The sequence below is a fragment of the Antedon bifida genome, chromosome 9 (genome assembly GCF_963402885.1).
Source record: "Antedon bifida chromosome 9, ecAntBifi1.1, whole genome shotgun sequence".
NCBI lineage: Eukaryota > Metazoa > Echinodermata > Crinoidea > Comatulida > Antedonidae > Antedon > Antedon bifida.
The window spans coordinates 502,885-764,858 of NC_136234.1; the positions used below are offsets into that span (position 1 = coordinate 502,885).

General features: G+C 32.8%; 16 protein-coding genes across 25 annotated transcripts; 8 read left to right on the forward strand and 8 right to left on the reverse strand.

Moving 5' to 3' along the window:
- Positions 1 to 7,479: 7,479 nt before the first annotated feature.
- On the forward strand, positions 7,480 to 32,069 carry LOC144851899 (uncharacterized). The gene is made up of 14 exons (XM_078709554.1): positions 7,480 to 7,606; positions 8,008 to 8,141; positions 10,652 to 10,708; positions 10,970 to 11,121; positions 11,462 to 11,530; positions 12,461 to 12,559; positions 16,310 to 16,424; positions 17,043 to 17,164; positions 26,440 to 26,505; positions 27,816 to 27,972; positions 28,572 to 28,661; positions 29,229 to 29,312; positions 29,737 to 31,349; positions 31,570 to 32,069. The coding sequence occupies exons 1-14, from the start codon at positions 7,563 to 7,565 to the stop codon at positions 31,591 to 31,593; spliced, it is 2,826 nt and encodes a 941-aa protein (XP_078565680.1). The 5' UTR covers positions 7,480 to 7,562; the 3' UTR covers positions 31,594 to 32,069.
- A 72-nt stretch (positions 32,070 to 32,141) lies between these two features.
- Positions 32,142 to 45,518, reverse strand: LOC144851898 (WD repeat and HMG-box DNA-binding protein 1-like). 3 transcript variants are annotated; one of them, XM_078709550.1, is made up of 24 exons: positions 45,404 to 45,518; positions 43,705 to 43,896; positions 42,772 to 42,923; positions 42,010 to 42,118; positions 41,197 to 41,247; positions 40,717 to 40,763; positions 40,299 to 40,347; positions 39,472 to 39,671; positions 39,003 to 39,138; positions 38,493 to 38,685; positions 38,087 to 38,241; positions 37,761 to 37,948; positions 37,128 to 37,209; positions 36,714 to 36,879; positions 36,310 to 36,427; positions 36,055 to 36,160; positions 35,541 to 35,717; positions 35,205 to 35,336; positions 34,530 to 34,762; positions 33,940 to 34,064; positions 33,703 to 33,840; positions 33,289 to 33,412; positions 33,064 to 33,199; positions 32,142 to 32,939 (listed from the first exon to the last, which is right to left on the reverse strand). In XM_078709550.1, exons 1-24 carry the CDS (start codon positions 45,410 to 45,412, stop codon positions 32,724 to 32,726), a joined length of 3,234 nt encoding a protein of 1,077 aa, XP_078565676.1. In that variant the 5' UTR covers positions 45,413 to 45,518; the 3' UTR covers positions 32,142 to 32,723. The 3 variants fall into 3 exon arrangements, with proteins under 3 accessions (XP_078565676.1, XP_078565677.1, XP_078565678.1); XM_078709551.1 differs by lacking the exon at positions 45,404 to 45,518 and adding an exon at positions 45,021 to 45,142; XM_078709552.1 differs by lacking the exon at positions 45,404 to 45,518 and adding an exon at positions 45,076 to 45,091.
- LOC144851903 (uncharacterized) lies at positions 45,238 to 135,250 on the forward strand. 3 transcript variants are annotated; one of them, XR_013614242.1, is made up of 3 exons: positions 45,238 to 47,149; positions 49,502 to 49,556; positions 135,238 to 135,250. XR_013614242.1 is itself a non-coding variant. In XM_078709560.1 (2 exons), the coding sequence occupies exon 1, from the start codon at positions 45,528 to 45,530 to the stop codon at positions 47,142 to 47,144; it is 1,617 nt and encodes a 538-aa protein (XP_078565686.1). In that variant the 5' UTR covers positions 45,238 to 45,527; the 3' UTR covers positions 47,145 to 47,155; positions 49,502 to 52,941. The 3 variants fall into 3 exon arrangements, 2 of the variants coding, with proteins under 2 accessions (XP_078565686.1, XP_078565685.1); XM_078709560.1 differs by lacking the exon at positions 135,238 to 135,250 and having other exon boundaries at positions 45,238 to 47,155; positions 49,502 to 52,941; XM_078709559.1 differs by lacking the exon at positions 135,238 to 135,250 and having other exon boundaries at positions 49,502 to 52,941.
- On the reverse strand, positions 56,462 to 63,439 carry LOC144851514 (putative methylmalonate-semialdehyde/malonate-semialdehyde dehydrogenase [acylating], mitochondrial). Its single transcript, XM_078709021.1, has 14 exons — positions 63,317 to 63,439; positions 62,883 to 62,921; positions 62,698 to 62,772; positions 62,039 to 62,200; positions 61,798 to 61,876; positions 61,230 to 61,353; positions 61,038 to 61,068; positions 60,600 to 60,747; positions 60,113 to 60,294; positions 59,592 to 59,721; positions 59,222 to 59,403; positions 58,391 to 58,570; positions 57,913 to 58,011; positions 56,462 to 57,640 (listed from the first exon to the last, which is right to left on the reverse strand). The coding sequence occupies exons 1-14, from the start codon at positions 63,350 to 63,352 to the stop codon at positions 57,539 to 57,541; spliced, it is 1,569 nt and encodes a 522-aa protein (XP_078565147.1). The 5' UTR covers positions 63,353 to 63,439; the 3' UTR covers positions 56,462 to 57,538.
- LOC144851902 (uncharacterized) lies at positions 63,534 to 77,824 on the forward strand. The gene is made up of 7 exons (XM_078709558.1): positions 63,534 to 63,622; positions 64,926 to 65,063; positions 69,315 to 69,484; positions 72,254 to 72,320; positions 72,905 to 73,012; positions 74,892 to 74,978; positions 75,336 to 77,824. The coding sequence occupies exons 2-7, from the start codon at positions 65,034 to 65,036 to the stop codon at positions 76,557 to 76,559; spliced, it is 1,686 nt and encodes a 561-aa protein (XP_078565684.1). The 5' UTR covers positions 63,534 to 63,622; positions 64,926 to 65,033; the 3' UTR covers positions 76,560 to 77,824.
- Positions 81,527 to 87,079, forward strand: LOC144852768 (serine/threonine-protein phosphatase 5-like). Its single transcript, XM_078710740.1, has 12 exons — positions 81,527 to 81,722; positions 82,186 to 82,355; positions 82,719 to 82,790; positions 82,956 to 83,103; positions 83,478 to 83,599; positions 83,954 to 84,118; positions 84,662 to 84,767; positions 84,971 to 85,113; positions 85,226 to 85,313; positions 85,590 to 85,809; positions 86,070 to 86,148; positions 86,435 to 87,079. Exons 1-12 carry the CDS (start codon positions 81,620 to 81,622, stop codon positions 86,489 to 86,491), a joined length of 1,473 nt encoding a protein of 490 aa, XP_078566866.1. The 5' UTR covers positions 81,527 to 81,619; the 3' UTR covers positions 86,492 to 87,079.
- On the forward strand, positions 88,250 to 112,983 carry LOC144851988 (leucine-rich repeat-containing protein 57-like). The gene is made up of 5 exons (XM_078709665.1): positions 88,250 to 88,378; positions 92,311 to 92,446; positions 100,515 to 100,783; positions 108,636 to 108,821; positions 110,262 to 112,983. The coding sequence occupies exons 1-5, from the start codon at positions 88,298 to 88,300 to the stop codon at positions 110,301 to 110,303; spliced, it is 714 nt and encodes a 237-aa protein (XP_078565791.1). The 5' UTR covers positions 88,250 to 88,297; the 3' UTR covers positions 110,304 to 112,983.
- On the reverse strand, positions 123,207 to 127,894 carry LOC144851686 (cytochrome P450 2U1-like). Its single transcript, XM_078709267.1, has 3 exons — positions 127,310 to 127,894; positions 124,575 to 125,540; positions 123,207 to 124,133 (listed from the first exon to the last, which is right to left on the reverse strand). The coding sequence occupies exons 1-3, from the start codon at positions 127,668 to 127,670 to the stop codon at positions 123,955 to 123,957; spliced, it is 1,506 nt and encodes a 501-aa protein (XP_078565393.1). The 5' UTR covers positions 127,671 to 127,894; the 3' UTR covers positions 123,207 to 123,954.
- LOC144851896 (E3 ubiquitin-protein ligase UBR2-like) lies at positions 129,816 to 152,567 on the forward strand. 2 transcript variants are annotated; one of them, XM_078709548.1, is made up of 46 exons: positions 129,816 to 129,998; positions 130,792 to 131,060; positions 131,575 to 131,653; positions 132,064 to 132,171; positions 132,472 to 132,602; positions 132,852 to 132,990; positions 133,357 to 133,543; positions 134,192 to 134,296; positions 134,622 to 134,710; positions 135,004 to 135,102; positions 136,060 to 136,144; positions 136,461 to 136,533; positions 136,854 to 136,953; positions 137,561 to 137,689; positions 137,969 to 138,059; positions 138,143 to 138,229; positions 138,387 to 138,448; positions 138,649 to 138,759; positions 138,980 to 139,045; positions 139,763 to 139,873; positions 140,099 to 140,168; positions 140,419 to 140,543; positions 140,912 to 140,964; positions 141,319 to 141,421; positions 141,618 to 141,672; positions 141,943 to 142,097; positions 142,301 to 142,391; positions 142,635 to 142,723; positions 142,836 to 143,086; positions 143,498 to 143,650; positions 143,848 to 143,894; positions 144,244 to 144,337; positions 144,810 to 144,971; positions 145,485 to 145,627; positions 145,948 to 146,044; positions 146,138 to 146,195; positions 146,292 to 146,379; positions 146,685 to 146,837; positions 147,188 to 147,406; positions 147,949 to 148,045; positions 148,177 to 148,307; positions 148,757 to 148,928; positions 149,494 to 149,571; positions 150,141 to 150,317; positions 150,879 to 150,980; positions 151,351 to 152,567. In XM_078709548.1, exons 1-46 carry the CDS (start codon positions 129,975 to 129,977, stop codon positions 151,490 to 151,492), a joined length of 5,250 nt encoding a protein of 1,749 aa, XP_078565674.1. In that variant the 5' UTR covers positions 129,816 to 129,974; the 3' UTR covers positions 151,493 to 152,567. The 2 variants fall into 2 exon arrangements, with proteins under 2 accessions (XP_078565674.1, XP_078565675.1); XM_078709549.1 differs by lacking the exon at positions 140,912 to 140,964 and adding an exon at positions 141,046 to 141,098.
- Positions 152,568 to 152,625: 58 nt separating this feature from the next.
- On the reverse strand, positions 152,626 to 158,939 carry LOC144852306 (uncharacterized). Its single transcript, XM_078710081.1, has 8 exons — positions 158,666 to 158,939; positions 156,950 to 157,186; positions 156,405 to 156,653; positions 155,909 to 155,929; positions 155,141 to 155,467; positions 154,865 to 154,944; positions 153,723 to 154,746; positions 152,626 to 153,381 (listed from the first exon to the last, which is right to left on the reverse strand). The coding sequence occupies exons 1-8, from the start codon at positions 158,937 to 158,939 to the stop codon at positions 153,035 to 153,037; spliced, it is 2,559 nt and encodes an 852-aa protein (XP_078566207.1). The 3' UTR covers positions 152,626 to 153,034.
- LOC144851900 (uncharacterized) lies at positions 156,277 to 224,665 on the forward strand. Of its 2 annotated transcripts, none has more exons than XM_078709556.1 (17): positions 156,277 to 156,455; positions 180,383 to 181,004; positions 181,158 to 181,300; positions 181,413 to 181,683; positions 181,788 to 181,925; positions 182,148 to 182,210; positions 182,337 to 182,411; positions 182,527 to 182,623; positions 183,428 to 183,590; positions 184,099 to 184,212; positions 187,411 to 187,539; positions 189,717 to 189,877; positions 195,346 to 195,486; positions 204,579 to 204,660; positions 212,553 to 212,719; positions 218,832 to 218,919; positions 223,251 to 224,665. In XM_078709556.1, exons 2-17 carry the CDS (start codon positions 180,410 to 180,412, stop codon positions 223,404 to 223,406), a joined length of 2,583 nt encoding a protein of 860 aa, XP_078565682.1. In that variant the 5' UTR covers positions 156,277 to 156,455; positions 180,383 to 180,409; the 3' UTR covers positions 223,407 to 224,665. The 2 variants fall into 2 exon arrangements, with proteins under 2 accessions (XP_078565682.1, XP_078565681.1); XM_078709555.1 differs by lacking the exon at positions 156,277 to 156,455 and adding an exon at positions 179,800 to 179,939.
- Positions 160,109 to 162,333, reverse strand: LOC144853027 (uncharacterized). Its single transcript, XM_078711087.1, has 4 exons — positions 161,969 to 162,333; positions 161,519 to 161,734; positions 161,079 to 161,285; positions 160,109 to 160,745 (listed from the first exon to the last, which is right to left on the reverse strand). The coding sequence occupies exons 1-4, from the start codon at positions 162,257 to 162,259 to the stop codon at positions 160,557 to 160,559; spliced, it is 903 nt and encodes a 300-aa protein (XP_078567213.1). The 5' UTR covers positions 162,260 to 162,333; the 3' UTR covers positions 160,109 to 160,556.
- LOC144853028 (large ribosomal subunit protein bL33m-like) lies at positions 162,340 to 164,095 on the forward strand. The gene is made up of 4 exons (XM_078711088.1): positions 162,340 to 162,493; positions 162,872 to 162,890; positions 163,092 to 163,198; positions 163,431 to 164,095. Exons 1-4 carry the CDS (start codon positions 162,472 to 162,474, stop codon positions 163,478 to 163,480), a joined length of 198 nt encoding a protein of 65 aa, XP_078567214.1. The 5' UTR covers positions 162,340 to 162,471; the 3' UTR covers positions 163,481 to 164,095.
- LOC144853026 (uncharacterized) lies at positions 163,937 to 173,371 on the reverse strand. Of its 3 annotated transcripts, XM_078711085.1 has the most exons (12): positions 172,550 to 172,685; positions 172,202 to 172,251; positions 170,320 to 170,388; positions 169,717 to 169,794; positions 169,456 to 169,605; positions 168,987 to 169,252; positions 168,582 to 168,703; positions 167,403 to 167,873; positions 166,918 to 167,047; positions 166,643 to 166,708; positions 166,000 to 166,378; positions 163,937 to 165,727 (listed from the first exon to the last, which is right to left on the reverse strand). In XM_078711085.1, the coding sequence occupies exons 2-12, from the start codon at positions 172,241 to 172,243 to the stop codon at positions 165,617 to 165,619; spliced, it is 1,884 nt and encodes a 627-aa protein (XP_078567211.1). In that variant the 5' UTR covers positions 172,244 to 172,251; positions 172,550 to 172,685; the 3' UTR covers positions 163,937 to 165,616. The 3 variants fall into 3 exon arrangements, with proteins under 3 accessions (XP_078567211.1, XP_078567210.1, XP_078567212.1); XM_078711084.1 differs by lacking the exons at positions 170,320 to 170,388; positions 172,202 to 172,251 and adding an exon at positions 173,299 to 173,371 and having other exon boundaries at positions 172,550 to 172,747; XM_078711086.1 differs by lacking the exon at positions 170,320 to 170,388.
- An 18,035-nt stretch (positions 224,666 to 242,700) lies between the features above and the next one.
- LOC144851598 (bone morphogenetic protein 2-like) lies at positions 242,701 to 253,426 on the reverse strand. 2 transcript variants are annotated; one of them, XM_078709135.1, is made up of 3 exons: positions 253,188 to 253,426; positions 246,413 to 246,772; positions 242,701 to 246,183 (listed from the first exon to the last, which is right to left on the reverse strand). In XM_078709135.1, exons 2-3 carry the CDS (start codon positions 246,762 to 246,764, stop codon positions 245,324 to 245,326), a joined length of 1,212 nt encoding a protein of 403 aa, XP_078565261.1. In that variant the 5' UTR covers positions 246,765 to 246,772; positions 253,188 to 253,426; the 3' UTR covers positions 242,701 to 245,323. The 2 variants fall into 2 exon arrangements, with proteins under 2 accessions (XP_078565261.1, XP_078565260.1); XM_078709134.1 differs by lacking the exon at positions 253,188 to 253,426 and having other exon boundaries at positions 246,413 to 246,972.
- A 4,263-nt stretch (positions 253,427 to 257,689) lies between these two features.
- Positions 257,690 to 260,105, reverse strand: LOC144851905 (univin-like). The gene is made up of 2 exons (XM_078709561.1): positions 259,572 to 260,105; positions 257,690 to 258,749 (listed from the first exon to the last, which is right to left on the reverse strand). Exons 1-2 carry the CDS (start codon positions 259,870 to 259,872, stop codon positions 257,932 to 257,934), a joined length of 1,119 nt encoding a protein of 372 aa, XP_078565687.1. The 5' UTR covers positions 259,873 to 260,105; the 3' UTR covers positions 257,690 to 257,931.
- Positions 260,106 to 261,974: the final 1,869 nt, after the last annotated feature.

The following is a 261,974-nucleotide window of genomic DNA, read 5'->3' on the forward strand; positions in this document are numbered from 1 at the left end:
TTAGCTATACCTTCTCTTATCACCATTTGTCAAGTATTGTTTGTTGACAATAAAGAGATTATTATTATAAGTTGGAATATTTAAACCTTTATAAAAAATAATTATATATATTATAGAATACCATAGAGCTATAAATTCTCCATAATTATACTATAGTATTTATAGTATATGATTTTAATATTTCAATAAAATTCAACCTTAATTGAAGATTACCACAAACCACTAAACATTTGATTCTATAAATAACAAAATATTGATTTATTGAAAACTTGGTTAAATTATGATTTACTATTTCTCAAACTTGTATCTATTGACAAATTAAGGTATCATTTTGATGAATAACCTATTTTTATTTAAAATAATTGTTAAAATCCCATTTATTCGAAGGATTATGAAAGAAATTCAAATCATATTTCTTGCAGTATTACTATATATTAGTGTAAAGTAGGTGTCCTACATATGGTTTATATTTGAATACTTGGAATTGAAAAAGGATGTTTATAAAGTTTAATGAACAAATCTATGTAGACTTTGTTTACCTGATTCCATGCTTTCAGATAACTAGGTTATCCGCAATTACAAACAAATCCTGATATTTTATGATCTAGGCCTACTGTGTCAATTACACAATGTGATAGCAAATTCCCTACTGAAAAGTTAAGTCTATTTTGAATACAATTTAGCAAATGTAGTAATTTCTCACTTGCTAACTTTTGAAGTTGGAATCAAGTAATGCTAACAAATGACTGGCATAAGGTTTATCACAAATAGCTTGATTTCGCAAGGAACGTCATTCCACAATGATGCATGATGGGAAGGGTGTGGGAGCAAAAGTTCATGACGCGTAAGTACAAACAAAAAATCGTGTACGTACACATCGTCACATCATTTGCTCCCAAACCCTTCCCACCATGCATCGCGCAAACTATTTGTGATAAACCTTATAGCCAACCAATCAGAAATTTATTTATTTATTTGAATTATCACAGGCACATATGAAAATATTTTCACCATTCACCTTATTTTTATATAAACAGTCACTATTTTGTATAAAAATAAATAAAATCTATTTGTGTAAAAAAAGACCACCACACAGAACGTGCAGCCTATATACAGCCTACAAAAACAAGTAAGAAATGCAATGGCAATCTTTTTATAAAAAACAAGTCAAGAAAAAATGGGTTATTACAAGTTCGACAACTGTTCACGTCGCACGCCAAACGCATGTCATTGTTGTCAGCCGGACGCGGGGCATCCCCCAATCCAAAATCAGACGATAAACTGCTAAATAAAGTAGGCCTATGCCTACCTCAGTAGGGTAGGCCTACGCACGCCTGGCCGGATACGTTTCGCCCAGAAGCAGCTCCGCTCTGGCTGCTCACTATAAACATACAGAGTAATGCGAGAGAAATACATTTCAAACTTACTTGTATATTATAGTTTAATCAACAATACAGAAATCACTTCTATGACATCAAACAGTAGTTACCACATGTTTGCAATTTTAAAATATCCACGACATTCTTAATAAACAATCCTATGTTTTCTTCTCAGCTCTTCCTATTATAAAAATCCCCAGGCCAACATTAATCTTTTGACAAGAGAGGGCGCTTTATAAAAAAGTATTAATTTTCTGGATTCTGATTTTGGACATTAAATTTGAGTCATTCCGCAAACGGCGCATTACTCCAAATTCGACCAAAACAGGGACCAACAGAAAAAATTTAAGAATTAATTTTATACGGCTTTTATTTTTAATATCTGACTTTTTATTTCACAATGTCGATTTTAATATTTTCTTGTGAAAAATCAAAAACAAAACCACGTATTTGACCTTAAACTTTTAATTAATTTTATCCGATTATCTTTGATTGTACATTTATATTGAGCTAGTTTGATCCAGTCTGCAAACACTGCACATATATAATGCAATATAAACATTTTATCAGAAGAAGATGATAAGCAAAGTGCAACATCGGAGGCCAGAATACATCCATGTCTCGAGATAAATAAATGAATTTCTGGACCCTGGATCATCCTAACTGTCCTAACTGGTGCGAAAGACGAAAAACTAGGAAGCAAAATGAATGCGCCTACAATAATTGCAGACCAACAATAACATCTGTATTACAAATACATTTTATTTTAATAGCAGTAGATAGCAAAAATACACATTCGTGCATCATTCGCTGCAGATTTAAATTGTAAACGACTAAACGGAAATCGACGTCTGATTCTCTAAGTTTCAATTGTTGATGATTAGTTAAATATATGTTAATCACTTCTGTCCTATGTGCAGTTATAAAGCATACATCAGTAAACGATGTGATAAGCTGATCTTAATGTGCAAGAAAAACGACTCTAATACACCCACATAATTTAATTAACGTCACAAACTTGAATCGTTGTGTTATTATTATTACATGTTTGCATATATTGAGCGCTAATATGCAATGCCTATTATTTGCATATTTAATAGTTTATTAGGCATTCATTTTGATTTCACTGGTAATTGGCTCACTATTGCACGTAAGTAAATTTGCATACGCATTTACTGATTAAAGTTGACATTCATTTTTGGCTAATTTATATAATTTTGATATTCGATACGCGCGCACTCATAAAAAAATGTTTGAGTCATTATGTTTTTAATGCAATCGATGGATTATGATGCTATAATCAGTACTGTATTTGAATACTCTACTGGAAACTCAATGGTCATCCGTTAGTTGACCTTTGTATGCTGTCCATGTTTAAATATATCTAGACATCTATACTCTTGTTATTGATTTTACATTTCCTGCCATTTCAAGAAAATTCACTACAGGTTAAAATGTTGACTTGAAATGAAAACGCTCGATCACGTTTCTACGCTTCATAATTCAAGATGAATTATAAAACGAAAGAAGCAACTTGATTGAAAGAAGACATCGAAAGAGAAGTTGTAAATAGTTCGTTATGTTTTTTGGTCGACATTTTTATCAATTCTCTTCAAAATGATCTTGTTCCCATGCCGACTGAAGACGGCTTTTAAAAGGAATGACCCTTCCGATGTCGCTATGGAATGAGAGATGAGAGGGAGTGTACGTGTGCGTACGTGACATTAATTTCATTCTCTTCCATGTTGTTTCCAAGAATAAGCACCAAATATAGAAATGACATCATTCAATCTAATCTCTAACAGAAGCAGAGAATTATAACATAAGCACCAACTCACTGATAAGCACTCACAATTAAAATGTTTACACAGTGTAGAAACGTTGCCATGGAGAGGATGGTGATGTTAGTGACCATAAAAACGACATAATATAATAAGAATAGGCGACAGAAACAGGTCCGTGGCTCCTCACAGCTAGCATGCAGCAGAGTTGTTTGAACGCCGTTCCTTGTCCTAGCTCGGCGTCATTTATGTGCGTATGTGGAGTTGCTTTGGTGATAGCTATGACTGCAAAAGCGTCATATCATGTTGTAGATTACACAAGGTTACGCACTTGCTGTATTGATAATGTTATCCAGGGACGAGATGAGCTGAAATGTGACGCAATAAAATGTTCATAACTCACTTTCCCAAGCAACGTATTCTGTTACTAAGGACTTGTCATGAGTTACAGAATATTGTATTTACTATTAAAAGTGTTCAAAATAGGATAAAGATGCTTTTTAAGATATTACAGTAGATATAAAATCACACTTTGTAAAGGCTACTACTCTAGATTTAAACAAATACTTTTAATTTCGCCGCTAAAATGTAGGCATATTTTTAATGTTATATTTTTTACTGTCATAATGTTCACGCGTGCAAAACCTGATGCACGCTAGAAATATGGTATGTTACGTGTTTTTGTTGCGTACGCCCCTGTCAACCCCTGTTTTGTGTAATATTAGAAATTTAGAACTGAATTTCACATTTTGATTATAGAACAAATAAATACTGTTAAGACAATAATGAATAATGTCGGCGGCGAAAGCGTGTAGAGTTGTGCTGGTAGATGTTGTTGTTCAGACCTACATATCATTCTCTTCCTATTCACTTGAATCCAAAAACTTTCATAACTTACCGGGCCGGGAGAATGTGGCGAACGGACCTGTGATTTCACCACCCTGGGGATCGGAATGGTAGAATTCTGTGCGTTTGTCGAGCTCAAATAAAACCAAAAATACATTCATTTTTTTAAAAATAAGAAATGTTTTATTGCAGCAATCTGTGACTGACACAAAAGCAGCCTATCAATAAATAAACGTAGGATGTACGCGCGCACAACGCAAGTAATTTGACCAGATGGGATGGATAATTCCAACAGTTGCTTGTCATTGGTCAAATCACTTGCGTTGTGCGTACGTGCTTAAATTGCATGAGGACCAAGCTTAAAAGAAACACACCCTATCAAACTGTATGTGACAACCAAATGTGATGTGCCCGGATGGATATGATGATGTCATATCACTACCATTTGGACACAGCACACTTTTTTGTCAAACTAGTTTGATAGTGTAGAAGACAGATGAAGTGTGTCGGATGAAAAAAAACCAATGTTATTTAAACGAGAACAAATCTGTGATATTGTATTATTAATTTGCATCTTAATTTATAAATTATTTAAGTATGAGAGAGGAAAATCTGTTGCATTAACTTAATGAAAAGAAGAATAAATGTTCACAATTATTTCTTATAAATAAATAATTTATAATAAAAACACGGACCAAATTAATCCTCTAGAACGCAACGTAAGTACGTACCTAAGTACGCGGCGCGCTAATAATTTAACCATTCACACTCGAAAGTTCAGGTTATCCGTCGCTGTGATTTGTCAAATTAATTCAGTTGCGCGTACGTGAAAATTACGCCAATTCGACCATGGTACGTGCACATTGATCTTGCGCGTTGTAACTTTACTTCAGTTAGACCTGTTGCATACTATATTCCATTTTCAGAACCTCACATATTTCTGCACATACAGTATTTCGTTTTGATAGTCATAAAACTGAACAGTAATAAATTACGAATAAATACAGTTACCGGGCGTTACCATTTTCATTTCCGGAATACGTCATGCCTATTCGTACGCGCAAACGATCATGGTTTGAATAATGTTGATAAAAAAATGTGAACATTTTTTATGTTTATATTAGATGGTTTAAAAATGCGTAATGTTTCGACACGTAGTCACTCTTGGCCTTAAATATAACACACCTAGTAGTATTGACGATTGACGTCATAATCGAATTACGCACGTGTGTTTACGAGAAAGGAAACGCGAAGGGAGTAAGTAGTTGCTTATAATGTGCAACATTATTACAACATAAATGTTCTGGTCATTTGAAAGAACTTGAAACCATTTAAATGACGTCAATATTTATTAATTAGCCGTGCGTAGCTGACGCATACATCTACCACTTACATAATCTAATCTTAAGTGCGGGAGCTTGTTAAACTTATAATTTTAGCCATTAAGTGAAATAAACAATGATCCTCGATGGGAAAGCATTGAAATTAGCTTCAAACTACAGAACACTGTTTATTAGATGACCTTTTTAATCGGAATATTTTTTATGACGTCATGGTCAGCGTTTTAGATTTTAGCCAGGTTAAATTTAACATCGGTATATTTTTATTTAAAAATACTTTAATTTATATCAACTTATTATTTGAAAACGCTTCCTATAATATTTAAAGATTCCGAAAATCAACTGGCCATATAGATCATTAGCGAATTGATTAAATCGACCGTCTAATTTGATAAATCTGTGTACACGTTTGATACGATGAGAACAATAGCATAGACCACACATACGGAGAACAAAGACAAGACAGTAACGATTAGGCCTATAAATAATACGTTGCATTTGGGACTAAAAATACACGTATTAGAGCAAGACCTATTATTGATAATAACAAAAATGAGTTAATGGTAACCCTGGATCCGGGGTAAGAAGTGCGCAGACGACACGCGATTAGTCTACGTAATAAATTGAGCTAAAAATAGCATACATACATTAATAACATTACTATGCATTGATTAAACGCCATTAAACCAGTTTATTTTTATAAACGTGGTAGATGATTTTTATGATATTGTACCAAGATGTTAAAATATTATATCGGCGCACACATATCAACGCCTTTTCCACATACTAAGCTGTGTATGCAGGCAGTCCACACGTCACACACTTGTACGATTATGCACATTTTGACATAAAAACATGACGCAAATTATATACTGTGCAAATATGATTAAGAAATCTCCATTTTCTATTTAAATTTCATCTCTTAAATAATATTAAGCATGAATTGCACTCACCCCAGGTAGAAAATCTATGCAGCGGTAGCTAGAAGTTGCATATCAGCAGCAGTAGCATATATCACAGGCTGCAATAGCCTTCTCTTTTGTTTAGAGGTATATTTGCAATGTACAGGGTATAGTAACGAACATTCTCGTGTCACGCGTAATAGTCTTAATATGGTAAATCAACTTCCATATTTGGAAAGTCATTATTCAACCAATAGCAACCAATAACGTCACATCACCTCGATATTATGAATGCAAAGAAATAATTAGCAACGCACAATTATATCGGTTAAAAAATAAGTAATTTGTTTTCGTATAAAATAAATTATTATCGATGTGTTAAGGATAAAAAGGATAGGCATACGTAAATCTGACTTACAATTATTATTGATGACGCGTGCGGAGGCCACAAGTTGCGCTGCTTAAACGCTGTATCCGCGCAATTGGCGTTGTAACAGTCTGATCGCATTGATTTTTTTTTAAATATAAAAGATATAATATATTGAAAAAAATTCCATTGTGCGCTTACGTCCTTGAGTTGCGTATTTATGTTTCAACCTGCATGCTGTGATGTCCAAACTAACCATTTTTACGTTTGTATGTAGGCCTAGACTAGATAGAAAGTAACAACAGTATTTATATATTACCAGGGGTGGATTTAGGCAGGGGATAAACAGGCTTTATCCCCATAAAATTTAACAGTCATATCTTTTTTTTCAATAAAAATAATGACTACTTTTATTTTTCTGCAACCTGATCGTTTTTATCATTTATGTAATATTTTGCCGACCCCCACCCCCTTCCTCCCCCTCCTATAAACTATAATAACGCTGGATCCGCCCCTGATTACACGGATAATCACATCATTTTATTGGAAAATATAAGTCACTGAGTGGGCCCCTTATTCGACAGGTTTCAATCGAGTTTATAGCGAGAAAGTATAAGATCTTTGGTCGGAAGTATTAAGGAAAGACTATTATTTTGACCAAGCTAATTAGCATACGTGACCATCTCCATTAAAACTATTTTGTTTGAAATCACATAGCACATATTTAATTTATATATTTTTATAATTCAAAAAACAAAATTTTCTGCGTCAGTATATTTAATATTTTGTAAGACTGTTCTAAATATTGAAATTATTTATAAAATTTAATTTGTATTTCTAAATAAATAATATGATTCTGTGAAAATGGCGGATAACTTTGATTCGACAAAATAAACAAAGACTAAAAATGGTGTTTATTCCTTGTTACTAGAAGTCTAATTCGAAAAATGTCAACTATATATGTTAAATCATCTTTTTGTACATTTGTCAAGTAAGTAAAAACTTGTAACAAGTAGAGATGTGGAATGAAATAGAGTTCATGATGCTAGGCCTGGAAAGGCTCCATAACAAATTCGGACACAGTTGTTCAGTGGGATCGAGGCGGTGATTCATTGAGGCAATAATACATGTACAGTAGGCCTTGGCTAGGCCTGGCTTGCGTTGAGTAAGGTTTAAAATAGTGGATATCATTGTAATAACTAATAATATATCAAAGAAAAAAAATTCTTTCTCAAGTTATTAGGCCTATATATAGTTGATATAGTTCACTACAGTGACAATAATAATATTTCACTCCAGGGTATTTATGTATTAACTTGGAACAGCCATAACTGACCAAATCAGATGTCATTCTATGACAAGACCAACAGAATTGTATCTATCTCTTTTCAGAAACACAAATTTGGTTAGAATTCCACCACCTAGTTGCCATATGGTATGCAGATTAACAGGTGGCCTAGCAACGCTGTACAAACAAGCAAAACCATTGCATCAACAATCAAATAATACGAGTAAAGTTGAATTTGGTAATTACATACAAGACCAGAGTTGGCAAATGTTTAGGATAAGGTGTTACACCACAGTGAATAATACTTAATTCAATTGTTGGATCATTTTAATAATAAACATAATTGGTCAGATGTTTTGCCCTACTCTGACGTAATTTGTACTTCATACTAAGTACATTTGAGAATACTTAAAAAAAAATGTGCAAGTAATTCTCTGATGGGACTCGAACCCATGACGACCTCCAGATCACTAGCCTGGCGTTCATACCTCTAGACCACCAAGCTTGCGCTGATGGCTAGCCCAAGTAAGCAGCGGCTACTGTGTTATATTTGTATTGAACCACTATTACCTCAGAGTAGGGCAAAAAAAAAATATATCAAAATATGCCTGAACGCAAAGCTACTCCACAGTAGTTCAATGCAATTACAATAAACATAATAATATAAAAGAATTGAAACATTTTGAAAAGAAAGTTACTGATATCTAGTAAGACATTTTTTTGCAAAATTTATTTTAAAATTAGGTTGATTTTATGAGGTACAGCTATACAAACTATTTTGTTCCATTTAGACTTCATGTATGTGCTAGTCAAAGGTTAGTTATTGCCAATAGCTGTATTGACAGTTATTTTTAACAATGATGCAAAGTATATACTCTGACAAGTAGTAGTAAATTGCTAAATAAAGTAAGTAAAATCCCCCATCGCTCTTTACTGTTTCACCTCATACCTGCAGGTGTTAAAATATCGTAATGGATAGCCTAGCATCCTCTTGATAGGATGTAAAGCCGGTTGTTTCATCTATGACAATGTTACACCCAATCGCTCTTTACTTTGTTTGTCTAAAGGCATTAAAATGCACCAATAAAGAATAATTTGGCACATCCTCTTGATAGGATGTTAAGTCGGTTGATGTATTTATGACAACTTAATACTCAACCAACCTGAATTCTATGAAATGAACATACATTTGTGGAGTAACTAGGTGACTAATGCCTTTCAATTTCAATATAACCACCAAATATAGAAATATCAATGTTATTTTTAAAACTTAAAAGTAAAAGATGCAAATAGCTTTGAGGCAATTAATACAACAAGCCTTTATTCTGTAACTTAAAAAAAAGGTTGCATGAAAGACACACAAATATCTTTCTTAAAAACCAACATTACTTCTGTTTAATCATACTTGATACCCAATCTTTTATTAAACAGATTTTAAATAGGGGTGTGACAGGGCTTAAAACCTGTCCTATCTTTTTGACTTAGCCTCCACTTGAATCTGCCTATGTGCTTCTGTTTCTTATAAATTAAAAAAGTTAATAGACTAGAGAGTATTACAGTAATTGACAAAACTTATACTTTTTTAATTCTCAAAATTGATGTAAAGTTTCAACAAAACTTGCAGTTATTCATCTAAATTAGTAGTAATAATAGCATGTTGAGATCTATGAGTGCTCACACAAGTATTATAGACAATGAATGGTTAACATTGGACAGGAAAAGACGTACCTGAAATTTGTCTTTAATTAGTATAACTTGGATGGGAAATAGTTCAAGGTAATGTTGTAATTGAAACATATTTGATAGCAGTATTCATGTTATAGCTTGACAGTCACAAATAATGTTGTACAACATTTATAACAATCTCTGAAGTCAGTATCATTTATCTTTTAAAAAATACATTTTAAGAATTAATTTGTTTTTGAGTAAATTCAGTAGCTGCATCATTATATTTTAATATGACATTAATTACTAATAACATTGTCTTTTATATTTAAAAATATATGTAGGTATTAATTGTTTTTAAAAAATAAATTGAATAGTTTATTCATTAAATTGTATAAAAATGTAATATTATTGTTATTGTTATTATTGTTATTATTAATTAATAAATTGAAGAGTTAATGGAAGACCATGAAGCAAATTAAAAAGTTGAAAAATTAAATAAAATCAATGTAAAGATTTTAATTGCTGAAAAGATTGCATTGTAGGAAAGATAAGCTGCTGAAACTATGTAGAATAAGTTTTAACATAACGTGGATGTGATGATGACAAATGGACAATTTTTGCAAAATAATTAAATTAAACCATTAATTTAATTTTGTGTGAATTCATACATTTTGCATTTTTATTGATTAGAAAGAAGCACATACATCAAGAATTAAAATAATTATTTGTAAAATTGCACATTCTATAACACCTTAAGAAATTATTAGACTAATTGGAAATTAATAGAGAAGCATTTTGCATTTCAGTAGAGCACATTGTTTAATGTTCTGGCAATAAATATTAATTTAAAAATTTCAATGTTGATCTTCTTGAGATTATGTTTTTTCAAGGTCAGTATTGACTTTAGAGAAATTAAAATTCAAAGTCATAACTTATCAACTAAACACTGCAGATCACGTTTTAAATCCATTGCAAAATGTATTTTTATATTGTTCAGAACTTTTACAAACAAAAGAATATTAGTTTGTTTTTGATAATTTATCTTTACTGTTTACGATTTATAAATTTTTTTTTTAATAGAAAATGTTTCTTGTACTGATGAAAATGGAATTTTTAATGCCGATTTATTCAAGGAAGGTAATTCATAGTTTTAAATAGTTTCTTTCATTTATTATTCTAGTTTTACTATTCTAAGCTCTGTCTACACTATCAAACTTTATGTGACAAAAAAATGGGATGTGCCCATTTATGGACACAATGATGTCATATCTTTTTTTGTGAAACTAGTTTGACTTTATACAAACCTAGGCATTTTACAATTTGGGATGGGATGGGTGGATGAATGGGATGGTTGATGATGAAAACAAATGTGTATTAAATGTATTAATATATTTTCAGTGCCACTTTTGGCTAAAAGGTACAAATATGTGAAAGTGCTAGGCCGTGGAATATCATCCATCCTCATACAGGCTGTAGACACTCACAGAAGGGATGACTATCAAGTTGCTATCAAGATCCTTCACACCGAATATCAACTGCTTGGTTATCAGGTAGAAACCTGTATGGGTACAACACTAAAATTTGTAGAATATATGGATTTTATTGTGCTAGGCAGAGAAACCCACCTTCAAAATCTTCCACCCAGCATAAAGCTTATTTTGAACCACTCAGCCTATTTTGAACATAGCATCTACTCAAACTGTATTAACTAAATTCAAAGTCATCACAATTGATAAAATGAATATGTATAGCTTTTAAATCCGATTTTCCACTAGACGAATTTGTTTGCGTGAATCGAATGCGTCCGCTTATATGCATGCGTTTTTCTCAATAGAAAACAAAAACTCTACTCAACCATAATCATTTGAATTGTTAACTATTTTATTACAGGAAGCTGACACTGTACTAAGATTGAACAGAATAGATCCCAGTAATTTCTCAAGGGTAGTTAAACTTCTGGTAAGTGAGAAAATAGATCAGAAATCATTCTGATATTTAAAATGAACTATTTAATTCGGTAATGATGAGTGTCCTGGCACTAGACTTAAACTCAGAACCCCTAAATCAAGCTAAGTACGATCAAAGTGCCATAAAGTTTAAAACAATTCCCTTGTAGTTTAAACATGACATTTTGTGTAGGCATTATAAGTCTAGTCAATTAATATGTGCCCCTAGAAATTTCAAATAAACTAATGGATACTAACAACAATAAGAAGAAAAGGTTGAGTATCCCTGAGGCTCTTTGTTCTAATTGTTAGAATTATAATGTAAAACACCTCAAGGCTCAGGTAATAATTATCCAACTTATTTATTACTGACATACATATGATTGTTTTTTCTATTTTGGTATTCTAAATTACAGAAAGTATTTAATATATTTACTATTTTCTAGGAATAAAAGATCAAAGAAAAATCTACAATAGTATCCAACTCACAGTTATATTAATGGAGTATTTGCAGAATATGTATTATTGTAAAAATAATCTCTCCTGGTTATTGTACATTATTAGTATTACTGTTATCTAGTTATTATTACTGTCTTTATAAATTATATTTATTTTAATTTAATTTTTATTGTTACATGTTTTTGTTGTCATGATGTATTTCTGTGAGGGTCCCTAATGATCAGCTTCGGCTGGATAGACCACCCTCGTAAAATATTGTTGAAATAAATTTTAAAAATAAAACTCCAGTTATCCCTGCTAACAGGAAAACCTAACAATGTATCTCCTTTAATAGGAGTGTCTCCAGAATAGCGCTTTGCGTGGTAGAAATTTCACGGAAAAGTGTCCCCCGATGGGTCTCTTAAGCAAAGGATTTTACCCATTATCATTATAAATATTGTGGTATTATTTTTTTATTTTATTAAAAATGAAAATTATCTTTCAGAATACCTTCCAGTTTGGTGATCATTTTTGTATGGTATATGAACTTCTACATCCAAACCCACTATATGAAGTTATTAGTAAAAACTTACATCAAGATAAGGTAAATTATATCAGCATTTATTATACTACAGAACTACTCATAGTTTACTGCAGTAATAATTATTATACTGCAATTTTATTTTCAATTTATATTTTGTCAAAAACTGCAGATATTAATGAATCAACCTGAGAATGTATTCAAAATAATTTGTTATATTGAAATAGAGAAATTGTTTTTAAAATAGTTTTTTAGTGTTATTTACAGGTGTTTTGATCAAATCTGTTGAATGTAAACACATCATGAGTTTCCGCTGTTGATATTATTGATAACATCTCATCTTTCATTATAATGCATTCTTACAATTACATTCAAAATAAAATTGAATTGAACAAAGAATGTATTTTAAATGTAAATCTAAATACAGTCTACTCTCCAAAACACTCTGTTTTCAGTATTAAGTTCATTCCTCCTGGTTGCTTCCTTCCCTTCATTCGTCTACCACACATTTCTTCCTTCCCATCATATTTCTTCCTTCCCATCATTCCTCTACCACACATTTCTTCCTTCCCTTCATTACTGTGCTCCTTGTTTCTTCGTCCCTTCATTCATCTACCACAAATTTCTTCGTCCCTTCATTCATCTACCACAAATTTCTTCCTTCCCTTCATTACAGTACTCCTTGTTTTTTTCTCTATTAATTCTTCTACCATTAATTTCTTCTTGCCCTACATTTCTCCATCCCTCATCCTCTTATTTCCTCCTTCCCCTCTTTCCTCCTAACTTTAATTCTTACACAACCTCTTCCACTTAGATTTAATGGAAATATGACTTGAATGAAAAGCATAGCACATACACTTCTACATTGTTTATACAATGATACAATCATTTGAGCTTATCATTAATATCCATTTAAAGCATTTATAATGATAGATTTACAGTCACAATGCATTGTACATCAACATTGATGGATAGACAGTGTGGAATAAAAGCGCAGAGACTGAAGACAATGACTAACTAGTTATACGATGATTGATCCATTGTTACTATAATAAATTGAAAGTAGCTATTAACTAAAGCCGTCCTTTTATGTAGGGGAGGGCACAGATGAGAGATGGGATCTAACTACAGAATACAGTCTTAGTGTGTAGACTATTTCCATCAAATTCATTTTATTCATTTCAACAATATTTAAAACAGCACAAATACTTGAGTATGGTAAAAAAGGTCACTGGACCAGTGTTGCCATAAGGCATGCCGAATATAATACACAAATATATTTCGCAAATGTAATATTAATATTAAATTATGTTGATATTAATGCTGCGTGACACTCGCACTGAATAGTGAGAAGGTTAGTGTAAGGCCACCTTTCACATTACATCATGAGACGGATGAATATAAAAAATAATTTATTTACATATTTCTTGCTAAAGTAAAACTATCAAATCGTTATTCTCTCAAACAATATTTGATGACAACTGTATTGTATAAGAGAAATTAAAGGTTACTTGCATTAGCAAAATATAACAAGCTGCAAAAATAAAAGCCTTTTAACTAATTGGATTTGTGAATGGCCAGTTGCTTTGTTAAATATGAACAAATTTATTGATAGAATACCAAGGATGTTTTCACAATAGACTATGAATAGTAAGTAGGTGACAAATCTGATGCAGCTCACGGCAGTTTCAGTGATATGTACAGATTCTCTGTCCTCTATTTACAAATATGGCGTTAGGATCTCTCAATTTGCAACAATAACCTATGCATTGAGTTGTATTCGGTCGTCATCTGAGCCTATTAATGCATAATTGTGTCGTCTGGACCTAGAAACCACCTATGGAATAGAATGATGTTCCTAACTTTCCCTGCATGCCTACAATGACCTAACTTATTCCTAGGTAAAATTGAAATCTCCCTTTTATGTCTCCAGTGAGTGTGTAAAATAAGTAAAAGTGATGCCAGTTCAAATAGATGTCAGATGAGACCATGCTAACTACAATCTGAGCATTAACATGAGTATTATACTAAAACAACCTGACCTAAATATAAATTTATTTCTAATCTATATTTATGTCTAGACATCCCAATAGATTTTCCATACGGCATTATCTGTTTGTACATAGCAATAAACACTGTTTTATGCATGTGTTCACAGTATGTAGGTGCTATTTATTACAAACTGTTTGGTAGCATCATACCTCCCTGGTTTCCTAGTACATCAGCTGTCAGAGAACTTGCATATTCATTTTACTTTAAAATATTAGTAAATTACTTTCCAACAAGAATGATCAATATTCGGATTATTTGAATGTAATACCCCTTTTACACCGGCAGCAAAAATACGGATCCTGAATTATGTAATCCGAGTCGTACCTGGGACGCAAAAATGTAGGCTGGTGTAAAGATGTTAAAAATTACCCGGGTCGCTGAACCACCAGGGTAAGTGATCCTGAATGTATTCAGCGTCGAGTCAACCCGGGACGAACCCGTGTATTTGAGGTTGGAACTAATAGTATTTAAGATAAGACTTTGAATTTATTTAAGATTTTGTTTATTCGCTTATTTAAAAAAATAAAAATGTATGTTTATTTGTTATTCATTTTTATTTCAAGAAATATTCTATGAGTATACTCAATTTTTGTTTGTATTGCCATATAAAAAAAGAGCCTGAGGGCGGTATTTAGATTAATCTAAAATATTTACACAGGTTGGTATTTTACAGTGTAAACACACGCAATCTGTGTCATTCCCGGGTTAATGAATCAGGTGTGAAATGGAAATTTATCCAGACACGACACAGGTTTGTTCTAAGCTTGGCGGTGTAAAACGGTATTATTTTGAAGTCATCATTTCCTTAATAATGCATACCTGTACTGTGCGATTTCAACATCTCAATAATACCTTGTTAAAGTTTATACTGTATTAGAAAAATATCTATAATTTATTGAGCGACACTGTCCCTTTAAACTTTCAGGGATTAGTTCTCTAAATCATGTAGAATTATGTTATTTGTTACTGGAAGACATTTCCTGTTTGCATGGATACCTAAAATACATCTCAAATTTCATTGAATTAAAACCTGAACTATCCCATTCATTATAATGATAGATTTAAAGGAACAGTTTACATTGAGTTTAAACTGAATTGAGGAACAGAAACTTAAAATGATATATTAGCTTTACAGTTTGTAACGGTTACATATATCTACATATGATTACTTACCTTTAGTTCATTTAGTTTAAAACAGAAGAAACAATCATAAGTTTACACGTCAGTACTGTACTATTTACATCTGGCATTAAGCTGCCTCTTTAAATCTAGGATAAAATGAACACACCTGATATAGGACTTGAAAAGTGCACTCATCTATCATTTAACTAATAGTGAAAAAGTGTTTCACTATCAAACAAACTAATAAAACATCATTTAATAGATTATTAAACTACCATGCAATTAATTTAAGGTGATTACTTGGGGTGTATTCTTAAGTTCATTCTTTGGCATACTTAAGAATAAAAATTCTTACAAATTCAAATATTACCCATTGCCTGCTATGAAATTAGACTGAAGACCACACTGATTACTAGGTTCACGGGCAACACACTTAACATGCTCACTTAATCCAATAATAATTTTACATGAGGATTTTATAAAATTAAAAACAGTTAGCAATCAATACCAAGCCTCATCATTATAGGACTTATTTGTTTAAAAAGCTTGGCTTTATTTAGTGAATCGTTTACTATTGAGTGTATAGAAATGTACAAACATTTCATTTTGCTTGCAATGTTCAATATTTTTTTTTTAAAGAAATTAAAGTTGATTCGTAAGATTGCAGTTCAACTTTTACAAGTCCTTGGTTTTTTATCTCAAGCGAACGTGATCCACGCAGACTTAAAGCCTGAAAATATTCTGTGTTGTTCAGGTAAGTAAATTGAAAATTATTCATTGATTGAAGCATTAACAAATTCAATTATCTTTGTAGTAAGATTGAGTGGTCCCTCTGGAATATATCCAGATAATAAGGATAAACTTAATCAAAGATACCTGGTACACAGGTCAGAGTATTAACCTATGTACTTATGTATTCCAAAGTTAGTTGATGTGCTCAACATTATCAATTACTTTTCTGTCTTCAATGTTTATTTTGTTTGTGCAGGTATTTTTGAAATGAAGTTTTTTTTTCGCGTAAATATTATTACTTTAGTATTTATCAATGAATGTTAATTATGACTAAAAGATCATTTACACAATATTTCTTTCTAGTTCTATTGATTAAGAACTGGTCTGAAAGAACTCAATCAAATATCTTTAATTTTGACCTTTAATTTTGACCTTTAATTTTGACCTGTAATTCTAATTAAAACTTGCCTTGATCAAAAGAGATCCATTGACATATTTTAAAACAAACCCCAAAAGATCTGACCTATATTTATAATACAATAATAATTATCTTTACTCATTTATTAATGAGTATCGATAGTGTTGACAATTAAACAAGACATAGTGATAAATAGTGCATGATTTAATGATTTATTCACAGACGACATCTCCGAGGGAGTCAAAGTGGTCGACTTTGGCAATGCCATTCGTTGCATCTTTAATGAACTTTCGCTTTACTACGATGACTTCCAACTGCAAACAATACTGTACAGGGCACCTGAGGTTAGACATAATTATTCAATCAAGCATGACATAATCAGTCAAGCGTGACATAATCGGTCAAGCATAATATTTTTTAGACTGATTTTTTTAAATAGCTATTCAAATATTTATATTAGTCATATAATAAGCATAAGTCAATTATATTGAGAAGTAAGCATTAAGTACATAGACAAATCTTTGTACAACAACATGTTCTAACAAATATTCTATTTACGGTGTTTTTACTGTAATTGGTACTATAATACGTGTTTTTTTAATACAACTGGGCTTATTTAAAGGTGGTACTTAAATATTACTTATACTGTAAAAGGATCTTAATAGATTGTGATTATTTTAAGTTGGTTCTTATTATAGTATAGAGTAGATTTGCCATTAGGTGGTTTTCATTGTAGATATTGCACTGTGAAAGACACCTGCTCTCCTACTACTAATTGCAGAGTCACATGAGGTCTGGATATCTCCAACAAAAAGCCGTATTAATCTTTGTATTTAGAAGCATCTATGTTTGAATGTACTCAAGTCTAGACTTGACCTTCTGTTTGTCTGCTGCCTATATATGCAAAAAACAATATCGATCCAATCTTTTGAAGTAAAAACATTTTGCTCAATCATTCATCTCATATCAAACTATTCTAGTCAAGCATTCATTCATCTCTCTAGCCCAAAATTATTCCAAAATATCTTTACATTATCAATGACCATGCAAACATACATAAATTCTTTATTCATCTATTAGTGACATCAAGCAGTCCATTAATTTGACTAAGTCTGCATCCAACCAAAGCATATCTTAGCACTTTCACTCCTTTCCAATAATTGTTCAAAATGTAGTTTACATGATGCCATAATAGCTACATTAAAATTAGGCGGTGCAAAAAATGCTGTAATTAGCGTCTTATGATCGCTTGATTGAATTAATAGCTCATTTTACCTTCAGCAAAAAAGCACAATTGATCGCTTGTTTCATACCAATTGCTATCTACTGAATGTTCTGTAAAACATAATTATTATTTTTAATGTCGCGTTTTATACTAAGATTTCAGGGCGTTGGTGATTAGCATCATATGATTAATTCTTAGATTATAGCTGAACTTTCTCATTAGCAACTATTTATTACAACATTTGTCATGTAAAAGTCTAAATTATCCTCGTTAAAAAACTCATGTTAGTTTTGACAAAAGCAAAAAACTCATTGCCGTTTTGCAGCAAATATATTTAAGCATTCATGAAACACATTTTGAATTACTCTATATTGAGGAATTATTGGTTTAATAATACAAAGATTTACATTATTCAGTTCCATACTGGCTCTAGTGGTATGAGCACAATTCTCATTTAAACATGATCCAAAAGGATTAAAAGCTGACTTAATTTTCATAAACTTACAATGTAGATATTCTTTGAAATGCATACTAATCGGGTACTTCATTTACACACAATTGATCATTATTTTTATGGAACTCTTTTCTTGCATAATGATGCATAAAAAGATTAGTAATTAAAACAAGTGTTATTTAATATAATCTAAAATCTGAAACGTGTAAAATTTTGACTTTTGAAATGAAATTTAAAATTATATAATGAAATTTATCGAGAATATTATCAATAATCTAAAATTCATATTGAATAGCATAATTCAATATTTGTATGATACTTTTAATCTCCTTGTGTAATGTTGCGTATGTATTAAGGATATTGTTAATCATGCAATCTGTATGCCATCGTGTAAAAATAAGTACTTTGTATGAAGGTAAATCAAATAGAAATATAGAGGCTTGTTTGAATAATGATGCATAAACAAAGTATATCACAATTAATGCAGTAACTTGAATTTTGTAGTGCATTGCAAGATTGCCTTACTTAAACTTTAACTAAAAATAATTGTTTTTATGTAATGATGCATAAGAAATATTTACAAAAACAAATTATTGATTTTAAATGTAAAATTGAAGATCTTCAATTAAACATACTAGTGTAATGAAGGAACAATTTGGATCCCCTAGATAATAGAAGCTGCACAGTGTTATATATACATAATATACATTTTTAAAATAAACACTTCACTAATTTTATTGATGATCTGATGTGATAAACATACAGGGACATTTTCAAGTTCTACATCCTAAATTTCAGCAAAATGAATATATTGGTCATTTGGTGACATCACAAAAGCTTATTAAAATGTTAAGTTATTTTTATCTTCAACATAAGCCATATACAAATAACATTCTCTGCATTTTGTCAAGTATTTCACTCAATTTCTTAGAACTTTATTATTTACTTTTTTTATACACAAACATATTGTTTTATGCAAACATTGCAAATGTTGCTAAGTAAAATCATGTGATCTTACTCTATTGATATGAATCTGAATAATGGTCCATGAATGACCAATGCTTTCATACATAATTTTAAAACTGCGAGTCTCATGAGGTATATTTGTATCGGTTATATTGCAAATCCATATCATGAATTCTCATAATTATTAGTATATTACTGTGGCATATCACGCATTATTAGGCCTGAATAGCCTGCATAAAACTAGTAAATTTGAACTCTTATTCATATATTGAAACATTTTATAGAAATTTAGAGCGTTGAAAGTAGCATTTTATATCATTGTCACGCACACAATCTATTTTCACAATCAAGCATGATTCATATGAATAGTTTGAAACATATTTTCTTCCAATCGTATGAAACGAAGCCAAGAATGTTTTTCTTACTAACATCCTTACAAAGATAAAAAGTAGATTGAAAAATATCTGATCAAATTCATAAGTTATTTGTATGCATCGCAAGCCTGTAGTCCTTTTTGTTGAATTTGATACAGCAGTGATGGAATAAATGACCTAACTAGCTGAACTCATGATGAAGTTTACCCCTTTTGTTAAACCTCCCCCTCCCCTAACTAGCTGAACTCATGATGAAGTTTACCCCTTTTTGTTAAACCTCTCCCTCCCCTAACTAGCTGAACTCATGATGAAGTTTACCCCTTTTGTTAAACCTCCCCCTCCCCTAACTAGCTGAACTCATGATGAAGTTTACCCCTTTTTGTTAAACCTCTCCCTCCCCTAACTAGCTGAACTCATGATGAAGTTTACCCCTTTTGTTAAACCTTTCCCCCCCCCCCTCCCTGGTTACAGGATTGTGTGTAAGGAACTTGGCACTCTTGTAAAGAAAGCTGTTAATAGGTTTAACTGAAGACCCGTGGATTGACTCAAGTCACGCCAGAATTCAAGCCAAAGACCAAACAAATTTACAACTATTATTTAATCAATCTTGAATAACACGATTAAGAAAATTACATTAGCAAATCGTAATTATTTTATTAGTTTATGAAAATTTTAGAGAAAATAAATGTTGAATAGATAAATGCATAATATTATTCTGTCAATGAGAAATTCTAATAATTATAATCGACAAATACAATTCCATTTCCTACTTAAGTGTTCTGCTTTAAAATGTCATTTATTTCATTTTTAATATTTTTTTCCTCGAATGATTTAGCATACGTAGTGATTACTGTCTGTAATTTCAGAATTTCGTTCTATTACACTTATGACCTCATGCTTTCAGGTGTTTGCTCATTATCCAAGGGGCTGACCTGGTTGTACAGGGCAGCATTTTTCAACTTTGAACTCCCAGGGCTTTGAAAATAGATGTTGTAGTATTTTGAGTTGTAATTCCCAAGGGGCAAGCTTCTTAACTTTCATTTCCCAGGGTACTTCATTTATATGCAGTCTTATGTAACTAGCAAAGGTGCTCAATACCTGGAAATTGTAATCATTATGGGCGGGGCAAAATCTGCGATGCTGTAACATATTTTATTTAAAAAAAATGATGGTAGCATATAGCTGCTGAGAATAATAATATAAGAGAAATATATTATTCTAATATTCAAATTATTTTTAAATATTGGTTTCATTTTCAGAAAGACAATTTTTACACTCAATGCAAAACAAAATGCTTCCAATAAAAAGAAATTGTACAATAAAAAAGAAAACCAAATTGAAATAGCGCTGAATTAGAAGCTAGTTGTCAAGGTATGAGAAACAAACAATTTGAATAAGATAAACTTGTAAATAAAATCCCATTGCATTAGAGACTTATATTATAAGAAGATGTGCTTAAGTTCCTTGCTAGCCTTCTCCCACATGTTTCCTAATTTGTATACTTTGCATACAAAATAAAGCCTTAAGGGCACTCAAATTATTTTATATATATTATTAATATTATTATCATTAATACAGGTCTGTTTTCTTTGATCTCTTAAGCCACTTGCCAGAATACAATCACATCAATGTTATAAACTCTGACCACTTAGTCAGTTAATAATAGCAATAATTATCATAGTACAGAAATGCGTCTCTTTGTTCTTGTTTTATTCCCTTAAGGATTCTCAAGTGATTGCCCCTGGGCATTTTTCTCTGAAATCCGAGACACGCAAGGCTGCAAGTATCGTTGAAATGTGCGTGATACAGTACAATTGATTAAATTCCAAATGCGTAATTCATATTGAAAATAAGATCATCTCTCTAAAATAACAAAGCAAAGGTTTAAGGTGATACGTTTAGTTAATGGTGTTGTCATTTTAGCGTGGAATTTGTGTGTGATGAATGTACATGTGGGATCAAAGGTTAGACGTGTACTATAGACCAATACAAAAGTACAATGCATTTAAAGTTATAGTTCTGGATTAATGGTAATGAATACAGATGCGTACTATGATGCGTATGAAATTTGTTTCTTGGTGTGAATGCAGGCTTATTCACATATCCACTACTTAATGTTCACACTGAGACCTGATTCCAGTCAGGTGACTTGATACAAATATCATGAAAAATGTATATAAATAGAACTATACATACAAACGAATACAGTGTTTTTGATTTTTCAATTCAATTCAATTCAAAGAACATTTATTAATGAAAACATAACGCACCCATAGTCTTAATCGGGGCTCAGTGTGAAGAACATACTATAGCTTACTTGATAAGACCTTGATTCCCTGCCCTTATTGCATTGCTTCTCCCAAAAGGAATGATGGTGACTATGTGTCTTATGTTTATCATGATATCTCATCATTAATCATCCATTTCATTCAATTTACATTGTTGTGTTTGTACATACATGGATCATTAATCTATAACTAAATTCATTTTCTGTGATTGTAATAGTTAATGCTGTAATGAGAAAACATGCATTGATTTCTAATAACTTTACTCATTTTGTTACTTTTTACGAATCAAAGTAATTCTACTGCAGTTACTACATTTTTTTACTGCAGTAATTGTATGATTTGTATTTGTTTCAGAAGTTTAAGAGGAGTCATTTGAATAAACAATGGGTATATTGACCCCAACCCCCTACCCCTGCAAAAACCTGCTAAATAATTGGTTAATAGAGTAAAAAGAATGCACTGCAATAAACAAGTAGAATAATCTTAGTCTACCCTATGATAATTTTCATGCAACTTGATCCAGGAAAATTGGTTAGATAATCTTTTTTATATATATTTTTTTCATTTATACTTTATATTATTGTTGTTTGTTCTGCTTAGAAGCCAACATTTGTACAATAATTCTTTCATACTTTGTTTGAGATAGTGCTAAACTTACAACTTAGCCAACAAGATTAATGTTCTTTCAGTTGCATTCACACCTGAGAAGCGTCTAATGATTCTAGAAGATTATATCATTCACATCATTTTGTTTTAGTACACGCTTGAGATCTAAGCATGTACACTTGCAACACACCAGCCCAGATCATCTTACAAAAAGCGCAACGATCAAATTCCCACAATCATGAATCTTATCCGCAACCCTGACGTATGTTGAGAATTTATTGTACAATTGAGAATGTTTTAAATACGTTTTTGCACCTGAGTGATACTAAGTTAATATCACTCAGGTGCTAAGCATTGTAATTCTTATGTTTGGTCCTGCATCGTGCATACTATTGTCAGGTTTTGTTAATAAACAAGAAGGGTGGTGATATAATCTTATTCCATCATTTAGCTTAAAGGTTACCAGAGCGTCCCTTTGGATGATATAACAGCATCGCATCTCCTCATAAATTATGGCGAGACCTTCAAGTTGTATAATGCGAGATTAAATATCATGGCCAATTATGACTAAATGCCATAACCATTATTATACAAAATTGTTATCATAAATTTTTATCTTTTTATCCCTTTTGTAAAAAATTTGTATGTTTATTTATGTATGTATATTTAAAAATAAGTATGCATTGCACAACAAACAATTCACAAAATGAGAGATCTAAAGTTTACACACAGTCAGTATTCAACCATGGATTAAATGCAGCTGGCTTTTAACATAATAATTCAATCAATAAATCAACTAATCATCAAAAACTGAAAGTATCAAAGCGTGATAAAAGTTTGAACAATAAGTGTGAGAATTAAGTCATTAATTAATTGGGATTAATTAAGATGAATTGCGGGGTTAATCACTTTATAAGTTTAATCAAAATTGAACAATGGATGTGAATACAAAACATTAATGTTTATACAAGCTATCGATACATTTTTATTCTGAATTTCACACGATATGACCTGTAAAATGCTGTACAAAATCTCAGCTTTGCAATATGTTATAAGTATGTACAAGTTAAAGTTCTCAATTTGACACATTTGTAACACTCCAAATGCCTAATGTTTTCAGAGCAAACTTCAGTTTCTAAATTTAGCATAAATCGTTTCTTTGAGTAGACAATATTTTTGTACCAACAACCTATTTTTGTCAAGGAGTGTTTAACTTTCAAATGAGATGTTTAGCTGTTGGGCTTTGTCTTTATACATTCCTAATGTAGCGCTGTTATTTATTAGTTACATATTGTACTGCTACAAATTTTAGTTCGTAAGAAACAAAATTTCCTTAGAGGCAACAACATGATTTATGTTTTGAACTTTAGCCTTTATGTATGCTATGTAAATCATTCATGTGCATTATATGAGGGGACAATTGTCCTTCAATACTACATCGGGAAAGAGAGCTTTTTAGGTCACTAATCAACAAGTTGACGCCAATTTGTGAATAAATTAATTATGACACTCTTGAATTTGAACACTACGTACTAATGACTTTCATATTAATACATTAATAATGATTGAATTGGAATGATGTGAGTACATGACAGGGCCTGTTTCTGCTGCAACTGTTCAAAATACGGTATAAAAATACGGTATAAAATACGGTATTTTTTATACCGTATTTTTTAGTACCCCGTTTCTGCTAACAATACTTCTTGGGTGGTCGTGTTAAATTTCATCCTTTTTACCCAAATTGCCATTCATTTATTTGGTCGATAATTAAAAGTCGCAATAAAGGAAGTTAAGCCTCACTTTCAACAGGCTAGCCCTAGTGATAGAGATGTTGTGAGAGCACAGAAAACATCGTAATGGGGACAAGTAATTCGTTCCCTCCCCGAGTTATTGTCTTTTGCAATGTTGTACTGCTTTCGCAGGCTCTTCAGCTTTGAGTTTATTTGCTTTGGAGACAAGTCTATTCCGTACTCCTGCTTAATAAATGTCTTTATAAATGTGGTTATCCCTTTTATTACCTTTTAGTTGGCCGGACATTTAGCTCCCCCTCCTTCCCCACACAGATTTATATAGTAAATAGTGTGACGTCTTCGCTCCACATTTTCGCCGAATATATCTATACACGTGTGTAAAACAGCTGACAGCGACAGAAAATAAAAACACGATGTTGACCTCATGTCGCAGGTAAAAAAAAATACGGTATTTTTTATTGGCAGCAGAAAAGGGTACAAAAAATACGGTATAAATTTGTAAATACCGTATTTTATCCACAAATTTTGTGGGGAAAATACGGTATACAAAATACGGTATTTTTTTTATGAGCGCAGTTTCTGCTGCCAAAAAAATACGGTATAAATACGGTATTCAAAAAATACCGTATAAAATACGGTATTTTCTTGGCAGCAGAAACAGGGCCATAGTCATTAAAAAAACTATCATTCACAATTGTTTTGATAATGTACCAAAAAAAACCAGTTACTTGAAGGCATTAAAGTATAATTAATATATTCAATGTTGCTAAACTTTCACTTCTCTACCCAGAGGTCGCGCCACTAACAAAGACAAATGGCGAACAAATAAAATAACTTGAGGGGAAAAAACTGGGAATCTTCTTCTCAACCTATTCTTATTCTGTGTATTTATAAATCCTTACATTCCTTATTCCTTAAAGGCAGAGTACGATTCATTTTAGTTTGGCATGCTTTGCCCTATGTACATAGGTAAATCCATCAAATGTACTGTATTCCATTAGAAACAAATGTCATTAACCCGTCCCTTAATATATGACATTCTAAATGGATTACATACAAAAGTAGCTACATTTTATTTATTGATTTTAAGGGTCTTGGCTTAAATGCTTTGCTTATTTGGGTCCCATTTTTCATAACTTTTTGAAGACATATTTGTACATATCCTTAAGCTCTGTTTACACTATCAAACTTTATGTGACAAAAAAAATGTGATGTGCCCATATATGGACACAATGATGTCATATTACTACCATGTTTGGGCACATCACACTTTTTTTGTCAAACTAGTTTTATAGTGTAGACAGAGCTTTAGTTTGATAGAATACATTGAAAGAACTTGGGATTGACTAGAATAATATCACTTTGTTATCCAGCTATTAATATTGTAATGTAATATTATTGATTTAATGTAATTACTACAGTAAATGCACTCTGTAAACACAAGTAAATATTATTTTCTGTCTAGAATAATAATTTCAGCTTACCACTTACCTGGAAGCTAACACTGCAACAGCATGGTTTACAATATTCTAGTAAAATACTATGCACAACTCCAACAATTCACCAAGGCTCAATATTGGTCAAAAGGATACTGTACCATCCCCCAAAAGTAGTGTGTAATTAAGTGTAGTCACTTAGCTTGACTTCCAATTAGATTTAAGGACTGTTCCAGCTATTCTACAGCAAACCCTTGAGACCAGCAGCCACTACAGCTTACACACATCCACAGTTCACTGATTTCTTTCTTCTACTGTGTATGCTGTGCCTATGCAAATGAGTTTACTTAATTTGCATATGCATTGCACCTGCTTCCTGTATAGAAAGTTTACATGCATTTGATATGCTAATTTAATTTACATATTAACGTAATAGTAATATTTATATATTAATGACTTAATGCAATTACCAATTCATACTTTTTACTTATTTAATGTTTTAATTTAATGTTTTTTAAGGTTGTATTTGGCCTTCCATTTGGACCAGAAATTGATATGTGGTCTGTTGGCTGTATCTTAGCAGAGGTAAAATCCTATTTTATATGATTAAATAATGTATGGTTTATTATTACATTATTTAAATAAGCATTGACACCAACATACAAAGAATAATAAATGATATGTCATTCTTATAGCGATCTAAGAGCTCACATTATTACCCCAGTGACACGTACAACATCCAATCCCAATACAAACAGAGGGCTACCCATATATATATATAACAGTTGTTATACATTTTTATTTCATTAATTACATTTTACTATAACTATTGGATAATTCAAACATTATTTAGTACAAATATGAATGCCTAATATGGCCTTGAAGACAACTTAACAGCTTATGAACCCACAATGACATTGCCATTTCCCTTTTAATATCTTCCACAATTTGATTAAAACATACTTCATTTAGTATTCAGATTGGGGTATTCACTGTATCATTAAAATAAAGTCGATACAAAATAAATATTTATACATTTTATCCTGACTACATCGATCGACCCAGATAAAATAAAAAGGTATAGTAGTTATTACAAAAAAAAAATCCTGACAAACTATATATTGACTGCACTGTAGCTCAGAGTAAACCTACCATAATATAAACAATTGTACACGCAATTTATTCATTTGTGAATTGTATTGGTCAGATGTTTCAAGTAATTTAAATGTTTTCAAAAGTAACTTTAAGGCATTAAGGGTCTTTCACACCTGTTCCGGCACGGTTCCGGTCCGGCGCCGGAAAATCCAATCGAACGTCAATGTTTCGTTTTCACGCGGCTACGCGCATATTGATTGGCGCATAGCCGCGTGGAGCGTCGTGAAAACGAAACATTGATGTTCGATTCGCCGGACCGGAACCGTGCCGGAACAGGTGTGAAAGACCCTTTACTGTAGTTTAAGTTTTATTGTTTTTACTGTTATTTTTATATTTTAGTTTAAATGTACTATTGTACCCAGGGCCCCAGGGGAGACCAGTCTTTTTGACTGATTGGGCCACCCTGGTTAAATATTGTTAATAACTAAATAAATAAATAAATGTTTTTCCTACTCTGACACATATTTGTGTACTTTGTACTAAGTAAATTGATTCAGACTTGATTGAGCCACAACCTGCAACCTTCAGATCACTAACCCATCAGAGTAGGGCAAACATCTGACCAATTACTCAACTCCCTTACCAAAGCTACTCCACAGAAGTTAAATACAATTATCAAATATTAATTGTACTGTATTGGTATTAGTGTTATTAATCATATACTGTTGTTATACTTATGCCCCCACCCTCCTATGTGAAATTCTATAACCTGTGTATACCAATATTTGTAATAATTTCAGTTGTATATTGGAGAACCGTTGTTTCCTGCCAAGAGTAGTGACTTTTTGCTGACCAGAATGATAGGGCTGCTTGGTCCACTCCCAGCTTCTCCGTTCAACAGGGGCAAATTCCATAATGATTTTATAGGTTACATTGGAGAAAAGCAACCACCACATGGTAAGGAACTCCTTATTTTGTAAAGCTCTGTCTACACTATCACTTCAGTTTTACAAAAAAGGTGTTATGTGCCCAAATATGGTAGTGATGACATCATCGTGTTCATATATAGGCACATCGCATTTTTTTGTCACATAAAGTTTCATAGTTTAGACAGAGCTTAATTGTAAAATAATATCATAAGGTATTATAAGTTAGAAACTTTATTCAATAAATTTAACAATTCTCATTTCATGAATTGATTGAATAGGCATTGAATCAAGCAAATCAAGTTTTGATATCCAGACAACAAGGGATCTAACAATGTTAAGGTCCCCCTTGTTGGTCAGGTTGGATTTTCAACCCCTAATATGTTTTTAGATAATTAAATCCATTGTTGATGTACATTAAATTCTTAGAAAACCCTCCAAGCTGCTGTATAGGATGACATCCCTCAAAATATTAAACAATTATACTAAGCAAGAACTAAATGTCAAAGTAGCTATATATTTAAGTACATTATGTGCAAGAATAGCATTAATATTAGTACTATTGCAATTTGGACAGTTAGTTTTCGTCATTTTCTTAATCATAATTTACTTGCGGTTTTTTTCTTCTAGTAACTGTGAACAAGATCAAACATCGTTTAAATGGTTCCCCAGATTTTACTTTTGTTACATTTCTCTATGGAATGCTGAAATATAACCCAGGTAATTTATAGAGGGACATGGCACATTGGTACAAAATCAGTTTTGTATGAGAACCTTCTAGGTACTGTATCTTGGTTTCTCCAAAATACAGCATAACATGTGTTTCACATTCATAGAGGGACATGGCACATTGGTACAAAATCAGTTTTGTATGAGCACCTTCTAGGTACTGTATCTTGGTTTCTCCAAAATACAGCATAACATGTGTTTCACACGTATTGGCTAGGATCATGTAGCAGAACTCGTAATATAACCTTACACAATACAGCATTACACATGTTTCACATGTATTGCCTAGACTATCATAGACCAGAACCAACCTGTAATCTAACTTTGCATGACACAGGCATCACATGTAATGCATATGAGACGCTGTATTACTGAATTATCCTATGACACTATATCCTACCTTATTTTGGTCCCTATCCACACTTTGCTTGAGACATTTATTTTTCTAAATGATGTTTAATCCTTAATTCACTAATGTTTTTAATGGTGTAGGCACTGTCTAATGTGTAACAGTCATGTTTAATTATCATATATTCATATATTTTTCTATTTCTACAGATGAGAGGATGACAGTGTCAGAAGCTTTTCAACATGCATTTATTGCACCAGAGGTCGCAGGTCGATTTCTTTTACATGGATTAAGTATGTCTACTTAATATTGAGTACTTAATGTAGAGTCCTTTCATAACCTATCAAATTGAATGTAATGTTTTAGTAAATACTGAATACTAGTGAACATTACATTTTGTGGCTTAGTGAGTGAAAGATTTGTCATGACAGGTTAAGATACTTAAATTCCTAGGGTCTAGCTTGTTGCAGCTGAACTCCATTTATTGAAGAAAAAAAAAGGCAGGGAATTATTGACTGCTTGATCAATACTTTTAACCAATTACAAATTAGTATTCCAGCAATCTGAAAATGATTCATCACAACAAAATATGACATCGTGACAGAAAACAAGAATTCTAAAAAAAAAATGACAAAAAAGATAAAATGATAGTATAATAAATTAAAGCTTGTTAAATCACTATTATCATTATTATCATTTGTCTCTTTCTTAATTTAGAAAATCCATATTCCACGCTGGATATAGATTCTAGTTTATACACAAAATCTCCTGATGTTTCAGCTGACATTGCTAAGGAGTGTTTAACAAAAGTAGAACTGCTTAGAAGGGGGACGTTTAGAAGAGCTGTAGCCGAGGTTTCTCCCTTCATATCTAAAAAGAAATCACCTAGAGTAAATGTACACCCTCAAACAGTCCACACTACCCAACAAGAGAGGGCAGTAAACAGAAATGATGTCGCTGTAAGCAGAGACATGGACTATGACACTACCCAACAAAAGAGGGAAATGGACAGAGGTGTTGTTGATGTCGCTGGAAGGAGAGTAGATAGACAGCATGATACTACCCAACAAGAGAGGGCAGCAACCAGGAATGATGTCGCTGGAAGGAGAGTAGATACACAGCATGATACTACCCAACAAGAGAGGGCAGCAACCAGGAATGATGTCGCTGGAAGGAGAGTAGATACACAGCATGATACTACCCAACAAGAGAGGGCAGCGAACAGGAATGATGTCGCTGGAAGGAAAGTAGACACACCACATGACACTGCCCAAAAAGAAAGGGCAATGGACACATGTGTTGTTCCAGAAAGGAGAGTGAATGCGTGCCCTCAGAAACCTCAAACAGCTCCACAAGCCAGTTGTGCTAAACATTCTCGGTCATTGCCCAGTTTGAATAAAAAAGGAAGAACAAGAAAGCCCTTTGAATATTTTGACAAATCAAGAAAAAATGGGTTAAAAAACTGCTTGGATGGATTTAAAGAATTGGAAAATTGTGACGATCTCAACAGCATTTATGGCAATGTAAATGACCCGTATGATATAGACAACATTTTTAATGATGTTATAACTCCTGTTAAATTACTCGGTGAAAAGCAAAGCCAACAAAAACAAAACATAAAGTTGAAAACCATGCAATGTAGAAAATCTTTAAAGATAAATGATGACAATAAGGAAGTTGCAATTCCAAGAAAATCACCCTATTCTGAAAAAAAGAGAATCGAACCAGAACTCGACTTAAAGAACATCGGAAATAAGAAAGAAATTGCAAAAAGTTCTTTAACAACTGTGAATAGAAAGCGAAAAACACTTGATAATAGCGAAATACAATTTTCTGATAATTTGACGACATTTACAACTGAAAACACGTTGAAAATTAAAAAACGACAAAAACTAAATGATGAGGAACAAACTATATGCTCACCTGAAGTACAAAGAAGCAGCTCTAGAAAAAATAAAGGTGAAAAGATCTTGAACAGTAAACTAAAACACAGAAATGATATGGATGATTCTAAAAAATCTCATCAAGAACTTGAAAAACATTCAACAAAAAAGCAAAGTAAAACTGTTAACAAAAATGATAAACACAAAAAAGAAATTAAGAGTAAAAACCAATCAACTTTGAACACAGAAAATTGCATTGATAAGGACAGCAGTACAAGTAAAACACTCAAAGTTAAGATTTCAAATGTATCAACAGTTAATTCCAACGTAAAGCAAGATTCAGTGGAACATTTCTTACAATGTAAAGATTCTGAAAAAGATTGGTTTCATGTGGACGGTGTGAAGAAAAGGAGGCGAAAAGAAGAAACATACTTTTATTCACAAGTGGTGAGTATACATCTATATATTTGTGTTTTATTTCAGTACATACTTGTACAGAACACATACAGACATAGCAACTACATCTGGACCAATTTTGGTCGTACCCATATTGGAATTGTCAGCCACATGACAGCATGGATGTACTTTATAAAAAGCAAGGCAAAGAACACTTAATATTAACTAGACCTAAATTAAAATTAACATTGCTATGTTTTTTTTTGTATAGGAAGATGACATTCTTTTACTGTAGTGGATTAAATAAAGCAGGTTCACTACCAGATTAGTAATCGCCCACAACTTGCAAAACCAACAGAGGGCGCCATAGTGTTGGGCCAGGCGTCGTTATGTTTGATGGATGTTGTTTGTGATTGTTCAATAGTTCAAATTCGATTAAACTATTATTAATACTATTGCGCATGTGTTGCTGATGATACTAATGTAACACTCACTATTTATTACTTATGATGTAAATATCAGGTTTATATTTTTTTATTAATTTTTAGTGTGATTTTGATTCTGTATCCATAAATGGATGTAAAACATTTAAATCAAATGAAATTGAGTGCATTTAGATAAAACACATAATAATGTAGTCTAGGCTCTAGACTGTGTTTCGATAAATATTTTGGTACATATGGCATTTCAAATGTGTAACACTTGAGCTTGAAACGACGACTAGTGGACTAGCATGAAAAAGACAATTAAATACAGACTTGGGCAAGTCTATAAATAATGTAATGTTAATACTTTTACTTTTTACAAATAATATATTTTCTCAATAAAATGTTAACAATAGAATTTAGTTTAACTTTCTTTATTTATCAAACAATATGCAACAATTCTCAAGTTAATGTATATGACTTTCAGTTTGGCGAGATGTTTTTTTTCATGAACGCATGTATGAAAATGTACTACAACATAAAATGTAATGTCTTATATATTCGATAACGATTGGAACATGATAAATAACATAAAATGCTGCCCAATCGCATTCACAAACTCATTAAGTCACATACAGTAATGACATTACTAATGTGCAAGACCTGTATTATAAAGGTTAATAGAAACATTAATGTTAGCCTTGGTACATCTTAGAGAGATCTTTAGAATGCTGCATGACAGTATTAGTCCTAAACATTAATGTTAGCCTTGGTACATCTTAGAGAGATCTTTAGAATGCTGCATGACAGTATTAGTCCTAAACATTAATGTTAGCCTTGGTACATCTTAGAGAGATCTTTAGAATGCTGCATGACAGTTATTAGTCCTAAATCAGAGGGCTGATCTTCAAATCTAGTGTGAGTGTGTATAATGAACCAAGCCATTAATACAAAGAATGAGAGTTTTAGGTCTAATGAAATAAATACACTTTATACATTTTTATGACTTGCTGAACATAAAATTCTTAAGTTTTGAATTTGTGGCTGATGATAAAGGTTTACCAGTTTGTGAACCAGTCTTGTCGTTGTTATCTTTCTCAAAATTTGAACGTTTAGCTCCATTCTCCATCGCATCTGTTAGTTTTCTCTTTCGGTTTTCTGCGGTTTTATTATTTTCATCACTGCTCTTAGAATTCTTGAGTTTTTCCGTCCATTCCTTCGAAATAACCAATATATACAGAATAAATTATTTAATAATATTTAAATATTACAAGCTCAGCCTAAAGTACATTAATAATAAAATAAACAAATGCCATTAAAAGGTTTGGTAATAAAAGTACCTTTCTCTCGTCAGAGGTAAGTCCTCTCCATGTTGTCATGGCAATCTTGGTAATGTCTGCATCTGTTAGTCCAGGATTCTTTTCTTTTAGTTGTTCATTGTTTTCTTCCATCCAAATACCAAATGCAGTTGTAGGTCTGTAAACAAGACACACACAAAATTAACCATGGTTGTGAATTGACAAAACAGTGAAGATAAAAGTACTTAAACAGTTAATTATACTAACTTTTTCTCAGATGTAGCTGTCTTCAGTGCCGGTTTTCCTGTCATTGATAATAATGTTGATTGGTTTTTCTTCTTTGCTGATTTAGGTGGGCTAATTAAATCTGTTTCTGTGTTCTTTCCTTTGCCTAAAAACCGAGAAAATTATTGAAAATTAAACGGTAAGATTTTAAGAAATACAGAAGTATGAATATTAATGCATTAATAGGTAAAATGATTTAGATGGAATCAAATTTTAATATTACTTATTAAATAAATTACAGGAAAATCAAATAACAATGAGATTAATTAACTATATTATTTAATTATGTTTGAATAAAAGTGGTGTTCCCGCCACAAAAGAAAAAATTATTTAGATGGTTGTAAATAACAAAACTAAAAACAATTATAACTACTTAAAATAAAAGGATAAACTCACCATTCTTTATTGTAGGTTTTTCTGTCAAATCATCAAAGACACTTGTACCCCGGACACCAGATGGCGTCTTCTTAGATATGGACTTGAAAGGGTTTCGCCTTTCTTGACTCGACGCCATCATTGATTTGGGAATAATATCTGGAAAAAAAACAAATAAAAATCACCAAAAACTATTATAGTCTCAACCTACACATTTAATTTAAGTTTGTGTTTACATGTCAGTGTGGCTTATTGTACCTTTCTTTGTTTTAAGTTTCAATGTTGGCATCATCTTTTGCTGTGATCCGTCCGATTCCTCATCCTCTTGGTCCATGGACGGGTCTTCTTGTGTCTGGCTACCCTGTTTCAGCCGGTCAGGTTTCCTATCATCAAAACATGCAGACAATACAATTTGATGCAGGAGTATTTATCAACAATTATAATTAAAATATTTTCAATTTTAAATATGAATTCACTTAATGATTCAGTAGTGTTGGAGTCAGTTAGTTCAGGCAATAGATTTGTAAGACCCATATGAACAACTTTTTATGTATTCTTTTATTCCATACATGAAATAAGATGAAATTGTTGATATTTTGGTACATTTTTAACTGTAAATTTAACATATATCTCTAAATGCCACGCCATAACTACCACTCTATTTGTTAAAACTTATATATTAATTGGTTGTACTATGGAATGTTTATATCAGAAATACAAGTATTAAAGCTCTGTCTACACTATCAAATTAGTTTGACAAAAAAAGTGTGATATGTCCTAATATGGTAGCGATATGATGTCATCGTGTCACATAAAGTTTGATAGTGTAGACAAGAACTTAAAATTACCTATAAGAATTTGTATATTGTGTTTCATCTTCTTCGTCACCCCATTCCTCCTCCTCTTCTTCCTCTTCCATCTTTTCTTCCATTCTCCTCTTTGCTAGCTCACTCAACTTCTGTGCAAGAGTGATCCTTCTCAATCGTGAGGCGTACTTGATTGCGAGACTTAATTCATGTTCCGATTCCATCTGCTCGCAAATTTCAACAGCACGATACTCTCTATCTGATTTACAGGCAAGCTGTTAAAAGGAACACCGAAAATAGATTTTAGACTTAACTTAATATTGAAACACACATCTAAATGTATCCATGATTGATTGATTACATATCATGTGCATGCATTATTTTGATCCATACTCTGGTGGTACATTACACATTAATTTTTAAACAATATTTTAGGCTGAATATATGCACATAATATACATTGCAAGTTCAGGTAATACATTGTACATTCAATAAAGAAATAAAAAAAAAATTTATATAAATATTTTTATTTGTATTCATCAAATAGATAGAATATTTTCATTTATTGCACTGGCCTATTAAACTCTGTCTTTCAACTCATGAAAATAGTCTATCCATTCCACTCATAAACATTAATTATTTTTTGTATAGTATTAATCATTTCAGCAAGAAGCTTATGAAACATTTGAAAGACATGAGTGGGTAATCAACACTTACTGCAAATAATTTCATAAGATATTGTTGCTTATCTCTGACGCTTTCTGATTGGTTCATTTCGTTTGTCTCGTAACCTTGCGATTCTATATATTTGTGATGTTCAGAAAATAGCTTTGTTTTCAACAGTTTTTCCTGGAGGAAAATAGATAAAAAATGACAAAATGGTTGTGTTTATTCCTCATCATTCGCTTACATTAATCATGTAACAGCCAAGTTTTAATTTTTTTACTTAATAACAATTAAGGTTTTTCTTCTACCGGTATATTTAAGTTGATAGAACCCACATACATACAAAATGTTCTTTTTTAGTAAATGAAATAAATAAATCAATAATACCTCTAGTAATCCCTTTTCGGTTTCAATCTCACAAACTGAAATTTGAAATGGCAGAATGATAGCAGATGGACGAGGTAACGTTGGGGGAAATGTTGACCCCTTGCAGTGAATGCTGCGCAGTTGACCTTGTTCCTCATTTACTCCCACAATCCAATAGTGATCTGAACGACTCTTGGCCTGTAAGAAAACATGAAAAAAACATTGCCAAAGGGAAAACTAGATGACATACTTCCCATATTATTTGAAAATGCCCGTAGAAAATATAATTTTGCCTCTACTGAACAATATAAAGAGGACTACAACATATAATTAAAGGTCTGTCTACACGATCAAAGTTTATGTGACAAAAAATGTGGACATGATGATGTAATATCACTACCATATTTGTGCATATCACTACCATATTTGGGCATATCACTACCATATTTGGGTACATCACACTTTTTTTGTCAAACTAGATTTGGTTTAGACAGAGCTTTATACAATATAGATGAATGTAGCTAAACTATTTTACCACTGCTTTTGTGTTTACAATTGGAACCCATGACATCATTTCTCTGCTTAACATTCTCACCATGCCCTCAGAGTCACCAGTTACAGGAGTGCCCTCTTCTGAAAAGCTAATACAAGATAAGAAACACATTGGTGTTTATACAATTCAGTTTTGGTGTTTACATTTTTTATTCAGGGTTTTTAATGCTAATTCCTTTTAGCATAATATTTAACTATGTTATCATCTGGCAGAAGACGCCACATTCCATGAACATACCCAAGCCATGTTAATGTTGACTTTGGTGTAATTGGTAACATTTCTCCTGCGATCACTTGTCGTTTCTTTCCCCTCAAATGTAACAATTTTACACCAAGGCACTGATCACCAGGAACACCTAAAATAACAAAAATTCAATAACGTTTTCCCTTAATTTCAAAATATCACAACACTATGTAGTGTTCTATAATGTTTGGGTAGCCTCCATTGCTTATAGTATTTTCTACTTTGCAATTCTATGTGTTTTTTCCCATTACTATATATAATGGCATACTGTACCACAAAACTTGCATTCAACACATTAAAAAACATTCATGTACCACTTACTTACTTAATTATGATTTATTAACAAAATAATTGTACAGCTGAGATTACTACACAATATAAAATGATAATTCCTTTACCTGTTCCCATGTGATATACCACAATCAATTGGTTTCCATGGCCGGAAATTGTTACAATCGGTCCGGGAATAGCAAACATTCCAAGCTGGACGCCACCAATGCTGAACATACGAATTAGCCGTTTATCAGTTCCGACTGCTAACCAGTTCCAACCTAAACAAACAGCCTACATAAGTACAAATAAGAGATAATAGTTTAGATAGATATGAAGGGAGGGAGGGCTTAGATACGAAAAGTTAAATGTTCCGAGAGCATTCCTCTACCATAATGGATCAGCCCGCAACCACAAACTCATGTGGAGAGCATTGGCAGCTGGTTTATCCAGGTAAGCTAGGCACAAAATAGACTCAAATTGATAATGACACTATTGACAGTGATTAGCAATGATAATGAATGCTCTATTTTACAACAAACCTTAATTTCTTCTCCCTTTGGCATAGATGTGTTCCATTCCTTTTGTGTATCCCACGATCCAAAGTGCAAACATGTTAACTGGCTATAAACAAAACGATTAAATTAAATATTACTCTACAGCTATCAACTCTATAGGTACTCTATGACTATTAACTTTACAGTTATTAACTGTACAGTTACTCTACAACTATTAACTCTAGTTAATAACTGTACAGTTACTCTACAGCTATTAACTCTAGTTAATAACTGTACAGTTACTCTACAGCTATTAACTCTAGTTAATAACTGTACAGTTACTCTACAGCTATTAACTCTAGTTAATAACTGTACAGTTACTCTACAGCTATTAACTCTAGTTATTAACTGTACAGTTACTCTACAGCTATTAACTCTAAAGGTAATCTATGACTATTAACTTTACAGTTATTAACTGTACAGTTACTCTACAGCTATTAACACTAGTTATTAACTGTACAGTGAGAACTGAAAATGAAAGCAGAGAATAATGTATTTAACAGACTCAAAAGGGCAAGATCTTCTATGAATAGAATGCTGCCATAAAAATCATCACAACTTGGGTATATTAATTATCAATTTTCATCTATAATTTCACTTAAGGGCATACATGCTCACCTTAGATTGTCCTCTTCGTCTTTCTCACTAGCAAGCACTACAGCTTGTGTAGAAAGGTCGGCCATTGTGTAGCTGAGTTGGTTGTCAATGTGCAAGGCATGATGCACTGAAGAATCATGGAATTCTACATCTACTGAACTTTCTTCCTCACTGTCGTATGAGCGTACAATACCCACATTGTTCCATTTCTGAAACATATGGAATTGCACACACAAGAATAAAAAAAAAAAAATGTGTAAGGGTAAAAATGTGTGTAACATTCAAATAAAAGTACAATAAATAAAATTAAAAAACATGGTCTACATTCAAAAGATTAAATGTCTTACCATAAACCGACAGGTCAAATGTACAGGTGTTGCGCCCGATATAAACGGCTTCTGTAAAGGTGTCACTTTAGGGCCTTCATAGATAATCTTTGGTTGGGCTGGTGGTTGTGTAACATTGGTACTATCTGCCTCAACTGTCTTACCCAAAATGGCATCTGTAATGTTCATAAGTGAAATTAATTTTTCAAATTTGAAAATTCCCCATGTGGAATGAATAAAGATTTTTTGCCTTTGCCTCAGAGCAGTAACATTTGTTAGCCCAGCTAAATTTGTAGTATAGACCACCCAGTAGGCTAGTGAATTTACATCCCTAGACAAATTTTGCAAGCTGTGCACCAGAATATGCTAGTTCAATAAAAATTACATTTGCCAAAATCTACAAACTAAAACCAAAACTTTTGTTTACCTAGAGACTCTTCATCAGCGATGCCATTAAAGTTTGACTTGCGTGGTTTTACCCCAATGTCGTCATCATCATCCTCATCAGCGTCGTCATTTGGAATATTATTTTGAGTTGTAGTTTTTAGGAGGGCAGCATCATCGTTGTCATCATCATCAAACAAATCTGCATACTGGTTAGGAACTGCCTTCACAGGTGCCTAGATATAAATAGAATGTGTAATAAATCTTGAAAGATAATAATTTATTACAGGAGTATACATTTGAAAGATGTTTACTGCCCTCTGGATAATGTTACTGTATATCATAGTACTTTGTATTTTAAGAAATGAAATAGAAATGTTATACCTATATATCTATTGTTGAGTGGAAGAATAAGGTGTTGATTTTAGGTTATTGTAGAGCTGTTTTAGTGTTTAATGTTCATGATAGCACTGCCATTGATCCGTGGAGGACCAGAATTTACTCAATTTTTTTTATTAATATTGAATATTAAAACAAAAACAAAACTATTTACCTGTTTTTGTTGTTTTTCTGGGATTACATTTTCTAGGAATCCCAGTTGTCCTGTTGTATCTGTGTAGGCAATCTGAGTTTTGTTCTTTGGATTCCACACCAGCCCACATATCCCTACACCTTTGTTGTTCTTAATACTGAATAATAAAATGTATATATTTGGGGAGGAGGAGACAATGTTCATTAAAGTAAAAAAGGATCATAGAACAAATTATTTTTCATAATAATTAATATATACTGAAATATTTATCTTATGAGACAAGTATATAATATATCACAATAACTTCTTATAAAAACACTATAGAAATTCAATTATCTGTCAACTATTAGTCAAAGCATATTCAGGTCTCTGGGCTATTTTATAGTAACGACTAAATGGACTTTCTTCATCAGTGCTTCTATGAATGGATGACTTGTTGAAGTGATAGTTGACAATGAAATAGGGCAATTCAAAGATTATAGAGTTATACCTTTCAATACATTGCCTGGAATGAACATCCCATATGAATATAGTACCATCTACACACGCTCCTGCGATATACTTCCCGCATTCAGAAAATATTGCTATGGAAACTGTTGATGTCACAGAATCATTTGTAAGAGAACATGACATATCCCATGATTCCCTTTCAATTAATTGAATTTCCTTTTCAACAGGAACACAGAGGAACTACAAATAAAAACATTATTGTTAATATTTGATTTCAATCAACTAACATTTCATGTTTTATGAATTTGTCACATCCGCTAGACATAATTATTCGCCCACACATATGTAAATCCTTTTTTTTTTATTACATATGCTAATAACATAGATATCAATAAAAACAAAACATTGCCTCAACTTCCAGAAGTAAAAATGTCTACTTTGGACATATTTTATTGCAATCATTTGATATTTAAGATAATAAATGTTTATTTGATATAAAATTTGTTTGGAAAAAGGCAGTACATAAAAAAAATACTGTACAAGGTTCAACTGTCTGGTATTCTGAATGTGTTTAATGGTAAAACAAAATTTTCCATTTTGTACATGAAGAAAAGTATTGGGAGAGAAAGTTCAGTATTGGCTCTATATAAATCTTTAGACACTCTTAAATTTCTCCCAAAAGCAGATCAAATTTCTTCCTTTTGTTCCCAAACCTAACCCTTTCTCTATGCTTCCCTCAACAAAGAAGATAGATGTGCATGAATATGTATGGATGTAGTAAACTATGTAGTTTTGGGTTGTCTGACAAAATGAAAGTACTGAAGAGATAACATGAGATAGGTGTTCCATAATCTTCAACAAACTCACCTTCCCTGCTGTCGGCTCCCACGATAAACGACAAAGTGTTTTGGAAATGCTGTAAACATTATGAATGTTATTAGTATAACACTACATTACAAATACATAAATGTTATATTTATTAATGTTAAACATTTTAAGACAAATACATATGTTATACCCACAAACTAATTTATTTTTGGAAATGCTGTCAACATTATGAATGTAATTAGTATATAACACTACATTAGGAGTACATAAATATATTTATTAATGTTAATTTTACACCCACAAACTAATTTGCATGTTTGTAAACAACTCCATATGGGTAAATATCAAGATGCATGATTTTAGTCCGTTTAAAGCCATGCTTCATATGTCAAGATTCAAGATTGAAAATATAGTTCTACAATGACTCAATGTTATCCTAGACTTAAATTAGTCTTACCTAAAGTCACTACACTTTGGCAAGATGCCCATGGACTTTTCCCAGCTCTAATGGAAGAAGAATGAAATATTTTATTAACAAAACAATAAATTACTTTATTCCACTTAAATTGTAAGATCAGAAAAATGCAATAATTGATTAATATCAAGTAGGTTTGTGATGGAAAGGATTGTAATTGACTACTGAATGACAGAATAAACTGAATAGATAAATAATAAGATTACTATAAGAATCAGATATAAAATTATTTCTGTTTATTAATTATTAATGTATTTTTATATTTTTACTTATTTTAGGAATTAATAATAATATTTCATTTAATATTGTTTCTTTTAGCCATTTCTTGGCAGTGGTGTTACTTTGTACCTAAAGACAATTTTACTATTTACTTTTGATAGGAATAGCTTGGTATCAATAATGATTAGTGACTCTGTATAAATAAAAGAATGTTTAAATTAATAAAAAAGAACAATGATTTACCTGATCTTCAATGCTCCATATTTTAACAGTACCATCACAACTTGAAGAAGCCTGTTAATAAAAACCTTGTTTTTGTCATTTTCTTTAAAATTTGTCCTCATTATGTGACAATTCTATTATTTCTCTCTACTGTAATTTATTTTTTTAAATTTTAATAATTTAATTGTATTTTGAGACTGGCCTATTAACAGTATTTTACGGCTTAAAGTTGTATTCAAAATAGGACTTATTGTGTATTCGCTGTCTTATCACATTTTATCAAAGTCATAAGTTCTAGTCATGGAGATGTACAATTTTATACCTCCATGTTCTACTCTTTTATTTTTTGAATGGGAAAATACCTATTAAGCTTATTGACATTCAAAATAAAAGTCATCTGTTAGTGTTAGTATTATTTTTCAATACTACTAATTATTGCTAAATTAATCTATATTCCATTTTTCCTACATTTACAAAAGGAAAACCACCTGTTTGTTATATTTTTAGATTATTCTTGCACAAACTGGTTGAACTAATTAATGTTTAAATCAATTTTATGATATATATAGAATTTTTTACCACAAAATCTAAAAATATACCTTAATGAAAATATCGCATTCAACACACTTTGAGTGTAATAATACTTTACTGAGGCGAGGTCATGCTATTAATAGTAAGGTGTTTTTTTATATAATCATTTTATTATAAGGACATTAGAAGAAAGTTTTATTATTGGAAATACTATAATCACTATAAACTATATAGAAAATAAAACTATATGAATAAATGGCATTAAACTTTATAGTTACATAAATATTGATGTGGAAGTCTTACAATGTATTCCTCTTTAGGGTCATAAGCTACACTCAATATTGGTGCAGAGTGTCCGTCAAACTTCAATTGAGTGTTGTCTTCAATAGTAACTAACTTCAATGAAAAATCACTACACAGAAGAATGAAATAAAAAAGAAATAATACCGTTTTAAATTATTTGTTCTGAAACCAAACCATCAATGATGGACTCAAAAACACAAACCATGTTGGTGTGTTGGTACTGTGGTAGACTAAACCAACATACTAGAAAATGGGTACCCAACCCAATCTTGGATAATAAAGTAGGCATGCAATGGATTTAGCAATAATAGATCACCATGTTTAAACTGAATAGATGATATCATATGTCATCACCATGTTTAAATTGAATAGATGATATCATATGTCCATTTAACATCCATAATAAATCACAGTACATTATTTTATACCTGCATTTATCATCTTTAACAGAGCAGTAACTTTATACTGCACGTACAGTAATACATTAGTGCTCTGGGCCTTAATTTTGAAAAAGATCATGTCATTTGATTTTAGATACACATAGAACGATCCTAAAATCACACAGGGGATGTATTTTCAACTGAACTATTTTTTGGCAATGTGTAGTACTCCATGCATCATTATTAAGGGTCACTCGTTCCATGCTGCTACACAATCTCTTCACTTCTTCCTGTCTTGCAACTGCTTTCATTCTTTACAATAATGAAGCATTGAGTGAAGCTGGTTTAAACATAGTTGCATACAACCATCTACTGTACTCACCTCGCACCAGACAGCAACTTTGTTCCATTGCCGTTGAATTGAATGTGGTGCACTGGAGCAGTGAAGCGTGCAACAATACCATTTGGTGCTCCTTCTGGAAATGTGTGTGCTTGCACTGTATTGCTATCTGATGCTGTCACAAAATTACCATTCTAAGAGCCAGAAAAAAAGGAGATATACAGATACATAACATAATTAGTGATTTTCATTGTTTCATTTATTAAAGATATGTTGTTCCCCTAAAAAATTTATTAAACATTTTTTGTTGAATATGCCATTTTAATGTCACATAATAGTTATTCACTTTGACAAAAAACTGGATAAAAAAACAATTTATCAGAAAAAAATGTAATTTAAAGTAAAAAATATGTAAGACAGTGGTTTTTGGTTAAAATTTCTGTTTCTTTTGTCTTTTTTTTACAGAAGTGAATAACTTTATTAAAACTGCAAAATAAAATTTTTAGTCTTATTTTAATAATCTTCATTATCTCCGCCAAGGAAATGTTTCATGTTTCTGGAGGACAATTCATCTTTAAAGTTTCTACACAAAAATTAAAATTTAAAAGAAAGATTAAGAAGCAGGAAACCATAAAACATTATTGATAGATGACTAATGTTTTTAGCGCAGCAAATAACACAAAATGTAAATTTTATATACTGGTAGTATTTTTTCACGCTGCTGCTCTAGCCCGCTACGTCACAAGAGATCATTCAGATATAAAGCAAGCAGCAGTTATAGTACTAGACACTGACAATGACATTTTTGCGAAAAAGGATTCTCGACAATAATTTATAGGTACCAGCTGCTGGACCGACGTTGTTGTTTATTAAATACATACATAGTAATTCGTGAACACATTCTATATTCTTTTCCTGGCATAGATATTTTGCACTTGTTATTTTAAAGGAGCCTTTGAGACCCAGTTAGCCTACCTTCATAGCAATGGCATAAGCATGTTCTCCAATGTTGATAGTTTCAGGGTCATCATCTTCAAATCCTTTCCAAATTCTTACATCGCCATCCGAGCCACACGTTAAGATACTTCCACTAACATGGTCATAGCAGATATCTGTGTGTCCTTCACTATGTCCATAACGAGGTGGTTTCTTCGTAATTACCATTTTCTATATGTATGATATAGTTTGATTTAGCTTTTTGCTTTTTTTTTGTATCTCCATTGAGATCCTGCTACTGATACCCACATCATTGTCATTTTTTTCAGTAATTTGCCTTTTATTTGGATTTGTAATATAGTAAATAAACAAGTATTTAAAATAAATATATTTCAACTATCATCAACTTTCTAAATAAAAATATGTTCATAAAATGTGTTTATTTGTGTTTTAGTAGTATTTTTCACCCAGTGACTATTTGTGTACAAGGTCACAAACGCGGGATGGGGATTTTGAAAAGTAAACAAAGCCTGTGAGGGTGCCAAATTTACACCTTATTTCATTCATAACGTTCGAAATACAACAATTTTGTTGATTTAAAGTTTAAAATGCTTATGATAAAACTCTTTCAAACTGAAGACTATACGCCTTTTTCACGAAACGGAAGACATCTTTGATCAATGACAAACAATGCCGTGCAGGGAAGCATAATAGAAATAACATAGCGTTTTCAGGGGATTTCAGGACATCACATGTTAATTAACAAAGTTGTAACTCCTGAACTGAGGATCGTATGATAAAAAAAAATTACTGTAAATGTTCTTAAAATATTGATTTAAAAAGATTGTTAAGAAAAGGTTTAATTAACATGGTGTCCTGAAAACGCTATGTTATTTCTGTTGGTTTACACTTCCCTGCACAACATTGTTTGTCATTGATCGAAGATGTCTTCCGTTTCGTGAAAAAGACGTATTCAAATGCTGAAAGATAAATTGAAAAATATAATATGCAAATTCCAAGCCCTAGCCTATCTAAGTATATAGGCCCTAGGCCTACGTACTGCTTTATTTATTCTATAATTAATTGTATATAGGCCTAGCTCTAGGCCAAGGCCTCTAGCTAGATAGGCCTACTTCTACTTTTTAATAGGTCTATCCTAACTAAACCTACCTAGGCATAGGCCAGGGCCTAGCTAGCCTACTACTAGTACTACTAGGCCTGCCCTAGCTAGTACTTTTTAGTTAGTAGGCTAGGCCTGGCCCTAGCTAGACCTACTAATTTATCCATATTATTATTAGGCCTATTACTCTAAAATGTATATTTTTTAGCCCTACTACTTGCTAGGCCTAGCCTACCTTCGTTTTTTCCTTTTTACAAATTATGGAGCATGAATAACGCAATTACACCAACATTTTAAAATGACGGTCTTGGTTTGTTGTATTATTGAAAATCTCGCGCGAAAATTAGTTTTTGGGTCAAAGTGCGATAACATTCCCACGTGACATGGAGACTTGAACCTTTTGTGACGTCATTACTTCCGATTGGTATTTTCCAACCTTCACGTCACACACACTTCTCGATTCACCACACATTGCACATTGAAGGGAAGGTCGGTTGAAAAGGAAATGCTCAAAAATATCGAGCGATTGACAGAGCGTTCATTTAGCGGGCTGAAAGTAGTAGAAAGAACGTGACTATTTACTATTTTTAATGAATACTGAGTAAGTTTATAACTTACAATAAACATTAAAGGTTTTGACTGTAGTGTGAAACTAGTTGGGCCACGAGTTGTTCGCCGAACTGTACCGTGGTTTTGTAAGTCATTTGCCTAGGCTGGACACACTTTGTTGGTGGTCGTAGTTATGGCTTCTTCGTCGAGTTCGTTTGCTAGCACAAAGCGGCGTTCACAGTCAACACCGGAGTTGCTTTTGATAGCTAATGATGAGAAGAAAGCACATCGTGATATAGTCACCAGATCTTTAGTTTTAAATCGGACAGATAACAATGAAGAAAATAATGATGATGAAAAGATCAAGACAAACGAAGAACCACCGATTCCCGTGGAAGCTGTAACTGTAATTACAACCGATTCATCTTCTTCTGGGACTAGTTTGACATGTGAAAATATTTCAATCCATTCAACGAACTCTCTTAGTAGGCCTAGTACTAGTAGTAGGCTTGAAAAAAATGAGAAGGAAAAGCATAGAGGAGCTGGGTCCCATATACAAAACGGTGCTTTTGCTCATCAAGAAGCGAATTTTATAACAGTTGAATATGATAGTTCTGACGATTCTGGTGAAGACACTACAAAGAATAATAAAAGAAGTCGTTTTGACCAGTGGAAAAGTAAAATTAGAACTTTATTTCGTGGTAAAGAGAAAGAAAATGACGATAGGGAAAACCGTGTTCAAGAAGCAAGTGATTCGGACGACGATAATATTACGTCTTCCGATTACGATAAATGTAGAGACCGAAGTAGATCTCAGTCACTTTACGGATGTCTTAGAAATTATGTACGTAAAGAAGACGAGAATCAAAGCCCACCGAAAAAGAAGACTAGCAGATCATTTTTTACAAAGAGAAGTCGATCAAGGTCTCGCAATAAAAAGCCAAAAAGTCAACCACCTGATAATAGAACAAGCAGCGATAAACAATGTAAGGAAACGGACAAAAGGCGTTCTGATTATCAAACAACTCCAGCGTCAAATGGAAGTCATGTGTTAACACCGATAGAACAAGCCGAGTTATTGGACACCGGGTTACCACTACCAGCTGGTAGTAATGAAACCGAAGGAACCGAGGCACCGTCGCAAGTTGATGCATCAAATTCAATCGTTACTCAGGACTTGTATGGACAGTTTGGTTCACACACACAGAATGGTTATATACCAAGAACAGTTCATACTCAAATTGACTACATTCATTGCTTAGTGCCGCAATTAAAATCCATTTTAGACAAACCATGTTATTGGGGTAAAATAGATCGGTACCAAGCCGATGCACTTCTAGAGAACAAACCGGAAGGGACTTACCTTTTACGTGATAGTGCTCAGGAGGAGTTTTTATTTTCAGTTAGTTTTCGTCGATATGGTCGTTCATTACACGCAAGATTAGAACAATGGTCGCATCGTTTTAGTTTTGACGCACACGATCCCGGTGTTTATTCTTCAGATACAGTCACTGGTTTATTGGAACACTACAAAGATCCAAACTGCTGCATGTTTTTTGAGCCAATGCTTACTACACCTTTACCTAGACCCAACCCTCATTCGCTGAAAGAACTTTGTCGTGGCGTAATCTGTAGCAACGTAACCTACGATGCTATACACTTGTTAAAATTACCGCAAAATTTTAAGGAATATTTACGAGAATATCATTATAAACAGAGAGTCAGAGTTCGAAGGTTTGAAATTGATTATTTACCGCATCAGACACGTGGAAGAAGACAGACTTTGACCAACACATGTATATCATATTAATTATTGTAATTGTAAGTAAAAAATATCATTTAAACACTTTTTAAAAATTGTTATGTACAGTCGTATCGTTAAGTTTATTCATGATTAATTCAATACAGTACTATTTATTTATTTTTTTTTATTTATTTATTTATTTTATTTTATTCAGTTGACAACCAACAGCGATGAAACCGCCACTAACATTTTTTTTAAAATAAAAATAGATTTTTTTTCAGTTTTCATTTTCAGATTGAGAAACCAGTGGTTTAGACATTGGGTGAATGATACACTGTACTTTGATAGTTTGTGAAGGCTTTTTACCATTTTAGGCACATTGTAAAACACTATAGCAGGTCCCATGTGAATTTTAATTAATTTTTTAGGGTTATAATATTACACGATGAAGGACACCCACTGGTTTTTAAATGAGACATCCCGCTGTAGATGAGATTAAGATAATAAATTAATTCATAACAAATTCACTATTTCTAATTGAAATTATTAAATTATGACATTTGTACTGTAAAACATAGACCACTGTACTGTAGGCCAGCCAGCAAATGCATCTTCTTATTATTGCATAAGCCTTGGGTTGTTGACTGTGTGTAAATAGACACTCCTCCGCCATTGTTTTGCCAACAAGTCACAACTTGTCTGTGACCCAACGTCACCTCACTGCTATTGGCTCAGCCTATTGTAGTAACCCTACTGTACATAGTCAAAGGTCCATGGTAAAAGACTGTAAGCTTTACAGTACATCACATTTCCAACATTATTAATGTTGGAAAAAAACTTTAATAAGTTTAAAAATATTCTGGAAAATAAATTAAATATTGTTTATTGGAGCTAGTGTATGTTAATCAGTATGCTAATCAATGTCATGAGTTTGCCAGATTAGTTCCCATAGTTTTTGTGGTTTTAATTGCTTACTTTGTCTTGGTCGGTCAGTCAAGTGTATCCGTTAATGATAGTGTAGTAAAAACTTAACCACATTTTAGACTATTTAATCTTTAGTTATCATTTAATTGTTTAGTGTAGCGGAAGTCTCGGACATTCTTATGAAGTGAATTCATTGGAAGAGTGCTCTCAAAATCGTTACAAGGATTCTTAATGTCAAGTTTTCTTTTATTAGTTTTTCTTCATACAATTGTGGTTTGTAATAATCCTTTGGTATTTCTACAAGAACTTATTTCGTATACTACAGTATAGAATTATTGTTGTAGAAAATTCAAGGGTAGGGTCTATTGTTCGAAATCACTGTAAAATCACAATCACTTCATTCCTAAAAATATCTTGCATGTCTTTGTACAGAATTTAGTTATGTTGGCGACACAATACCTTTTGTTCTATTTCAAATAAAAGTGGTTATTTAGCTTTTGGTTTTTACACAGGAAAGATTAGATTTACTTTTTACTCTTTTGTTTCCATTTCCACATAAGTGTACAGTATAGATCTTTTCCGGAAGTTTATAAAATACCATTGTTCAATCATTATGTTCATCTCTTAATAGGTTTTCCCCTGATATTTTTATTCCTCACCTTAAATAATGTTTGTTTAAACTATTGTGTTATACTGTACTTTAAAATGATTGCTTCCTTAGGTTTTCCCCTGAATATATTTTTAGATCTTGCCTCACATTGTAATTTAAACAGATGTTCCAATAAATAAAGGAACTGCTGTACATTCAGAAGTTTCTGAACTTTTCATTCATTCTTTTTATAAATTTCCACAAAGAGAAAACATACTGCATTGTACCATGGAACTATAATATATTATACAATATTATAGTTCCATGATTGTACATAACAAAAATATACGTATTCTGAGAGTTACAGCATCACACTACTGCACTACTGTAGTATGAAATTGTTCAATGATTTACACCATCTACAATATGGTAAAATTTTGACCCTTTAATGATGATATTTATTGTTCTAATTAAGACATTATTACTAGAATCAATTCGTTTTATGCACAGAGTTCATTTTGAGTTTTTTCACTTTTTTAAAAACCAGATTTCAAAAGTATTGTTTCCTGAGGATTTTTAGACCTTGCCTCATGACATTGCTAAATAGTAATAAGTATGTTCCTGTAAGAAAGGTTCCTGTAACAGAAAATGAAAGTTTCTAAAGTCAGTTCAGTATAATGTTTCAGGTTACAGAAACATTTCATTTAGTTTATGGGCTAGTGCTTTTTATATACCTGTAACACCTAAATAAATTCCTGTCATTTGATTCATTGGATGATTGTGTGTCACATGGCGTGCAATAGTACGCACTATTAACGATCGTTTAATGCTTTACAGTATACTGTACAGTATGTTTAATATTAACTACCACTTTTGTTTATTATGTACTTTGTATGTTTTTATTTTATAGGTCAATTGGAATGGTGGTTGTAATTTGAATATTTTTTAAAGAGATGACTACTACAGTACGTACAACATAAAAAGCCGTTCTCCTCATCTTGAAGATTCTCTCCGCCCAAGACTAGAGTATACTGAGTGCTAAAAAACAAACCACTGAGATCAAAACTGTTTTATCATTAAATATTGATTCAGAATTTTTTTGATATTTCAGGTTAATTTTAAGAATCTTAGCAAAATATTTAATTACTGCAGTACTGTCATATAAAACCTGATTTTAATTTAAGCCACATGGTATAATGTGATGATAGAATATCTATCATTTGTATGTAATGTTTTACTCCTACACTAAAATAACATCGGGTTTCATTTTCCACCATGATACCAATACTATACGATTCAACAGGCTCGGTATGTTTGCTTATATTTGCCAGTCTGTTTAAAGTTCAAAATTAAGTGTTTAAACAATGTTGGACCTCACAAGTTTGCCAACTTGGGCCTGTTCTGCTGCATACTGTATATTCTAGAAAACCGTTATTTGATTATACTATAGATTTTAAAATATGTATTGCATATCTGTTATAAGCAATAACTGGTAACATTTAACTGGTAACATTTAACTGGTTATTTTGAATTATTCACTCATCCAGTTGCTCACAGCTGAAACAGGCCCGCAGAAACCTTGTTGACAAAAATGCTAGGATCTACAGCATTATTTAATACTTTTTTTTAAAACTCATGTAAGTTTTTTCTATCTTGTTATTTTTCTTAAGGTACTGTAGTTATGTGTCACAAGCCTAAGTCGATTGCCAGTCATATATTGAACATGTCTGTTCAAAAAATTAAATTTCAAAGTTCAGTTCGTCTTTGTACTTTAATGAACCAAAAAAGCGGAAACAGTTTTTTCTCAATTAGTTAGGAGGCTAACAGTATAACATCGTCATGGTAAAGTAATACTGGAATTGGTGCCAAGTTTCATGAAACACATATTTGAATTTAATCTTTCACAAAATACTGTAAGCACATAGTGTCATGTTTCATTTCCGGAATCCACTAAGTTCAATAGACGCTGTTGTACAAGAAAAAGTATTATGTTTGTATATAGTTTTTTATTGTTAATAGTTATAAATTTTAATGTATTTGTTCATGTATTATATGTATTTTATAATTTTGTTTAAAGACACTATTCTGTAGATATGCTTGCTGATGTGTACCTTGTATATATTTTTTTAGTTATTGAGTTTTAACATGTAAAAACTTGTAATAAAATTAATCTACAGTATAAAAGGTAAAAAATCAAATAATATTTTGATAAAAATTGACAGATTAATCAAAAATAATTTTATATAAATTGTAAATATATTTGCATAACAATATATACGTCTGAATAATGATAACTGATTGAATTGGTTTTAGTGTTTACATATAAGGTTACGATTCAGCCCATGCGTATGCATGATCAGATGCATTCATTATGTTCAATAAACTTGGCGTTTGATCACGTTAAACTGAGTGGGCGGACATCCCAGCTGAGAACAGCCTAAACTGAGGACAATCAAATTCCATTTTTAGGCGTTAATAGCGACAGATTTCCTCAATTTTTCAAAGAGATATTGGTCTTTCTTTTTGGTTTCCCCTTTTTGGATTTCCCCTTTTTTGGATTTCCCCTTTTTTGGGTTTCCCGTAAACAGTATTATTACTTAATCCTTTTAAAGAAAATTCATTTGCTATTAAAGAACAAGCTCCTTTTCTGTTGTTCATTTTATGCCATGATTATAAAAAAAATCATTTGTATTTTCGGAAAGTTCCATATATATATAGTTAATATGATAATATACTATATAAACAAAGTGGTTTACTTTAATATCACAATATTTAATAATCATAAAGAACATAATATTTTATAATTCTTCTGTTGTTTTTGTTGTGAAATTCACTACCACAATAGCATCAGTCTTAAATACATATTTCCATTATTATATCATTATTTTATGTAATTACAAATCTTAGCATATGGTGCCAAACAGCATGTTTCAATATGATACGCCAAATATACCTGCATAATTACCATAACAATTAGTATCTACCAAGGTTAAGGCTTATTTAAATAAATTGCTTCCGCTCTTAAGTCAAGTATACTCGCTGCAAATTATTTTAAAATATAATATTTTAATCTGAGATATCATTGATTAATTCATTGACTACGACTAAGACTTAACCAGTAGTTTTGCCAAGTGACCGTGTCCAATCTTCTCCTGTTGGTTTTGCTATTTATATATATTTTGTATAAATACACAGTAAAAATTATTTATAACTATATTTATGACACTTTAACACTACAGTGTATAATAATATATTTAATCTGTAATGTATAATATTTTGTTGTTTTTGGCTTTTTAAAAGATAATATATAATAAGAATGTTATTTAGAATACAGTATGTGGATAAGAATGATAATAACATTCCTAGTTTCATTAATGTTCTCCACAAACATTGGACCAACTTGAATGTTGCTTGTTTGTTGGTGTGTTGCATACCTGTTTTAGTTATTGAATGAGTTTACAAATATCTTAAAACTGTCTCCTTTAGCATTCTGTTCAGTTGTGTTATTCCTGTTTTATTGCTACCACCATGATATACAGCAGTTACGTTCATGACTGACTATGCTCTTTTATTATTATTTTTTTATGCTTTGTTGTATTTTCTTATGCAATAATGTATTCATTCAAAATGAAACTGTATTTAACAATGGTTGATTGCTGTATTACAACGTGTATATTCAGTCAGTTTACAGAACAGTGCCCAACTTTCACATAGGAAAACCGGCACTTTTAATGTAAGGGAAGAAATTTAACTGTTCAAAATGGTAATATGTTCACATTGTTATTGCACAGTTTACATTATGTAGCTTTACATACAAATCCTTATGTTAATCATTGCTTCCAACTATACTGCAGTACCTTCAGTAATTTGTCATGCTTCCTTAAAGTGCTTAAGTCATTTTGAATTGTTATAAGACAAGACATTTATGTGATTATGTGGATTGCTGCTTATTTAACACATGATCAATTGAAATATTATCACCTGATCAATTGAAATATTATCACCTGATCAATTGAAATATTATCACCTGATCAATTGAAAAAAAATCAATTAAAATAGATTTTTTCATACCAATAAATTTGTCATACTGACATTTTTCTCTACAACATGTATTCAGAATTTTAAACAAAGCATTATTACCCATCGATATAAAACTTATAATGTTTATTATGCAAAACTATGTTTTAAATGATATTATTTTTATTCTAAAAATGACAAAATAATACAATTCAGTGTTTGTTTTCACTATAATACAAATTGTTGATCAAATGGCTGTATCCTAAATTGTTATATTGCATCTAAAATTAAAGAACTGTGTTGGACAACGTCAACATAGAATGGTCAAACTAATGTTATTAATGTTGTTTTTTATTCAAGTCTTTGTCAAGTCTTCATTCCCATGAGTTGTGTGATTTCCCACTATCACTCAAACTCACTCGCGTCTGTTGGCAATTAGTGAAATAACTAATACTGTTAAATCAATTCTTCATTTAATACAAGATGTATTTTTAGCATTACAGTACAACTCGGGACTCCCTTGGGACCGACAAAATGTCCCCTTAATAGAGCTGTTTCCTGAATAGCGGTAGCCTGTAGTGTTGAAACATTTATTTTCCCTCATCATTTCACGGGAAAGTGTCCCCTGCATAGGGGTGTCCCAAAGAAGGGGTTCTAATGTGTTTATTAATATTTAATCTTCCTACCTCAATTATACCATACAATATTAAATTGTAAAAAGCTTCATAATTTTCGATTCGATATTAAAACAATATTTTAATATCTCAAATTTGTCAGCTGTTGGAATATTCATGTAAACTGTCCAATCAGTGATAAATCAATGGTGCATATCGTCCAATTACAGGTCATGGTTATTCACCATCAACCAATAACTGAAGATCATTATGATTGCAGTTTCATTACTAACGCTAACGATGATATCTCCCTTGAGATTGTTTCTCGGTGTCATTTTTGCATACAGGGGCTATGATGACTCATACAGTTTTAATCGTGGAATATTAAAGCTTACTTAAAGTTTATTTTAAGCTAGGCTTATATTAATCGATATAGAAGCCAAAAAGGTTGGAGAGGGGGTTGGCATATAGTAATTTAGGCTAATTGATGGAGAAGAACTAAAAGGGATATGATGATGATGATATTAATTAAGAAATGAGACCATTAATTATCAATAATATATTAACAATTGGTCTAAATGTAATACTGAAATAAAGCATAAAACTGAAATCGTTTTTGAATTTGTTTTATTGTTCAAAAACTACAAATCTGCTGACTCCATTATGTGGCAGCTGCAATACTCTTTCTTCTCTTTGCTTATGCTTCATCGTTGTTAGAACATACAGTATTCCTGTCACAGGCCGGGTGTGTGTCAAGTGATCCTGTGTTACGTTTGATTTTAACAGCAGATAACTTACAGGATGGATAAACTATTTAATAATTTATCGTGCTTATAAAACTACTCATTTGAGGCTTAGGGAGTGGAGTTGAAAGAGTTGTGAGTTCCCCTGGCATTAGGTCAGGATTGAACCCCGGCACTAGGTCAGGATTGAACCCTGGCACTAGGTCAGGATTGAACCCTGGCACTAGGTCAGGATTGAACCCCGGCACTAGGTCAGGATTGAACCCTGGCACTAGGTCAGGATTGAACCCTGGCACTAGGTCAGGATTGAACCCTGGCACTAGGTCAGGATTGAACCCTGGCACTAGGTCAGGATTGAACCCTGGCACTAGGTCAGGATTGAACCCTGGCACTAGGTCAGGATTGAACCCTGGCACTAGGTCAGGATTGAACCCTGGCACTAGGTCAGGATTGAACCCTGGCACTAGGTCAGGATTGAACCCTGGCACTAGGTCAGGATTGAACCCTGGCACTAGGTCAGGATTGAACCCTGGCTCTAGGTCAGGATTGAACCCTGGCACTAGGTCAGGATTGAACCCTGGCACTAGGTCAGGATTGAACCCTGGCACTAGGTCAGGATTGAACCCTGGCTCTAGGTCAGGATTGAACCCTGGCACTAGGTCAGGATTGAACCCCAGACCTTGGGATAGTTCATATTTTCTTTGGTCTTCCAACGGTTCTCTTACTTGTTATTGTTCTTTAGAGCTAGTTTTTCTAATACAACATTTTAACTGAATTTTTTGTTTTCTAAAATTGATTGCTATTTTTAATGTATATTTCAATTACTCTTTGTCTTTATTTTATTATGTTTGTTATATTTTCAATTACTGTACCACTTTGGAAATCAGTGCACTAGTACTGAAAGTGCTTGCAGAATTAAAAAAAGAATAAATAATAATAATAATTTAGAGCTAGTTTTTCTAATACAACATTCAACAGTTCATACAGCCTATATATATATTCAAAGAGACTGTTTCTGTTTCTTAATAGTACTAATTACAATTTTTTTTTCCAAGCAATACAACCTACACCTACTTATAATGTACTTTAATCAGCATATTGCTAATAATACGCTTTTTGCCTTTAGGTTCATGACGTCATAGGAAGTAGTTAAATTTATAATGGTTGTTAACGTACATTAATTAATATTTATGAAATGATAATGATTTTTTTTGCATGTTAAAGCTATTAATTATTAGTGCTTTCGAAATAATATAGAAAAAAAATATTTCTCTGATGTACATTAATCAATATTGAATATACAGTAAAACACATGTTGTAATTTGTTATTTATTTGTTTATCTTATTTATTAAGGAGTACCGGATGTGGTTTCCTTCTATTAACCATTGACATTAATTCGTAGAATTCATACAGGAAGATGGATTAAAGGCATAAAAAAAAGATACCTATCATTAACCACCGTACCACTAATTATCCCACCCATTTCCTGTGTGTATTATTGTACACCTCTATCCTGGTCGCACCTTCATCCAAGTCACACCTCAATATCCTGGTTCACATCTATATTGTGGGTCACACCTTAATCCTGTCTCCCTGTACATTCACAACATCTTCTTATGCGTACATTCTTCATTGAAGTCCATGTAGTATTTTCTTTTAATGTTACAAATTAGTTTAAAATCCATTTCATTATATTTATTCTGTATTTTGATTTTTTTGCAAACAAATTAACCTCTCCATTAAATATTTCATCGTAATACATAATTTCTCTACACCCAAAGAAAAAGAAGTTTACAAAAAGTACATGCAATAATTACGTGCGGACAATCAACAAAGTTTACAACAGATGTTAAAACTACCTAATGTAAAATCACTTACACACTCTCAGGGGATATGTATTACATTTTCTCCCCTTTTTATCACTTGACATTGAAACATATGAATTATTCTATATTTCTGTTTATTTAATAAAACCAACAGCTTTTGTTTTCATTAACTTGCAATGTTAATACTGTGGTCACACCTACATCCTGTCCACTCTAGTTTTTTATCGACAAAAACCAGATGTGTTTACTTCTATAATATTCAGACACTCCTTGCGTCACGTATTAGGATTATGGTTTTTAACCTCAATTTATCAAACAAAGAATATTTATTGTTTCAAACATTCAGCATTTATGACAATGATCTAGGAAAGGTCCCTTTATTTTTAAAATGTATTGTCTCACTAAACATAGAAAATCAAACATTGAATAGGCCATTTTGCACAGACAATACAGTATATCTTAGAATGTGTTTAAAAACCGAGGGAAGAGTATCAAATAAAATCAATTTTCATTAAATTAGAAATTAAAGTTGAACATAAGGTATGTACAAAAAGGTCATCAAGAATAAATAGTGAAATTGAAGTGTGATTTCCCTGGAAAAACCAATAGGAACAGGAAGTACTCCTGTACAGTATTCTAAAATAAGACACCACAATTGACAATCAGAAGTTTCTTTGAAAGAATATTTATTTAGCATCCTATCCCAAGAAATAATACTTCATCAACGTTTAAAGAATACTGTCTATCTGTTATTCCTCTGTCCAAGGCCTAAAAAGGGTGGAATTTATTGATTTACAAGGAAAGCTTATCAGGAAAACTTTCATTAATATTTCTACTTGTACTTATCTCATTTCTAAGTACTGTAACTATTAGTAAACTATTATGTAATAATAATAAATATATGAAAAGTATCCACACAAAAATATATCAAATCTTCTAGATGGATTCAATTAAATCTACTTTAACATTTTATGTTAAAAACCAGTGATGATGCAATGTTAATTTATGAAATGTATTTACCATCTGAGTAAATTAAATGTTTATTTTAACATTGACGCAGACATTCGTTGGTGTGTGGGTGGACTTTGTACTAGAGTATGGAAGTGCAATGCCTTGTACCAAAATAGAATACAGATTTAGGAGTGTCAATACACCCACAGACAGCTTAAATCAAAGCCAGTAGAATATTCATAATTTACACTCAACAATTGCTTATTATTTCAATGGTAATATAGGCACATAATTATCATATGGTTATGGACTCATGTGGGCATATATTGGCATTATATTGACACCCAATATGGGTAAATTGTCTAAATATATTGTATTTGTTGTAAATGTAATAATATAATAAGATTTATTTGTAAGAAAACAATCTATTTAGTCTCATGATTCGATACAGTCTTAGTCAAAAAGAATATTTATCATTTCAATAAGATAAGATAATAAGATTTATAAAGAGCACATATCCACAAAGTGCTCAATAATAGGGAGCCTTTGATATGCAATGATCTATGCATTTTGAGTCGTTGGTCATAATAGAATACGCCAAAACAGTACAGAGGAGTAACAAAGCATATCACAATGTCCCAAAAAACTAGTTTCTAGATCCTTGAAAATTAAAATCTCCACATTCTTGTTCATTAACCGGATATAATGTACATTTTTTATAAACATATCTGGATTTGATTGTCCCAATTATATTTGACAAATCAAAAATGAATTGCTTGTTGTGTTTTAATTTGTTTACTTCATCACTGGCATAGCGACAGCTGCCCTCGAGTGGGTGACGTCTTCTTCTTTCCAAAGTTGTGTTACCGTCTTTATTTGGGTGTAAAAGTTGATACCCTGAAATCAAAAGAAAATCAAAGCCAGGTCACTCACTGCATCCAGCATTTGCATAATGTATTTGAAAATTGCCAAAAACAATGCATTTACCACAACTATTGTGTCTGAATTATAACCTAAATTCATCTTTACTTAATACATAAAAATAATGACAAAATATCATTATTTATATTAAATAGGCAACTAATGTGGGATTACACTCAGGGGGTGGCATTATACTCAAGCATTGGTCATATATTGTTTATATAATACACTATTTACAAACAACTTACCTGTTTGCCATAGAAATTAGTGTCTCCCATAAATGAGCCTCTTGACCCAGTAAATGAAAACATTGGTAAAGGTACTGGTATCGGAACATTCACGCCAACCTAATAATAAAATAAACATAAACATTAATGCACTGCTGCTTGTCTGGCTCATAAATATTTGTTGCATCATATAAAATGTATTTATAATTATGCATCTCAATAAGGAAAAAACCAAACTGGCCCCTTCATCACGGTACAATTTGTACTACCAGGGATCATTTCAAAATTATTTTACTGCAATTACTGCAGTAACTACATTTTTTTACTGCAATAAATTATTTCTAAAGAAGTCAGTCATTGGATTAAAGAGTGTGTATGGTAATTCCGTCACACTCCTCCATCCCAACCTCTAAAAAAAACTCTGCTAAATAATTGTATAAATAGGAGTAAAAAGAATGTAGTTACTGCAATAATAATTTTGACACAGTCCTCAACATACCTGACCAACGTCAATTTTTTCTGTGTATCTCCTTGCTGTTGCTCCGTTTGTTGTAAAGATAGCAGTTCCGTTGCCGTATCTATTGTTGTTGATCAGATCAACAGCTTCATCCAGAGTGTCTACTGTTAGAACACAGAGCACAGGTCCAAAGATTTCTTCTCTGTAACATTCCATGCCAGGCTAAAAGGACAATAGGTGCCTTGTGCTTAGTGAATTGTCAATTATATTTCAGTTAAAGTATGCATGACAGAGGAGTACTGTATAATAATAATAATGGTAGTCTTATATAGTGCCTAATACAATGTTTCTTTAGCGCTTTACACACAAAAATGATCTATAAAATATAATATATAGATAACCAAAAAAATAAGAAAAGCAGAGGAAACATTTACACCGCTCCGTTCTCCATTATGCCAGTAATTAAATTAACCAATACAAAAATCATATGACATATGATAATACTGTGCAACCAATGTTAAGGTGTGTGGGAGAACAGGACAGGATAGGTGTTGACCAAAGTGTATTATATTTCCTCCTTGATTGTTTCTTAAGCTTTGTCTACACTATCAAACTACGTTTGACCAATAAAATGCCCAGATATGGTAGTGATATGACATCATTATGTCCATATCATCACATTTTTTGTCACATAAAGTTTGAAAGTTTCCTTTTAATAGGGTACCCCAAAGGAGACTGTAGTATTCAACACAAATACAACTATAAGCCTGTACTATATTATGGTATATTATTACTTACCTTGAAATTATTTATAACATCGCACTCATAAACATGCGTTATGTGTATTCTATATTATGGTATATCATTACTTACCTTCACATCTGTTAATATAGTAGGCCCAACAAAGTTGCCTTTTTCGTATCCTGGAACTGACACATTACGTCCATCAAGCAAAAGATTAGCGCCCTCATCAACACCAGATTGAACCAGTGAACAAATTCGATCCTTGGCTTGAGGTGAAATTACAGGTCCCAAATCAGCACCGGGCTGATCGCCTGAATTCAAAAGAAAAAATATAGTTTGATCATCTCTAATCTAAGTTTGGCATACATTAGAAGCAGACATATTAGTATGAGAGTTCTGAATGTGCATTGGCCAAATAGAACTGCAAGTTTAATCAAACTCAAGACTTTTACAATCTAATTCTTATTTCCTAAAATATAAGTGCAGTGTTTTGACTTACCAGAATTAACCTTCAATTTCTTTGAGCGTTCCAACAAGTCTGGGATCCAGTCCTTGGCTTCACCAACAAACACAGCAGTAGACAGAGCCATACATCGCTGACCTGCAGCTCCAAAAGCTGCTCCTACAAGCTAAATTATAAATATGTAATTAATCTTATTGGTCATTTTAACTTGTCATCCATCTATACATAGAGAAAATATACTGTCTATTATTTCCTCCATGGTCGGTCTCATGCATTTCATTTATTTATCTATTAATTTGCTAATCATTTCATTAATTTATCCATTAATTTGTTAATCTATTAATTTGTTTATTTATTCATTCATTTATTTCATGAATATTGACTTTAAGGAGTTGTATTATAATGTATAGCACACAAGAAATCTAAATTACAGTAACTAGTTACACTAGAGGGCGGTATTCATTTTTCATATTAGTTCAGACAAATAACCAGACCCCTGCGGGGACCGAGGTTCTTATTTGTGAGAAGTTTGACATAACAATACAATAAGAGTGTACCTGATTCAAGGTGTTTTCTTTGTTGGCATCAGGCATGATAACACCATGGTTTTTAGCTCCCATGTTAGCCTGAACTCGCTTTCCATTTTTGGATCCTCTCTCATATATGTATTTACCAGCTTGGTCTGAGCCGACGAATGAAATTGCTCTGATAGCAGGATGATCACAGATGAAGTTAACGGCTGCATTAATAAAACAATAGTAATTACTGTACCAAAATACTGTATATTCAATTATTTTTTTATTTATTTCATATGTATCCAACAGCAATTGCCAATTAGAACGTCATCGTGCTTATAAATAAAAAAGTCTCATTCGAGAGTTGGAGTAGAAGGAATTTGGATTTACAACCCTGGCACTTGGTTAGGATCAAACCCTGTACCTTGGAATTGGAAGGCAAGCATGTTTAACCACCAAGTTACAGCTCCACTCAACTACTTAACCACTAATCTACAATTTCTACATTGCTAAAATGATGTAGATTTACCATCATGTTGTCCATGAATAACGTTGACAACTCCATCAGGAAATCCTGCTTCCTTAGCCATCTCCACCAGCATCATGGTGGCCCCTGGATCTCGTTCAGAAGGCTTAACAACACAGGTATTACCACACACGGCAGCCATTGGAAACATCTATAGGACAAAAATACATTCACTTATTTGAGAGTGATATGGGACATCAGATTGAGAGGAATTGGTTTGAGACCTATCCATGCCATATTGCTTGTACCTTAAGGCAAGATAATTTCTCTTTCAGATATGGGATCCCCTCATGCTAATCATGGTAGGTGTACATGAATTTGAATTACCTCAAATTCTGAGGACGAATTTAGTCTTACTTATTTAAAAAAATGTACATACTTTTGTTTAAATCCAGATGCCAAGAATTTAGAATTCTATAAATATAAAAAAGAACGACTTACCCATAATGGAATCATAGCTGGAAAGTTGAATCTGAAATAATAACAAACAATTAATTCATTGTTATACTACCTCACATAACAATCAAATCTGTATAATAATACTAGTATATAATACCATAATACTAGTAATATTAGTAATTTGCAGTAATAATAAATTAAATGTGTTAAACATAGTTGATGAGGTATACGTACGGAGTGATTCCTGCTACGACACCTAATGGAAGCCTCATGGTAAAGGTATCCATGTCTTTGGAGATCCCAGGTAGAGTTTCACCAAGCTGTAATGAGGTGATGCTACAAGTGTGTTCAACCACCTCTGTAACAACAAACACAAGGGCAGAGTTAACAGGTTGAATTTGTAAAGGATACTGAAATCTGGTTCCAACCCAATTATGCTTGGTCTAAGAAATTAGTGGCCTTAGTTGCTTAAGCTTGGTTCCCACTAGAGACACAACGCGAGGACGTAGACGCAATGCACGCAAGTTGACCAATGATAAGTGAGAGGTCGAATAATCCATCTGAAAACATCAACACTTTCAAAACACGACTAAAAACCTATTTTTACACAGAGGCATTTCCTGCTTAACTTTGTCAAGCGCCTTTGAACATTATTATGGATACTGGCGCTATATAAATCTGATTGATTGATTGATTGTGATTGGTCAAATCACTTACATTGCATTACATCCTTGTGTTGCGTCTCTAGTGTGAATCAAGCATTAGAGACCATTGCATAATAATATTAAATTTAAAAACATACGTAATCCTCTCATGACATCTCCCTCCGCATCTGCAAGAGTTTTGCCTTGCTCAAGGGTAATGTTCTTTGCAATTTCTCCCTGCCAAAAAAACTCAAAACTTTACAAAAATATATTGTCAACTAAATGAAAGGAATATGTTTTGGTAAAAAGCTAATCAAAATCATGATATTAACAGTCAATAATTAATTGATTAATCTGCAATTGATTAGTCTTACATTATATAAAAACAACAAGTCTTACCAAGTTATCCTTAATTAGCTGTTGTAACTTAAACATAATCTGTTGCCTTGACAAGATAGATTGATCACTCCAAGCTGGGAAGGCAGCTTCTGCTGACGCTACTGCTCGTTCCATTTCACCTTGTGTACATTTTGGTACTCTTGTCACTACCTCATTGGTTGCCTATGTAATATAAATAAAGAATTTATCATTTGATATATTAGGTGAAGATGAGTCCATGTAGAAAGTATGGGAATGAGCTGTTAAGTTGCATTATGTGGTAGAGTCCTTTTCACGCCACCTTATCCATCCTAATATTTTTTCAACCAGGTACTCATTTACAGCTGAGTAGACTGGGAGTCGCCCTTAGGTCTTCTGTATGATAGTTAAGCTATCACCCTCTATTTTATTATGTACTACTGTTATTACTTATTATTTTAGCTTTCTCTCTCATTTCTCTTTTTTCCTTTAAGTAACCATACTCTCCATTATAGTCCATCGTTTTAGTTGTAATTTCTCCAGCCACACAAACCATATAGCCACTGTATCTCTCAAAATCTCTTAAAACATTTCTCATTCCATTTTTTTTCAATCCTTTGTTCATTTTCTCCCAATCAATCAATTTCATATTTTCCTCAATCTACTCTTACACTGAATATCTTTCTTTTAAGCTCACTTACAGGGTTGTGTACATCGATCCATTCAGTAGCTTTTGATTCAACAAATTGATTGTCAATAAACATCTTGGTTGTGGGCTACAAAGAATACATAATTTGGATTAGTTTATATGGAGAACAGATAATAATTTCATTATCAAATTATCAGTTTTAACATTACAAAATATTTGATTTGACTGTATACTTACTGCTCCATGATGGCAATACCGTCTGAATGCTGAAATCACCTGAGAAGATTTTATTGAAATTTAATGTTAATCAAATCAAATTATTATGGCCCGGGTTGACGTTTCTTCTCTAAAGTAATACTAGCAAATCTGTCTAGCCTATATATTTACTTTAAGTTGATCTTTTTTATTATGATGTACCAACCAGTAAGCCATAACATTGTCACTAACTAAATCGATTCACTCAGTGTGCACACAATACTACTACTACTAGGCCTAATACCATTAGGCCTATTAGTTAAATTAATAGGCTTTCATAGATTCTATTGGCGGCCGCTTTCGCTCGCGGCCGCTTTGGTCATATAGCCTACCCTATAAAAAAAGTCTACACGGTTTAATATTTGCAAATATCATTACATTCAGTACTAGCATACCCTAAGCTTAGTTAAAAGTACCTGTGGTATTCTTTTATTAAGAATTGATGCAGACATAACGATTTAGTTTATTTTACACCAAAGTTCAGAGATATGCACACGTCGACGATGCAACACACTCTAGGCCTCTCCACATTGGATTTGGAAAACCAGATAAAACAAGAACCTCGAAGAAGAGAGTAAGAATAATATATAGGGCGCCACCAAGTTCCATCGATCATCAAAATTTACCTGTGTGCTTTTCTTCGACAACAGGTAGGAATTTTGTGGTAATTCAGTTTGCTCACACCCTGTTATATTCGTCCTTTCAACGCCTATTTTTACAAGGTAATATTGAATTTGCGTTTTGTATTATTTACTTGAATTGCTATTTTGTTGTATAGAATTGAAAGAGGGAACAACGCATGAAGCTAGCCTAGGTCTATAATAATCTAGCCCCTGGCCTGTCCTCATTGATTTATGAGATAGGGTGGCACTGGTAGTAGGAGTGTCGGTTTCTTTAGGCACTTTTTTTTGGGCCATACTATGAGTTGAGGAATGTTTAGCCTAGGGAAATGTATTCATGCTACTTGTTTTAACAGGGTGTGTTTGTTTGAGTTCCAACACTAGACTTTCAACCTCATTTTGTTTTAGTATGGCCGGCTATCTACAGACAGCACCACAGGTCCATGACTGGTATTTTCAATTATGAACAATTTTAAGTCCATGCTTATTCTCCGGCATAACACTGCATTCTGGATCCAGTGTTTTGAATTGGGGCGGGGTGGTATTTTTACAATAAAGAGCAATATATATTCATAAAACAAATTATTTATGTCTATTTATTTGTTGCCTTCCTACCATTCCATTTTCACAGTTTAACTTAAATTATTTGGTGACCTTAAAAAAATTAATTGTTTCTGTTTCATCAACTGTTACAAAATTATTCGTAAATTATTCAGATGAGAAATTGTTAAAGGTAGTAAGAATCTAATTTTGTGCCAACCTGTATTGTTTCAAGAATTCTACCATGAGTTAAATAAATTATCCTTTAATTTAATATACATTTTCTAAATTTTATGAAATAGGTTATACAATATTAATAATTAAAATCCCATTTAGCTCAAAATGTTCAATGGTTACTTAGTAGTAGTCCAACTCTACCAATGTTATACCCTTTGAAAAAAACGAAAAGTCCCAGAAACACATTTGGAATACCACAATTAATGGGAAAATATTGAATAAAATTGTCTTATATAATATGTTTTTAAAAACATTTACTAAAAAATAATTAAAATAGCATCCTTATTTTAATATTCATCTCCATTTTGTATACTGCCCTCAAGCTTACATATGAATCATACAGCAGTAATTAGCGGATATTCTTTGGTTACAAATTTGAACGCTTCGTCATTGATTACTAGCAGTAAGACTGCTTTCATATAAATAATCAATAAATTATTGTGGTACATAGAGACATTTTGCTTTATGGCTGATAGGTAAATATTAAGATATCGAGAATTGTACAGCTTACACTTCAACGACAAGTCTATCGTTCGGGTGACGAGAATATTTAACCCATGTGTATTCTAATAATATTATAATAATTTTACTTTAAAATAGACATTTTCTTAATCTATTGTCATTTCAGAATTTATTAATCAGCTATAAGTTCATCTCGTTTGCATGTTGTTAACCAATCCATTGCACCGTTGGGAATTAGATTGTCTTAATTAAGTTGAGTTCGTGCTAAAGGAAAATGGAGCGAGTACCACCAGAGAAATGTTTTGTGAGTATACCTTGCTAATTTTGATTGTTTACACATGATGGGTGTTGTACATTAGTTACCAGAAACAATCCATTTTAATGTTCCCAGTATTAACAATTAAGTTAATTTGAGGATATAAATATGTATAGCATTTGTAATAAGTGGAATCCATGACCAACCAAGAATCATCATTTTTATTTTATAATATCAATGACTTGATGTTTTCAATAAAGATAATAAACTATTTTGTACCTCAAAGTGTCCCCTCATAAAGACCTACTGTAGTTTTGAATACATCATCATCATTATTTCCATTAAACATTTAAATATACGGTACAAAATGCCTGATTTGAACCATGAAAAATGCAAATGAAAGGCAATGTACAGCACCACTGAACCATACTCAATCAGGCAGAGTGTTTCAATACGCGGTGAAATCCCCTGTGTTTAGATCGTGATTATAATTATGATATTGAGTACAGAATTTAGCTTGGTCTGTTAAACCGTGTATGCACTCAACCATGAAGACTCGCTATATTACCACAACCAGAGAATGTCTGTTAAAATCAAGTCTGAAATGGGAAAATACAAAGATGGCTACCATACTGTTAGCAACCATTTTGTTTTGATATAAAATGTTCTCAATTATGAATTGTCAAGTTATTTTCAACACGTCAACTAGCATGAAATTACAACTATCAAAGAAAATGAGTTATTACATTTGATTACGTGCTTTACATTCACAAGTTTGATCACTGAAATGATAGCTGCCATGTTTCGCTGCCTTTTTTTTTCATTCAAGGCAATAAAGTTTGATTTCAAATCATTTTGAATTTCACAGTCACTTTTATTTTATAGTTGATCTTTTTCTAAAATATCGAATCTGATAGTGATAGCATTTAATACATCATTAATATTTTATTATTTTCGGCAAACACAAATTTATACAAACATTAACAGACAACAAGAAATACTGTAGCTTGATTGCACATTTGAAATATTTTACTTGTGTGGTTATAATCTAATTTGGAAAAATAATAATAGATTTGCCAATTAATGTTGGGATTTACTGAAGTTTTTATATAATTTAACTATTTTAAATAGAGCTATTCGTATGCTATTACAGGAAAAAAGCCTTTTATTGGCAAAGTTGATGTAATAAATTGATATCCTTCGACAGAAATAGAAAAGACAAAAATTGTTTGGTTAGACCCTTGTATCTGTGGCGTTTCCCCTGGTTAGACTTTTGTATTAATTAACTATTGGGCTTTTCCCCTAGTAATAGATATTAAATAGTATATTACTAATCTTTCATTCAATTTCACTACTGTATGTATTTTTATTGTGTGGTCACAAAATCAACATAATATGTAAATCATGCATTGCAATTTGTGTACTTTCTGATTTTACAATACAATATGAGTTAAATAATAGAGTTAAATAATGATGTTTATCTCTTTGTCTATTGATAAATAAAGCAAAATACAAATTAGGTGGACAAAATATGATAGACAAGTGTGACCGACTTTTACCGAAATCATAAAAAAATAAAATGTTTAATACAAATTAAATTGTTCATTTATTTCAAAAATATGACGACGATGGTGAGACAATTGTTTTGTCATGATTCATACAGTCAGTATTTTTATTGTTTTTCTGTCGCCATTTTGCAATTGATTATACAGTCGTTCTTCTTGGTAATCTCACAATCTACTCTTGGTGAAATAAGTAACATTGTGAGTTAATGGCTAGGTACTTTGTCCAATAAATCATTCTCTATTAGTTCATAATGATTTCAACCAATAACATACTACAATCCTTCGTAACAGTAGAGATTTATTTTAGCATTATTTATTAAAATGTGATTTTATGTTCCTTAAGAAAAGGAAAATTGTTTTATATCTCAGACTTATTTACATAATGTATTTTATTCATCTGGATGTGGAAAGTAAAATATTTTAATAAAATATTCTACAGTGGTTATTATACAGTCTGGATGGAAATGTTTTATTTCAAATAATGTATAATAATATAGCTATTCATCTATCACAACTGTTATTATCACAAAAAAAATTTATTTGTTATCTTTTCGTCGTTTTTTGTGGGCTTCCTATCGCAAGCTTCTTGGGGTTTCCTGGAGGTCCCTTTCATCTTCTTTAACTTTTTTGTTCTGTGTTTTGTTTTTGATGAGATAATTAAGAATGTATTTAAATTTCTAAGCACCAAAACATTTCATATAACATTGTAAATTAACAGCACTTTTATTTACCATGTTGTTTTCACAAACACCCTAAAAACATCCCTTATGGCCATGAAATTTAATGTACTGTTTGTTACTGTACTTACTTTATTTATGTAGAAGAAACGTATTTGTTTTCTATTTTACATTGATTGAAAATATCTTAAATTTTGAATCTACTGTAGTAACTATAATATTACAGAAATTTAAATACACGTTCAAGCCTGCGGATTTGAGGTCAATTATATAGATTGTGGTCGCGGCGATTTACTGTTTCACAAGCATTGGATCTATAAATTCATGCTCTTTGTTGAACCGTTTGTCGTACTTGAGTGATTTCTATTGAAGAGGTGTGATCTGAATGAAATTAATTCAAAATATAAATTCCAAATTGTTAATAAAAACCTTTTATTTCCCTCCTATTTAAAGAAAGAAAAACACTTATTACCAGCTGATTGTTCATGTGTCCGTATTAGAGAATGATTGTTAACTAAGCTACCAAAAAACAACACCTATTTTATTCTATTAGAAAGTTACACAATTTCAGTCACAAAATTGGTATTTTCATTTTGTTAGAAGCCTAATAAAATGATGGTAAAAATGAATGAAAGTTTTTCAATAAATGCTGTTGTGATGACAGCAGACACTTCAAAATTCACACTCATTTCCCTTCCAATTTGTTACTATTTACTGTAAACAACATTCAAAAGTGGATTAACACTGTTCTAGAAAACAAAAATTTAATTAAAGAAACTGATTTTAATTCACAGTTACCATTGAGTTCTTGGTTTTCATTAAGCTTAAAAATGATCTTTTACATCCATGACATTTTAGTTTAAGATATTGGCATTGACAAGAGAGTGTGTCCCTAATACAGAACTTAACGGATAGACCTTGCAATATGTGATGAATGTACACTGACTAAAATATAATTTTTAATAACATTTTTTTCTTAAATTCATGGTTCTGTATCTGACAGACACTAGCCAACACTTTGGACAACCTTGAGTCAAAGTTTACAAAACAAAACACAGAATATATAGATTGAATAAACACTGAATATTTTTACAATGTTTTTGATTTTAATTCATGGTTCATTTCACTAGCCAGCAGGACAAGCTTGGGTCAAAGTTCAACAAAACACAATTGATATTAATATTTCTTAATTGAAAACTGACGTCATGTTCTTGTTTACCAGAATAAAAGTCAAGTTTGTTTTGTTAACAAACACTAAACAGAATTTTAGACTCCTGGTTCAATTTCTATTCAAGTTATATTCCAGTTTTATTTTTCTTGGCGTTCTATCCTTTCTTTTCCTGAAAATATTTCCATTATGAAGAATCAAAGTGTTTGAAAGCTTTCTTGTTAATTTTCTGTAATTTTGTTTATTTTATTTTACCGTGTTATTGCCAACAAGAGTTTTATTCAGAATGTTGTTTTCTTTAGTTATTTAGAAAAGGTTAAATTGTAGTTTATCTATAGACTTCATGCTGCTTTAAATTCAAAAGTATTGTGATGTAAATAATGGAATTTGACCTTAAAAACTAAAAAGCAAATGAAACACAAACCATACAGTTAATCCATTACTTCCAACCAGTTTTAAAAGGTTGGTAATTCACAGTATACTTTAATCACAAAGGACCTTATATTATCTATTGTCTTTTCATATGGACTTTATAACTGTGGATCAAACCAATTTAAGAGCTTAGTGTGTTTACTGTGTTGGTTAGAAACTTATTTTTACTTGTGTAGAATAGATGATTTCAGTGGAGTAATGGCTATGACTGCTCACTGGCTAAATCCAAGGCATCAGGACATAGAAAATGAGCAACCCCAATGCAACAACCAGCGTTGGAAGGCCACTTAGGAGTGCTCAACCAGGGCCCCCTGTATTACATCACTGGATGATTCACTACTGTATATTGTTCTTTAATTTATTTTATGTTAGTTATTAGCAAATGTATTAATGGGGTTATGGTCAAATCAAGCCTATTTTAAAATTAATTTATAATGGTATGTTTTTCTTTCGTTAGCACTGCGGCCTAAGTAAACGGCAGTTTGAGATGCTGAAGATTAAAGTGGAAGAAAGCAAACAACGAATAACACTGATGGAAAGCGAGTTCTTACAGAGTACACTGTACACAGAAAATGAATTGGATGACACGCAAAATGAGATGCATAAACTGCACAGTAAATATGAAAGGTAAGCCAGCAGCGGATCTCTAACACCACTTGACACATATTCTTAACGACTTGTATTATTTTAAGTTGTTACTTACCATACGTAAATTCTTTTACAACAAAATCAGAAAATATCTTGAATTACTGTTAAGTGTTTTATTAAATGTAAAGTATTTCAAGATTTTAAAAGCAGGAATATCTATGTGTGGCCCACCACCAATTTTGTGAGTGCTTTTGACACAAATCTGGAAAGAACTTTTATTATTTTTGTAAAAGGAAATGGTACAAAGATGTCTGCATATCAAGCAGAAGGAGATTCCGTGTTGAAATCTCTGTTGAGGCATTTTTTTCATTCTTGCAGATTTTTTTATCTTGAACATTTAAAAATTAATTAATTACCAATATGCTTTCTTTATTTCAATACTATATATACTATAAAGGTCAGTTTACACAGACGAGTGATAACGGTAAGCAGTAAAATGTAAGCGGAAAACAAAAATATTGAATGATTCCTTATGACCATTTACACAAAATGTGGAGCGGAAAACCTCTCACGATACATACAAATTTTATGTGGGACAAGCACACTGTTTTCCACCTACCGTTACCGCTCATCTGTGTAAATTGGCCGTAACAATAACATTTTTAAATTGGCAAATACAGGTAACCATAATAATTTATGTCAGCACTTACTTTTAAACATTTCAAATGCAGTTGTACTTGCAGTTCACAAGTTGAAAACCTTTTAAAGTGTTTCTGGATGTTTTATGAATCCCATGAAATTTATCATTTCTAATGTTCAAATGGCATTCCAATGCTTATTGGTTATTTGGATTCCTAAAGGCAAACAGAAATGTTAACGTTCAGTACACTCAACTTTCCAAAATCTTCTAAAATAAATATTTTAACTAGCCCACCTGTTTCCGGTAGAGTTGACCGATACTACAGTAAGGCCAAATAAAAAAATAATGTTAAAAATTGTTTCATATTCCATCCATCAATTTTTAAAGCTATTTTTAGTTATTTTTTCATGGTCATATTCACTAAAGATATTTAATTGAAAGAATCAATTAATTTTCCATAAAAATGTCATTATCGTTTTCCAACGCCTGTAAACGTCAAATTATTTTTTAGACTATTTTCCAAATACAAAACATTAAAAGTACTGTTCTTAAAAAAAAAAAATTATATTCCCGAACATGATTACATTTTACATTAAAAAGCTCATATTTATTTGAAGCGCCGTAGAACATGTTTATTTATTAAAAAGAAATGTAGTATAATATAAATAAACAAACCTTCTCTTGTTTGAAACAAATCAATTATCAATAATGACATTTAAAATGAAGATGACCCAATAAATATTCAAATATTGATTAAGACATACAGTACAGAAAGAATATACTGCTTCGCATCTACACGTAACCTTTCGTAGCCTACAAAGCCTGTACAAAATGTTGCAATCATTATCTCTTGTAATATTACTTTTACTATTTGAAATTGATTAATTGACATAAAATAGAATGCTTATGATTCAGGTTTGATACAGTATTGGGTTAGTCATAATTGCTTTCTTGGCATAATTAAAATAAACATTGAAAAAACTACAAAATATCATACAAATTATTTAAATTCATTATCATTTTTACAATTTTGTTATTTACAACTTCATTTATAGAGGGTAACCATTCCAGTCTGTAAAAATTATTGCCAGTTGATATCAGTTTATGGAATTTAAATAATAATAATTGAATTGTAGTATGCATCATACTTTGTTGTTGCTACATTATGTTAATTGATATTCTGTCTGAAGCAAGTGAGTTGAATAATGTCAAAGTAATTGGTAGTGATTGAATTGTTTACCGTCATTGTTTATTCTTAAGTGTCTCTTTTAGCGCTCTTAGAATGAATCATCTTTTAAAGGGAAAATTTAGATAACTTAAGGGTAGAATAACTCACTGTAAATATATTTGAGTCAGATAGGTTAGCAAAGGCTGTTTATGTTCAGACATAATTCCAGGGCCTAGCACCTGTCCAATGTATCATCTTAACAGAGGCACCTGCACAATTGCCCGTTACACAGGAAGGTGTCCCTTCAACAGGGTTGTCTTCTGAACAAGGGTGCCCCAAAGGAGAATTATAATCTGACTGGGGCAAAATTAAATAGATTTTTCAATAGCAGTGTCTACAAACATCATACACAGTGGCGTAACCAGAAACCGGTAGAGCGCTAAACATAATAGTCAGTAAAAAATAGGTATAAAAATTAGTTCATAAATTAATTTACTGTAGCTGTAAAAAGTGGGAACAAACACCTTGGATCCTCCACCACCACTCATGCATCAGCTATACAATTATAATTTCTCCTTTCTTTTCTACCTTGTATCTTCAGACAGCTCAACCCAGGTTGCTTAATTTCAGATCTACAGTGTCTGAGATTATTTGACTTGCTAATTTTTAGACTTAATGTAAGAACTCAATAATGTGATCATCAATAACTTCATACATATTAAGCCGTCAATAGATTATGCTCATTAGTAATATTCATAAAGAAAGATATTGTGCATGCTTTACTATAGGTACAACTGCCTCACAGTCTTAAGTACAAACTTAAAACAAAACTGCATACAGCAGGAATCAAAGGAAATGTTAATGTTTTGGGTGCTTTACTATGGGTGAATCGTCTATTTTAAGTACAAACTTTATATGTGTAGCAGATATACCGAACCATGATGTACTAAAGGCATATTTAAAATGATAATGACAGTAATATTTTACGATTTTTTTTTAGATTGGAACAGAGCCACAGGGAACTGCATGAAGTGAACTCTGACCTTGAAGAACGAATATTAGATATTGTAAGTTTATACTGTAATGTTAGATACACATGCATCATCATAATTGTGAGTGACAATAAAGAGATATTAACTATTAGTTACACAAACTACTTGGTGTTGGTAGTCTAGTTTGGATAAACAATCTTCCAAGCATCAAGTAAAGCCTGTTTTCCTGTCGACGTTATTCGATGCTATCGTTAACAATAATCGGCGATCTCCTACGTACTGTAAACATTGAAATGTTAACGATTTACAGGAAAAGGTACTCGCTATCGTTATCATTTCAACTTGATCAATTTCAAACGATCGTCGTTGAACTGTTAACGATCAATGACGATAGCGTCGAATAACGTCGACAGGAAAACAGGCTTAAGCAAAATGTCAACCGTGTGGAACATTTCTATATGAGGGCGTGGTTGCTGACTGGTCCGTTAATATTAAGGAGTGATTTAGGAATTTCTAACTTTTCATATCAAATCCCTAGCATGAGCTATTTTCTGTTTATCTGGGTAGGCTAGGCACGTAATAGACTTTATAATGTTATTACTTCTCCACGCCGCCGCCGCCATATTTCCCATCAAATTTTACTTCCTTTTTTCATGAAGTGTGCAGCCTATGAAAAGGAGAAACAAGCTTTGAATCGAGAGGTCGTGTCAATAAGTCAGAAACTACTCGATGCAAAGTTTGAGATCAACAAGTTGGAGGAAAAGAATGTAAGTTTTTTAAATGTTATTTTATTTTTATTTCTCCTGAGGTAATTTCTTTTTTTATTTCATTCATTTCAAAACCAACAGATATAAAAAAAGATGAGAGAAAACAAAACAATTTATACAAATTCATTCACATTAAAAAATGTTTAACAATCATAGTTCTAAAAAAAATAAACTAAAAATATATATGATCATCTTTATCATCATTTATTCAAAGTATTATTCATTCACAACATCAGGTTATCTTACACAAATGTTTGAAACACTGTACGTCAAAGTCTAACGATCATGTAGACATAATCCATAGTGTATAACACAGATTCAATATTCTTATTCAACATCAAGCCGGTATATTACACCAGGATTAAAGTCCATTATCTGTTGAAGGTTCTTAAATATGATATCAATTTTGCTTAGCAACAAAGACGTGCCTTCCACGTCAGAATTCAAAAAACTTAAAACATATGATTCTTGAAATGAAATGTGGCACTTTAAATGATCGTGTTCATCATAATTTATTTTCACGTCGTTATTATTGCCATATTACGTTTAACTTCCCTAGGTATATTTAAAGTAGGAGTACTACAGCGTGGATGTAATGTACCAAACTAACATTTCATTTGATTACATAAATATAACTTACTTCTGCTGATTCAGCAAGTTCTGATTGTTTATGCCTAAATAAATTTATGATTGTGTTTAAAATAATAATAGGTATAATAAAATAAGCTTGTGTAATCTAATAACATATTTTTATTTATTTATTTATTTTTTATTTCTACAATATTTACAGAGGGTGACGCTACCAGTTCTGTTTCAGAGGAGCTGATATCCAGCAGCACAATTTATCCAAATTAAAATAAAAAATAAAAAAAACTGTTTGTTCTTCCTATCTAATTAGTGCATTTGGTACCTCGCGTAAGCGGCCGCTGCCACATTTTTTTACTAACAATTAGATTTTTTGTATGGTAAATTACCTGCCGGTAAGCGGCCACCCAAACATTTCGTATTGACTTTTATTTATTGCATTTCTTCTGTTTTTTTACTACAGTACATCTGTACTACATGCTGTATGCAGCTTATGAAAATAGCTTTTTGGCTGGCTTTGATCATTATCTATTCACCTCATTTATTTATACTGTATATCTGTATTATGTTAAACATGTCTAGGTACAAAATTAAATCATCTTTTTCGAATTGAATTTACAATACATTAGAATAGTCTTTTTGACTGTTTTTTGCCATAACCTACAATGATACTGTTTTATGTTAAAATGTACCTTTTATAGCAAGCTGTAGTCGTATCGGCAGGTTACATTTTTGTATTGTTCAAGTGAACTATTTTTTATTATGCTTATCTACTACTTTGCTTGTCTAATGTCTTTCTGTATGTATATACTGTTTATATAAAGTCTCCTTCTAGACTGGCTTCATCTTCATTTATTCATGCTGTATTTCATTTATCTAGGGTACCTCTTTATCATATTAAATCAAAGTTCTGTCAAACCATCGTTTGAGCATTTTTTATGGAGTTTGTGCATATTATAAATCTTAATTATCATCATGATGTAGTACTTGCATTAAGTGCTTTGTGAACATTGTTTATTAGTCTTTATAATACTTTACAATGATTATTTCTGCAGTATTATAGTAACTTCAGTATAATATTCATTTACCTAGAATTCCTTTCACTACCTTATAATTTGTTATCATAATTGATAAGCTTAAACTTTACTATTACAGATAATATTATTGTTTAGTGATCCCCGAAGATTCAACTAAAACTACACATTTTGTCTTTATATCCATCAAGGTTACTATCATGATTTCATCGATTTTGGGCATAAATAACATTATAACTTTTTATTATTATTTTTTGCAGACAAGATTGAGGAAAGACTGTGAAATAGCCACACAGCTGCTGCAATGTACACCATCATCCAGCTATGCTCAACATAAAATATCAAATGTAAGTGAAAGGGTTTGATAACTACCTACTTGTTTTATAAAACATAGCCTAGACCCCATGTAAAATACAGTTTTTTGTATTAATGCCATGTAATATTTCATTCCCTTCCCTCACACCCCTCTCTTTCCTAAAGCTCTGTCTACACTATCAACCTTTATGTGACAACAAAATGTGATGAGCCCATATATGGACATGTTGATGTTATAGCACTACCATTTGTGCACATCACTCGTTTTTTGTCAAACTAGTTTGATAGTGTAGACAGAGCTTAACAGAAGAAAAGTTTGGTAGAATGTACTATAACTTGGTCAGGTTGCATTTCATTCACAAATTGGATAAACTTTTTTTCTTTTCCAGTTACCTCACGATGTCCAATATCATGTCCATAAGATAATGGGCGAGATGGCAAAATCAGGAGACAAATCTGCTTTAAATTCTTCATCTAACCAAAGTCCGACATCAACCTCAGGCAACCCAGGCTACATAACAGTCAGCAATGAAAATAACCAACCCCTTTTAAATAGTGACTCTGGCCTTTCTAACGGATTTTTAGCCGGACGCGTGTATGACTCTGTACCGGCGATCATCATAGCCAAAGCTATGCAGCGACGAGATGAGGAAGAGAAGAAAGAGATGGAAAAATTGTTTCCAAAAATGCGTAGATCAAAAATTGAGATGGCATCAGGAGAAATACATGATAAGGGAACCCAGACATATCAACCATATAGGAGTTCACTTCTTTGTCAGAAATGTGGAGAGTGTATCTCAAAAAACAAACCAGTTGAGCCTAATGAGGTCAACCTACTTGACCTTACAGAGGTCACACCTGAAAAAGCTCCACCAGTAAAAGAACGCACAAATGCAAGTTTGATCGCTGATTTATTAGTTGAGTTTGAAGAACAAGCAAAAGTTGATGTGAACTGTAATGGTACTAAACCTGTGGAAAGCAGCGTGGAATTACTAAGCATTTTAGACACACAGACAGTGACAGAACAAGAAGAGGACATCACACAACCCTTATCTGATGGAAAGTTATCAAAGACTGAGGTCGATATGTTTATGGATGCTGAAGAAGAAAAGACAGGTTTGTCAAGATCCAGTTCATCAACGAGTTTGCAAAGCTCAGCTTCAAGATCATCTGAAGCTACTTCTGTTCAAAGTTTGCCAACGGAACCTGTATCAAATCGACCACAGAAAGTGCCATCTAGCACAAGCTTACCCGGAAGTCCCTCAAGAAGAGTCATTCCGCATAAACCTCGTTCAGAAGCTTCAAAACAAAATGGAATCCAACCTAAGGAGAAGATTCAGGAGAGAATGAATGGCAGGTCGCAGACTAGTCACAGTACAAACAAAGTAAATAAGATAACAGATAGTACACAAGAAGAAATACCAATAAAGAATGATGAAAATGATATCGTAACAAAAACTAAACCGCAAAAACAGAAAATTGCGCCTTTGAGTCCGGTTAGAGGAACACCAGATGGGATAGCTTCTAACAATCAGAAGGCATTAGAAAGAGCTCCTGGTGATGTTGCAAAGTCTGTTACTCCCCAACAAGTATTCCAGCAAACTAGTGTATAAAGAATATTCACTTTGATTATTTTAATACCTTGATTCAAACAAAAATACAATCAACTCTCCCAATACCTCACTTCTTTGGGCTGTTTAATATTCTAGAAATTCTGGTATTCGGAATGTGTTTTAATAGTAAAAATGAATTTGGGACCTTTTGGGCCTCAAGAAAAGTATGGTTTTAGGAGAGTTCCCGCTTTTTAGATTTTCCAGTATTTGGAGAGTTGACTGTACAAGATAAAAAAACAACTGTTTAAAATTGGTACATTTGAGGTAATGTACACACAGATAAGAATGACATACTGTAGGGATACAAAAAGATACCAATTTTTTTTAAATTTGTAAACCTTGTATAAAGAATACTAAATTGAATCGAATGTGAACAGACCTTTATTTACACTATGTATTAACTGTGTTCACACACACACATTTAGCATGCTGGCATGTAAGCTATTGTAAATTATTCATACAATTTATATAATATTATATGCTTTTTGTATATGCTTTTGCCCAAATATTGACCATATAGCATTTATGCAATTTCATTTTGTAATCATGTGTGATTTTGTATGCATTTTACCTTATTTGTTTACCTTTATGTAATTCATATACCTTGATAATGGATATTAACTTAAAAAACCAATTATATGATAAGATACATTCCTTACAGCAATAATTTCAGATATGATGATTTCCTCTCATAGACTGTTTTAGCCTTGATACAAGGATGTTAGATTTAAAATTACAATAATAAAAAAAATGTTTAAATTATTCCCTAAAGGCTTTATGTGTGTGCCATGATAAATAAATATTAATGAATTATTGAAAATACTTATATATATAATACCGTTGAAATAGTAAAGTCCATAGATATAGATTCATTGTCATATTTGGTTAGGGTGTTTAGCTCATCTAGACAAACCAAATGGGATGCGATTGTATTCAGCAGTGATTCTGCGTTAGAATCTCCAATAAATGCAAATCATCATCTGAATATTCATGAGCTCAATATCTGGCGTCCATGGTGCGCTCTCTAGTCAAATATGACAAATTTACTATTTTCCTCGGGTATCTGCAATATAATTTTTAAACGACGTACATATTGTATTTCAAGTAAGATGACCTTTTAACATGTTACTGAGATTTTTCATATTATAAAAGGTTAATATTTGCTTCATACAAAAATAACTGAGCTTTGCTATATAATTATAAATTGTTATATAAACATTTTCATACAAACTTATCCTTTTCACATTGCCTAGCAAGTCTCTGAAGTTTCACACAGCGGGGCGTCAATACTCTTTGTATGGTGTGCCATGGTGTGTTTAAACAACAGGGTTTTGCTAGGTCGATGTGTATAGAAGCTCTATAACTTCTCTCTATTAAATATTAAAATGTTTTAATAATAGCAATCTTTGTGAAAAATCTTAGCAAGTTTGGTGTCCTTGAATTAAACAAATTAAATAATTAAATGAATTACAAATGAACATATCTGGGATAGTAATTCAATTTGTGTATGGCGCGCAGTGTTTGTGTATGGCACGCACTTTTTGTGTTACTTTGTTATATAAAACTATAATCAAATCAAAAATATATTGATGATAATCTCATTTTTGTATGGCACGCAATGTTTGTGTATGGCACGCAGTTTGTATGTTACTTAGTTATATAAACTGTAATCCAATGTATTAATAAGTCAATAGTAATTCCACTAGATTGTGTTAAGTCGCAATACATGTAAGTCATCTTAACTCATCTGCCAAATTAGATTAAGAACAACTCCTACTGATTGTATGATTTGCCCTTTTTTAGTGATGCCATAATTTACATAGTTTACTGCAGTAATGAGGTAGCTACTGCACGTTTACTTTGAATTCAGATTACTAATAATTGTAAACTTATTATTTTATATGTTTATATGTGATATGCACTTTGTGAAGTCCTTTGCAATTAAGAATATTGCAATTTTTGTAATTTTTGCATTTTAATTTAAACGCAATTTAAAATAATAATGCTCGTTTAAGAACTGATTGCAAAGTATATTAATACAGTATATTATAGTATATAGAAAAGCACTTGTATAGTAGTCCATCACATTCCTAAATTTTATTGCACTCTATAGCTTTATACAGATTTTAAATTATAAGTTTGAAAAATGTAAAAATTATTTAAAATGTGTAGTTCATAAATCATGCATGAATTATCAAAGTTTATGAATATTCATTAAGACATCATGCATATTGATTATATTACTGCTGACTGGTAATCTAAAACTGAATTTTACATTTATAACTGTTGAATAACTTTCTGTAAATATTGTTCATAATGTTCATAATGACAAACAACATTTTATGTTAATTCGTAGTTGATGTATTTAGTCATTAATGTCATTCTTCAACTTTACTATGTTTTACATGTAAATAGCAAGCAAAGGTGGTGTAGTAGCTGCTTAAATGGTTTCGAAAATATATTGATGTGTTTGTGGTAGTTTGTAGGGACATTCTGAAATATAGATTAGTATTAACTATAAACCTTGATAAAGCAATTCCTTCCATTATCCTATCATATGTACATAAAAACATCAAGCACTAAACAGAAGACATTCTTAACACACATTACAGTACAACAGATTCCATACTCCTTTCATTGTATAGCAAAACTCCAGCGTTTATACATACAGCGTCCATACACAGGTGTTTTCATATGGTGTGCACTAGCTTGGCAATGTGAAGGGTATAAGGATTCACAATACACTCATAACACTCACAGAAAACTTGTAAACACTCGCATTGATATTTTTTACAATTTCCTAATAGCCTAATGTACTTAGTGTTAATAAAAAGTCTCTGTCTATCTGTTGTGATTATTGTATATAATAACTGCACTTTTATATATAGTAATATAGTAAGTAGTCTGATTTAGGTTTTTCCTTTTAGAGCGCTCTGGTTGACTGGACCTCCTTTTCCACAAAGTGTTAACACATGTCCTTATAAAGAACATTCATTCCATGACAGAGGGGCTGTGTGAATCTAGGTTACAGCTAATCATCTTGAAATAAGTTGTTAAATACACAATTTTATAGATGTTTTATATTCGTGTAATGGTACAAATAATGGCATTTGGTGAATGATGAAAGGTTACATTTCAACTCGGCTCGCGCCTCGTTGGAATATAACCTTTCAGCCATTATTTGTACCATTACACTCATAAACATTCATTATTTGTATACTATTAAATTTAATTCATTAATAATGTATTGATATTGAGGTAGGGAGCTTATTCAAAGGTTTTAAACCTACCAGCTTTAATTAAATTATTATAATTATATTCATCATTTCTTATCCATTACAAACCATAGTGTCATATAGGTTGTATAGCGTATTGTTTATGACAGGAAAAATCACAATAATTTATACTACTCCTAATAATTTATCTTTAATCTTTGAATTTGTTATACTGTTACTGTAATAATGTTAAGCAATTTATTTTTCTCCTATGACATAAGAAGACACATGAATGTAATGTGTTTAGTTTAGAGTAAAGCATTGTCTACACTATCTTTATTTGCAAAAAAATGTGATGTGCCCATATATGGACATGATGATGTCATATCACTACCATATTTGAGCACATCACACTTTTTTTGTTTTTTCAAGTTACAGTACTTTTTATTCAAACTATATAAATAAAAATTATTTCTATTCCTTCATTACATAGCTTAGTCAGGGAGGTATAATACCTCCCTGACCTAGTCTACTCTTTTAGCAAACTTTTTGTTTGCAAACTATGAGTTCGCTCGAGTTAGCAAACTAAAGATTGCTAATGTAGACTTCTACAGTACGTCAAACTTTGGCACTCAAAGTGTGCCAAAAATTGTTTTGCAAACTTTGAAGTTTGCCAGTGCAGGCTAGACTATAATGGAGAGCTTTCGAAATAGCAACTCGGTTTAGGCGAGATTCGCAAGTCAGATACAGCCCTGCGTCGTCTGGAGGGAGGCAACGCGGAGGGAGGCAACACGGAGGGAGGCAACATAGAGGGAGACAACGCAGAGAGAGGCAACGGCAAATTGTGTTGCTTGTTCCACGGTCCGCGGAAGTTTTCTTGTATCTGCATGTTCACTATAAATTGCATGCTGTGTTGCGTATGCATCGCACACTGCCGCGTCACCTATTTCGAAAGCTCCCTATTAACTCCTTCTTAACAAACAGTACAATACCTAAACATGGATGGGTTATTTACATTTTATTGATGTTGTTATTTCAGTAAGTATTAATGGATTAGTTGTAGAACTAACTGTTTTTGCACTCATAGTTTTACATTATATATTTCTATTGCAATGGTTGAATATAATCCAATAGTAATACTGTATTATCATTATTTATATTTTAAGTATTTTAATATTTCCTAAGAAATCAAGTCAATATATTGTACAGTGTGTTTTAAAATAAATATTGATTACAGAGCTTAAAATGTGTTTAGATATTTCTGTTTTTATTAAAATTTCAAGTATATAAACTCCTATAAAAAATAGACACTTTGTCTCCAGCTGTCCATAGTCTGATTGATGGTAGGTTAGAAAGACACTCAAAAACTGGTAAAAATATTTGGCTGACGGAATAATAAAGTTTCATATTTTAAAAAAGAATGCAAAATTTAATTTTAATGTCACATAATAGTTATTCACTTTGACCGAAAACTGGATCGATTATTTACCTGAAAAAAATGTAATTTCAAGTAAAAAATATGTCAGACAATGGTTTTGGGTTAAAATTAAATGTTTCTTTTGTCTTTTTATAAATGAAATTATTTTTTTTTTAAATACAGAATAACTTTATTAAAACTGCAAAATGGCCTATTAAATTCTGATTTATTAATCTTCATTTTTCAAGAAGAGTATGATGATTATGTTAAATGATGTTGCGCCCTCTACCGAAAAACAACGAGGCATCGCGGCCACATTCCATGCTTTCGCGATATGAAAAAAGGTTAGCCCAACGCACTTCTCTGCAGTCCGCCGACAAAACTGAATTCAGACTGCTGATAGGCCTAGAAGGCTAGGCTTAACAATAATGGGAGATCAACAAAAGGCCAATAAAGATTCTTCCCAAGAAATAGATGAAGTACAAAAGAAAGCAGAAGAGCTAAAAAACACAGCCAATGAATATTTCAAAGGTTGAAAATATTTTATAATATTATTATATTGAGAATACTATATATCCTAGGCCTACCTAGCCTAGGCCTAGCCTACTCCCTAACTAGTAACTACGACTCGAGCTAGAGAAGCCTAGGGGTTCTACACTCTAGCTAGACTAAGCCTAGTCCTAATTAAGGCTTAGGTCGGTTAGGCACTCAGCAGGAGGGAGGGCTGGCCAAGCAACATTACAAGAATGCTTATATATTAGGCGACTAGTAGGCTAGGCCCTCTCTATCTAGGCAGAAGTTGTCTGATCAGATAAAAATTCAAATAAAATACAGTAAAGGACGAGGATAGGTTATACGTACAGCCGCTGGACGTATAACATGTATTTTGTTATACGTACCGCAGTTGGCCTCTGGGTATGTTCTGTATTGTTTTCCTGAATAAATAATAATAATCTTTAAAATATTAATAATCAACTGTGTTTATCAATTTCAGCTCAAAAGTTTGATTCTGCAATTGACCACTACAGCCAAGCAATAGAGCTGCACCCATGCTGCGCAGCTTACTATGGTAACAGGAGTATAGCTTACCTGAAGACAGAATGCTTTGGCGCGGCAGTTTGCGATGCAGACAAGGCGTTGGAGTTGGACAGGTCTTACATAAAGGTATTCCAATCCAGCGCTAATACTCCATTTACCTACTGCTATTATAGGACCAGAACGTAACCCTGAAGATAATTGTTGTAGGACAGAAAATGCTATAGTGCCTTCCAATGCACCTTAAGGTTTGGTGTAGTGATAGGCAGAATAGAGGTTGTATTATAAGTTGTAATATTGAGGTTTCAATTAATTTATTTATTCATGTCATTTACTTTAAATTTAAAGAGTTTGTAAAACTTTATTTAATTGAGTACTTTGTTTTTAAACATAGCTTTTGTCAATTTATATGTTAGTACATTAAACATCTGTTTTATTTTTAACATGTTTCTTTACTCAGTTATCAATGCTTTCAACTTTTTTATTTTTTAGGGATATTATCGAAGAGCGACTGCAAATATGGCATTAGGCAAATTTAAAGTAGCTCTCAAAGATTATGAAACGGTAATAGTTCTACTTATCCAAGTTATTCAGAAAGATTTACTTTTCCTTTCATGTGCTCATTAATGTTATAAACATACTGTGCATCTACATGTATTTTTCTTGTATACAAATCATCTTATCTGTAAATTATTTGTTAATAACTCCAGTCTAACTTCTTTTCTTTAGGTAATGAAGGTACGAGCAAATGACAAAGACGCAAAAGCCAAATATCAAGAGTGTAAAAAGATAGTACAAATGAAAGCATTTGAAAAAGCTATCTCAGTAGATTCTAACAAATGCTCCGTAGTAGACACATTAGATTTAGTTAATATGAGTAAGTTAAAATGTGTTGACCTACATTAATTTAATTATTGGACAATTGTAATTGGAAACTTTTGAGCTTTCACTTCAAAAGTTGACATAATTCAGTAAACTACAGAATCACTTCTGTTGGAATCACCTAGGGAATCTTTTCCCAAAAACATATGAGGTGCTATATATGTTTAACACTACAGCCAACCATATATAAATGGGACACTTGAGTCCTGAAAGTTGTTCCCCATATCAATATAATATAAAGACAGAATATTTTGTTAATTTTATGATTAGGTTAGGTTAATTTATCATGCTTGTCAAAAAATAATCAAAATAGCAACTACCTCAAAGTAACAGTAATTATGTGGTAGTTTATTTCTTTTAATTATATAGTAATAGAAGATGAGTATGAAGGTCCGACGATACAAGATGGCAAAGTGACATTAGAATTTATGAAGGCACTCATCGATCATCTAAAGTCAGAAAAGAAACTACACAGGAAGTATGCATATATGGTAAGACCACCTCCAATATGGTGTCCATTAGGAGTTGGAATGGTATTGGAAATTATAATATTTCTCTTCATTTTTATACCGATTACTAAATGTGGAATATGAGTGTCAAAAAACTTGAAATTCTTAGGGGGTCCAGTACCTGCTTTTTCTTAGGCTTGAAACTATACATAGCCATCAGTTCAAGCTTGGTGGTCGAGAAGTATTAGCAGTAGGCTAGATGTCTGAAGGTTTGAGTCACACCAAATAATTACTTATTCTCAATGCATCAGAATAGGAATAAAATAAACTTAGTCCCTGTTGCAAATCTACTTTGCAGTGTAGTCGAACCAATTATCCATCCTTTTTGGTTTTTAGATTCTAGTGCAAGTTTTTAGTGTTTTGAAAACACTACCATCATTATGTGAAATAACTGTACCTGAAAAGAGCAAGTTTACAGTGTGTGGGGACATACATGGACAATTCTACGACCTTGTCAATATTTTTGAAATCAACGGACTACCTTCTGAACAAAATCCATATGTATCCTTTTCTATTAAACTCCACTATCAAAGAATTGTTTATAGATGTATTGTCTCCCAAAAACATGAAAAATGATATTAATAGCCTTTGAATAAGCCATTTTGTAGTTTTAATCAAGTTTAAATTATTTGGTTGCAAATACCTGTCAATTGTAACTGCATTTTACAACCTTAAGTTTTGTGCAATAGTGTGTGTGTATTCTATATATATTAATCTTATTTATATTTCATATCTTTTGTTTATCGTACTAATATTTGCCAATCTTTAAGAATTTCTATAATAATAATACTTAGTTAAACTAGATTTAAATATATTAATATTATAAACTTGTTTAAGGTTATGTGAAAGGTGATTCCAGAGCTTACTACCATGAAATGAAAGACTAGACTTTGTTTTATGATAATGGACAAATAAAGCATTTTAGTATTCAGTAATACATATAAATATACTGTGTGCCGAGATTCAAAACAAACAATTGTGTATGATAATTGCAACCACATGTAAATGTCTCAAGTGTTTTTTCCTTCACATAGAGTACTTTAGTTGTTCAATGGGGATTTTGTAGATCGAGGATCATTTTCAGTTGAAGTTATTTTAACATTATTTGGTTTTAAACTTCTCTATCCTAACCACTTTTTCATGGCTAGAGGTAAGGATAAAATCAAATTTAACTTGATACATATACATCATCTTCATTTTATATTCCTGTTTTTTGTAAGTAAAATGGAAAAAAAGTTTCTAGACCTGACAATGAAGTGTGCAGACCGGGGTCAAAATAATGTAAATTTTCAAATATTAATGTTCAAATGTTAATACTGAAATGTTAAAAACTAATTGTTATATTATTTGTAGGCAATCATGAGAGTGAAACGATGAATCAAATGTATGGATTTTTTGGAGAAGTTAAGTCAAAATATAATGCACAGATGGCAGAGTTGTTTACAGAAGTATATAATTGGCTCCCTCTATGTCACTGCATTAACAGTAAAGTCTTGGTACGTCTATCAATGTAACATATACTAGCAAAGCAGATACCAACATTTTTTGTCACATAAAGTTTGATAGTGTAGACAGAGCATTAGGTAATGCTATTTATTTGTGTTTCAGGTAATGCATGGTGGTTTATTTAGTAATGATGAAGTAACATTAGAAGACATCAAAAAGGTTGACAGGAATAGACAACCACCAGACTCTGGTAAATCTGCGTCATTTTCCTCTAATCCGATTTTTTAGTTTCCTTTGTTGACCATATATTCCATGTCAAGATTTCCATGTGAATTTATAGATAAAGAATATGTATTAAAGATTTGCGATAATATCCACGTACATATTGTATATTCTAAATTATAATAAAAGAACTGAGAATGATGTCATAATGAATTTGTTATTGAGAGAGTTAGGTTCCAGGTTTTAGGTGCTAATGATAATGGAAAGTTTAGGGTTGTTTAATGAGTTGGTATTGTTGTTTTAGGTATAATGTGCGAGCTACTATGGTCAGATCCACAACCACAGAAAGGTAGATCACAAAGCAAGAGAGGTGTAGGTGTCCAGTTTGGTCCAGATGTTACAGACACCTTTTTGAAGAAGAATGATTTGAAGTATATAATCAGGAGTCATGAGGTGAAACCGGAGGGCTATGAAGAAGCACACAATAAGAAATGTATTACTGTTTTCTCCGCACCCAACTACTGGTATGTTTGTTCATAAATTCATAAATTTTTCTGATAACTATACCATTATTTTATCTTCTCTTTTTTCCCTTGTCTGCTCATCATCCCATGCGTTTTCATCTTTTCTCTGTTCTTACCCATTATTCCATTTCATTTCATTGTTAATTATGTTACTTGCCACGGGCCTTTGCTTTTTGGAAGTACCCCTCTTAATTTTCTGTAAATTAATTGAATACTATTGTTGAAAAAATTTGAATTTTAAATATTGTTTTTTTTTCCAGTGATCAAATGGGAAACAAAGGAGCGTTTATAACGATGTCATCAGATCTAGAACCGAAATTTACTTCATATGAAGCAGTAGTAAGTGTTGTAAATACAAAAGAAACGCACCATACCATTGTTATCACGTGATATTGTGACTTTGACTTATACAATATAAATCACTAATGAATGTGGACCTAATTTGTACATAAATACTTGGATGAATTTCGACTTAAAAATAAAAATCAGTAATGTATAGGAAAGAATTGGAAGTTTCCTAAAAATCCGACCTTCGTGATTTTTCGACGCAAGGTTGACTTTAAATATACCTTTTTCACAAACATTATGATGATTTTAAAATTTACATTTTTTTATTTCTCTTTAGCCTCATCCAAAAATTCGACCAATGGCATATGCAAGCTCCTTATTTGGTTTTATGTGAAGCACATATAATTTCAGCTGAAAGTGAAAATCAATCTAGATGTTTACAAGTTGTAGCCAGATGCGTGCATCAACCATCAACCCGCCACATATGCTAAAAACTAAAAAAACACCAGAAATATGTTTTTACAAAATTATTCTTGTTTGTAACTACTGTGGAGTAGTTTTGCGTCAGGATGTTGAGTAATTGGTCAGATGTTTCGCCCTACTCACCAGGCTAGTGATCTGGGTGGGTTTGAGTCCCACCCGAGAATTACTTGCCTATTTTTAGTATTCTCAATGTACTTAGTATAAATATTATAAAAATTACATCAGAGAGGGCAAAACATCTGACCAAAATTATTCTTACTTGGTTTTGTGACTGTCAAACCTGGTTCACACCAGGTTGTGGTTAGTTGGTTAGTTGTGGTTGTGTTAGTACACATACAAGTGTGATGTGTTCTCAGCATTTAGAAATAAACTATGGTTTATTTGTACTGTACAAATAATTGGGCAAAACAATTCTGGTGCCTGTGATATAAACGTACACATATGAATAACGATTGTTCAATTTTGGTTTCAAAAAGCTTAGTAAATAGAATTACATCTCTTGATCATAAAAAGAGATTTTTAATTGAAATATAATGAAACGATAATAATGATAATACTAGTGTGAGAAGCAACTCAATATTTATAATTTACCCTTTAAATGTGATATTGTAACAATAAAAATGAATTGTGCTGTCCATGTAAGCAAAAAAATTAATACTAATAAAATCTGTAATAACTTTAAAAGATATTTGGCTACATGAGTAAATGTGTTGTTGCCACCAATGATGGCAAGGAAAATTAGCGTGCTATGAATATATTAATAGTGAATTCATGTTCACAGTTTGTGTGCCATTACCAGTCTTATGACATTATTTGATAATTACATTAGTGTTTCTTTTTACATTGTAATGATATAAAGTATTAAACATATTTTTAACAAATGTTAATTAATTTTTACAATATACTTTGTAATGGTCTGCCGGTTGTAGGCACTGTTGAATCACTAAAAAGTTTTTCATAAAAAGAACAGTTTGTCATTTATTTTGTTATTGAGAGAAGTAACTGGGATATTCATTTGTCATATTTTGGTTGAGACTTGAGCATTGAGATTTTTCTCAGTCTTTCTATCATTCATTACATACAATTCAAAAGTACTCAACGAATCGTTGTGTTGACCAGAAAAGTTCATAATCGAATACAAGATACAATTCCAATACCATTATAGTTTCACCCTGCAGTTTACTCCCACCATCTCAACCATATGAAACCTGGGGCTGGCATTGTGGCTATCAATAAAAAATATTAAAGATGTATTGTCCCCCAAAAACATGAAAAAATGAGGATTAATGAAATCAGACTTTTAATATGTTATCTTGTAGTTTTGATAAAGTTAATCACTTCCGTAGAAAAAAAACCGAAAAAAAACCAATGTTTTCACTTATAAAGTGACAAAATAAATGGTTAAATTCAACCAAAAACCCATTGGCTGGCAGCCAATTTGACCATTTTTTGCTTTAAATTAGTTTTTTCAGGTAAATATATATTTTTTCAATCCAATTTTTCGTCAAAGTGGATAACTATTATGTTACATTAAAATGGCATATTCAACAAAAATGTTAAGAATTATTTTTTCAGGGGGACAATACATCTTTAAAAGAAAACAAAAATGTCAATATACTTGGACTATTCCATTTTCGTCACAGTTCAGTACTTTCTTGTTGACCTAATTTATTTTGAAGAATCCCGACGAGATTTTTACTGTAGTTGTGTTTTTATCATGGGAAATTCGATAAATCCTCATCTCGAAAGAGCTGAAAAGTCTGGTATTTGCCAGCTTAATGACATGGGAATCTCGCAGGTGAGGAAAATTTGATGTTGAAGCTCACAGCATTGAATATATCAGATGTAAATCGTAGGCTACCATCAAACCCACCCACCACCACCGTCGTCGTCCACGCCGATTTACGGCCTCTAGGCCTAGTAGTAGTAGGCCAACGTCTAGTAGTACTACTAGCTAGGTCTAAGTTATTATTAATATTAATTATTAGAGAGAGGCTATAGGTAGAGGCCTGCCGGCGCCTACTTTTCTATAGGGCTAGGCCTAGCATAAGGAATACATATTTATTTTTTTTAAATATTAAATTAAAATATTATTATTAATTGTGTTTTTATCTTTAAATTGCTATCGGGAATTAGAGACCAGCAGACGGGAATTGCTAGTATAAAACCGTCTTAACTGATGGTCTTAACTCCCCGATAAAGCCGGTTTAAAGTTAAGACCATTGCTATAAAACAGTCTTACTCTTAGCAAAGACTGCGTACATTAACAAATTAAAGGCATACTTTCCGAGTAGAAAACCAAATGAGGTAATGTTTATCACGCTTTACTACGCGAGAAAATCTATTCTAAGCCTATATCAGAATAAGATAACTGTTTTTATTTGATTTAAAAAAACTTGTTCAATTGGTTGTCTTTCACGATCAATAATGCGTATAAGCAACAGTATAGGAACAGTCTATAATAAAGACTACTTGCTACGTCACAAGCCGGCTAAGCACTAAGACCATCTATATGGTTCTTGGACACCTACCCCTAGACAGTTACCCCCGGATGTTTACCACCCGGACAACTACCCCTTTAAGACAACTACTCCCCGGACAACTACCCCCTTAGGACAACTACCCCCTTAGGATAACAACCCCCCGGACAACTACCCTTCGGACAACTACCCCCTTAGGACAACTACCCCCTTAGGATAACTAACCCCCGGTCAACTACCTATTATACACTGTTGCAGAGTCAGGTTGTTCCTAGGGGGTAGTTGTCCGGGGGGTAGTTGTCCTAAGGGGGTTGTTGTCCTAAGGGGGTAGTTGTCCGGGGGGGTATTTGTCCAGGGGTATTTGTCCTAAAGGGGTAGTTGTCCTAAGGGGGTAGTTGTCCAGGTGGTGGTTGTCCGGGGGGTAGTTTTCCGGGGGGGTAAATGTCCAGGGGGTGAATATCCGGATACGACCTAGGCCTACGTCACCTGCAAGAGGAATTTATTTATTCTTCTTTGTATCATTCAAAATAATAAACGATTAAAAAAAAGAAAAAAATGAGCACAGAAATAAAATATTGTATCGTGCAATAATTAACACAATCATGGATTGCACACCAACAGCACTAATGTGGGCTAGACTATTGACATTAACCTTATGTGATTAGTAATATATAAAGGTGCTTGCGCAAGATTGTCAACTGGCCAATCAGAACATGGCTGACATCTGTTCTGTACCCAAATTGCAAAAATGAAATTTACAAATTTATTTTAGTTGAGCATGGATATCCCGATTTGTCTGTAATCTGAAGGTCAAGTTTACACCTAGGCCCTCTGTAATTAGCTTTTCATAGAAAATAATAATTTATAGGTCAACACAGAAAAAGAGTCTGTTGACAGATTAATGGAACCAAACTATAACAAAGACATGGTTAAATACAAAATGCCAAGTATTAAGGTGGTCCATTTACACTAGGACGATAATTATTTATGATAAGTTGATAAATATGCGTTTTTTCTACAGAAAACAAAATAAATCGTAAAGGTTTGCATCGTAGAATAGGGAACCATTCATTCATTCTTTGTTTGATAAAATTAATTTTTAAAAAAACAGCATAAATGGTTATCCTATTGTATATAAAAACCAATAGATGCACTGATTATGTTTAAATAACATATTCTTTTTTAGTATTAAAAACTATCTAGCTTGTCTCTCGTTATTTGGAGTTAGTTTTATGCTATTATGCTACTGTATATAGTTTTAGAAGAATTTTCTAATTTCTTTTATTTTGTTTTGCGTAAGAAAAAGTATGTTTATTTAGTGAGTGTCACTGTCATGAAAAAAATTAATTAAATGGCTTAATATGTTCATTCCCAATGGAAAAGCTTTTTTTGATAAATTTGTTCTTAAAAATTCATTTACTACAGATATCTTTCTTAAAATCTATCTAGCACCCTCTATAATACCCAAAGAAATTGAAGTACTACTGTTATTTTATACTGTACCTATAAGTATAAAGTATGGTATATTAAATCATTGAGAAATTATTTAACAGCTTATAAATAAAAACATGATTAAACACAAGTGTGTTATTTAATACCCAAAGACATAGTACAGTAACACTATTGTAATTAACATCGTGTTTGTAACATTTCATGTTTCTCTCATCATCATGCATGTTAGTTTAGAAAATGCTCGAGGGGGCTGACGCAAGCCTTGGTTGGTAGAACCTACCAATTGTTCAATTACACTGGTATGTAACATTATATTTACCACAACACAGTATGTGGTGACAGAAATCTACATCATAACTGCTATAAGTATCAGCAGTTTTGTGATACATTATTCTTGCTTTACGCTGAGTATAATTTGGGGCTAATACAATGAGATTAACTGTTGTTTACTGTTGTCAAGTGATTTAACCTGATTTGCCATGGATTATCCTTTCCACTAACATGCAATGGGATTAACACATTTGTATTCCTTTTCTCTTCAGATAGGTTAGCTTTATACCAACCCCATAACACTTTCAAATAATTAACAGGCTCACATCTTGGATAGAGTAGAGTCACTCTCCTCAAACATTACATGGCCAGCAATGGATTATCTAGTCAATCAATACATTTTGTTTATTGGATATTTCACTCAAACAGAGAACACAGAAATTAAAAAGAAAATAAATGTTGTACTTATTGATTGAAATTTTGTTTATGATCTACATAAAAAGAAGATAAATAGGACTTTAATTCAAACACATTCCAGATATACAGTACTGGTACACGCACACGACTGATGAAAATGCAATATTCTTTATTTGTATTGCATATACAGAAATGGTGAGACCACCTACCTAAACAAACAGAGACCACCATGTGTCCCTATGCGCAGTAGTCAGCCTTTTGCTGCTGATACTGTGGCAACTCTATAGTGCTGGTGTTCTCATTTTGGGCAGGTGGTGTAAAAATTCCTAGACCCAGTTGAATAAGCAATACCCTGCTTGTCTATGTCAGAAGATCACTCTTTTGGCGCCTGTATTCTCAGGCTTGCCATACTTTGGCAAGGTAAAACCCTGGCTAGGAAATTCAACACCAGTAAAGTAAACCATACCAATATAATATTGAAATTCCATTTGTTTTTATAATATTTATTATTTTTATAATAAGTGCCTAAATTATTACTTAATCATTCAATATAATATTCATTTACTTTATTATAATGAATATCTCCAAATTTATGTTTTACAATTTATTATTATTTGTCTACATAAAATGTTATTAAAAATGTATTCATCTTTTTTAAAAAGCAGGGTAAGCCAAATCAATGATAAACCTACTTATCGTTGGGATCCTCTTAATCTAAATCATAAAATACATAAAAATTCATATAAAAAAAAGAATCATTCATTCATTTACAATTTAGAAAATTGTTTGTTGCATTTTGTGGCTGTTGACATTTCAGCTGCAGGGCTGACGGCTGAAATAATTGCCTAACACCAGCATTAACCTAATTAATATTGAGTACCCAGACTAAAGATTAGTAGACATGCTTAAGGTACATGTTGACTAAAAAAGATTGTGTACTGTAGACTTTGTATTTAAGCCTAATCAGTTGCCCGTGCCAGATTATACTGTGTAGTAATGATAATAGAACATTTGATGATAATTGATAGACATAGTAAATTATAATAATGTAATGTAAAATGATAACTAGCTTGTGCTTTAAACCTAAATCAATTTCCTTGTCTATTTTCAGTTTCCACCTCAACTTCTGAAGCTGACAAAAAACTTAAGAACTTTGGACATATCTAAAAACAAGTTGACTTTGATTCCTCCTTCTATCGGTAGCTTTTTGCAGCTAAAATCTTTGACAATCAATCACAATAGACTTGGTATGTACCTTTAAAATACTACTTATAAAGTGTTTGATAACACTGGTATAAAGTGTTTGATAACACTGGTAAATGCTGGTCTTATTCAGTACAGAACTTTAGAAGCAATACCCGCCCCAGAGAGATAACAAGGAATAATTTTGCCAGTTTAGCAAAACTTACTGCTAAAAACGAAAAAAAATACAATATAAAATGTTTCTAGACTCATTTTAAACATTTTTCTAATTCTTGATAACTTTGTCATATCTATGTCTTCGGCAGGAACCTTCCCTGCACCATGGTGGTTTTTGTAACCTATACTCTATATCAACTTCTCAAGTCTTGATAAAAGTACTCTTCCTACCATTAAGGTACACTAAAGTAACCACTGCAGCATACAGTCTAACCTACCAATACCTACAGTACTTCTGCATTTAGATTTTAATCTTCATCTTAATCCAGGTCTTCTCTACTTACATAATAATAATCTGTTGTAAAGCTTTTGTTACTTTATATTCAGATTGCGGTGAATATTGTAGCTCTATCGCCCTCTATAAATTTATTGTAATCGTAATATTTATAAAACAGCTGGCAAGAACTCAAAATAGGCCAACATAAAATGTAGAAAACAGATCCTTCATTCAATAAATTTGATTTGATTTACATTTCAATGATGTGTGTTTTTACATTAGACTTTTATTTACTGTATTGGATTTCAATATTATCCACTGAGAGGAAATAAAACCTGGGTTATTAATCTAAAAATAGATGTACTGTGTAACTAGGCCTGCTGTAGCTCGCCTGATCATCCAGAAAATACTGCAACAGATGCTACTTATTTTGTGTCACAATTTGTGCCATCCCTTCTTTTTCATCTTCTTCTTAAACTCATCTTTCTTCCATAATTTGAATCTCGCCTCAGTCTATTTCGTGTCGGTTTATCCAGGTAAGCTAGCACTTATAGACTACCAACACCACTTTTGGTTTGTGTAATTCAATTCATCTTTTACTGGTAATTCATATACAAATCTTTGTTAATACACTGCAGTTTAAATACATGAACAATGTTTAAAACAATAGAAGAGTATAGACAATATTTTAAAGTTTGAAAAAAATAATTTGTATATACAGTAAAAAATTTTATACAAGCCGCTAAAAATATTTTAATAAACCAAAATTTCTTTAAAATACCAACCAATGTGATTTACAAATGTCATACTGTGATTATTACATCAGTAGTTGCCTCAACTAGATGGTGTATTATTTAAATTTACTTTATATAGAGTTTGAAGTCTGTTTTTTTCAATATATTTTATACCTAATAAATTTTGAACCCTGTTAGTAGTTACCCATCCTAAATATTACAACTCGTTGTTGGCACAGTTTTTAGGTTTCATCAATTATACTTGGATCTTTATCAATCCAAGTATAATTGGTCTTATGACCTGTTACAACCTTGCTAAGGGTTTCCCCTCTAGCCTAGATAAAAACTGATTTTCTTCTCGTTTTACCTTGTTTATCCATGTCAAGTTTTATAGGTGTTGATCAGATACATACAGGAGTCCGCAAAGGTCAGAAACAATTTCATAAATTTTTCTGTTTCCTCCAGTCATTTTTTAACTCTTTTGTTTCTCCTACCCTGGTATCATTTTAAACAGTTTTGTTTTCCAACCCTGGGGTAATTTTAAAGAGAAAGATGATTTGTAGACTGTTATAACTTTTTCAAGGGGATTATTAGCAAAGATTCTTGAATAATCTGTCAGTTTGGTTTGATTGATTTCGTTCATTATGATGTATTCTAAATTGTTGCTATTTTTAGTGTAATCAGTTTCATTGAATTGAACTCTTTCATAACATTGAGATTTTGCACTTTTTATTGAAAAAAATATAATATACTGTAAAACACCTTGGGGATCCAACCCCTTGTTCTTTTCATGAAATTGTATCCTTGGATCATACTGTACACTGCCTTATTGAAATATTTAGTATGCTTTTATTTCTATAATAAAATGTTAATTTGTTGCAAACTTTTACATTTTTTGCTATAAATATTACTGTAGATATTATAGAGAAAGTTACTTGACAATGACAATCCTACCCATAGGTGATAATGGTTCTGGAAATTGGATAAAATAAAAAGTAAAACAAACAGAATCTACTGTGAATATGTTGATGAAAAGAGTTTTCATTAGTTACAAGTTATTGTAATTTTCTTCTCTTGTTTCATAAATAAACATCGTTGGTGCAAGGAAATACTGTACTTACAAAACCTTACTTTCTAAGCAGTAGCCATGATCCCATTGATTGTGGTCAGTTAGAAGATGACCCCTTGTTTATGCTCTCAGCTATTTGGTAACGAGATAATTTCTGGAGGTGTGTTGCGCAGTTGTTAATTAATCACCCGTTGAGATGAGAAGTTGTGAAATTTAACAGGATAGTGTTCGTTACTATCCCTTGAACGTGGCTCTTAAGCTGCATGTGTCCACGAATAATAATGACGATATTCTGAAATAATTAAAATGAAACCACTTAGGGGAATAGCTAAGGGCTACTACCGAAGGCGTATCCTTGCTACGGTTGCACCTTCCTTTATGGGCCTGGCCTTTACTCAGAAAACGTCAACATTTTTCGTGTGAAATTATGAAATGTTCTACTGTGTACAGTATCAAAGGTGTGCTTCTGTTAACCCACAGCTTTTTTACTGTGAATTGATTGTGAAACAAAGAACCTTTCGTTCGCGTAATTAATTACGCTAGTTGTAGTGAAAGATTTTGTTTGATAGCAGTGTTCTAAAAACAGAAAAAATCTATAATAAGATGAAATAAACAAAATTGGTTTAAAACACACTTTCCTGATTACTTTTCTAAGAATAAGATAACGCTTCATACTTTTTGTTCTTTTCAATATATTGTAGTTTCAGAACAATCCCGCCATAAAACGAAGGCCCTGATAGAACCGAGCCAGATGCTTTACGAGTGGTCTAAAAACTACAGTACTGCAACAGTAGCCTATTTTTTGTTAAAATGTAAAATCATATTCTATTCCAATCAATTATTTTGAATGTTAAAAAGTGACAGTCAACTGCTTTTAATAATAATCTAGATTAATTGTTTAATTTTTCAAGGATCATAATAAAAGAATAAAACTTTTTATCAATTAAGTACTGTACTGATGTTAAGTACAAGTGGTTTTCAGTGTGTTAAGACTCCTGTGGTTCAATGTAATACCAGCCTAGAGCACTCAATGTTAATGTGTAAGTTGTTTACTTAAAATCGTATTGAAATTCATTATGACTTGCTATAGGCCTTTTTGTAAACTTTACCATAATGGGACCGGTAGTTTGAAAATTAGTAAGATTGGACTTTTAAAAGGATGCTGCATACAGTATGATTCAGCAAGAAACATTTTGTACAGATTTTTACTATTAATTCAAAGCATATTTGCCTTAATTTTAGTTTTTTACTTGTTGGTTTAAAGAAAAACAAGGCCATATACATGGCTGCAGTTGCGTGCTCAAGTTAGTGTTTACCGACCAACCGACTGACCGACCAACCAACCGACCGACATAGTGAGCTGTAGAGTTGCGTTGCACGCGACTAAAAAGTCAAAGGAATGACACAATCTGGAAACACACAATAGCTTCGCTCCTTGAGAAATATAACTAAAAAATGAAAATCTGAGAATAAGTAAAAACTGGCCAAACCTATCAAACCCAAAATCTTCTGCTAAGTTATGTCTAGAATATCTGGAATAGTTTCTCTTAAAAATTAATAAAATTAAAAAAATAACATTATTTTATACACGGTGAATGAGAAAAAGCCGTTTTGATTCAAATCCAGAATCTTCTGCTTGAAATTCAAACATCAGGGTTTGATACATCCACTGACCATTTTGCTCAAGTGGAGCAGCCCAACCATTTATGATTTATTTCTACAAAAATATAATTAATAATCGTACAACTTAGCTTGCTTGAAAATAAAACATTGAATAATAGTTTTAAAATATTTTACATTTTTATCATACAATATTAAGTTCAAAAACCTATGTTAATTGATCATGTGACCTTGTATGACGAATTCTATAGGATCTATTTCGGTAACGTTTCTTATGGTATGTTACCGATGTATAAGTTTGCGTTAGGACACCTGGGAAAAGTCCTCTTAGTAAAAATTTCACTGCAGAGGTAGTGATATTTTTAGCGCACTGTGCATGCCCAGAACTTGAGTTCCCACCAATTAGGCCATACCAATTTCAGCGGCCCGACCTTCTAGAGCATTGAACGCCACGATTCTTGTTAAGTTAATGCCTCGGGACGAATCATCATCGTATTTGGGTGGAGGAGCCCAATCAATAGCCAGAGGCGCATGTCACTTCTCTCACACTCGGATAAGTTTATCTAGCAAATCAATGACTCCATGGTAGTACGCACTGGGAACTGAATATCGTGAACAACATAGTATTAAGGTCACAATGTTAAATAGTTTGTTTAAGGAATTTAATTGGCGTTTCTATTTATTGTTCGTAAACGAAACTGTACTCTTAACTAAATAAAGAAATGTTTGTAGTACAGATCTTAGATCATGGTTGTAGATAATGGTAAATGGTCAATTAGACGATGTCATTGTCAGTAGTCCTGTTTGTTTATCTATTCTTTGTAAATTAGATCTTGTAATCTTACAAATTGTCTCATATTCAATTATAAATCAATGCAACAAGAATTAAATAAAACAAAGATTCCTTTTTTTAACAAAGCGGTACATGTTGGTAACTCAAACTGATAACTTTTTTCCTTTCTTGTTTAGATCTCCTTGGGTTAACATTAACAACCTCGCTTTCAACAATTTCTATATATCCTTTGTCCTTTTTATTGTTTATTCATTAAGATAATATTAGAGAACCTAAATCTCATTTTAAGAAATAACAATCTGGAATAATTTTGACAGCTTTACAATAAACAGCTGGTTTTAAAAATTTTAGAATTAAAATTAAAAGATTACAGTACTTAGTAAACATGCAAAATAATCTTGATTGATATATTGATATTAGGCTTATCAAAGTTCAACAATAAATCATGAAATTTGTGACTTAACTTGAAAATTTCTCTATCAAAAAAATAAACAAAATGCGAGGAAGTCAAAAGGGTGATGTTTATTTCAGAGACTTTATAAGGGTTATCCATCTAGGATTTGGCTCCAGGTAAAATAAATATTGCCTAATATTGAGTGAACCGATGTTTTGAAAAAATATTATTTGTAGTGCAGAGATTAAGCCTATGGGCAGGTGATGTATGAAACGTCTGAAAATTTAAATTAGTTTGTGACTGGTTTGGAGAAAAATGTTCTTTATTTAGAAAATGCTACTAAGAATTTAATCATGAACACATTACTGTCATTTTTGATAATTGTAGACGTTACTCAAGAACTGCTTGGTACAAATGATCAAAGCAATCAAACAAACAAGTCACTATTTTCTTTTACTTACTCTCTTCAAGTGTTGTTGCTTTGTGAATATGGTACAGTAGTTTTTATGTTTGATAATATTTGTTCTATTTTTTAACTTTCACTTTATACTTTATACAAACGTTGACTATTTATACAGTTGTTTATGTTATGCTTTTTTTTTTGCTGACCGCATCACAGTTTTTGAGTAACTACCGTGTCTAAAAAAATAAGAATTCCTTTTTAGTTATAAGTCAACATATTCTGAGTGCTTCATTGACTTTAGATAACTTTTCTAACTATAAACTACAGTAGGCTAAGTAACTGAATAATATTTCTGTACTTCAAGCAAGCAAAAATTCTACCTACTCATGTAAAAATTGTCGATCCTCATCCTATGGAATTGTCTACACCAGTACTAAGTTAATTTAGCAACAAAGACAAATTGGGCATTGAATTACACTAGTAGAGCTAGTAGGTTCATGGCAAATATCTCCAAAGCCTGTCACGATTTTTGTAATCTACATTTCATTATTTCGAAGGAAGTCGTCTGTATCGTGTGTAGCTTACCTGGATTACTCTTCTTCTATTCTGGGAAGAACGCGTTACAACACTAAATATATAATTCGTTGAACACCCCCATCAATTACAGTAATATATTTTTTAAATTCAGTAAGTAAACAGAACAAAAATATTTGAGAAGACATTTTAGCAGGAGATATTGATTAGATGCAGTATACTTTTGATGATCATATCTAATACAGTCAAAATTGACTTGTTATTCTTGTCCAGAGTTCTAAATATTCACTTAGTTTAATCTCAATGGCATTGCACCTTGGTAAGATTCAGCTTTTAAAACTGTTTTATGCCATTTACTACAGGTTTTTACTTTCTGTAAAGGTGAGTCCTGTGTTTTCTTTTAGAATGTAGAGAAATTAGGAGCTCATTGTACTAAGCCTCAGCATTTACAGCTGAGTTGACTGGTTGTCCTTATTGGGAATTGAACCTGGGGCCTTCTGTATGTCGACAGTGTCCTGACCAGTTTGGCTAGAACTTTCTGTGTATTGAATTAAAATGTAAAATATTAAATATATTGTTAATATTAGTATAAAATCTTCTATCTTGAATTCTTTTATTTAGTTAATTTATTTTTCAAAACCAGGTTTAGGATCATACAAGTCTAATATTAAATTGAACGTTTATCTAGGTTTTCGAAAGCAATGCATCTTTAAAGATAAACTCATAATGAAATGGAATATAAAATAATGTTTCAGTTTTATTTTGAAGAAGTGAAACAACAGATGTTATGAATTGTTGAGCAATTTGCCCTGCAAAAATGTTGTATTTTTGAATTATTATGTTTAAAATGAAATTATATTTATTGCCTTGCTGTATTTAGGCCAAGGTCTTATCATAATAATATTATTAATGCTTCAGTTTGTACGCGACATTTTAAAACAGTCACACAAAAAGCTTTTAAACACTTTCTGTGTACTTTATCTTATATTAACAGGATTAAGAAAAGTAGAAGAAATATTTTAAGACTTTCTAAGAAAAATCAATATTGTTGTATTCCATCAATCTACTGTATGATGAATGATACATAATTTTTACTGTATTTCAAGTTTTATTTTTTGACACATTCTTAGAATTTAAATTCTTAGTTAAGTAATTCAGTAGACTTTTGTCTTTCTCTGTTCATCTTTTTTTTTCCATTTGCTGTTTTTCTCTTCGTGCTAGTTTTCTTCATGTATCTAAGCTGCCAACCTCCTTCTTTTACCAAAATCTAGGTCGACAAATAGTAGGTCACATCGATTCTAATGTGGTTGTTTTCTGTAACTATGGGCAATTCACAATTAAATTTAATAGAAAAGTTTGAATAATGTGACCATTTCTTTGTAAAGTTAATCAACTTTAGTACGACCTATATTTATGTTATTTTATAAATCTCTGGTCTACATAAAATGATACATTCTTCTTAAAGTCAATAACTTTAGTACGACCTATATAAATGTTATTTGATAAATCTGTGGACTGAATAATCATTCTATGTGAAGTAGGTAACTTTACTGTAGTACAACCTTCTGTACTGTATTTTTATATTAATTTATAAATCTCTGGACTAAATAAAATTATACATTATATTATGAAAAGTAGGTAACTTTTGTACGATCTATTTAAATATGTTATTTTAAAAATCTCTTGTCTATAAAATTATATGTTCTTTTTAAAGTTGATAATTTAATATGACTTATTTTTATACTTTATAAATCTCTGGTCTAAATGAAATGATACATTCTTTGTATTAAAAGTAGAATAATAATATACAGTAGTAATAGTATGACCTATTTATTTTTATGTATATTACTCCTGCACTACATGATTATGGTATTAATTAATTCTTTCTAAAATCAATTACATTATTTACTTTAATGTTTGATGTACTATATTTATGCTGTCCTATTTATAATAAATATTTGCGTTTATTCATTTTATTTGTAAAGTTTTGATGGGGCTATAGTTGATCAACCATGGTTTTCCAGAAATAATACTTATATTTTCTTAATAAATCTTTAAATGTGAGGTTGTACAATTGCTTTATTCTTGGTTATTACACCTTTTAGAAAATTATCTTTGGTTTTCTTTTACAGGAACAATACCAAATGAAATTGAAGATCTAAAAAAATTGGAAACTTTGTCACTTACAAATAATAACATTACGTGTTTTCCGTCATCATTAGCCCGACTAACTTCCCTACGTAAGCTACTGCTTACTGGAAATAAACTAAAAGCTTTTCCAACTCAAGTATGTCAGTTGAAAAATTTAGACTTTCTCGATTTGTCTCAAAATATGATTGCCTGTGTACCTGATGGCGTTGGCGAATTGCAAGCTGAAGAATTGAATTTAAATCAGAATCAGGTAAATCTGAAATTATTATTTATATTATTATTGAGGAGGGCATTGACAACGAGTTAGTAAAGTGCAACATCACAAACCTTATTTTTCCCCATGACAATTTTATTTTTTATTTCGTCAATTGGGTGTTTATATTTGGTTAATTAATAGTAGTATGTTCTAAAACAAATTATGAATGTTTTTGTAATAATATTCTCACTATTCAACAATTGAACATTATTTGTATATGTATGTGGTTTGGAGTATTGGAGAGCCACTTTGATAGTGCTTGCACTGTTGGCAATCCACAGGGTACTCCGTCCACACTTCGTTTGTTAATGTTGGTTTCTTTCTGTTTGTATACCTGGAAATTGAATAAATAAAATAAAATAAATATACTTTATCAGCACCTCCTATTTTCCTCTGCTTTCATTCATACTATACAGCACCACCCAAATTTCAAATTTTGATTAGTCATATAAACTAACTAATCAATCAGAATTCGGATTAGGAAATATACTTATATACTTATGCTACACCATTTGATAATTCGTGCAATAAGGTGATATTGTGAAGCATTTGGCTAGGCTACATTTTCCCTACTTCTTTTTCCTTTAGGCTTTATTTTCTATTGCCTATTTTTCTTCCTTCCTTCTTCCTTCATCTCAACTCAATACTTTCCTTTGAATTCTGCATATGATTGTTATTTACTGTGGTTACTCCAATATTCCACATTTATTTCAATACTATTAGTTTGATTAGCTTGTCATCCTAAATTAATTTTCAGTTTTGAAGTTTCCCGTTCCTCTCACTGACAAGTCACATGAAAATAATATCCTGTGTTATAAACTGTAGTAGTAAATTCTTTATTTTCTTGGCATCCATTCCAAAAATTACCAAAAATTATATATTTATAATTTAATAAATTGATTAATTATTGGTATTTTATTGATGTTAATTGGTTCAAAAGTTTTCATCATTTAAGCAATCAAACTCAATATTATTCAATTAAAGTGTGTTTATTCCCTGTGGAGCCTTGGAGTCGCTTTGAATGGCCAGGAAAAGAAATTATGAACTTTGAAATGACTAAGTTACATTTCTGACTTTGATTTGAAACAGAAAATTGGAACAAATTAAATAAGTGTATTATTTTGAACATATCAATTTACAATAATAATTTTCATTTGATCAATACTTTTGTATTTGTAATAGTAATTACCAATAATTGAATTATTGTCATTAATTAATATGATATTAATAACATTTTTTTAAAGTAATTTAGCATTTTTTTGTTTTTTTTAGTACATATTTTATATCTTGTCTTAATGCTGTCTACTAATATAATAATAATACAATATTATAATTAGCTTTTTCTTTCTTCATACTACTATAAATATTTTTAACTATGCATGGGGCCTACTGCTAAAAACAAACAAGTTGTAGATACTGTCTGTAGTACAAACATTGACTTTGATGCTCTACAGTGTCTTGTCTCCAGTCCTTGCTTTTCTTCAATCTTTATGGATGGATGTGTGAAAAAGACTGCAGGACTAACTTAAAAATTATTTCAAGATTGTAATAACCTGATCTGTGATGTCTCCATTTAAATACCTCATTTGAGCTGGGAATTATCAAATGCTAAATGTTTACACAAATACTTTATCCTACTTAAATTAGAATATTCTACATTCTGAATCTCTTAACTTTAGCTGTGTCAAGAAAAAATGATACATACCACATGGTTACGCACCCTCGAGAATTAAGTTGGACGTGACTTTGAAAGACATTGGTAAACCAGCTGCCCTGGAGGGGGCTTATGCTAGGGGCTATGCTTGTATTATACACTGTATGTGTGGTGGACATTAGTAAAGAGCCAATCAATTGGATAAGATCCAACATTATAATCGTATCAATGTGCAAAGATACTTTTCATATACATTACACTAAATTTGTACATGTATTTTATCAATTCAATCAATATGCCAGTATTAGTGAAGATAATGTAAAAGGCGCACACATGCAATATTCCAAAACAGAAAATCGTCTATAGAAAGTGTAGTGATATAAGATGTCATTGACCCCTTATGTATTCATAACCCCTCCCCCTTCTAATACATGTTATCCACATCTATTCTAATGACCCTTTTAAATGGACCAAAATCAGTGATCCATAGAGACCCAAGATGACTAATAATACAAACATGGTTATTACCAAATTGTTTTTATATAAATCCATTAATAATTTTGTTATTTTAATGATGTTATTTATTTACATAATGCCTTCCTTTATAAACTTCCTTAATTATTGTTATTTCCTATATAAGTAGTGTTTAGTAGGTTATGATTGAACTGGTAATGGTGCTCATGTAGTGGTTAACCATAAACTTGTATTTTTATTGTGTTACCATCTTCTTTGCTCAATCCTCCAATTTGTTCTTAAACTGCAGTATTACAATAGATTGAGTACTGTAGAATCTGGTGCTCACAGCTATAAGACCAAAAGTCTATTAAACAAGTGACTTTTAGGATGGAAGAACTTAAATTAAATCTGGTGCTCACCGCTATAAGACAAAAATGGTAAAACAAGTAACTTTTAAGATGGAACTTATATTGAATCTGGTGCTCACAGCTATAAGACCAAAAAGGTAAAACAAATGACTTTTAGGAAGGGACTTAAATTGCATTAAAGACTGATTTTCTCTTTCCAGCAAATTAAAATCTATCAACTTGTTTTTCATCCGTTTTTTTTTTATATTTCACCTTTAATTTTATTATTAAGGGCAAGCAGTTGATTAGAGATGCTGAGTTACCCACCACTCCAACACAGCGTGCTCTTTTGCTTCAGGCTATTTGTCCGTAACTTCTAATTTTAAGTAGATTGAATATAATTTAGATAACAAATGAAATTATTTACACTATATCTTGCGTTCACATATTGAGGCTTCAAACAAGTTCATTTTATTTATATTTAGAAAAAAATTGTTATATTTCATGAAGAGTTACGGTTAGTATTACTATTATTTTGTTTTATCTACTGCCCTCTATTTTAATAGGCATATTGAAAAGTGGAACTGCACAGTTTTGAAATTTGTTACACCTCTCCTTCAAAATTTTCTTTAGGTTTTTCACTTCTTTGAGACATTGTTTGTCAGTGTTGTCCCCTCATTAAAGCTCAGATTGGATACCATTCTTACCTTTTACAAACATCTGGTACTAAATAAAAGCAAACGGCAAAGACTAGAGTTATTATTTTACAGCAATACATATTATAATTGGAAGGGCCTTACTTCGGAAGGTCATAAATTGGCATGAAGTCTGAATTGTCTTCACTATATGTCCCATTAAAAACTCAAAGCTTCTGGGGACTTTACAAGGCACCTGTTTTAAAACTCTCTATTGTCAAAAAAAAGAAAACGTATGTGTGGCATTTCTTAAAATGCCATAGGCAGTAATGTATAATAGGCAATGTTTTGTAATAGTCATTTAGAACAACATATTAATGTTATAGTATCCTGCCGTCTATTATAGTCTAGGCTTCTCTTTGCGCCATGGGCTTTTTCAATTCATGTCAGGATTCATAAACATCAAAATTTATTGCAATTGTTTATAACTTTTCAATTTTTTGCATTTCTTTAATCAGCACCATAATATCTTCATTCTTTCCCTCTGCCATTACGGCTATACATACATGCTTGGAAATTATTACAGATTAAATTTTCTTTAGGTTTCTTTTCTTGTATTTTGTTTATTACAATTCAAGTTTATAAATTAATTTGTAGACTTACTGTAGTTTACTCAATAAACATTAGTGTCTCAGGCTAGTAATATTTTCTGAAGTTTCTGCACCACCACTGTACTTCAAGTTATTTTCTAAAAATCTTTAAGTTGGCATCCATCTTGTTCATATTTCTGCTGTATGTTTGGAATTAGTTATTCCGAGCATTAAAGTGTTTATGAGTTAATTTATTGTAACATTTTTTATTGGTAGAGTTAAGGTCTTAGGAGACCAATACAATGAACTCTCCAAGTCAAATCAACAGACGTTTATCTTAATTATTTACTCTATTTTCTGACATCATTTAATAGTCAACAGATTTTAAAAGTTTGTGCCACACGTTGAAACAATATCGCTTTGGTTTATTTTAACAAATACCACGATAATTTTTTTTTTAAACCCAGGGTCTTGTTAAGTTTCCTTTTTCAATTTAACTTTGCCAGTTTTCAATTACGTTCAAGTCCAGTACAAATTTATCTGATTATTTAAAAACAATAGTAGCAGCGGAGAGAAATATCAAATAGTAATTTGGTGTGATATATATTGATGGCAAGAATTAGTCTGGAATGCTTTCAAGTGTTAAGTAGGACACGCTCCGCACTTTCAAGGCAACTCCACCAAACTTTAATCAATTTTTTTCTCCGTCAGACATGCTTCCTTGGAAGACACACTAAAAAACCAATTTCTTACAGTTTTTATTACTAATTAAAAAATATCAAATACGGTTAGTAAAATATGTAGTCAACAATATTCATTCCTCACTTGGGAAACTTAATGTACAAATTGTTAAAAATATATTGTTAAATGCAGTTTGAATAAAAACATTAACATTCATTTTGAAAATGTCACAGTAGGTTTTTGCTTGTGAATATTATTTATTCTTACATTATTAACATTTTATTTAAAATGTTTAAGAGACGGATGATTGGTATAAGCAGAGAAGCTCATTCTGCCACTTAGCTGATAATGTATTGGTGGAGTAGGTGCTGTTTTTTCATTGTCAGTGGCTTGTTTTTAACTTTTTGTTTGTTTCTTAAAAATATATTGGATAAAGAGATTATTGGAAGAACTTGGGAGGTGAAGTGTGTTGCAGTATTATATTAGGTACAGTTGGCAGTTAGAAATAGATGCATATAATACTATGTATCAATTCTTGTTTTATTCGTTTTATATTTTTAATATGTTTATTCTACGATTCTGTTGTTAATTATTTAAGGTGTTTCATTTAATAGGGACCACAGTGGAAATAAGTTGCTTTTTGTTCCTTTCTGTGTTTTTATTCATGATTGATCCATTTGATCAATCACAATGAATAAATAAAAAAATATATATACTGTATATAATAGACAAAACTCTTCATCATATACAGTAATAATTGCTAAATTAAATGTGGTTAATTGAGGGATTCGAACCCTATAGTACTTCCAGCTGTGCCACTGACTTTGCATTCCACATGTCATATAATAATGGTATATATTATTATTTATGAAGTGTATAGTACGTTTAATAGTACTACAAACAATACATTAAATATAAAAGAATGTATTTTAATTTGTGGTACAAATTTGTTCTAATTTCTTAGGTATTTTATTATAATATGCTAATTATGTGGTTTTTTTAAGTTCTTACTTTGGGTTGTGAACCACACATGGGTTTAGTTATTATAAATGAAATTTAATTATATTTATAATATATTGAAAGTCTATTTTAATATGATTTATTGCATTTTTAGATTCATTGTTTTATACCGCTCACTCTCTCAACTTTTATTGGTTTGTATAAGTTGAGGAGTTTTGGGTTTTTTTTAAATTAACAATAGTACATAAAAACAAGTAGTATAATAGTATAGCATGATGTTAACACCTAAATTACCATTGTGTTTTGTAATACTTTCACTATTATTAATATCAGTAAACAATATTATTTGTACAATATTTATCATAGGCCAAACTGTACACCAATATAAATAGTCTTTTAAACAAAAATAGGTCTGATTTCTGATAAAGGTGGTAAATAGTTGAACACCAAAACAATAGAACAAATATAGGTAATTGATTTTTGATAAAGCTGAAGATGTTAAACACAAATGTAAATAGCATCTAAAAAATAGGTCGTTGATTTCCGATAAAAATGGACAAATTGAACACCAATACAATAGTATTAAGCAAAAATAGGTTGTTTGTTTCCGATAATAAAACTGGTTAGGATGTGAATTGTCCAAATCAAACAAAATAATCTTGAAACAAATATATAATAGGAAGTGATCTGCCACTACCTTACCAAATAATGATACTACCTCAATGTTTGGTTGGAACTGTATTGTTATTCTCACTGTAAAACCAAATATTACAATGTGGTAATTTTTTGTTATGATGGTAAAGCCTGTAGCCAGGATTTTTATATGGGGTGTCTTTTTCCACAAATGAGCTAGAACAGTTTGCCTGACCATCACTTTCACTGCTGGTTTAAAATGGCACTTAAGCAAAACGGATTGGTTCAAATCCTCAACTTCTCCTTATGGGCTTGGATTGTCCATCCTTCTGATGTTTTAAATAACAAGCTGTAATTAACTTAACTTCTTTCTAATTAAATTCAGTATTGATAATCAATCGTTTGTGTGTTATTCCTGTTTATCCTTTTTCAAAATCAATAAAGCGTACTTTAAAGCACCAATCTTGGTTTGAGCATGTACTTAGGACCACTTTTAGCTACCAATCCTTCTATGGTGGCAGGAGAGATCAAGAGTCACTACTGCCTTCTGTTATACTGATGCATGAGTGTCATTACTATCTCTTAAATTTGCTTTTCCAAATTCTTCATATTTGTTTACTTCCAAAATAAATGAAACCTCCATAAACACCAAAACCTTCTCTAGGGGACGGAAGAGGAGGTATAAGATGAGTCACATCTCGTGTCACAGTAACTCAAACTGGATGTGGTACCACTTGACTTCTTGAACCCCCTTCTCGGAGCGTTTACGCCGCATGCATCGCCTTGATTGGGTTGTGAGTCACAAACCTTCTCTTGACATTTTCAGCCTACAACACTTGTCGTACTGGATACAAGTTGAATCCTTGAACTCTGTTCTCATTCAACTTCATCGCACCGGCAAAGAAACACTGAATCATAAGAGTTTGCGAACGCTAACGTGTTATGGTGCTTTTTTTGTGACGCACCCAGGCTTGTGTCAAATAATTAAATTAAATGAAAGCAAGGGAAATGTTAGGGGGGAGTAATAATACACTGTAACCTAAATTTATTTTTGAGCTGGTTTATTCTTTCCCCTGTAAAGAAAACCAGGGATCGCCTATGGCAGCACGTTAATGGCGGAAACAAGATAGGAAGCTCATTATTTGCAGATGGTGCCCTGAAATATCAAATCCTGTAAATGCAACAAATTCCCATTATTTTGCTATCCCTATTAGCGTTTCTATAAACATCAAAGTATTCAGGCAGAAGATGATAATAATTTGTTTGTCCCTTTTATATGAATTTTATTTCTTGGAAAAATGATTGAAAACAGTGTTTTGAGTTTACTTCATGAATTTTGTTTTTGCCCGGCAATTAAGTTTGTTTAATCAACCTTATGTATAATAAAACATAAGTATTAACTACAAATAAATAAACAGTACTTGTCTGTTTTGGAGTTAGCTATGTTTTATATGAAAGTATTCATATGATAGTAATATTATTTAGAGTACTATTTTCTTTTTTACCAAAGGTTTTTGAAAAGTATATTTTCAATTATTGTGGAACCCTGTATGCATCGTATTCAGACATCCCAGTATAATTAAATTATTAAGTATTTATAGAATTACAAATATCAAAATCAAAGCACATGTGGCAGACCTTTTGAATTTGGCTGAATTTATAGATTTTACTTCTTTTACCTCCCTTGTGCGTGTCATTCACTACAGTGCTGTCTACACTATTGTAATTTGTCTGGAGTCAGCTTAATTTTATATTTCTTTATCATTATCACCCCCCTCCTCCCCACATCAAATTACCATAAATAATTGGGTTTATGCTATTTTTCTGTACCGTAAATAACTAAAGTGTAGTCTTGTACAATTATATGTTTCTTAATATTTTCACATTTAGATATCAAGTCTGTCCGATTCCTTAGCTGAATGTCCACGGTTAAAAGTTCTACGTGTGGAAGAAAATTGTCTGCCAGCTACAGCTTTTACCAAAAAGATACTTGAGGAATCACGCATTTCAACGTTAGCTGTTGACGGTAATCTGTTTGAAATGAAACAATTTAATTTGCAACCTGGATATGATAAGGTAATCAGTTAATTACTTCTTAAGATGGAAAGCAATTAAATTGTAGAACACATTGCATCCTGTCTGAAGAAGTTGCTTCAGAAAACATGATGACGGCCAACTCTATTTAAAATTATATATTATTGTTATATATTTTTAAATTTGAAAGAGAATACCCAGAGTCACTTACAAGAAAACATGATTATCAAATTATAAAAGAGAGATATCCATCTTTAATTGTAAAGTTGCGCGCTGTTGGATGAGTATAAAAAAAAATTGACTGAAAAGAGATTGCTTATATAAGGATTTCGTGTCTAGCTTACCTGGTTAAACTGAGAATAGCGCCCTCTCTCATAGAGAAACTTTACGAAAAGAAGAAATGTGTTGATTGATTTCACATACCAGGCTTTTTCATCATTTCTTTTAAAAATGATTTTAAATGTCAAAAGCAGAAATTTAAAACATAAAGTATGTCTTAAATATTCAACATTCTTTTAGATTTGTTAGATATGTTTATTTCCACAACTTTCTGTGATATGATTGTAATGTTTCTTTCCAAGAATAAACATTCTTTTTACACACACTCTGCTTCAACTGAAAAATAACAAAACTTATACTAAGAAACTGAAATACCTGAAAAAATAGAGAGAACAACCATAGCGAGGGTGTGCTATAAAACGTTTTTGTGAAAACACCAATATGTCAATTTTCCTGATATTAAAGCAACAGACATAGTCTATTAGTATAGCTATTTGCGCAAAAAAATTATGTGGACAAAAAAACCCCCAAAAAGTTATGGTACACATACAAAAAAAGTAATATATAGTACTTGAGAAATGTTTTGTAGTGGCTAGCTTGGTTAACTGCATGCCTTCCAATCCAAACGTCCAGAGTTCAATCCTGATAGTGCCAGGGTTATAACTCTTTTAACGCCACTCACTAATGAGACTTTTTAAGCATAAGTTATAAACAAGTTTATTCATCCTGTTGGATGCATATAACATTTGAAAAAAATATTTTGCCAGGAAAGTATTTTTGTGAAGGAATCATCATACATACATTGATACACATCAATGATTCTAATGGTATTAATATGAGAGATACCGGTGTTCACATTAGTATTGACTTACCTGTATGTTTATATAAACCCTGATCTTAACCATTAATGTAATACTAGTCAGCTGATAAATCTTGAATTTCAAATAAACAAGTTGGTTCTTAACTAGGTTCATATTCTTTTTTATTTCTTAACTTTATTACCATTAAACAATGCATCTCTGTTTTCCTCAGTTCTTCTTTAAATCTTGTGTGTTTTTTGCACATTTTGGCTCTGACGTTTCCTTCATCCATTGTTACGAGCTGCAAAGGAATCATTGCACCAAGTACTGGTTGTATTTACGAAACATGATCAAGTAAATGTTACCAAAGAATTAATACAACTGTTTCTTTTATTTGTTTCAGTATATGGAACGGTACACAGCAGCAAAAAAGAAGATGTATTGAAGAGACAGGTGTATATCCTTCATTTGCATAACTGATTTGCATAATTAGCCACTGATGGCAATTTAAAGGCGGTATCAAAGCAAAGAAAGCAACAAAACAAAGATATCATTTGCCAATCACATGATCATTCATATATACATGTGGTTTGGCAATTTATAATATTTATATTTCTGAAGTTTTTGACATTTTTATATGACTTTGCGACAACACCACCATAATTTGTATGGTGTGCGCTCCTGGTGTGTGAAGTACACACTTGCTAGATATGTGAAAAATAATAGTGGTAATGTTGAACATTGTTACATTTTAAAATATACTATATATATTAACTGTTTTACTATATACAGTAAATTAATAATTGGGAATTTTGACTTTATAAGAAATATACATATTCTCAGCCTAATATAAATTTAAATTTCTAATACTGTATATAATATAATAGCAGAACAAGTATTTGCACAGATTACTGATATCACTGTGTTTAGGAATTGTGCAATAACAATTTAGGAGGAGGAGGTGTCCATAAATCAAGGAGCTTGATTTCTGGGGGTAAAGGGGGCAGGGGTTGGAGGTGCTAGAGGTGTCAAAGATGATTCTGCTCTTACATTGGATTGCTCTAACAAGAAGTGAATCATAAATATATTCTCCAATGAAATTTATTCAATAAGTTTATTATTATAAACTAGCACATACAGTAATGCACTTTTCATGTGTTTGAATGTTGTAAGACCTTGTGAATGTCATGTAATCCAACTGTTATGTGTTGTCATTTATTATTCAATGTTGTGACATTTGAAATGTCACCTACTTATTCTATGACAAGTAGACATAAGGTACTCAGCATCACGATGATAGTACACTGGCAGATAAAAGTAAGAGTATCGTTTATAAGATACTAATTTGCATTGTATTTGTTGATTCATTATCTTCAGTGCGCACTTTATAAAGGGGCTGTGTAATCTTACTGTTGACCTGTTCACACGATAAGCATTCATCATCTTTAGTGCGCACTTTATCATGCATTGTGTATGATATCAGTTGACTTGTTCACACGGTGAGCATTCATTATCTTCAGTGCCACTTTATCATGCATTGTGTATGATATCAGTTGACTTGTTCACACGTAAGCATTCATCATCTTCAGTGCGCACTTTATCATGCATTGTGTATGATATCAGTTGACTTGTTCACACGGTAAGCATTCATCATCTTCAGTGCGCACTTTATCATGCATTGTGTATGATATCAGTTGACTTGTTCACACGGTAAGCATTCATCATCGTCAGTGCGCACTTTATCATGCATTGTGTATGATATCAGTTGACTTGTTCACACGGTAAGCATTCATCATCTTCAGTGCGCACTTTATCATGCATTGTGTATGATATCAGTTGACTTGTTCACACGGTAAGCATTCATCATCTTTAGTGCGCACTTTATCATGCATTGTGATATCATATCAGTTGACTTGTTCACACGGTAAGCATTCATCATCTTTAGTGCGCACTTTATCATGCATTGTGTATGATATCAGTTAACCTGTTCACACGGTGAGCATTTATTATCTTCAGAGTTCACTTTGCATTGTGTATCTGTTTACTTTATCGGTATGACAAGCTTTCTCGACTTTATCATCATTAAATCATCATCGCATTCATCATAATGTTCTTCCTGAAAATTCTCTCAATCATCACCATCAGTATTGTGCCTAATGGGAGTAGCGTATTATCGTCGTCATCAAACTGTTACGTCATCGTCATCAAACTTTTACGTCATCGTCATCAAACTGTTACGTCATCGTCATCAAACTGTTACGTCATCGTCATCTAACTGTTACGTCATCGTCAATATCATAATCATGTTGTGATCTTTATTGTTAGTGCCGTCAAAACATATTGGTACAGTAGTAACAATTTCTTGAAACAAATTACGTAAATATTTTGGTTTTTGTGGTCAAACGGTAAGAAAACAAACGTGTACGTGCCAATACACACCTACTGTCATCACATAATGTAAGAGACCTGGGACTCGAGTTCTGCTGAACATAATAAATAATTGGTTAGTTCTTTTTTGTAAAACTGTATCATGGCGTATTTTTAAATATGTCAATTAATATTATGCTTGAATAGAATACGATAGGGAAACGTACCAGTATGCTTTTTTTACAAATTAATCTGACCTTCAAATCGTTATGTTGTCGTTGGTTAAGAATGATGTTCGAGTGTGCTTGCTTGAGGCGGCGTTAATTCAAATTCATTGTCAAGATGAATATTCGAATTCTTCTATCAACATTTTGACTTCATGATTGTGTAATCGAAACATGTCTGTGCAACATACTACAAGGACGAATAACCGCATTCAAATAGTACATTGGTGTTTTACACCGTATCTATGCATTAACATTGTACAACAAATATAAATAAAAACAACATTTAATTGCAAGGCCATGACGATTCCCTCGGGTGCTACTGTTTAGAAAACATTTTTCAAACTGCTGTTTCATAATTTATGATTTTTATGTATTTTTATTGCGATTCTATTACATTCCTTTCAGATTTGTCAATGCAATATCATTTCATATGTGAGTATTCGCTACCTCATGAGTTTACGCCGAGCGCAGTGCGTCAGATTTAAAACTTCTTAATTGTGACTTGTCAACAGAGTGAGTGAACTAAACACATTGTACTCCACGTTTCCTCTAGACTCTTGTTTATTTTTTCTGTGAATTCACTGCTGATGTCATGATAGGCAGCCAGTCGTATATTTACTGTGAATTCAGTGCTGATGTCACGGGCAGCCAGTCGTATATTATTTGAGAGTTCGTAAAAGATACCCTTTGTGTAATAACGTCATCGTCGTCATCATTTTGCAGAAAATGCCTCTGATGGAAAATGGTAAAACTTTTACGCGCGTACCATAAACTTTGAATCTCATACAAATTTCACCAATATCACCCTAATCTTGCGTCCAGGTATCATAGTCGATTAACTGTGTCGAAATTTGTCTAATTTAGACACAATAGGCCTACAGCATATCATCTCTTTCTGTAACATCCTACGGTATTCTATAGACCCTAACCTTTCCAGGATACAGACACCGTATGTATGTACATAGATGGATTTTGCCTATGATACTCTACAAATATTATCGTGTGTGTGTGATACAGCATTTCTTGGAACAGGAGTAAACAACAATCAATCAAATTTGGGGAAATATGCGAAATAAATGCTAATTTATGATAATCGTTTATTTAGGTTACATAAGATGACTAACATGCGGATGTCGTATATCAAAACACATCAACAATATTAATTAACACATTTCAAAACAGTTGCTCACAATTATGTGAAAAGAGCTTTATCAATGAAGAGAGTAAAACCGATCGCTTTATTTGTGAGTCTAAATAGTACATTATGTGTATTATAATCTCAACAATTAGGTCACAAGGCGATTAAGACTTTAGTTAATTGCGTTAATTAAGTGGCATTTCAACGCAATTACGTCATCGTGTCCTCTTATAGTCTTTTCACACCGCGTGTGTCTGCGCCGAGTATGACTCTCCTTCCTGTTAATGGAAGGCGTAAAAGTGACAGTAGTAGTGGGCCCAGTCTATAATACCCTAAATGCGTGACGTGTGAACGCTCATTTAGTTATGAGACTAGTTCGCACGTAGAAGAAAGATTTATTGCGTAATGATTTGTTCGCGTGGCATTGCCGATACTTGTAAACGACATGCGCAGTTCGCATGGCACTCTCTATCGATACTAAACGTGCACAGTTTTTTGTAATCTGTTTGCATGGCGCAATGCCGATACTATCAAGTAAACGTGTGCCTAAGCTGTTTATATAGTATACATAATGATTTGTACATGTCCAAAGACACATTCAAAGGAAATTCCTTGATGTTAGTAGGTGTACGCCGTGACTAATGCTGACAAGTGTATACGGCCTCTCTGGAGTAATTTCCAGAAGTAATTTATTTAATCGTAAGACCTATTAAGTCCCAATTTAGGTCAAATTCATTTGATTTATTACGCAAGGGGAAATTTGATGACTGCCTTACTCTGTCCCCCGGGACTTCACATTGACCAACACCAAGTTGAGCTGAATGTGAATTTGAACAATTATTTTGATAATTTTTTTTTTCGTTAAAGGTTGGTTCACACTTGGACGCAACGCAATGACGTAGGCCTATATGCAACACGTGATTTGACAAATCATGATGATCTATCGTGTCAGTTCAGTTTAGCTGTATCATCCCCTGTCGGATGTAGCCCTCCTCATGCTTCTGCCGTCTGTTCTGTGCTGTCCTCGCCCACGTGATGCCTGCATACTTTGTGATGTCGTCCCTCCATCGCCGTTTCTGCCTTCCCCTTTTTCTTGTGCCGGTTCTTGGTTGCCATTCTGTCATACGTTTTGTCCACCTGTTGTCATCCCTTCTTGCCAGGTGTCCCGCCCAACGCCATTTTGCTTCTTTTATTTTGTTCATTATATCTTTGACTTTAGTCAATTTCCTTATTACTGTGTTTCTGATTTTATCCCTAATTGTCACTCCGAGCATCTGCCTTTCCATAGCTCTTTGTGCAGTGGTTAGTTTTTGTTCCAAAAATTTTGTTGTTGTCCATGTTTCACAACCATAAGTCATTGTAGGGAGTACACACTGGTTGAAAACTCTTCTCCTGTGAACTATTGGGATTTTCTTGTCGCAAAGGATTTCTCTATATCTGCCAAAGCAGCTCCATCCCGCCTTAATTCTTATGAGAATTTCGTCTCTTGTGATGTCAGCCATTTTCACTGTTTGGCCCAGGTACTTGTAGCTATCAACTTGTTCGATCCTATCATTTTCAATTTCTATGGACTCATTGTTATGGAAGTTTGTCATGTACTTTGTCTTTCCTTTGTGTATTTTCAAACCAATCTTCTTGCTCTCTCTGTTCAGATCATTTAACTGTTCCTCCATGTCTTTGACTGTTTCGGTTGTCAAAGCAACGTCATCTGCAAATCTAAGGTCAGTTAAACTCTCTCCATCAATGTTGACGCCATGTCTTTCCAGGTTTAAATGTTTGAAAATTTCTTCCTCTATGGTTGTAGTGAATATTTTTGGTGATATTGTGTCCCCTTGTCTGACACATCTGTTTATGTGGATGAGTTTAGATACATCTTTGTCAAGGTGTATTGTTGCAGTGGCATCTGTATAAATGAAAAAATAAATGATCTATCGTGTCGTGATTGGTCAAATTACTTGCGTTGCGCGTATCAACTGTCTTCCCGCTGTATTTTAATGCTAACCTACAGTGCTGTATCTCCACTTACTATCTATTTCCAAAGTATCAAAGGAATATTTGGTAATACAGCATCCTCATTTATATCACATGTATATCATGTAAGGTTAGGTTATGATACTTCGGAAATAGATATACAGTACCGAGAAGAAGCGGCTATAACCTAGCTTAACCCATATGTATATAAACCCCCGTTGTAACGACCAGAATTGTATTTTATGTTTATTTTATGAGGTATATTTTCAATCCGTCAAAAGAGAAACTTCCTAGTTTATCAGACATGAACTTCCTGTGTTGTTATAAATTGTTGCTCCGTTCTCTGTGAGAACTCTCATTTTAACAACAATTTTGTACAAATCCTTGTCGATTAAAAACCCACAAATATCCAGGATGAGGAAGCAGAAACCACTCCAAGTAACAGTTTTAAAAGTTAAAGTCATTTAATCCGAGAGTGAGTGAAATGTATGTTAAGACGAGTTATACCGGTATTAAACCAATGTCTGTACGCTACGCGCGTCTAAATTTTAAACCAATCACACCAGAGACATTTGATGCGACAATCGAGTTGGCGTGCACGTCAGGGTGGCGCAGAGCAAAGATCGTATAGCGCCACGTAGTAAAAATACGCATTCATTCGTTTTTCTGCGATAGTTATTCTGGGTTGTGAATACTTGAAAACAAACTTAGTAAACATCACGGGACAATGCCACAAACAGGTCAAAACATAAGGGAACCTTATTAGGAAACTGATTGATTGACGTCTCGTCAACAAGATAGACACTCAGCAAAGCTTTTGACAATAGCAGTTACATCTAATGATTGACATATTGCAACTTATGTAGTTTAACTGTTTTTGAATTGTTTAAATTAGCAAAATGTTCTCCAGATGTCTTGCCAAGAGTGAGTAAGCATTTTCGATTTACACAATAATATCGTGACCATCCAGAAATCTACCGTACAAAATGGACTAAATTCAACGTTTATTACCATATACAGTATTGTTATTCCATAGAGAAATATAGACAGTCCCCCTGCTGTTAAATATTCCATTCCAATGTCACAAAATATAGGCCCTAATTAGTCACAAAATTGGATCGACAAAAAAAAATAACTTGAAAAACTGTAAGAAAAAGCAGTCCGAAAAACTATTACATCTCTTGTGTAGGTCAAAAATAGAAATGGTATGTAGGCCTAAATATCATGAAACATTTTGTGCAAGATACATTGGTTTACTTGTTGATGAAGTTTGTATTCACAGATCGAAGATTGTTTTAGCTTTTCTTTTTAGACAAGAAAATAAAGAAGTTCGTGTATTAGTTTACAGTTGTTGATGGAGGGTTGTAGGCCTAATGGTTCTTAATCTATCGTGATTGTTGCAATTGTGACGTTTTTATATCCAATAAATGTCACTATTCAGCTTCCCTCTGTTACCTATAAAGAAATCGGTCTCCATGGCGACCTAAATAACAAAATGGGTGCGGTCAGATTCTTGGAAATTAAATTAACTTCTTCTTAATTACCTACCTACTTTTCCATAATAAATCCATTGTGGTGTATACGTTTTGTACGATATTTATGGCTATTCATTTATGTTATTGTAGTTTTAATTTCTTATTTTAACTTACATTTGTGCCAGTTTTCAAAATAAGCCAGGGTGATATAACATAGGGTTTGTAGAAGTTGTGCATTCCTAGAAACAGTGCGAGTAATGACGAACCCATTCCTAACGAATTGGACACTTTTTGGCATAAAGACTTTCGGTGAAATGCCGTTGGTAATTGAAACTGAAGAGCTTCCGAGAAATGTCCCGGAGATAACTTTTCTTGATGGGTAATTGTAAAGTTTTTGTTGGCAAACGCGAGCGCATCAAAAATGACCACGTGTATTTTCTCGTTTTTAAATCATCGCCAACAAGTTTCATTCCAGATTTGCTTCTTAACTCTAGAAATTCAAAAACTTGGCCAGGAGCCAACATTTTACTTTAGTTGTAATTTTTGCAATTCATTCATCTGGTAAATATCAGGAAGAGTCGTTTTTAGCAATTTAAATTTATTAACTTTTAATTCTGAATTTTCTGATTTTAGAGTTTAAAGTGTTTTATGTATGTATGTAACGAGGAGGGAGGACCCGCCCGCCCGCGGCCCTGCCGTATTCAGAAGATAATTTTCAGAATTCTACAGAATGTGTAGAAGGATTTCATTTAGTTTTTAAACTATTCATTTTACGATCATCTGGTCAAGTAAAAGTAAATATTTTGTAGTTTGGTATAATGAATATAATCTGCTGAATTTGTACACTTTTTAAAATGCCCGTAAAAGTAAACGAGGCCAATCCAATTATGTTATACGCTCGCTCAGAAAATCAAAGATACCATTAGAATACTGTAAAAGTATGAAACGCCAGAAATTAGAATTTGTAGAACCATGGCGAAATATGTTTTATAAAAAAATTGGTTTCAGACTGAAAAAACATAATTGAGCATGAAACGCTATATATAAGAATGACATTATTATTATTATACAAAATGATATTTAAAAAAATAGTACATTGCAGTCGGGATCAAGTCTCTAGAAGTGCCGTAAGCACTTGTCACGATATGAGCCTTTCAACAAAAATATTAACTTATTTCTCGATGGTTATAGAACGCAATGAACTGAAGATGAGTTGGGCGCCGCAATGGGTCATCACAGACTAAGGGTGCCAAATAGAACTACTCCATGAAGTGGAATGGATGACTTTACTTAATTTAATTTGTTTATTCTTATAGCGAATTATCCACTGTACAGTAAAATCAATATAAACATTTAGATAAAATACAAATCACATAAACTATAGCAAAATTATAGTAAAAAATGTAAACGATAAAGCTAAAAGGTGAAGTTAAAAATTTAAGGACACATGAACACTAAGAAACGCGGAACCAATTTCTACAACGTCGTGACGATTACAACCATGATCATAGCTGTTGATACATTATTACGACGCAATACACTCTATAAATATTGAGGACAACGCAAATTCGAATGGACGCAACGCAAGTGATTTTGACCATCAATCACAAGCGACAGTTCAGATGATCCATCTCGTCGTGATTGGTCAAGGTGGGACCAGACCATGGCATTAACGTACGATCTCGATATGCTTGAGTTATAAATGCAGGGGCGGTCGCAGGACTATTTTAAGAGGGTTGTCCAAAGACTCCAGAGCTGTAGACGCTGAGTATTTGAGCAAGCAAATTGTTAAATGACACCCCTAGATGGCCGCAAATGGTACTCTTGCACGTAAAATTCATGATAATGCACCTCTAGTTCGCCGGAAATGTCACTCACTCTATAGTGCGCTAGCAAACAGAGGATTGTAGCCTATAATAATAGCCGGTAATAAAACATACGGGATTTCCAGTAAATTACCAATGGTTTATTCAAAGTAACTAATCCCTTACTATTCAATCAAAATGGTATTATACTAATATATTGTTGAAAAAATGGATTGCGTGATATGATAATGGATTGATGGTAAAACGTAACAAAGATACGATCTCGTGTGGTTATTAGGTATTCATACAGTGATAAAGCGGAGGATTATTTTTGTAGCGTTCCATTTAAAATAAATGTTGTTACAAATAAATATTTTGGTTGTGAACGTCGTTAAATTCGTTGGCGTCAGCATCACTTCTTTTACCAATTTTAACGATTAAGCTAACATCAAAACAACAACAACAACAAAATGCCCTGAACTCTGTAACTACTTCAAGTTCCGGGTCCGGATGGATATTGTATACGATGAAATGGGACTCAATTTTAATTTAGTGCCAGAAACAACATTTAGTATAAAATTAAGGGTGTTGCCCGGGCCACTAGGGCAACACCCTGGATTCGCCCTCATAAGGCCTATTTGCATGAACATGTGTATGTAAATATTTCAAAACCCCTTCATTAAAATAACTGGGTCCGCCCCTGAAATGTATAGCCTTACTCTTTTCCTGGTTTGACAGAGGAAGTTTTGGTGAATACAATGAACGCCCGGTCATCACCGTTCCGCAGGTTGTTGCTTTTAAATATAGAGTGTGTTAAACCCACCAAAATATGTCATCAACACCGCTGAAATTCCGGTAACTGATTTCTGTGTTGGCATTGATGCAGAAAATGACGCGTGTTCATGTTTGCTTTCCCCCAGCCTAGCCGTTATACGTCAACAATAATAATGTACGACTGAAACACGTGATAGCATTCCAACGTTATTTTGATTTGTTATAATTATGATTGAAGAATGGAGGAAATACATAATTTATTTCCACCAAATGCAAACGCAATCCAATTGGGGATAACAATATCAATGTTGTGATAAGGACAGGACGGTACCGATATGTCCGAGGCGATTCGTGGGGACGAATTCGACACACTAATTCGACACACATGAATTAGTGTGGTATGGCCGGCCCTCCATGATTATGGATATGTCTGTTACTAAAATTAGAACTTTGTCAAAACATGATTTTATGGAAATATTAAAATGCAATCATATGAACAATATACATCTTCTTGATATGTAAACATAGGGTTATATAGCCAATGTAGTCTAGGTTCAGTCAGCATTTCGACTTCATTGGAAATACATATTTGGCACAAGACAAACTAAAGACTTGCGGAAGTCTAAGCTATGTTTACACACTATCAAACTTCATGTGATTGTGACAACAAAACTAGTTTGATAGTGTAAACAGAGCTTTAACATAATGTACATTAGTTAAATCTTGTTTCGAAACTGTAGCAAGAAAAAGAAAAAAAAAGAAAACGTGCTTCGAGAAGTTTGCGAGACTATTTTGCTGCTGATAATATACTTGTCAAATTGAATAATCCGATTCGTGAAAACACACGCATACAATTTTATTGATATATTTTGATAACTCATTAGTAGAATCAGATAGACACTGGACGTGCTACCGGTTATGGAAGAAAGGTCGAAAGTTCGATCGAACATCATCATCGGCAAGAAGTCAATTCGTGTACAGAAAACGAAGTATATACTAAAAAGTATAGAACGCAGGGGTTTCGTTTAAATAGTTTAAAACTTGCCAACGTTCGTTGCATGACAAAGTGTCCCCTTAATAAATACAGATGTCCCTTGAATAGTTGTGTCTCAAAGGAACGTCTTTTTTTAAATACGAACCTCGGTCCCCGCAGTGATCTGGTTGATAATTTGATTTTGCTACCTCTCTGTAACATAACTAGAATTGGTGTGCATTTCCATTATTGCTATCAAATTCAATGATACAAATTACTTGTGAAAACTGTTTAATTGGACAACCAGACATGGCAAAATTGGACCAGCTAGACGTAATTTGTTGTAACCTAGGCCTACATTTCAGTATTTTTAGATTATTATTTTCTTTAAAAATATAAGTAATTTAGTTAAAGAAAATTTAAGTTTAACTTAAGAAGTTTTAAGGTCAATTCTATAAATACACAATACTAATGATACTGTACAGGCATCCCATATGTATCACATGAGGCGCCTGTATTATGTTATGGTTAGGCTGGTTACATAGCATATAGCATCACATGTGACGCTGTATTACAGATGTTTTCCTATGATATTGTGCATAGATACAATATAACCGAAAGATCGACTACACATTAATGTTCAGGCGTTGGTTTTACCGAGTAGGATAATGCTTTTCCATCATATCCATCTTTAACTTACTTTGATTATCGGAATGGATTAATTTGACGTTTTCATTGCTTCAACAAACTATTTTGTTTCATCAACGTCTCATCAAACATCTTGATTTACACACCTCCTTGGTTTATCGTTCAAAAGTATCGAACTAATTCTAGGAAATAATTCCAATTATTTGTATAATTGACCCCACCAAAGTATTTTTTAACTAATGACTACCATTGTTCCTATAGATAAATTTACAGCTAACAAACGGAAAATATTTAAACCCCAACCCTTAATATGTATTAACCATACCATCAGGAAATAAGGAACCACAAAACATTTTTAGAATTGTTGACAAACAAAAAATTCCTTTATATAACTCATTACAAATGATTTAATTCAGGAAAAGGGGATGATAATATCAATCAGTATTGTTAGGCGCTCTGTTCTTTGTAGGGCGCCATATAAAAACTTGTATAGAATAGAATCTTCTCTGGTTGAGCAACATTACGGTCAGTATACCCCATTATAATCACGTGTGTGTGTGAATAGAATGAGGCAGGTCATTCACCTATTTCGAAGTTGGCAATACAATTACAAATAAGCCTCTTTCACACTATGGCAGTTTAAAAATTGGCAACACTCAATAATTGTGATTTCTACAGCAACCAATGGCACTGGTGACCCATGGCCTAAACATTGTACAATTTAAAGTAACACAAGAATGTAAGCCTACGCACGACGCAAATAATTTGACCAATCACAAAGCGTAAACTTACATAACTAACTTAAAGACGACACCACTCGGTTCGGATTATCACGTTACAAAATTGATATTCATGTTTTCGCGCTCTTTTCGCTTGATATTCTCTAGATATATACGTAGTATTTTAGCCTACTGTATTTAACAAAATGTGTAGCCTGCGTAGGCCTATATTTACTAATTACGCATTTTTATTCTCTGGCTAAATGCTGATTAACAATTTTGACACAAAAAAATTGTTTTTATACGATTTTATTAAAATGTATTTAGCACTTGGAACTATTGACCCTATGTGCTGTGTCCATGAATTAACATTTTTCTAAAAATCAAATGGTATTTAAAAAACCTACCACCAAAATTACGCGTATTTCGGTCGATGCTGATCGTATATCAACATACATGAGTCCCAATTATTGTTTGAATTACTAAATATGAGTTAATTAAAACAATCCGCGGAGGTAAAATAGGTCAATTATATATGTGTATGGAATTATTTCATCTATTGTTTTACTGACGACCTTCACTATTGACCAAAAGAATTCTGAAAAAGTAGGCTAATTCTTTTGAACAAATTTTCGTTTTAATGTACTGTACATTAAGTTTATTGACGTGAGAGTGTGTATCAAACACGCCGCGCGTCTCATTTCGTCGGTTTTAATTACGCCCTCCAATCCTCATAATAGTTTTCGATTCTGGAGAGATGGTGTAGCCTAAATTTGGAAAAATAGTACTTTTCGCGTATGATCAGACCCTTGAGATGAATATTAAATATAGGCCTCATCGTCAAGGTCTTGGTAACAAACGTTCATAAATTCATTATAGTAGGCGTTCGTTGCGAACATATTGTGGAATAAATCACACTTAGTCGGTTTACTTCCTATACTTACACTATTAATCATCATAAAAACATCAATATACTATCGCTATGTTTAGCAAATATCTAGCATTTTCCAAGAATAGTCTTACGTAATTCATTCAATAGAAAATGTCAAATCGTGTCATGCCTAATATCATGTGTAAGAGTACTTCCGTTGCTTCGTCCTTTGGATAGAACGTCTAGAAGCCGTTAGATTCCTACGTCATGGTGTATTTGTTTATGCACATCATCACATTAGTATTATTTAATGCTAAATATAGGCCCTATTTGATATTAGTGCTGTATGGAATTTACAATAAATATACAAACATTATAACTTTTGATGACAGAAGAATAATTTATTAATAATAATAATAATATCAACATTAATTAAAACATCTTATATTCAATCATGATTGTTTCATTTTCCAAATATCAGTCGATGTTTTTCAAAGCTTTTATCACCATGAAGAAAGAATTCATTCCATTCTGGTTATACAATTATTAATATGTACAGACAGTCGTATAAATATATAAATAATGATTACAGTTGTCGATATCTTATTTACAGTGACCTTTACGTCCATTAGGCGGCCTATATATATTACGTAGAGTGTCGCAACGTATATTTACACTGTTCACGTCATCAACTTTTAATAACATGATCAATTAACAGAATCAGATTGTATTAACATCCTGTTTATTCGTGATATGATTGTGATTGATTAATATTAATCGTGTAAAAAGCAATTAAGCATCGCCCTGCTTGCGTTAGAAAATCCATAGTTGACGCGTTAGAAAATCCATAGTTGACGCGTTAGAAAATCCATAGTTAACGCGTTAGAAAATCCATAGTTACACGTTAAACTATTTTATACCCAACATTAATCATGAGTTCAAACTCATCTGATATAATACTGGTAAATTAACAGTGTACAGTATTACGTAATTTTATTACAGTACGTCCAAACATGGAGGAATTATTTAAATAATTCCTCCATATATGGCACGCCAAAGTGGCAAGAATGATAATAATAGTTTTAATTTATCTCCGCTCTTCCGAAGTGGAGCAGTTTATATAAAATATCATCGTTCTGAGACACAGACGTTGAATGGACTGGGGTTGAGGCTAATTCCATAGTGTTTATCTATGCTCGGCGATGGATTGTCCGGCGATGACGTAATTCTGAAGGTGTGAAACAAGCTGGTGAAGAAAAGATAAAGTTCCATACGGGCTAACGATTCCCCCGGACATCCACGACGACCTGAAAACAAACAAACCAATAATTATAATGTGATACAGAGTTTAGTAATATTACATATTTTATTTCATGTGATATAATGGCAAGACAAATGCACGTTTAATTATTGATGAAAATGGTACGCGCACGTCTAATTTGTTCTATTCGTTATGTTACTAAAGCATCAAATGAGACAGTGATAATGAATCATAAAGTAAACCGCTTTGTCTAATTTAGTTTAATAAACCAACCGATTAATTCAATTACTTTTTTTTTCATTTCTAATTGATTTCTTTTATCGCAGAAAAACAGGTCATTTCTCCATACCGTCTAGTAATTCTGCGCACGTTCATAAAAATATGAGCATGCCTATAATGAACTTTTTACTCAATAGGCGCGTAGTCGCGGGGCGCGTAGTCGCGGGGCGCGTCATGGGAACGAGGACTTCGCTAATGTTAGACCTACCTGCTGAAAATGGCATGAGACCCGGCTGAGAAGTGACTACGTTGCCATCGGCATCAAGGAACCTTTCTGGCCTAAACACTTCTGGATCTTTCCAACATGTTGGATCAACGTGAACAGAGTACAAATTAACAAAAATAGTTTCATCAGCTGGGATGTTGTAGCCACAAAGTTCAGTAGATTCTGTCGTTTTGTGAGGGTAAGACAACGCCGTGATGTTTGCCATCCTCTGAACCTCCATCAAGGTTGCCTCTGTGTATGCAAGTTTTGATCTATGTTTTAAAGATGGTACTGCACCATTACAGACGGTATCTAATTCTTCCTGAACTTTAGCTTGGACGTCTGGGAAAACAATCATATAGAGAAGTGCCCATCTGAGTGTAGAACTCATTGTTTCGGTTCCAGCAAAAATTAAGTCATTAATTATATGAAAGAGATATTTTTCATTGAAAAAGTTTTGTTGATCTGGACATTCGGCTTCTCTGCGTTTGATCTCTTCCAAATACGCGTCAATAAAATCTCTCTTCAATTCTGGATCGTACGTTTGCTTGTGCTCATGGATCATACCATGAAGAAACTTTTGCATCGCGTTATCGATCTGAAATACTTCTTTCAGTTCTGGTGTCGGGAAGTGTCGTAGGAAAGGAAAGAAGTTCACGGCTGCTGCAGTTGTGCCAATCTCAGAGAATCTGTAAATGGAATCAACCAGAAGTTGGAAAGAAGCCTCATTGTAATCGAATCTTCGACCAAAACAGACGTTGCAGATGACATTGGAAACACTTATTTCTAGAAAGTGGTCCATGTTGAAGCTATTACTTCCCTTGTCTTTCATTGCAGACAATAGGTAACCGATTTCTTCCATCATTTTAGCTTCAAGGTTGCTCTTTCCTCCTCCGAGATTACGGAGAACTTGTAACGTAAACCGTCTCTGCTCTTTCCATTTCGGGCAACAGTCAGCAGTGACAATACCTTTAGAAAGAACACAAAAAAATCTATGTTAATGATTACTATTGTAGTAGGTTAATGTTCATTTGACAACCCGTCCCCTAAGAATATTATCTTTATATTGAACCAACGAAAGCTTTAATTTTTCGGATTGTTATATTACCGCAAATGTGTACGTGTAGTTTATGTATGATATAATCAATCATTAATATAAACAGGAAAACCAGAATTAAATGAAGTTTACCAGAATATCGTAATTGATATCCGAATCATTACGTATAATCGAACACTTTCCGGTTATGGTTTAATAATACCGGTAGGCACTTATTGAGTAACGGGCTACTACAGTACTGTACAGAGATTTGCGGTCTCCAAAGACGAAAATTAAAAAATAATTTTGGGAAATTGGAGCGACTCGGTCACGATTTTTACATTGTGCGTAAGCACAAATAATATCAATACCACAGCCTATCGATATACCCACACATGGGATGCATCCATATTTGGTATTATATGGATCAATCACGAATAATTAATACCGACTATTATTTCAAAATGTGAGGTTGTAAAAAATATAACCAAATATAGGCTATAACAAAACTGCCACCGTTGATAGACCGAGACGCAATTCTTCATAGGCTCGGTTTATGCACAATCGTAACATTCTATAAAACAGTTTTACGTTTAAACCGAGTTATCTGTGACACATTTATATTATGTATTGTTTCGTTCACATGATAATTTGATTTGCACACTAGTTTTGATTCTCACACCAACGGCTTCAATCGTTAATATTTCTACGGTGAAGTTTTTCACAAAGGTGGTCCATCCAGGCATGCCGACAGAGCATCTAGGGTCCATATTTGCTCTACATACAACCCGAGTAATATTCTATTTACGTTTGAGATATGATGACGTAGGCCTATCAAACATGCTGACGTTGATTTTAAAACCTTATCTCTGTCTGTTGTTTTTTGTAACTAACTTTCTTATTATATTGTTTGAATTTAATTGTTTGTGTCATTTCATTTATGTTTACAATGTTTCTTCATCTGAACTAATTTTGTTCCTGTAAAGAACATTATTCACATTTAGTTTAACTTTCTTCAAACCTAAGAATTGATGAAGCGTACAGAATGTACCTTCTGGTAGCCCCTGGAATACGGATCTCCTTTCCATATCCGCCCAAGCAAGGAAATCAAACATATACACATCCGCATCATTAAATAAAACCAAAACAAACTTATAGCTTTTCTAAATAAATAAGCAAGTAGGGCTAAGGTGTAAACATGGAGAAATAACTTATTTCTCCATGGTGTAAATAAGCAATATAATTCGTTTCCACTAGCGTACATCAAACAAGACGTCCAAACGTTGAGAACATTTTAAATTTTAAAATAACATAATTTGTATAATGTGCAAACGCGTATACGTCTTAACAAAAATAATTGCCGGTATGAGCTGCAGGGCAGTAGGAAACTATATTACTATTAGTGATCTGGGATTTCCCTATACGTCATCATACCGAAGAACCCTTTGCAAATACATTGCATAACTATTTTCGTTTTATTTCCGAATAATGCGTACTAAAGGTAATAATCAGTTCCGTACACATTTTGACCTTGCGGTTGTTTGAAACTGCATTTTTAGTTCCCTGTTAACTATATTTTGAGGCGGGTGGGTTGTGTGTTAACAAAGTACATGTTTACTTAATACATTTACGGAGTTAGGCTTAATTTCTACTAGTAAAGCCTACTACAGTAAGTATAGTAATGAAAAAATAATTAACAAACCTTGTCCATCGGTAAGCATGGTTGTCAGTGCCAAATGCGGTCTACCCTCAAACACCCGTGCCTGTTTTACTAACGCTTCCCGAATAACTTCAGCTCCGTTTAAAACTGTAACTCGCTGGCTGCCCATTTTTACACAAAAAACGTCACCATAAACTTTTGCCATCTCCATAAAAGTTAAGTGCGGATTTTTACCAATGCTCAAGACGTTTCCAAAAAACGGTAATCCCCACGGACCCGGGGGTAAATTATCTGTTCGTGTTTTACTCCATCGCTGTACTATTACAATTGCTGCTAAAATGACTGTTGTTAAAACCAACACAACCTGAGCCCACGTCGAACCAAATAATGCAGAAGTATACATACTGAATTTCGCTTTAAAAACAATTATTACAAGAAGTCCAAATCACAAAAATGATTTTTTAAAGTCTATCCGATATTTTCCGGAAATCAACGAAAACATTGAGCTATCGTGCTTTCGGTAGTAGTAAGTGTGTTATGACTTGTTCGTTCATCGAGAAAGATATTTATTGCAGAGTTTGTTTGAATAGCTGTCATGAAGCGCGAATTGATATTCCAAATATGGTATTGATGGGAGGAGTTTTAAATTGTGTCACTGCTACATCGGATACGTGACGTAATTGGAACAACTCCACGCTCGACTCATGCTGTTGAGTTCGTGAGATAAAACTACTAAGACAATTACATAACATGACAAATATCACTAGGCTTACATAATGATGTAAAGAGGAACATGCGATATGACATTTCAAACGAATTAACGCCGCCAAGTTATTATTTTTTTTTCATTCCAGCTTAAACAAGTTTAAAACGATATTGCTGTTTGAATCTTGACCAAGGACTGTCAGGAAGATTTGTGGTGTCAACCATTCTTCTGCCAAAAACATAAATTATATTTAATTAAATTAACGAAGCATGTGTTTTGTTGTGATATTGTGTTTGACAAAATCGAAATCGATCAAATCACGTCGAGCTGTGTGCCCATTGATTGTCACCATATTCAGAGATATTTTTTAATTAGGTCTCGTAAACGTTTTTGCGTTACGTCTATGGCAAACCCGCGTGATGGCATTGACGTGCGCCAGAGGTTACACCTCAATCACGGGATGCGTGGGGCATTCTGTAGGCCTACTCGACTCTCGTATCATCAAAGAGTGGAAATGAAAAATGTTAACCAAGTCTCGAAGATATGATGATCAAACAGGTCACGAATAATTAGGTTAAAAATAATATGGGCAGTAAGAAACGTTTCCTCGATGCATATGACTATGCCAAATGTACAGTGCTCCTAAAACAACTTAGCTACAGGTCTGAAGAAACGGAAGAACTATCTGAGCCAATAGGCCTACTTTACTGGAAAGCTTCCGTGCTTATGTTTGAAATTGGGATAAAGTTTTTATCCTGGATTACAGTAATCAGACTATGAGTTAGTCAAGAGACGTATTTCGAGTTATTAGTCAGTGGGCCTACAATATTTTGGAGGATGACGGTAACACTTCAGACGACGAGACTTAGAAACACGCAACACGAGGACGTACGTAAGCGCCACGCAAGTAATTTGACCAATCACAAACTTACCAAACGATCACTTCCACGACTACTATTCATAGTGATACAGTAACTATCATATCATGTCATAATTTGTGTTTGTCAGTTAATACAATACAACCAATTGTATTATCATAAACATGATCACAATCCCGTCTTTCACAATTGTCACATCTTGCATTCACCTCTGTTACTTATATTTTCCTTAATTTGCTTGTATATGTTATTTTGTATTGTTAAGCGCTTGAGTATAGCCGTACAGAAGTACATACCTACTGTATTAATGTTTACAAGAAAGGGGGCGCACTATAAAATCTGTGTCATTCTTTAAAAAATCACAAAACATTAACGCCGTGTTTCTGCAGCCAAACATTAACCGATATTAACCGATAAAAATTAACCGATAATGTTGTTTTGGCTACGGAAACACGGCCTTATTTTATAAGGAGAAAGCCAAAGCAATCAACATCACTGTAGCTAGCTCACATGATCATGATTGCCTTTCCGTAGTACAACCAGAATAAAAAAGTAAATAATTTATACAGGCCTCTAATTGCGTAATAACATAATGTTCTTATTAGAATATAATATAAATTGATTTCAGAACATTTACCATTTGCTATTCCTGTACTATGAATGAACTGAAAGTACCATCCGAAAAGAAAACTAACGTCGGCGATCTACTCTATCTATATAATTATACTTTATTTCCTGTAACTGTTTCTAACAGTTTCAATTACTTATTACTTAATTATGTAAATTCTAAAATAAAGTAATTTATAAACGTTGTGTTTCTCTTTAAAATGGGGACAGGCCTAGGCCTAATAGTAACATAAGTAGGCAACAACAATTCATCATTTCCATCATGATCAGACATAATGCATGACTTGCTGTCCATACGTATATTCTATTACGTCACTCTCCATAATAAATATGGCTCTCTCTTTTTTCGCTCGACCTCGGAAGGAAGGAAATGACGGAGCAAAAAAAAATAAAATACTAATTTGATAACTAGGGCATAGGCCTAGGCCTAGTTAGACCAGAACAAAATAAACATATAAGCTTTTCTTGTATTAGTAAATAGGAAATAAAACCTGTCATGGAGCGTGTAGATTTGGCTAATGTAAGTACAGTCCTAGAGGCTAGACCTAGGCTATATATATAGCTAGGCCTAGGCCTAACGACTAAGGCTAGGTAGGCCTAGTAGCCTACTAAACATACACAGAAGGAGAGAGTTTTGGAGCCTCCCTCCCAGGAGAAGTCAGTTAAGTTGTCCTTTACGTCTCCTAAAACTCAAAAACGATAGCCTTGCCCAGCGTATGCTGTATGCAGTAAAAATAATTTAATTTAATATGATGAAATAGAATGCAATAATAGTAATACTAATATAATATTTCTATTTGTTTTTTTGTATATAGACATATTTCTATATTTTAATATTTGTAATAATTATTTAATGTACTGGAAGTTGGAGTGGAGGGGCACACCATTCCCGGTGATAGTGGTTATTGTACTGCTCTTGCCTCTCCTCAGCTCTCCACTTTGTTTGTTTTTGCATCATGTTTGTTTTTGTGTTCTGTTTATTTGTCTGCTGGAAGCAATAAAATAAAAAAATTTTTTTTTTAAATAATTCCTTTGTTTTTGTGATGAATGATCATCATCAAAGACATGTGTTTTCTATGGGTACGGGAACAATGCATACCAATATAGTCACAGTCATATGTAATGGTGCCATGTTTTCTATGTATACTTTCGTTCTAAAAGTAGAAGATCATTTTGATAAAATAATGATTTTACATGCACAATTGCCATTTATGAATAGTACTTGATAAATCACTTAAAACACTACCAATAAATGTTAAAAATCGAATCTGTACATGGGAAGCAAAACATTACCGACTACTTTTTTTTATTAGAAAATTCAGTTTTGCCTGACAACCAAGGAAGAATTACAAGAGACCATTTTCAGCTACTGGAAATTCATGGTTCCAGAAGTCTTCAAATCCGGAGAACTTGACAATGAAAAAGAAAATAAGGATCTGAAAGAGGAGCTTTTAACCCCTCTTGAGTGGTTCATCTGTAATGGAGAACCAAACGTTATGTTTGAGCAGCTGAAACAGAAAAGTAAACCTCCACAAATGTGTGGAAAAGTCTTCAAGTCTGGCGAGTCTATTTACTCGTGCAGGTATTGAAATCTGCAGTTCCATAATTTTGTATAGAGAAGATACGATTTGGAACACTATTGCTGTCAATAATATAGTGTTTTGGTCAGATGTTTTTGCCCTACTCTGACGTAATTTGTACTTCATACTAAGTAATTCTGGAACCCACGACCTCCAGATCAGTAGCCTGGCGTTCATACCACCCAGCTTGCGCTGATGGCTAGTGGTTAGATTCGAGCCCAAGTAAGCAGCGGGTACTGCACCAACAGGGTTGTAATTGTATTAAACTACTGTGGAGTAGCTTTGCGTCAGGGAGTTGAGTAATTGGTCAGATGTAGGGCAAAAACAATTACTCAACTCCCTGACGCAAAGCTACTCCACAGTAGTATAAAGAAACAGGCAATAATGTTAGCCAATTCCTATTCAGTTTTTGTTATCATTATTATTATATTATGGTAGAATAACTCTGGATACACTCCCCTTCCTCTAAGTATAATAAAATAATGTAACTTTAAATTTGTTATTGTTTTTGCGTAGGGAATGTGCAATGGACCCAACTTGTTGTTTGTGTGTAACTTGCTTTCAGAACAGCAGACATAAGAATCACAAATACAGGGTTTGTTTTCATTTTATACTTTTAAAATCAGAATAAAACACAAAAAAGATTGGCTGCTGTGTTTATTTGGGATATCTTCATAACAATACCGTAAATAGGGTAAAGTTTAAGTTAGGGCTAAGTCAGTAAACAACCTGGTAACTATAAACACCTCTACAAATAGGGAAAAACCACCAAATTGTTATAATTTAAAAAAGGTTATTATTGTGTATCCAACACTATTCTTTAGACCAATGTTAGGGATTTGATTTGATTTATTTTGATACAATACAAATACAGATAAAAACGAACAAAAAACATTTTGTATGGTACCAGGTATAGCCCTCCAAATCACCAAATTGGATTTACATCATGAGGAGAATTTAATTTGTACATCAGAGAAAGTTGATATATTATTGTATGTATTTCAGATGACAAGCTCGTCCGGAGGTGGATACTGTGATTGTGGTGACACTGAAGCATGGAAGACGGACATTGCTTGTGATATGCATAAAGTACACTCATCACCAGCTAATGAGGTACATTTTAAATATTGATGTTTATATATTGCATTCATATATAATAGGTATTTAATGATTACATTCAATTGTTATTTATTATTATTTCTTTATATTGGGTTATAAAGACTGCTCTTCCAGAGGGCCCAGTTATGATCAGTGACAATGTGCGTACTACTAGTACACCGGGTAACCCCCTACTCGTCTCGAAAGATGTACTAGGTTCTTTAAAGTGCACATTTGCAAATTAAAGAAGAAATATAATTTTACTTTGATTATTTTATGTCATTTTAATAAACATACATTGTGTTCTTATTGTAGGACCCTTTGGAAAGAATACCTGTAGATATGCAGAAATGCACAAGAGCATTATTCTCTATCATATTTAGATATTGTTTTGATGTGTTGACTATGGATATTGAAGGCAGTCTTCCACAGCAATTAAATCATGAGTAAGTCTTTCAGGGGCCTGCTGCATATAATATTTAAAATTGGTTACTTAAAAAGAGTTTGATATTCTACAATAATATTAGTAGGCCTAATCATTTTTTTCTCTCAGAATTTGTACACGCACACGTTAAAGGACCATAAAATGGACTAATCTAGTCATTAAATTACATAATTAAAAAAAATAAATACAAAACTAGTAAAATAAATCAAAATCATTGTTATAAAAATTGTGTAAATAATTGTTTTTGTAGGCGATTGGAGGAGAAATTTTGTACAATGTTATTTAATGATGAAGTACATACATATGAGCAGGTGATTGAAACGTTGAAGAAAGCTGTAAGTTGTACTGAAAAGCAGGCCATTGGATATGCTACCAAAGTTGATCGCGAGGTAAGGATAATACCAAGGCAATCTAACAACAGGATGCTGAGCTCCGGAGATTAAAGGGTTTATCTGTGGCTGCGACACGAACACTGCACGCCACTGCGGAGAATATTTACATGGTATGGAACTGTTAGTATTTGTCGCAGCCAGACATAAGATCAAAGGACGAGTTTCTATCTTGGCAAGGAGAGCTCAATGTCCTGTTGTTAGAATGCCTTGGTTATACCTTATTCCATTCCATACATGGAGATAATGACACATCTCCCCTTATTGGTTAAAAGTCTGTCTGTCCATAGATTAATAATGATAATAATAAGCTTTATTTATTCAGGGACACTCAGTAATGGCTTGGACACACATGCTTTTTTTCAGGGACGAAGCCAGGTCCGTCTTGGCAAAGAAGATAATTGTAAAAAAGCCAAAGGAATTATTATAAAGAATACAAACAGGACAGGAACAAAGCCGCTGAAAGTGAGCGTAATGCACTACGCCATCGTAGCTCACCAGACCTTTGCTTTAAGGTTACTGGAATGGCTTACTCAACTTATCACTATCTCAGGTAGGGTTTACTGCTATCAAATCATGATATATGTACTATACAATTAACCAAAAGAAAAGTGAACATGAAACCGCCCTGTGATATTTAATAAAAAGTACAACTTGCTGATGTCTGATTATTATTGATGTTATTTGCTTTGCTTTATGCATCACATGGGTAAATAACATTGAGCAGTGGAGACTCTCTAAAGATTATACATTTTTTATTGTCCCAGAAATTGTACTTTCTAGATAAATTCATAAATTCTAAATTAAGATAAGATAATTAGTCACCCAACTTAGAATTTTTAACAGGACTTTTTTAAAAAGCCTTTTATTTACAATGGACTTTATATATAGAATAACTTACTGCTCAATCTAAAAGCAATACCCATCATAAATTCATTTAAAACAAAATACAAACAAATACTTATTTCAAACTATTTAAAACATTAGTATTCACAATTGCCTTAAGACTTCATTTTTTCCTTTATTGTGCCTTTTTGTTTAATTTTACTTTGTCAATTTGATGAAAGAAAGAAGTGTTTTTTTCTCTCACTTAAAGCCTTGGCTTAATGCGTCCTCCTCACACAATTGTATTTATTAATGTATGTTCTGTATTATTATATTGTATTTTGTGTGAAACAATAAAACTTTATTTGTACTGTAGATGGATTACGATTGATCCTGTGTCAAGTTGCTCTTCAACCGATGCAAGATGATGGTCAGTCAGTTACAGAGAAAATCATACTTATTGATTCCAAGTTATGGAAAGGTACTATGAACATTACAATAGAGAATTAAGTCACTCAATTGAATGGAAAAAGAAACAACGTTGAATAAGAGGGTTAACAATAGCCAATCTAGGCAAAAAACAACTCATAGTTGGTGAATGTTATTTTGTAATGAACACAAATTTAATCTGGGTAAACTGTATAGAAATAGATAATATACAGATAGATAGGTGCTAGGTAAACATTTAGCTGGAATGGTCATTTCATCCACCACTGTCCATTGTTATTGGTCAGATGTTTCGCCCTATTCTGATAGTTGTACTCTATTGTTCTAATATAAAATGTAATTCTTGTTTATTATGAAAGGTGCACGTATTGGTTGGCATCAACTATTTATGGGAAGCTTACTCATGGATCTAGAGTACAAAAAACAATTTGCTGTATTGTTTACTAAAGTAAGTAACTTTCAGTTTATTTTTACAATGAGTAATCAAACTTTACCCTTTATCTGACACAATTGTACCGATTACTCATTTCAAAATCAGATTGACTAATACAGGTTTTGTAATAATAAATATGTTGTTTGTTTGATTTCTTTCTCAATATGTTATGTTAGCCTCTGATTTCACAATAGACTTGTACTTGATGTTTTCTAGCATTACAAAGAGGCACTCAATAAATGTATGTTAGCCTCTGATTTTACAATAGGCTTTTGAGTTGATTTTATTTAATACTTGTTGTTTTCTAGCATTACAAAGATGCGCAATTCGACTTCATTTTAGACGATCATGATCACAATATGTCCATTGTTTCTCTGTCAGTCCAGATGTATACAGTTCCATCTGTGGTAAGTCAATATCAAAGTAAACAGGTACTTGTAACTTATATTGCCACCATTGTTTTATAACAATAACACTGTTTATATTTGTATACATCTACAGTACAATGTATTATTTGTATACTGTACACAAAAGGAAATCAGTACCCATAAAAACAATTGACTACAGTATAAGTTTATTATTTATATTGCATTCAATATGTCACACGAAGACAATACATCCAGTATGCAGTCAGACTGTCGGAAAATCTGAAACTTTCCCGAAAACCAAACTTTTCTTGAGATCCAAAACATCTCCAATTCTTTATTTGCCATTAAAACATATCCAAATATTTAAAAAAATCCAGACATATTAGGCCAGAGAGTTGACTGTATTTATCTGATCACCTATAACTCTATTTGGTGTCATGTGCAAGCCCAACAAACGAATGAACCCCCTTTTATCCCGAAGTGCCCTTTTCAAACTGGAGACCCCAGTGGAAGTGGTGGTAAATTAATTACTCTAGGTCATGATGTTTTACCCCTTTGTGGAAAAAAGAACCCCATTTATACAGGGGCGGATCTAGAACATTTTGGGGTGGGGGAGCGAAGCGAGCACACCCAGGTGGGAGGGCGTCAAGGTCTCCCGATCGGGGTCCAGGGGGAGAAGCACTAAGTATTTATAAAAATGAATGTGGTTACTTAGAAACAGTAGATAAAAAACAACAGACAGAGCTGCTGCGTATAATGTCATCAGATTTAATGCGAAGAGATATGCTAGCGCATATTAACGCACGAGGGTAAGGTATACGCAGCATCAGTACTATTATTGGTACATCATTTAACAATAACAACGTATATTGATTGTGCAATTTATTTTTTTTATACCTTGTTTGGGTGTGTGACTTAGCCCTAGTTGGTACTGCTAAAGGTTCTTAATCGACTTAGCTGTTTCAGACATTAAACACTTTTTTTTCTATTTTTCAGTCAAGATTCTTAGTGGCAGAACACAATCTAATGGCTAAGATCTTAGACACTTTCTATGAATACACTAGTAAATATCATGTCAAAGGTAACTATCTATAGATACAAAGTTTCAATCATTATCATCATCATCATTATCATCATTATCATCTTCATTATCATCATCATTGTCATCATCATCATTATCATCATTATCATCTTCATTATCATCATCATCTTCATTATCATCATCATCTTCATTATCATCATCATCATCAACAATGAATGTCAATGTCATACTATGACACTATGTAATGAATAACAGCTTACAATATAATGTTTATTAGTACTACTGTAAACATATATTTGATATTTCGAGAAGATTGGTATAAACTACAATTCAATTGTTTAATTTGTGTTTTTAGATGGAAAGTTGAACTTTGAGAGAGGAAGTAATGCTGGACTCCGCCGTCTTCTTTATTCATTGATTGATTTGAAGTACGGGTTTTTTTTTTACTATTACTACTACTTAATGACCCCAACAAGTGTTTCCTTAATTTGGTGTCCCTTCAATAAATTTGTCCCCTCAATAGGGACTGGCCATAGTGTTAAATCGTTCTCGACATACCATCTCAATTTTAGAATAGAACATAAATATGAATGAAAAATGTTAGGCTGCTTAAACAAAGTATATTGCTGTAACTCAAATGAACCAGCTAACCCTTATACTTTGTAATCAGAAATAGCATAACAGATTATCCAAATCAATGTTTGACATTATCTATGTTATTGAAGCATAAATACATACATTTTTTTAGATACGTGTTGACATGTAAGCCTGATGAATGGACTGAACCAGTAAAGCATGGGGTAATTGAAGGATTACAGTCTCTGCTGAAGGTTATGCAACTCATACAGGTAAGTTAATTAAACACCCTACTACCAAAATGGTAGCTTCTTCAGTGCAAGATTTTCTTGCACTCGTAATGAGTACACATTTTCTTTTTGAATTTAAATTTATCAAGAAGTTTGTGTTTATATATTAATTGAGATACATTAAGCTTTCGAGAAATTTTCTTATTTTATGCGTTCTTCCCACTTTTTTTTCTTTCAAAATAGTTCATGAATAAATATACAATTATTGCACAATATTTAGTGTATGGTACATTTTTCTTAAAAGGGGTAATGTATAAAAACTAAAGTTTATCATAAAAAGGTTACATTAAAATGAACAATTTACACCAAAAAAATACTTAAAGGCATGTTATTGGATTGTTAATCTTTGACACCCTCGGCTTCGTACATTACAATAACAACCATCATTTTTGTACACATGCACAAACGAAGATTAAGTTGATGAATATGTATGTATAATTGATGATAAGGATGAGGAAATCTGTGAGAATGAGAAAAAGTCGGCCCAACCGAGATTCAGACTCTGAATTTTCTGCTTGGTATGCAGATGTCCTAACCATTAGACTACTGGGGCTTTTATGGTATTGTTCAAAATGTTGTTTTCAATTAGGATATGGATAGTGTTTCACGGCAAACTGATCATCACATTGAGATTGAGCCAGAATGGGAGACGGCGTTTCATATTCAGACACGTTTAGAACCTTGCGTCAGCCTCCTTATGGAATGGATTGGATCTGATGTAAGTAAACAAAGAAAACTATTTATAGGCATTACATCATCCCTGCCCAATCAAACAAGTTGCCTTTATAATAGTACTTCTTCACAGTTGAAAGGGGAAGCACTCTCCACATTTGTTAACTGCCCCTGATCACATTAAGATAGCTTTTTGATTTTGTCCCCAAATATTTGTAGCTACAGTGCACTTTATTTAAACATGTTTTAAGGTCAGTAATTCAGCCCACTTTAATTAATGCAATTTAGCTTGTTTAAACCTACAGACATATGTTTTTCTTTATAGCAAAGTTTATTAATAAGAGCTTACCGAATGGTTATGATGAAACTGAGAGAAGCAAAGAAAGCAAAACCAGTCAAATTTGACGACAAAGAAGGTAATAACTTTCACATTTATTTTTACATTTTTTTAAATTTTAAAGTAGGAATCTAATAAGTTTACTCCTGATGTCTTTTGTAGTTTGTGGTCATTCAGTGTCCTGTATTAAGTATGATGTCTCATCACAATCTATCTCAATTCATGTACCGATTACAAGACTACTGGCAGGTAACATGCTCTATATATTATTAAGATATTCTTTGTACATTAAAAAAGGAGAGTAAACTGTGATTTCACTTTTGTTAAGTTAACTACTTTTTATGAGTTTATACTTGACCTTGGTAGAGTGTGTATCATAATATTGTAGTTTATTTTTAACTTACAGGTTTGCATCTACACCTTGGAAAATATAATTTACACTTCTACAAAGAAGGCCTTTTACCAATGGTAAGTAACCATAGTAACATCACAATATTTTTGCTAGTGAAATTCCCACACTACCAGAAAAGAAATATTGACCCATTAAAAAGTATTATGTTAATTTGTTTATGAATTAAATTAATAAAAATAATAATTATAAATTGCATGTTATAGTGCTATTTACAAAATCTGGGCATAAAAGAAACATTGTCATATCCGTCTTTCAGGGAGCCCTTACACCAATGGAATTGATGGAAGATGCGTTGCGAATCCAAGTTTTAAAAGCACAATGTCAGGCAGGTCAATGGCGGCGTAACGGCTATGCATTACTCAATCAGGTAACGTGTTTGTATGTCAAATAAGGTTGTGAATGAATTCATAATTTCTTTTAATTATTCTGCTTATGATGACTTATTTACTTGGCTCAAATGCTCTATTTTACACAATGTGACTTTGTTGGACTTAATGATACATAGTCTAAAAGTTAACATCCAGTATCCAATGAATTATCATACTTTATGTTTGATTTGTTGATCTAGCATTCATTCATTTTTTCAGCTTTATAACTACAACAGTGTAAGGTTTCAAATTGAAACTTATGATAGAGACATCCTAATGCTTCAGGTATGATACACATTGCATATGACAATAGAACCATTTTTTTTTGGAACACTACTATATTATTACTATTCAGAGGACACTTTCCGGAAATTAACAATGGAGCTTTTACTATTATATTAAAGTTTTATTCTATTCTATTTTATATTCTATTCAGGGGACCCTTTGCAGAGTCCTGAAGGTGTCCACTTCATATGGGTTCTATTGTATATGATTATACACATTTTTCATTATTACGTTGATTGAACCTTGATTTGATTGATTGTTTGGTATCAAAATTAATTAAATGATTATGACTTAAAGATGTATTGTCCCCTTGAAAAAATAATTCTTAAAAAAATTTTTGTTGAATATTCCATTTTAATGTAACATAATAGTTATCCACTTTGACAAAAAATTGGATTGAAAAAAAATGTATTTACCTGAAAAAAATGTAATTTAAAGCAAAAAATGGTCAAATTGGCTGCCAGCCAATGGATTTTGGTTGAATTTTACCATTTATTTTGTCATTTTATAAGTGAAAACATGATTTTTTTCGATTTTTTTTTCTATTGAAGTGATTAACTAGATTAAAACTAGAATATAACATATTCAAAGTCTGAAATAATTAATCTTCATTTTTCATGTTTTTGGGGGACAATACATCTTTAAAGTTCTACCTAGTTGTTATGATATATATCCTCCAATATATAGAAATCTATATTTATTTATTGCATTTTGCAGACATCAGCTGCCTTAGTATCACCTGAGGAGTTCTTAATTGCTGTGTTGAATCGCTTTGATCTTGTTCAATGCATGGATAGACAGTACAATACACAGGCCCTATCAGCAGATGTAAGTTGTTTGTAATCTTAGGGTTTGTTTCTGCTGCATAGGGCTGAATAGACCACCACCATTACCACCACTATCACCACCACGACCATCACCATCACCACCATCACAACCACCGTCATTAGTGGCAATGGTGATATTGAAGAGGGTGCTCTATCTTAATGATAATAAAGAATGTGACAGTGATAAAACCAATTCATTAATAATATTTGTGTTTTATACTTTTAGGAGGTACAAGCTAGACAGCGTTATGTTACTTTGCTCAAGGAGTTTCTGGAATTGGTTATTATTGTAGTTTGTAAGTACATACTTTGTCAACCACAACCAACAAATTTGCCAATAATAGAAGTGTTAACATTCATGTCAATAAGACAACAACAAAACCAACAAAATAAGAATAAGCTAAGAATTGTAGGTCTAGACAGAAAGTAGAAACATTTTTAATTAAAAGTATATAAACTAATTAATCTATAGAAGAGATAAATAAATAATAAAACAATAATAAACATAATAATCTATTAAATCTGTTTGATACCTGACCATAAAAGGTGAGCGTTATGTAGTCGGAGTTGGTGAGATATCGGACACGGATCGAGTCAAGCGTGAAGTAATCCACCAGCTGTGTATGTCACCAATGGCTCACAGTGAAATCAACAAATCCTTACCAGAAGATGTAAGTAAACAACCCCTTCAACAAAATGGAATGATCCATTCTAAAAATTTTTACTGAATATCTTCTAATTTAAAATATGGCAATTAATACAAGAGAATCATTCCTTAAATGGCAGTCTATCCTGAATGTGCACTTTAAGCAAACTAATAAAGAAAAACCAAATAATGTAGAATACAAATGAATTAATCTGACTATTTTTTAGTAGTGGAACTGTGTAGGATACTAACATGTATTTATTAAATTAGGAAAGGTTTATGGTTTCACTGGCAGTATTGAATATAGCTCATTGTGGTCATAGAGAGAGGAATTCCCTATATTCATTATGCAATTGTATATACACACAGTGAGCTAATCTACTTATGTTTCAGTACCATCATGAAACAGGCATGGACAAGGTCATTAACCTCGTTGCCAATTTCAAGTAAGTTAAAGGGCCTCTTAAATGAGGTGTTGTTACTTGCTTTTTGCCTTTTATTTGTACAATGTTTGATGGATTTTGCAGGCCCAAGAAGAGACAGGTGCAGAAGATGTTGTGAATTTAGTGGGGGTTTTCAAGTAAGTGTGTTGTAACTATGTAGACCCACAGTATGCAATGTTGTGAATCTATTTGCCGTTTGAAAATAAGTGTGTATCCAATGATGTGAGTTTTTGTTTAGTTTGTGAAGCATGTAACCTAACAGATTTGATTTTCTGACGAAGATAAATTATTAATTAGGAAAAAAGTGAACTTTTGAAATTTAGGCCATCAACGTTTTTTGTTATGTTTATATTTCAGAAAATCTGGTACAACTGGAAGAGGAATTTATGAATTGAACCAAAGATTTCTGACTCATTATAGTCCATATTTCTACCACTACACTAGAGCAGATAAATCCAAAGTAAGTAGTGACATAGTAGTGCCGCCCAGTGTGTAGATATGATTAGTACAGTTGCAGGATACTACTTGTAATAGAACCTAAACCAAATTAGAATGATGTTTCAATAGTGTGAATTCTGAATAGACCTTATCAGGATCAATTTTCAAATCCTAATTGTTCAACGTGATGATACTGAAATTTTCTTTTTCAATTTCAGTCAGAAGAATATCAAAGAAAGGCAAGGAAAACTTGCCAAGTCAAGTCTTTAGAAGGTAAGTTGAGACTTAGTAAGATGTAGCACACACACTACCAAGTATATGCACTTGCCTATCTATGATTATTGTTTGCAAATCTTTAATAAATTGTGGCAAATTAACTACCTTTACTTACTTTACTACCTCTGTACTTTGTGTGTGTGTGGATATTACGTGTTTGCCACAAGTTTAATTTGATTCATATAATGTTTGCACCTCAATCAGACTTTTGTAGTCTATATCTGGTTTTTACATTTGTCTAAATAATATTCTGGGGTGTTTTTTTAGTTACCGCCATGGCACCACCCTTGCCCCCTTCTCTATGTGCAAGCTATAGCAACATAGTACGATTGCTTGATTGTGATGTATTCGTGCACATAATCAGCACAACGCTTGGAAGAACTGCAACCAGTAAGTTCTGGTCAGAGAGTCTTGCACACAAGGTGAGTTCATTCTTACATTAGTTATTGGAGGTTGTTAGGTAAATCTGGATACAACATACTTCATAGGCCCTGTATAGAGTTCTGCGGTGCTGACGTCACAATGGTAGGTAGCGCTGCGTGGTTGCTAGCCAATTAAAATGAACTCTATATTATATAACTCTTGTTTATTTGTCAAAATATAAAACAATGCCACTTTCTTTTAGGCTCTCTATCTGACTGGCATAGCATTACTGGAAGAAGAGCGATTATATCACAAATCAGAAAATTTTCAGTTCACTGCAAAGGCTTTAAAAGGTCAGAGTTCAATTCACCATAACTGCCATACAAACATGGTATACTAATAGAGATACTGTACCTTGTTATTTAAATTGAATAACTGAGTGTTTTATGTAAATTTAACAACGTAATACTAGACCATAGAGTTATTAAACTTATCTTAGTCAAAAACTAGAGTTAACTCCAACCACAGTTGATTCTCTAGATGTATAATACATCTATGTGCTACCCATATATCTCTCTTTTCCCTCTTTTTTAAAGGCGATCCTAGCTTAATACAAAATCTACAAGCATTGGTTGGTAATCAACGTATTGAAGTGTATAAAGACCTTGTGCAATGGGTGTTAGAGGTACAGTTATTTTATTTTATGTTTAACTAAATGAAACCATATTAATATCATACATATGTACATTATGTGTACTGTAGAAAAGTGTTTTATCACTTTTCATATTCTTTGTTAGAAATTGTCAGAGGTTTCAAAACTCAAAGGAACCTGTGGAACAAGTCCGCAACCTGACGTGCCTTCCGTTGACAACAGTAAAAAAGAAGAGGAAAAGAAGACCAAAGCACAGATGGCACAAGAGCGAAGAAAACGTATAATGGCACAAATGTCAAACATGCAGAAGTCGTTTATCAAGAAGAACCCAAATTTGTTTGAGGATGCAAGTTCACAAAGTGACAGGAAGTCATCCACGACAAGTATGGACGTTGAGTAAGTTATAATGCAAATGTTCAATTCGCTTCAATATGGATGTTGAATAAGTTATATTGCAAAGGTTCAATTCACTTCATGTATTGATGTTGAGCAAGTTATTTATGCAAATATACAACTTTTGTGATGTACTGCAACAACATTTTGGTAAATTCACTATTTTGGCTGGGTTGTTTCTTTCAAGCTTCTATTTGCATAAGTTAAGATTTATCATCTATTTTGTCAACCTATAATAATAATTATTGTACTGATGATGAGAAATGTCTGACCTCAAATTAAAAACTGTTTGGATTCTAATAAAATGCTTTGTTATATTTCTGCTTATTATTAATAATAAATAACAGTTAATTTTTTTAATGATGATGATAATTAACCATCACTGAATTTGTAAAAAAACTTTTTACCCTGCAGTGATGGGCCGGTGTCGTATGCAATAGCTCTAGGCCCAGAGCACACAACTGTATCAGAGGTTGAGCCCTCACAAGTAACGTGCATCTTATGTCAGGAGGAAGAGTTGATCAAACATGCTGCTCCTGTTATGGTTCTAACTGCTTTTATTCAACGGTAAACACATGCAGTTATTTGTACAGTGTTTTTACTTGCCCAAACAGGAGTCACTGAAAACCAGAAAATCTCAGACAAACATAATTTTCTCTAAAAAGAACCAAATCCATTGATAGGGAGCTTGGACGATCACCCAAATCACCTGTACTAAAAGCCTGTCATTTCAAGTAAACTGTGTTTAATCTTTTGTTTTATAGATCATCTGTGTTGTCAAGAGCCAGACACAAGAAAATTGTTGATAAAGGTGAGTGTTTTATTTTAATGTATTAATAATAATTTATATAACGCAAATTCCATATATATTTATGTTCACATTATTGCCCCAGTTATTTCGATCAAACATGTATGGAAACATACTTCCTTCCATGATGTTGCAGCCAGTAATCGATGCAGTTGGTGCTTTGACCTAACCAGGTACCCATTTATACACCTGGGTGGAGGGAAACATAAGCAAAGCTTCTAAGGACAAGGGCAATGTGACAAGCAAGCATTATTAATTTAATAATAGTATAATATGTATCACGATAGTATATAATAAATATCGAGACAAATTTTCAGTTGGGGCATACAATATTTGATGGTTGTTGTTTCAGATTCATTTGACCCCCTGCTGAAGTCGACTGACCTTTATTGGGGAACACACGTGAGCAGTTGTGGTCACATTATGCATGCTACTTGTTGGCAAATGTAAGATTTTGGCAGATTATATTTATTTCATTTACAAGGTGCAAAACACAAACAACTTTATTCGTCTTCGCAAAAATACAAAGAAATGTCGGTTGACAAGCAAATCCTATTAAAAAGATACATATACATTGATCTTTATCTTGATATTGTCAGATATTTGTTAGCATAAAGCAAGAAAACACAGTTTACCTTCAAAATTCCCATTATTATTTTATAAAATATTAATTATAATTCAGTCATGTACTTTGTAGTTTTTATTTCATTTCAATTGTTATTTTAAAAAATTTAAACAGTAGTAGAAGAATTGTTTTAGTTTTCTTTTCTGTAACAATAATATTTTTTTATATGTTTTCGTTTAAAAATTGGCATAAAAAATAGTTGAAATAAGTGTCCATGTATAAATAAGGGTTATTATTATTATACCCACATTATATAACCATACAGTGATTGAAATCATAACATTTGTTTTCAGATACACAGATTCACTAGTTGCCAAAGAGAACAAAAGGTCAGGTCGATTCCGACGTCACCTCAGCTATGATTTAAGCAGGAATGAGTTCCTGTGTCCACTCTGTGAAACTGTAGGCAACACTGTTATAACACTTCTTCCTCAAATTAAACCAGTTGACAAAAGGTAAATCAATATAATAGTGGTCTTCCATATAAAAAACACACAATACAACTATTATTTATTTGTTCAGAGTGGCCAAATCAGACAAAGAGACTTCTTTGTACTTAAAATAAACATAAAATATAAGAATAACAGTAAAATACTTAGGAAAGGTTAAGTTTTACCCGAAAGCTCTATAATTTCTTTCTGACTGTTTTTTTTCCTTTATTGTTTGATTAGTTTTTTGCTTATTTTATTCTCTTTATTCTCCATTGAGATCCAGCCACTGATACCCACAGCATGGTCATTTTTCTGTGCTTATTTTATTTGTATCTCCATTGAGATCTAACCACTGATACCCACAGTATTGTCATTTTTCTGTGCTTATTTTATTTGTATCTCCATTGAGATCTAACCACTGATGCCCACAGTATTGTCAGTTTTTCAGTATTTTGTCTTTGGATTACTAACAGTATATAATACACTTTGCTGTGCCTGAATAACTATAACTTTGTACTTATAATGATCTTATTACAGTAAAGCATGTAGTAGTCTTGAACAGCTTATGAAAACGATAAGAGGCGTGCTCAAGGAAGATAAAGCAGCCAAGGAGAAGGCAGAACGGGAGATGGATACAACCACAGCAACAGACGAGACTCCTGCTAAACAAAAAAAAGATGGTGAGTTTGATTTGAAAATCAATGTTCTGAAGAAACGATAGAGTTACTATGTTAAAACTAGAGAGTCTACTCCAACACAGAGTCAATCAAAGTGTACTTTATTGAACTGCAGCAATTTGAGGAGTTCTCTTTGCCTAGTTAACTATCTAATTGTAAAATAATTACTCTATGGTGTAGAAAAGTTCTCAACTTGGAAATGTTTTATAGTTAATTTTATCATTAGGCTTTATAGTTCATTCAAATGCATACCTTTTATATACATTTTTTACTTATTAATATTTGAGTTATTAGCAAACATTTTGTTTCTTTTTTTATTTAAGATCATAAAAGGCCTTTTAGTTCTAAGAGCACCAGTGGATTCTCAAGTTCTGAAGTTTGGCGATTACGATTAAGTTTTAACCAACAATCAAATACAAAGTAAGATCAATAGCTCAATCTTACTTTCAGTATTCTTATTTTGTTTTACTACAATATTCCACAACGTAAACTTTTTGTTTTGAATATTTACAGACATCCACCAGTTGACAAAACTGAAATGTTGAAGACGTTTTCCATGTCTATTTACACAGTAAGTAAGCTACAAACAAGACGTGTACTTAACAAGGTCTCTATGTTTAGGTTGATACTTCAGAAGTGATGACACATCTAATGTTCTTTCTTTTAGGTTGGTTTGAATGTGATGCCTGATGATACTAATAAACGGATACCAATCATGTGTTGGGAAGCTGTAGCCTACACTATCCAAACAGCAGGTTAGATTTTCTAAGTGTTGTAGCTGTAGAAAAAAAAAACATGAAAAATGAAGATTAAGAAAATCCGATTTTGAATAGACCATTTTACTTCATAAAATAAAACAGAACAAAAATATGATTTCACTTGCATAAAGACAAAACTATTATGTGACGTTAAAGTGGCATAAATATTCAACAAAAAAGAAATTTTTTTACAGGGAAAATGTATCTTTTAATAATGAAATACTTGTACTTTTTGAATGGCATTTGATGAAATTGTTGAATTTGGTATAGGCTGTATAATATTACTATCTGTTTATATTCAGAGCTTTATCTTCGAGTTGAGGAGAAGCCATTGTTTGGATCACTTCCAAGCAGACAGGCTGATTGTTTTGATGCTTTAGTAAGACTAGGAGCCGAAGGTATCGGTGTGTATAACCATCAACATGTGCGAGCACATCTCATCAGGCTGTTAAATGGTAAACCTTTTTATTTACTCATGAAAGTTATGTTATGGATCTAGCTGTAGAATCTTCCACATTAAAAAGCATCTTTATAACCTAGTATTGATTGAGCTTTTGGTACCTCATTGTGTGCTGTTAGAAAAGTCAAAAGCAACATTTAAATTTATAAATAATGAAGTACAATAATTTGTGTAAACATTCTGTAATAACAAAAATGTGATTAGCTCATATATGGACACAATAATGTCATATCACTACCATATTTGAGCACATCACACTTTTAAGAGGGGCGAAATCAAAACTTGTGAGAGGCAGCCCAATGTTCCTTCTGTCAGATTATTTTCTCTAACTTACTTTCATTACAGTGTTGCTTCCAACAAGTCAAGCTGGGCCTAGTATTTTAGATGTTGATATATTTACACTGCTGGTAAGCCTATGCTTTTCAATGCCTGTGCTTAAGGACACGCAGCAAGAGATGCAGAATGCCGCTGTGTGTGCTGATCCAATCGTTAACGGACACATCATGAAACTTGCTTTCTTAGGGCATCTTACGCAGATTCTGTTGACTTGTGATTTGCCAGAAGGTAAGATACAAGATACTACAACTGTTTATCAATAGGGCTTTTGATATGCGACGACAAACGACCAACCTAAATCAGGTCAATCGTTGTCGGTCGTCAACCGGATCTAGAAAACATAAAATCTGTCTCAAGGTTGGGCGAGGAAACACGTCACAATGTCCCCGCATGCTCACAGTGAATTAACATGACATACTTTGGTTGTCAGTCATTTCAAATCGGAAACTTCCTTCCTAATCTTTGGTCAAGAGGTAGGACATATAATAGCGAGCTTTCCTTTCATAATAATTAAAAAACAAGAGAGTAATTCATCAGATTGTGAAGGTTGATGAACGTGGTTCTCATTCTGTTAACAATTACTGTCTCCTTCGTCTAATGGCCAAAACAAAAGCTTGTTGTTATATTACTGCATGACACTTCACTGCTTTAAATGCTACCATTTCAACATGACTATCTTTCTCTTCCTGGAGAAGTATTATCCTTATGTCATATCGTAAAGAATATCACATATAGCTTATCTTTATTATGCTTATTTTATAAATTAATAGATGATGGAAGTTTATTTGAAGAAGATAGTGATGGTATGTACTGTAAAGAAGCCAAAAACTTGCAGAAAGTGTTGAAAGAATTATGGTTATTGGCAGGGTAAGTAGACTATGGTTAGTCAGTATTCTGTTTATGTTTGCTTGGAATATTTCTTTTTTATGCTATTTTTTCAACCTTTTCTATAGTACATCTGCCAACGTTTATATATTCCTCCATTTTTGTTTATGCAGAGTGAAGAGAGGTGTTCCATCTGCATTTGACCTTTGGAATTACGTAACTAAATCCTGCCTTCCATTTCTACGGTGTTCAGCTTTGTTCTTCTATTCGCTGTCTTCAGCATCATTTCCATTAGAATTGAGAAGTATGTCGATTTTATATGAACATAATATAAAGTATTGTAACATATGTTCTATCTACCGATTTTTAGTTTGAATCTTATTTCTTGTCATTTTTATTGTAGGCCGCAATTATGATAATAATAATTTATTTGGAATCTTTAACTATCTCAGACTTAACTAAAAATTAAAAAAAGTGATTTAACATAAATTAATAAAGTATGTACAAAATATAAAAAGTAATAATGTATTTACGTACTATGTAAAAAAGTCAGTGGTCCCTAGTTTTCTGTTTAGGGACCCACTGGCTAATCATATTCAATAACATTGCTGTTTATAAAGCTCTGTATATTTCGATAAAAAAGTCGAAACTACCAAATATGGTAGTGATATGACATTATCATGTCCATATAAGGGCACATAAAGTTTGATAGTGTAGACGGAGCTTAATAATGTAATTTTCTTCCTTTTGCAGTCAACATCTTTGATGAATTTAGCGTATTGTGTCGATATCTAGCAGTTCCAACAAATCTTGCTAGTTTGTTTGATTCTAAGTTTATTCCTGGTGTACATGAGTTACTTCAAAAGTGGTGTTTGCATCCATCAACTCAAGAAAGATTGAATAATCAAAACACTTTGTTTGTTAGGTATACCATTTTTTCTTTTGTTTATTTTTTCCCCCATTTCTTCCCCCATTTCTTCCCCCATTTCTTCCCCCATTTCTTCTCTGTACTTTGTGAGCCTCAGTACTAAACTGTTGTTAAAAAAAGCCCTTTATACAAAACTATGGCCAGCACACAGTACCTAACTCTTTACCAAGTATCATGCCTAAGATTACAAGAGTACCAAGTTCTTTAGCATACATGTTAGGAATGTATATACCCAGGACCAACAGCTTTACATCCATTCAGAAGAATGAGGCAATGAAAGTAAAGTATCATGCCTAAGATTACAAGAGTACCAAGTTCTTTAGCATACATGTTAGGAATGTATATACCCAGGACCAACAGCTTTACATCCATTCAGAAGGATGAGGCAGTGAGAGTAAAGTATCTTGCCTAAGATTACAAACAATATGGTACAGAAAAGGATTAAACTGGGTCTCAATTTAATCTGCCATTGTTTGCCCTGATACTTTTTTTTGCCAAATTCAAGATATTACAATTGTTGTTCTACATGCAAAGTCACAATAATTGGTGTTTGTTTTGCTAGATATCCGATGCAGCCAAATAAGTTTATGTCACTACCACATGATTATAGTGACCTTATGAACCAGGTTGCCTCATTTGTGTAAGTCTAAATTAATTCATAATTTTTAGCAGTACTGTACCTAAGCCTGTAGCCAGGAATTGAAGGTTTCCACAAAAGAGGAAAAGTCGTTGTGAGCTATGCTAGTTAGGCCTAAAAGTCGTCATGAACTAGGCTAGAAAAGCTCTGTCTACACTATCAAACTAGTTTGACAAAAAATGCCGAAATATGATAGTGATATGATGTCATCGAATCCATTTATGGGCAAATCACAATTTGTTGTCACATAAAGTTTGATAGTGTAGACAGAGCTTTAGAACTATTTACCATCACTTATGTTGGTAGTCTTTAATTTTAAAAGGGAACTTCAGAGCAAGAAACGAGGCGGGTATGGGTTGTGGGTTGTCCTTGTTCAGGGACCACTGGATAATTATATTCAATAATATCATTGTTGTGTACAATAATGTAATTGTCTTTTTCCAGAAAACATCGTCTATCCCCTTTGGGCTTGGTAGCTTACAACCTTATGTTAGAGCATTGAACTACAGTATTCAATGAAACAAATTACTAAATTAATATATGAATTGTTATTTGTTGCTTTAATTAAACAGCTGTCCAAAGTCCAGTGGTATCCAAGGTGAAACCCGTGCACCAGCAATGTGTTTGGTTTGTGGTAAGCTAGTGTGTTCACAAAGCTATTGCTGCCAGACTGATGTTGACAATGAAACAGTAGGAGCATGTATGGCTCATGCTTTAGAATGTAGTTCAGGAGTTGGAATGTACTTAAGGTAAATAACATTAATAATTATACTGTAATTAGTAGTGACTTAACATTTATTAGTAATCAATCAATGGTAACATTATATGTAACATTAATAATGATAATTACTTCATACTAGGGCAATCCATCTAACATTTTTTAGTAACCCATCAATGATATAATGTAACATAATTAACTTTAATTAATATAATTATATCTGACTCTGACGTCATTAATCAATCAATATTATTAGTTTTACCATGAAGGTGACACTGTCAGTTTGGCTGATTTTTTTGAGGTTCTCAACAAAGGGACAATTACAAAGTGAAATCACACCAGTCCCACCCTATTCCACTTATATTCCACTATATATTCCCAGTTTCCTGGACTTTCTGCATTCTCACTCCTGAGGACGATCAAAGCATATTGATTGAAACGTCGAGAAACTGAACAGTTCTTTTCAGAACTAATATATGTGGTGTACTGGAAACGTTATATCAACATTTGATTTTGCCATGCAAACCTTCAAACAATAAATTACAAAGTTGTAAGTTTTTTAAAAAAAGTATGTTTTATATTACTATTACAGAGTGAGAGAATGCCAATTACTGCTGGTGTCATCCATGTCTAGAGGTTGTTTTCACACACCACCTTACCTTGATGATTATGGGGAATCAGATGTTGGATTAAGGTATGTTACTCTTAGTCCATGGGATTTAGACTTTTAACTCACACAAACAAGGGTCATTTTTTAGCTAAATCCCATGGACTATCTAGCAAAGTCAGGTTTATGGTACACTATGTGTTTCAAGAAGGAATAGAAGTAAAGTTGAGTGTCGCATGGTGTACCACAAACCTTAATTTACCAATGTTTATTCACTATGCAAACATTATGTTACTCTACTATGTCCCTGAAATGTTGTGATTCAAAAGTACTATATGTTGTTTTATTACTGCAGTACTTGGTATGTTACTCCTGTGATATATCCATTGATTCATGTTACTGCAGTAGATGGAGTACAAGATGGTTTGTTTTAAACTACTTTTATTTTATTCTGTAGGAGGGGAAATCCTTTAAGACTTTGTCAAGATTTGTACCATAAACTTTACATTCTTTGGTTACAACATGGTATACCTGGCGAGGTGATTCACAAACTGGAAGCAAATAATAACTTGCTTCACATTGACTGGCAAAATCTCTGATATCGCTCGATAAAGCTTTTGGTCGCATGAGGTACCTGGCGAGGTGATATCATGATTCAGACATATTAGAAATTTTACTGTGGGTGGAACGTTGCATTTAAAATGAATTCATATTTAGCAGAATGGTCCTAAAGCTTTGCCATTAGACTATAAATTCTATAAATACAGGGATTTAATTAAAACTGCCATTTAAACAAATTTATAATGAATAGACATTGTATTATGTAACTTTTATGTTTAAAAGTAGTTGTCATAGATCATATTTAATTCAAGGACTTTTTACAGTACAGTCCTTGCTTAATTATTGCTGTGCAATTTTGTTTTGTTTTTTCAAAATCATGTTACTATATACATGGAGAAAAGAAAGTATATAGTACATTTTTAAATGATTGATAGATGTTTGGTTTCTAAGTTAATTTGATCCTACAAATCACAGGATAGAAAGCTCAGGGTTTATTTATTGCAGTCACTTTGGTGTATTTACACCTAACAAGCATTATGGCACTGTTCATAGGTTTCTGGACATATGCTTAAAGCTCTGTCTACACTATCAAACTTCATGGGACAAAAATATGTGATGTGCCAATATATGGACATGATGATGTCATATCAATACCATATTTGGGCACATCATACATTTTTCTTGTCCAACTTGTTTGATAGTGTAGACAGAGCTCAATAAATGCTACGATTGTAATCAATATTTTGAACATATGTTTTGTGCACATAATTTCTTTTTGTCGTGATAGGGATGTAATCTAGGGCTGTGTAATGAGTTCACTGCATGCTCATATTTTTCAGTCTACCTAATCAGATTCAGATTTATTGGTCTTTTAGGAAATTCATATCTTTTAAACAGTCTCTATTATTATATTTATAAAAGCAAATTCATTATACCTTTCAACATTTTGTTTTTCTTACTTTATTGTACAGTATTGTGAAAAAGGTATATATTATAACTATTTGAACCTTTAATGAAACATAATTATAGTACAAATGGAGTGAACACATTAATATGGTAGGCGTGTTTTTTGATCAGGGTAGTACGTCATAATAAAGTGGAATAAACCGTTAATGATCATTGTGTCTGTCATGTGATATCAAAGTGTACCAGTAAAATTACAAACAAAAGCAAAAATATGATTTAATTGAAATTTTATGCTTTAAAATATGGTCTCTATCTAACATGAGCAAATTATAGTTTATTTTATTAAGTAAAACATTACATCACATTACAAACATAACACAATTTACGTGGAATACTGAGCAGGGTAAGGAGACCACTTATCACCAGGAATGGTGTCACTCTACAATATATCTGGCAAACGTACATAACATATTTTCATGCTGATTTTTTTGTAATTCTATCGCTTTCAGACACATTGATTGTTTTTTAAATATAATTAATCATTCTGTTTACACTTTTATACAGTACATACATACATTGTAGCATTAATTAATTTAATTTTGGATTCATTTTCGTTTGCTTAATTGGAGTTCATCATCATTTATAAATCTACTTTAATTCTAATCTAACTAAACCTAGTAAATTGTTGTTACAATTGCCATTTTAGGTACGTTATCGCTTGTTCCATTGTTGCGTAATGGTGGGGGAGAACCTCGTGGAACTGGGGGTAGTAATTCATCTTCGGGGGGTAAGCTATGCGGTGGTGGGGGTGGTAAGTCATCTGCTGGTGGTAAACTCTGTGGTGGTGGTGGGGGTGGCAAATCGTTGTCGTATGAGTAGTTTTGAGGTGGTGGGGGACGTGGAGGTGGTGGTGAATCCTGGTTAAACACCTCATCGTCATAGCTTCCAGGTGGCGGCGGCATATCATCGCCGTCGTCATCATCATCATCATCTGCGTATTCAAACTCATCAATATCTGCATCTGAAAAAAACAAATTATGTAATATTAGTAGTAATAAGGTAATGATTGGGTCCCAATATAATTGTTTGCATGGATGCTCGTTAAACTCTATTGACATTAATATATATTGGTCTGCGGCTTAAGATTCATTCGTTCACCCATGCATTCGTCCATTCATTCATTCATCCGTTCACCCATTCTCTTTTGTTCTTTTGTTCATTCATTCATTCATTTTGGTCTCGATCTCTCTCCATTATTTGAATCCCATCCCATCCCATATAATAAATCAACCCATTATTTCAACACATGCTTCAATCGTAGCAAAGAATCATGAAGCAATGAAAAAAATCACAATAGCTTACCATTTGAATATCTCTGTGTATGCACGTCTATCGAAACATTGTGTGGTGATCTTCCATTTACTTTCTCTCGTTCGTGGTGATGATGAGTTGACGTTTTGTTAACTGTTGCGTAGACTGGCGTTGGCGCATGAACGGGAGGTGACGCGTATGTGGGTTGTGACGACGCGTGAGTTGGTGGTGACGCATGGATAAGTGGTGGTGCCCGCGTCATTTGAACGTTAGATTGTACTTGCGTCTTCTGCACTGGCGTTGTACCGGCTACCTTTTGCGTCTGTGAAGGAGTAACGTTTTTTACAGGAGCAGGACTAAGCATTTCTTCGTCGAAATCAATATCCATCGGAGCAAAGTCTTCAGTTTCGAATCCCTTCATAGATTTCTTGTTTTTCTTTGCTACTTTAGCTTGTTGTTTCTTTGCTAGTTTTGCCTCTTTCTTTGCTTGTTGTTCTTCCTTCTTTCGTTGCTGTTTAGCTTCTTTACTTTCCCCTAGTGGAGATATCGGATGTACTGATGCTGGAGAAGGTTGATTCTCATAATGGACGTGAGGTTGTTGAGACGTTTGCACCGTTTGTCTCTGAGCTTGTGTTGGTTCATGAAATGTGACTTCAGTGTACGTATCGTCATTTCTTGGAGTTGTGTATTGTGAAGGTGTGTTTATTGCTCCACTGTGTCTGCCAACGACAGGAGGAGGAGTCGCCGACGTGGCTTGTTGTCGATGAGCAACAGGACTGCTACTAAATGTAGTTGTCTTTGTGTCTTGTGTCCTAGGGTGTGCACCAGGACTGCTACTAAACGTGGTGACCTTAGCTTCGTGTGTTTCGGCTGCTGCTGCCTTGTTTAACGCTGTTCTCTTCTCAGCGGCGGCGACTACTTTCGCCTTTACTCTCGGAGGAGTACTACTGGAGATGTGACTAGATTTCCGAAGTTTTCCATCGTAAATTGGAAAGTATTTTGGAAGGGTCTCGCTATAAATACGTTTGTCGTGTTCGGACATTACACATATTATTATCATATCCAGCTCTTCGATCTGTCAAAAAGAGGAGATGCACGAGTGCAAGTTATTCTATAATTTCAAAGAATGATGATCAGATAGATATGTTCATTATCCTTGATATAATTATCAGAAATGAATAACACTGACTTACCGCTTCGTAGTTATGGGGATTATCCAACCATTTTCGTACCGTCATCATTGCAACATCAGCTGCTTGGTCATGAGGGTAACCTATTAGACAAAACGAATTAAGAATGTTTTTAACTTACAAGAAGACGCAAGATAATCATGGGATCGTGGGAAATGCAGTGAAAGAAATAAAAGTAACATATTAGACAAAACAAAGTTAACATAATAACGGACTTTTACTTCAAAACGCAAGAATGGGAAAAGAAGGAAGAATGAAAGAAATGAAAGAGAAGCTTACCATAGATACCGGTTGATATACATGGAAACGCTACCGATTTGATTGGTGGTTTCAGGAACACGTTCCCCTGTGACGCCTCAGAATACTCTATTCCAATTGGTTGTTTATCATCTTCAACTTCAGTTTTTTCCAAGCCTAGTTTTTGTAACGTTTTCTTATTCTTTTCGTCTTCGTTGCGTTCTCTTTCCCGGAAACTGCTTATCCGGTAATATCGTTCATTATGCATTTTTACGACTTCCATACATTCGTGGTAGCAACTGCTTAGAAGGTTTTGGTGGATTTCCTTCACATCATCGTTGACAGTTGGACCAACTGTATGGATAACATCTAGAGTATGTGAAAGTTTAATAAATACATTTTTCAAAGTTTAAGTTTTAAATATAGTATAAAGCTTGATTCCCACTATGTCGCAGCGCAAGACGTAAGCGTAACACAAGCATGACCAATCACATACGATGGACTTATTCTGTTTTATTCTGTTTTTATTCTATTCTGTCGCTTGTCATTGATCAACTCGCTTGCGTTGAGTTATATGTCATTTCGTTGCGTACTTAAGCTCTTTCTACACTATCAAACTAGTTTGACAAAAAAGTGTGATGTGCCCAAATATAGTAGTGATGGTAGTGGTATATGGGCACATCACATTTTTTTGTCACATAAAGTTTAATAGTGTAGACAGAGCTTTAGAATGTTGCTGTATGGTAAATTTATCAAAACGAATAGTATTTATGGCTACAAAATTACTGTAGAATGAATGTTAAAACTTACATTTAGCTGGAAGCCAATAACCTGTGAAATTTGGAAAAATACATACGTTATTAGAGAATGAGATGGTGATGTGTACCCGTCTCATCAAATATGAAACCCGGGTTGGCCCGATTTGGAGGAATATTGACGATATTACGACGTTTTAGTAAAATGTAACACATTTTGGTGACTTGTGTAAATGGATTACTATAGCCCTCCACTACCGCCACCACTCACTGAAACTGTTAACGGTTCGATTCACACATATTTGCATGTTCTGCCTGAACGCAAAATCATTTTTATGTCATTCTTTACGTACGATAACAACGATAGGACAACCAGTCTCAGGCGGAATCGTTCTCTTATTTTATCAAACGTAATTACGTACTCAGACTATTGCATATCCAGCCGAAGTATTCTCTAACTCTATTTTCTCAAATGAAATTACGACGTAATATATGGCACAACCAGCCGAATCATTCAAGAAATATATTTTCAATGGAATTAATTTACGTACCACACGTGACCATGGCATACCCGGTCTCAAGTCGAATCATTCTCTTTCCAGGTAAGATTGGATGTTCCAAGCATTCTTGTCTCATTAACGGTCCAGCTCGTGAATGTATCTCACCATTTAAGCCAGGTCCTCCCTTAAGAGGTCCGTTTGTTGGGTTAACGATTGCATCAACACAGAGACTCGTTATGTCTCCTAACCATAGACAAAGTTTTGTATTGAGCTTGGGGTTAGGCTTGAAGAAAATGTCATCTGATGATAAATTACAATAGTTATGTTAGATATTAAGCATTGGCATGATATTGTAAAAGTTGATTAGTATAGGTTTTATTGTGATATATATTATTATGAAGCAGCAGTTTTTAATCTTTTCTTATTTAATATTTCCTGTGCTCTTGTTTTAAAAAACACGTGGCTGTATCGGTATTTAAAAGATTTCTTACTAAACGCGCTGCTTGAAATTAACAATAGACTGCTGGCCAATCAGAATCAATGCATATTTTGTTTCCAAGTGCACGTGATTGTTCGCTGTTCAAAACATTTCTCACTAGCACTACACGCGCTTGGAACTACAATAACTGTCGTCCAATCAGAACATTTCTCACTAGCATGCCTTGAAACTAAGACTGTTGACCAATCAGAATCAATGTATATTTCCTCACCTGCCTTTGGTATCTTTTCTGTTAGTGCATACTTAGACCAAGGTGTAAGTTCATTCAACTCAACAAAAGTTCTGTTTTTCTTTTTTACTCGTTTATCATCCACTGACATTTCCAGAAAATGCTCTACATAATTTTAAAAGTTATATAAAAAATGATACTGATGATAATGGTTAGAGTTTAGGTGTCGAACAAATTAAAAATACAATATATTAGAGAAGAGTGAGAATAATTAACTTGATTACGTTAAAGTAGGATAATTACCGGTCTTTTTTACAGTTTATTTATCCAAGGGTCCTGGGTTCAAGTCCCGTCACATGTCAGGATTTTTTCTAAGGACAACATTACAACTCCACTCCCAAAGACTTGTAATAAGACTTTGTTTATGTAGAGCATCTTGTGTATATGTTTGTCTTGTGAACCTCTCTCTGAGGGTCCCTAATGATCAGCAATTACAACTCCACTCCCAAAGACTTGTAATAAGACTTTGTTTATGTAGAGCATCTTGTGTATATGTTTGTCTTGTGAACCTCTCTTTGAGGGTCCCTAATGATCAGCAATTGCTGGATGGATCACCCTCATTATATATTGTTTGTATAGTATAGTTACAACACATTACGCCTAGGCCTACATCTGCTGACGGAAATAAACGGTATATCCCAGGGATTTCAAATGAAGATTAGATCTTTAGTACACTACACAAAGTGAGCCGTTACAAATATTTGTTTATTGATAACATCGGTATTTGAAAAATCGTGATATTGGTTAACATGTCACCGCACCGCAGAAAGTGATTGCTGTATTGTACAGTAATACAATCAACATTTGTACATGAATCATTTTGTGTCGTGTAGGACGCAATTGTTTCGTTAGGATTCAAACTGATTCAGTTAGAGGAAAAAATGGCAAAACCAGCACTGTGGTCATGTTATAAGACAATATAGATTATCTGACAAAAATCCTAAAAAGTATAGGAAACCTTTTGCCATTTCCCCACTGACTGGATTCACTAAGTGGTATGATATAGTACCACGAGAACTCATTGTTCACTGGATAGATAAATCGAATTAATGCGCACTTGCCAAATTTGTATAAATATATCCGAAGCAAGTTTCACGAAGGACACTGAATAAAAATATTGTCTATTTTCCTTTTCTACACGACATCTTACTGGTTATACCGTCCTAGGATACGTTGTCAATTTCAACAATTATACAAAAAAATGTACTTAAAATAAAGTGAAATTAAAGTAAAGTGAATACCACCACCAAATTCTTAAATATTATATTGACATAAGTGAAATACTTGGTGGTATTTAAGTGAATAATTAGTGAATAGGGCCCCAGATCGCACTCACCATTACTACCTTGCCTATCTACAACGATTAGACCTACTTAAGACAAACGTATGATTCAAACAAATTTCATCATCTTTAATTAGGCATATAGAATAATTAGATAATAATAATTGCAAGTTTAGGAGACCTACTACAGTTTACCGTAGGTTTGTGGGTTCGTGCATCATCCTGGAAACTTTTTTTACACGTAGATTATTCAGTAAAAGCACAATTGTCTTCGTTAAAAACATGTAAAACAATATACCTACCAAAAACAAATATTTCCAATCCATCTTGAAAATCACATGATCCGTATTCTCCCGCAAATTTAGCAGACTGGGACATAAGTCCACGTACTGTCGGTGAGTCTGGCGTTCCATACCTTTGGTTTCCGCGTCGTGGCCTCTGCTGCGGTGTCCTTCTGGGAAGGGACGAATACGACGACGAAGACGCGTAGCTGCGACTTGTCGTGTTCATACGGTCGGTACTCGCATAGCTGCGACTTGTCGTGTTCATACGGTCGGTACTCGCACTGTAATACATCTTTAAATGAATCAATCAACTGAATTAAGAAACTAATCCATTCACACTTAGATTTGTTGGTGAAACTTCAACGTTTTTGGATGAGCAACTGCACGGACGCTATTCAAATGTTTGAAATTATTTGTTTATTAGTAAAAGGGCAAAGTCTGAGATTAAGTATTAACCATGTTTACTTATATAAAATCGTGAACCAGGGGCGTTGTTGTTGTTTGAACGAATTAGCAATCGGGACTAATAATTTAAATGCGTGAGACGTATTGATATTTCGTCAGGGATGAACATCAAAAAGACAAAACTTAAACGCGCAAATACGGTGCGTATAACTGATGGCTTTTGTACGCGCGCAATTTTTAAAATTATATTTATTTATTGCATTATCAAATAACATTAATTTACTATATTCATATTATTCACACAACAATTATTATAATACACAATGACAAACATCGGATAACTTAAACAAATAACAATAAAAAAAACATACATCATTCTGTTGGATTAGCTAAATATAAATGTTAAGAAAAAGTAAAGTACAAGTCAGCCAGATAGAAAAGAAGATTTACAATTCAATTATTATTTAAAATAACACTATATGAAAAGTTGAATTGATGTATTCATAGTTGGTATTTACGATTGAATAACATTGTGTTTTCGAACCATTTAATGAATGTTATACATTAGTTTATTATCATTCATTCATTCATCTTTATTTCGGAAAAAAAAAGTAATTCTCCATAGCTCAAGCACAAATTATATATAAACAACAATATAAATATATATATATAGATATATAAAAAAAAACATTGTGTTGATACATGGAACATTTTGTGCATCATTGAGAGATGAATGAGTTGGTGTCTCACGAAAAAGAAAATCTGGTGTTATGTTGAGGATTGTGTAATACAACGTTATATGTTGCATAGTTCTTTTAAGAATGTGTAATCAACATTTTATATCACATGTTTATGGTATACACGAATCGCATGGACAAAATCAATACTTGAAATTGATTGATATGTTTGATATGACGTGATGACGTGATACGAGGCATGGTTCACTAAATTACCGCGCTCGTTGGTCCTGTGTTTGTCATCTATCTAGTCATCTTTTTGTGGTGGATTCAATGGTAGCGCTTCAATTACCTTATTATAAATACACAGTAAACAATGGGATTTTGATAATCAATTTATTGACGACATTTTATCTATATAATAATATATTCATATTGCATATAACATTTAAACATTTGCTGTGAATTAGGGAACACATGATCCAGTTACTGTAGTTAACCTTTCATAGATGTTACACATATGAAATGGGGGAAAAGCGACATTCCTCAAAACCTGTATCAAAGAAATAGTATTGTTACTATTTTACTTACACAACTTACAACAACCCATTCTCTGTATTGACAACACATTTTGTATGTAAATTAACACATCTCATGCAAATCCCAAATAAATAACTTCATTAATAACCCTAATATAGGCCTATATCCCCTAGAAATACTGCATCAACTTCTAACATCACCACATTTCATAACATAGGTCGTAGGTTAAACCTAACATCTGACCTCTGTCAAACTACACTCTTAATAGTATTGTTCTAAAATTAACCTCACTCTTTTCTCTTCCAAATAGTAACGCACGCTACGGTCCACTGGTTCTTGTGCGCAGTCTCCCGTATAAAGAACGGCATTTCTTTGTTTTCAATTTGTTCAAAGTTTACTCCTAACACCTTTAGTAATGTTTCCGAGGCCCACACTGGATTGCCGTATTTATCTTTGAATCCCCCAAGCATGTGTTTCTGAAAAATAAACATGACATCATTTGTTATAATTAACAAATTGTTTTTGATAGTTGATAGTCCATGTAGGCTATACTAGGCCCATTTTGGAAAGCATCTGGCATTTGTTTAATATAGATGATGACTGATATTTCTGTGTTTGTATATATATTTATTTTATTTTTATATTTCTGCTTTGTTGTTTTAAGATTAAGGCTTCTTGCTGTTGGGTGTGCTTTGGAATAAAAATAATATATAGCACACTACATGGTGTGGTCACACTTTTTTCAAGTTTGCTGATATTTATATATTTACAAGTTGATACATCCTTAGAAAGTTTATTGATGATCTTACCTTTGGAGTATATTCAGGACTAAAAGTGTAGGGGGATGTAATCACCAAGATTCCACCAGGAGCAACCAGGCTTGATAGACGATTTAAGAAGTCTACAGGGGTGTGTAGCCTACAAATGAGATTAGCAGCCACAACACAACCAAACTGGCCTAGATCGAGAGGCAGGTTACATGCATCGCCTTGTTGGAACGTAACTTTGCTACGATCCTGTGAAGAAAGATTTTGATTAATGTATTGAATAACCCTTTTCTACCCCCAAATCACTCCTCCCCAACACATCACATGGACCACATTTTACCACATTAGTAAAGAAGCAATGCCTCTAATAATAACTCATTTATTTTTGCTACTCAAAACACCCTTCTCCGACACATACAGATCATGTTGACCACTCTCTCCCCTGTAAACCTTCTTACAACTATTCTGGTTGCAGGACTTACAATGTTTGAATCAACTACAGCTGTACAGGGCGTAGTCAACCGCCACTCCTCTTGTATGCTATACTCTATACTGCCATTTGCCTTCATTATATTGCATGCTTCAACGAACGCTTGACTGTAATCAATACCTATCACATCCTTAAAACCTTTCGTCAGTTCAAATGATGTACGACCAACTGCACATCCGATGTCAAGTGCTCTGCTTGGGATTTTATGCTGTTGAGATAAACAGATAGACACAGTTAATTAAAAATGTATGTTAAAATTGTTTAGGACGTTCGAGGTTTCAATTGGAAAGTCGTTATCATATTATTATATGTTTAATGGACCAACAGCTAACCTAAAACTAAATGTTTCATCATCTGAAGGACGGTTTTCTGCAAAGTCATCTAGGCCTAAACAAACACTTTACACAAACAAATTTACAGCTAATTTTTTTTATATATTTACTTTGTCTAATGTAGACAACACCCTGAGGCACTCATCTGCAACTCTTTTTGGAAAGTCCAATGCGTCTTTAGGTCCGTAGCTGTATCGAAGAACTTCATGTGGCGCTCCATAGTGAAATACTAAATATTCACTCAGCACCTTTTCGGATTCGTAATCAGTCGCCTCTTTGTTGGCATCAATCGACTTCTGTAGGGACAAGAGTTTGTAAGTAGAGTATGCAGCTACACCTGAACTTACTAACAAAGCACCTCCAATAAAATAATGTTGATAATTGCTTAGTAAATTCGACATTTTAAAATATTTTTTAGTAGAACTGAAAAAACAGTAGGCTCAGTAAACATGTGTACCGGTATGTCATAAATGCAAATGCTTCCCTCTATCGTTCGTGCACGAAACATGCGTTTGGTTGTATTTGTTTTCTCAACATGTCGCATGAGGACTAATTTTTGGAAGGAAAAAACTTGTATTTATCGGTATTAATGCGAAAGTGACACAAAATAAAAATGTTTCTGACAAGGATACACTGTAAGTAAACTGATATACATAGTGTAACTTCTGACTTTTTATAGCTAGGCCTAAAATTAGCCAGCCGTCCTGGCTAGGCAGGCCGGCGCTATTTATGCGGCTACACACTACTACTAGCAGGAGAGGCCTAACTAGGTCTACGATCCGGCTCGAAGACGATTCGGCCCGCCACCCACTAGGCCTAGACATAAACTAGTAGATAAGCAGCCATAGCTAGCACAGCATCTGTGGAGACTGCTGCTACTTCACTGCAGGTATATAGGGATAGGCCTAGAGTCTACTCAGTTTTAGTAAATAAATAATAGTAAAAATATCGGCCTAGAGGGGCCTAGCTAGTTTATTTTAAATTAAATTAAAAATGTGTTTGTTTTTTTGCAGTGGCAAAGAAAAAAAGCAAGTATGTACTTTACCATTTCTTCTTACTTATATAGGCCTAGTAAAATATGAAGGTATGACCAGCCCTGGTCTGACTCGGACTACATGTCAGTTTTTGTTGTATTTTTTCTGGGGTTTTCTAATTTTCTAAAACTAAATGAGTTTGATACATTCTAAATGCTTTTGTTTGTTGTGAAACGTTTTTTTTTTAAATGATTTTCAGAAATGTGTTAGTAGTGTTGCGGAGTTTAGCAGGAACTAATTCCATTAAGATAATGAGGAGAGCAAGAACGGCAGACAAACTTGTTCGCTATTTATTTGATCGAAAAGGTGAACTTTCTATATTTGGGTTTTAACAAATCTCCGTTTTTTCTGAAGGCCCCTTTCAAGCTAGAGATCAGCAGTGAAACTGTAGTAAATAGGCCTAACTAGCTTAACGATTTTTGCCCTTTTGTGGAAAAAACCCTCTGAAATAAATGACCAATCTCATTCCACACATGTACAGCTGTTCATTTAATGCAATTTGTTTAAATGTATTTAATTAATATTTTATCTTTTTCAGTGAAACAACATGTCATCTATAAAGAGTTAAAAAAAATCCGATCCATTTGAAACTTCAAAGTCAGATGGGAGGAAATGTTGTTCGTTTTATTGAAAAAGAACTGTTGATGTTCAAGAATATTAGAAGATACATAAATAAAAACTATTATTTGTGTTTGATTTAGAAGCCAAAAGGATAATATTATATGTTAAAAGATTGCACATGGAGGTGCTGAAACCAGACTTGAAAAGTTGTCTACCAACAAAGATTCTGAAAAAGCCATCTTAAATGAATATAATTCCGAAAGAGTTGTATTTAACTATAGAAACTTTATTTTCTAATACACAAATCATATTAACTTTGGTAAAAAAGAAATGTCATTCAACAATAAAACACAGTATTGCATTTGTGAGCATTAAAACAAAATAATATTACATTTTTTACACATACTAACTTTTTTTGGGAAAAACTAACAAATGACTGTCCTACTGTCAAGAAATCCATTTATGTTTACTACCAAGAAACTTGCATTGAAATTTAAATATCTGTTTGGTTTACATTGATTACCAGTGATGATACAGATAAAGTGTATATCCCAATACAGTAAAATGTTAGGTCTTTATATTGTTGTTATATACTCTAGATACATAATTAACACTTGGTAATAAATTGACTACAAAAGTATAGTATCTTGTACATGTATTTGTTAAATGTTTTGGTTTTTCTACATCCTAATTAAATATGGTCAATAAAATATTCTAATATATTTATTAAATCATACATAGTCACAATGAGTTGATATGGGGTTAAAAGGCACATACCCCATAACCGTTATTCCAAAACTAGACTAATGTTATGTCCTTATAGAAAAAAATAAGCAATACAAAATGAGGTCCTCGAAAAATCCAATTGTTGCACAATTTTAATTAGTTTAAAATGTTATTAAATTGTTATTTTTTTTTTACTATACTTCACAATGGCAAGTGTATTTAGCATGAACTTTGTTTTAGTTGTAGTTTAATTTGACTTCATTAGACTGCTCAGTACACCCCTACTCTTTTCGATAAGTGTACCAAGTTTATTGTGCTTTATGTGCAGGACAGGACCAACAGATTTATGTCCCATCGAAAGGACGAGGTGCCTAAGGATACAAGAAATATGGCACAGAGAAGTGTTCTCTCGCATGCTAGGCCCATATCACTTACCATATCGATTAGAATGTTTTATTGCTATATATATATACATATGTTATGAAAGACGATTGTCCATCTAAGGTGGACACCTCATTTACATGCTAATTACACTTATTTAAAATAGTTTGTCTGGAAATGTCCAATGAACAGGGATTAATAATACTGTATTAAAATATATTATTTTACCACTAAATTGCACCAATCTAAGTAATCAGCTGATAATTGTTGTTAGATCTTACACCCACAAGATACAACAGTAATACTAACTAAAAACTAGAGTATATATATACTATATTAAAAAGCACCTTAGATTATTTGCATAACTGAAGCAAAGTTGCATGTACAAAAAATGTCCAGATTCTTAAACAATACAAAAACTAGGAATTACTAAAATGATGATAGTTTACTGTATATACAGCAAAGATAAAAAGGTCCTATTATAAGCATGTCATCTTTTTAGTTGAATTAAAACTTGGTTCCCAATTGGATGCAATGCAATGATAGTGAAATTGAGTTCACCAATCACAGCAGCAGTTTGGATAGTTTATCGCGTCATGATTGGCCAAATTACTTGCGGTGTGGTTACGTCCAAGCATTGTGTCCAAGAGAGAACTTGAAAGATTTAGGAAGCACACATTTTTAAAGACACTAACATTTGCGACTATTTTGTGATTTGTACTTATGTTGCCCAAGCGACAAAAATTGTAGAAAATTAAAACATATTTCTTAATAAACTACTAGACCTCTTTCTTTGACGTCAAAATTGCTGAAATGATGATTTTTCTATAGTGATTTTGGTGCAGTAGTAAGTTGGTTGGCAAGACTTCATATTTATCCTAAAACACACAAAATCAGCACCAAAAAAAACTGCCAGACCATGTTCTTAAATTGATTCTGTGTAATATCCAGTAACTAACCAGTATAAAAAAATGATTGTGAATTATTAAACACATTTTGTTAACCTCTTTAAAATATCCATTCTAGTATTTAACATTCCAGACAGCAAAAAGTAAACTATGGCAAGTCTGCCTCTAGGAACAACCTTAAATAGGCAACACTTAATGGAATTCTGCGTGAAAGAAACTGTAGAAAACTCTGGGGTACGTCCTTTCCACCAACTTCAATCTAAAAAGGGAAAAAAAGCAAAGTTATTTAACTGTTTTGGTTAGGAACATCATAATCGTGAGTTTGAATCCAACTTTACTTATAGTACGTTTGCCTCTCTTCACACAGGTGTACAATTGGGTAAGAACAAAACACAACTGTGCTGATTACTAGCTGCAACATTATGGGAGTCTGTTTACACGTTTGATCCAACAACGAAATAATGTGAAGCGCTTACAGACTTGTGCATTAGTGCTAAATAAGAATGACAATATTATTTTTAAGATACTCACTTGCACCAAATATGTGACGATTGAATACACCGCATTCTTCTTTATCACTGGTTCAATAACCCATCCACTTGGATTTAACTTTGACCGTACAATACCATCTTGGCTTGGTGGGCATTCTGGCCAATCCACTGACCGTGCGGCTACAATGTGTCTCTGACCGTCCGTCCTACTTGTCTGAAGCAAACAGAAGTCTCGACTTTCCTTGCGGATTATCTGCGGAACTTCATGTATCATGTTGTAGATAAGAAGGTCGTTTCCAAGGTCACGAACAATGTTCATTTTTTTTAGCATGTTGTCATAAATAAATCGTGTTCTAGGGTTTTTAACTGCTTTGAACACCGCGTCTGGCGACGCCCTGATCAAGCCTTTGCCGAGGAAACTGTAATAAACAAGTACATACACCCTTATCATCATAACTGTAATATTTATTGATGGATTGATAGATTTTTTATGTTGGACAATTATTCTGATATTGTATTACTCCACAATTAAGTTCTGCTTTAAGGGGGATATCCTTTCTAAGGTTTTAAGTTTTAGCTTTCTTGGGTTGGAACACTGCCTTCCCGGCCTAGCATTCGTCAATGACAGTCAATATATTCCCACTATTCAACTCATAAAACATTATATATTTGTATACTTTTACCTGTAAAATACAGATCCTCTTTCTTTCTTCTTTAATATGACAACATCTTTTTCTAAGCATTGGAATCTAAAATATAAATAACATAAATTACTAGAGGTAACAATTCTTTTTCTTAAATAATAGCAAGATTTCAAACAAATATTAAATTGACCCAATACATTGCTTAAAATAGGGCCTACACGCATGTGTAGATTTCAAGTGCCAATTACCATATCCTTCCCTATCTACCGTGAAAGCTCACTATTAATTTTTAAAATTATTTAAAATAAGCTTACGTCCATCCACCAGTTTGGAGCTGTTGATCCGCCTCACTTGTATTCACATTGATGACACCTGCTTTCAATGCTTCTTCTAAGACTTCACCAGCACAGTGGTTCGCAAGAGTACGATAGTCAAAGTTTTCAGCTGAAATATAATAATAAAATCTAGCTTTAAAACAAAGAATTATTGTATGTATCATGCTAACATTTCTGTAGTGCATTTCCAACTTCAAATCACGATCAAATCACTTAAAATAAATGATAAAAAAAGAATGAAAGCAGAACAAAAGAAAAAAAAAATTTGTCTTGAGATGTTTCTTGTTGTTTAACTTAACTGTTTGTAACTTTAATTTAGAAAATGCAACATCAACCGAGACACACTTAAATAAATCTTAATTAATTCTGGTCATTTTGTATCAATATGTGTAACATTTATGTACAAGAATTCAGTGTAGCTTTTTAGTTTAGTTTTTAATGAGGATGTTGTTAGAGATTAATACCTCCACTCATTAGCCTTCTTCTTTCCAGCATCTTGGCAGGATTTTTGCTTCCTTTAGAAGATCTTCTCTCCTTTCTTCTCACTGGCGTCGGCATCCCGTCACTCTGGAATCCTGTGTCGTCACTCGACGAGTCCCATGTCCATGATACGTGGTCACTTTTCACACGCCCCGCTACCTGTTTTTGGGTTGTCTCGTTAGGAGTTCCGCCGCTACATATTGCACGCTGGTCAACACTCCCAGGCTGGATATCTTCCATAGAATTGTTGTCGGTAACAGCAATACCACTTGTTGGTTGGTTGCCAAAGCCTTCAGTGACATGCTTTAAAGATTTGCGTCTGAGAGGCGGAAGCTGTAGTCTTCTTAGGCCAAAGTAATGTTTGATTGCTGCAACCCTGGAAGCCACTATTTCAGCTGTTTCTGGCAGATCAGATTCTATGCACAGTATGTAATGAAGTATACAACCTTTTTCAACTGTAATAAAACATTAATGTACGTATATTAATTGGTATCTACAGTAGTGTAACCTAAGAGATAGAGATCAGGATCGTTGTTTAGGATGCACTGATAAGATTCACTGACCATGTAATCGTCTGTCATTTTTATTTAGTCGGGATCCTTATTTAGGGTAGACTAAGACTCCATTCACACTTATGATTTGTTACAGCCCAGGCCGAGAAATGATAAAAGTAAAAAATTTGAGTGCTTTGAGCTGAACATGGAGTGGCCTAAATTAAGACTACCTTGCAAGTTGCTTCATGTGAGCTAAGGCCTAAATGCAATGAAACATGACCAATGGCATAGAAAATGTTCAATCAAGTTTTAATTTGGAACACAAGTATAAATGCACTCGATCTGGACCAAAAAGTGTAAACGGAGACTAAAAGTCAGATCAAAGTTTTTGTTTAGGGTCGCCTGACAGATGAACTGATCATTTAATCATCATTTAGTTCCTCATAAATAGTAATTGAAAACACACAACTGAATTTTAATTATCATATTGTAAACAACACAAATAGAAACTTGCAATTAAAAAGTTAAAGTTCTATCTAAAGTACTCTCAATGACACTATTATCGATTTACTACGTTTTAAAAACATTTCCCAATTTAATCTATCGATCAAATTGAAGTACTTGTATACAATTTCTTCAATGGTAAGTTCAATATGTTCCACCACCAACCTCCTAGTACTGGCCGTAAATAAAAATATGTCCAAATGTCCGGGAGGCTTTCAAGAACAATGCCTTTGTTCACTTTCTTACAGAACATCCAGCAACATCCATCATTTTCCTTCTGCCATGTCCTACATGAGAGAAAAAAATATTAAATTCAAAATGATAGGTACATATTTAGTTTCCAGATGATCTTGTTATTCAGTTGTTATCTCAAGCTTTCTTTTGAATTAATTAGCCTAGTTTATTTCACAGGCAGTAAGTCTATGTCTCGGTTGGAGCAACTTTGTCATTTCGTATCTTAGTTTAAACACAATACTGTACTGATTTATAGCACTATTGCTGGTTGTTCTCTTAAATGTATTTTATTCGTGATTGTATTCTGTTACAGACTGTACATGAATTATTAATCACCTTGCAATTCTATTCAGCCGGACTTCTTCCAGTTGTACTGGTTTGCCAGTAAACATCAGATAAGGCATCTTAAGATAAAACTTAATCCTGGAGCACAACAACTGGATGCTTCCAGGACTCTTGAGTGTTTCTGTAACAACATCCGTCATGACGGAATGATCCAAGTCGAGTCCGGTACTTGTGGGCATGCTCACTTGATCTGCTTCCAAGACGTGCGAATCCCATTCAACCTTTTTGTTTACATCTTGCAACATTTCCTTTACTTCCTGTTTTATACAAAATATAAAAAAAATCACAATTTTGTTGTGTTCTTGTTAACGCTTTTTGACACCCAAAGGTATATATATCTTAACATTCGGCAACTGTTCAATATTTATTTGTATACACTTGTGACTATCATTATGCATACCTCTTGAGGAAAAAAAAAATGGTGAACATAAGACGTAAACATTGAAACAAATAAACAAACCTCTGGAGACGCCGAGATTGCAGAAGAACATCCATAGAGGTAATGAATACGTCCAGTTGCAGCCTCATCATTTAAAACCTGCCTCCACAACCGTAATTCATGATGAACACCGTTTAGACTCCACCCACTTTCTGAATCGATTGGAAGAAGCTGAAAATGGAACAAAATGCCATTACTGTACATTTAGTATTAAAAAAAAAACTAGTTTTCACTTATTTGTATTTTTTCTGGCACCATTTCTTTGGTTTGTTTTTATTTTACCTTTCTCACAAAAGTCTGGTGTAGAGCCTCCAGTCCCTGCGGTGCCTTGTTACCATGGAGATCCACTTGTTCATTATCCTGAAATGATACGATATGGTTGGTTAAGCATTGTAATAATTGTAAACCCTTTTTAATATTATTTTTTAAGTCATTTCTTATCAGAGTTTATAAGACCTCAAAATATATTGTTGTTGCATCTGTGGATTTATAAAAAAGAATATGAATATAAGCCGATAAATCTAAGTGAACTTTAACCTATGCTAGAAATACAGCATATCAGTAATATTGAGCTTTTGATTCATTGAAATAATATATAAACCATATATATATATATAATAAATTGAAAAATACATGTTTTTTTTGCGCACAGTTTTGGTGGATTATACTTATAGATCCAGGCAAGACCAACATCACAATATGAGTAGATTTTCAACACTTAGGAATACATAATGTGTTTATGTAGGTTGATATTCATACATGTAGTATCTTTGTATAGTAGTTTACAATACATAATTACATACACTCTTTAAATACTTAACATTACAATATTTAAATACATTACAGTACAGTTTGTACTGACTTGAATGTACTATAGACACCTACCACATTAAGTGATGACTGATATCTTTCAAGAGCAAAGAAATTAGCCTGACCCTGATCTAACTGGCCACTCTGAAAAAGTCAAATCAGTTTTATAATTTTGTGACCCAAAACATGGTTAGCATACCTAGACAGACCAACACACCACACGAGTATATACAGTACCAAGATAATACAGAAAAGGTGGAATATGACTTTCAATTAATGACACCAACATAAAATGTTAAAACATTCAGGAGTGTGGAACCATGGGGTTACGCTAGGGGAGATATGTCCCCACTTTGACAGCTAAAATTGAATTCTTGTTATTAATTACTACAGTACTATTTGATATAGAATTTTCGACAGAATATTAATATTGTATATTATGTAGTTCTCCTTCATTTAAAAAATCCTGTATACACCCCTGACATAACTTACAATATGGTATAATTTACTGTAACAGTAAATACAGTATTGTAAGTTTACACAACATCAACCCCGTTGAGCAAGCCTAAACTATTCATGAAACATGCATTATTATACTGTACACTACCACCACCCTAACTCCTGAACAAGAACAACCAACAACAAATGGAATAAAACAAATTTGAAGAAAACAAAGAGAAGTAGAATAGTAGACAGTATTATTGCATATTGTGTATATTAGATCATACTAATAATTTTGTCAAAATTTCAAAAGTTAAATTTTATCATAATATTATCACAGATGAACTTTCATACTAAAAAATAGCATGTTATATTATTATTCAGTGTCATTGTTAGTGTTATAAGGAAGTTATACTGTATGTATGTATTAGAAGCTTCTTTACAAACGTGATACTCTAGGATGTAATACTATAGTACAAGACAAGGCTGGATGTTTGTACAAAGATAAGACTGTAATTTCAATGAATAAATCCTTATATGAAGATTTGAATTGAATATCACAATTTGAATTGGACTAATTTTAATTTTGGATTTTGTATATAGTACTTATACTATAGAAACTAACTTAAGTTGGTTAACTCTAAATAATGTGGAAATGTGAAACCATTAATAAGTAAACATTTTGATAAATTACTGTATTTATTGAAGTATTATGTAATCAGGAAGATCAAATTATTCTGAGTTTCCTTTTGAGGAATTGTTAAAAAATAAAAGTAACACACATATTTAAATTTCACTGTACCTACAAACATATGAACAAAGCAATAAACTAAAATCAATACATTTTATCATCTATATTTTTGTCACATGTTGTACTGTATGAATTTTTCTGTAAGAATTAACAAATATTACTACCAGCATATTCTGCAGTGTGATCATCATGGTATTCACAAGAATAAATGAATATTAAACGCTCACAAATTAAGTGAATCATGAAACATGGTCGGAATCATGTGCACGTTCAAAGTGTGATATTTGTTTCCAAACGAACAAAAATGCAAATACAGTTAGTGCATTGCAATAATAATATGTCGTGCTCAATCTGTCATGTGATTGTAATTGTGTTCATATACATTTCCAGTGCAACATGTTTGCTTTCACTTGTTTGTTTTAGTGAGGCAAACATGCACCTTTATAACTTGTTTTGAGTTTTATATTGTAATGACTATCATGTAATTCAGCTTTTGGTTGCAATTTAGATATAAAATAAAATGGTCTCATACTTTTGAAATTTTGTTTCCTTTTTTTCAAAGGTCTAAAATATCAAAATGACATACAGCATATTTAAGTGTGTTTTTATGTTTAATGTGAATATATCACCAATATTATTGAATGACAGATAATCAGTTGACCCAAAAATGATTAAACCAAAAATTAATATCCAAGCTTCCAAAGTAATTAAACAACCCATGAATATATATGGTAATAAATAAAGTGTCGTCTTGTTTCATCCTACCAATGCCTTGGAACGCTGATATAATACAAGTTCATATGCCATGAGAAAGTCTGAATTTAAAAACAAAATTTCATAAATTCAAATAATGCTAACACTTCACACATGTTGGTGTTTATTATTTACAGCATGTACATTACAGTATACATTCTACTCTATAAACTTGCGCAATCACTTGGCATAATGCCAACAACCAAGCCCCTTGATTAAAAAAATTTAATGTAAAAATCAAGAATATTGAAAAAGAAGAATTAGCAGCGTATCTGACTTGTTTAAGGCTAACCTTGATGGAACAAGACGTCTCAACTGTTTGATATCAATTATTATCAAATTATTAAACAATTTACTTACCTTGCTATCAAACCAGAATAGTGAAATGAGAAGTACCAGCAGAAATATAATGGACAAGGTTATCAAACACAAGAATACAGCGACCTCAATGTGTGGGAATACCAATTGCGTCCAGGCATCCCATAATAACATCTTGTGGTCTTTATGGACACATATCAGATGGTAACACTAATCTTTAATGAATAGTGTTAACTTTTACTGTATGCAGAGAGAAAAAAAGGACAATTTTATTATCTAATCTTGATATTTCAAGCGAGTAGGAGGGTCTAATTTGTTTAATCTCAGCCTAAATTTAATAGATGTTATTATCCTATAATATAATATTGGCAAGAAATAGCTGATTTTATAAAAGATTTATTTATGATATAAAAGAATCGATAGTCCATAGCACTTGATCTTGGACATCTCCCACCCCCCTCTACAAGATATGGATATATTCGCCCCTGTGTGTACTGCATGATGTGTTGCGACTGCTAATAGGTTTGGACGAACCGACCACAAGAAGAATAGCACTGGGACTTCATAAGCTTTGTAGAGGGTACAACAACTTCCTCAACACAATTGAAAATTCAATAGGCCTAGGCCTAGCCTAGCTGTGTGTGTGATATTCTAAACTGAAACCACAGATATCGGAACCTGATTTAATACAGATCAATACTTGGGATAAATTAATATTATTTGATAGTTATCAACAACATTCTATTCATATTTTAGGCATATAAACGACTTATTCATAATCCTAGGCCTACCTTACTTTCCCGTGTCTAGCCCGACGTACCTCAATTGTGTGTATGATTTTCAGAGATAGATCGTCGCCACCGTTTCGGGTCCCATATTTATCCTATCTCCTCATAACCGAGGTATATTCAGAGAGTCATTTCGACGATCGAGCATTCTCTACTTCTACGGAGCGCCATTTATGCCTTTATTTACTTCCGAAATAGTACTACGGTAACTGGTTCAGTGGACCAAAGTTAGCACCAGTGGAGCACAGTGATATAAAATAGAAATAAGTCACTAATTGTAATATCTTTTCGTATGTTAAAACACTGTGCTCAAGTGGACCCAATTTGGAAACAGTGGAGCACAGTGATATAAATAGAAATAAGTCACTGAATTTTAATATCTTTTCGTATTAAGCATATTTGAATACCTTCCGGTATGGTACCATACATGTTTGACAATACAGTGTCACATATCTCTATTTAAAAAAAAAACAATATTAAAAAAAAAAAAGTATCCGTCGAGGTTCGAACCCCAGCCGATAGCACTCAAAACTGAGCATTACCCGTTACGCCACCAAGTACATGACTGAAAAGCTGATAATAGTCTATTTATACGTGTATTACGTAATTGATCATTACGTCATAAATATCCTATTAACCTTGCTGAAACCAAAATGATCAGTTAGCTCAGTCGTCTGAGCGTCGTGTTAACAACACGTATGTCGTGGGTTCGATTCCCACGCTGGTCGGTGGAATAGAGTTAAGGCTATGCGAGCCACTGTGTTTGGGGTTCACAGATCATACGTCCCCCTTTCCACCACACATCATGAGGCGACAACATCAATGCATCTGGTGATGTGGTGGAAACGACCCCAAAAGGCTGTGGCAGGGCCTTAGTGCTGAGGCAGGGAGAGCACATTTACCATCTTTTTTTTTTTGGCTCTCGCAAAATGCTTTGGTGGTTTAAATTTTATGTTTAGCGCCCTCAATTTATTTTAATGTAAAAAAAGGGAATTAATTCTCTTCGTTACGTGTTTAGAAGAGAATTAATTTTATCTCATCGTAGTTTGGTATGCCGTGCGTTTGTTATGCAAATGAGTGTGCACATGTGCTGTGGGAAAGATGGTATTGTTAGTCATTGGCGATCAACACACAACACTGTTCAATTTTTATTTTGTTAATCTTTTACATTAGAATTGTAATTCTACCGTTACACATTATAGTGTACTTTTAAATATCCGTTTCATGCAAGATATTGTATTGTAGGCCTACTAATATGTTGTGAATAAAAGTTTATGGTAGAATAAATAAATAAATATGTTTTAAGCAGATCTTCGAAATTGAAGCATAATTATGAAGTCGAGTTTTTTAAAACCCAACCTAAAATTCGCATCTGGATAGTTGACATTTTAACATTATCATAATTATCATAGGTGACTATGTATAGTAATAAGTAAAAGTAAGTGCATTTCTGGGCTCTATTTTCATTGCTCTGCCTCAACCATGGATGGGCTAGTACTGGAGACTTAATATTTAATTTTATATTTCAATGAATAGGTGTACTTTCCGGGGACAAGCTCATATGAGTCTTATATAGTTTGTTTCATTCAAATCATGTAACGCCATTTTTTCAGCCGGGAACCTACTGAATACAGCTCTTTTATTCAAAATTGTCTTTGCTCAGCCCCAAGCATGGTGGGGTGCTGAGGATTCTTATGCGTGTTGTTTGAAAACATAATAGATGTCATTTCGGGTACCTTGTACCCTATTTTAAACAGTTTGGTATGTGCGTGCGTTGTTATGCAAATGAGTCTGTGCAGGTGTATTATGGTATAGATGGTATGTTAGTCATTCGCGGTCAACACGCCACCCGTTAAATGTTGATGCTGTTAATTATTTACATTAGAAGATGTTTCAAATCATGTAAATAAAATATTTTCCAGACCTGTAGGCAAGGCAGCCCAGTTGTAGATGCATGCGATATTGGACTGTATGAAGATTTAAGGTGTTGTAAATGTTAGTTCGTGGTGTGAGAGGATGAGCTTTAAAGATAATGCGAAGTGCTCTATTTTGAATGGTCTGTATTCGGTCAATATTCGATCTGATTCCCCAAACACTACATCAATAGTCAATGTATGGGAGGATTATAGTGTTATAGAGGAGTATGGATGTGTGTTTATTAATGAAATGACCGAGCACGCGATAAGATGGAGATGGACAAGCCCAGTTTGGAACGGAGTTTATTACATGAAAAGAAAAAGATAAATTTGAATCAATGTGAATGCCAAGATGTTTCTGTTTGTCAGTTTGTGATATGGGTATATACGAAACGATATTAAAAGTAGTGACTTTTATTTCTATTTTATATCACTGTGCTATCCTGGTGCTAAATTTGGTCCACTTGAGCAGTTACCGTAGTACTATTTCTATTATTGAAGTTAATAAAGGCATAAATGGCGCTCCGTAGAGAAGTAGAGAATGCTCCAGTCGTCAGAATGACACTCTGAATAGCTCTGAAAATAGGGAGGTTTCGCAACGCTACGAATACGATAACGAAAACGGATACGTCATACATTTATGAAACTTTTGAGCTGATCCCCATTTCATATTCGTAAAGCGTATTTGTGTTGACGAATATCACCAGTCATATTCGTAACTACAAAACGAGTATAGTTTTTGATTATTTTCCACATTTTGCATTTGAATCAGAAATGATTCATGATTATAATATAATTATAGATTTATTGAAAGTAATTTACTAAAAGTAATTTACTAAAATAACAAGTCGATTTTGATAAATAGCAGTTTTTAAAGTGCTCACTCGCTTTGATGTTACGCTAGGCCTAGGCGCTTCGAATTTACCGCAGTCACATTTTTTTTTTGGGATCGACGGCGCCCTCGATTTTTGCAGGCTTACGAAAACGAATACATGTGCGTGACGTATTCGTTTTCGTTATCGTATTCGTAGCGTTGCGAAACCTCTCTTATACCTCCATAACCATAGAGTTGATGCAGACGCTAAATACAATAAATACAATAAATAACATTACAAGATGAGAAAATATAGAAACACTTTACATACTATTACTATTTCCATGGATCTTCTTTCCATTTTGTTGATATCATTTGATTTTAAAGCATATTTTTTTGAAAAATAGTAAAGTTACAGGTTTCTAAGTATTATATTGTTTGAGTATACTCATCAACTGGGACAAAGAGAGGATGGGTACAAGAGCCAAATTAAGGGCATTGGAAGAAAGGCAAACACGGCTAAAAATACAACATTAACATTACTCCTTTTTACATCGCATAGGAAAACTCCAGAGTGGTGGGACAGACAGAATATAATTAAAACACTAGTGTTTTTGTGTTGTTGAATCAAAACGAAATAAAAAATAATTTGATTTAGATTACATTTTTGTCTTTAGTTGTACAGTAAAAACACCCGCATAAACATCTGTTATAAAAATGTGTAATATATCGCATCATCAGTTATTAACAATTTAAGAATTCGATACAACTTACCATCGGCAGTCGTCAATGCCTTACTCTGCTGACCCAGGATTTTTGTTGACTGGGCTAATATTAAAAAATAACAGCCAATAAAATAGAAATTAAGGATCAATCCTTCACAAAATTAATAGGCTGGTTGTATACCATGCTATACAATTAATTTATATTTCTTTTATATGAAATTGAGAAATTTTTTTTCAGTTTTGCCCTATTTATTTATTTATTATTTAGTATTCTATCTTATCCTGATGTACTGATTGTGTGTATTGTACTTTTTAAAACTTGTTACCAATGAAATCAAGTGATTTCACGTATAGTCCATGGGATTTAGGCTTTTAACTCACACAAATTGCAAGAAAAGGTTTTTTTGATGAAATGTGTTCTTTAGACCCTACTGAACACATTTATCAACGTTAGGACATTTTTCGACAACGGGAAGTAGCCTAATTTGCATAATTAAAAATGGCGGCCATTTTTAATAACGTACTATGTATCTTGGAAACCGCTAGTCACAGATACTTAATTATGGTGTTAAAATCGTTAGAATATATGTTTTTATATTCACTTTAATGAAAAAGTTTGTCCAAAAATGAATGGAAGTGCTATTTCTAACATTATTGACCTTTGACCTTGATTTATCATATCTCAGCAACCACTAATTGGAGATATACAAATTAGGGCTTAAATTGTTCAGAAACTACACATTTATATCCAGTCTAATGGCATGTTTTTGCCAAAAATGTCGGATTCTAACATTATTGACCTTTGACCTTGATTTATCATATCTTAGCAACCACTAATCTGAGAGACACACAATATGGCTCAAACTGTTCAGAAACTACATATTTATATTTAGTCTAATGGCATGTTTTTACAAAAAATGGCCGATTCTAACATTATTGACCTTTGAACTTTGCACTACATAAAATTGCATAACTTTGAAAATATTGTACATATGAAATTATTTTTAGTGTCAAATTGTTCAGAACATACATGTTTCTATAGAATTCAATGACACATTATGTCCAATAATGACCTATTGTATGGTTATTAACATTTGAACTATATTTGAAAAGGATTTTTAAACCCGGAATCTTCTTCATGTAGGCATTCATTAGAACATGTGATTTGGCACTACTTGTTTAGAATATGGTGGTAATTTAATGTGCATGTAACCAGTTGAAAATATTCACTTTAAAAAAAAATATATTAGACTATGTATACATACATTATAGGTTTGGATTATAAATAAATTTTAAATTAGGTCTTACATCTTACTCAGGATAAAGTTGGTGTTGACACTATTAACAGAGCCAACAAAGATGTAGTTTTTTTTTATGATATATTGTACATACTTTAAATAGGCCATGCCATTTTGCAGGTTTATTAAAGTTTTTTTCAAGTTAGTAATTTATTTTTTGATCAAATTAAATTGGCATTAAATGGCATATTCAACAAACAAATTTCTAAAGATTTATTTAGTTTATATTTTGGTAAGGATAGCATCACTCTTGAGGGCATTCTTTTAGGTTGAAACATAGTCTTATTAAGAAGGCCTTTTCTACTACTAGACGCATTGTTGACAACTGGAATTTTAAAACATATTTAGTTTAGTTTAATTAATTGGCTATCGAGACTCATAATTAGGCTGACCACCACTTGCAATATTTTCACCATATACAGTAAAGACCTCAGTTTCGTATGGAATTTATTTATTCATTTCAATAACCATCCATATACAGTATGACTACTAGTGGTGTATAGTTTTTAACCTTTTATAATTTGTTTTTGTACTTTTTTTACGTGAATGTATTGTGTATGTACCATGTTTCTATGTGGTTTAATTTTTACCATTTTTTAACCATCAATTTTAATGCTTTTAATATAAATATCTTGTAATTCAGCTTCAGCTGCGAAGACGATAAGAAATAAAATAAACAAACGTGTAAACTTGTAGGCAGTTTATGGATGAATGCAATAGTTTATGGTTATAAATTTAATGTACCATGGCCTACTTTAAACTAAACATAATAAGTCAACGTTGCAACTCTTACATTTTAGAGTGCCAAATCACATGTTCTAATGGATGTCCACATGAAGAAGATTCCGGGTTTAAATCCTTTTCAAATATATTAAAATGTTAATAACCATACAATAGGCCATTATTGGACATCATGTGTCATTGGACTCTATAGAAACATGTATGTTCTGAACAATTTGACACTAAAAATAATTTCATATGTACAATATTTTCAAAGTTATGCGATTTTATGTAGTGCAAAGTTCAAAGGTCAATAATGTTAGAATCGGCCATTTTTTGCAAAAACATGCCATTAGACTAAATATAAATATGTAGTTTTTGAACAGTTTGAGCCATATTGTGTGTCTCTCAGATTAGTGGTTGCTAAGATATGAAAAATCAAGGTCAAAGGTCAATAATGTTAGAATCCGCCATTTTTTGCAAAAACATGCCATTAGACTGGATATAAATGTGTAGTTTCTGAACAATTTAAGCCCTAATTTGTATATCTCCGATTAGTGGTTGCTGAGATATGAGAATTCAAGGTCAAAGGTCAATAATGTTAGAAATAGCACTTCCATTCATTTTTGGACTAACTTTTTCAATAAAGTGAATATAAAAACATATATTCTAACGATTTTGACGCCATAATTAAGTATCTGTGACTAGCGGTTTCCAAGATACAGAGTGTGTTATTAAAAATGGCGGCCATTTTTAATTATGTAAATTAGGCTACTTCCCGTTGTCGAAAAATGTCCTAACGTTGATAAATGTGTTCAGTAGGGTCTAAAGAACACATTTCATCAAAAAAACCTTTTCTTGCAATTTGTGTGAGAAAAGGGTCATTTTTTAGCTAAATCCCATGGACGTGACTAGTAAGGTGATTCGCTGCTGTACCCCTGGGTCATAGAGTCTAGCCTCGCTTAATTCAGGCAAAGACTGGAGTCCACTTTGGTATTCCGAATGTTTCTCGGTATACCGTTTCGGTAGATAGTGTATAGGATAGTGCAGTATGTGGTGGTGTGGTGGGAGAAGTGAGTGTGGCCGGAAAAAAGTCCTGGGACCTGCCTTCGATTCGAAAATATTATAGACCTAGGCAACACTAGGCCTAAGAGTACAAAGGTTTTAAAATGTAAGTAGCAATCGTTTAAATGTACGATATATCATACGTTAATAAAAGACAATAAAAACAAATTTCCGCTGACAGGAGGAGCGTGAGAGGAATTAATGGGTCGGTGTTGTGTGCAGTGGAGTGTGTGATTTGGTTGCCAGCCCGACGACCTAAACTAACCAGCTACTACGTACTACTGTAGGCCTAGTTAGAGGCCAGGGTTCATAATTCAGAAATGCACTAGCCTACGCCTAGATGAATCTACTTGCGGCCTAGCCTACACATACCACCAGACGAGAGAGTGGGGGAATTCAATCTTTAAATTTTTAATAATTAATTTCTGTACCACCTATTCCTGTATAGGCTAGGCTATAGATAGGCATTTAATAAATAAATAATATGATGAGTAAAGACTACTATAATTATAAATAATATTATCCACAAAATTTCTGTTTCTCTTTCAGATATAATAGGTATATAATGTATCTACCATGATGAACAATAGAAACAATAAGTTGTTAACTTCCTTAAACAGAAGTTTACAAGATACTATATCTTCCGATGTCCTGCCATCAATTAAGACAAAGAGTCCGGAAGCTGAGATTAGCCACACTAGGATCTTTCAAAGCATCAGTAACTGGTTCGCAACTTGCACTCATAATCAACGAAAAGTCGTTCTCTGTGGTATCACCGATAGATGCTCTAACACCCAGCTGGAATATTTATCAACGGCGTTAGAACCAGTATTCCACCGTGACTTCAGGAATGCACTAACTGGCAACTATCCAATTTGTACATCAATTACAAGGTCTTTTGATATCGGGTTGCGGTCCAATGGCTCGGCTGATGATTTTGGTAGAAAGACGTCAATGGACTCTTTTGTTAGTAACTATGTAAAGGATATTCTCTCTAATGCAATAAATCGTGTTGTTAAAAGACCCGATGAAGTGGTTCGGTTGAAGCGCAGTGTATCGGGACAGTTTAGTAATATGATGTATGAAACTGGAGATGGTGGTTTGAACAAAGATGAAGACTTGCGTAGTGTTGAAAATAGTAGATTACCGCCACTTAAAAACTCGCACTATAGTAAGTATCATTTCCAAAACAAAAACATTATTGAAAACCACATAAAGATACAAGATACCAGAAATTTGAATTTAAAATGATACATATGGTGCATAAAAAAAGCAAAAAAAGCCTGTTTAACACTACTAATATTTTACTGTATAATTTTTCTAGGACCAGGAATGTTACGGACAGGCCCAGTAAAACATTTGCCCAAGATAATTCACGGTAACAAAACAAATGATGTACAGACGGCCAAAAAGAAACAAAGAAATCAAAAGAACAATTTCCAGAAACAAGTGCAAACTCTTTGGCAGGTAATAACATTCACAGAAACACACCAACAGCCTCTGAATGTGTTGAGTGCATGCATAGTGTATCCCTCAGTAATATTTACCAATTATTGCAAATGTGTTTTCTTCATTTCAGTGGATAAATTCATGGGAAAACTATGAGAAGATTGATATGTTAGTGCAGCTCCTGAAGCAGTGTAATCAAACTCTATTACAATTCTACACTCAGTGTTTGCTACAAAGGTTACAGGCTCGCAATGATATTAACTGTCTACCAGACAAGCTACTCATGTACATATTTTCGTTCTTGCCCGCTGATGATATTAACACGGCAGGCAAAGTTTGTCGACGTTGGCGTTACATAGCAGCACAAGATGAACTCTGGATATTAAAGTGTAAAGAAATTGGTATGAAAGATTTATTTGTAATCTTTGGAATCAATTCATGATTTTTTACTTCTGTATTTAGTATTTAATATGACCACCATCAAGCTTAACTATTTATTTTGTAGGCTACACTAAAGGCATTCCAGACATAGCTCTGTTAATGGAAGACTCAATGGATAGTTGCCTGATAGACTGGCATGAGGCATATTATGAGTTAAAGTTGATTGTAGACAACCTTCAAATGGCAAACTACCAGCCTTCAGGTAAAAATAGTCCAATTTTGAAGGGGGTGCTGATTATTGTCAAGAGACGCCTACAGTACGGTATTCCATATGGTATAAAGGCTTCTGATACTGCTAGACATAATACTGTACAATGTACAGAAATTACAGACAAATTTACAAATGCTTCAATAATTTATTAGGTTGCTTAAATATGTTATGTTAAATCTGATTAAAATTTAAAATATGTTTTTCTACCACAAGGTAAAGGACTTAGAGTAATTGATGTACTTACGCCAGCAAGAATTACTCCACCTGAAGAGTTTGGTGAGTTTACTTACACAATTATGTGTCTTCTCATTCGTTTTTTCTAAGGCATGGATATTAATAATAGTTACTTTTAAATTACCTTTTGATTTTCAAATTATTTACAAATCTGTGATTTTTATTTAGATTCATCCAGCAGCAGTAGTACAATTTCATCAATGTTCTCTGAATTATCAGATGATAGACAGCGAAGTACTGTAGGTAAGTTAACAAGTTGTACTATACAGAGATTGTAACAGACTAAAATAAGAGTCTAACCTGCCTTCCTACCTACCTGCATGCTTACCTATCTGCCATGTTTTTTTTTCGTTTTCAGTTGATCTTCCAATTCAACAACTAGAAACATTTCAGAAAGACTCAATTGATGATATCCCTGAAACAGATGCAGTAGAAAAAGATAATGAATTAAATAAGTAAGTCTCATCTTAAGACTCAATTGATGATATCCCTGAAACAGATGCAGTAGAAAAAGATAATAAATTAAATAAGTAAGTCTCATCTTAAGACTCAATTGATGATATCCCTGAAACAGATGCAATAGAAAAAGATAATGAATTAAATAAGTAAGTCTCATCTTAAGACTCAATTGATGATATCCCTGAAACAGATGCAGTAGAAAAAGATAATGAATTAAATAAGTAAGTCTCATCTTAACACTCAATTGATGATATCCCTGAAACAGATGCAGTAGAAAAAGATAATGAATTAAATAAGTAAGTCTCATCTTAAGACTCAATTGATGATATCCCTGAAACAGATGCAGTAGAAAAAGATAATGAATTAAATAAGTAAGTCTCATCTTAAGACTCAATTGATGATATCCCTGAAACAGATGCAGTAGAAAAAGATAATGAATTAAATAAGTAAGTCTCATCTTAAGGCAATAATGAATTTAAATCTAGTCCATCTTTTAATTTAATCTCAACAAAATACTATTCTATAATTTAATGAACATTTAGGTCTCTCTCTTTATCTCTTTATGAGTTTAAAAAATTATTAAAAACCAAATTGTTTAAAAAAGACAAATATTTTTATGATACAGGTGACAAGAATATTTGTATTGGTTACCTGAGGCATCATGAAGCTAAGCTTGTGAGGTGCCTCCGTGTAAAATATTGAATTGTATTTTGGTTGAATAATGTCCTTATACCTAAATTATTTACCTTTGTTTATGACTTTTATAATTAAGTAATTTTGGAATTGAATATTTTTACAAGTGATTTCATTTCACCGCGGCAATCAAGAAGTAAGTTGGAGGTTAAAGAAGAAGACAAGAAAGTAGTGAAAAAGAAGAAAAGAAAACCTAAGAAACCTAGAGAAGACAATGAGAACTTGGCATTGGACATTAGGCCTGACCACGAACAAGCCAAGAGTGTGCTAGTAAGTGCTTAGTTCTGTTCATGAAGTTTTCTTTTATATTTTACTAGTTTATGTATGTTTATCTTGGGGTGGGTCGAACTTAAAGTTTTCATTGTATTTATATGCAAGTTTATCTATTAAATAACTATTTTATCATAATGTTATTGTATATTACATGTTTTTATGTCAAAATAAATAGAAAATGAATTGACAATTTAGTTTTATATGCCTCCTAAATTTAAGGATCATGTTGCTGCAGTAACTGGATAAGTGTTTCAATTTTGTTTATGAGTCAGTCACTCTAATAAACAGTGTGTACGATCACACAAAATATTAAATTGAGACACACCCGACCCACAACATGATGAATAAATGGCACAAAATAGTTACAGTAGAACACACTATGTCTATGCTTGAATTGTATGATCACCCAAAAAAGGCTTGCCGAATAATAATACTGAAGTAACTACATGATAGTTTTTTTAGTTTTTGACTTATTATTTGTCTTTTTTCACATTTGTGTGTTTAGATAGCTGGTGATGTAGGCATGGAAGATGAGACAATGGCAGGAGAGAAACTAACAAGACATCTAAACAAAGTATCCATGATGGTGAGAGCAGTGAAAAGGGTTCGCAGGTTACAGGTACGTTGTTTCTAAACTTTTAAACAAAACTAGTTTTCAATTTATGTTACGGTTGATATCATCAAACATTTTATTTTCAATTTTAGTAAAACTAATACTAAACAGCACATTAATTATTCAATCGCACTGAAAAGATGTGTTAAAATGTTTGTTGCTGGGAATATTTGTCGGACAAACAAAAGGTGATGCTTCTTGTGAATCAGAGGTTGATAATACAGTACAAACTAAACATGACAAAGCTACACATTATTATCCAGGTGCAGAACTTGTAAGTGAGGCTGGGAACTGATACTAAACTTTAATAGCCCAAACGAAAGTGGATAGCGTAAATTCTTTACTAGACATTGCCTGTTATGGATACTATTACGCCACCTTCCCTTGTTCTAAATATATCTACTGTAGTTATCCCCTAGTTGACATAATAACTATTGACTTTAATCAGTATAATAAGCATTTGGCAATGCGTTGCATATTTGAGGACGATACTTAAGTACATGGGGCGTTGCTGATCCATCATTCACTCAATCAACCAATCAATTTAACAAAATTAAATCAATTGGTCAACCATCAATTGGTCAATCATCAAGAACAAATTTAACTTCAAATCGTCACTTTGGGATTTAACTTTGCAAATATTAAGTGAAAAGATGACAATAATTATTTGCACCTTTTGTATGTAAATTTGACTTCAAAATTGTTTTTAATGATTACGTTTTTATTAAATTGTATACAAGTTTCCTCAAAATTATTTTTATTTCCTGAAATTATATTTTGAAATGTACAGAGGAGATACAGACAGAGTGCACTTGCGGGATTCCGATTGACATCAGTCAAATAAAAAAAACAAAAGACTAAGCCTTTATTGTTAAAATAAAACTAGCAAGTCGCACTGCACATGCTCACAACATATTTGAGCAAACAGTGTCATCTTATATTACTGTACTTTCAACTTCACTCTGCACATGCTCAAAATGCAGATCAGGTTCTTGCAATTTAATTTAAACCATCCTACACAGAGTACAAGCCTCACCAGGGCCGTAGCCAGGATCTGTCATGGCGGGGTTCGGACACTAAGTATTTGGGTAACTGTTTTGTTAAATGACACCCCTTGATGGCCGGAAATGGTACTCTCGCACATAACATTCATGATAAATGGCACCTCTAATTGGCCGGGAAAAAAACACTCTCATGCAGCATGCTACCAATGAGCAAAACGATCATACTTTTTCCCTCCTCCTCACACACGTGGACTATTTAAAGGATGATAACATTTGTTAGGTAGTGAGGTACATTTGTCATGTCATCCATTTTTTACTTTCTGCCTACTGTACCTCACCCTGCACATGCTCAGAAGAGAGCATTTATCATGCCATACATTTTGTACTTTCTACCTACTGTACCTCACTCTGCACATGCTCAGAAAAGTGCAATTATCATGCCATCCATTTTGTACTTTCTGCCTACTGTACTGTACCTCACTCTGCACATGCTCAGAAGAGTGCAATTATCATGCCATCCATTTTGTACTTTCTGCCTACTTTACCTCACTCTGCACATGCTCAGAAGAGTGCAATTATCATGCCATCCATTTTGTACTTTCTGCCTACTGTACCTCACCCTGCACATGCTCAGAAGAGTGCAATTATCATGCCATCCATTTTGTACTTTCTGCCTACTGTACCTCACTCTGCACATGCTCAGAAGAGTGCAATTATCATGCCATCCATTTTGTACTTTCTGCATACTGTACCTCACTTTGCACATGCTCAGATAAACACATGGATTGTAGCAATTAATGGTGCATTCATTACCCTCCCGTACCGACTGCCAACCTCACTCTGTGATCAACGTAAGTGAGTTGATTTCTACTGATTATTTTCAAGTGTTACCATATGTTTGTGGTCAGACATAGGAAATTAGTAATACAAACATGCAAACTCTACAATACCATAAACAACTGACTTGGTGAGAGCCCAATTCCCCTGTGGCTCCTCAAGTCACTTCTCATTTGCCGTTTTCATCTTATTTCGTTTAGAGCTATGATTGGTCACGTACGCAGAATGCTTAGTTGCGCATTTTATGAAGCGGTGATACAGAAGAGACTGTATGCACATAGAAAATATGTTTACAAATGGAGTATTTGTACTTGCAACCTGTTTTTTTTATTCTCTGATTGTTAAATGATACTAAAAAAAAAATACTTCAAATATTTCAATCAGCTTCCTTTTATACACGCAGAAAGAATATTGACATAAATCATCATGGATGGTAGAGTGTGGTCTGTTTGCATATTAGCAATAATTAATAATCAATCTGAAGTAGCACTAGCATTTAATAATATAGTTTTCTACTGCATTTTTTGCTACGCTATTTTAGCAATAAGGCTCATTGGCTAACAGTTTTCCTGCAGTGCATGTAATAATTGTTTATTCCAATTCTTATTCCTCATTTTACACTCATTGTAACTATTTTCACTATAACCAAATACTTAGTACAGAGGTGACATAGTACATAAGATTAAAGTAAAAACACTTAAGTGTTCTTGCTTATCTTTCTGTACCCGTCATTATACATTTAATCATTGTAATGTTATTTGTAAGCATATCAGTAAATTAGACTTGTCGGTTTATTCCTGTCATGTGGGTGGAAGCGATGCTTAATGAGAGCATCTTGTGGTTTAAGTTCGTTGAGAGGTAACAACTCTTTCTGCTCTCATTCAAAAGTTATAAGTAGTTAAATGGTTACTGCTGTAATGTAATAATTAGATTCAGAAGTTCTTATCATCATTATCTTTATTAGCAGAAACCAATTTGCAGAAACCAATTTGCAGAAAAACTGCTGATTTACATGGGGTATATAAAAAATGTTTAGATATAATAAAAAAGTAAAATAATGTTTATTTAGTTTACACCAAACATATTGGTATTTTATACTGTATAGTAATTATGGAGGAAGCTTTATTAAAGATTTTTTACCAATGAATTGATTATCGCAAGAATGTATGAATATTGGCGACTATATCCTAATTGGGCGTGGGGACTTTTGAAATGAACAGTAATTGTTGACGGAAGGAATGTGTGGATTTGATGCTAATCTTTGAGTTTTATTTGAAGTTTGTGTATCAGTAAATAGATGGGGAAAAACCAATATTTTTCTTACTTTATCTGCTCGTAATGTTTGTATGATTATTTTTCTCAGGGTCACATGAATGCTGTATGTTGTCTTAAGTTTGACAGACGACGTATAATTACCGGATCATCCGATCACTCTCTGCGTGTGTGGGACATTCGAAGCGGACGCAGTATTCATAAAATATACGGTCATAAGGTGAGGAATCTTGCCCACGCAAGCGTCTGAATCAATTAGCAATGCATTTCAAATGTCCTAATAAATTATTTCAAATCTTAGATGAATTTATGAGTATTATGGTATTTGTGTATTAAAAAAGGAAAGTACTGTAAACAAAAATGGTATTTGAAAAACATGTTAAGTATGAAAAACATTGTTAATAGCCAAATTTATAAAGAGACTCGGGACAAGTTTTCATGTGACTCACCCACGTTTTCCCTAGAATCCAATCTCACCTCACGTTTTCCCTAGAGTCCAATCTCACCTCACGTTTTCCCTAGAATCCAATCTCACCTCACGTTTTCCCTAGAGTCCAATCTCACCTCACGTTTTCCCTAGAATCCAATCTCACCTCACGTTTTCCCTAGAGTCCAATCTCACCTCTCACTCAAAATAACGCCTCATTTCATGTTGAATATGTTTTTAATTTATAGAATAATTATGTTTAAATATTATAATGCGACAAATAATTGAAGTATCTAGACAATAACAGTCTACGTTCATGGTAATGACCGTAGACTGTATTTACACAAGCAGTGACTTCATTAAAAAACCTACCATCAAAGAAGTTCTTTTTTTCTAATTCCTTTAAAATCATGGCTTAATATTCTACAAAAAAGTGACCACTTGTGACAACAAATATAAAAAGTACATTCCTCTTCCCAGAGGTCCTAACCAATAAACCTCCCATCCCACCTCGCTTCCCAATTTGTATTATGTAATAACCAGATTGTATCGTTTTGAATTGTAAAATTAGTCAACATGAATCACCCATAATATTCCCAAAATAATTTTTATTTAAGTTCTGGTCAATGCTTTGATGACTGAATTCCCTATCCTATTCCGATCATGGATGGATTATTATTTATCGACAACAGGGGTTTAAATTTAAGTTGATTTATAATCATATTGGTTTCTACTAAGTCTTGTTAAATCGCATTAAGTTTACATGTCTATTTCCTCCAATAGCAAATGTTTACATTAAAATTAAATTAATAAATAGGTCCCAATGAAAAGCTAAAAATTACCCATATGTGGACTATAGAGGTTATATATAGCAGGTCATGTAGGCAAAAGTGCTCGATGTAAAGCAGAGCAGAATATAAATAGTCAAAGTTGCTAGTTGAACATTTTAATGCACTACAGGCTGTTTCATAAGGAATACCTCAATCTTCAGGTGCTGTATATATATTTAAAATTTCATACGCATCCAACAGCGAGCAACTCACCAATTATAGGATGGATAAACTATAAATTAATGTGCTTATAAAGTCTCATTTGAGGCATATGGAGTGGAGTTGAAATTGTCGTGAGTTACAACCCTGGAACCTGTGATTGGAAGGCAAACACGTTAACCACCAAGCTACAGCTTCACTTCATATAATGTAAATATTATAAATATTGAAATGATTTAAGTTTTTTAAATTTTGATTTAACAATTGTAATTTTCTAAAATTAATTTTCAAAAAAACAATTACAAAACACAGATTACATTGAAGATCATGCCAAAACATGTAAGAAAATCCATAGAAAGTAAGAAAAACAATCCACTTATCATACCAAGACAAACTCTGCGAAAAATCAATTTCATTAATATTAGAAATGAATATGACACTTGACCTCGAAAAAACTAAATGACCGGAACGTCTGGGAACTGATAGTGATGACAAAAACAGTCTGAATAATATTTTCAACATCTGACTGACAAATTGTTGATTGTTTTCTGTCTGTCTCTTAATCTAGAATTATAATTATGTCAATTTGTTTTTAATGATTTGCGTTGTATGGTTTTAATTAATCAATATTCGTCGACATAAAAATAAAGTAAACAACAGGGGGCGTGCTACTTAATATACGGCCCATATTGAAGAAAACTGTTGATTTGAACAGGGATTTTACTCTTCCCTGATTTGAATAAGCTTAGGTGGTCTGTTAAAAATTCAGGACAATAAGTTGAAAATTGGAGACATTATAGAAACAAACAAACGTAGTAATATACTCAATAAATTACTGTATTTGTTTTAGGTAATATTGAATAAAAAGCTATAGACTTGTAATTGATGATTACCGTACTTTGAATGAGTTGTTGTTTTGTGTATGAATACTACCAGCACAAAACAATAAATGTACTGATTAAATTTGTTTTTTTATTAAAGGGTGGCGTGAGATGCCTTGCGTTCAATGACCGATGGATACTCAGCGGGTCATGGGACACAACGGTCATTATTTGGGACGTCATCAAGTTTATCCAAATAGCCATTCTTGTTGGACACACTGATGTTGTTTCTGCTCTTCAACTTATTGGTTTGAAATATTTGTAAGTATTTGTTAAAAAATTGTTACAATCGAACTTCAGTTTTTGGGTAGACCGATATTGTTCATTTACTGGTTGAAATATTTATCAATATTATCATAGAGATATTATACAGTAGTGAACTAAAATATCTCTATGGTAATATTTAATAATGTTTACAATTAAAGTTTTATTTTTTAATCTCTAGAGGGCACCATACAAATGGGCTTTTTCCAAGTGAAAATTGTAGATTAACAATTTATTTTTCTTGAAACTTACTTCCTGAAAAACTAAGTTTGAAAGAAATTGTTAGGTAAAAATCTCCCAAATCCTTTTCTACAATTTGAAATGGATTTCAGAAAACCAAATATTCTAGAAAACCAGTTACAGTACTTCGGGCTATCTTTTCTTTGTAGCTACATTGAAAAATATGTTTTCACAGTATCGCCACATCGAATAAATAACAAAATTATAGTCCTTGATTGAATTTAAACGAAAGATAGAAAAGTTTGTGTTCTTCTGAATGTTTAGTAAGATATCGGAACTCAGTTCTATTAATATGTCATGATTGAGATGTTTTGCAATTAGGAAAATCATGTTTTTATTGATCATGTTAAACATAAAAAGTTAAAGGCTAAAATGATAAGTTCAATAGTGCAATTGTTTGTCAACTTGTTAATGTTGAAACATAATTGATTTTGATGTTTTATAATAAATGATGACATCTAAAAAGAAGAAAACATATTTAAACGATCATTTTCAATTAAGAGAATAGTAATGTATTTGAATGAGGACAACAACTATATTTAGAAAGCGTACATTACATACAGTTTTAAATAAAATGAACAACAAATATCATTAATTTAATTTGATGTCAATGATAGCCTTGATCTATTTTTAATTTAATAAAATTAAAATATTTATATTTTCAAGGTTTAAGAAACATAAACGAAAAAATAATTAAAGAAAGTGTCAATCACCTTTTGTTACTGACACAATGCATTCATTGCTAAACATAAGGATAACATTAGACTGCTAAAAACATTGTTTTGTAGTAAAAACCTTTTAATATCAATGGACATTTTTTTGTAGGGTTAAGGGCTTGTGATTTTTGTTGATATTCTTCAAATCCCTTAATATAAGGTTATTTATCTATTGCCAACTTCCAACTAAATACACAAAATCGTGATTTCCAATACAACTTGGTTATTCTATAATAGCAACTTTTGCTACTCTACTTGGCTTATTTCTCGGAGCCTAAGCATAGCGTTTTTTAGGCTTCCTTCCACACATACTATGCTTTTTAATTACTATCGAACTATTATTATTATATGTTTTTTTATATGTGTGGAGAATTTATTGAATGAACGAATCTAAACAAAACAGTGATAACCCAACTCAATTTCTTTTCTTATAACAAAGCTAAAATACAGTATTATGTTTATTTTTTGTCCTTAAATTGATACTTGTTTGGTGATGACCATTACTCTTATGATGATCATAAGATTTTATAGATAAAATCAATTACAATTGGTTTGTCAATTTCTAATCTAATTTGCCAGCATTGAACTCTTTCTCGTATCCATTTAAGTATCCATTAACAAATAATAAAAAAGTTGTCTTAAAATGACAAAAACCAGAACTTAAATATAACTAATCCACTGATTTAAACAGCATTTCAACCGATATGATGGACAGGGCTTATTTTGATAGCATCAACATAAGCCTATACATATCAATTATTAAGCCAAGCTAAGCAGCATTTGTAATTATTTGATAGACGGGATGATGCTATGACAAGTCGGTAGCAGCGTTTATTCTTCCGTTGTAAAGCGATTCAAACAGAAGCTTCTCAGAATCACAACAACGCTGTCAGAATCCTGCCGACTCGGCCTCGCACCCACAAATAATTCTGTCTCAAAAAGGTTTTTTTTTTCATACTTTGTTTCAACTATTAATAATGTCTCAAGGATTTTTTTTTTCATAGATTGTTTTGTAGTGATAATGATCTATTAATCTTGTTCATGTCTTCTTTGTAAGTTCCGTCATTAACTTTTATTTAAAATATCCTGTCATGTGCTACTGTATATTGCTTTCTCAGTATGCATCCAAGGAAGTGGGTTTGTCACATATTTTCTAGAAGATCTTAATTTTATCATTTCATTACTTTTAAGGCGATAAATATTGTAATATCCTACAGAAAACAAAAGAAATTGGGTAGTAGAAAAATATCTATTTATCATTGTTTCTTTTTTTCTTTCTTGGTTGTCTTTGTCTACATCTTCTTTTTTTTCTTCATCATGAGCTATGTCCTTAAAGATGGTTGGTGTTTATGGCTTTCCAAGTTCTATTCTTCAGCAACTCTGGAAACGACTTCAACATTCAGTTGACTATAAACCGTAGGTCCAATGTACACATCTAGCTCATGTGCACTTTAAAGAACCTAGTACATCTTTCGAGACGAGTAGGGGGTTACCCCGGAGTACTAGTACATCACAGCCACTGAGCATAACTGGGCCCTCTGAGAGATCAGTCTTTGACTGAAGAGGTCGCCCAGTATAAATAAATAAAAACAATAGCAAAGAATATGATTATTTCTTTATCACTTTATTATTTTTGTTTGGCCATTACTTTAAATGATAGAATAAAATTAATTGATTGGTTGAATTCAAGGGAAGTGGGTTTCTCACAACGCATACTTTTTGCCTTTTCACTAGAATAATTTGTTAGAAAGTGAAAAACAACAATTCTGTTGTAAGTGTAAAAGTGATTTTTACATAATAATAAGAAACAACATTTACTTATTTTTTGACATTGAATACAAATTAATGTTTTTAACAAGAGGAAGTGGTTTCTCTTTCCTTTTTACATTTAATTAATGTTTTATTTTACTTAACCACAGATACCCTACTACATTGTTGTTATGTTAGCAGGTGTGATTGAATAATCTTTCTATTTTCCAATTTTTATTTTTTTGTTGACTTGTGTGAAGTATTTTACTGAAATCAAATCGGTAGGCCTATTGGGTTTGACCAACTGACGTTCTTCTTACCAACTAGCCATCCATTCATAGAAAGTACTAATGTAGAAGTATGTCTATAGAATAGTACTTTGAATTTTAGTAGTATTTGTATTTATATTCTCCAAATTCTAAAATAAAATACTCCTTTTTAATGAAGAATTTAGCTTCCAATATGTCAACAAAATAAAATCATTATTTTTGAAATATATTTGAAATCATAATATTTGACATGCATCATTTAATTTCTTCATTTAAATGTTTATTTCAATTTCCTATTTGTTCATAAAATTAGATGAACATGCGATATTGAATTATATCCGCCAAAACTGAATCGTGAAAGTTTAAAAACTTAAAGGAAATCCTGTTGTCAGTGTGGTTTTTAGCTTTAGGACTCAAAAATAAGATTTGAAGAACAAATATTGAAAAACATCTTTGATATGGAGGCCTCGCTTGTGAAATATATGCTAAACTTTTTCAGTATTGTATATATTATCATCTTTATACTGTACTTATATTTAAGTGGCAGTGGTGTGACAGTGGCTGTGTGTGTGTGTACTAGTACACCGGGGTAACCTCCTACTTTTCACAAAAGATGTACTAGGTTCTTTAAAGTGCACATGAGCTAGATGTGCACACTGGACCTACGGCTCATAGCAGAACCATGGAGCGAGTGAGCCTAGAACCCTTGCCGATGTTATGGCTACGTAATTACGGTTCCACAGTTGTCTTAACCACTCGGCCACTCACTCGCTCGAGTAACTAAAGTAATTTCGAAATGATCCATTGGTCACTGGTAAGTCTACCAACAAAGAAAACATACTTAAATCTTTTGGTAATGGACAGTCCAGTTTTCCAAATCCAATTTTAATAGCATTAATGAATTTCAAACCTTCAAAAACCTTCAATTACAATTTTTTTTTATAATGTTTAATTCAAGTTTACTTACTTTAATGCATATTTTCATCTCTACAAAATTTAATGATGATATTTAAACTACAGTAAAAAAACACAAATAGGAAATATAATATATTTTATATTAATGTAGGTTACTTAAGTTCAAATCATTGTACAGTACTCAGTTTTATTTATCTTTCCGGAACCACTTAAAATTAGTAAATCATTGTGAATGCACTTTAAACAGGAATGCCATATCAAAGTGTTTTCTATTTTATTGGACATTTATGATCCAATATTTACTAAAGTTGAGTGTGGTTATCACGGAGGTAGCGAATGATTGACATATATGATTATTTTTCCCAATTAGTAGTCTTGCGTCATATTGAATGAAGTTCTTCCGTTTAGTGTCTTGGTTCACATTGAACTTAATGTCTTCTAAATTAGTAATTTGGTTCACATTGAACTTAATTTCTTCTAAATTAGTAATTTAGTTTACATTGAACTCAAGTTTGTTCAAGTTCCTCTCGCTTTATAAATTGATTCTCTCTTTTTTTTAAGGTTTGATTGAAAAAATATCAGTAAACTGTACTAATACTGTATTACAAGTTAATTAATAGTCTGGGGCCTATTCCGGATTCCTTACAAAGCCTCCGTGTGTGATAAAAAAAAAAATGGCCACCGAATACAAGAGCTTAGTGTGTACGTCTTTATGAAATATAATATTTTACTGCTGAATAGAAAAATGTTTCTTAATATGATTTTACTTGTAAATAACATTTTGTTGATAGCTATGAGTTATGTTCATGTTTATAAAATGATTACCTCAAATTTATTCAAACATCTCTCCTTAGAGAGTTGTGAAGTAGGTAAAAAAGTACAGGAACCATTCAATCACTTCCCCTCCTCTGGGGAGTATTATATGGGTGAAAAGTACCAAAATTTATCTTTCTTCACCCCTCCCCAAGAGAGCATTAACCCTTGTAAAAGCCTAATATAAATGATTACTAACAAATGGTCAATAGTATTTATACAATGTATTCCTTCATACAGAGTTTTTGTGAGTTTTACATCTGTTGCATTTTGACGTATAAATCAAAAGAACTTACCGCTATTTACGCTGATGTCATACTTAATGTGGTTGCCAAAACTTGAGAATGTGTGATATAGTTTTTCGTGACACATGTTTTTGTACTAATTTATGTTGGTTTTTCCAGTAGCTCCTTCCAATCCAGGATTTTCTCGGTCATTCGCTTCAATTAGTATTGTACTTCTAACTGTCTTTTAAAATGAGTAAAATGTTATTTAAAGAAATATTATAAATGTCTAATACTTGCTGATTGATTAAAATAAATTGAATCATTATTTTCGGGGTTAATTTATTTTTTAAAATCACCTTTTGAAAGTTGGTAACCAAAAGAGTGCCTACCTTATGTATTCAGTTTAGTACTGCCTGCATTAGGCCTACTTGTACTTACTATCTATGTAAATGCCAATTTTACCTGTCTTGTGTGAAAGAAAACTTGGCATTAGTGAAATCTGCTTTAACCAATTTTTTTTTTTTAATTTGTTAAAGGGTAACTGGGTCATACGACACAACAATTAGACTTTGGTGTTTGGAAGATTTTAAGTTTTTACGAACATTGACGACTCATGCTAAATCAGTCACATGTCTTGCTATTGATGGTGAAAATGTCATATCTGGTTCAACAGATGGGTAAGTATTTAACTAGGTCATGTTCTCCTGCTGTTACTGCAGTAAAATCATAGTATAATGCAGTAATTACCTAAATGGAAAATATTTTTCAACTCTTTGATAAACTAATAGTTGGGCATATCCTAAAATTAAATTAAAAATGCTGACATTTAGTCTGATATTTTTAAAAATTTAATTTTTTTTAAGGACCATCTTTTACTCTTATCTTGAAACCATAATGATGCAAATAAATTTATCTAAACTAAAATGTTAAATATATTTTTTCCTTGAAATCACATTTTCATACCAGATACTCTGAAAAAAAGTAAGCCTAACATATATATTAATGAAATTAATCCAACATATTTTTTTTTCTTTTGATATACACGCCCTTTGGCAATAGTGGTTCTTGACAGATTTTGTCTCACCAATGTGCTCCATTTTGAATGTTTCAGTGAAAGAAAATAAAATAATTTGATGTTTTACAATTAAAATTGACATTTTTACCTGCAATGTACTTTTTAATCATAATTTATCATGGGAATGTTTCATACACTTAAACTTAACTTTTATAAGATTAAACTTAGTTTTCTTGTTGAAGTCAGTATATATGAGTGTTTGTACCAATAAGTGGTACGTCTGGAGCCAGAGTGTCTTCTCCGTAATGTACTTGAAAGGAAACATTAATTTGAGCAAGTTGGAAACCCATCAATTTATTCTATATTCTGGTAAAAACAGATCTTGGTGTCTTCATGATTGCTCAAGTTCAGTGGCAAATTGATCCATCAAAAATCTGTAAACATGTTTTTGAGTGAGATTATACATCTCAGTCTTGCCCTGACAACACTACACAAGAACATTCCTGGTACAAAGCCATCATTGAACCCACCCTTCTTGGATTTAAAGGAAACCCAAGCTACTGTGCCACTTTGTAAACAATATGGGTTTTTTTGCAATAGTTGACACTTTATTTCTGAAAAAAGAATGGGGGAGTATTAATAATTCAATACAGATGACTTGATCTCAAAATATCGTAATCCTTGTGACCTTTTGACCCAGACAGTGCTGCTGTAAAGGCGTTGATGGAGAAAAGCTAAATTATTCTATGATTGTATCAAAACTTTTTCCAGTCGTATCATAAATCAAAAACAGTACGTCTTCATTTATTGCAATTGAACTGTGAAATTTAATATTAATTGCCTGAATTATACACACAATGATCTCTTTTAAGATCTTCAAGATATTTACAACTGGTCATATATCAATGGTAGTTAGTTAAAGTAATAGTCTTAAATAAAACTCTTGGAAATTCCCAATGTTCCATGTATCGTATGATTTCTCATGTCATGTATCCTTGTTTCCCAGTTATTTTAGCATCTTAGTACGACTATAATAGGATAAGGGAAAGAAAGAATAAAGGTGGGGAAAGCAACCCAATTATGTGAATGATACAGTATGCCTCTTTCCACAAATGATAATCTTTCAGATTTATTCTTTATTTATTTGCAAATATAATATGTAAGCTAATAAACGACCTACAAGAGTCGGAACATCTAGCAAAAAAATTCAAGCAGATTTCTAAAAACTCAAACATCCTAAATGAAAAATAAGTTTCCTTGTGCATGTAACAAGATTCTTGTTAGCCTTCCCCTTTAAGTCTTAAAATGTAAACAGCATAGAAGGTGTAATGCATTAGGAAAGTAGAAAGAAATTGCCAAATCAATGTTATTGTCTTAGCTCATAAAACTGTCGGCTTACATTAAGATAAATACTCAAAGGAAAATATTGGAATGCCATGTTTTATGAATTCAGCTGTAAACTGTTCTACTAAATAGAACATTTATAAATACAAAGGCTACTATGTTTATTCATTGCCAAAGATCATAATTATCTGTAACCTCAGGAAACGGCAATGAAATAAAGTTTTTTTTCATCTTTTATCTGAAACATTATTTGCATTTTGTTTGAATATTTTCATTTGGAAGGTGATAATTAAACAAAACACCACATAACATCTGGCCTGTTGGAAATTTAAAGAACCCAGTGCATCTTTCGGTAGAGAGAGTTACTCTATTACAGAGCGCTGTTAGGTGGTGGCAGCACAGGGATCCTTGGAATAGTCAAAATTAGATTCTGCATAGTAAACGAGGATAAACTATATAACATTCTTTAACCAAAAGATGGTTGATTAGACTGTAACATCAAGATGTTCTCAGCTTTTCTATCAATATTCTTATCTGATTACAATGCAAGCTTTCATTGTGTTTCTGTCCTGTGTCCTACTCCATTTCAACTACCATGTACCATTCCATGAGAGAGAGTAAGGGTATGTTCAGACTCACGGCAGTAGGTTTGTTATCTAACGCAACATTCCAATGCCTTGCGTAAAACGCTCTGATTCTCCGGTCTAAGCAGATAGAACTATATGCATACATTCATGACAAACGCATTACAGTTTACATTGTTTTTTGCTATTTTTATTAAATCTACCCTCTCCTGCTGCATAACAGCCCCCTAATGCTATTCCGCGAACTAGTTCAGACACAAAAATATGTACGCCGCTTACATAACGCAACCTTAACGCCGTGAGTCTGAACATACCCTTAGTCTGTTCTTGTCCAAAGGTTCACCTGTCAGCCATCTGTTTCAAAGGAATAATTCATTCTGATGTGAGCCCTCTATTGAAATTGCTCTCACTGACAACATATGTAATACCAATTTGCGGCAACCCAATTCTTGTGTGTTTTTCAACAGGTCTTTTATTCACCCATTTGTTACTTGAGTTCAAAATCTTGGAAATGAAGACTATAGTTTATATTCATCTCATCTTACTTAAATGTAAAGGTCTTAAAAAACTATTACAATATTGTGAAGTAAAAAGTGATAAATAAAACATGATGAGAAAACCAGAACAATATCAATATGTTTATAACATTAAATTAAGTTCCATAATGTGGACTTAGTAGTAAATCAACTCCTACTATTAAATACAAAAAAAGATTGATATAGTGTTGCAAGAAAAGTTTACCTCGGTTCAGTTGAAGTAAGATATAAATCTTTTTTTTATCCAAGCTTGCTGATTCTTTAATTCCAATTTCCAAGTGGTATTTTATTCAGAAAAATATACAGTATAGTACATGCTTACCAATTTCCAAGTGGTATTTTATAATGAAAATTATACATTATATTACATGCTTACTCTTGGTGCTAGTCCAACATATATTTTTTTTTGGGGAAGGTCTTATTTCAGAGTATGCATTAGTAGGGCCTTCATAGTTTTAGAGAGTAGATATAGTTAGCATTAATTAAGAGATGGGTTCAACCGAAGGTGATTTATCGCTGGAAATTAATTGATTTGCCTTTAAGAAATGGTCAATTAATTCAATTTAAAAATAGGAATTTGAATGTACTAACTGTAAACCTGCAGTTGAATTTGTTTTATTTTAATGTGTGCACAGTTTATCCAATCTGGTGATGATGTGCGTTCACATACAGAATGTGTTGATGTCTATTCTTTAACACCAGGCACATTTGTTATAGTTTATCCAGCCTCCGGGCTGTTTCTGAGCTTAATATGAACTTTATTACTTTATTCTCAATTGTTCTCACCAAGATCTCACCAAAGCCTGACAACTTTATTTAGAAAGATATTTTCCATCTTTCATTGAATGTTTAGTATTAGCAAAGCCATAGCCAGAATGAGGCTTTCAATTTTCACCCCAATTTCCCAGCAGAGATTGTCATATTTTATATTAATAATTATATTCAAAGCATCTTTCCTCGTCTGTTTTGGTATATATGTATTTTGCATGAAATTTTCTTATTACATCGCTGACATTACATTGAAAGAGTATGTTTGACAACGCACGAAACGTTTTCTAAGTTCACTTTTCCTTCATGTATTAAGAAAATTGTATTCAAAATGTATACATATATGTTTACTATTTTTTTTTATATGACCAGGTGTTCAATATTCTTAATTTTTGAAAAAAGTTTTTTGTACGTAGGCTTACTTAACTGAAACATAAGGTTCCTCAAGCTGATAAATAAAGATTGACCTGTCAGCTTTTTTCCTATGCTTTGGAAAAGTTCTATATAAGTGTCATATGCTACCTACCATATAAAGAAAGTAGATTGGCTAGGGTTCAACTGATGGCAGTTGAATAGAATTTGGCAGTAAGAACTAATCAATTAATCTAAACTCGAAATTTAATTTACCCAAAGGAAACCAATAACATACCCAATACCATAAATTAACTATCAGTTCAGGAAGCTATCAATTAATGTCTTAAGTCAAACTTAAATGCATAGACCATAGTTTTATGTAATTAGTGAAGGTTGGCACAAAAGCAATAAGCATCCTCTATAGGCTGTGTTATTCCACAATCCTGTAAAACTGACCTGTTCAGCCCATCTGTGGCCATTGAGAAATCTTTGATGCACAAATGCGACAAATCTTCAATGTACATTACATGTTTATTTTTGTTCTTAATTTTCTCACCACAGGTAGGATTTAAAACATGGTTCCCATTAGGGTGCAACGCAAGGATGTAAGCATAACGCAAGTGAGTTGACCAGGATGATGGATCGTCCAAACTGTTGCTTGTGATTGGTCAACTGATCATTTTTTTCACTTTCGTTGTGTCCTAGTGGGAACCAAGCTTTAGAATATGTGTGTATAATCAGTGCTTTTATTTACATGTACTGTAAAAAATGATATAGACATTCTTTCTAGAAATCGATCAGTAGTAAAATTTGACCATGGATATTTGAAATAGAAGACCTTTCAATTCCTAGGGCCTACGAATCATTGGCCATTGTCGGATTCTAAAATAGAAGGGCAGAGTGCCTACAATTTTAAAATGAAGTGTTTAACTACATTTAGGGGGTGCTGTGCCGGCTAGGACCTAGAGAAGGAGTCTGTCAAATGAATGTGCACAATGAAGTAACATGACATAACTACTTCCTAGGTCGCAGGTCATTGCAAATCAAACAGACGTGATAGACCTTTTTAAGTAAAAGTAGGCTCTTTGTAAAAACAGGTAAACAGCATTATTAAAACGGCCTTGACATAGGCGATGTTTGGGAATTCCTATCTTTGATAGTACCTGAATGAAAGAGTAATCTGCAAAATGTCCGTTAAGACTTTTCCTGTGTAATTTGCCAGTTAATTGTGGTCTATAATGAAATTAGAATATTTTTGTTGAAAGTGCAACAACCTGAATACTTCTTACCTTTAATTTCTACACCGGTGTAATTAAGTAAAAAATGTTCTAAACAAGTAAGACAGAACAGTTGGTTGTTTGAGATGTTTTTATTTTGTAAAATGTAATTTTATCAAATTTATGTTGTTGTTATGAATGTTTATATTTGTGATTTTTCCATGTACATCCATGTATATATATATAAATCCAAAGGCAAATTACTGAAAAAATGACAATGCTGTGGGTATCAGTGGCTGGATCTCAATGGAGATACACAAAAAAAAGTGAAAAGCTAAATCAAAACGATAAAGTAAAACAGCCAGAAAAGTTAGCAGAGCTTTCGGGCAACCATCAGTACAATAATATATATATATAAAGATTTGATTTTATTAAAAATCTGAATGGTAATATGGAAAATAAATACAAAAATCATGCTAAACTTTTTGAAACAAAAATGTCCTATGTTGATTGGTGTAGTATAATTTATAAGTTAATTCATTCATTTCAAGATTTATTAGATCTAATAATATAAAATTACATCATCAAATGTGTCATTTCTTTATTTCAGCCAGATTTTTCCCCAAAAGTTTGAGAATGAATGTGTGAACACAGTAAAAATAACTTTATAACTAAGATATTGCAGTATTATGTGTTACAACTTTTTATGTTGTGATCTCTGTGAAATGGGTATAATATTAAAACCGTATTGTCCGTTTCAGAAGTAAAATAAAATCCAGACTGCTAGTATAGATTACCTTTGCTGATTATATTATTGACATACAGTATGCCCCAATGTAGAACAAAAACCTGAAATATTAAAACCGCTTATTACGTCAATAAGATCAAACTAATCCATCTAATTAAACAAAGGCGGTTCTGTATAATCTGTGTGACCTCAAAAATAGCACATAGCGAAAGTTTGACAGTTTAAAAAAAAACCATTGCATTTTGTAAACTCACCTTGGGTCAATCTTGAAAACACCTTGATTTTAACTACAAAAGAAATTTGCTTTTCCTAATTGCCTCCCACCGATTAAACTTATCTCAAAATTTCTCTTTAATATCAACTCTCTTAGCTCGTGTACGCTAATAGGTTTATACAAAACAGAAAGGTATGTTTGTCAATTTCAGCAAGCCCCTGGATTCAAATTTCTTAGCTTGTTAATTTAAAAACAAAGAATTTTCTTTCATAATCGCCTCATATTTGCTTCCTAAACCACATAAAAAAGTGTTTGTATTTGATTAAAATTCACTTAACTTGCCAAGAGCAGTTACATATCGTATGTGAAAGTAGCTTTGTATCTCTAGGTAGTACTGTAGCTTCTGTAGGTAGTACTGTAGCTTCTGTAGGTAGTACTGTAGCTTCTGTAGGTAGTACTGTAGCTTCTGTAGGTAGTACTGTAGCTTCTGTAGGTAGTACTGTAGCTTCTGTAGGTGTACTGTAGCTTCTGTAGGTAGTACTGTAGCTTCTGTAGGTAGTACTGTAGCTTCTGTAGGTAGTACTGTAGCTTCTGTAGGTAGTACTGTAGCTTCTGTAGGTGTACTGTAGCTTCTGTAGGTAGTACTGTAGCTTCTGTAGGTAGTACTGTAGCTTTTGTAGGTAGTATTGTAGCTTCTGTAGGTGTACTGTAGCTTCTGTAGGTGTACTGTAGCTTCTGTAGGTAGTACTGTAGCTTCTGTAGGTAGTACTGTAGCTTCTGTAGGTAGTACTGTAGCTTTTGTAGGTAGTACTGTAGCTTCTGTAGGTAGTACTGTAGCTTCTGTAGGTAGTACTGTAGCTTTTGTAGGTAGTACTGTAGCTTTTGTAGGTAGTACTGTAGCTTCTGTAGGTAGTACTGTAGCTTCTGTAGGTAGTACTGTAGCTTCTGTAGGTAGTACTGTAGCTTCTGTAGGTAGTACTGTAGCTTCTGTAGGTAGTACTGTAGCTTCTGTAGGTAGTACTGTAGCTTCTGTAGGTAGTACTGTAGCTTCTGTAGGTAGTACTGTAGCTTCTGTAGGTGTACTGTAGCTTCTGTAGGTAGTACTGTAGCTTCTGTAGGTAGTACTGTAGCTTCTGTATGTGTACTGAAGCTTCTGTATGTGTACTGAAGCTTCTGTAGGTAGTACTGAAGCTTCTGTAGGTAGTACTGTAGCTTCTGTAGGTGTACTGTAGCTTCTGTAGGTAGTACTGTAGCTTTTGTAGGTGTACTGTAGCTTCTGTAAGTACAGTAGTACTGTAGCTTCTATAGGTGTACTGTAGCTTCTGTAGGTGTACTGTAGCTTCTGTAGGTGTACTGTAGCTTCTGTAGGTAGTACTGTAGCTTCTGTAGGTAGTACTGTAGCTTCTGTAGGTGTACTGTAGCTTCTGTAAGTAGTACTGTAGCTTCTGTAGGTGTACTGTAGCTTCTGTAGGTAGTACTGTAGCTTCTGTAGGTACAGTAGTACTGTAGCTTCTGTAGGTGTACTGTAGCTTCTGTAGGTGTACTGTAGCTTCTGTAGGTAGTACTGTAGCTTCTGTAGGTAGTACTGTAGCTTCTGTAGGTTGTACTGTAGCTTCTGTAGGTAGTACTGAGCTTCTGTAGGTAGTACTGTAGCTTCTGTAGGTAGTACTGTAGCTTCTGTAGGTGTACTGTAGCTTCTGTAGGTAGTACTGTAGCTTCTGTAGGTACAGTAGCTTCTGTAGGTTGTACTGTAGCTTCTGTAGGTTGTACTGTAGCTTCTGTAGGTGTACTGTAGTTTCTGTAGGTAGTACTAACTGTAGCTTTTGTAGGTGTACTGTACAGATTTTGTAGGTAGTACTGTAGCTTTTGTAGGTAGTACTGTAGCTTTTGTAGGTAGTACTGTAGCTTCTGTAGGTAGTACTGTAGCTTCTGTAGGTAGTACTGTAGCTTCTATAGGTAGTACTGTAGCTTCTGTAGGTAGTACTGTAGCTTCTGTAGGTAGTACTGTAGCTTCTGTAGGTAGTACTGTAGCTTCTGTAGGTAGTACTGTAGCTTCTGTAGGTGTACTGTAGCTTCTGTAGGTAGTACTGTAGCTTCTGTAGGTAGTACTGTAGCTTCTGTAGGTAGTACTGTAGCTTCTATAGGTAGTACTGTAGCTTCTGTAGGTAGTACTGTAGCTTCTGTAGGTAGTACTGTAGCTTCTGTAGGTAGTACTGTAGCTTCTGTAGGTAGTACTGTAGCTTCTGTAGGTGTACTGTAGCTTCTGTAGGTAGTACTGTAGCTTCTGTAGGTAGTACTGTAGCTTTTGTAGGTAGTACTGTAGCTTTTGTAGGTAAGTACTGTAGCTTCTGTAGGTACTACTGTAGCTTCAACTTATCAGGACAATGTGACTATTTCTGTTTACTTGTTACTATATAATTGCATACTCGTCATCTACTTTAGTACATTTCTTGTGAAAATACTCTAAAAAATGATATCTGCATAAAGAGAGGTTTGTTTATAGTATTGTACATATTCACAAGACTATGGTGCTGCTCATTGCTGTCAGTGTCAGGGCCTAATCCTCATTTCCCTATGTAATAATACTTGATGATTTTAATGAAAATAAAATTACATAAAATTGGCTAGCTTCAACATTTAGCTTCTATTATAAAACTAATTCTTTTGAACACATTAAAAATGGAGTACAGTATTAATCTGCAGAAAAACTACAGATATTTTGTGTGCAAAAAATAGAGATCTATCCTTAGAAAATACAAATGTATAAATGTGTGAATACAAAAATTTAGTACAGATTGGACTCCCATGAGGTCATGTAATTGCTAATTCAATTGAACCCTATCTTTCCATACTATACTAAAATTTTAACATCCTAAGTGTCTAATTCACGTGATTGGATGCAAGCCTGTTGGCTGTTGAAATATATTAAATGCTCTGGCATTTCAAGTAAACTAATTTAATATTATTATGCTCTCGTTTTGTCCCTTAGGTTGATCAAGATAACTCGGATATCTGACGGAAAAGTTCTAAATACATTTGCTGATCAGACCGACCCAGTTGCCACATTAGCGGTATGTATTGTGTTGTTTCGTTGATTTTGAGAACTAGTTCAGAGGGTTATCCCAGAGTCTCTAGCCTCTAGACTGTATCTGGCCACTGAGATTATTACATGCCAACTTATTATTATTATATACGAGTCCTTGTGTAAGATAAACAGAGCAGCAGTGAACCTCTGAAATCAAATCTTTGCGTTCTTTTTAATATTATTGCATAAAGCATTCGCTACAAAACGTTTTTTTTTTATCTGAAATACAAATTAATCAATCCCATTATTTATAAACAAAGCACAGAAGCTTTATAATTAATGTATAATACATTTTTATAACTCTTATATCACTTGCTGGTTATAATAACTAATAACACTAATTTGTTCTTGAGCTATGGAGAATTATTTTTTTCCGAAATAAAAGATGAATGAATGAATATTATTATTATAGTTCTGGGGCCTGTGTACAAAATTTTGAAATTGTGTTTTCTTTTTTCATTATAAAATTGTGAATTTCAAAATTTATTTATAGGCTGCATTTCAACGGTTTTTGTTTTTTTTTAATGGAGAGGTTAAAATATATTTTAGGGCAAATTACAGTTAACCCTTTCAATGCCTGTACCCCTTTTAATGCATAATGATAACATTATACTACTAAAGCCAAAACCTGTTATGTATTCGTAATTGTTAAAAGATTTGGCAGGTACAGATCAGTTTATGGTCATACTCTCTTAGTTGCTAATGAGTAGTTTCCTTTTAAAAGGATATCAATTAATAATAGTTGGCCAATCAAAATGCATTTACAATTTGCTTAACATATTGTGTTTGCTGCCCTCTATTTTGGAAGTTTTGTCTAACTTATTGTTAATGAACTTCAGCACTTAAAAGGAGGTGAATCGTTTTTTTTAGTAAAATACTTGTTTTCTAATGAGAGAGAATTACTTTGTTTCTATTTTCTGCCATAAAATGTTAAGAGAAATTTGTATAATGAAGGAGATAATAGAGAAATTCAGATCTCTTAAAGCCTTCAACATTGTAAAGTCGACCAATCATAATAAAAAAAGTTGTTTAAAAGAATTGTAGCTGTAGGTGCTGTAAAAAAATGCAAAATGTGTTAAAATCGGCGAATTGGAAACCTAATCAACTTATCTTGTATTTGATTGTTCGATTTAGTCCATGTTTGAATTTTGTACCTTTTTTAAGGAGGCTGTGGCAGGTATACTTATGCCACCATCATCATATCTTTCCTGCCTTTGAAATCCACCATGACTATTTGACCTTTTAAGATTATCAAACTGATAAAGTCTATTTCCTTTGGCTTATGGTTGCTATAGCAACATTCTTCAGAGACAGATGTCAATGGCTTTTATTTGTCCAAAAGTTCATTTGAACTCCTCTACGATTATTTTTTTAAAGTTTTTTTTAAGTTATTGATTCGTATTGGTAACACACCTTTCCATGAACTCCTACAATTTGATTAAACTTTAAAAATGTTATTTGTTCGTACTGGTGACACAAATTTCCTCTATCCATGTGACAAGTTTTTCTAGAGTTTTTAATTGGTCGGTCAGTTGGTGCAGTAGGTGTGATGTCATTTCAAGTTTCTAGTTCAAGTCTTATGTAAGAACCGTGTGTGTGGTAGGAAGATGAGCATTGTTTATAGACCTTTTCATCATGTATGGTAAATAATTTGTAACATAATGTTTCGGGTGGTCAAAATTCCAATGTCGTTCAATGTTTACGTCAAAATAAAATGAAACATCTCACTTTCCCAGTCATGTAAAGTAAACTAATAAATTGTTACATTGTGCGTTTGGCTGCATTATCCTATTGTCTGTCCCAATTCACTTAAGTGCCATCAGTTGGTGTTTATTGGTCTCTGTGATGAGAAGAAACTAACTAGTATCAGTTTGTTTATACATAGCTAATATTGGTTCAATATCCACTACAACAATTTATTTCATTATGCATTGTTTCTTATTAGATTTTGTTTGTTTGTTTGTTTATTTTTATACTGGGCGACCTCTTCAGTCAAAGACTGGTCTCCCAGAGGGCCCAGTTGGTGATCAGTGGCTGTGATGTACTAATACACCGGGGTAACCCCCTACTCGTCTCGAAAGATGTACTAGGTTCTTTAAAGTGCACACGAGCTAGTTGTGTACAAACCAGATGAACATTTACATAACATTTTTAAAAGATATTAATTTGTGGTTAAAATCTGGTGATTTGTACATTGTACATTAAACTGTTTCTTTCTTTCAGCCTTTACATCCACCTCTCATCTATTTAATTGGCTCACCCACTCCCCCTGTTTCCTTCTTTTGCCTGCTCCTTAATAAACTGTTACATAAGATTAGATCTTAATATTTACTTTCACTTCAATTGCAAATCTTAACCCCCTATTTCACCCCTTCATTTTGACCCTGAGTAAGAGAACTTAGGAAATATTATTTTCATAGCTTTAATTGATCAAGGCCAAAAATTAAAAATATAATTAATGACTTGATCCTAAAACTAATTAATTTTTGCTTAGTCTTCAATGTCAGAGCCAAACCCTTTTACTTAATTCTAAAATCTTTTTTTTTTTAAATAAAAGACATTTTAAGCCAGACTAGAGTGTTTTGGGGATAGTTGACAGTATTGGTACCATTTTTAAAAGGGGAGGATTCAGGATTAGATTCAGGATTGTTTGAATGCTGACTGACATACAGTACAGTATTAATAATCTGTCAAAAAGTAGTTTACAATTTCATTTTAACTTTCAAAAGGAGGAGGAAAGAGGAGGAATTAATTGTTGAATACGCTGTTGTAAAAAGCTTTTCTAGAAAGTAACAAATTAATTGTACAATACTTTTTTCCCGATCTTTGTTAATTTAAAAATATCGTTTTCAATTCATCATGAACTTATGAGGAAGGTTTCCTTTTAAGAACATTGTTACAAAAAAAATTCTCTTTTTTAAGTTTAAGTTAAGTTAAGTAAGTATGTGTTTGTCCATAATACGCTATAAGCAGGATATAACCTTCAATAAAAGGAATAACTTGTTAATTCAATTAATTAATAATTCAATGATATTTCAACAAGTTGAATATTCCTCTACATTATTCTTGTTAAAAGTTATTGCAACTTATTGTCTCTTTCAACATTTTATAAAAATTTCAACTCTTTTTTTATTTCAAGGAAATTACAGAAAATTAACAACTGGCAAGATTAGAAACGTTTGTTTAGGGACAACAGTAGCTTAGTCATCGTACTCTATTTTATACTTTTTTGCTGCCATATTTAAACAGTTACTCGCTTTCATAAGAGGCATAAGTGTCGGTAGACAGGGACTGTGGGTAGAATGAATGACCCCACCTCTTTGGTACTTCTAAAATTATATACTCTACCAATCTGGTCAATATGAATTTCAATCTTTTTCAAAAAAAAATTACAAAGAGTGTTATAAAATTTACTACCAATAATTAATGATTTTAACTTGCATAATAAAGATTCTCAAGTTTGTTCTTAAACTATAAATAAGGTAATAAATAAGGTATATTATCAAATATGTGAATGCTAATTGGCTGGACAATGTGATTTGTCATCAACTTAATTTCAATTATAATCGTGCTTAAACGTTTGTGCCTCGTGGCAACATTCGTTCCGCTAGTTATTGCGGTTCAGTACTTGCATGGTGATGATAAAAGTACTCTTAATGTGTATTGTGTTTACTATCTAATAACAGTCGCTATTTATGCTAAGCAAGAACTTAATGAGACAATAAACTCTTTGCTATAAAAGCCCATAGTATTTGGTTGATTTCATCTAAAAAGAAGTCCACTTGTGAAATTCTATATTTGTAGGAATTGAGTAATATGGCCGATTTAGTATCGTAGTTAATGTTTTCAAAAGTTAATTTCAGAATTTTAGAAACAAAAATATAATCATCTAATAGTAAATGGTTTAAATTTGTATAGCGCAAACAGGCCTATTAAATGTTTTTTATTTTCTATTTCATATGAAACAAATATTGATATAAAATTAACCTGGCTCAGTAAAATTATATTTAAATTTGAGAGCTTGCAAATTCCCTTAATAGTATAATGTCAGTTTTGACAAGAAAAGAAAATGAAAGACACAATTTCCCTAAGGTAAAATCAAAAGTTTTAATCAGACCTGTAATACATCGAAAAGTAACCAATTTAACAATCCTCGTTTGACCTTACCAAAACAAATTCCAAAGGAAGGGGTTGCGTTTGGCATACCGCGTTTGAAATCACTTGCACGCACTCTGGGATACTCTGCATGATTCTGTGCTGTGGTTAGTGCGTTTATAATAATGTGGTGAAGACAAAGATGTCGAATGTCATTTATCAATACCCCTAACAGTTAACATTTTGTAATTTAAAAATTAACCTTTGACACGAAGAAAAAAAATCACCAAACAAACAAACAAAGGTATGATTTTGCTTACTGTATAAAGGATGTAATTACTGATTTGTCGTTATGTCTTATATCTGCTGAAGTACTAAATAATAAAACGATTCATTCCTGGGGTGAGAAACAACATTCGGTTTATATAAAACTGTACACGTTTACAGGCTGTTGATCTTATGTGCAATATCTACTGTTACAATACATTTAAATGTAGGCCTACTGTATGTTATCATGACCCTGAACTTAGTTGCGATTTACCGGAATTTAAATTCACTTCCCCTTTAAGCTTCAAACCCATGTTAGTTTTGATGCTTGCCTGTTCATTTTAATTCCCAGTGATGAATCGTTGTGTCTCTGTCACGCCGTATATAGTTTTGAGAGACAGCGAACCTGTTATATAATTTTATCTATTAAAAAAAAACCACCCCACCAAAGAATATAATTTATTTCATTTTTGTTTTTCTGCAACTAATTTATTTTAGTGATCTAAATCTATATAATATCTATTAGTTATTCTTTTATTTGTCTATGAAGAGGGGGAAACAGTGACAGACTTACAAGAGTCTCAATCGTACATGTCATCCTTCAACCAAATGATACTTCATTTTTTACTTGCAATTGTACCTAAACGATGTTGATGTTTGATTTTGGTCAAAATAAATGTTGCATTGAATAACAATTGAAATTCCATTTTAAAAATTAGGAATATTTTATATTCAGGTCGGCAGGTGCAGGTAGGCTTATTGGCTGGCAAGGGTTTTTTGTATGACCTCGTGGTAGTAGTACCCTCTCCCCCAAACCCAATTGTTGTTGTATAAGTATCATGGTATAGTAAGTGAACTTATCTGATTTCTATTTTGTTAACCTATGGAAGGCAGTAACTGACAAAATTAAGACTGACAAAGAGATTAATTGGTGAGAATTAGATAGAGCTTACTTTAACCATATTATGTCTATAGTGATAAATTAAGAAGCCTAAATAATCAGCACTAATGGACTATTAACAATACTAAAACAATGTTTATTTTAAACATTTACATTAAAGTTCATTTTGATTGGAACCTGCACTTTTTATGTGGAAATTTAAGTTTGAGCAAAGCTGAAGCTATTGGAGAATTTTAAATAATAGAATAAAAATAATCTATTTTATGTTTTAGATTTATTTATTTTTTTCCTTATAGTTGATTTATTTATTTGTTTAATTAATTAATTTATTTTTATTTTCCTATCTAACAGTGAACTCAAGGTTCACCACTAACAGTAGGGAACTTAGACAAATATCAAATGATGATAAAATACATAAATATTTTTATTAAATGTAAAATACATATATACTGTCCTCAACTGCACATCTGAAATAAAAGTGGAAACAGAGGTTACATTTCACTGAATAAGAATTGAAATCGTGAGAACTTGGCTCTTATATAGAAGTATAACCTTGGAGGCCCTCGGCAATCATTGTTGGTTGGTTTAGAAACTTAATCAAATGACCAATTACATATCCTGAACCTATCTATTTTGCCATTGCTTTATTAGAACTTTGCGATCGTAATAAGTCAGATACAGTGAGGCATAATTCACAGTGATATTGCAACTGCATGGATGAGGGCAAATTCTACCGTTGCTCAGTTACAAGAAAAAAAAATATCTAGGATATTAGGACGTGTACTTAAAGTATGTTAGTACTGTATGCACTGTATGTTTCACAGGTTATAGTAAAATTGAAGTTAAAATAAATAATTTGCTGTTAAAAGCATTATATAAGGATAAGAAATATGAAAACATTTATTAACATTATATGCAAAAATATGCAAAAACTAAAAATGTTTATTATTTTACACTTTTGATTATAATTGAAATTGAAAAAAATATTTAAAAATACTGTTTTTTTAAACCATAATATTGACTTGATTTATTCTCCTATAATAATTTGTTAGTAGTAAATAACGTAGAAAAGGAATTAGCGAAGGGTATGAGAATTATGAATGAAAAAAAATCCTAAAATCTGCACTTGACAATCATGTTAATTAATAACAGGAAACAATATGACAAAGGGATTATCATTCAAGGCTGAAAAAGATGACTGTTAGTCTGCGAACAGGTAACGCTAGAAAACAAGGTGTTTTTGATTATAGAAAACACGCACCGTTCTGATTGGTTGATTGATTGTACATTTCATAGCAACCTAGGGCCAAATCGGGACACAGGTACGATTTGTGACTCTGACTCACAGAGGTCAAGTCCTGCCAAATTGGTGATTCAGATTAGATGGACTTGTACTAATAACTGTGGTGTTGGACATAGCTCTCCTTAGGAACATTTCACTACAACTTTTTGATGTATCGGGAAGAACAGAGAAATACCAAATTCTGTTTGGCTGCAAGGCTGAACTAAGATCTGACCAAATCTTATGCTCTCTTTTTAAAGCCCCATTCCTACATTTTTTAGGTCTAATTTAAGGTCACAAACTACATTGAATGTAAAAATAAATACTCTATGGTCCTATTGCGATAACTTTTTTCATCTTTAAATGGTTAAAATGTGAAAAATAAGTTGATTGTAATAATTTAAGTGGCCTGCTATAAATCCCAATATGCATTGAGCGCGATATTTGATATTTTCATTTATCTTCTGTGATTCACTTATTTTCAATCGATGTTGAAGGCCAAAACAAATGGAAGAATCGTAACTTTTCAGAAAAAATACCGGGATTTCCCCAATTTGTTAACAAATTTTGGCAAAAACAGAAAGACAATTAATGATTGAATTTAAAAATGGAATGACCTTGTTTAATGTTTTAATATAGAGCATATGCATTATTTTAAAAAAACGTCAAACATTGTAGGGAATGGGTCTTTAAAGTAAACTTTTACTTACGACTTTGAAGCGTAGGAAAAATGTTTATTATTATATCTAGCTAGACAAATTAGGAACATAATAATGAGGAAAACTGAATGTTTGATGCCATACAATATACACCTCTGTTGAATATTTAATTAAGTGCTACATACAGGGCTACATTAGGATCTTATAAAATGCTGATGATAAATTTATAAACAGCCTTCATACAGCAACAAGTTTAAACTTCATTATAGAAAAATATAAGAAATATGGAATTTAAAATGAATTTATAAAATTTAAAAATGTTATAGGCCTAACACTGATAAAACATTAGAAAATAGTAAAAAATGTGATAATGATGGTGATGACATGACTATGATGCAATTAATGTGAATAAAAGTGGTGTTTATGCCACAAAAGACAGAAAAAAAAAACAAGTTTCATACTCAGGTGATGGTTGCAAATATACAAATTATAAAAAAAAACAACTTTTGATATATTTTAAAAACTTAATTTGATAGGCTTGCCTGCACGAAGCTTGAATACATATATTAGCACCAATGTGACCGATATTCCTATGAACTCACCACTGTTAATACCTCATAGGCCATGACTGTTATGACTTGTATTACCGGTTTTTGCTTTTCTTCTAATTTCAGACTCATCACAACCTAATCCTGGGAGGCACGGCGCAAGGTACTGTGTATTTCTGGGACAAGTTGACAGGACAAGTTCAAGCGGCCGTTCAGCTTCATGAGAAAATCATACACAAAGTAGCATTTTTACCATTTGATGACGGAGATGCTCGCTTCATTACTGCATCGGGGTAATTCAATGACTTATATTTCAGATTTCAGCCATAGAAATATACTATGAACATTTACAAACTGACCATACTATGTCCGGCAACTTCAATTGCTATAATTTTAAAAACTGCTTTAAAAACTTTGCCATTTAAACTCTTGCATTTAAATGTGCTGTTAATTGTATAAAAAAATACTGCATTACCTTCCAGTCAATAAAGGTGAACCAGGTCCATATCAGGGGTAGATTCAAGGGGCTGGCTGGGCCCCATAAATTTCAAAGACATCAAATTAAGTTCAGCACTTTCTTTCACAATTTTAAACCCTGAGCCTCCCCCTATTTCAGCTGGATCCCCTCACTGCACATTACTTTGTTATCAAACAAAGTAATAATAAATAATGGTATTATACAACACAATATAAAACAAACTTTATAATCAGTCAGAGCAATATATGTTATTCTCAATATCCATATTTCTAATGCACTATGGTGACATAACATGCTACAGTCACTAATTAATGTTAACATATAAACAACAACATTGTTGACAGACATTCTAGTTCTCATCAGTTTCTTGACATGTGTTTCATTTACTACATCTTAAGTGACATTTTAAAACAGTCTTTCATGAAATGTATGTTTTATTCTGCCAGAAAAAACTACCTTAAATTTACCCTCTCAACTAAAATTTCCCGACGGAGGAAACCAGAGGATAATTCAAAGAACAGGTGTAAAAGTATAAGAGGGATCATATTTCACAGAGAAACATTTAAATGTAAATCACATTAATATAATAGTTTCTTTAAAAGTAATATAGGTAGTCTATAAATAAATTTATTTTAATATACTAATTATATTGTATAACTATGAGTACAAAAACAGGTGGTATTATGAGATTAGATTTCAAAGGAACTTTTTGTTAAATAACAAAATTCACCATTTTTAAAAGTTTTTATTCATATACATCTGTCAATCTTTCCATTCTGCTACCTTTCCAATTTGGACTTTCATGTGAGATGCCTGAATATGAGATAGGATATCTGTGTCATGGTTTGTATTCTTAAGCAAGCTACTTTCTCAAATTTATTCATCCTTTGAATTGGACATAAAGCTGTTGGTCTCATGTACTGTACAATGCACAAAAAAAGAACTTGGTACATTGTCTTAAGCGTTGGATGTCTCCCGGTGTGATGACCATGTTAGGCGCTGCACTGTGGCTGCTAAATTTACCTTCTTCCTGTAAAATAAATTACAATATTTACAAATTATTGTATTGTGATAATCTAGAGATTTAAACCAAATGTTTTATATAAAAAAACAATCTTAGCTATCAATCATGTTTAATGTGCAACATACTCACTGCAAACACTTACAATTCATGTTATATTACATATGTAACACATACTCAAATCGCATACAAACAGTTGACATAGATTTGATAAGATTAGGGCATAGCCTGTGGCCCTACCCCAAGGATATAGCAGCAACAGCAACACAACATATAAATGTAATGACATAAATGCCATTGGTTAAAAGTTAATTTTTGTTCTGTAACAGCTGTAGAACAGGAAGCCGATTCTAGGTCTCGTAGCAATTTTTAAAAAAAGTTTATATTTTTCAAGCATGTTTTACAATAAAACTACCATTATTCCACTTTTTAGCCATTTAGCCTTTATAGGTGATATTGTTACATTCAAAGACAAATAGCTAAAAAAAGAGTGTGTTTTAGAGCTGAGGCATGCTACCTGCCCTTTCCTTCTACAGTATGCTTTATAGATTCACCATACTGTGAACAAAAAATAGTTTTAACTAAATTTGAGTCTGTTTGGAGAATCTATTGATTTCATACTATTCACGTTTGTTTTATCAAAATAGATGACCTGGTATCGAGTCTAATGTTTTGTCGGAAGTGTAGTTTTTGTCTGTTTAAGGTAGTTGATATAAATAATGATGATACGTACAGCTTAGGGCAGGTTTGTCTGTTAGGCAGGAAATTCATACATTTACAAAGGGCCTGCAATGGGTTGTTACAGGCAATGAATTTATTTCTATATGAATTAAAAGTTTGTGGTTTTTTTTTTGTCATCCTGATAGCTTCCGTGACTACCTCAATTTCATAATTTCATTTATTTGGTGGGAACTAAACTTGTGTATAGTGTGTGATGCTTCGTATAGACTTTAGTACCACATGAGTCCAAATAAAGTAATTACTGTACAAAGATGGACACATATTTCCATTTGTAGTTTTGAACAATTTCTCCAAAAAGGATGCATCAATTAAAATTAAGTAGAAAATGAAATTGACAATAACATATGTGTTCATATCTTTCAAAATTCCTATGTGTTCTGTACTGTGTCATATCCTTTACAATTTCAAATAATGGTATAAAAACATTCCCTCAATAACATTTGGTTAACTCTTCATTTTTGACAACTTTCCTTTTAGTTTAGGGGGTTTTTTTCCTCTAAACTTTGTGCCAAAACAGAATGACCATGATTCCACAATTATTGTATAAATTATTTATTGAATACATCCTCCTAATGAACATTTAAGGTCTGTTTAATTTTCACAATGCAGAACAAAAGAATTAGGGCGATGGAAGAAATTAATATTTTATTGGCAAAAACAGTTGACTGTGTCACATGGATTTTAGCAAACTATTTGAATCAGTCTATTACTCTAATGTTGTTCTGTTCTTCCCATTTTCCTTGCCTCTCTCTGTCATTCCTCAAAAAAGGATTTTAAAAGAATAGATATTGAAAAATTAGGAGCTTTAGAACATAAATCTCAATATGAGTTTAAAGAACTCTTTTGGGATATACCTCAAGGTGATACTTCCTTCTGAATCAAATGAGGGACAAGTTTTTACACTTTGTCAGACCCCTATTCAGGGGACATTCTTATTTCAAAGACACGATGTTGGGTCTTGAAGGTGTCCCTTAATAGGGGTTCTAATTGAATCGCAATTGCCACATTCATACTTTATTGATGCCTTTGAAAAATCAAGAAATAAATCTTATTACCAAACATTTTTTTTTTCTTCGTGTAAAAACATTCTGATGTTGAAGATTATTAAAAATATTGACATTAAATTAAATGTACTATTTTATCAAGGTTACTGTCACCACGTGTGTTATCTTCGATATAAATGCGGATTGAATTATAATTTATGTAGGAAATCACAATTATAACATTCAACTGTGTGGTTTGTGTGCACTTTATGTTAATGTGCTAGGTGTAAGAACATGTTGTATGTTCCCATTGACCGTAGGCAACAAGCCAAATTACTATGACTCAAAAAGCATGTGGTCAAGTCCACACAACAGAAATAGGGCGATGTAAGATATTGATATTTTGTTGGCAAAAACAGTTAACTGACCTGGGTATGCATTTTAGCAAGATATATTTGAAGCAGATTGTTTTATATAACATTGCTCCATATGTACCATTGATTAGACATTTCATATAACCATGCTCATTGCATTGCCTGTATCCTTTAGGCAAGACACTAAACACACTAAATATGTTTGCCTCTCTCCACCCAGGTGTACAAATGGGTACCTGGTAAGGTCAAAGCACAAACGAAGCTGATTACTGGCTTAAACTTTATGGAAGTATGTTTCATTCCAGAAAACAACTTTCAATGATTTTCTTTCCTCCAATTTATCAAGTTAAAAATAAATCAATATTCCATACCTTCTTTTCTTATGATGATATATTCTTTAAAAATAAATCAGTCCTGGCTTATAAGTTAATACTAGTGTAGAGACATTATATTGAGAAATCCTAGATTGTTCTCTTTATATTTAGGGCTCTTTTTACATCAGGAATCCCAAACTGAAACAATTGTGACAATTGTGCAAGTCTTTTCACTTCTGGTTTGATTTTGTAATTTTAAAAATGTTTTGGATTTTGATAAAAAAATTCTAAATCAGATGAGTTTTTACTGTTTTCTGTTTTGTTTGATATAGGCCTCTGATTTAAACATTAATATGAAACATAACATATTAATATTATGATATTGTTAGTTATGGTCAATAGCCATGTCAACTTTCATTTCAACTTCCCTTGAGTCCCCACACTTTACAAAGTACTAAAAATATAAAGAACATTTTGAATAAAATCAAAATCATTTCTAGGAATGTATGTGTTTTGTATCAGTCGTAGTCAGCTACTTCCTTTCCCCTGTAATGCTCTGTTGTTGACCTTTTGTGTTTTTTCATTACCATCATAAATGACAATTTAATTGAAACCATTGCGGTCTACATTTTTAAAGTACTTTTCTAGTAAAAAAGGTTTCTATGAAACACTGTTTTCATTGTATTATTATGTTTAAAAAATCCTGGAAAAGCCCTCTATATGAAGAAAAGGGGAAGTGCCAATAATATTAATAGTCTGTCAAAGATATCAAAAGTAGTTTCAGTCATTTCATTGTAGATATATCCAAAGGGGAGGTAATTTTTCAGAAGAAAAAAATCACAAAAAAGTTACTAAGGTTTATTTGTTTTTGATAATTATGTTATTGAAATCTAATCTATCCCCACACTTAAAGCCACATTCGGTCTGTTTACTAAATAAAACTCATGTTTTTCGGTCACACTTCAGGATCAGGAATGCGTTTAAATGGAAAACTACACCAATTTTTCACGTATTACATCAATTTCACATATTGTGTTCAGTGTGAATGGAATGCTACACAAATTTCTCATGATTTCATGTACTGTGTTCAGTGTGAATGGAAAACTACACCAATTTTTCATGATTTCACATACTGTCTTCAGTGTGAATGGAAAACTACACCAAGTTCTCATGATTTCACATATTACATCAATTTCTCTTGATTTCATGTATTGTGTTCAGTGTGAACATACCTTACTGTTGTGTCATTCTATGATTGAGCAGCAAGAAGCAATACACACATACTCATTTGTTTCTTACTTCCTACAGAAACGAAAACCTGACCCAGTGTTTTAGGCGTAAACTTTGAAATTCTCTGATAACAAATGATAACGTGTCCCACAGCTCAATCAAGATTTACCTGTGCAAATTTAAAACACAAGAAAAAGCAAGTTTTTTAATTAGATTCTGCTTGGTCACCCTTTGTTTTAACCACATGAGAGGAAAAAGTAATTTTTTTGTTAAGGTCATTTTTATTGACCACTAAGAATTGTTTCAAAATTCATTCTGTTTTTAGTATTTTTTTCACCACTTATTAATAATAAGCAGATTTAGAGTAATTCTATAAAGCAATATTGTTAAGCTCTCTGACCTTTGGTGAAGCAGAAAGGTGATGACATATTGCAAGCAGTCTGACGTTCTTAGATGCTGTTTAAATGTCTCAACATTTAAGTTGCATTGTTTATTACAGTATTTAGCAAGCATAGTTTTATTATTTATCATGTAATATGTGGTTATGATATTATTGTGTGTTAAGAGCCTAACGCATGTGCGGATCAGTAAGCAAAAGGGCTATAAAGCTAATACAACATGTACAATAGTTGGCAACAACAGCCTACAACCAGTTGGCCTAGGACTAGCATTTCCGTAGCATTTTATTCCAATTAGTAACTTACTTTGACTTACAGTAATGTAACTTAAGTTTTTATACAACATTAGACAGTTAGACCTCTTTTAGTGAACTTTACCAGTCTAACACTTTACAGGAAATTGAAGGGGAGCTAATTTATAGTATACTGTGGGATTGGGGGACGGAGAGGGTTTCTAGGGTTAGGGGGAATTTGGAAATGTGCTGAAGAACTACGTAAAATAGAATGGACAAATGCACATATACCTCTATTAGTAGGTTGTGTTCTTTTGATATGGACAATTGTGAAACAAGTTGTAAATAGCAATAGATTTGTGGGCAATAATATGTGATAATCTCAAAAGCTTTAATTCTGGGGAAAACAAATTCTGTCTGAAAGCTTGTGATTTAGTTTATCCATTCAGAAACAGGAGGTGGTGAAAAGTTCATTTTATTTAAAGCAATGCATGATAAAATAAAAATAAATATTCACAAAAGCGTTATTTACAACACATTGTACTACTTGAAGGGAAATGAGAAAATGCAATACTTAAAAATATTACTAAATGTTATAGTATTTTTTTCATGCATTAGTTGTTGTCTTTTCAGAGATACTTCTATTAAAGAATGGGATCTTTTCACAATGACATGTGTTCGAGCTTTGCAAGGCCACAAAGGAGCCGTAAGAGACGTACAGGTAATGAACTAGTTCTTGTTCTTTTGTGGCTAAATCTAAGATGTGGTCCATGATGTGTTGTCATTGTGTTTCGTTGGAAAAGAGAGAGAGAGAGAGCATTCAGGGTGGTTTTCAGAGGATCTTGTGTTACTACCTTGGAGTTGGAAAGACGAGCAGTGAAATAGGCCTAACTAGTGTAGCTCCTTATGACCCCGACCCCACCCCCCCCCCCCTCCCCCTATCTGGAAAAATCCTGGCTTGATGATAAAATAGCTGCGTTCTAGTAGTAATTGTTCTATCTTCTGTACTACTGTACTTAATTTATGTATACAGGTATAAACTTTTATATGACAATTTTACTTTCAATTCACTTGGGATGAGGCTTTGTTTAACCTCCACATTCTGTTCAATTGGAGTGATTTCTACCAATTTGCTAATATTAAATTGCTGGCCTGATTATATTTCAAATCGGCTCTGAGGGGGTTGAAGATTTTTAAAACACTCGTAAATCTAGGGGTGTGATGTTTGAAATAGCTCAAATAAAATGCTTGAGGAAGAAAACATTTTCATGGGTGATACTTTAACAGTACAGTATGTGAAGATTATTGGAGCAAATGCATGGGTGGGTGCGCGCACCTCCTTGATTTAGACCCCTTCGTCTGTGAAATAACTTGAGGACAGTATGTCCCACTATCTAGTGACATCAAATAATACAAAGTATTTTGTCATCTCAACCTAGAAACATGGTATAAACAAAGTTGAGATGCAGTAGAAACCCCTTCTTTTTGTCAAGCCTATGAGACACTTTTCAATGAACTGAACTAGGGAAACCATCATATCAGGGGTACTCCTATTATTAAGGGGACATTTTGTTGGGTCCTAAAGATGTCCTTTTAATAGTTTTTTTTCGCACCATGAATGCAACACAATTTTGTTTCATAATATGTGACTATTTATATAACAATGTTATTGTACTTTTGCATTTTTTTGGTGCCTAAAAATAAATGTTGAACGATAGAACACATTTTACTATAATGTATTGGGAATTGTGCTTCTGTTGTGAAAAAAAAACACCAAAAAAAAAAACGTTTTCCAGTAAAATTGAACCTTGATCAACAAGACCTGAAAGATTTTGAAAATAAATTCTCAACAATCATAACTAGATAATTAGAAAGTATAAAAATGTAATGGTATTTCAGGTGTGTGTCCCAGCAGTGTAAGTGATCATAATGATGTCCCAGTGGAATCATAAATTACAAACAACCCAACATTGACCTATGGTGTGGGTTACCCTTTCATCTAATATATAATTAAATAAAATAAGAATCTAAATTTTTATCTGGCACATGAATTATGGAATTTATGTGAAGATATTTATATAAATGTCAGTGAATTAATCAGTATTTATAGGATAAGAATGAAGTATAAAGTATACATTTTAGTGTGATTTTGGCCATGAGAACAAATGTGGTACAACAAGAGGATTTGGACATAGAACTCTTGAATAGTGGCTTTATACAGTGATTTGACTTTAGGTAAAAAGAGAAATATTTTGGCATACATGGCATTTCATACGTTTACAGACAAAAATCAACTGGTGGACACCATGAACAGGCAGGTCTACCATAAGCCTAGAGTTTTACCACCGAAAAAAAAGATGTTACTTGCCAGAATGTTGATCTGCAATATAAGGAATTATGTGAATTGATTCGCCAAATAAATAATATTCAAAGTTATCAACTTTAATTATTATTATTTAGAAAAATAACATCTGCACCAAAACATTTCAAGCACCAATTATTCGGCTAGAAATGGTTTTCCTGGTGGTTGAAGCACACATGGAGGCTTGGGAGGTCTGTGAATGATTGAATGAATAAATGAAAAATAAAACAATTATTATATAAAAGGATTATTTTAAGATTAAATAAAATATGACCATACAAATTGTCCCTATTGCATTATTAAAATTATTTTTTAAATTTATGATGTAAAATAACTTCCCAATCCATAAACACAAAATACAAACTATAAATTACTTTATCCGACTTTATCCGTCATTAACTTTCAATACCTCAATCGTTATTTGTGTTATGTTAGATTTTTTATTACTCAGTTTAAAGTTTAGTAATTTATGTGCCGGTAAAGTTTTTTGTTTACTTGCCTCACCATTGAACGCTGTCCGTGTTCTGATTGTAAATAAAGATTATTTATGGAATTTTGTACATTTATTTGACATCAAGAATGTTCAAACATGACATTAATTGTCGGAAAAATGTAACAAAATGAATTAATGTTGTTAAGTACGACTGAAAGCACTTTTTGGAATGAGGCCTTGTGGGAAATTTAGTTTACTAAAAACTTAGCAGACATTTCTTTCCTTTTATAGAGAGTAACCCATCCAGATGAACAAAATAATGCTGCTTGATATTAGGGAGACCATTTCCAATCCAATATTATAAATATCGTTACAATTGACAAGTACGTAGTACTACTACTACTGATACACACGTTTCTCAAATATTTCTCATTTGTTTTTTCTGCCTCTTTATTTTATCAGGAAAACACTTTTGGTAAGTAAGTAAATTTGAACTCCATGTCTCAAAAAAGTATTATACAATGGTATTTTATCGAACAAAAAAAATTGAAGTTAAATTACAATGGAATTTGATATATAAACAAGAAATATTTCTTACAAAAAACGCTGCTCGCTTATTGACGTAACAGTTTTAAAGATATATTGTCCCTCTGGCAAATATTTTTTATTTCCAATTTGTTTTTGAATGTGTCATTTTATTGTCACATAATAGTTATTTTACCTGAAAAAATGTAATTTAAAGCAAAAAATTCAAAAGTTATGGAAAACCATTGAAAGATAGATGCTGAAGTTGGCATGCAAAATGGTCTAATTACTGTTTTTGTATCACCACGTATGAGCACACTTAACTCCAGAATGTCGCTGAAATTAAACTGTACATCAACAGCAATAGAAGGAAATTGGCAAGGCATTGCTGGTATCATAGGGTTTACTTCCAAAGCTACTGCAGTAATGAATACAATATGTTGTGAAGCATTATATTCAATACTTCAATATCAGAATGCAGATAGGTTAAGTATTCAACACTTTTCAATATCCTAAATTCATTTCCTGTTGTTTTTGGTCCTGGTTTCACTGAATTATATAAGTTTTTGTTTCAAAACTTTTAAATGGGTAATTCCAGATACCATTTATTATTTATGTTGAACCATTATGTGTCCATATTACTTCTGTAACTGTAATTCCAGATACCGTTTATTTATGTTGAACCATTATGTTTCGATATCGTCTTCTTCTGTAACTGTAATTCCAGATACCATTTATTATTTATACTGAAACATTATGTATCAATATCGTCGACTGTAATTGTAATTCTTGATACTATTGTGCATTGCATGTCCTGGTGATGAGGTTGGCACTGTGGAGCTGCTGCAGCAAATTTACATTACTGCAGTAACAAACCTAACAACATTGTAACATATTTGGCATCAAAGTTGTAATGATTTCCTAACTATGTTGTATTTCCAATACCCTGCTGTTTACAGACTTGAACATGTAACTTTTAAACACAAGGAGTGCATATGTGTAACAGTTTCCTGTCTATAACGCATGTTTAATTTTATATACAAACTTTAGTCTAAATAATTATTAATTGTGTCTTAAATTGTATAACAAAATGTTTTTCTTTTGACTCAAACATTCCAGAGTATATGAAACTTTGTTGTGTTTATTGTACAGTATGTATATGCATTGTATTTGTGCCAAACTTGTGAAAGTTGTGAAGAAAAAACATGTTTATCTGCTTTTTGCTATGCTTTGCAATTGTAATAACATTTAAAACTTGGTGTGAAAATCGTATAAGAAACATTCAGCGCTTATCTGTATTTGCTATACATTGAAGAATGTTCTTTCTGTATGTGCTTTTTGCTATGCTTTGCGATTGTGCAATATGCACATATATACTTTCCTGACCAAAATTGGTGAACGTTTTCTTTTGCATGTTTCATCTTCTTAATTACAGGTAAGTCTATACTTAAACTACCACTATCTAATACTGCTAGGAGTTAATGTAGCATAGTTTTGTAGGTGTAGGTTATCATGCTATACATTATCATCTTCAAATGTTTTCTGTTTGACTACCAACTGTTTTATTGTCGTGTAGGTTATACCTTCTCTTACTTTTATGCTTTTTTCTGTTTGTCTGGCTTTACAGGAAATCGTCATTATCATACAATGTGTGCTCCTCAAAATGTCACAGGTTTAAAAAAGAGTGCCAAGATTACCTATATTTTTTCAATCGTTTCCTGTGCTCTTTCAGGTTTCTGAGGATCGTATTGTGAGCTGTAGTGACGATGGAAATGTTCGAATTTGGGACCTGATGACACCACAGTTTAGGCCAGGGGACAAAGCTGATGAAGACACAATTGAGACGAGGACAATCAACCAAAGACAAGATAAAAAACACACAATTTAAGCTGAACTCAGCAACATTAAGAAGACATGTTTTGCTTCAGATAATATCATCTTCCACATTCACAATCAATATCATAATTTCAATCAGAAATGAAATTATTTAAGAAAAAACACGCAAACAGAATCCACTCTATACACAAGCTACTAATGAGAAAGATTACCCTGAATAATCCTAATTATTAAATAATAATAAACAAATATTGAATCTACTATGCTGTAGTGCCAAATGAAATCACCATACCAATGCACAAATAAACCCTTCATTCACCCCTTCCTTCCCTCCCCTATGCCTCATCCGTTCTCACTAATAACATTTGACTTTGCTCACCGACACAATTAACATTACTAACCTGAGTCGCGCTTAATATAAGTTAATAACTTTATTTGAATGCTCATTCCCTGGACATTAGCATATTTTATTTGCTCCTCACAAATGTCAGATCTAATAAAGTAGTATGTTTTGGTCCTCATACAAGCAGAATGACCCAAAGTTGTCCCAACAAATTCTGTACAAATTTTCATCACCCCATGTGTAATTTATTTCACTTGTTTTAATGTTCCCTTGTGTCATATTATATTCCTCCATTTACATCGAAATCTCTGTCAACAAAGGCAACAAGTTGTGTTCGAAATAAGGAGAGCAGGAAGTAGTGTGAATCTAAACACATTCCTCCACAGAAACATTCTCTGATTAAAGTTCTGGTTCGTTGATGGTGGTCATGTATTTTAAACGTCAGTGTGTTCTTTTTTACATCATAAACATTATTATGTCATTTTAAATGTTGGCATATTTATTAGGTGTATCTACAGAAGAATGAAAACAGAAGTAGGCCTATAACTTGTAGGTGAAAATTGAGAATGCAAATGTTCAAAGATATAAGCCAAGGCAATCGGCCATTTACGATTCTAAATTATTATCTGTATGTAAAGGAAAATGTAAATGTCTTTTAAGTATACATAGCCATATGGAATCTTAATCTAGAATTCCTACTACAACAGAAGCAGCGTTTGAAGAAAACCTGTTTTGAATATAATGTTTATAGATTTGAAATTTTAAAACACTATGATGAGATCTCACCACGAAGAAAATCAACAAAAATGTATCATTTCATCTTCCTTTATGTACAATAATAATTGAAACTCTGTAAATTAAACAGATATAGTTATATATATAGTTATATTATTCTAAATTTGGTGTTAATATTTTGTATTACAGTTGTGCAATTAAAACGTTTTGATAGACTATACCTATCTACACTATTCTTTTGTTTTATGTTTTTATTTTAGTCGCGTGCAACGCACTCTACAACTCACTATGCCGGTCGGTCGGTCGGTTGGTTGGTCGTGCAGCTGCTGCAGCCATGTATATGGCCTTGTTTATCTTTCCGATGGTAAACATTATGGTACCCATAATAATTTCCACTTTATATTTTTGTTTCTATTCCTGAAAAAAAAATTAGACCTATTTTTAACGACGTCTCTGCGATCGCTTTCAATTTTCTACCCATTCGTCAAAGCGTGGTTATCGCTCTCCTCCTTCCCTGTACACTATTGAGCCTCTTCATTTCGTCTTCTTCAATATTGCGACGTATTTCTGTCCGTCGGGCAACTTCAATTCGTTAGGCTTTAAAACTCGCCCTTTTAACTTGTATGTTTTCTCATTTTGCGTTGTCTTTTCACACCGCCACATTCTAGAACACAGCAGTAGGCCTACAATGTCCTTCCGTCACAAACTTTAACCGAACCACCAAATAACAATAACCCCTCCCACCCCACACTTTCTCCTCACAAAACTTTCCCTAAACTACCGTAATAATTGGATTATCATTTTAAAATCAAATTTATCTGATCTTGACTTTTCATACCAGAACTGTGACAGTATGACAGGCTGAGGCTGGTTGAATCTGTCAGAATACATCTCCGCACACAGGAAATTATATTATAATATCATTTAAATGAGTAAATATTTGGAATAGGAATTTAATCTCTGTTGAGAAAATCTTTCACCAATTTTTTTTTCTAAATTTATTTTTGCAATAATAATTTCTCTCCGTGAATTAAAAATGTTGACTGTGTATAGATGGAGCCTCCTGTATAGGAGTATTTTGTTGTGTTCATTCTCTTTTGGAGAAAGTTGTTCCAAAATAGACCAAACGTGCTACTATAAATATTTCTACGTTTATTATTTACATTTTAAAAATCTTTTTTAAACGATTGCGGCCGATTAATGATCTTCTCTTCTCTTCTTCTCAAAAAGTTGTCTACACTTCCCCTTCTTGCTTAAATCATCGGGAATTATTGATTAAACCCCGCAATGTTATCGATTATATTGTAGTTTACCAAATATCCGTTTTTGTCGGTCTGTCGTTTCAATAGGCCTATATTTTACATTTTTATGAAAAGAAATTGAAGAATTATAGTTTATGGCTTACTACTAATCAAGTGCCGGTTGTACTAGGTCTGCAAACCGCCTATCGGGATACTGTCATTACAACGAAATGTGATCTCAATATTTGGTGTATGTTAACAAACGGCTATTAACATCTATTTTAATTAAACACTTCTCGCTTACTTAAACCTATCCTTGACGTAACTTTAAAATGAATACATTGCTTGTACTAATTCTTAGTTGAAGAACTTCTTAGTTTACACTTTATGTTTGATTTCACCGCTAAAGTTGATGAAGCATATATTGAACACTTCCAATTGTTATATTCTAGTCATTGTATATATACATTCAAACAGGCTTCTTACTGAATTTAAAAGTATTAATTACAGGTAACATAAGCTAGTTGTTACACCTTTCGTGTAACGCTAACTCCAGTCGCGTATTTCTGTATATTTTTACATTATCGAGTTAAACGTGTGCGAGAAGTTTGAACTTAAGTATCTTTAGTAAATTAAATTAAGTATCCTGTGTCATGTGACTAGCTTTCGGGCATATTCCTACATGTTTGACAAGGTAACTGGTGTAGCGGTTCCTTTCATTTTTTTCTGTAATTTTTTTATTACAGGTGTTTTGAGACCGTGAAATTGTGACATGAAAACTTGTTCTTACTTTCTTGAGATTTCCCATTATCGGATTTCTAAATGTTTCTTTTTTTTCTCTCTCTTTTGTGGGTAGGCCTATCTTTATTTCCATTAGGCCTATATTCATTATAAATACATTTTCTTTTCATTGTAGGCCTATTAGTTTTTTCTCAACACACAGTTTCTTTTAATAAGTGACTGGTCGCCAGAACAATTTGAATCTTATATAGTAAAACTAGCTAACGTAAAAGTAATACATTCTATACATGTCCTATTTTTTAATAGACACATCAGCTTTTTAAATGTCTACGAATATTTAAAAAAGTTGACCAAATTTGGGAATACAAGTGAATACAATAATAATAATAGTACGCCCTCTTCCGACAATGTTGCAACTCCCGTTTGCGATGCTGTACATTTTATAATAATTGATATTTTAAAACGCAATTCTAGTGTTAATTAACTGACTTACAAACAGGAATTTCTTCAAGCTCTATACTGAAACAATCGCGAAGATAAAACGTTTAAATTGTTCATTTTTATTGTTCAGTGAATCGCAAAGCAATCAATTAGTTAAGTGCATGCTTAGTTCCTGAGTTTCACTCTTAAGTATAATATGGTCAATTGAAATATTGTCCTGATTATTCGTAGTGATTGACAAATTTATATCCAGTCAATTTTAATCAACGATTAGGAAGAACTAAAGAACGCGTCTGTGAAGTTCGTAATAATACATCGATTGCTTCCCAACTTCCCATTGTCTCTTTTCTTTGTGAGGCCTAGCATAGCACATTTTGGAAAGTACCTGGTATTCACCTAAGGTTAGACATTTTCACAAATTTTTACAACACTACTATAGTACAGTATTATAGGCCCTACATTTTAACAGCGACCTTTCACCAATTTGCGCACACTTCTGAACATTTTCGGGAATGGCTTTTTGACTCGACAGCTGTGTATAGTCTTGTGACGTTCGTGAAAAAAGATCGCTTATATATACACAAGTAGGCCTACAGTTGAAACTATTTTGTGCGCTTAATGCGTGCTATACTTGACATAAGCATAATCATTTTATGAGATGATAATATTAATAATATTTACTTTCATAATGGTGTAGTTGAGATGGTGGTTTAACAATGTTTACACTACACCCTCTCGCGGGAGTGATTGATGACGTAAAACATCTTTATATTCTTTTGTAGTTGTTATCCCAAACGTATGTCTCTTACGTCATCACTGTCGCCTATGTCCACCCTCCTCTTACCCTAAATTAAAGGTCGCAATATGCCGTTCACATTCAAAATTTACAATACTGTAGTATATGCCTACTGCATGTAGTGATATAAATAAATTATGACAATGAAAAGGTGTTTGTACGGGCGCCTCAATTGTATGTCTTGTTATAATTTTACCAACAAGAAGATACGATGTTTGTACGCGTGCGTCAACTTTATGTCTTGTTATGCTTTCACTAACAAGAAGATACGGTGTTTGTACGCGTGCGTCAACTTTCCGTCATGTCACTAAAAAAGGTACGGTGTTTAAACGCGCGCGCCAACTTTTGTCTCATGATGTCACTGATGCATTTTCTTAGAAAACAAAATATGCACACCCATTCTCTCTACACTTCATTGCCATGCTTGCTACAGTAGTAAGTAATTGAATATTTTCTACCAGTAATAGTACCATCAATCTAAAAACGTGTCCTCTTTCTAATATAAACAATTTATACTGTGTGGTTTGGCAATTAAATCCACCCATCAACACAGTTTCTTTCCAAAACAAATTAGTATTACTAAGCGTAATTTCGGTGTAGAACAAAGTGATTATATATAAAAGCATTAGTTTTTCCTGATAAGTAATTAGTGTATTTATAGTTGTTTTATTGTTGTTGTAGTTGATAGCCACCAGACATTTCCGCTGATGACGAATATTTTTGATGAGGAACATAAACACCGACTGTGAAATCTCCTTAAAGTGACCGTGTAAGCAAGACTTATCACGCCACTGCGGGTAGTTTAATACGCGCGATTTAATTTTAAGCGCCAAGATGTCACGATCCATTGGCTTTGAAGTTTGTATAAAAAGAATAATTAATTTTGAATTTGATCGTAAATTAATACAAACTTTGAATAAAACTACTTTAAATAATATTACGGAGAAGTACTGTAATAGCTATTGGATTCGTAGGACGGTAATTACTCGGATACGCCACAAGTGGTCTCTGTGCAATACAATCGGTGCGATTTATGCTCTCTGCAGTTAAAAGTCCACATTAAAATTAGATGCAGGTGGATAGGTTCAAATTTGGTTAACAGTTGTTGGTTATATACCACTTATTACCCAGCATGAGATTTGTATTGCCGCTGGTCATATGTTGCAGCAACAAGTTTTCCAGTTCTTTGCTCACCTACTTTCTGCCACGCGATACACTACTATCATAGTGCCTTCTCTTGAGTAAACAAGTGTTTCAATTCCGTATCGGGCTTAGGTATGAAATCCAAAGCCTCCTAATTGTAACCGAACACCAAAATATATCGTTTCTATAAATTAATGAAACAAAATTGATACAGCGGTGGATGGTATTGCCACTGCCGCCTGAGGTCATTTTCCTTTCGCAAACAAAACATTGTATCATGGTAAAATTACATTGAGAAAATATGAAACACAAAACGCTTTCCTTTTTTTGACAAAAGCTAAACAACATTTGAAATTCTTCAATTTATCTTTAAATCAATTTAGGACATAATTATGAGAATCTTTCGTTTTACACTTCTTACCTTTGGAATGTACTTTTCTCCAAATCCTCTAACTAACCCAATTATTGATGATCATCACATCTTATACCGTAACTTCAATCTCCATCATCAGATTGAAAGATTTCACTTAAGGTGTCCGGCGGTACAGTACATTATTTTATCAACGGATATCCCATATAATATTTGCCTATAGAAACAATCTATTTGACGATGTAATTTATATGAAATAGCCTACCGGTACAAAAATGCCGCTATAGTTTGGTCCGATAAATACCGTATTTAGTTGTATATAGATGGGATGAAACAACAACAAAAAAATCATCCTATACGTCGCAAAGGAATGTTTAATATACAGAACAATTTGTATACGCGCGCGTTAAAACACTGTTAATACCAAACATTGTGTGTGTACGCGCGCGTTAAAACACTGTTAATACAGAACATTGTGTGTACGCGCGCGTTAAAACACTGTTAATACAAAACAATTTGTGTACGCGCACGTAACTTTGTCTGTCTAAAAGTCTTATTGACGACTTAAGCATGTTAGATGAAATTATTTCACAGGTACTCTCATTTCCGCGAATAATAAACTGTTTAATTCAATTGAAACCTAAACCGATATGCTTATGGCTATGGCTGCATTTGCCCAGAGGTAAAGGCAAAGAAAAAATTGCGAAATAGGCTATTATTGTTTATGCTCAGTGCGTTCTTGTTGTTGATTGGTAAATTTTATATTAGGCAGTGTACAGGTAAGATATATAACACACCTGTGTATAATGATAAGGGAAATGCGTAATGTCTGACTGTTAGCACTGTGCAAGCATGACAATGGCCTCGTTGTTTCGTTGTTGTTTTGCTTTGCAAGTTAAAAAACGATTTTCAGAAAAAAAAGGGGGTGGATTTTTAAAAAAATACAATAATATATGGTGTTCTGAAAAATATGAAATATCAACTTGTCTTATTTGAACAGACAGTTTAGTTAAACGAAGTTTCAACAATTTTCAAACCAGTCAATTTGTGTTTGCCTTAGCGCGGTAGCATTACTAGCCCCGTTGCTACTACCTAGTAGTAGTTACATCGAAATCAAAGGCCTAACAAAACGAATTCATTAAAACATTTTCACTGTTCATCATGAATACCGTAGACAAAATATGAATCATTTTTTAACATTTAAAGTTTATAAGATGAGTCACTGTAAAAGAACGCTGAGTTATAATAAATCTAATTCCTGCAAAAATGAGCAGGTTTGTCCACGATAACGCACAAGAGAGAAGTTGAAATAGCCTGACGTATATTAATCTTAATTTCGCACAAAACAAAATATCGTTTATAGTTAATTAATTGCTATGTATAGTTAGACCCCTTTAGCCAATAGTTGTCAAATATGATGAAAACGTTATTTACGTTAATATATTTCAGTTATAGTCTGCATAGTAAATAGCGTCTCAACCAATCCAATCACTTCCTAAACGAATGACGACAAAAACTTAGTTTTGAGATGGAGTATCTCTTATTTTCCCTTTAGCCATTCGGCATTTTTTTGCAAAATATGTATTTTTTAGACCATTTTCACAATCCGATAGCAGGGAAGTTATGAATTGTACTAATTTGATGAAACTGCTAATAATATTTATATAATAGATCTTGATTGTGTATATGAATTTGCCAGGGAATAGGAGATATGTAGCGCCTCCTATAGACCTTTCGTACGTGGCGACTTGAAAGAAAATGCTGGTGACACAATGGCGGGTTACCTAAAGAGTAAAAGAGTTTAGGTATCTTGCATAGAGGAAAGAAGATGAAAGCAATTGTTGTTAGTAACTAATAGCGATGTTTTAGGATTTATTTATAGATTAGCAGCAACGACGTTAATAATGATGATGAAAATTAGGAAACATAGAAGAATAAAAAATGATTTGATTTTATAATTAGGCGGTGAATTCTTACAACCACGTGTTAATATATACCTTTAGGATCATTCCTTGCTGATTGCACCAATTAATTTCATTTTCGACCAATATTTTCAAGGTGAGGCTTATGGAAGACAGAATACCGCTTCTTGTTCAATCGGGTGTTGGTATTTTGATGAGAAAACCAAAACTTGATTCTCAGTCCTCGCACAAGTGTAGAAAGAACGTCACATTTCCTCTGTTGCTCTGTTCCCCGCTTCATTTTATATGGGTTTTAGTCTCAGGAGAAATTTAAATTTTACCTCATGGAAACGACTAAGCTATGGATAATGCATTAGTTAGAGTTTACTTGAGAATGTATATGCTGTGTATTAGATCATTTTGACAGGTCCACTCGTTAAACAAGTGTATTCAATTATATTTTTATTATTAGCTAACATGGGGCTAATTTTTGTTGTGTTTTATGATATATTATAGTAAGGGATATTCATTGCCGATGGAGGTGTTTGTATCCACGTCATTTATACAATTCGAAAACACCTTACTTTTGTCTATTAAAAATAGGCCTAGTTTCTTTCTAAGATTGGCGTCAACTTTGAAATAGATATTTAGCCGTACACTGCTTTGTTCTATTCGTCACGAGGCGCATAATTGTCTCTGTTTAAAAATTGATTTCATTGGAGACGACTTTTTACTCAGATTATCTTTGTCATTTACGCAATATAATATTTTATAAATAAACATACTAAATATACATGTCTAAATTGTTTTGTAAGTGTACAATACTATGAGAGTGAAGTGAACTTAGGCCTACATTTTAATATTGATTTAATTTCCAGATAATAGTATAACTATTACGTATTGAATATTCAGTATAAATTTTTAATTGTTTTTTCAGCTAGTTGTAATAGTTATTTTACGCCAAAAGAGTTGTTACATTGATTTCTTTAAACACACAACCCTGTCCTCGAATTGATACCTAATAAATGACACTTAAAGTAATTGTGTTATTTTAGGATGGCAGGCATTTCGATAACCGTACGTGTTCAAGTCATTAATGCCATTCTAAAGGTAATGTTTTTATTTAGAAGGCTGGACAATTTATACAAGGTATTAGTAGCAAATAATTCACGACATATGTGACAATTTGGCTGTGAAGGACATTATTGTTTCCGTTCCCTGGATGTGTTTCAAATGTTAGCAGTTTCATGATTAATGTGGGGCTATTCTTATTGGCTTAAAAGACTTTATTGTTTCAATCACCTCCATGATTGTTAAATTAAATACATTACTTTTCTGTAAATACAATTGTTTGTTTTAGCAATATAAAAAGTAGGCCTACCTATTACACAGGTATTCAAACTTATAAATGTATTTCTTGTTTTGACGTAGGCTATAGGCCTATTATATTCTCTTTTCGTTTTCAATTTTTGTATTTATAAATTGTACCATAGGTATTGCCAGTCAATATTTCCCGGTGTTCAGCCAATAATAATAATTTGTTTTGTGCCAGAATCGCAAATAGAAAAATTAATATCGAACTTATATTTATTTTATACTATAAACAATATTATTAATATATAGCAGTTTTGTATAACCTTTTGTGACTCGGCCCTAATGATGACGTAATACCGACGTTTCGCTGCTTATGGTTGCCAATATTTGTCACGCAATAGTGATTATTCCGTTAAAACATTTAAAAAAACTATTTTTTCCGGTTTTTTTTTTAAAGAGTCCCCTTTTTACAGTTATATGTATAACTTTTCTACCATGGGAATATGATTCTTGTGGGCCTTAACCATTATTACGGAAGATATTCGAGGTCTTGTAGCCCACACAAGTACTTGGCTATTCCAAGGTGATGTGTGCAGGCCTGATGTACAGGCCTTGTTCCTTTTAACATAAATTATTGGTTTAAATAATTATACAACATTTAAACAAATTGTTGTTTTATTGTTAGTTCAACTAGTCGCGAGTAAGCTTCAGATCAGAATGTCCAAATTTAGCTTTAGTTTTTCAGCAAATTAGCAGATGAGTCTGCAAAGTTTATATCTGTAGAAACCTTGTGGAGAAAATAAGTTAGTACTCGTAACTTATTTCTCCATGGTATAACAACCCAAAAGCGTAGGACAGTACTCGGTGTTATAATTAACGTTTTGTATAAATAGAATAATAATAATATCATATTAACAATAGTATTTAACCGTTACATTAATTAAGTAAATACAAAATATTCATTGTATCCCTTGTGACTAATAATTGCGACAGACAAGCATCCGGGTTACTGGTACTATCGAAGTTTTCTTTTCTCGTGGGAAACATTATTATCACGTATTCATCTTTTTTGTATTATTTCCACGTGATGTGTGTGATTATTTGTAGGTCTTCTGCTATTTTCCTTTTTCGCAAGTCCGTCTTTTAAAACGAGTGTGCATTTCCGGAACTAACGTTCTGAACAATGCCTTAAAATTTCGAAATCTTTCAAGCTAAGCCATTACATCTTCTTTTGTATCCAATATCAAACATGTTACATTGTAATGTAAAGAGAAATCTCAACCAATCACGAAATTTCCAACGTGGTTACTCCTCCGTCTTTGATACATATTTTGCTTTGTAATAAAACATGTTTACTAGATTCATTTTAGTGCAAATGAACACCTCTAATTACCAACCAATTTAGTTTTTATGTGGTAGAAATACAGTAGTAGTATTCATGAATTCGTGTAATGTAGGCTATATTTAATCCGCAGATCCCACAATTAAAATATGTCGTAATATTTCTTGTTATTAACCAATTTAATTAGCTCAAAAATTATAATGATTTTTTCATTGATTAGTCCACTTCTCACGGGATCAAGTGTAAACAACCTAGTTGCTGTGTAAAACTTGGCCCGCTTACTGAGCCCACAGCGCGGGTCACCCTACAGCTCTGGAGGGCTCTGACAGGCCTTGTTTTCCCACCGGTGGTGCGTTTGCTATGCACATGGCTTCCGAGACTTAGACCAGCTGTTTTCCCACAGATCAACCAACGTCATTGCTGCAATATTATCGTTCACAACGTTTTTATTGCTGCAAATGATTTTTATTCGAAGTGCATGATGTATCTAAAATATTATAACACACGTGTAGGCCCAGCGTGCGGTACACCAAACAAAAATTACCGACTCACCTTTGTAGATCAATAACGGCTTGAGAACACCTGTTATGCAGGTGTCACATATGCACATACAAATAATTTGATTGTTTATAAGCAATTACTCGTCGGAATCAAGTTTAATTGGATAAATACGCGTGCATTAATCATTTTTTTGAGGTTAGGTTTCTGAAATTGTGAACTTTGCTACGTTCCCTATTGTAGTTTCTAGCACCGTATCAGTATGTTCACCTTGGATTTTCATGTGTTAAATTTAAAACCTTTTAAAATCAAATTTTAGATAATAATGATTGGCATTCAAGTTGTTTTAGATGATGTAATAAAGTATCAATGGAACACAAGTCAAGTGGGTATATTTACCGAAGATTGGTTTATTCATAGTAGATTAGGCCTAAGTATAGTACCCAAGAAACAAATCCATCTAACGTTATAGAAACTGTCAATGTGCATTCATCAACAATCAAACTGAATTACTAAATAAACTTAACTCTTTCTTACTTTATCTGTTGTATTCATCTGGTCGATGTGTTTGTTTTGCTAAATACTTTCTATTGTATCGTGTAAAAGACGATTAGTACCCACTTTTTGTCTGTTAAAGAATACCCTTTCCTAAGAATTGTTAACGAGATCAAAAAGTTAAAATGCTAAATCGTTATTTAGCAAAATTGTCCTTCAGCACGTGCTCGATATCTTTCTTATTATTGTCATTTAGGCCTACTCTGTTCTCGTTTCTAGTTTGTTGAAAATAAAAAGAAGTTCTACTTATAATTAATATCAATACAAACTCTATTAAACAAAATTTTAAATTTTATCTTGAGCATTTCTTCGATCAACAAAAGAGATCGAGAATGATGTTTATGTAGGCCTATATAATTGCACTTAGGCTACAGTTTGATTGATGATTTCATTCATATTTTAATTCAATTCTAGTTTCTGTAATAATATCTTGAAGAAAAATGATGAACCGTGACAGGTGCAAACGTAACATGTAATTAATAAATTGTTTGTGTTACCGGTTTGTGTCTTGTTTTGGATATTAGTAATTAGTTATATCAGCTAATTGCATATAAAACAAATTACTAAACAAAATATTTAGATAAATGAATTATTTTATATAATCTTATTAACGAACGATAAAGTGGATGAATCACTTATTGAGTTATGATCAAGAGATGGACAATTGTCATAGAAAGATATTTAGGCCTAAACCAAAGAAATTACGGTAGGCCTACTTCTAGACAAAGTGTTGCCACTTTGGGCGTTCCATTCAGTTTAGGTGTCAAGGAAACGCGACCAATAAAGATTGATATAAGACCGAATTAATTAGACCCGGGTGATTTTTAAAGAAGTTTTAGCATATTATTCTAATTTTCTATTTTATCTAAATAATATTATTTTTTTTCTTTTTGATATAACATTAATTTATTTAAATTTGGTCTTCTGTGATTTAGTAGTCTGGTTATGTGTGTTTGGAAATGCTTATACAATATTTTATGTTGTAAATTATTGTAGAGTATTTGTGATTCACGATGCCTGTAATATATTGCTAATCGTGTTTAGTGGAACGAATTAGTATTATGTCGTGAAAGACATGATAGTGAAACATCTTTTACCACACACACGCACTACATTCTACAACATGAATGTGAACACGTTTGTTATTACCAAGGTACATTATTAATATAAATTGTATATACATTAATAATTATCACCTACCCGAACATCAACACCATTTGGTTAATTTTTAACCCTTTACTCATCTTGTCAAAAAAATAAACGTAGATTTTTTTTTTCGAGTTTCAAATACTTTGTTACGGCATCAAAGGTTTGTTAAATAGGCCGCCTCCGCCTCTACACCTGAACGTGCTCTTTCTAAATTTGTGGCCGACTTTAATGTTTCGGGAACCAAACTACAGGCATTTTCCCTGGTATATGATAGGGCGCATTCGTGCCTGGCAAAAATCAATATCAGCGGACAATTTACTGCCTTATGTGACGAGAAACAGTGAAAGCTTTGTTTTGTTTTTTCTTAAAATGTCACCAAACGTAATCTTATTAATTGTTAGATAGATACATATTCAAATCTTAAACAATGTCAACGTCGTCTTTAAAAAAAGGAACTTCAATTGCAGATGAACTATAAAACTTTGATTTGTTGGTTTTGCGCTTCATGACCACATGGCGATATTCTCATGGTTTTTGAAGGGTTGTTTTAGGCCCCGAAGCCGAGCTTATTTTAAGAAATTTGTGGTTACAGAATCAAATATTAGGCCTAAGGTATAACTCATAATGTTACTGTTAGTTATAAGTTTATGGCGCTCACAACACGCTTCTCCTCCCTTTTTATCTTTAAGTGTTTTTAATGTAGAAAGGGATTAAAGAGGCCTAAATTAAAATATCGTCATATTAAACTTGAAACGTAAGACCTATTAAACTAAACTGCGAAACTATAGGCCTAATAAAGCTGGCGCACTTTTTTGCGTCACAAAAAGTAGATACAAATAAATATTCGTTTTCGAATTGCGCAAATAAATTCGCCTTGTGGAAAAAATGTGTTCATGGCGTTCATTGTATTTGTATAGTTAGTAAAAAGGTACAAATTAGTACAAAGGTGGTAGGCGTAACTCAAATGTAGGGTATGTGTAATAGGGGTAAAAGAGAGAGATGGTACCATACGCTGTTATTCTCTGAGTGTTTATAGTTTGTCATATCGAAAACTAGACAAAATTGAATAAACCTGTTAACACATTTGTGCGCATGCTTGGTCTCTCATAAATCAAGTAAAATATGTTTAATTGTTTCTTACTGTTTATAATTAATACGTTTGACCTATGATACATGTCAATAATAATTCTTTTTTAAAAATCAGTGTCATGGTATGTTAGGCCCTAAGTAAATCAAACTCTTGCATCTAGCTCATCGTTGTTTTCGGTTCACAAACGAACATTTTTTAAAAATAATAATAAAAAAACGATTGCATCATTGACGGACACCGAAACCCAAATGTGTACTTTTGAATGAATACATAAATTAAACTATTTGATTGTGGTAGCGCTGGCAACATATCATCCTTAGACCACACAAGCAAATCAACATTTTCCCTTGAGTCATCTCGTTTTGTCACAAGTTTAACACCAACAATCTGTTTAAATTATCACTAAAGATAAATTAACAAGACATTAAGGACACTCTTTCTTGATTGTTATTCAATATTAAAAAATTATTAATTATTCTGAATCATCATTAATCTTGTTTTGAAGTAAATAAAAACATGTTCGCTAAGATCTTTTTTGCCCCTTTCGCCAGCATTCCATAACTGCGTTTGCGCGCGTCAAACACATCATCAGAACGCGCAAAATGATTAAACTACTATTACTAAACTACTCATTTTGTATTTTAAACTCTGAAACCAAATGTATAAACCCCATATGATTGTTACGAACTAATTGTGTTATCAATCATTTGCTTAATTTAAAATCTTAACTGAACAATCAATCTTTTAGAGGATGTTTCTTGTTTGAGGTTTGTACGAGGTCTGAAATCAACCCGCGGGGGAAGGGAGGTGGAAGGTTGAGCAAACTCGGTCGTTTTGTGGTAAGTTAAATTGAAACATCTAGCAGGCAGGTCTAGCATTTGATGTGTGCTCTATTTTAAAACACCACACAATGTAGCCTGCTGTCAGGATAAGCTTGTTTCTGGGAATCAGTAACATTCAAGATTACACATGATTTAAGATTTAATCTAAGATCCTTTATTGATATTTCGCTCGTTTTAAGCCTGTTTTCTACTAGCGCAATCGAATATCCCTGAGTTCTGATTGGTTGTGCAAGTCTCGCATCACAAAAAGTGGATGGAAATAAGAATGCGCATGCATACTGACGTTTTCGATTTGCGAAAATACTGACGTTTTCGAATTGCGATGTAAATATACGTATTATTAGTCGGTTTCGTGATTTATTTATTTATCTTTATTCACCTTAAAATCCTTGAAAAGTATTTGTACTCAATAGGGAATCGTACGTACATATGAACTCTTTACATATAGACCGTTTCACGGTTCCAGGCTTTTTCCAGACTTTTTATGTATCTACCTCAGTATTCCATTAACAAAGTTACTAATATCTATTTTTATCTAAATTAACGTGTATTTTACCTGGTTATCAGCAAGATATTCTCTCAACAGTAATTAGATTTCTAGGAGTGTTTGAAATTAACCAGACAATATATTTCTAAAGGCTAATTATCGGACATCTACAATAAATCCTGTCCAAGTGTGTTGGATGGAATGAAAGTGACCGGTATGGAATGACCATTAATCGTACATGTTGAAAAATAGAATAATAAAATTATAGTTAATAAATTAAAATAGTTAAATTTCAACCATATTATACATACTTATAACTAATGCGTGTGGGCGCCCCTATTTGCTGTAGGCTACAGCGCGCAAAATCTCAAAACTTAATATACGGCCGATATGACCTGGTCAGTTGTGTACTGCACTCTGCGATGAGTCACTCCACAGGGATTAGGCATTGAAAGGTTCATTGAAGGCTTAAAATAATAATAATAAACAGTTTTGATAGGCTAATGGTGTACAAAGTGGCCAACACTCGACCCACTCGTTCAAGTCCGTAAAGAGACTGTCCATTTGAAGTTAGTTGTGTCCCAAATTGATTAACGTAATCACCACCGTGACCGCGTAAGCAAGGCGCAATGACATGATGCGCAATGACATGATGCGCAATGCACATGCGTAGTTTTTCCCTCTGTATTTTATATGAGAACAGTCGCATTTAAAAGTTGTCAACTGTTCTTTCGTTGGGTGCACTGGTTTCCTAGTTTTATAGGAAGTATACCAGGTCTGTATAACCAGGGAAGAGTTAAGTTTAATTTCGGTTTTCGAAACAATAATAATAGAAAATATAGCGTAAAACATTTCAACCATATTTATTCAATTGCAAGATACTCCATTTTAAGTAAACTTTCACTTTTCTAAGTATTAACCAAGCTGGCGTATGCAGGACATATCACATTTGTATTATAAAAACACGGTGTATGATGTAATTACTTAACATGAAATCTTCATGAACCTTGTATGAGCTAGATCAAACTATGAACATCATAGTGAAGTAATGAAAACCAAAAATCCCCTGAGTTACAAAACGCGAATAGCATTTAAACAAGCGGAGCAAGAGAGTGTGTACCGAGATTAGATCGAATGGAGTTTGCAGATACGAGTCCCTTGGGCAGAGGCAGAGAGCCCTAAAAATTCTGAAATGTTTCGCGATAAAATACGAAGTAAATTTGGAGTTTCGCCAAGCATTTACTACCACTCTCGTTTTTCCGCATTTACCGTATTCATTTCTTGTACAAAATGAAATAAGCGAATAAGTGAATCATAACATTGCTGTACACTTTCAGAAAAAAACCCCACCAATATAATACAATCATTAATACAGTTACTAAAGCAATATAACTCCGTCAGATAAAAATGTTTTTAAAGTTGCTTGCTATTTTAAAGAGACGCACAATGTTGACGCTCGCGCGCGTTGAAATACTGATGGTAATTCACATTATTTGCACGTGCGCGTATCATAACAAATATTGAACAAATAAGATCAAAACATTAGCAAACAACACATACAAACATAATGCTCCTCAATAGAGGTACATTGATATCGCTATTATATACTTGAACATATGTACTTGAAACGAGTAGATTATAAACACTTCCTACAGGATTTAGGCAAATTAATTTCGCATGTGACTTTAACAGGGGTTACAACTATAAACTAAAACTTAACAGCAGAACAACTTGACCTGTTTTTGTTCAAGAATTCAATAAGCTGTAGAACGAAATCGACGAGTGGTTTGAATTCAAAGTCTTCAGAGCATGAAGAGTTTATAAATTGGCAATTTTAAGGATGCGTCAAACGAAAATGTCTTTGACTTGCAAAATATCAAAATTGGTAACTTATTATCGTGATATAGTTTGTATTGACAAAAATTAGATTTATAAATAATACAATGTGTGGTCTACTTTGAAATTTACGGTATGCCTAATGTAATATTTTTAAATGTCGCAGGTTTTAAGTTGAATTCTAAATTAATGCTATACATCACTTTGTGGCTTATAGGCCTAGACGGACCTAATTTGTGGTTAAGTGTACGTCCATTGACCTACTTTTTGTAAGTCAACATTAAAATGTTAAATGTACCAATTTTAAAACGTTCCAAAATGAATTTGTAGAATTGTCGTCTTTGACAAGACAAAATAAACGGTTAAATTCAATCAAAAACTCGTTATCTGATCTTTAATGTGACGTTTAAATGGTATGTCCAACATTTTTATCGAATATTTTCGCGCGAATCGAAAAGAATGGTTGAAAATATTAATACGCATGCTCATTAGTGAACTATTTCGATTCGTGCGAATAAATTCGACTCCTAATGGAAAATAGGCTTGAATCAGCAGACATGCATGTGTGTACACTTTATAATACTTAGTGTTTCCTTTGAGAGGCACATGTGCTAAGTGTTTAACTTTCTACATTTTCTTAAGCACATCTGAACACTACGATAATGCATACACAGACACCTTCCGTCAATTTAAAAGCAAGATTATGGAACGCCAAAAGGGCAAGATTGACAAAGGTTATCTTCGGTCAGAAGAACTTGGGAATTTTAGATGCGAATTATTTGAATATTATTTGAATACTATGCAAGACTGATTACAGTTGTGCATTAAATACTTAAAGTGTTTAAGCATTTTGAAGCAACTTGCCTTTTAATAAATCCTGAACTAAAATCCTTGTCTGATCTGCCCCAACGAATAACAACACTACTACAGTATTATATAATATGTTAAATATCTGAGATGGCCTAATGTCTTCACATCAAGCAGAAGCGATTAAGCGTCCGAATTTCGGTTAAGGATTACCGGTACCGTTTACAAATCTGATCCGGTCCGTTTATTCAGCATCATCGCTGACCTATGTTGAATTCACAACAGTAATTAATCAATACATTTTGTTTTAATTGGCTTTCCGATCCATACCTCTACCTGTCGCATCAACTTGGCGCGCCATACCTAAATAATAAATCTTGGGGTGATAGTCTGTATAGCAATAAAACAATCGTATAGACGACGATTTATAGCCTTCAACAGTTGTATAAGTGGGAATCTACAACATTCACACGTCCAAAAATTAGAAAACGAAATTTTAAAGGTAGCCTATATTATGAAGACATAACACAGACATGATCGTCTGAGATAATCTTCCAAATTTAAACTATTTATACCATCATATAAAAAGACACTTTAAAGTCAATATCTTGTCGAAAAACGTGACAGAAGATTACATCAACAAGGTACAAAATACACACATTGCTTTTTGACGTTGATATATACCACAAAGTTAACCAGTAAAGGAATTTTAAACGTAAACATATCGGCAGATTTACGTGCAGTATTTGTTTAAACTAAACCTTTTAAAGGCAGTGAATGGTCCATTAGTGGCTTGATATTGTTACCTGCCCCGCGCGCATTGTTGAAACTCGGTACAAACGCTTTGACTTGTCACGCTTGCCGTGCGATATCTCTTAAACTAAACATGAAATGATGTAATAAATAACAGTCAAATTGACTAAATTGTTGTTGCCTAAATAAATACTCAACACAGTGAAAGATGTGAACGCTGTCTGTCAAACACTTACACCTGGTTTCTCTTACCTGTACTTACCTGTACATTCCTAACTATCTGCTTTTATCTTTGGCGGTCCAGGGATGTAAACAGTTTCTGGTAGATAAGTTCGGTCTAATTTTACCTTACATTCGTCTAATCTCAGTGTGCGGCTTAATCCTCGTTCTGTTTTTCATCATCCGTTTCTTGGTTAAAATATTTCAGCTTTGATCGTTGCACAATTCTTGTTGACCCGTTCTTGTTTCTTTACCTATATTAATACATTTTATCGGATTGGTATGTTGCTGAAAATCGCAGTTTAGAGCGCGGGAATTTATATAGTAATGATGAAAATTATGATTATCTCTTTAACATTTATGTCATCGATTAAAAAGTTGTAGAGTTCCAGTATTGGCGTAAATGTACGATCAACTATGTAAACATTTGGGCAAGTGTTTCTTTCTTCTAAGTCGTTTCTGTACTTCTTAGTATAGTTTTAAAGAGCGGCATGTTGTAATCAAAATCAATTTGAATCTCAAAGAAATTGCAAGTGACGACAATTTAGAGATATAGTGGATACAGTATCTGCAACCATTAACAAAGTTACATGGCTTTTGGTAATTGTGTATCGACACAAATATTATGTTTTTCCAAAAGATGATTTTTTTCGCTCCCCCTTCCTTTCGACTTACTATCGTGAACTTATTGACTTAAAGTCTAGACTTCTAATAAAATAAAATAGACAAAATAACTGAATGCATTCTTGTGTTAAAATTTCTGTTCAGTTTTATTATTTTATACTTTTAACAAACAGAACAGTGTCAGACAAAAATGGCTCTAACGGTGTTTACTGCGCATGACCACGGACGGATACTTTCAAAATTCGTACAAAAATGTAGGTGTACTTTTTTTTCTGCGTGCCTTTGTACATTTATTTATTACATTTTTTGAAAATTTAAGATAAAATTATGCTTTGATCTGTCCTTGGTCATGCGCAGTTGTTACTATGAATAGGCTGATTGCCCATAATCGTCTTTCTACCTAGTAGATGTGACCTATGACCCAACTTTATCTACACATATTAATAATAATAATGATAGTAATACTTTATAAATTTTTGGAGAACCCAAGGCAATGAAATATCATTATCTGGACGGCTTAAAGCGTTGTTTTATTATAAACTTTGGTAATTATCATCAAAACAGCCCTGAGATTCTCCTGACGTCACACATTCAGAAATGTGTGTGTTTTTTTTTATTTATAAGCAAATTAATAATACTCTTACTACTATCTCAATCAGTATTCTAATAAACGAAAAAAAAAGTCCCACCGAAAAATGTCATTATTTTATACCACCCATCGTTCCACCAATCAAAATGTTCGCTCGAAACCAGGTCATTAAAATAAATTTAATTACCATATACAATGTATGGACGGACTTTGTAAAAAATATAAATGCATAATGTATGTTCAGTGCCATTATACGAATTGAGTTGCTTTTAAGTAGTATATTTTACAGTATGAACATTAGTACGAACATTAGTAAGAACATTCGAACAATTTCGCATTTTAAAAACTTAAATATTCTTGATAACTTTCTATTTACGTAGAATATTCATTAAGACATTAAAAAAACAGTGCGTTCAAAATCGGATAATAATGTTACTGTTTTCGTACGCGCGCGCCAACTTTGTGTCTCTTGTGGTGTCGCTGACAAATTGGTTTGGATATAGGATATTGATAAGATTGAAAGACAGATGTAAAGAAATTGGAAAGACCTTTATCCCTGAATGGTTTGGTCGAACGTGATCAGGTAAATAAGCCAAACATATGGGGAGAACTGTAAATAGGGCAATGACATGGCTACTACCTCACGAGGTCAAATCATAAAGAAAACGACATGAAAATTACAATATTTATCCCTAAATCTTTCACTTTCTGGAAAGACCAAGAAAATTTAAACAGGTGTTTCGTCAATTTCTTTGATAAAAATAAAAGTTGTTCTGTAAACCTTTTTCAAACGGAATGAATGACCTCTGACATTTTCAGTGAATTAAATAGATTATTGTACATTGTTTTCTTTGACAAGGATTTTGAAATAAAACTACAGAAAAACAAAAATGGTTAAAAATCAACAAAACGACAGTTAAACCACGCCCAGAATACACCCAAACGTCATCAAGTTGATTTGCATATCTACGTCTAGGCTTGCTATTAACTCTTTATGATACTACTTAAAGGTTATTATTATATTATCACGCAACTAAATATCGCATTGCGCCAGTTTCAACCGTTTTGTAAAGTTTTACGTATTTTACGACAGATTAATTTTGATTCGTTTGAAACAGTAACATGCCTCAATTAAAAACTCTGTTTTAAAACTCTCTCATCATTATAAATATTATTCTCAATAAATAACAACTAAACAAATATAATAAATAACAATTTACAATTGAAACATGTTACTGTAGCCCTATCTCGCATTAAAAAGCATAATAGAAGGATTTCCATATTCAGTAGTAGGTTTTGTATCAGACACTAGACTGTCTAAAATTCCTTACTCAAACACCGTCATCGATTTATCTTATCAATTCATTTCCAGTCATGAATGAGAATAAGATCACTTTTTCCCGACGTGATACACAACGCAACAATAACGGATAGAAAAATGCTCTGCTATACATTTACATCGTAAACACTACTTTTAATATTAGGTACAAAAATAAGATTATTATATAGCTAAATAATATATGAAAACTTATTTAAAAATTCTTTACAAACTTTGTACAGTTGAAATTAAATAATATATATTTTATTACGATTTTTGTGTCAATAATTGGCCATATATGTTTTGACACTTTTGCGTTTTATTCTATACGCATGCGTATTTTATATGCTGACCTCTGCTCAACTGACCTCTGCTCAATTGCAGTTTGCTCCGTAAAGCCCACAATAGAGATCTCTATATTAAAACATTCTAAAGTCGTGCTGTTAAATAAATATCAATTCTTAGCATTCAATTGTTGAATTTGAATTGTACAGTGTGGTGGATGTTCATAAAAAAGCAAACCATCTAGGTAAAACATGTTTTATTTAATCCAATTTGCTATGTTTTCAACAACTAGGCTGGTGTTGATTAAAACCTGGTTGTTCATTCTTGCTTGCCTGAGGTTGTCGATGTTTCGGCAAATCATGCTTATTTGGCGATTGCTGGTATCAGTCTGACGCCCTTCGCCTTGCAAAGCAATGAATTTACACCTCTGTGATAGCATCCTCCTCCAGTCAAAACGCCGTAATTACGTGGGGTACAGAGGGTAACTTCTTCAACCCAATATTGGGTAAATTGCACATCATTTTGCTAGCCTAAAAAGGACATTAGCATTTCAGCGGCAGCCACACCCCTCAACCACCATTTCTTTATAAACTTTTAAAACAACTTTTTCATTTTCGTCCAAATACAGAATACTTATACTACTTAAGTCTGTTGGGACGCAACAAGCCTTCGGCACAAGTTGTGGGTTTACAGAGTTTACTAGAGTCTGTACAATCGCGTGATTCGTGGCGTTCAAATGGTCAGAAATTGGGAAAGGGCATTCCCCACGACAGTAATAAGCTTCGTACCCAGGAGGTGCAACAATCCAATCGTTCCAACCAACGTCGCTGAAATCAACGTAAAGTTCATGTTTTTGACAACTTGGTTTTAGTCTTGGTTTGCGGTCCTTCTTGTTTTTACGATTGTTGCCACTTGCACGTTTGATTCGACCATCGTCCGTATATGTTACAATAATCGGTTGTTCTTGGTGCAAATTGTCATTATCAATATTATCATCCTCTTGCTGCGTGCTTCTTGACATTCTCACGTGTCTTTGCGTGGCAGGTCGGCCATCTTTATTGACCGTTTCAAGCATTAAACCATAATTCTCTTCTGGCAAAACTCTCCATCTTTGAACTGCAGGTTTAACATCAAAAGTTTCCCATGTAGTGTCGTGTGATATTAATTTCGTATCGATAAGACGCTTTATTACATCTCTGTTTTTAGCGACTGGTTTTAAAATTTCATAGATATTTATCCGTTGTTTTTCTTCCTGGTGGTCAGTGTCTCTTTTTGCTAGTGTGTGATTTTTCTTAAATAATATCCTTAATTCTACTGCTGTTACCACTTCATGTTCCGGAATCGTTGAAATGTTAAAGTGAAAATGATTTCCCCTGTGTTCTTTTGAAAGTTTCCCTGAACTCAATGTATCTGAAAGAGAATAAAACGAATTTGTAAGCCTCTTTGTTTTCTGTACGGTCACTGTAAAGCGTCCCTTTGTTCTCATTTATTGTGCGAACAAAATAAAAGAGTCTATAAAAAAGATTTTGCTGTGGTGTTAATGGGTACATTCACAGGCAAGATAATGGAATTATCGAAACCTAACTGAGGCATTTTTACCAAAATCAATTAATGTGTTAAGATAAGAAAGTTACTGTACCTTCCTCAGGGTGGAAGCTTCTCACTGTGTTTGCTGTACTTGTTGTAATTCCGTCAACTTTAATATGACTCCTGACGTCATCTTCATGTTGTTTTTGTTTAATGTATAGTTCCATCATATAAGGTGGAATAACGATATCCTGTTTCGGCGTTGGTCTCTTATTAAGTCCAAACATGGTGAGTAAATTGTTTTCGAACGCCTTTACTACGTCGTCTTTGCTAAGACCCCTTCGTTCCGCTACTGCTTGTATAGTTCCACTCAGCATACCTTGCGCCCGACACACGTCAAAACAAGCAACCAACAACAACAATAATGTTGTCACGACGAATTTTTTTTTGGAAACATACACCATGATGTTTTCTGAAAACACAAAATAATACTTAACATTAGACACATTACTAGCTCAGCCCATGACTACTGTACGCGGTGCGCGCCAAGCCTCCAAAGACCATGTCTGGAAACGCTTTGTGAACATTACGTCAGGTTAGCTGCTGTTGTTGTCTATAACAATGTATGATTAAGAGGTGTTGAGCTCACTTTAAATTAGAAACCAAACGTATTAAAGAAGTCACTAGACATGAAACTCGTCACTTTGACGAGTTAGTTATCCGCACCACGACAAACGCCACGTGCACGTCATACGTTGGAATATTGCACACAGATAAAGATTATGGCATTATGACAAGAACTGAAGAATATGACATGCTGTTAGTGCTGAATTTTGTGTCATATAGTATATACATGCAAACAGTATAAGATACATATTACATACAGTGTAGAATAGGTGAAATTACGGGACCCGCCATTTATTCCAATTTTTAACATGGCGACGGTATCAAAATGAAACACTTAGATAGCAATTTCAGAAGGAAATTATCTCAGGAACAACATATTAACGTGTAGAAGAAATTTGAATACGTAAAATATAGATGCGCACCCTTTTAAATGTGATGAACTATTACGCAAAATATGAAAATACGACTTTTTTTATTCAACTGGCCATATGATGACGTCACAACATCCGATTGGCAAAATGTTTACATGAATTCGTATCTACAATCCAATAGCTTCCAGAAAACGTTTTAATCGTGATTATCACATTTTATTCTTACGAGCTATTACAGATTAAAATTTACTGTAAAGATGAAATTAATGACCCACGTAATTAAAATTTTTAGGCATGATGACGTCATAAAAATTAAAATATTTTTATCTCATTCTAAAGAAAGTTGATTGACCTACACAATATATAAATGTAGGAGAAAAAGGAATACAGATAAGCGCGATGCGCTCCATTGAATGTGATGAGCAATAACGAAAGAGACAAAAATCCTATATTTTACATTCGTGTGGCCATACGATGACGTCACAATGTTTTTTTAGCCTTATTGATGCATGATCCGATATCTACAACTCATCAACTTCTAGATTTTGTAATAAAAATAAACGGTTAACGGTTTACTTTAGAAACTATGACTGTTTAAAAAAAGACATAATTTTGACGATTTTTTAAGCTTTTTCATAAAAAACGCGCACGAATTGTCTAATTCAACGTGTTCGTATGGCGTTATTTAAACTGGAAAAGGTCTAAATTGTTTTCAAAATCACTGGGAAAGGCTTGAAAAATATAATTCAAGAGAAAAAAATATGTTTTTAACGCTATGTGCGCACCGCGCGCATAAAAAATTGCGCGCCCGTGGGAATTTTTGACATGCTCAAAATGACAAGAAACGCGTAAAAAGTTGATCAGAAATTAATTTTGCGCATTTTGAAATTTTAAATGCGCGTGCGCGCGTAACTTCTTGTGAAACATGCCATTTTTAATCCGTAGAAAGTTTGCCCCTGATATGACTTAAATTTTGTCAAAGTGTCAATACTAAATGACTTTTGGTTTTTAATCTATGATCAATCATTGAAATTCATAAAATTGCGCATAAGTCACGTTGCGCAACTATGACGTCATTCAAAAATAGGAGGTGCACAACTTCACGTAAATGCCCATATGTTGTCAAAGTTATGAAATGTTATGTTTACACATTTTAGAGGAACACGACTCACAAAAAGGAAGGAAGGAAAGAAGAACTAGACATGAAACTCGTCACTTTGACGAGTTAGTTATCCGCACCACGACAAACGCCACGTGCACGTCATACGTTGGAATATTGCACACAGATAAAGATTATGGCATTATGACAAGAACTGAAGAATATGACATGCTGTTAGTGCTGAATTTTGTGTCATATAGTATATACATGCAAACAGTATAAGCTGTATACATATTACATACAGTGTAGAATAGGTGAAATTACGGGACCCGCCATTTATTCCAATTTTTAACATGGCGACGGTATCAAAATGAAACACTTAGATAGCAATTTCAGAAGGAAATTATCTCAGGAACAACATATTAACGTGTAGAAGAAATTTGAATACGTAAAATATAGATGCGCACCCTTTTAAATGTGATGAACTATTACGCAAAATATGAAAATACGACTTTTTTTATTCAACTGGCCATATGATGACGTCACAACATCCGATTGGCAAAATGTTTACATGAATTCGTATCTACAATCCAATAGCTTCCAGAAAACGTTTTAATCGTGATTATCACATTTTATTCTTACGAGCTATTACAGATTAAAATTTACTGTAAAGATGAAATTAATGACCCACGTAATTAAAATTTTTAGGCATGATGACGTCATAAAAATTAAAATATTTTTATCTCATGCTAAAGAAAGTTGATTGACCTACACAATATATAAATGTAGGAGAAAAAGGAATACAGATAAGCGCGATGCGCTCCATTGAATGTGATGAGCAATAACGAAAGAGACAAAAATCCTATATTTTACATTCGTGTGGCCATACGATGACGTCACAATGTTTTTTTAGCCTTATTGATGCATGATCCGATATCTACAACTCATCAACTTCTAGATTTTGTAATAAAAATAAACGGTTAACGGTTTACTTTAGAAACTATGACTGTTTAAAAAAAGACATAATTTTGACGATTTTTTAAGCTTTTTCATAAAAAACGCGCACGAATTGTCTAATTCAACGTGTTCGTATGGCGTTATTTAAACTGGAAAAGGTCTAAATTGTTTTCAAAATCACTGGGAAAGGCTTGAAAAATATAATTCAAGAGAAAAAAATATGTTTTTAACGCTATGTGCGCACCGCGCGCATAAAAAATTGCGCGCCCGTGGGAATTTTTGACATGCTCAAAATGACAAGAAACGCGTAAAAAGTTGATTAGAAATTAATTTTGCGCATTTTGAAATTTTAAATGCGCGTGCGCGCGTAACTTCTTGTCAAACATGCCATTTTTAATCCGTAGAAAGTTTGCCCCTGATATGACTTAAATTTTGTCAAAGTGTCAATACTAAATGACTTTTGGTTTTTAATCTATGATCAATCATTGAAATTCATAAAATTGCGCATAAGTCACGTTGCGCAACTATGACGTCATTCAAAAATAGGAGGTGCACAACTTCACGTAAATGCCCATATGTTGTCAAAGTTATGAAATGTTATGTTTACACATTTTAGAGGAACACGACTCACAAAAAGGAAGGAAGGAAAGAAGAATAATACAGAAAAAAAATATTGATCTCATACAATTACAAGGAGTTATCCGCTTGGTATACCAAGCGGATAACTAATAATACAGAAAAAAAATATTGATCTCATACAATTACAAGGAGTTATCCGCTTGGTATACCAAGCGGATAACTAATAATGCTCTATTGTGCTACGCTTCATTTCATATGCCCACGTATTGGACAGTTAAACGATGATCAAAACAAAACTATCGTAGCAGACAAAACAACCCTTTTGTGAAAAAGAATAAATTAACAACATTTTCTGAACGTTTCAGGCAAGTAGATGGAGTGAGTCATGAAAATGAAAAACGCAGGACATCGAGTCTTAATAGTATTTCCTTTATGACCCAAATATTTCAACTTTAAAATTCAAAATCCTCACTTTTATGATTGATTGTGAGTGTAATTTCCCAATCGAATGTTTCGACCAATCAGAGGCGTTTTTGAGATATTACTTTGCGAAAGCGGATTGCACAAGTTTCGCTAGCCTCCTTGATAAGATAGCGTAGACGTTGCGGAGCCGGGAACTCCCCATCCCGCAGACACGAGTTGTTAAGACTAAATTGTTCCCGAATATAAACACAAAGTAATAATTACTTCTAATTGCAGTCATCCATCTTCACTTTTGAAGTGTAGATGAAATTGGAACCTTGAACAAAACGATCATCAATTGCAAAGTACTTTATAGCTTGATACGTCGATGTATCGCTTCTTGTTTACGATCTACAAGTTATCTTATTATCAATGTTCATGCTAAGTATTAGGAATTTATAGATACTTCATTGAAATTATATTTCATATCAAGATTTTAGTTGTCTTTTTATCATCATATCATATTGTTAGAAATATATTTATGAAACTGCCGTGTCATTAATATATATATATATATATATTGATTAGGGTCAACTAATTATTTTAGTAAGTGATTCGCACCAGTTTTTATTTTCTTTTCATATACGGATAAAACAGTACCTTATTATGTTTTTCTAACGAAATAATTCCTGTTTTTAAAGATATTCTGGCATATCAATTTTTTTGAGAAAGAAGTAGTTTAGTAAATAGAGAATAGGCCTATGTATGCATTTTTCTAGTTGTTTGATAAAGAAGTAAATAAAATGCATTCTGGGTAACGATCGACGATCAGAACTGAATTTCTTAAATATGAGATAAATTGTATTATTAGAGGTATTAGAATTGGCTGTATATTCAGAGAGAAGTTTAGTCATGAGTTATAAAAAAAAGTTCAAAGCTATAGATAGTAATATTGGATTCCTTGTGATCAGAGGAATCAGAGAACGTATAACAATATAGCAAATGTGAAGATTCGTCCGATTTTGTATAGTTTTTAGATGAGGCGTAGGCCTATGTATGAAAGTTAAGTGATGGGCTGTATGCAAGCTGGCAGAGTAATCTATTGTAGGTCTTGCATAGTGGTTCCGGCGCTAAGCTACAGTGATTCATACAGACTCGAGCTCTCAATTTCCGTCTGAACGCAAGGGCCTAGCAAAGCAAGTTTTTATCCCGTCAACTTGGCAATCTGCTATTTTAATATGTAGTGAGCTAGACAAAATATCTATCGAATTTGAGAGAAATATACGCGCAATTAATTATTTTTTTCTCATTAGTTGAACTTTGCAGTTAAATATTTACACATATAAATGATTAAAAATAAACATTTTTGACAGTTGAGTTGTCATTTAAGGATATTCATTTTGTATTAAACACATCCTCATTAGGCCTTAAGTCTTGTAGGCCAATTATTATTTTCTGCATTCATATTATGTTTTTTTTTAAATCAATAATGTTGCTGATATTGTAATCTTTTTCTAAAATGGAAATATGCTGATAGACTGTTTATTTCTGTAGGCCTAATTATTTATTCAAAACTATGATTTTTTCAATTTGTCAACTTTATACTATACGGTACATTCAAGTTCACTTACGTACAGAGAGCAATACGTAGTCCTTAAACTACATGACTCTGAAAAAATCTTTTATTTTTAATTACTTGCATTGACCCGATCTGATATAAATGTCTGTGTTTATGATTAATAATTTAACATACGCCTATAAAAGTCTGAAAGATGACCTGAGTAGGCCTATATTGCCTCGTGATATCATTCGTTTTTAAGCCAAATACGATGCGTGTGCCTTATTTTTATTGAAATTATTTATTATATGTAATTGCTTTTACGTTATATACTCTCCTATCCAGTTCACTTCTATATTTTTAATTATTTATAAAATTTAAAATTATATTTGTTACAAAATAGTGCGCTAAACTCTGCATAGGCCGTGTCATATGGTTGGGCCCTATTGGATGTTATGATATTATATTTGATATTTGCGCCTGGCGAGGAAGGGGAGTGTTACCACTAACTTAGTTTGTGACAGACTGGTTTGTGAGAAAATAACTGGATATGAAATACATTGTTTTGTACAATTGTTATCAACACATCTGTAAACTCATACCGTACGGTGTGTTCGTCTATTTTTAGTAGCCGCGATTTTTTTTTCTTGTGGCTTTTTAAAATCCATCCTGACCGCCAAATATCTTATTCACATTTTTAAATATAAAACGTCACGTTAAATAATAGAACTTCAACTTATATATCGACTATAATGATATGCATATTTTAGTATAAAAGTATTAAATAAGCCAACTGCCCTATAAACAACAGATTATTAATTTCATTTAATAAACATTATTCTGTGTAAAAATAATAAGAAATGAAATACTACTAGTGTAAGAGTAGAGTTGTTGACAAACTCAGAATACTTAGTTTTCCGGAGGGAAATGCAACAAAACGGCAAATTCTCGACTGTTTAAACTGTCTTATCTACACGTTACACACTATTGTAAGGGCCTATCTTGTGTAACTGAATTAAAGGTCTATATGACGGTTCTCTTCCGCTCCTTACAACTTCATAAATCTTTACAATTATTTTAAATAGCTATAAACTAAGCTTAAAAATATTATTTAAATAATAATTTGAATATATGAATATATTTAAAATCGTTTAATATTGGTTTCAATAATTATTCAAAGATAAGTACGCACACATAATATTAATAGAAGGACTATTATATGTACGAGTTACTATTTGTTGGCACGTATCACAAATGCACAAAAGTTCAAAACAAGACGATAAAAAAAACATACCTTGCTGTGTGTATAAACCAAGATAAATAATATCTTCGATTTTAAATAATAATCTCGTATTAATCCTTGCGTTCGGTAAATATTCCTTGTTGTTGTCAACAAAAAATCGCTTGTTTATTATTAATATGCGTAGTTCTCCATGGAGACTAAATGTGTACGTATTATCCAATATTTAGGAGCCAATGTGTCTAGCAACCGTACTCTGTCTATCGCGTGTGTTTCCCTGCTGCCCGTATACTCGATAACTGTAACATACATATAGTTTAGAAGCAATGGGATGTTCCAAAGCGTACCAATCATACAAGTCGGCCTTCGGTTGGCTTCAGGCAAAACACGTCAGTGCGACAGTCAGGGTGACTTTTGCGTACCTTTTGATCGTTTTCCGGGCACAAATGCTCAGTGTGTGTGCAATAAAATGACTTCATTCATTGGTCTGTGTATTTTCGGAGTAAAGTTTTGATTGCAAACTTTCGGAAGAAATTAATTCCGCGTGTTTAAGTTGAGAAACAATTAATACGCTGTTAATGCTGTATTCTCCATGGTACCGTATGATATCCACTTGAACGAGGCAAAACCAGGTTGCAGCCTTTATTTTTATTTTAAAAGACAAAACGTTTTGCGTCATTGGGTCCACCCACGGAAGAGATTGTTTTTAATTGGTAATTAATTTAGGCAGTTACATTAATATGTTCCATTACTTTTACAATCACAACAGTAAAATGTAATTATAAATTGAATTATATGGATTAAATTAAAACATTTAAATGCGTAACACTTTCCGAAAAAAATTACAGAATCATTCGTCAGTAAAACCGAGTCTCATAATTTATAACTGCGTGTTCAAATGATAATAGGTTTGTACGCGCGTGTTTAAATGATAATAGGTTTGTACGCGCGTGTTCAAATGATAATAGGTTTGTACGCGCGTGTTCAAATGATAATAGGTTTGTACGCGCGTGTTCAAATTATGATACAATAAAGTGCGTGTTCAAGTTATGATGAAAACGGAACGCTGTTTCTACGCACTTGATCAAATTATGACATTGTAGCGCGTGTTCAAATGAAAACGGAACGTTGTTTATACGCTGTCTTCAAATATGATGAAAACGGAACACTGTTTGCACGCCCGTGTTCCAAGAGGATGTACGTACGTACGTACGTATGTTGTAACGCTTCATTCTAATTTCAGAAACTGTCTTGTTAATTCATAACATTTCAAAACAACATTATATGACAATTTTAAATACCGGTAGTCGCTAGTTCGATCGATTTTGATACATCTTCTAATGATGGACTTGCCTGCTAAACCACATTTTGAAGTTTGAAACCTTAAAATGGTAGGCCTACAGGTATTGTGAATTACCATAAGTTATGGGTTATATCAAGTGAGGCATCGGCTTGGCCAATAACCCTCAAGACGTTATCGTATTATGGACTGGAATGTATCCGATGCATTGGTAATTAGTGAGACATACATCAGGTGTGTTACAGGTTGTCTATTTTAACTCTAAATGCTGCCAATATGTTTGTTGTTGTAGGAATAATTGTTGTATCTGTTTAATTTTTGTAAATTTATTCTGGGCGTTTGATAATAATGATTTTACTACGCGCGCTTAATCTTCTTCATAATGCATTACCGAAGATTTTCATTATATTAATATCTATATATGTATGTATAATATACTTTATATATTGAAAGTATATACAATGGCATGAAGTAATTGCAGTGGTATCATATTTTTGGGTCGCGCGTGATTCCTCAAACCTGATTCCATCATTTTATAAAAATGCGCGTACATTAGTTGATCGTATTCTTGAATCAAAATGGCCCATATTATAAATAAAAGTAATACTGTATGTGTATAAGCTTACTGTATCAGTCAGTTCACATACGTATTATCCTTGTATTTCTAATCACTATCTCTCATTTAAATAGTTGCAACATTCCAACATTTGCAAATTTTAAATACAAGTCAATTAAATACACCTCCAAAGTTTTGTAAAACTTTTTTAATGAGGGCGCTGTAAGTATTTTGAACCATATCACAACTGCACTTTAGATTAAAAATAACATCAGTACAGTATATTATATTACTTCCGGCCGTACGTGCTGCGCCGACACTGAGCAGCCAAAATAATGCATATTGATTGCAAAATTGAGAGTCAAATTTATAAATAGAGTTATATAATTAAAACGTGGGCTCATGAATTATCCCTGTTTGTGGGGTCGACGAATGAGCAATACAACATGTTTTTCTGATAATTTATGTGTGGGTTTTTGATGATTTTGTTGTTTGTATATCCGGCTATTAGAACAACACATTTATTTAAACGACCTGTTAAGTTGACATAACTCTTTGGCGTTACGGCAGGCACCTACAAGGAAACTCGTTACCTACTTGTACACCCCATGGCGCAATTACTGGTACAATTAATCAAAACATGTCACGGGTGTATTATGTGTTTGTTTAAGTCAGCAAGCCACACGTTTAATAGTCATACCACAATTCAACATTTGAGCATTAATGAGGATATTTTCAATTAATATATAGCGAAAGTAGACTTGAACTCGGACGTACTGTTAACATCTCGAAACCACTGTTAACATGGAGAGGACGCAGCAGTGATTCATTAAGAGAATTGATAGCTCGCTAGGTTGCTACCGGTTCATGCCCGTTTTTAACTTTAAAGTTTGATGTATGAGTTGATGACGTCAGTAGTCTGGTTCACTGCAGTATGTAAAAAATGAATTGAGGGGTCAGTGTGACCAATTGTGTCGGATGTTCGTTGATGTTGTAGATAACGATGATGATAATGATTATGATGCTGATGAAAATAGTGGTAACGATGATTGATGACGATTGTCACGTGGGTGCTGATGACGAGCAGGATGAAGGAAGTTAAATGAGGAAGATGACGAAAAGAGGTGAAAATGCTGATAGAGAACGATTGTGTTGACGATGATAAAACGTTTCCACTATAGGATACACAGTTACCCTCAAAGCTTGGTTGCCGCAATGACGTAATGCAGTACACACAATAATGCAGGCAATTTGACCAATCCGAAGCGAATGACTATCCGAAATGCTGCTGATTGGTTAACTTGCCTGCATTGCGTGTACGTACACCTTTGCATCCTTTGAGTGGTAACCAAGAGTAACTGCGACGACGATTGATCTGTTGATTCAAATCCTATTTGAGCCCTTAAAGCTACACTATCAAATTGGTTTGACCCTTTTCGACTAAAACAAAGAAATTGTGCTGTGATTCCTGAACACAGAGTTGTTATTATGAAATAAAATAATTGTTTACACAATTGGGGGAAAAATCAAAGAAATTGTATACGAAAGTTCACTCAAGCATTTTATTTAAATAATTATTTTCTCCATATAAAAATGTTTACATTTTGTTAGCAAACGCGAATTCCTTCTTAATTATTAATTAGATTAATTAATGATCATTATTACGTCACTTGTATCGAACACATACCAAATACATCAAACAAATAACATTCACTTGTTATCATGCACCGTACCAATTTATACTCCTGGTTGGAGATACACACGTACTGTCGTGTTTTATGCAAACTTATCGGTTCTAAAGATAAACACAAAAAATATATTTAAATAAAAAAGCAGTATTGGTCCAAAACGTAGGACATATTTTCTAGCGTCAATAATACCGTACAATAAATAATTTCTCATTCGGTACTGTACTAAATACGTAAGCGCAACGCAAATGAATTGACCAATCACGACACGATGGCTTATCCTAATTGTGTTCGCTTGTGATTGGTCAATTCATTTGCGAGAGAACTAAGCTTTAGCGCGCTAAATACGCAGGCGTATCCACGCTCTGACCCTTACGTCACGCAAAACGAATCATAATTTTGTCCAAAAACATTCAACGCTACCCCCGGCCCTTTATTGTACGAATAATATATTGCACATCACTCACACAAGGTGAGGAACAAAGAAACAATTAAATTGGCGATGTTCCGTTAATTAAGTCATGAATGTGATATTGAATAATATTGAATGGTCGACTAGACAAGAAAATGAGCCTATAGAAATAACAGAATGCACTAAGTGTGCTTAATACTAAAAAGTCGATTATAAAGTACAAGGCCTCAGGTAACAGTGAACTGTACATTCAATCTTTTAAATGTTAAAGAAACTCTTTTGCTATGCCTGTAGGATTAACATTGGATTATTACTCAGTCGGTACTATTCTGCAATATTGCTGTCTAAATTGGTTTGATTTGTTCTATTTAGGATTAAATATGTCTGGAGAGTAACATGACATCCGATGTTCAGAGAGAATACAGTGTGCTGTTTATTTGGTCTGAACCAAACCCTGCTATTGCATGATATGTTTTTAGTACCTTTTTTTCTATACAAGCCGTTCTGTCATTTATTTTACCGTGGCTTCGCTTTATTCCATGTTGCCATTCTATTTATTGTTTTCCTTCTTACGTCACCCGCCCCCCTCCCCTCACTTATCTATTTGTTCAAATACTATAATAATTCTGATTTGACCACAATGGAATGCAGTATTTATATATTCTCAACAAGTCCCATCATACGTTGTTTGCAACGAGTAAACAATAGTATCAAGTGAGCTACCTATTTTTAGCATTTTTAGCGTGTTTTTGCGTTTATTATACCGTTATATTTGTGTATTTAATTTGACTAAAATAAACATATCATCTGGAGAACTGTGTAAACAGTACATGTTGGAATGTCTACCTACATCCGCAGTCTTGTACCACCATATCCTCGTACTGGCGAAGAACAACATTGTCATTTGTATCAAAATACAACATCGAAATCGGTGATAAGTTTGTCGGTGTACAACAGACGGGAGGTGCGGCCGATTTGTCTAATGACACGACCAGAGTCTGCATTATAGCGTGGTTTGTTGTGTTAAGTCTTTCGTTCATTGGGAAGGGGCATTCCCCAGCACAATAATACGCTTGATACGTCATCGGTGCGATAATCCAATCATCCCATCCTACGTCTTTGAAATTCACGAGTAGTCGATTTCTTTTACAGATGTTAGGATTGTTGTTGTGGACGTCTGCGGGTTCTGCGTCACGCCGGATCCGACTCTTGCACTGGCTATGGTCTATTGACACGACGATTAGCGACGTTTGACTAGAGAGCAGATCCCGTTCGCTTTCTAACGAATTACCGCTAAATTGAAAAGCAACGTATAGTTGAAGATTCTTCATCGATTGCGAGCGAAATTTCTCGACAAGGTCTAGAATATCAATGACTGCGTATTCGTCAAATTCGGATGTAAAGTTATGCAACGAATGAAACTCTAAAATTGGTTGATCGTCAAGAAGATTGTTTTCATTAAATTGATTTCGTTTAAGTAATTGGTAAAGAGAAACTTGAACTGCCGTGTGTCTATTGTTTGCCTCATCTCGGTTCTCAAAAATTCCGAAATTGATTTCAGCTTTTGTTATACTTTCGGTCTCTGGGATTGTTGACAGGTTGAAGGAAAGTAACTGATGGTAACGGCCACTTCCGGTGCTTGATTTACGCATGCTCAGACCTGTCAATAAAATGATGATAATACACTATATTAATTAATACAAATATAAGTTAATTAGTATTACTATGTCAACATACTTTATATCTTTATTCACTTTATTGCAAAGATCTGAATTGATAGACCAACGCGTACGGTATGCGTATAGCGCGCAATAAATGACGGCCATCAGAAGCAAAAGGTACAAAATAATAAGGTGATTTTTTTGATTTATTTTCTTAAATGTCAAATATCAGTATCAGCAACGTATGCTTACTATAGATCTTTATAATTTATTACGGTTTTACATTGGGTTTATAGGCAGTTACGCAGAAGCCGTGGTGGTCGAAAATTTTCTGTAAAATTGCTGGGCACTAAAGATTGTTTTCAAGCCATTACAATGATATACAACCATCTCACTGCGAGATATTTACATACAAACACGTAGAAATTATATAAAAATTAGTTAAAATACTTTCGCTGGTATTTAGGTTTTATCACCCGTACTGCAACAAGTGGTCTGTCAACTACCATTATTCATTGCGATCCAAGATATTTCACAAAAAATATTAACATAAAGAAAAGGTATCCGCCTTTTAAAGTCTATGTTACTTTACATCGTCTAAAGCGAATAATTGTGTTATCCACTTGCTCCTATACCAAAACTAGTCGTTTTTCGTTCAACGAAATATACTGTAGGTAGAAACTATAGTCGTTTTTCGTTCAATCGTGACCTAGTAGCCTAGTACATCTATACAAGTACATTTGTCGTTCCTTACCATGGAAGACTATTTTGTGTGTACGTATCGGCTATGAGGTATCTTTTCTAATGTATAGTCGACATACCTGTATTTTGCAAACTTCTAACTGTGTTGCCCGGAATATCATTGTCATCGAATCCACATCTGCTACTAGTCGTGAAGATGTTGTGTTGGTGCTGTTCCTCTATCCTTCTGTACATATCAATCATATAGCGAGGAGCCGTAACGTTTACCCCAATCTTTGGTTTCTGTGTCAAACCAAAGAAGCGAAGGATTCGACTTTCCATACTATTGTCCCAATTCTTTGTCTCTCCATCAACAACTTCCAATAAAAAAACAATGAAGATCAACACCAACCATTGTACAGCAGGTAAACAAACCCTCATTTTGTCAGTTGTCAGTAAATCACCGTCAAGTGAGTGAGCTACACCACCCTCGGGGTAAAACTCGGCGCCACAAATTTACTTTTCTCCTCCACGCGGGACAACTTGCAAAGCTTTGCTTTAAAACTGTTTTTCAAAGTTTATGTGACGTTTTCGAATGACTAAACCACTTACATCTGCGCTCTGTATGTTGTCATGCGACTTAGCAATAGTTTGAACGCAAATAAATAGCTTACTTCGTGGTGGGTCAGTATGTTAATGCCAGATGAACTTTCAGTCGGAAATGCTTTTTTTACTCCTGTCTGAATGATGTTGAGATCGTCTGTCTAGTCGCAATAATTGGACCCCCTGATTGGCTGACTCATCATGCTACTCATCTGTATCGGCCAATTACAGAACGATTATTACAGTATTGTCTGATATGTTCATCCCCTTTGTAAAAATTTGTAAAAAATGTGTGTATCCTATAAAACAAAACGTTAATTCTGCACACGCTATATATTACACGGATTAGTATAGTATAACAGGGATTTTTTCAAAAAACATTGCCAAATTTCGACCTTTTTATTTTTTGACATAAATGGTTACTATACGTCTATAAGATACTTATAACGCAATATATGCACATATATAGCAATATTATTGCATAATAACAGTATTTTAAAAAGTGCGTATTTTGCCCATTTTTCGAAAAAAATCCATGTAGGCCTATATATAATATAGTACAGGGATTTTTTTTATAAAAATGACCAAAACATCGACTTTTCCAAATACGTTTGACTACATAGCGTGATTCTACTCATGGTCGAAATCCCTGTACTTATAGTGCAGGGATTTTTTTTTCGAAAAACTGGATTTAAGCAAAATAGTGAGGATCTACTTTGAAAAGAATATTTTTTTATAAAAAAATTGACAAAATATCGACTTTTTAAAATTCAATTATTATGCGTTAATATTGCCATGTGTATATAGTGTATATCATCATAGTAATTTAACTAGTTATGTCAGGGTCAAAGTTTAACATTTCTCTGAACACATGATGTCATTCTGCGCATGTCACAGAAAAAATAATCAGTTATGTCAAAAATACACAATTTCCTTGTGCTACAATTCAATCTGATAATATTATCTTGCGTTATGTCAAAAAATAAAAAGGGTCGAAATTTGACCATGTTTTTAAAAATAAAATCCCTTACTATAGGCCTACAGTTTTTTTTAAATGATCACAATATCGATTTTTCAAACTGCATTGATCAGGAAATAACATGCACGGCATGTAAAAAAATAAATTGGTCGAACAACTATACTTTTTAGTACACTTCGAAATTAGTTACTATCTACTAATTGTAATAATAGAGGTACACAAGCAGCAGCTGTTAAGGGGTCCTATTATACTTGTACAATTATTACGGAAGATGTATTACAAGTACTTTGGTGCCTTCAATAAACCATAGATAAACTATCATTAGATTATATTGGTTAATACATTGATAAGGATAGCGCGTATGGCACCGGTGTACACACATCCTTGTCTAGCGCGTGGATCATTTGATAATCTGTAACTGAAAGATTTCCCATAGAGCACATTATTGACAATGATCTTATTGCACCAATGCCAATATTGTGTTAATCGTGTAAACATGGAGAATGCTCAATCTTTAGCTCTGTGTCTAAACCATGGCTGTTTTACTTTTGTCGTTTTGTTTTAGCTTTTTCTTTATTTTATTTTTACAATTACGATCCAGCTAAAGGCAAATTAATGAAAAATGACAATGCTAAAAGTTAATATAATAAGTTGTATATAATTTATTAAACGTTGTATAATGAGGGTGATTGAAAAGCTGATATGCATGAGGTCCTAAAAACGGGAACGATACAAACATGAAAAAGAGAAAAAGATTAACAAAAAAAACAATAATTAATATAGAAAATACATATAAATACTTTGTAAAAATATATATTACATAATAGGATACTATTGATTTAGTGAATTAAAACACTATTATTACATACATTAGTACATAGGATACGTTAATTTCAATACAATTAATCGATATATTATTACTAATACAATTAATCGATATATTAATACCAATTAAATTATA

What these genes read in the sequence shown, in the direction of transcription:
- LOC144852768 (XM_078710740.1), top strand. Translation starts at nt 81,620, where the DNA reads ATGGGAGATCAACAAAAGGCCAATAAAGATTCTTCCCAAGAAATAGAT. An exon ending in TGGACAGGTCTTACATAAAG is followed by an intron (nt 82,356 to 82,718) that starts GTATTCCAATCC and finishes TTTATTTTTTAG; the next exon opens with GGATATTATCGAAGAGCGAC. An exon ending in ATTAGATTTAGTTAATATGA is followed by an intron (nt 83,104 to 83,477) that starts GTAAGTTAAAAT and finishes TTAATTATATAG; the next exon opens with TAATAGAAGATGAGTATGAA.
- LOC144851900 (XM_078709556.1), top strand. Translation starts at nt 180,410, where the DNA reads ATGATGAACAATAGAAACAATAAGTTGTTAACTTCCTTAAACAGAAGT. An exon ending in AAAGGGTTCGCAGGTTACAG is followed by an intron (nt 184,213 to 187,410) that starts GTACGTTGTTTC and finishes TATTTTTCTCAG; the next exon opens with GGTCACATGAATGCTGTATG. An exon ending in CTTATTGGTTTGAAATATTT is followed by an intron (nt 189,878 to 195,345) that starts GTAAGTATTTGT and finishes AATTTGTTAAAG; the next exon opens with GGTAACTGGGTCATACGACA.
- LOC144851903 (XM_078709560.1), top strand. Translation starts at nt 45,528, where the DNA reads ATGGCTTCTTCGTCGAGTTCGTTTGCTAGCACAAAGCGGCGTTCACAG.
- LOC144852306 (XM_078710081.1), bottom strand. Translation starts at nt 158,939, where the DNA reads ATGTATTACAGTGCGAGTACCGACCGTATGAACACGACAAGTCGCAGC. An exon ending in TCCAAGCGCGTGTAGTGCTA is followed by an intron (nt 156,654 to 156,949) that starts GTGAGAAATGTT and finishes ATTTATCATCAG; the next exon opens with ATGACATTTTCTTCAAGCCT. An exon ending in TACACAGAGATATTCAAATG is followed by an intron (nt 153,382 to 153,722) that starts GTAAGCTATTGT and finishes TGTTTTTTTCAG; the next exon opens with ATGCAGATATTGATGAGTTT.
- LOC144851686 (XM_078709267.1), bottom strand. Translation starts at nt 127,670, where the DNA reads ATGTATACTTCTGCATTATTTGGTTCGACGTGGGCTCAGGTTGTGTTG. An exon ending in CATGCTTACCGATGGACAAG is followed by an intron (nt 125,541 to 127,309) that starts GTTTGTTAATTA and finishes TTCTTTCTAAAG; the next exon opens with GTATTGTCACTGCTGACTGT. An exon ending in TCTCATGCCATTTTCAGCAG is followed by an intron (nt 124,134 to 124,574) that starts GTAGGTCTAACA and finishes GTTTGTTTTCAG; the next exon opens with GTCGTCGTGGATGTCCGGGG.
- LOC144851905 (XM_078709561.1), bottom strand. Translation starts at nt 259,872, where the DNA reads ATGAGGGTTTGTTTACCTGCTGTACAATGGTTGGTGTTGATCTTCATT. An exon ending in TAGAAGTTTGCAAAATACAG is followed by an intron (nt 258,750 to 259,571) that starts GTATGTCGACTA and finishes TTTTATTGACAG; the next exon opens with GTCTGAGCATGCGTAAATCA.
- LOC144851598 (XM_078709135.1), bottom strand. Translation starts at nt 246,764, where the DNA reads ATGGTGTATGTTTCCAAAAAAAAATTCGTCGTGACAACATTATTGTTG. An exon ending in AAGCTTCCACCCTGAGGAAG is followed by an intron (nt 246,184 to 246,412) that starts GTACAGTAACTT and finishes ATTCTCTTTCAG; the next exon opens with ATACATTGAGTTCAGGGAAA.
- LOC144851898 (XM_078709550.1), bottom strand. An exon ending in ATCTTATGAAATTATTTGCA is followed by an intron (nt 34,763 to 35,204) that starts GTAAGTGTTGAT and finishes TCCTTTTAACAG; the next exon opens with CTTGCCTGTAAATCAGATAG. An exon ending in TTACCTCTGACGAGAGAAAG is followed by an intron (nt 32,940 to 33,063) that starts GTACTTTTATTA and finishes GTTATTTCGAAG; the next exon opens with GAATGGACGGAAAAACTCAA.
- LOC144853027 (XM_078711087.1), bottom strand. Translation starts at nt 162,259, where the DNA reads ATGTCGAATTTACTAAGCAATTATCAACATTATTTTATTGGAGGTGCT. An exon ending in CTGTAGTTGATTCAAACATT is followed by an intron (nt 161,286 to 161,518) that starts GTAAGTCCTGCA and finishes CTTTCTTCACAG; the next exon opens with GATCGTAGCAAAGTTACGTT. An exon ending in GTCCTGAATATACTCCAAAG is followed by an intron (nt 160,746 to 161,078) that starts GTAAGATCATCA and finishes TTTATTTTTCAG; the next exon opens with AAACACATGCTTGGGGGATT.
- LOC144851988 (XM_078709665.1), top strand. Translation starts at nt 88,298, where the DNA reads ATGGGAAATTCGATAAATCCTCATCTCGAAAGAGCTGAAAAGTCTGGT. An exon ending in AATCAATCACAATAGACTTG is followed by an intron (nt 92,447 to 100,514) that starts GTATGTACCTTT and finishes TTTCTTTTACAG; the next exon opens with GAACAATACCAAATGAAATT. An exon ending in TGAATTTAAATCAGAATCAG is followed by an intron (nt 100,784 to 108,635) that starts GTAAATCTGAAA and finishes TTTCACATTTAG; the next exon opens with ATATCAAGTCTGTCCGATTC.
- LOC144853026 (XM_078711084.1), bottom strand. Translation starts at nt 172,681, where the DNA reads ATGTTATTATGGGATGCCTGGACGCAATTGGTATTCCCACACATTGAG. An exon ending in TATTCTGGTTTGATAGCAAG is followed by an intron (nt 169,795 to 172,549) that starts GTAAGTAAATTG and finishes GTATCATTTCAG; the next exon opens with GATAATGAACAAGTGGATCT. An exon ending in AAGAAGGCTAATGAGTGGAG is followed by an intron (nt 167,048 to 167,402) that starts GTATTAATCTCT and finishes ATTATATTTCAG; the next exon opens with CTGAAAACTTTGACTATCGT.
- LOC144851514 (XM_078709021.1), bottom strand. Translation starts at nt 63,352, where the DNA reads ATGTCTGCATCAATTCTTAATAAAAGAATACCACAG. An exon ending in GGATCGATGTACACAACCCT is followed by an intron (nt 62,201 to 62,697) that starts GTAAGTGAGCTT and finishes TATATTACATAG; the next exon opens with GCAACCAATGAGGTAGTGAC. An exon ending in AAGAAAACACCTTGAATCAG is followed by an intron (nt 59,722 to 60,112) that starts GTACACTCTTAT and finishes TTTATAATTTAG; the next exon opens with CTTGTAGGAGCAGCTTTTGG.
- LOC144851896 (XM_078709548.1), top strand. Translation starts at nt 129,975, where the DNA reads ATGGAGCGTGTAGATTTGGCTAAT. An exon ending in AAGAAGGCCTTTTACCAATG is followed by an intron (nt 138,449 to 138,648) that starts GTAAGTAACCAT and finishes TCCGTCTTTCAG; the next exon opens with GGAGCCCTTACACCAATGGA. An exon ending in CAGAGAGTCTTGCACACAAG is followed by an intron (nt 142,098 to 142,300) that starts GTGAGTTCATTC and finishes ACTTTCTTTTAG; the next exon opens with GCTCTCTATCTGACTGGCAT.
- LOC144853028 (XM_078711088.1), top strand. Translation starts at nt 162,472, where the DNA reads ATGTTTCTGACAAGGATACACT. An exon ending in CTATTTATTTGATCGAAAAG is followed by an intron (nt 163,199 to 163,430) that starts GTGAACTTTCTA and finishes TATCTTTTTCAG; the next exon opens with TGAAACAACATGTCATCTAT.
- LOC144851902 (XM_078709558.1), top strand. Translation starts at nt 65,034, where the DNA reads ATGGAGCGAGTACCACCAGAGAAATGTTTT. An exon ending in TACCACCAGAGAAATGTTTT is followed by an intron (nt 65,064 to 69,314) that starts GTGAGTATACCT and finishes TTCTTTCGTTAG; the next exon opens with CACTGCGGCCTAAGTAAACG. An exon ending in CTGCACAGTAAATATGAAAG is followed by an intron (nt 69,485 to 72,253) that starts GTAAGCCAGCAG and finishes ATTTTTTTTTAG; the next exon opens with ATTGGAACAGAGCCACAGGG.
- LOC144851899 (XM_078709554.1), top strand. Translation starts at nt 7,563, where the DNA reads ATGTCAACTATATATGTTAAATCATCTTTTTGTACATTTGTCAA. An exon ending in ATCAACTGCTTGGTTATCAG is followed by an intron (nt 11,122 to 11,461) that starts GTAGAAACCTGT and finishes ATTTTATTACAG; the next exon opens with GAAGCTGACACTGTACTAAG. An exon ending in TACTGTACAGGGCACCTGAG is followed by an intron (nt 17,165 to 26,439) that starts GTTAGACATAAT and finishes ATGTTTTTTAAG; the next exon opens with GTTGTATTTGGCCTTCCATT.